Source organism: Chionomys nivalis, chromosome 7 (assembly GCF_950005125.1).
Source record: "Chionomys nivalis chromosome 7, mChiNiv1.1, whole genome shotgun sequence".
Lineage (NCBI taxonomy): Eukaryota > Metazoa > Chordata > Mammalia > Rodentia > Cricetidae > Chionomys > Chionomys nivalis.
In genome coordinates, this window is record NC_080092.1 from 74927129 (window position 1) to 75208015 (window position 280887).

Genomic DNA, 280887 nt, shown 5'->3' on the forward strand with positions numbered 1-280887 from the left:
TCAGGCTTAAGAGGCAGAGGCAGGCAGATCTCTGTAAGTTGGAGGCTAACCTGATCTACAAAACAAGTTCTGGGACAGTCAGGACTACACAGAGAAACCATGTCTCAAAAAAAAAATAAGTATAGAAAAGGAAAAAAAAACAGAATAGCATAACAAAAATGTTTGGTGCATTTGATGAGCTCAAAGCCCTGTGGTTGTGGTGGTGGTGGTGGGGAATGGACAGCTGAGGAGACACTCTCTTGGTTTGAGGGGATGTGGATAGAAACATACAAACCAGAAAAGCTAAGAGAAGAAAGACTGGAAAACAACTAGCAAAAGTCAAATATCCCAGAACCAGGGCATGGCTGCGGAGGAGTGAGTTACACATAACGAGGGCTCCAGAAGGGAAAGAAAGGAACAGAGGAATATGAAGCAATCATGACGGAGAATTTCCCCAAATTAATGCCAGACGCTGAAAGACAGATCCAGGAAGCCCAGCGAAGACTGGCAGGATAAATGCGAAGAGCAGAATTGGAAGCCTACGAAGCATGTCCCACTGACTACCGCAAGAGTCAAATGGAAAAAGAAAATAGTGAGAGAAAACAGGGTGGGGGCACCCCATCTATATAAGAGTAAAGATAGGGGTCAAAGCAGACACCTTAAAAGCATACAACTAGCCGGGTGTGCTGGCACACACCTTTAATCCCAGCACTCGGGAGGCAGGGCCATGGAGAGCTATGTGAGTTTGAGGCTGTCTGTTCTTCAAAGTGAGTTCTAGGACAGCAAAGCTATGTAATGAGACCCTGTCTCAGAGTCACCAAGAAGAGAACAAAATGCAGTAAAGACATAAATTGTTGAGAGAGAAAATTCAACCTAGAAATCTGCATCCTGTGTCATTATCTTTTAAAGAAAAGGAAAAATAGAAGGCCTAGCAGGCAGCTCAAAACAACTAACATCCGTTTATTGTTTTGTTTTTGTTGTTTTGTTTTTAAACGGTAAAGACAAAAAGTCCTTTGGAGAGAAGGAAACTGATCTAGGTCAGAAACTCCAACTCACACATAGAAAGAGCATCAGAGGAAAGAGTAGGAGCTGGCTCGCTGGGCAAAGGATTGCAGCGCAAACTCGAGGATGATAGTTACAACATGTGCCTGGACGTGTGTTCGAAGACGCGTACATGAATGTGTGCCTGGACGTGTGTTTGAAGACGCGTACATGAATGTGTGCCTGGACGTGTGTTCGAAGACGCGTGCATGAGATGAATGACAGCAATGATGGGAGAGGAGGGTTAAGCTAGGAAGACTCTGTTGTCATCCATGTTACTCCCAGAGGGAGACAGTGTTTTAAAGTGGAAGGGAATGAGTCACTGTATAGAGCAAGCACACCCTAAGACAGTCAGTAACAACCAGCTGTACCAGAGCACACCCTAACAGTCAGTAACAACCAGCTGTACCAGAGCACACCCCAACAGTCAGTAACAACCAGCTGTACCAGAGCACACCCTAAGACAGTCACTAACAACCAACTGTACCAGAGCACACCCTAAGACAGTCAGTAACAACCAGCTATACAAGAGCACACCCCAACAGTCAGTAACAACCAGCTGTACCAGAGCACACCCTAACAGTCACTAACAACCAACTGTACCAGAGCACACCCTAACAGTCACTAACAACCAACTGTACCAGAGCACACTCTAACAAGTCAGCAACAACCAACTGTACCAGAGCACACCCCAACAGTCAGTAACAACCAGCTGTACCAGAGCACACCCTAACAGTCACTAACCAGCTGTACCAGAAGCTGGGGATGAAGTGAAAACAGAAAAGTGCAAAAGGCACAGTGAAATCACCAATATTAGGGGGACAATGGGAAAGGGCAATGAAATTCGACAAAAAAATGGGGTAGTATTAAACCAAGCAAATCAATGGCCACTTTAACAGCAGGGGCCTACTACACCAAGGAAAAGAGATTTCCCGGGTGGGCAAGGCGTCCCAGAGAGCAAAGGTGATTGTTCTCAAGCCTGAGGACCTCGGTTCAGTCCCCAGAGGTCACGCAGTGGAAGGAGGGAACCTTTCCCTGAAAGTCTCCAATAACCTCCATATATACAGTGTGGAACACCATACTCGAGGGTGTACACACACAGCAAATAAATGTAAAAAGAAAAAGTTAGAATCAACTAAAAACATGGCCTAGGGCTAGAGAGATGGCTCAGTGGTTGAGTGAGTAATACTCTTGCAGTGGACTTGAGTTCGCGTTCCAGGACCCATGTCAGGTGGCTCAAAATTACCTATAACTCCAGTTCCACGGGATCTGACAGTTCCTGAGCATGGCGACTTGCATACTTGCTCTAATATGCACAGACATAATGACAGATGTATAACTTAAAAATAAAATAAATCTTAAAAAAAAAACCTCACATGGGCTAACGCTATGCTGTTTAGAAAAAAAAAAAACACTTTAAACACAAGGCTACATAAACATGAATGATAAATAGAGAAAGTACCATTGGGCCAGGCAGTGGTGGTGCACGCCTTTAATCCCAGCACTAGGGAGGCAGAGGCAGGCGGATCTTTGTGAGTTCGAGGCCAGCTCTGGTCTACAAGAGCTAGTTCCAGGACAGGCTCCAAAGCTACAGAGAAACCCTGTCTAAAAAAATTTAAAAAAAAGAAAGAGAGAGAGAAAGTACTATTGTTGACTTTAGAGAGATCAGATTTCAGAGCAAGAAAAGTCGAGGCAAATGAAACCTTCACACAGTGACAAAAGCATCCATTCTCCAAGAAGACATTAAAATCCTATGCCTATGCCCCTAATCCACATCTAAACGCAGGAGGCCGGGCTGGGGATGTAGCTCAGTTGAGAGAGTGTGTACCTAGCATGCACGGAGCCCCAGCCAGAGTCAGTCCCCAGTCCTGAGTAAGCCAAGTCTGATGATGTATGCCCAGCATGCCAGCTCTCAGGAGGTGAATGCAGGAGGATCCAAAGTTCAAGGTCTTCCTTGATTGTTGCTTGTTCAAGACCAAACACAAAATAAAGAACTGTTAAAGTATTATTTAAAGGGGAAGGCAAGCTGAGTACCAGATTTTGTTGCTGTCCTGTTCCTGACTGCCGTGCATTATGACCAGGCAACTCCTGCCCTCTCGCCATGATAGACTACTCGTTCGAAAGCAGCATCAACCCTTTCTTCTCAAATTGCTTTTGTTAAGTGTTTTTGTTCTGGCATAGGTAAAGCAGATAATATTTAGGGGAATAATGAATCTTTAGGGAGTCTGGGCTACACGGTAAGTTTAAGATCATCCTAAGGTTGTGTAGTGAGACCTTGTCTCTAAAAGACAAACCAGCTACCGGGTGGTGGTGGCTGATGCCTTTAATCCTAGCACTTGGGAGGCAGAGGCAGGCGGATCTCTGTGAGTTTGAGGCCAGCCTGGTCTACAGAGCTAGTGCGAGGGCAGGCTCCAAAGCAACACAGAGAAACTCTATCTCGAAAAAACAAAAACCAAACCAAAAACCCAACAGCAAACCAAACCAAACAAAATCGACCAAAGATATAAGGGAAAAAACTATAAACTAACATCTCTCATGAACACACATTTTAAATGAGCTCAACACCATGTGAAAGATATCGGGGCTGCAGGTACAACAGACACCCGAAAGAAGATTTGGCAGAACGCGAGGACCCCACCGCAGAGGCTCACTAAGCTCTGATCTGAGTCTGTGCTATTGATGCCCTACTGAATTATCAAACAAAGGACGGTAGGTGTTTGTGTAAGAACAATAACCAAAATGAAAGAATATATCTGTGACTGTGTAACCAATTTCAAAGTCTCCTGAGGACATACTAAAAACAGAGTTCGATAATTCTAAGAACTTGAGGCAAGCAATGTGTTGCCAACATCCTCAACCAAACTCCTTTTGTGCAAAGGCTGTTGAAGTAGCTCCTGGTCCATCCGAGGACTCTTCAGATGACTCTTTCACTGGACATCGATTCAAGGAAACATTTACTGGAATATGGAGGCAAACGCTCTGCAAAAGCCCCCTTGTCTTCAAGGGATGTCTGTTGAGTCCATTGTCCTGGCCTGATGTCAGTTCAGCCAATCTTTTCACAAGGGCAGATCCAGTCCAACAGCGTGTAGAATAACTGTGACCACTGCCAAGCATGAGTCATCCCAAGCCCTTAAGTTGGCCTCAATGCTTGAAAATCTTGAATTCTCACAACCATATCGCCGAGTGCAGAGGCCGGATGTGGTGGCAGACACGTTTAATCCCAGCATTTGAGAGAGTCAGGAGGCTCTCTCTGAATGTGAGGCCATCCGGGAAGACAGAGCCATAGTTCTCAACCTGTGGGTCAGAACTCTTTGAGAGTCAAACAGCTCTTTCACAGGAATCACATAAGACCATCAGAAAACACAGATATTTACATTACAGTTCATAACAGTAGCAAAATTATAGTTATGAAGTAGCAATGAAAATAATTTTACTGTTGAGGATCACCACAACACGAGGGACTGTATGAAAGGGCCACCATGTTAGGAAGGTTGAGAATCACTGACATAGAGACATCCTGTCTCAAAAAAACAAAACAAACAAACAACAACAACAAAACAGATGCAGAAAAGGCACTTGGCTAAATAAAATACCTGTTCATGAATATAAAATGAAAACAACAACCAGGAGGTGGTGGCGCACGCCTTTAATCCCAGCACTAGGGAGGCAGAGGCAGGCGGATCTCTGTGAGCTCAAGGCTAGCCTGGTCTACATAGCAAGTTCCAGGACAGGCTCCAAAACTACACAGAGAAACCCTGTCTCAAAAAAAGAAAAAACAAAACAAAAAAATGAAAAACAAAAACTTTCAAGAATTGAGGCACATTTTCAACTTGTTCACAGAGCATCATAAAATATCACAGTTAATACCATTATTTATTTAGTTAGTTAGTTTTTTGTTGCTAAAACAGGGAGTCTCCATGTAGTCCTTGCTGTCTTGGAACTCGCTCTGTAGACCAGCTGGCTTCAGACTTACAGGAATCCACCTGCCTCTGCCTCCTGAATGCTGGGATCAAAGGCGTGTGCCACCACACCTGGCTGACCTTAAACTCCTGATCCTCTGCCCACCAAGTTCTATAACTACAAATGCTCAACATCATTCTGTGTTTATTCAGTGCTGGGAATCAAACCCAGGGCTCCAGGCGGGCTAGACAAGCACTCCACCATCCACGTTCCATCCCCAGCCCCATGACAACTCCAGCAGAACTTCCAGCAGGTTGGATCAGAGACCGGTAGGCTGATTCTAAAGCATATGTGAAGAGCCAAAGGGTCCAGAATGGCCAACACCAGCATGGTCTTATCCATGTAAAACAAACAGGCTGGATGGGCATGACAGCCTGCCTGTCATCCTAGCACATCAGAGATGAAACTGGGATCCCCAGAGGCAATATGGCTGCCAGACTAAAATCATCGAGCTTTGGGTTCTTGGAGCAATTTTGCATCAATAAATAAAGTGGAGAACGTTCAAGGAAGACACCCAGTGCCAACCTCTGGCCTCTATACAAGCGCACATGTGTGCACCTTCATACATGTATCTACATAACATTTGAACACACACATGCATACACACAATGTTAGTATTCAGGCATATCTGTACTGGCTTGCCTTTGGGGTCCTGACAGGATGTGTCTTCAGCTGTAGCCACTAAGCATCTCCTGTTCACATTCAATAAGTTCCCTTTTAAAAGGGCCCTGCCCATCCCACCTTCTTTCTTTCTCTGTCTGTCTGTCTGTCTGTCTCTCTCTCTCTGCCTGTTTGTCTGTCTGTCGCTCTTCTCTTTTGCCTCTCCTGTCCCCAGAGACCAGTCTCCCCTCTTCCCTTCCTCCTTTAATGTTCCCTTTCCACTAATAAAAATCCCTCCATGCCAACTCTACTTCATGGCATCTTTCTCTCTCACACTGCTGCTTTTGTTTTAATTACAACACACCACACTTGCATACATAGCCCTCGCTCCACCCCATTCACCAGAAAAGAAAGAATAGGAAGACAAGCTATTGGGGAAAAAAAAACTGATGAAATGATTTTATCCAAAACACATAAAGAACTCTTAGAACTCAACAATAAGAAAACAAATAATCCAATTTAAAAATGGGCAGGTCTGGACACCTCACCAATTAAGACCCACATCTGTCAAATAAGCATACAAAATGATGCTTGGTGTCATGTGTCTGTTAACTACACATTCAAATAGCAGTGAGCTACCACTACACACTAAATAGAATGGCTAAAATCCAAAACACGTCGAGCAGCAAATGTTGGCAAGGGTATGGGACAAGACTTCTCATTCATTGTTGGAGGAATGCAAGATGCTGCAACCACTTTGGAAGACAGCTGGTGGCCGTTGCTTACAAAACTAAACATAGCCTTACCATACGATCAGCAACTCGTGCTCAGTGGTGTTTACCCAAATGAGTCAAAAAGTCAATTCTACATGAGAATCTACACATGAATGTTTACAACAGTTCTGTTTGTGCCAAAAGCTGGATGCAACCAAGATGTCCTTCTGTGAATGGGTAAACACGCTTTGGTAGACACAGGCAGCGGAAATGACACTCGGCGCTAAGGAGAAATGAGTTAGCAGGCTAGGAAAAGCCACGAAAGCAAACTCAATGCATGATCCGAAGTAAAAGAAGCTAATCTAAGAAGCTGTGGACTGTGCGTTTCCAATTATATGACATTCTGGAGAAGGCAACACTCTAAAAACTAAAAAGCATTGGCTGTCGCCAGGGGCAGGGGCTGGGGATGGAACGTGGATGGTAGAGTGCTTGTCTAGCCCGCCTGGAGCCCTGGGTTTGATTCCCAGCACTGAATAAATACAGAATGATGTTGAGCATTTGTAGTTATAGAACTTGGTGGGCAGAGGATCAGGAGTTTAAGGTCAGCCAGGTGTGGTGGCACACGCCTTTAATCCCAGCACTTGGGAGGCAGAGGCAGGCGGATCTCTGTGAGTTCGAGACCAGCCTGGTTTACAAGAGCTAGTTCCAGGACAGGCTCCAAAACCACAGAGAAACCCTGTCTCAAAAAACAAAAACAAAAACAAAAAAAACCAAAAAACAAACAAACAAAAAAAGAAATGGAGTTAGTAATAAACCGTGATCTTCCTGATTTTAGAAGAGACAAATATAACAATCCATAAAATACAATCCCATTTAGTTTCTATATCTCTTAGAGTATGATGATGTCTTAAAATATATAAGACAGAAACTTGAAGAATTAATGATAGAAATCCCTGTAGGCTTGCACAGATCCCCACTGTGGATTAGAAATTTTAATATACCCCTCTTGGTAAGTGTGTTGGTTCAATGCAATAATGACAACCTCCGAGGCACCAAAATGTGTTGGTGCCACATTAAGGAAGAAAAATTCAGTACTTCCCCTGGATGCATTTGACCAAGAGAGAGCCCACACCTGAATTTACCTCTTTTTTCCCTGTCTTCAGTCTGGGTGTGGTTTTTGGTTTCTGGCTGGTCTATAGTCAGTTGTGTTCATTCTGTCCCTATTACTTGTTCGTGTGAGCCCCATGCTTGCTCGCTGTCTAGCTGTCCCTAACAAAGGGCTTTGTTCTGTTTCTTGAACAGCACAGAAAACATGCTGTGGGGAAGGATGAGAAATACCTTACGGAAATCTTTAATAGGGTTTTACAAGGGATTAACTTATTTGTTCAATCTGATCCCAGCTGACCCCATGGCCCTCAGTACTGAAAACACAGTGTCATCTAGCAGGATCTGCATGTTGTTTCCAACATTAAAGAGGATATTTAATATATAAGATTGCTTTCAATCTGTTTGCTGTTTTTCAGCAAGTGATTACCATAGCACACGTGTGCTGCTCTCTGGGTTAGGGGCATGGAAGAGTATATATATATAATTTAAGACCAAAGTTATGCATTAATTTAGACTGTAAAAGCTGATTACCAGAGAAATACAAAGCAAGTAAGGTTGATTGTTGCATTGTTCTCTTAAAGGCTATCAGGTAAGGACATAAGTAACCTTAAGCCGGGCAGTGGTGGTGCACACCTTTAATCCTAGCACTCAGAAGGCAGAGGCAGGTGAATCTCTGTGAGTTCGAGGCCAACATGGTCTACAAAGTGAATTTCAGGACAAGCCAGGACGGTTTCACAGAGAGATCCTGTCTCGAAAAATGGAAAGAAAAAAAGAAAATTGTATTCTTAGGCTGTGAGGTCCAAGAAAGTTCCAGTCTCTTAGAATATAGGGATATTAAATGTGTTACCACAGGTAGCCGGTAGAAGCAGCAGGCAAAAACAGTGATCATATAGGGACTTTAAGCCAAACAGACAGTATACACCTGTGTGCATGTCTACGCAAATGTAGATGTTGTTCATGTCTGCATCAGAAAGCAAAGCTAAGGAAGTATTAAAGGATAGACACCCTAGAGTGTGGTTCCTCCAACGGCCAAAGAGGAGCTTAGGAGTTGTAATATAAAGATGACTTGAGCAAAACATTTCTCTTCCATTTGAGACAGCGTCTCATTATGTAGCCTTGGCTGGCAGAACTTACTATGTGGACCACATTGTCCTCCAACTCACTGAGATCCGCCTCCTCTACCCCAAGTGCTGGGATTTAAAGTGTGTACTGCCGTGCCTGGCCAAGCAAAACATTTTAAAATCACCTCTCCGCCATTCAGAAAAAAATCCTGCTAGGAATCAGAAACATTTTAATCAAATCATAATGAAATATGTCAAAAAAAATTGTATAGGTGCCAGGTGTGATGGTGCACGTCTTTAATCCCAGCACTCAGGAGGCAGAGGCAGGAGGATTTCAGTGAGGTCAAGGCCAGCCTGGTCTACAGAGCAAATTCTGAGACAGCCAGGGCTACAGAGTGAGCTCCTGTCTCAAAAATAAATAACAATTGAGAACTGTAACTAAAATAGTACTTAGTGAGAAAGTTTGACTGAATGTGCATTTATTAGAAATGGATAAATACCAAAAAACTCAACAAGCCGGGCGGTGGTGACACACGCCTTTAGTCCCAGCATTAGGGAAGCAGAGGCAAGCAGATCTCTATAAATTCAATGCCAGCCTGATCTACAAAGTGAGTTCCAGGACAGCCAGGGCTACACAGAGAAACCCTGTTTCAAAACACAAAAACAAACAAAAATTCAATAAATAACGACAGAAATAAACTTAATAAATCAGGAAGAATTAGCAATAAAAAATAATCCGGCAAGAAAAAGGACATCAGATACAACACCAGAAATGAAAAGGAAGTCATTGCTACAGACAATTAAAACATAATCACGACTTTATGCCAATAAATTAGAAGGTTTTTGTTTGCTTTTTGGCAGTCTCTTTGTGTAGTGCTGGATGTCCTGGAACCACGGTGTAGAGTAGTCTGAACGAGAACTGGAATACCCATTCCCACCTCCCAAGTGCTGGGGTTAAAGGTGAAAGTCATTTCAGCCATTCAATAAGTTAGAAATGGATAAACATAAAAAAGAAAAAAAAAACATAGCCTGCTGAATCTTACAGAAAACAATATATTGTACTTTATTAGAGAAAGTATATCATTAATTTAAAAATCTTAATCTAAAAATCTTCCCACAAAAAAATTTTAAGTCCAGATGGCTTGACTGCTGAGTTCTTCCAAACATTAAATAACACGAGTTTCACACAAATAGAATAGACTAGAGAGAGAGAACATTTCCTAACTTTTTGGATGAGGGCAGCATAGCCCTGATATTAGAACTGAAAGAGGACATAAGACGAGACAGTGGCAAGCTATTTCTGTCACGGCATAGACACAAAATCCTAAATGAATTAGCAGCAAATAAAGTGCAAGGTTGTATAAAAATGATTGTGCATCAGGACAAATTTGAACATTCGCCAGGAACGTGATGTTGGCTTCAGGTTTGAAAGCCAGTTGTGTCAACGACCACATGACAGGCATAAAAGCATAAAGTCATACTTAAATAGATTGAAAAGCACTTGATAAAAGTTCAAAATCTCTCTGTGGTAGAAATCGGTAGCAGGCATCAGAGGAATCCCCCCAGCCTAGTCATGAAGAAAAGCCATAGCAAACCCTACACTTGGTAGTATAGAGTATGAAAAGGCAGCCCCTGAGGTCGGAGCAGAACCAACACCACCACCTCTGTTCACTGATATTCAGAAGGCCTCACTAGAACGAAAAACCAAGGAAGAGAAAAGGAAGGGGTGGAGGGAGACAAAATGCAGCTGATATCATGATTATTAGGCAGGACTATTTTTTTCTTAAGTACAGATGCACCCCTTGGATTGATAAATTTAGCAGTGTTACTAGAAACAAGGTCAATGCACAAAACTTATAAACTGGCAGCTGCCATCAGAAAATAAAATTTAGGGGCTGAAGAGGGAGCTTAATGGTTTAGAATACCTGTTCCTCTAGCAGAGGATCCAGGTTCAATTCCCAACACCCCCATGGTAGCTTACAACCATCTGTACTCCAGTTGCAAGGTATCTGATGCCCTTTTCCACACTCTGTGGGCACTAGGTACACATATAATATTCATGCACACTTTCAGAAAAAATAATCATACATATGAAATAAATATAACTAAAATATAATTATGTTTAAAAGAAAGCAGACATTTTTGTTAACAATAGAGTTTTTCTTTAAGATAAAATCTAAATCTAGACCTAGAATATGATCAAGATTATACACATGAATTTATAAAATACTACTCATAAGAAAATACCTTTTAGACTTTAAATAGTATTTTAATGTGTATATGTATGAGTCTAAGTGAATTTATGAGCATCGTGTGTGTTCAGGAGCCTGCACAACCTGGTGGATCCCCTGGAACTGGGATTACAGGCAGTAGTGAGCCAGCACTGGGTACTAGAAACCCATCCCAGATCGGTTTCAATTAAGAGTAAGAACTCTTAATTGTAGAGTCATTTCTCCAGCCTATAATTTATTTTTTAATTGTGCTTCTGTGTTTATGTCTCTGTGTGATTATGTGCATGTGAGTTCAGTTGCCCTCAGAAGCCAAAGGCATTGGATCCTCTGGAGCTGAAGCCCCATTTGGGCATAGGCTGAACTCCAGTCCCCTGTAAGAGCAAGCACCTCTGAAGACCCCTCCTTTTGTTGCTGTTGTTTACATTTATTTTTAAGGAAGTCAATTTTTGCTTTTGTTTTTCAAGACAGGGTTTCTTTGTGCAGCCCTGGCTCTCCTGAAACTACCTCTATAGACCAGACTGGCCTTGAACTCATAGAGATCTGCCTGTCTCTGTCTCCGAGCACTGTGAGTAAAGGTGTGCACCACCAGCATCTGGTACCAGGAATGGGGTATTGCTGCGATAGGCCTGACCATGCTTTTGTTTGGAAGAATGTGGACTTTAGGGGTTTGGATTAGAAAAGCAGTTGAGCACTTTAAGTGGGGCTTAATGGGCCATCCCAGTAGGAACATGGAAGACAGCGGTGCTGGAGGGCGGGGTTCTGGCTCAAGAGGTTTCAGATGAAAATAATGTGGCCTAGAGACCGTTCTTGTGAGATTTTGGTACTGCCTGCCCTTGTCCAAAAAGTCTGCCTGAGGCTAAAATAGAAGAGTTTTTGAAATAATGGCTTTAGCAGAGGACGTCTCAAAACAGCCCAGTACTGACTCCGTCCTGTGGTTACTGGTGTCCAATCTTACACAGATCTACAATGAAAAGGAGCAAGCCGAGCAATAAAAAGTATGAAATGTGCAGCTTGAGGACAAAGGGGGCACCAGGAAGGGCACCAGGAACTAAATCCTGTGTTCAAGGAGATAAACCGATTAAAGAAAATCCTGATGTTAAACGGAACAAAGGGAGTGGTGACCTCAGAGCAAGATCCCACCTGTTGTAATATGAGCGGTGGGGCTGCGTCCCCGGCACCCGACCGCCCGCATGGCTAGCTTATGCACCAAAATAATTACACGGAACCTGTATTCTTTTAAACACTGCCTGGCCCATTAGTTCCGGCCTCTTATTGGCTAGCTCTTACATATTGATCTAACCCATTTCTAATATTCTGTGTAGTACCACGAGCTGGCTTACCAGGAAAGATCTTAACCTGCGTCTGTCTGGAATGGGAGAATCATGGCGACCCCTCACTCGGCTTCTTTCTCCCAGCCTTCTGTCTGTTTACTCCACCCACCTAAGGGCTGGCCTATAAATGGGCCTAGGCAGTTTCTTTATTATTTAACCAATGACCTTCCTCCATCACCCACCCAGCTAAGCTTCCAACTTGGGAAAAGCAATTAAAAAAAAGTGTAGGGCCAGGTGTGGTGACACCTCTCATCCCAGAACTAGGGAGGCAGAGGCAGGTGGATGTCTAAGACTGAGGCCAGCCTGATCTGCAAAGTTGGTTCCAGGACAGCCAGGCTTAGGTACTGAAGGAAACCATAGGAAACAGAAGTTAGTGAAGCCGGGCGGTGGTGACAGACGCCTTTAATCCCAGCACTCGGGAGGCAGAGACAGGCAGATCTCTGTGAGTTCAAGGTCAGCCTGGTCTACAGAGCAAGTTCCAGGACAGGATCCAAAGCTACAGAGAAACCCTGTCTCGAAAAACCCAAAAATAAAAATAATAATAATAATAATAATAAAAGAAAGAAAGAAAGAAATCTACTGAAGATGACTGAACAAGGAGGCCATGTTACAGCCCTAGCAAGCAGCAGAACTTGGCAGCTTTGTTCACACGGTTCTGCTTTTAGAGTCAAGGATAAAATAAAGGGATTATAGAATCTCCCTCCACGGCTAAGGAAAGCGGCTGAGGCCAGGCAAATGCAGGGGTGTCCCTGTATAAAGGTGCTGAGAGGTCATTGTGTGAAGCTGTAGCCCAACAATTCTAATCTTATGTCTGCCCTAAAATATATACAAGGTGGCACGTGCCTCAGGAGGGGGGGACAGGAAAATCAGTAGTTCAAGACCAGTCTGACCTTCCTAGCAAGTTCAAGGTCAACCTGGACCACAAGGAACCCTGCCAGAAAAACAGAAAGCAAAACAACCCCAAAAACAAACCAAAAAAGTATACATGGGTGTTCACTGTGTCATTATTCCTAAAAACCAAAATGTGGAAACAGCTAATGAATAAAGAAAATGTGGCACATCCAGACAAAAATAATCATCCACCACAGAAATGAACTGTAGATTCACACAGATGAGCGCCACAAACATGCTAACATGGTGTCTCCAATCTGCCAGCCATGGGTACACGCAGCCAATAGTAGTTGTGAATAAGCCAACCATAAAATACTACATTCTGCAATTCCATTAATTTTTTTTTCATTTCCGGGTGGTGGTGTCACTTTCAATCCCAGCGCTCAGAAGGCAGAGGCAGGCAGATCTCTGAGTTTGAAGACAGCCTGGTCTACAGATTGAGTGCCAGGACAGCCAGGGCTACATAGAGAAAACCTGTCTGGAAAAACAAATTTTAAATTACAATTTCTTATTTACTGGGGAAGGGCTGCGTGTGTGTCTATGTGGATGTCAGAAGTTAATGTGAAATTGTTTCTTCTCTTCCTGCCAAGGGTTCGAACTTGGATCATCAAGAATAGTATCAACCTCTTTACCTGCTGACCCGACAATCCCACTTAGATGAAATATTCAAAATAAGCTTATCCGTGACGATTAAATAGAATTAGTAATTGCCTTGGGTTTCAGGCAGAATGGCAAAGGAATGGGACTGAACTGCTAATGGGCATGGCGTTTTCTCTGGAGCGTGTTAAATGTTCTAAAATCTCTTTTGGTGATGGTTGCTCAACTGTGAAGTTAACAAAATCCATTGAATTACACACTTATTTAAGTGGGTGAATTCAATAATCTTTAAGAAAATAAAAAACTCCAAGGTGATTTTTTTCTTTTGATGTGAATTGACAAGCTGATTTATAAAATTTTTAGGAAAATGTTAAAGGACAAAAACAAGCCAGCTGTGGTGGCACACACTTGTAACTCCAGAACGCAGAAGGCTGAAGGGAGGATTCCAAGGTCCAAGTGAGCCTGAGCTACGAGGTGAGACCCTGTCTCAAAAACAAACAGAAACAGGCCTGGCTTGGAAGTCAATGGTTGAACTTTTGCCCAGTACGCCCAACACTTTGAGTGGCTTGGAGATCCACCTGCCTCTGCCTCTCCAGTGCTGGGATTAAAGGCATGTGCCACTCCATCCAAATCTTACTCAGGTAGATTTATTTCTCCCTTCCTTTCTTGATTCAATCATTCTTTTTTCCCCTAACATATTTTTATTAATTATTTTGAAATTTCATACAATACACCCATTCTTTTCTGGTACACCCTACCACCCTTGAGCCCTTCTCCCAAAAAAAGAATAGAGAGAAAAAGAAAGAAAAAGAAAACAGCACCCAGTCCAACTTGTGCTTCCCATGTATTTACTAGAGCATGGTCCAACTTCCAGTGGCCAGTCCCTCAAGGAAAACTGAGTCCTTCCCCACCTTCACCTCAGTCATAAGCCATCAACCGCTAAGAGCTACAATTCAGCATCTTTATCACAATTTTTAAAGATACTCTGCAATAGCTTCCTGTCGGGACTGTTTCTTTTTATTGGGGGGGGGGGGTCACAGAGCCTTCAGTGTCTCTCATTCTCAGTTACGAGTCTGCAGTCATCAATACCACTGCAAAAGAAGCTTCCTTGCCCATAGCAGCTGACAGCAGCATGGACTGTGGACATCAACACAGCCTCTGGTGGCATGGACCTAAACAAGACTTCTGGCGGCCGCAAGGGTCACAGACATCAACATGGCCTCCAGTGACTGCCTGGATCATGGATATCAACATGGTCTCTGGACAGCAACATGGCCTTCAGCAGTAATAACAACATGGACCACAGACCTGGCATGGCCTGCCACAGCACAGATCACGGGTATCAGCATGGCCTCCAGCAGTAGCACCAACCACAGAAGTCTTCGGAGGAGACTCAAATGAGCTATTCTCAGATACTTGCTATTGCTCGAAGTCAAGGCGATTGTATGGATGGGCACTGTGTCCAGGCTGCTGTGTACCATGCTGCTTTGACACCCATCATCCTGCTGGTTCCCCAGGCATGACCATTGTGTTTGCTGCCCTGCAGACCCCTGCTCTCCTCCTCCCAGCTAAGGCAACAGTAGCAACAGCAATGGCAGCTCCATGCCGAAGGCTGACTGGGTCAGGCAGGTCTGATGGTGGCCTGAGCTTCCCAGCAGCCCAAGGACCGGCCATACTCAGCAGGGACATGTTCTTTTGTCCTCACCAGTCTCATCCCCTACCTGTCACCATTCCACTTCTCTCTGCCGTAAATGCCACTCAGTTCTGCAATCTTTTTTTTTCCCAATTCCATGAAACCACAGTTTTGTTGTTGTTTGGTTATTCAAGACAGGGTTTCTCTGTAGCTTTGAAGCCTGTCCTGGAACTCGCTCTGGCCTCCAACTCACAGAGATCTGCCTGTCTCTGTAGGAAGGAGGTTGCTTGTTTGTTCCAGCCACTCCAAACCAAAATAATCACACAGAAACTGTATTAATTAAATCACTGCTTGACCCATTAGCTCTAGCTTCTTATTGGCTAACTCTCTCTTTTTTTTTTTTTTTTTTGGTTTTTCGAGACAGGGTTTCTCTGTGGTTTTGGAGTCTACCCTGGAACTAGCTCTTGTAGACCAGGCTGGTCTCGAACTTACAGATATCTGCCTGCCTCTGCCTCCCGAGTGCTGGGATTAAAGGCGTGCACCACCACCGCCCAGCTTTATTGACTAACTCTTACATATTAATTTAACCCATCTCCATTAATCCGGGCATCACCACAAGATCATGGCCTATCAGCAAAATTTCAGCATGTCTGTCTCTGGCAGTGGCTCCATGGCTTCTCTCTGGCTCTGCCCTTCTTTCTCCCAGCATTCAGCTTAGTTCCACCCCCACTTCCCCCACCTAGCTCTGTTTCCCTATAGCTCTGCTATAGGCCCAAAGCAATTTCTTTATTAATTAACGAATTGTATTCACATAATACAGAGTGGACTTCCACATCATGCCTCTGCCTCACGAGTGATGGGATTAGAGGCATGCAGTGTACCACCACCACCCAGCTATGAAAGCAGTTTCTAAAAGCATCTTTGCATAAAACTGTTAATCCCACCAATGAGAATAAGACCACTATCACAGTTTTAAAGCCAAATTTGAAGTCAGTTTTAATTAATTACAGAATCCAAGTGGATGGGCTCTTGCCAGGTCCATACTGAGGTTCCTGGGAAATGGCCCAAACCATAGTTTGTAGGGGCTTAAGAAGGAAAACCCATAATTCATTGCATTTCCCATCAGGTCCAATCAGAGGCAAGCATACATCCTCCAGCCTGTGAACCTCCCGCCCATATGTTACCAAGCACACCTTGTGCCCGTGGGTCAAACAAGCTTGTTTAGGGGAGTGAAAACTTGTGGTTTGTTGTCTCCCATAAGCAACAGCCTTTCAGGAACCGTCTGTCCTTGGGCAAGGGCCTTGCAGATCAGAGGCATTTTTGTTTCATGGATCTCTTAGGCATAGTAATTAAAACTTCAAATGTAAAGTTGGCTCTCACAAGACCTGTGTTTTTTTGGTTCCAGAGATACTTCACACTCTGCAAGCTCATCTTCCTCCCCTGAGTCTCCTCAAGAAGACTCCATGAGTCTCTCCGGCTTCTCAGAGCTGCTCCTCTGCCTCATGGGCTGTTGACAGTAGCCACCATCTTGAATCCACCTCAGCTAGATTTCTTATATAACCCTGGACATCTGCCCATGGATTGTCCTAGATGGAAAGGTGGTCATGGGTTGCATAAGACAGCTAGCTGAGTCAGGTGGTGGTAGCACACGCCTTTAATCCCAACACTCAGGAGGCAGAGACAGGCTGACCTCTGTGAGTTCGAGGCCAGCTTGGTCTACAGAGTGAGTTCCAGGACAGGTTCCAAAGCTACTGAGAAACCCTGTCTCAAAACCAAAACCAAAAAAAAAAAAAAAAATCTAGCTCAGCAAATCATGAGGAGCAAGCCAATAAGAGCATAGTTCTCTGATCTCTGCTTAAGTTCCTGCTTCCAGGTTCCTGACATGAGTTCCTGCTCTGAGCTCACACAGTGCTGGAGTGTGACTTGGGAGTTGTAAGCTGAACTAAACCCTTCCCTCCTTGAGTTGCCTTTGGTCACAGGATTTATCACAGCAAAAGAGAAGCATACTAGGACCTGAAATGTGACTTCAACCTTATAGAGGATGCTGGGCAGAGTGGTCCACACCTTTAATCCCAGCACTTTGGAGACAGAAGAAGGTAGACTTCTGTGAGTTTAAGCCAGCCTGGTCTACAGAGTCAGTTCCAGGACACTCAGTGCTATGTCTGAGTCATGAGCTCCCCAGAGATCACCAGGAGTCCAAGTTCGTATGCAAAAGCAAAGAACCCTTATTGCAAACTTGAGCTTGGGCTCTCTGTCTGTTCCAACACAGTGGCTGAATCAAGGAGAGCTTCGAGCTCAGCTATGGCAGGGTTTCTAAGAAGTACAGGAAGGGGGTGGGGGAATTTTAGATTCAGATGGGGGTTGAACTCCTGATTGGGCCGAAGTCTTGTCAAACAGGGATTGGTACTGGCATTGCTGCAAGGAAATTGGCAACCTATTTACAAGCTGGGTAAGCTATTCTTAATGTTCGGGAGCATCTAGTACTTGTTTGTCTCAATTCTGATTGGTCCCCTGCAGGGTACAGTTTGTGGCTTTTCTGGTTATTATAAGAGTGAGGTCTAGTCGCAGTATTGTCTGTAGCCTGTCATGGCTGCACTGATGTTAAGTTAGACCTCTTTACCAGGACTACATAGATGGGAGATCACCTGGTATAATATATACATATATGTATATATTTATAATAAACATGTATATGCCACATATATAAATTATAAATGAAAATGACTTGTTACCTAGAATTCTATATAGACTCAAGAAAATGATGGGTCAAGTGTAAGGGAAAGTCAAGGACATTCACATATTTAATTTTTCTCAGAAATTATATCAATTTCACAGTTTCTTGGGTCTAGAAAGAGAATGAGGAAGACATAGACTTCAGGCAATGAGGGAACCAAGCCTAGATGGAATGAACATGGACTCCAGGAGCATGAGTAGGGAGGGAAGGGAATCGGGGAGGGGGGGGTCCAGGTTTAGAGCATGGGCATTAGCAGCTCAGGACCAGTAGGAGAAGCTGACAGAGGCCCTGGTGTGTCTGGCCATCTAGAAACAGTCTTCTACTAGCAGGGCTGACAGGTGATCACACAAGAAGCCAAGTGAGCAGCAGTAAAGCCAGGTACCTATTACTCCAGAAGAAAGAGCGAAGGTGATCATAAAACACTCCACAGCTCAGACAACGGACCAATTACATACTAAACACTGGCCTAGCCCAAATTATCATGTAGCCATCCTGGGCATTGTGTAGGACTGAAGGCAGCCTGAGTGTAGTGGAGGAAAGCTCATCACGTAGAGGGCCTGCGCACAGCCTTTAATTCCAGATGTCGTCTCCGGCATGGCTGTGCACGCCTTTAATCCCAGCACTCCCGAGGCAGGGGCAAGTGGATCTTTTTTAGTTCCAGGCCTATTGTTGGTTGTTTTTTACTTTTCTGACTCTTTTGAGAGACCCGCCACCCAGCTCCCAAATAAATCACACATGGAGGCTTATTGTTATTTATAAGCTTTAACTTGGCTTATTTCTAGCCAGCTTTCCTTAATTTAAATTATTCCATCTACCTTTTGCCTCTGGACTTTTTCCTTTGCTTACTTTAGTATATCTTACTTTCACTTTTATTCTGGCTGATTGTGTGACTGTGTGGCTGGTCCCTAGCATCCTTCTCTCCTTGTTCTTTCTCATCCTTCTCTCCTCCCAGAATTTTCCTCCTCTTTATCCTCTCTACCTGCCACCCAGCCTATCTTTTCTTCTGCCATTGGTCATTCAGTTCTTTCTTAGATCTTTTCTCCTGCCTTGTTATTGGGTTGTTCAGTTCTTTATTAGACCACCAGGAGTTTTAGCCAGGCAAAGTAACACAGCTTCACAGAGTTAAACAAATGCAACATAAAAGAATGCAGCACATCTTTGTGTCATTAAACAAATGTTCCATGATATAAAATGTAACACACCTTAAAATAATATTTCACAACACAGGCCAACTTGTTCTACATAGCAAGTTCCTTGAAAGAGAAGGGGGGCTGGAATCCAACAAGCTGTTCCATAGGGCAAAAGCACTTGCTGCTGAGCCTGACAACTTGGCTTCCTTATCTGGGATCCACAAGGTAGAAGGAGTTTATGGAGACCTTTTGGGGACTTTTGGTCCATCAAACCACATTAGTCTGGAAGGAATCCATAAGTTCTCATCCTCTGTGGAAACAAAAGCTGAACCGCTTTTCCAAAACAATGTATCTTTAGACCCAAATTGAAGTCAAGATACCTTTAAAGTATATATGTTGGTTTAGCTTAGCAGTCCATACAATGAAATGTCTCTCTGTACTTAGCTCATTCACAGTGAAAAAAATTCAAAGAAAACACAATAATATACATAATCCAGACTCTCTGAATATTTTCCATCTTTATGTGGTTTATTTTTCTTTATTCCTTTAATCTATGACTGTCTGTACTCTTTCTCTTTAAAGACGTTAGTTTTGAGCAGAGGTGGCACATGCCTTTAATCCCAGCTCTTGGGAGGCAGAGATAGGAAGATCTCTGAGTTCAAGGCCAGTCTGGTCTACAGATTGACTTCCAGCACTGGCTTCATAACTACTGAGAAACCCTATCTTGAAAAAAAAAAGAAAAAGAAAAAAGGATTAAACACACCTTTAATACCAGCACTCAGGAAGCAAAGGCAGGCAGATCTCTGTGAGTTTGAGGCCAGCCTGGTCTACAAGAGTTAGTTCCAGGATAGGCTCCAAAGCTACAGAGAAACCGTGTCTTGAAAAAAAAAAATCCCCAAAATTCTTTACTTTAAAAAAAAAAAAAATTTACTTCTTTTCTTCCTGCCAATGCTGTCAGGAAGACCTCTCTTAAAGGAACTGTGGTGCCCCTGCTCACTGACAGCAACCAAAGCCCTTCCAAAAAAAAATGTAGCTACCAGGAAGCTGTGTAAAACTCTGTTGTTGTTTGTGTGTGTGTGTATGTCTAAAATTCCTTTTCAAGCTCTCCCAGGTTTTACGCAGATGTAGTCAGCCCACGTTGGACACCAATTTGTAGGGGGAGGCTGCTCATTTATTCCTGACCTCCCAGACCCAAATAATTACACAGAAACTGTGTTAATTGAAACACTTCTTGACCTACTAGCTCAGGCTTCTTATTAACTAACTCTTACATCTTAAATTAATCCATTTCAATGATTTTATATTTTACCACAAGGCTCATGGTTTACCAATAAGGTTCTAACTGACGGCTTGCATATTTCTCCTTTGGTGGCTACATGGAGTCTCCTTGACTCCACCTTCTTTTCTCCTTTATCTCTGCTTGGAATTCTCGCCTCACTCTATTCTGAGCTGCAATAGGCCCAAAGCAGCTTTTTCATTAACCGATGGTAATAAAACATATTCACAGCATACAGAGGGGAACCCGCATGGGTAGGGTCTGTGTGAAGCTGTGGCTTTCAAAATAGACAAAGAAGAATCTATGAAGGTAAGTGTGTATAGGTTTGGGCATCCCCTAGTTCTGCCCAACAAGGATGTTCAGAGGAGTACCATTCTGTTTTTGTTTTGTCTTATCTTATGGACCTGGGAGTAGAACCTGAGCTAGAACCCAGGACCTGGTACATTCTAGGCAAGCACTCCACCACCGAGATACTCAACTAGCATGGGTGCTTCAACGGCCATGAGCCCTTGTTCTCATGTCTTAGCTTCCAGGCATTGTTTTCCACTAAAAAGAACTAGAACTCTGGAGAACTTTGGGACAGGAGGCAAAGAATGTACCAAATGAACTGCTAGGATTTTGTTCCAGAGAGCAGGGAACCTGTAGTAGGGTTTTTCTTTGGGCCACCAGCTCACAAATAATGACAAGGAGACTTATTAATTATGAAAGTCTATAGTTTAGGCTTATTTTTTTAACTAACTCTAATAACATAAATTAACCAATTTCTGTTCATCTACATTCTGTCATGTGGTGTTACCTCTCATCTTGTACCTTCTGCTTCTTATGCATTTGGCTGGCATCTTCACCCTTCTTCTTGCCAGAGTCCTCTGTGTCCCCGGGAATCCTGCCTAACCTCTTCCTGCCTAGCTATTGGCTATTCAGCTCTTTATTAAATCAATCACAATGACGCATCTTCACACAGTGTACTATAACCCACAACAGGAATAATGAATGCCACCTCAGTCAGCCTGGACCACTAAAAGGAAGCCCCAGAGTTCAGGTAGATGAAATGACAGGTATTTGCTTTTTCATACAGTTCTAGAGGCCAGAAATCCAGGGTCAAGGTGCTGACAGAGCTGATCTCTCCATGGGCAGGTGGCAGCCTTCTCTTGGGTCTGCCCATCACCCGCCCTCTGAGTGTACTGTCTCCTGGGATCATGTGTTCTTACAAAGTCATCAATTTTATTGGATTAGGACTCGAACTTATGACTTCATTTAACCACAGACCCTCCTTGTGTTTTTTGAATAACAGTTTATTTAATACAGTTAGGACTTCCACATGTCCATTTCAATGTGGAGAAAGACGTTAAGATGACACGAAGCCAACTTGAAAAGGTTCTCACCAGCTACATCTTGACACCTTGGGCACCTAAATAAATAATGGCCTTAGTGGGGCAGGAGGGATGGCTCAGCGGTTAAAAGCACTTGCTGCTTTTGCTGAGGACCTGGGTTCAATTCCCAGAACCCACATGGCTCACCACTGGATCTCCAGTTCCAAGGGGTCCAGCATCCTCTTCTAGCCTCCACAGGCAGCAGGCGGTGCACACGGCATGCACACACACTCAACCGTTCACGTGTGTGCCTGTGGTTACTGCCGGAGAAGCAAGGGCTCTGAACCGCTGAACCCTGTTGTGTGTTTGAAAGGCAGAATCTTCATCCTTGGCCTTTTTTTGCTTCACTGACCGCTTCCTGGCCTCCCTGCAGTAAGTAGCATTACCACGCCCTTCTGTCATAAGGCTTCTCTCTAGCTCTCTCCCTACCACATGAGAAGCTGGCCCTTAGAGAGGGAAGAAGGCCTGCCTGGGTCTGACTGATACCCTGAATTCGAACTTTCAGCCTCCTCTCTATAAGAAAGATATATGTGGCCGACCAGTCCTTTCCTCTCCCCAGTCTATAGTGCATAGTTACAGCATCCTGATCACTATAATAAAGAACGTGTCAGTCAAAAGGGTCAGTGGATGCCAAAGCCGATGGGCACAGGTGGACAAAGAATGAGACTTCATGGCTCACAATTCCTGCCCACAAAATGCATGGAATTACAAGATAAACCTGGTAGACACTCCCTCAGTCAAACACAGTCAACAGAGAGAGTGATATGTCAAAAGTCCGTGAGAACACAGTGTCACTTCTCTGAGTTTTCTGGCCCACATAACTGAAGTCTAACCATGGGCCATATCAGACAAACTCCTGTTGAAAGACACTGTGCAGAATTATGGTCTGCCATCTTGCAAGTTGACACACCTGGGAAGAAGGAAGCTCAAATGGGAAACTGCCCCATCAGACTGGCCTGTGGGCATGTCAGCGAGGGCATTTTCTTGATGACTGGTTGATGTGGGAGGGCCCGGGCCACGGTGGGTGGTACCATTCCTAGGCAGATTGGCCTAGGCTGTGGAGGAAGAGCCTGGAAGCATCTTTGCTTCAGAGTTCCTGCATCTCTGCCCGCTTGAGCTCCGGCCTTGACACCTCTCAACAGTAGACTGTCACCCTGATGCACAGGATGAAATAAACCATTCCTGCTAACGTTGTTTTGGTCATGGTGTTTTTCTCAGCAATGCAAACTTAATAAGAACGTTCATGTGTGCCAAGGAAAACTAAGGACAAGAGCAAAGCTACCAACCAGGTCTCTGCTAAAACGACAGCATTGTGGCAAACGCCAAAATGGTGCATAAATTATAACACTATAGCTAGATTTTTTTTTTCTGCTGTTTAGTGGTGACTTGGAGAATGTCATCTAAGTCCTGCACACTAAGGTGTACAAGGGTGCTGAGACACCATGGTGGCCGTTCACTCTCAAGTGCTGCTAAAAAGAAAAGTGCTTTGTACCGTTTGGGGAACTTTCCTATAAATGTGAAAGTATTTCCAAATAAAAAGTAAGATAAGATGGTGACAGATGAGCTTGTAAAAGGATGTGTGTAGAAAAAGTTCATGTGTATATATTCTGGCAGCCAAGGGGTGGGGTGTTTTTAGACACCCATTGTTTCTGCCTGCCTTAACTTTCATTCTTCTCTACTCCAGAAAAGTCATCCAGATTTTATTTTGGGGAACCCGCCCTCCCCCACTCTCAGTCCACATGCTACAAGTGTGGGCATCTGCCCAAGTCAGCCAGTATTCTTCATCTGCTTGGCTGTAGTCACTGGTGGAGAGAAGGACATATGACTTAAGCCAGCTCAATGTGGGTCAATCTTCGGGATTTTTTTTTTTTTTTTCATTTTTGAAATGATTGTGAAAGAGGTTTTGTTTTTCTCCTGGGATTGTTAAGCTCTTAGAAAATAGGCTAAGGAGGCTGTCCGAGGACCTCCCTTGTGAAGTCAAACTGTGCAGGAAAAAAAAACCATTGCTGAGGAGAAAAGCAAAGCCGAGAGAGGGAGAGACCACTCGTGATAACCTCCCAGCCCTCAGAGCCTGGCACATTGGCCAAATACCTTTAATTTTCTGCTTAAGCCACTTTGAGCTAGGCTGTTGGCACTTGTGGCTGAAGGAATCATGACTAATATTAGGAAATGCCTAATTCTACTGGGCTGGAGTTCAGAGGATGGAAGGGAGGGGAATTATAGCCACAGCCAGACTTGGCAGGGCCTCTGGGCATCAGGATCCAATGTGGGTTCCTGCACCTCCCCCGCCCTGGGTAGACATTTGAAGGTGCTGTCGGAGAAAGGGGGAGAGCAGGTGTCAGGTTCATGGCAAGCAGAAGCCCCAGTGCCTGCACAAAGCTTGATTCTAAGCTGTCACCCAGTCAACCCCTCCTCGCAACAGCTCGGTGTCCAGTCCACAGCCCGCGGACTACACCCTTGGCACAGCCTTAGTAGAGATGCCTGCGGCCTGGTCCACTATCCCCTCCCATTCTTATGATAACCAGGCCTGGAGTTTCTCCACCTTGTCTAGGTTTACCAAGCACTGGGCTTCTAGTTTGTGCAGCAGAATCCCCGGACGGCCCGAGGAGGGAGGCTGGATGGGATTGTCCCCACTGCACAGCACTGGAACGAAAGGCTCGGGGAGGTTTGCAGTCTCAAGCCTATTGGTGACAGAGCCAGGTGACTAGAGGACCCCTGCAAACCCCATGTCCATTATGGGACTTTTTGATCTGAGAAGGGTGTAGATAGTGTGTGTTGGCTAGTGTGGGAAGGTGTAATAGAAAAGACAATCCTTCCCTTGGATTGTGCGTTCATGTTCTGTGTGTGTGCACGTGTGAGTGCAGGTGCATGTGTACATGTGGGAACACAAGTAGGTGGACATTGTGTGTGTGTGTGTGTGTGTGTGTTGGGTTGTGTGCACATGGAGGCCGGTGGTTGCCAGTGGGTGTCCTCTATCCTCTATCTTATTTTGTGGGACAAAAACAAAATAACGCTCATGAACCTGGGCCTCATTGACTGACTAGACAAGCTGACCAGCAGACAGCCTACCTCTCTCTGCTCTCTCCTCTGCCCAGGCCCTTACGCCACCTCCCAATCCCCTTGTTTGTCTTTTGAGACTAGGTCTCATGTGACCCAGCCTGGCCTCCAACTAACTGTATAGCCAGAGATGACTTCAAACTCCTGATCCTACTGCCTCTACCTCCCAAGTCTCTCTTTAGATCCGAGAGTACCTTTGCCAGAATTGAGAGAAACAGGGGGGCACTTGGGTCTCTGGGAGAGGGGAGGGGAATGAGAGAAGGATCTGGGGTAGGATGCTGACTGAGACCAGGCACAGGAAAAGGGTTCTCCCAGAGTAGGACACAGGGACAGCTACACACCTGGCCCTGGACTGGAACTAAGGGCCTTACATTTACATAGAATGAAAGGCTCATTTTCCCCATCTTAGAGACAGGACAAATGAGGGTGGCTCAGAGAAGGAAAGCAACCTGCCTAAGATCACATGGAGGGAAAGGGGGAGCCTGGGATTGGAAATGGAGGTCTGAGCCCAGAGCCTAAGCAGTTCTCTGATGGCGAAACTCTGTTAACCAATCACAGCTAATTGGGGAGTGGCGACCTGGACCCCAGGAAGAAAAACTGGGAGATCCAGGTGCTAGCTCTCTCTGCGCAGTGCCCGCCAGACCGATTTTAAGTGGACTTTCCACTCCTATAGTGTGTTTCCCCTCTTTAACCATTAAAGTATAAGGGTTATTCTTGAGCTAGCCTGGTTATTTATCGTACCGACCTAATTCTCTTCCAGTTCTCCAGGATTCTCTGAGCATTCAATACCAACTAGGATGGTGCAAGGAGAGACTGGGGTAGGATGGAGCCTCTCTCGCTCTCCCAGTGCCCGCTGTCTACCCCTCCCCTTACGGTTATTATTTTCCTTTATTTAATTAAAATTTATTTGCACCATTCCCCCTCCTCCTTTATTCCTTCCCAAATCCCCCATTCCCGCCTCCCTGCCCCCTATTATCAGCCAAGCAGCAATGCAGTGAGACGGGCCTGTGAGAAACCAGGTGCCCGGTGTGCAGCGGTGGCATCTCAGGAGAGTCCCTCCTGAGAGTGGGGCCTTGGGGAGCTTTGGGTGGCGTAGCAGGCTGCAGCAGGAGACAGGGGAGGGGACTGTCTCCTAAATGCTGCTCCAGAGCAGCCCATGCTGGGCAGGACACACCCAGGCCTTGCGCCACCGGGAAGGGAGGGCCGGCGGCACTGGCAGGCCACCAGCGCCCTGCAGGACGTGGCACCCACACCTCCTCCAGCCATAGGACCTGAGGGATGGCTGGGGGTCGGGTCGCTTTCGGGGAGGGGACCATTATGCGAGGGGCCAAATGCTCAGAGTAGATAGAGATCAGGCACCCCAGGAAGACCACGCTGCTGCTGCCTTTTCCAAAAACAGCAGGGGTGGGAGGGGCGGGTGGGACCGGCAGGGAGGTGGGGGATGCCTAGAGAAGAGCAGAGCAGGAAATAGTGTCTGGCATTTGCAGGGACTGAAGGGCAGAGCAAGGAGGTCACAGCCTGGTGGACAGTCCTTGATGAAGAAGTTTTGATTTGGGAACTAGAAAACCCTTTTCATGACCAGCTGTGGCAGGAGTCAAAGCCCTCAGGATGAAGCCTGTGTTGCCCTTTAACAGCAGAAGGGCCAAGGGCAGGTTGCTTAACCTCCCTGGACCCCACCTCTAGAGTGGAGCTGAGGATCCCCTTAGCTGGAAGGGTTTGGTTGTGAAGATTGTGAGGGTGCCTCCACGGCTGCTAACTTGTTGAGGTTGTCATGTGAAAGACAGCCTGGGGTTGGGGCCATGAAACATCCGAGACAAAAGGTGGGTGGCTTTGGGGAGAAGCGCTGGGCTGGGGTCCACAGTCAAATAGGAATGCCTTGTACCTCCACTGTGTGAGGGCAGACATTGGGATGTGGAGCGAGTATCTCTCTCTAACTGAAGCCATGGAGAGTGTGGGCCCAGTCACCACAGTGTGACTGTACATCGTGAGCCAGGCTGGAGGATCTTAAAGGCCACCAGGATTCCTCGCTGGAATTTCCTTATCACTGGGAGCAAGCTGGGAAGCGATTTTCTCACACTTTTTTTCCTTTGTGTATCAGCCCTGGTTGTCCTGGAACTAGCGCTTCTAGACTAGGCTGGCCTCAAACTCACAGAGATCCGCCTGCCTCTGCCTCTCGAGTGCTGGGTGCACCACCACCATCCGGCTGTTTTCCACACTCTTAACATCAGCACTTCCTTAACCAGCATTGAACTCACACACCAACCACCAAGTTGAAGCCAATTTTAGAAGTGTTTATTTCCAAAATAATAATTAAAAAAAAAACTCCACAGCACTGTGAAAGCAATCTGAGGAATAATTACCTCATATTAATGAGGGAGAGGACACGGCAATTAGAGGAAGAAGTCGCAAGGGTTTTGAATCCTGTCACTTTCTTTTCTTATTCCTATTCATACTGAATGAGAAAACTCCAAGCCACAATTATAGGTCATTAGTGATGGTAACAAATATTTAGTGGCTCTGTCCGACGGTTTTGGATTCAAGAGTCCAGGGAGCTTTTAGGACGAACCACCCTCACCTTCCTAGTGCAAGGTCGGTAGATGCAGATTTCTGAGACTTAAGCCTCCCCCCCCACCACCTACCGTAGCTTAGAGAGAGCAATGCGTAAATGCAGCGATCTGTGCTTTGTTTGAATTTGACCCTGGAAAGAATTCTTTAAGTTCTGATGTAATGTTTGGATGTGGTTTTTAAATAGTCTTAATAATATGTCATTGATTCCAGTCTCCTGCTCAGAAACAAAACTCTGCACATGGCGGGGAAGATTCAAGTCCCGGTGATGGAACAGTCGCACTGCAGCTTGGTTTTAGGGCATTCTGCTGTGCTCAGGGTTGTAGCTCAATTAGAGCTGTGCTTAGCAGCGCATGAGTGAGGCTCCGGGTTCAGTCCCTGGTGCAAACCGTAAAGGAGAAGTGGGCTAACACAAACTCAACAGTACGTCTGTGGTAGATTGGTGATGTCTGGGCAGTGCTGTCTGCTTAGGCCACTCAGGACTGTGGACGTGATCTTGAGTAGCCTTACGAAAACATGAAATCATGGGTTCATTTACTCATTCTTTTCAAGGTTCTCTGTGCGAGAGATTTTCCTCCACAGTTGGATGAGTTCATGACGAAGCACAGACTCTGAACCTTGGTTCTCGTATCTTTGCACAACATAGCTGAAAAGAAGGGGTCAGGGATGGAGCTGACTCACAATGCCAATTTCCACTGTTTCCTTCAGCTCCTATTGGGGAATGTTTAGATTTCACCCCTCATCATTGAGGTCAAAAAATGTCAGGCCATCAAGATGGCTCAGCAGGTAAAAGTACTTGCTGCTAACCCTGACTGACCTCCCCAGTTCACTAACAGGAACCTACAGGGTGGAAGGAGAGAACCAACACCCACAAGTTGTCTGACCTCCACACTTGTGCCCACACAGAGACGGACGGACAGACAGACAGACAGACGAGAGACACACACACACACTAAAGATAAAATCAAAACAAAGATAAAAAAATAAAGACAACAGTAAAGATTGGGTATGATGGTACATACATGTAATCCCAGCATTTGGAAGACTAAAGCAGAAGGGTCAGGTTCCATGCTAGCCTGAGCTACACAGTGAGTTTCAAGCCAGCCTGAGCTACATTCCACGACAGCAATTAAATAAACAGCAATTAAAAGACAGTGCTTAGCTTCTCTCTTATCTGGTAATCTGGAAGACAGTATCCCAAGACTGAGAATTTTTTTCCCTTTTCCAATTTGTTCAGAGTCCTAGACTCCTTTCATCTTGCGTTCCGGCTACCCACAGACTCTGCTGTCTGCAGGCTCCACCATGGTTGACCACTAAATGGTGCTAAGTGATAGTGGGAGGAATGCCAGGCGCCCCTTCCTGTAAAGACCCTGAAAGCCACACTTTATAGATTACATCCCATTGGCCACATAGTCTGATAGCCACATCCAGTTGAAAGTGAGGATGGGAAATGTAGTTTTTATAATTCTAGGTCATCATCTGTTCTGCTAAAATTGGGACTACCAATTATGACAAGAAGAGGAGAGGAGGTCTTGGGAGACTCTGACTTGTACTAACAGACCCCAAAAAGCAATCAGGAAACAGATAGAAACTGGCTGTTATGTGTGGTCTCTTTCATCCTGGAAGGAGTGACCTTCCTGATGACAAATGTCACTCACTTGGTCCTCCCTAGGCTATGATCTGCAAAACATTTTATCAACTCATATCATGATTCAAAAAATAATTAGCAAGCAAAGATTCCTTTTGGTCTAGAAGCACGGTGATTGAACTGAAAGCTGCCAAAAAAACCTCTCCTTTTGTGTCTGAACCACACGCATACTGAGTGCGTCTGGACTCCGCACTTCACTGATCTTTAGCTGACTTCAACACGGTCCCACATGGGTTGCCTAAAAGAAAGGTGAGCTACAACTACTTGTACATTCAGACATGATGACACATGCTTGTAATCCCAGCACTTAGGTGAAGGAAGGACTGTGAGAGCCAGGCCAGTCTGGGCTACATAATGAGACTCTGTCTTTTGTTTTTATTAATCGTGCTTCATTGGGCATCCAACTTTTGGGGCACAAATTTATGAAAAAGCCATTTGCTTGAGACTTTTTAGCCACTGCTCAGGCCAGAGTTGGACCCAAACCTAGCCACCTGTGATTTGGGATTCCCCTCTGTTTGCTGTGAATGCCATTGGTTAATAAAGAAACCACTTGGGCCTATGACAGGGCAGAATAGAGCTAGGCGGAAAAACTAAACTAAATGCTGGGAGAAAGAAGGCAGAGTCAGTGAGAAGCCATGAAGCAGTGCATAGGAGACAGGTGCCTCTGCTGGAGCCCACCTAAACTTTGCCAGTAGGCCACGAGCCTCGTGTTAAATATAAACTAATAAAAATAGGTTAATTTAAAATGTAAGAGCTTGCTAGGAATATGCTAGAATCATTGGCCAAACAATGTTGTAATTAATACAGATTTCTGTGTGGTTATCTTGAGTCAGGGCTGTCAGGAAACAAACTAGCAGCCTCTGCCAGCACACCTGGGTTCAGGAGAAAAACTAGCGCTCCCATCTCCCAACTGCCCCTGTTTAGCTTCCATGTAAAGATAGAAAATGCATAGAGAATCCGACTGTATGTTATTGTGGTGTCTTTGAATTGTTTGACTGCTGAGGAAGAGCAACGGCTGATAAAAGGCATTTGGTTATAAATGTGACGAGATTAATCCAGCCTATATAGTTTGAAAATGCATTGACTTCAAAAGTTAAGTCAAAAGATATGTTACTTTGGAGAGGAGGTTTTGTTTTTGTTTCCACAGGAAGTGAGAATCTGTGGATTCATTCTTGGTTAAGAAATTTAAGGTTTGATCAGCGGTGGCGCACGCCTTTAATCCCAGCACTCGGGAGGCAGAGGCAGGCGGATCTCTGGGAGTTTGAGACCAGCCTGGTCTACAAGAGCTAGTTCCAGGACAGGCTCCAAAACCACAGAGAAACCCTGTCTCGAAAAACCAAAAAAAAAAAAAAAAAAAAAAAAAAAAAAAAAAAAAAAAGAAAAATAAGGTTTGATCAAGGAAGATTCCCTGAAAAATCTTCAATGGGAATGGATGGCCCAGATTATCCAATGTCTCAGAGCATCTCTGTTGCAGTTTCCTCTGAGTTCTACATCCAGAACAGCTTCAAGACTGCTAACTGAGATGATCCAGCCTAGAGAATACTCCAGTCAGGACTTGGCCATAATCCTAAATTTTCTGTGTCCCCATAAGATTATCAGTGCCCCCAACCAGCAGAAATTAGCCTAGAAAACTACACCCACATTTCCCTTCCCCCAAATGGATTATGAATATTTGTCATTGTTTAGGGGGTTAGTTGCAAGTCATTATTAGTTATGGTCAGGAAAAAAACTAAACAAAAGAAATTATATTCAAGGTTCTTGTTTTGAAAAAAGGAGGAATATAGATAAGATAAAAGGGTATATTATTGAATCTACTCTGAAAAGAAAAAAGGGAGGATATATATATATGATAAAAAGGTAGATTATTGAATGTACTTTAAAAAAAGAAACTACTAGTTTTAAATATTTTAGATTGGATTGAACTTTTGTATATTGTATACAAATTTTTTTTTTTGTTTTTTTCCGAGACAGGGTTTCTCTGTGGTTTTGGAGCCTGTTCTGGAACTAGCTCTTGTAGACCAGACTGGTCTCGAACTCACAGAGATTCACCTGCCTCTGCCTCCCAAGTGCTGGGATTAAAGGTGTGTGCCACCACCGCCCGGCTACAAATTTTGTATATAGATACAAATTTGAGATTAATTTTGCTAAAATATGCTATACACACATTTCTACTCTTGCTCAAAGTATTGTGCTTATATAATTCATTTAACAGTGTAATACAAATTTCTAGTCCTTGAAAATTATTTTTACCAACTGTTTAGGATAATAAGGAAATATAGGTTAGTAGTTAATCACCTAGTATAATTAAACTTGTAATCACATTAGGTATGTTTTCAAGGTCAAACAAAGATATATTTTAGATAGACAGGTCATCTTCAAACACTTCAGAGATCTACAGAATATGGCATTTAAGGTGTTTTAATAACCTAGGTTCTTCTTTTTATGACCAGACATATTTGCTCCTGGCAGCACCAATCTGCTTCAGAGAAGATAATGGGCATTGAAGAAACTCCACTTGTAGTTTACTTTCTTTGTGGCAAAAGTAAGCCACTGGGAAAGAAAATCCCCTGCCTCGACTGCTGACTGTATGCTGTCCTAATTAGACAAGCAGTAATGTAGGAGGTCCTTCCATTTATGTGTTGCTTTTATTGGTTAATGAATAAAGAAACTGGTTTGGCCTGATAGGTCAGAGTAGAGCTAGGTGGGGAAAACTAGACTGAATGCTGGGAGACAGAAGGTGGAGTCAGAGAGAAGCCATGTAGCCCAGCCAGAGACAGACGCCGGAGACAAACACTGGAACTTTACCTAGTAAGCCACAGCCTCGTGGCAATATACAGATTAATGGAGATGAATTAATTTAAGATATGAGTTAGCCAGAAATATGCTTAAGCTATTGGCCAAATAGTATTGCAAATAATATGATTTCTGTGTGATTATTTTGGGGCTGAAATGAACAAGCTGGGAAATGAACAAGCGACCTCTTATTACAAAAATATTCTGCTTCACAGAAAAGTCTGTCGGATATGCTAGGCCTGTAGACCGAAGATGGATGCCCCATCACTGCAGAGGAACTTTGGGTGAATATCCAGGAAGCCAACTGTTTCTGTCATTACTCACAGTTTTCTTGGAAGTCACTTGCTCGCACTTCCTGCTTACTCGGTTAATATTATTTCTTTCTTGGATCTCTGAGGGAGCTGAAGATCAGATAGTTATAGTTTACCAGATAGAGAGAGCAAGTTATGATAGAAAATAAATTAAGTACAAGACTTTAGACTCACCAAGATAGGATAGATATAGAGTATTTTCTCTGAATTTGTTAAATGCAAATGGACTAGATAGTGTTGATGTATTTATTGCCTGTATATATTGTATATAGTCATTGTATTTATTGTATATAGTTTTATTCTATTAGCTATAGCCTTCTTTTTTATTTTAGACAAAAAGGGGAAATGTAGTGGCATTTCAGTTGTATTTTAATAAATAAAGCTTGCCTGAAGATTTGAGCATAAAACAGCCCCACTGGTTAGCCTTATAGACCAGGTAATAGCAACACACACCTTTAATCCCAAGTAGCCACACTAGTTTTCCATAGAAACTGGGTGGTGCATGCCTTTAATCCTAATCCTCCAGGGGATTGTAAAACCACTTTCAGACAGTCTCATTCTGAGATACCTGGAGGCAGGATCGCCATTTCAGACTGAGGTCAAGAAAGAGCCAGTGGCTGGCTGTTTTGCCCTTCCAGTCTTGAGGTCGAACCCCAATTTCTCTCTCAAGTTTTTATTAATCGTGCATTACTTTTGTGTGTGTGTGGGGGGGTGTTTTTTGTTTTATTTTTTTGAGACTGGGTCTTTCTTTGCAGCTGGCCAAGTTTTAAAATTAATTTTAAGACCTTAAACACTAGCCAGGTTCACTATGCAGACCTAGGTTGCCTTAAACTCACAGAGATCTAGCTGTCTCTGCCTCTCAAGTGCTAGATTTGTTAGAAATAAGTTCAGGCTCACAGAGGAAGAGACGGCCATTCCAACTGAAGAATCTGGACAAGGCCAACTTTACTGCTGATCAAGAATGTGTGTTGGAGCCGGGCGGTGGTGGCGCACACCTTTAATCCCAGCACTTGGGAGCAGAGGCAGGCAGATCTCTGTGAGTTTGAGACCAGCCTGGTCTACAAGAGCTAGTTCCAGGACAGGCTCCAAAACCACAGAGAAACTGTGTCTTGAAAAACCAAAAAAAAGGCCGGGCGGTGGTGGCGCACGCCTTTAATCCCAGCACTTGGGAGGCAGAGGCAGGTGGATCTCTGTGAGTTCGAGACCAGCCTGGTCTACAAGAGCTAGTTCCAGGACGGGCTCCAAAACCACAGAGAAACCCTGTCTCAAAAAACCAAAAAAAGAAAGAAAAACCAAAAAAATAAAAAAATAAAAAACAAAAAACAAAACAAAAACAAGAATGTGTGTTGGGCAGCTGGGCGGCAATGGTGCACGCCTTTAATCCCAGCACTTGGGAGGCTGAGGCAGGCATCTCAGTGAGTTCGATGCTAGGCTGGTCTACCTAGCGAGTTCCAGGACAAAAGAGTACGTGCTGGGAAATAGACAGGAAGTGCACTTGATTTTTATCCTGACTCAGTTGGTGGCTGTGTCTTTTCCCCACTGGTTGAGGTCCAACCTCTAGGTTTTATTCAGCTGGCTACTCCGTAGAGAACTGAGTCACAAGGTCACTAACTCCAAGGAGGGGGATTACTGCTCCAGGCCATCAAATCCCTAGAAAAGAGCAGTGGGACTTTGTGTAAACAAAGGTTTTACTGGGTGGGTGAATTAAAACATTTGCATAAAAGTCCTACAAAATGGGGAAGATAAAATTTTTCTAAACTCAAGTTTTATAGCATTTAATAGAAAACCTTCATATTTGATATTTCTTATAGGATTAAAGGCATTGCCACTGCCTCCATGTCTGGCAAGGGACCCTGTCTCAACAACAAAAAGCTTCAAGTCTTAATTGGGTTGCTAGAGACCAAGTTGTTTAAGACCTTATAAAGCTTAGGCAGATTGTTAGTATTCGGGCATCTGTACCGGCCTGCCCTTGGGGTCCTGACAGGATAGTTCCTCAGCTGCAGCCACTAAGAGCATCTCCCTGTGCACAGGGGACGAAACATTGGATATCTGTGACAGTCCGAACTTGACAGGAAAAAAGATTTACAAATTTGTGTGCACATGGAAGCCCATCACGTTTATTTTTCAAAACTTTTTTGTTTGTTTGTTTGTTTGGTTGGTTGGTTTTTGTTTTGTTTTTAAAGACAGGAGTTCTCTGTGTAGCCTTGGCTATTCTGGAACTTGCTTTGTAGACCAGGCTAGCCTTGAACTCACAGAGATCAGCCTGTCTCTGCCTCCCAAGTGCTAGGATTAAAGGTGTGTTCCACCTTCGCCCTGCTCAAATTTACAAGTTTTAATGAGCGTGTGAGATGGCAAGAGTTGCCTGGTAGTGGCGGCACAGGCCTAGAGGCAGGAGGATCTCTGAGTTCGATGCCAGCCAGGTCTACTGAGCGAGTTTCCAGACAGTCAGAGCTATACAGAGAAACCCTGTATTAAAAAAAAAAATATATGATAGCAAGCAAGATTATTCTAATTAAACTGACATCTCATCCTTTTCATGGCGCCCGAAAGCTGACTTCCTGCTCTCTCGAGTGTGTAGTGGTGAGCGCAGCCGGGCTCAAGTTTTGTGGGGCACATTGCTTTAGTATCTGTTCAACTGAGAGGATGTAATTTTCGATCCAGCCTCTGGAGTTTGTTTTTCTTCCTGCCTCTGGGGGCGGGAACGGTGAAAAAAAAAATCCATTAATTTTGTCCTGGAGACTTTATTTTGCTTTTGTTCTGGAAGAGAAAGAGAAAGAGAGAGAGAGGGAGAGCAATCTGTCCAATGGCTCATCAGAAAGGTCACTGTGTGTGTTTGAAAATGATGTGCGAATGTTGGTGGCTCCCTGCCACAACTGGATGAAGTTTCCTAACATACAGCACACTGGGGATTCAGATGGCACGGGGATCACCCATCCAGGGAGCCCAGCTCTCAGATGTTCAGCATCCCACTCCCTGTTTCTCTTCTGCCGCTGCCTGTGTGAAACCATCCAGCATGTCCCAGTTCTTAGTTACCAGCTTTGTGGGGAACTGGGTGGTTTTGTTTGCTTGTTTGTTTTTCTTTTTATTTTATGTACATTGGCGTTTTGCCTACATGTATGTCTGTATGAGGGTATCGGATGCCCTAGAACAGGAGTTACAGACAGTTGTGAGCCACCATGTGGTTGCTGGGAATTGAACTCAGGACCTCTGGAAGAGCAGCCAGTGCTCTTGTAGGGGTCCAGCTCGAGGGGTTCGTACGTTCTAGGGGACATGCTCTTTTCCGCCGAGCCATTTCTCCAGCTTGTCTTTTCGTTGTTGTTGTTTTTTTTTTTTTTTGAGATAGGGTTTTATTGTGGAATATTAGTTTAGCTATGTAAAGATATGTTGCATTTATTTATGTTGTAAAATATTACCTTAACTATGTAAAGATGTGTCGCATTTGTTTGCGTTCAGAATAATTGTTTAACTATGTAAAGATACGTTGACTTGTGTGTGCTGCATTTGCTTAACTATGTAAAGATGTGTGGTTGCTTCACCTTGTGTGCTTAAGGCACCTGACGGGTCTAAGAAAAAGCTGAACAGTCAATAGCTAGGGAGAGGAGGGATAGATGGGGCTGGTGGGCAAAGGGAAAAGGGGAGCCCCTCAGTGTAGCACATAGATGAAAAGAAATGGGTTAATTTGTTTAAAAAAAAAAAAGCAAGCTAGAAACAAGCCTAAACTAAGACTGAGCATTCATAATTAGTAGTAAGTCTCTGTGTCATGATTTGTGGGCTGGCATTCCAAGAAAGCCTGCTACAGGATTTCTCTGTAGCCCTGACTGTCCTGGAATTTACTCCGTAGACCAGTCTGGCCTTGAACTCACAGAGATCCCGGTACCTCTGCCTCCAGAGTGCGGGAATTAAAGGTGTGTGTCACCACAGTGGGGCTGGGAACTGGATTCTTCTTCAGGGTTTACTAGTCCTCCTCTCGATCCTAAATCTTTTTTTTTTTTTTTTTAATTTTCGGGACAGGGTTTTCCCGTAGCTTTTGGTTCCTGTCCTGGAACTAGCTCTTGTAGACCAGGCTGGCCTTGAACTCACAGAGATCCGCCTGCCTCTGCGGATCCCGAGTGCTGGGATTAAAGGCGTGCGCCACCACCGCCCGGCATTGGTCCTAGATCTTGAGTGAGGCTTCCGCCCCACGCCTTAATGAACTACTGCTGGATGGCTGACTCATTATTTAGATCAAGGGGATTCTGCATCACGAAAGGGATCACTCAAACCCTGGGAGTTACATGAAAATATACTGCCTGAGACAAGCTGCCAAGACAGAACAATTGACTCCAAATTTGTACCTGTGCACTGTTAAAGGACATGGCAGTTACTTGGGATTGCTACAAAATCTTCCTGAATATGGCCTTTCAGGTTTACGAGCGCTATGCTCTTCATCTCTTCCTTTGAGACATCCAGTACCTGTGGGCCCTTGTAGACTTTGAGGGATGCGCCACCCCAATGGTGGAGACATTATAAAACGTCTATATGCATTAAGTTTGCTGTCTATATCATGAAGCGGGGTTATCAAGGGGGAGTTTTCCTCTTACCCTGCTCTCTGGTCACTTGTAGCTAGGTACATGTGTTCTTGGCTAAGTGACACACTAGCAGGAGGAACATTAATAGTCACATAGCAGGGCATCCAGGAGAGATCTAGGAAAACAACAGTGATCAGCTGTGGGCAGAGCGTGTCAGAACCAAGTTCATGGTAGACAGCTCTGGTAACAGGGCCCCCTGATGTCCCCTGATGTTCTAACTCTGCCAGGACCTTGTAGCAAGCAAGAAACTGTTTTGTATAATCTAATGAAGATGACCTTCCCCTTGGGGACAACATTGTGACTCTCCCATTGATATATTAAAGTCATTTTATCTTTTCTCTTCACTATGTGGTTCAATTGCCTTGAACTCAATATCCTTCTGTATCTACCTTCTGAGTGCTGGGATTACACATGTGTTTAACTTATGTGGGCTTCAAATGCTTTTTTTGATCCACAAATACATACTTTTTACACTGCAGGGTTTGCAGGTCGTGCAGCCCAAGCGGCAGGGCCATTCTACCATGCCTGAAAGGCTTGCCGAGCTCCTTGCTGATCTGGCTGTCACTCAAATCACTTGCACCACCTGTAAACATATTCTCCAGTGTAGAACATACTTGCCCCGGAGCTAGAAAAAGCTAGCCAGAGGCACTTTCTTATTTGTGAAGGGAAACATAGTGAAACAATTTTTTCTTTTCTTTGGATGGAATATCCAGGCATGTCGAAGACTACTGAAGATTTCACAAACCTTATGTGCTTCTAAATATTTGTAGTTTTTTTTTTTCTCCATACCTTTTGGAAGGCACATGTCAAAGTTCCTGCCACCTCTCCCCCCTCTGATCCAATTGACATCCAGATTATCCTAGGGATGGTGATAGAAACACACTTGAGGACGAGGTAGTAGACTCCCAGGAGTTTGAGTCCAGCCTGGTCTACACAGTGAGTTCTAGCCCAGCAAGGGATTTATAGCGAGAGAGATGCTGCCTCGTAAAAAGCCACAAACAGACGGTTGGGGAGGTGGCTCTGAGGGTGAAGCAAAGTGTGAGGACCTGAGTTTGGATCCCCAGCACCCATGTAAAAAGCTGGTCCTAGTGGCTATGTCTCAGTGCTGGGAGACAGAGACGAGAGGATTCTGAGTGCTTGCTGGTCAGCCACTTTACCCAGTCAGTTCCAGGTTCAGTGAGAGTCCCTGTCCCCAAAGACAAGATAGTAAGCAATTGAGAAAGACACCCAACCTTGTCCTCTGGTCTTCTATACACATGCATGTCCACACACACCCTGGATGTTGTATATACAGCATACACAGACACACACAATCTTGAGACAATGGGTCAGGTCTATCATGCCTTTGTAACTGTCAGTCCAGGGATATGCCTCTGAAGATGGAGTGTGACCTTCCGGGTAAAGTGACCACTTTTTCTGAGAGTGATGTTTGTGGAGGGGTGGAGACCTAGCAGATAGGGTGTCTGGGTACTACAGGGTGACCTGGCTAGCACACAGCTCCCCACAACAGCGTCTGGGGAGAAGACTCCACACACCTTTCCAGCACCAGGGCTTCTTCTAAAGTATGAAGGCCCTGTCCCCGAATGGAGCCTTTGTTGTGATAGCCTTTACAAAAAAAAAAAAAAAAATCAGCCTCTGAGAGGAGTTTGTCCAAATTAGTGGCTTTTAACCTGGGTTCTGTGGCCCACTCGGGGTTTCTAGAGTGTCAGGAATTTCATGGAGGTCATATTCAGACGACAGATGCCTTCACACCCTCTACATTCACTTCCATGCCCAGGGTAAGGCTGCTTTGGAAGGTCTTATTTAAGGAAAGTTTGCCTGTGGCAAAGTTACCATGGGGCATTCTATAGAACATAGGACTCATTCTTCTCAAAAGTGTCAAAGTCACAAAGAAAAATTCAAGACTAAGACACGGCTACAAGCCAAAAGGACATGAGAGTGTGACATAGGTTCCTGGTGCAGAAAATGGATACTAGGAGAAAACGGGTGCAGCTGGAGTAGGGCCCAGAGTCTAGCTCAGTCATGCCCCAGTGCTGGCATCCTTGGTTTATACAGATCACACACTGAAGGAGGATGCTAACCTCAGCTCTAAGGGACATGCAGGAATGCTCTGTCCCCTCCTTGCATCTTATGTGTAAATCTAAAATATTCCAAAATGAAAAGGTTATTTTGAAAACTAACATTAGGGAAATATTAGAGAGATGAGCTCTGAAGATCCAGAGCCGAGGAGACAGGAGGCCTTCAGGCATCCTGGGAAACCTCCGGAATGAGAACCAGGATGTTAAAACGCTGTCTTGGGCTTCCAGTATCCTGTGCTGACTGCCCTTATCCCTGTCTGTCCCACTGAAGTAAGACCATATCTGGAAGAATGCGGAGCGGGGGTAGGACCAAAGAGGGTCTTTGGGAGGTGGAAAAGACGAACTCATGGGAGTGAGGAGAGGGCTCAGTCTGGGAGAAGGAAGAGGTCAGCCAGAGGACGGAGGGGTCATGGGAGAGGGGGATCAAATAAGAACAGAGTATGACGTATATGTATTAACCTTCAAACATTAGGACTCAGGGACAGGGGCCCTGCTCCTCCCTGGGACCGACCTATACCCCCCCACCACAAAGGAGTGGGTCTCACTCAGACATGGGTGTCCAGGCTTTCCAATCTGCTGTTCCATGGGGACAAAAAGAAACTGGTAAGTGATGAGGGTACCCAGGAAGGCCAGAGGGAGACAAGACAGATGGACACAAGCAGAATAACAGGTTTGAAGAGACAGTCTAAGACGGGAATGTGTCCACCAGACTTCAGTTACCTGAGACAGTCATGGCTCGTGATTCCATTCCATGAGCAACTGCTCCATCTCCCCAGATTCCTCCTACTTTTCTCCTTTTATCCATGTTCCCAGTCTGTGGGATGATGTTGCCTACTTTCAGGAGAAGTATCCCCCATCCCCCAAATGATCCTCTCTGGAAATACCCTCCCGGGCATGCCCAGAAATGAGCAGCGCTACTAACCCCTGGGGAATCTCCGGGTCCATCAAGATGAACTACACAGACACTGGAGAGACGGCTCAGCAATTAAGCAGTTAACTCATTACCATTCTTGCAGAAGGCATGAGTCTTGTTTCCAGCCCCCACATCAGGCAGCTCTGAGAACCTGGTGCCCTCTTGGCTTCCACAGACATCACCACAGATAGATAGGACTAGATGGCAGTATAAAATCAAAATGGAGCCAGGAGCCGGGTGGTGGCCGCACACACCTTTAATCCCAGCATTCAGGAGGCAGAGGCAGGCGGATGTCTGTATGAGGCCAGCCTGGTCTACAGAGTGAGTTCCAGGATAGCCAGGGCTACACAGTAAAACCCTCTCTTGAACCCTGACCCCCCAAGATGGAGCAGAAGCAGAGAGATGTTCCCCTGCTCTACCACCTCAGTCCTGGTCCCCAGAAACTCACCCCAGTATATCTCCTGGTCTCCATCCTCCCCATCAGGCACCAATTCAGCATGTCTCCTCACTAGGGGTCAAACACATGGGAGCCAAGACCCACATGTCCTAACGTGCTTAGAGGAAGACTCCCTGGGAAAGGAGTCCACTGAGAAGCCTGTCAGGCAGGGGCAGGCAGAGAAAGAGAGGAACACCGTAGGCCTCCCTGACCTCTGCGTGCCTAACCCAGAACACAGCAAGACAGTCAGTAATTGCAGACTCTGTAAACACCCCATCAATGTCAGAGAACAAGATATAATAGCATGCCGCTTAGTGCTATGCTCTGCCCTCAGCTCCGCAGCTTCTTGGCCGTGTGACCTTGAATACATTATTCCTCTGAGACTCTCGTCACCTGTAAAGCAACTGTAAAAAGTACAACTGGAACCTACACCATAGGGTTGCTGTGACCCTTCAATGACCTGACGATGACGCTTGGCACACAGAAAACACTCAAGAACCCTGAGCTTGGGTGCCATGTGGGATATGCAGCTAGGATTCTAGGCTGGCTGATAGTGGAAAGGAGCAAGGGCCCACCACTTCCTGCCTGGGGAGACCCCTGCAAGAAGCTTTTGGTCACACCTAAAGCAGGCCTAAGAGCGTCCTGAGAAGGAAGGATGTGTTGCTGGCATCCAGACTACAAGCTGTCAATCTCCGCTAGTGCGCCTGATCTGCCGCAGGAACCGTGTGGATGCGCAGGGGAAGAACACACGGCGCGGAGGCCAAAAATGGCCATGACTGTGTCCCGCTTCAGTCAGCCCTCGGTTCTAGAAAGGGGGCCTTAGGTCATGCCTAGATCCTGTCCGGCTTCTGTCTCTATGTGTGAAACAGAGGTATTAAGGCTACATTAGGGTATATCAGGGTTGTGGGGGTTCACTGGGAGGCCATGAGAGTGTGCAGTTTTTACACCGGTTCTCAGTGACAGGAGGGAGGCAGATGCTGGACTCTTCCAGTCTGCTGCAGCTGTGCCAAAGCTGTGTCGAACCGTGCTACCTTGCAATCCCCCTGGGTGAGCACACACACGGAGGGAGCCTGAGTACATGGCAGCCTCTTCCAGCTCAGTACCACAGTGCCCTTTGCAGTCTATCCCCCCCCGGGGGGGGGGACCTGCCTGAGTAGCCCTCAGCCTCTGGAGCCAGGCTGTCTGAGTTTGAGTTCTGACTCTTGGCTTTGTGACTTGTGGCAGCTGTCTTAGCCTCTCTGTGTCTTTCTTTCCTCTGAACTTGCAGACAGCATGCGCAGCCGCCCTAGGGACTCTGTTAGAGTAAGAACAGGAGTATCAATGTGTGAAGTGCTCACAGCTCAGCCTGGTACAGATGTTTGTTGTTAGTTATGCTGGCCTCCCAGTTCCCACGCCTTTCTGAGCCAGCGGATATCTCATCCCCTGGAACGTCCCTTCTGAGAGCTGACTGGCTCCCCGAGGCAGAAGTTCCTAGAAGGGTGCAGCCTCAGGCAGCAGCCAAGGCAAGCTGCTCTTTTGGTCACACTTAAGATGAAGTCCCAAGATGTAAGGGGGACAGGTTTTCTTGTTTGTTTGTTTTGCTAATGATATGCAGGGAAGAAAAGTGAGGGGTATTGCTTTGAAGGTCCTTAATGGGCAAGAAAGAGTGGTCTTTCTCTCCTTTGTCTCTGCAAACCTCAGAGGAGCCTGAAGGCTCTTGAAGTCGGGAGTGGTCCTGGCCAGAGCTGATCCTGAAGCTCAAACCTCACAGCCTCTGCCTTTCCTTGCCCTTGTCAGGGTTCTGCCTGTAAGGGGTGGGCTAAGGTGACTGGCATGGGAGAAGAGGGGCTGTCAGACGGAGAGACAGAAATTACGGGTACTGTGAACATCGAGGGGCAGGGGTACCACCCAAGATGTGTCTGGTTCTCTTTTGTTTTTTATTCGTTTGTTTGTGACAGGGCCTCACCATGGAGGTCTGGTTGTCCTGGAACTCACTCTGTAGACCAGGCTGGCCTCGACCTCACGGAGACCTGCCTGCCTCTGCCTCCAAGTGCTGGGATTGAAGGAGTGCATCACTATGCCTGACTGGTGTCTGATTCTTAAATCACAGTCCTACTTGAGGGGAGGAACTTTTCTGTTCAATCTTTGTATTCACAGATTGTATTCCGAGGCATGGAGAGGTGACACCACTCCCCCCCCCCCCCCCGAGTTACCAGGTCAGTCTAGGGTGGCAGCTAGAGAGACAACTAAACTAGGGTTGTGACAGACTGGAGATCCTGAGCCCCTTAAAGCTGCACCAACTAGCTGTCTTCCCGGCTGCAGGAAGAGGGTGGACTCACTGCTGAGGAGACCCAAAGTTCCTGCCCTTCCATACCCACCCCTCTTCAGCTTCCCCACCTGGGATGTAGAAGTTGTGAAGCCTATCATTAGGAAGGGACTGTCTCCTTGAGAGGCCAGTCCCTCCTGCTCACTTGGGACTAGGCGTAAGTAAGGCTTCCCTTCTGTCCAAAGAAGAGGGAAAAGAGGGTCTCTGGCTAGGCCCTGGGAGCGGCAGGCACAGCAGACCTTCCGGGATGACTCACAAGCCTGGAACTCGTTGTTGTGGACTAGTGGGGACAGCCTCCTGACCAGTCAGGGTCAACTGGAGACCCACTCTGGGACAGGGAGGCAAGGGGGAAACAGTGGCCAGAGGTAGGGACTTCTGCCCAGACACTCCGGATAAGGTCTCTGAGGTGCTGAGGGAGAGGGCACCTCATGACTCCCTCTGCGTCTCTGCTGCAAATTGGCAAATTACAGCCTAAAGCAGCAGGAGGGAAGGAGTCTAGATTTCACAAAGGATTTCAAAGCTTCTGGGAACTTCCTTTCTTTTGACTAGTTTGACAAAAGGAGGAAAACCCCGCCCCTGCTTCAACCTCTTCTGGAGAGCAATGCTCTCTCCAGGCCTGAGAGGCTGAGGGATGGCTGGGATGACCTCCAGGGACACCCGACCCCAGGACCCTCCCCCACAACCGCCACCTCTTGATTCTTGTTTGCCAGCTCTAACCAGCTTCACTCCCCGCTCCCTGTAACCCCAGTCTCCTCCATTCCTCATGTTTGGGAAGGGGAAACTGAGGCTCAGAGTGTGATCCTAGCTGCCCTCCTCAACTCTGCCTGGCCTAGCAGGTTTCTGGATTAAGGTTGTCTGGGTCCTCTTCCAGCCACCCCAACGGAGACGGCTGCTGAGGCTCCAGCCTACGTGGCAGGCAATTGAGGGGGGCTGCACGGGAAGGAGCTGGGAATGAGGTCAGCGGGTTGGATGAGCCTGGCCGGCTGCGGAGGCATCTGGACTGCAGCAGTCTGGAAGGTTGGGGCCTCCAGCAGCCACTCCCAGCCCAGGGCTGTCAGTAGCCCGCCCACCGTGGCCTCCAGCCCGTCTTGCCCCGCCCTCCCTCCAACCCACACTCCCGGGGCCCCACCCCAGCCAGCTGGTTCCCATCAAGCCTTTCCAGGTGGCAGTTCCTCCCTGCCCACCAAGCTCCCTTCCCCCTCTGGCCACAGGGCCCAGCTGAGAGCCTGGAGCTGTTGTCTGGGGACTGCCAGGGGCTCCCAAGCTTGGGCTGGAATGATATGGTGGTCTTGTATCATGCCTGCCTCTCCCGTCTCTGCCGCTTCCCTAGATTGGCAGTTCCCAAGTGAACTTAGAGGGTCTGAAAACTACTAGAGATCTTATCTCACAGAGAGCACTTGGTCCCAGCTAACATGGCCTGTCAGGCATTTGCCTTCTCTGGACCTCAAAGTTCTCTGTGCTGAGAGAGGAGAGCAAAATGAGCACAAAACTTTCTTCCAACAGAATGTCTCTCTTTGATACTTCAGCCTCCAGACCCTAAAAATTCTGGAGCCTTGCAGAGGTTGGACAGTAACTTTGCTCTTTTACCCCAGTCTACTCTCCTGCCATCTTCCTGTTAATCCAGACCCACGTCCCCGCTCACTTTTCTCAGAACCTCAAGGGTGCCAGCTTTTTGAGTCTTTTTTGATGTTATTGAGTCAAAGTGCTTAGGACAAGTCTTTGTCAAAAGTCACAGCCGTGCCCTGCTCAGAAGTGGTCACCAACTCTTTAAAATGCTCCGACTGAGCCCCCAGAGTTTCAAGCCTCTGGGAATCGGCTTTAGTGGACTCCTCCGGCCCTGTCTTGTTTGGCTCCTCTACCCAAGCCCTTGTCTGCTTGCTGTCATTCACACCCCATCCCCCTCCCTTTCTGAATTTGCAGCACCTTCTTCTCCAAATTGAGCCCTGCATTCAGCCCCATTGCCTGTACTTCCCGGCTGGCTCCAAAGCCCCTCCTCTGTGATGCCTGCCTCCTCTCCCCTAGGCATTGTCCTTAACCCCACCCCACCCCACCACCCCACCCCACCCCGTCATCTCTCTGGAGGTGTCCATTTGCTGTGCAAGACATAAGCCAGTCAGAAAAGCAGAGTTATTGCCCCATTTCACAGATTAGGGAGATAAAGTTCTGAGGCACGAAGCAATTTACAGTTCACAGTCAGTGTGTCTTGGCCAGACTCACTTTTGTTTGCATTTCGCAGACTTTCCTGTCCCCCTTTTTCTGAGGGTACAAGCTGTTGGCCCTAATACTCTCCCAGCAGAAGACTGATCCCAGAGGCCTACAGGAGTTGCCTTGAATAGCATCAACTAGAGTGTCTGCCATAGACACCCAACTCAGGATCTTCTTTTCCAGTCTGCTTCCCCACCCCCAGACAAACTCAGGAGCAGCCAGTCATTCACACCCCTCCTCACCCAACCCCACATCCACTCCGAGCCCAGCTCCCCGCTAAGTTCTCCTCCACAAGGCTCACGAATCCTCCATTCTTGATTTTGTTTCCATTCTCAGCAACCTGGTACATGCCTCCTCACTGGGCCACACTACACTGGCACCTCTCTGCCATTGTCCCTCCTTGGACCCCTTCAGCACACAGCAGCCACTCCATCCAGGGACCACGGTTACTCTTCACAGATGCAGACGTGACTGTACTCCCTCCTGCTTCACCCTCTACAGGGGATGTACTTCCATGTGCTGACCGCACAGGCTTGCCTGCTCTACTGGCCATGCTCAGTCATAACACGAGCCTTCTTGAGCCTTCCTGGGGGTCCCATACCTGCTTGCACCAGAATCTTTGCATGCATTGCTGCATCTGTCAACTCAACTCCCCACCTGATGTGCCCCTTACTTAAGCCATCTTCACTCAGCCATCTGCCTGTCCAGGGTCCAAGACGAGGGCAGACCCCCCCCCCCCATTCACAACCTGGTCTGCTGCAGGGTCGTGATTATGAGATTTCATTCACGTCTGCAGCCACAGGGTCTCTGCAGCTCACTGAATTACAAGAAGATAAACCCTTGATGTTGAAGCACCATCGAGTGACTACATGAGAAAAATGAGTGGTCACCTCAGCAAAGGAAGGGGGTGGCTGTGGGAAAGAAGGTGGGGCTATCTGATCCTCTGTGCTGGATTCTTTCTGCTGCAAGCAAGGTTCTGTCCTGTTGGGTCCTCTGCCCAGATCTGACACAGGGAGTAGACTTATTCTCTTACCCCTACCAGAGTTCCACACGTGAAAACCTCCAGACCCCTAAGAAGGGAGCGCTGGAGGCTGGTACAGAAGTGGAAGACTGAGATCTATAGCTGAGGCTTCCCTGGGGAGCAGGATGAGGGAAGGGAGACGATATCTGGATAGGTGTCCCCGACTCAAACTTTACCCCCCCCCCCTTCCGGTACCGAGCTCGGCAAACACATGCTCTAAAACTCTCAAATCCAGCTGCATTAGAACCTTCACATTTATATCCCTGTGCTTCAAAGTGGAATCCAGGGTTGGTACAAGACCCCTAGACCTCCTCCCCTCCCTGAAGACAACTGGGCATCCTCATGCGGCCAATGAAGAGCACTTCCTGCAAAGACAGGATGCAGAGACCGGGGAACAGAAGATGAAGGAGAGAAAGCCACGTGGGTGGAGGGGTGGGGACAATGGGCAGAGGCAGAGGAAAGAAAGGAGACCAGGAAAAATGCATGAAAAGGGAAGAGGTTGAGGGAGAGGAGTGGGGGGCAGGAAAGAAGAGAAGGAAGAAAGACAGAGCAAAGGCAGGATGAGTAACACCGGGGAGAAGTGAAAACCCAGTCACGTGGTGCCTCCAGGTCTTAAGGAGTTCCTCCTCAGCCTTCAGACTCGCACAGAGGCCCAAGATGCCTGAGGCCCTGGGACTCACCTTTGGCAGGAAGAAGGGGTCTGACAGGGGAGCAGAGGGAGATCCACTTCTGAACCGCGCCTCAGTCCACCTGAGGTATCTGCCTCCCCACTCACTCTGTGGCTGAAGTCTCCTTTCTTTGCCCACCACCCCTCCAAAGCAGCTTTCTCCCAGAAGTGACCATCGCCAAACACCATGTAGCTGAATCAGGGGATGGTTAACTCTGGGCCACCTAGTTCTCGCTAGAGCATCTACTTATTCCTCCTTCCAGAACATTCCATCCATCTTCATCCCTCTCTTCCTTCCCTTCTCTCTCTTTGTGAAACAAGGTTTCTCTGTTTAGCTGTCCTAGAACCCATTCTGTAGCCCAGGCTGGCCTTGAACTCACAGAGCTCTGCCCGCCTCTGCCTCCCGAGTGCTGGGATTGAAGGTGTGTGCCACCATGCCCAGTTCTTCCTTTCTTTCTCATTGGATCACTCTTGTCGCATCGCCTTCACCCAGAAGGTACTAGAGGCTCAGCTCTAGCCCTCAGCTCTCCACCATCCATGCTGTTGCCGGGGACAACTCCGTCCACACACAGCTTCGGTCACTGTGTTCCTGGGGTCCCCTCTTTCTCCTCTGAAATCTAGAATCTAGACGACAAAGATCTCTCTCTCGCTCGCTCGCTCGCTCTCTCTCTCTCGCGCTCGCTCACTCGCTCTCGCTCTCTCTTTCATTTGAGATAGGGCTTCTCTGTGTAGCCCTGGGTATCCTGGAACTCACTTTGTAGCCCAGGCTGGCCTCGAACTCACAGAGATCCACCTGCCTCTGCCTCCTGCGTGCTGGGATTAAAGGTGTACGCCACCACAAAGGATTTTTTTTTATGCACTTCCCACTGGAGGGCTCACAAGCATCAACCACTCTACATAAGGAGACTTGAATTCATTGGCATTAACCCTAAACTGGCCAAGAAAGGAGGGATGGAAAAAGGAAGGGGATGCTCAGAAGGGAAGGAGTAGAATTGGAGGTGAACCTAACAAAGGGCTCAGATGGTGCCGGGTGCCTTGCAGAAGAAAGGGAAGAAGAAAGGGAAGAAGAAAGGGAGAAAGAAGCCGGGCGGTGGTGGCGCACGCCTTTAATCCCAGCACTTGGGAGGCAGAGGCAGGCGGATCTCTGTGAGTTCGAGACCAGCCTGGTCTATAAGAGCTAGTTCCAGGACAGGCTCCAAAACCACAGAGAAACCCTGTCTCGAAAAACCAAAAAAAAAAAAAAAAAAAAAAAAGGAGAAAGAAAGGCACCCACACCTAGGCTCCACCCCCAGATTTTGCTCTGGGAACTTCCCTCTGAAGACTGTGGGGCTCTGTGGTGGGAGCTGAGGCATGCTCAGGCCCATGGCCTTTACTGCAGACCCAGATGCCTGCCCCCACACTCAGCTGCACACTCTCCTTGCCCTTCTCCCAGGAGACCAGCTCTCTGGCCCTGGTCTGCAGCCAAGGCTGGAGGCAGAACAACTTTCTGGAGGATTTGAATGGGAAAGGCAAGAGAACTTCATGTAGGGACTAGAACCACAGGAAAGCATGTGAGAGGAGACAGGGGCATGTGCCCTATCAGGTGCGTTTATTCCAGGGCTGCTGCCACTCCTGTGCCACACCACGGAGTCCAGAGGAGTCCTCACCCTCCCTCTGGGGTGGGGGACATTTGGGAAAATTTGGAGAGAGACAGAACTCAGGGCTCAGCACTTTCCTCCTTCTGTTTTTCTTCTTGAGGAATTTTTTTCCCCAATTGCTGATGACTTTACCATTCTTGGGGGTGGGGGGTGGAGATTCTGGCTTTTGCTCCCCCTACACTCCATGTGCCGGACAAAGCTCTACATTCCTCAAGAAGCCAGAGCTTCAGAGTTTCCTAAAGATGAGGTGGCGTGGCGTCTCCTCCCTTCCCAGCTCCAATTCTCCCTCCCCCCAGTCTCCAGTCCACAGCCTGGCCAGGGAGGCCCCGCCAGGCTGGGAGGAGACCCCAGCACATTCTTCCCCTCACTGTCATACTGCAGAAATTAAAGACACATCTTTGAGCTGGGTACCCGCCAGCCTTTTCAAGTTGAAAAGTGGTAGAGGAGGCCCGGAGCCTCAGCTCGATGCCACGTGGAAAGGAAGCTCCGAGCCCATCTGGCTACAACCCCTGGGCAAAGACCGGGAATTGGGGTAGTGGTTGTCACGTAACATATGCACACCGAGCCCCCACCCCACCCCCACCTCCAGTGGTCTCCAGGTTGCCATCAGAATCCCAGATCCTTGATGTAGCAGTCACCAATCTACACCTGTGAGGCTCCTCTCTTCTTCCAAGTGAGCCTGGGGGAGGCTAGGTCAGGAGCAGGGAAAGGAGATTCCTTTGGGTCAGTGCTTTCCTGATATAAAACTCAATAAAAGGTGAGCACACCAACTCCTTGTCAAGTCGTGCGGCATCCTACCCTAGACAACGACTTCAAATGATTGCTCCTCTTGGGCACAGGGTCCTTCCTGGCCAATGTTGGGGAGCAGGGGCACCCTTTGGAATTGATCACAGTGGAAGGCGGAACTTCAGTGGGTTTCCGGAACTACCATCTCAGCATCTCAACCCCCAGTCTTGCCCTGCAGGCACTGGCACTAGGCGGGGGCAGATCCTGGGCCACAAGTTACTGCCACATGGTTGGGATAATTGATGAAGTCCCGTCCTTCCATCGCTGTCTCCAGTCCTGCCTCTCTGGAAACTCTATATTTTCCCTTTAATTATAGCCCCATGCAGTCTCACACCCGCACTGTTCAGCCTAGCTGCCCACGGCCAGCGACGTGGCTCCCTCCCCTTCTGTTCCCTTGGTCTTTTTTTTTCCCTTTGCCTTCGTTGCACAAAACTAGCTCGGGAAGGGCGTGAAGGGGGGGGGCAATGGAATCTTGGATGGTTTGGAGAAGGCGGGACTCCCTGATTCCACGTCTGCAGTTCCAAAGAAGCCGGTGGGGGAAGTGGCCCAGGACATCCAAGGCCCCCACAAGGAGACCCCAATGCCTTCCCTCACCACCCATGTTTTGGCAGGGTGTAGGTCCTAAATAGATTGGGGGTCGGGCAGAGCATTTTGAGGGGATCGGATATAGGGGAAGAAAGGATACTAGAGACATCTCTAAATATAACCCGCTGTTCTGAGGAAGGGGTACTACAAATGTCCCTTTCCTGATTGCAGAGGTGGAGAGTAATGGCCAGGGCTTCTAGCAAAGAAGTGAGAATGTGGCGGGGGGGCGCCTTAAAAATAAAGCCATTCTGCTTCTGAACACAAGTTTCCTCTACACACCGAATTCACCTAGGTGTCCCCAGATCAAGTCCAGGTACAATAAGAAAAGGGGACTCTCTGTCACTTTGAGAACAGCCCTCTGTGCCCATGTGCCTTCTACCTGTTCTCTCTGGATTGATTCTGCTACACAAGAATGCCTCTAACTGATTCCTGGTGGTAGCCACTGCTGGTACAAGACCCTTTTCTAAGGTATCCATGGTCACAGGTCTCCCCCAACAAGCTCACTTCCCAGTTCTGGATTGAAGGAGTTCAGAGGATTAATTTATACAACAAACCCCAGTCCATAGCTTTAGGGCCCCAGAAATCCTCCAGCCTACCCTGTTGCTCTACCACTTAATGCCTAAGCCTCCTCTGGAAGGTCCAGAGTGTCAAACTTCTCCCCAACCTCAGCCTCAGTCACACCTGGAGCTGAAGAAGGGCTTATGGGTTTTTCTTAGAGCCATAGGTACAGCAAAACAGACCTCCATTCCCCCTCCCTCCTTTCAAGCAATCACATATCTGATTCATAGTATCTTTGAAGAGATGTCTAACTCTTCCTACCCTTCACACCTGGGCCACACCAAGAGATTACCTCTGCCCCCCACCATCCCAAACAGGCACATCTGCTTAGCTACTTGGTTCTTCTGATTTGGAGAGATGTCTGTCCAGCTTATTCCTTAGTTCTTCCCAAGGATGTCAGAAGCATTAAGAAGCAGGGCCAGTTTTCCCAGTTATGCCTGACCCTGACCCCTTTGTAATGTCCCCCCCCCACACTCAGACCTCCAGTTTCACACCCTTCTGATTTGAGGTCCCAGAAAGAAAGTGCAAGGGGCATCCCCTACCCACAAATCAGTATACTGAGGCCCACACTCCGATGACAGTACCTCTGGCCAGGGTAGATCAGGGGGCAGGGGCGGCAGAATTGCAAAGGGGGGGGGCTGGGTGGACTCCTTTCCCTTCCTTTCCCTCCTCCCCCCTCTTCTATCCAAACTGGGGGCCGGGCCAGGCAGTTCTGATTGGCTGGGGGCCGGGCTGCCGGCTCCCCCTCTCCAAGAGGCAGGGTTCCTCCCAACTCTCCATCAGGATGGTATAAAAGGGGCCCAGGCCAGTCGTCGGAGCAGACCGGAGTTTCTCCTCGGGACAGAGCAGGAGGCACGCGGAGTGAGGACACGCATGAGCCGAAGCTAACCCCCAACCCCAGCCGCAAAGAGTCTACATGTCTAGGGTCTAGACATGTTCAGCTTTGTGGACCTCCGGCTCCTGCTCCTCTTAGGGGCCACTGCCTTCCTGACGCACGGCCAAGAAGACAGTAAGTTTCAAACTTTGGGGAGTTCACGGCTTCTTGGTATTGCTTTCTGCTCTGGATTCTGGCAAGTGAAGCTTAAACAGAAACGCGGGATGCTCCAGTCAGAGGTGGGAAGGTGATGGAGGGGAACTGGGAGGAGAGAGGACACCCAGGCGTGCAGATGAGGGTGGACAGTTCTCAGAAGTGGAACGCGGGGTGAAATGACACCAGAATAAATTCCAAGCACCCACCAGTAGCATAACAGGAAAAGTGGGAATCTGGCCACGAGTTGGGACAGAGTACGTCGAAGATGGAATAAGGCCGCTGGAATAGAGATTCGGAGCCCAAGATGTAAAAGCTATCAAAAAGGCTGCGGGATGATTCATAAGGAAAGATTGTTTGCCTTCTCTGCAAGCTAGACAGAGTTGCTGGGGCCGCCGGGGTGCTGGGCTGGTGGGGGGGGAGGGGACGCACAGAGTGGGAGGGTTGCTGGATGAGAAAGTTTGGCTCGGATTTGACAGGGCGCGGTCCATGCGCCTCCTGCTGGTCAACCTTGAGCACTACGCGTTCCGGGTCAGCATTTTACAGCGCGCGGGCTAAGGAGGGAAGATCTGGGTTATTGCCGGGCTGGGACCCCCATCTCCAGACTGAGAAAATAAAGCCAGGGCTGGGGTAGCCCGTCTTTGAAAGAAGTGGCTCCGGTCGGATAAAATTGTTTCCGCCCTACGCATTGCTTAGTGTTGCCTGCCACCTAGTGGTTCACTTGATCCGGTACTAGCGCCGTGGGCATGGTTTACTAATTACTGTTTGCAGGCTTGAGTTCTTTGGCTAAGAGAGAGACTCTCTTAGCTTTGAGGGATTGGGCTTGTCTCGAAAGCAAGCTTTTTAAGATTCCTGGGAGCGGGGGGGGCGGGTTTAGGGTGTATCCAACTTTAGGACTGGACTCCACTGAAATCAGCTCCTTCACATTTTAGCCCCTCCCACTCCATCCCACCTGCCCAGGGAATGGGGGTGGGACCAGGGCTGGAACACCCCTTCTCTCCTCCCACCCCCGCCTCTTGTCTGAGCGCAAACCACACCCCCATGAACTTCCTTCTACTGTATGGGACCCCTCCTACTCTCCTGCAGAAGGCTTTCTATTTCACTTGGTTTCCGCGCGCGTGGGCTGAAGTTGAGTTTGGAAGCAACCCCGGTCTAAAGCTTTGTTTAAATTCCTGAGAACTGGGAAGTTATAGCTGTCCTGGCCAGGATTCCCGGTGCTATCACTGAACGCCGCTTTGGAGCAGACCAGCATTTAAGGATTTGAGGGAAGGATTTGAGGTGGGGGTGGGGGGGGAAGAGAGGTGGGAAGTGGAAAATCTACGTGCGGCGATTAGACAGAGGAAAGGGTGAGTAGGGCTGGGATCCCTGGCGCCCCGAGGTGGGGTCTCAGAGCCGCTCACGTCCTGTTTCCCATTTGTGCAGTCCCTGAAGTCACCTGCATACACAATGGCGTAAAGATCCCTAATGGTGAGACGTGGAAAGCCGATATCTGCTTGATCTGTATCTGCCACAATGGCACGGCCGTATGCGATGACGTGGTTTGCCAGGAAAACTTGGACTGTCCCAACCCCCAAAGACGTGAGGGCGAGTGCTGTGCTTTCTGCCCAGAAGAATTTGGTACGTTCTGGACGTAGGCTTAGGGGAGGTCAGAGACCCATCTTTGCGTGTGCCTTGAAAGCCTCTAACACCTCAGGTACCTTAGTAAATTTACTTCTAACTGTACATCTTTGCCCCCACAGAATCACCAAACCAAGAACTCATAGGAGTTCAGGTAATACTCTGCTTCATACTTCCGCTCAGCTCACCCGTGTGACTCCCACTGTCCTCCTATAGGCTGCAACTTCCCTTGTTTCTCTAATCTGTCTCTTATTTCTTCACCCTCAAACCCACAGGGACCCAAGGGAGACCGCGGCCCTCAAGGCCCAAGGGTAAGCATTGCATTCTAAGTGAGCTGGGAAACTGGAGGGGATGTGGTTCTGGTTTGTGCTTATAGCAACCCCACCCTTTCTTGGTCCAGGGACCCGCTGGCCCCCCTGGACAAGATGGCATCCCTGGACAGCCTGGGCTTCCTGGTCCTCCTGGTCCTGCTGGTCCACCCGGCCCCCCTGGCCTCGGAGGAGTAAGTAGATCATTAAGACCTCAGACCTGGGTGACTCCCCGGTTTTTGTTTTGCTTTGCTTTGGCTTTGACAGACATAACTTTATGTTTTTAAATAATCATAAACATACAGAAATGTTGCAATCGTGTGCAGAACTTTCACTCACCCTCCTTCACAACTCTTTCCCCACTCTGGACACCGAACATGCTCATGCCCTGTGCTTTGAAGCACTTAAGTGCCTTTCCCTAAACAAGGACGTTCTCCTATGGGACCACAGTACCAAATTTAATGTTGATATAGCGCTATTGCCTAATATACAATCCACTGTCAGATTTAACCAATGCCCAAAGTGTCCTTTATAGCATTTCCCTCCCCCCCTTGTCCAAGACCACCAATTTCATTTCATCATCATCTCTTCAGTCCCCACGAATGTTGACTGTTTCTGAGACTCTTTGTCATCTTGGCTCAGCAAGTTTTTGAAGAGTCCAGTTGTCAGGCAGAGGCGGCTCTTTTATCGATTGTTCTGCAGTTTGGGATAGTCTGGTTCGATGGCTCAGCTGAGGTGTCTGCTACAGAAAACATCTTACAGGCAGTGTTGATGGCTTTCTTAGCTAATCACATCCGGAAGCGCATGTCAGTTTGTCCCACGCCTAGCAATGCCCTCCTGCCCTTCGGTTCACCACCCCGAGCCCGATTTCTCATGCTCTCTCTCTTGTTTTTCTAGAACTTTGCTCCTCAGATGTCCTATGGCTATGACGAGAAATCAGCTGGAGTTTCCGTGCCTGGCCCCATGGTGAGCCACCAGGGGGAGCAGTGATGGCAAAGGGAATGGGGCGGGGGCAAGAGGATCCAGAAGAGAGAGGCCCACCATGGTCCTGCAAGGGGGAGGTGCAGAAAGCTTTGGGAGGTAAAGGCCACCTTTGGAACTTCAGACCTAGAGAAGATGCGGGACAACTGTGATTCTCACAGTAAAAACAGACCTCTCCCACACGGCTTTCACCCACAGATATCACATGCCTCTCTTTTTTTCCTTCTGTAGGGTCCTTCTGGTCCTCGTGGTCTCCCTGGCCCCCCTGGTGCACCCGTACGTATCCAGGGATCTTTGTGTATCATCTTGGGCATGTGGGGGACATTGGAGGAGAACGATTGGGGTGAAGGCAGGAGGCTGGTTGACATCTCTTGTAAGAGGGAGACAGCCTGGCAAGAACCTGCCTTTCTGAGCCTCCCCTTCTCTCCTTCTCCAGGGTCCTCAGGGTTTCCAAGGCCCCCCTGGTGAACCTGGCGAGCCTGGCGCTTCAGTAAGTCAGTCCTTCATTTGACACACCTCCCTCTCCACAAATTCTCCTGTGAGAGTCACTCGTACTGAGTGAAGGATGACCTGTGTCCCCTCCCGACTCCAGTCTTCCTCTTTGTTGTCTCTCATTTGGGGGTTCTAACAACCTCTCCCGTCTCCTCTAGGGTCCAATGGGTCCCCGTGGCCCCCCAGGCCCCCCTGGCAAGAACGGAGATGATGTAAGTAACCCCAGGGGAAGACACTAGCTCATCCTGTGGCCTTCACTATGTGGGTCCTTAAATCCTCCTGGCAGGGTCTCATCACCCTTGGGGGCAATAACCAGGAGAAGAAGATGAAAGTTCTCCCTGGTGCCCAGAGCATTCTTGTCAGTGATATTTCCACTGAGTAGCATGTTTTAGTAAGGCAGCACCAACCTCCATCCATACTCCCATCCTCATTCCTTGGAGGAATCCAAGTTTAAGAGCTCTGGTTGATCCGATGTGGAAATGAATGCACGGTGACAGAAACTACTTTGAAGGTACTCAAATGTCACCAGAGGTTTCATTGTAGATCTAAACTGAGTTTTAGGTTCAAAGTTAGATTCTGGGTCCCTAAACCAGATCGAACCTTCAATAGTCCCAGTACACCTGAGCACTTCTACTCCTTCCCAGTATGGGGTGGGGCACAGCCATAATGACCTTTTCTCTATCTGCAGGGAGAAGCTGGTAAACCTGGCCGTCCTGGTGAGCGTGGACCTCCTGGGCCTCAGGTGAGGATAGGCCCCGGGTCTTACTGCGCTGGGGATGCGGTTAGGAGCAGTGTTCCAGAGCCCTCCTGACTCCTTTCCGTGTCCTTATTTGCCTTTCTCTCCAGGGTGCTCGGGGATTGCCTGGAACAGCTGGCCTCCCTGGAATGAAGGGACACAGAGTAAGTCTCCTTTGAGTTCCCAAAGTCCCAAGCCACCATTCTAGACCCTTCCCCCCAGAGATCCTGTTGTGTATCATGTTAGTTGGTAGCTGCAGATGTCTCAAAAGTCATACTTTAGACATCCAAAAGAACTTCCTTTCTTGGGAAGGATGTCCCTATAAAGAGACTGGATGGGACAATAGGTGAATTGGGGTCTGGTCTGACTCAGAGACAGGGAGATGACTGGGGTGATCTAAAACTCCTCAAAACTGTGTGGGTATCCAAGTGGCATACTCCTCCCCAGAGTCTCACCTCATCCCTCTTTCCTCCCTTAGGGTTTCAGTGGTTTGGATGGTGCCAAAGGAGATGCTGGTCCTGCTGGCCCTAAGGTAAGAGGCCGTCAAAAGGTTCTGCACACACACACACCAACAGTCCCGCTATACACAAAGCCCTCACTCTGTTCTCTGTCCCTAGGGAGAGCCTGGCAGTCCTGGTGAAAATGGAGCTCCTGGCCAGATGGTGAATATGCTACCTTGAGGGTGGGGGTGCCCCAAGAGGAAGGGGTAGAGTGAAGGGTGGATGGAGGCTGGCAGAGAGAGTATCTCGTTTGACATCTCTTGGTTTGGTTATTAGGGTCCCCGAGGCCTGCCTGGTGAGAGAGGTCGCCCTGGAGCCCCTGGCCCTGCTGTAAGTACTCCTAGTCCCCCCTGGGATGTTCCTGGGCTCTGCTTGGGGTTCACCAGGGACTATGGAAGCTGTCTAGTGCTCAGGGGTATAACTGGGTCTCCCCTCTCTCTTACAGGGTGCTCGTGGTAACGATGGTGCTACTGGTGCAGCTGGGCCCCCGGTAAGGATGGCTTTGACTTTGAGTTTGGGAGTGGGGTGAGGTCTCAGTGTCAGCTCTTGGGGCTGACATCAGCTGTTGAAACTTAGGAGCTCTTGGCTTCTATCTGTGCCTTGTAGTTAAACATCCATTTTGTTCCCAGGGTCCCACTGGCCCCACTGGGCCTCCTGGATTCCCTGGTGCAGTTGGTGCTAAGGTAAGACACATTCTTTGAACATGACCTGTCACAGAACAAAAACTGGGTGTCACCCCAGACCAGAGAAACCCAGAGTGGCAAGAGTGAAGCGCATTCCTCAATACCCTTATCCTGAGGTCCCCTCCCTAGCTCATCCTTCCTCTTCTGCCCCCTCCCCCCACACACACCTGACATCCAGAAGTAATGCTAGATGCCCCAGCTTGGGTTCTGATTTGTCCTTTCCTTCAACACAGGGTGAAGCTGGTCCCCAGGGAGCCCGAGGCTCTGAAGGTCCCCAGGGTATTCGTGGTGAGCCCGGACCCCCTGGCCCTGCTGGTGCTGCCGGCCCTGCTGTAAGTGTCACCTGCTACTGTCCTCCTGGGCTATTTGCCGGCTTGGAGTCCTTGCCTGCCACTCACCCTCCTTTCTCTATGTCATAGGGAAATCCTGGTGCTGATGGACAACCTGGTGCTAAAGGTGCTAACGTAAGTCACCACCAGCCCTCCTCTGATGCCCGCCTGCCACCTGCCTCATGCCCTCCACCCTGGGCTAAAATGTCTATCCTGCCTCCTGCAGGGTGCTCCTGGTATTGCTGGTGCTCCTGGCTTCCCTGGTGCCCGAGGCCCCTCTGGACCCCAGGGCCCCAGTGGCGCTCCAGGTCCCAAGGGTAACAGTGTAAGTACAAAAAAAAACAAAAAAAAAACAAAAAAAAAACGCTCCCCTCCACCCAACTCATGCTCTAGCTCCAGTGCGCCCCCTTCTGGGGAAGCATACGTTTGCGAACCAACAGAGTAACGCCAATTCATCTCATTCTCTACTGCTCCCCCGACACAGGGTGAACCTGGTGCTCCTGGCAACAAAGGAGACACTGGTGCCAAAGGAGAGCCCGTAAGTCCCACATCACCCCTCCTTCTCCTCAGCCCCTGGGGCCTGGAAGACTCTCAAGAGAGACCAAGGGAGGACGGGAGCCCCCGCCCCATACCCAGGAGCCCTGTGGTTAGAGGCCAGCATCATGGGCTTCAGGACTTGTGCCCCCCTGACCACTCCCTTTCTGCCCACTCCAGGGCCCTGCTGGTGTTCAAGGTCCCCCTGGCCCTGCTGGGGAAGAAGGAAAACGAGGAGCCCGTGGCGAACCTGGACCTACTGGCCTGCCTGGACCTCCTGGCGAGCGTGTAAGTCCCCTGTGCCTCTCCTTCTCTGCCCTCAGTGCTTGCCCTGTCCCTGGGGTGATGATTAAGCTCACTGGTCTCTTCTTTTCTGTATGCAGGGTGGACCTGGAAGCCGTGGTTTCCCTGGTGCTGATGGTGTTGCTGGCCCCAAGGTAATTTCTCTTCCTTGCAGAAGAACTCACCTCCCCCGACAGGACTGGTCACGCCTCCCAACACTCATGACGCCAACAATGCTCCCTGTTACCTGGGCCCATCTTTGTGCCTCCATCCTCCTCCTATTTGGCATCCCCAACGATGCCCCTCAAAGTCCTGAATGTTCCCCCAGCATGAAGAGGATGTGGATACCAGCCCATGGTAATGAGGCCAAGGCTGTGACCCTGATGTGTCTTTGACTTCTATTCACTTAGGGTCCTGCTGGTGAACGTGGTGCTCCCGGGCCTGCTGGTCCCAAAGGTTCTCCTGGTGAAGCTGGTCGCCCTGGTGAAGCTGGTCTCCCTGGTGCCAAGGTGAGAGCCAAGACCCTCTTGTTCTTCATGAGACTGGGACAGCCTGCAACTGGTGCTCCATACCCCTCCTCCACCGCTCCCTCCCCCTGCCTCCATTCATGCTCCTGCCTCTCCCTAGGGTCTCACTGGCAGCCCTGGAAGCCCTGGTCCTGATGGCAAAACTGGCCCCCCTGTAAGTATGCTTCCTCTCTCACGTGTCACCCCCACCCTCTTGTGTATGCACCTTGGTTCTTACAGCAACTCTTGTGCCTCTCATCCTCAGGGTCCCGCTGGTCAAGATGGTCGCCCTGGACCCCCAGGTCCTCCTGGAGCCCGTGGCCAGGCTGGTGTGATGGGATTCCCTGGGCCTAAGGGCACTGCTGTAAGTACTCACTGAAGAACAATGCAGAACAGGCACACTAACTCCGCTGACTTGCTGCGTGACCTCGGGCCCTTTAATGACCTTTTCAGGACCCATTGGTAAAATAGGAGACTTCTGGCTCCTTGATATTGCTTTGTCCCTGAATTAAGTATTGTTGCTGGTTGAGCATCCCCCAGCACACAGATAAGATTGGTCTTCTATGCCATAGTCATCCCCAAGTGTGGTAGGAAGAGGAGAAGCCCGAGGAGATGATAGCCATTAGCAGTTCAGGTCACCGCAGTTGTGTGTCAGGGAAAGGAAGGGAGAAGGTGACCAGGAAGGAGCCTTGGGCAGCATCCACTTTGTGTGCAGGCAGAGAGAGACCAAGCATGAGATGCAAGCAAGGCTTTCCCTAGAGGATTCGGTCTTCTTGAACAGAATGCCCTCTAGGAATACTCACTGTAATGAGGGGTCTTGACTGTAGTGAATCCCATGACCCTCAATTCTGCCTCCCTTTCTACACAGGGAGAACCTGGAAAGGCTGGAGAGCGGGGCGTTCCTGGACCCCCTGGCCCTGTGGTAAGTGTCTCTTTTGAGTCTCTGTCACCTTTCTGCCCCTGCCTGTGACGCATACCGTCTTCAGTCTGTAGCCACTGTGAGAACACCAGAAGCCACAAGCAGGCTCTGCCTTGTCCCAGAGGTCCAGGCCTTACCTGCTGCTGCCATCTGCCTTACCACACTGAGTTTGCCACCTTCTCCCCACAGGGTCCTGCTGGCAAAGATGGAGAAGCCGGAGCTCAGGGAGCCCCTGGCCCTGCTGTAAGTGTTCCTGTCAGGGAGGCCTGGGGAGCAGGGAAAGGGGGGACTCTGCCTCCCTTCCCCCTTGGACTACTCATGATGACAACCTCTTTTCTGTGACAGGGTCCTGCTGGTGAGAGAGGCGAACAAGGCCCTGCTGGCTCCCCCGGATTCCAGGTAAGGCCTGGTGACAGTTTGTAGGGGAGTGCAGAATGTTTGTTAACTCTCACAGATTCTAAACCCTTCTCCCCCTCCCATCTTTACCCTGTAGGGTCTCCCCGGCCCTGCTGGTCCTCCTGGTGAAGCAGGCAAGCCCGGTGAACAGGTAAGGGGTAGCAGCTGACCAGAAGGCAGGAGCAGGCAGGAAATAAAAAAGAGACAGACCACCCACTGCCCCTAGATGAGCAGGGAACCAGCAGCTAGAAGGATAGAGGTTAGACACAGGGGAGGACGAAGGTTACACAGACTGAGGGAGCTGCATATGATGTGAAAGTGATTGCACGGCTTATGGGCAAGGTGACTTCTCTAGACGCATCCTGGAATAACTCTGGCTTTACCACAAGCCTTCCTATTGTAAGGAGAAATTCCAAATCTCAGCCAAGAATGTTTTCATCTCTAAACATGGCTCCCAAGGACCAGCTCCCAGGGAGAGGGGTGGAAGCTCTTTCTCAAGGGGAATTTGGGCTCACTGTTGTTCCTCATTCCCACCCTTAGGGTGTCCCTGGAGACCTTGGTGCCCCTGGACCCTCTGGAGCAAGAGTAAGTGGGTCCTCTCATGCCACTTCCGTTACAATGTCCTGAGCTCGGCCCTGTTGGAGCAGCCATCATGTGCCCTCTCCTTCCTTTGCAGGGCGAGCGAGGTTTCCCTGGCGAGCGTGGTGTACAAGGTCCCCCAGGTCCTGCTGGTCCCCGTGGAAACAATGGTGCTCCCGGCAATGATGGTGCCAAGGTGAGGGCATCGTGGAAAGCATATGATAGTTATGACTCAAGCCATAGGGATGTAAAGGGTTGGGGGAACAAGACCAGAGTAGGTACCCATGAGACCTGAGGTTGGGTCCGTGAGTTTGTCCTTCCAGCTGGAACCTTGACCTTGGATCCACACATAGGAGATTCTAAGTGAGCTTGGGGGTTGGAGATGCTTCCTGGGACTCCATGTCTCACTCATCTTCTTGTTCACCAAACAGGGTGATACTGGTGCCCCCGGAGCTCCCGGTAGCCAAGGCGCTCCTGGTCTTCAGGGAATGCCTGGTGAACGTGGTGCAGCTGGTCTTCCAGGTCCTAAGGGTGACAGAGTAAGTCAACCTTCCCTTGAGCCCTTGGTGGGTCTCACCTATCTCCTCGCTTTGCTGGGTAATCTTATACATGTGATTCAGGCCCTTCTCTTGATGTGTTACCATGGTGATGAGAGTTGGGCCATCTCCCTGATAGAGGCTCCTTTATTTATCACACTGTAGAGCTCAGCAGCCTCTTAACCAAGGTCCCACCTGATTCCCCACATGGTCACCTTTTCCCCGGAAAGGATCTCGTGTCCTTGGCACCGGGTCTGAGAAATGTCTGCAGGATGCTGTAGCTCAACTCCTGGCCCCACGCTGGAAGTCTGACTTTTTCCTATCTTTAGGGCGATGCTGGTCCCAAAGGTGCTGATGGTTCTCCTGGCAAAGATGGCGTCCGTGGTCTGACTGGTCCCATTGGTCCTCCTGGCCCTGCTGGTGCCCCTGGTGACAAGGTGAGTGACTGCCTTGTCACCTTGTTTCCTAACATACAGCTTCCTCAGCAAGCCCAGGTGGGGCTTTGCAGGGAAGGCAGGTCATGCCATATGAAGCTGGTGACCCAGGGAGTTCAAAGAACCAGAAGGGAGGGGGAGATGCTATTGGTTCATCTTCTAGGAGAGTTTAGAGCGCTTGTCTCTCCCTCATAGGGAGAAACTGGTCCCAGCGGTCCTGCTGGTCCCACCGGAGCCCGTGGTGCCCCCGTAAGTACAGACAACCCCCTGATAAGATCTACGTTCAGCCCTTCTCTCCTACCTGCTTTCTGCTCCCACCCCCACCCCTGACCGTCACCTCTGTGCCTTTGCTACTTCTGTTCCTCTCTTTTCCCAATGTTGAGACATCTCTCCAAAGTCATCTTCTTCTTCTTCTAGGGAGACCGTGGTGAGCCTGGCCCCCCTGGCCCTGCTGGTTTCGCTGGCCCCCCTGTGAGTACCAATACCCTCTTTACTTTCTGTCACCAGCTGAGATATGAGGCATGGGACCTTGGGTGACTGAATGAGGACAGAAGTGTAACCTTGAGTCAGGGGAGAAGGGTGGGGAGGGACTGGTTGTCTCCAGGCTTCTAGCCCCCCCCCCACTCCAGCCCGGAGGCCCGCTCCTGCCACGCTGCCTTAGTCACTGCTCTATTCTCCCTCTTGTCCAGGGTGCTGATGGCCAACCTGGTGCTAAAGGTGAACCTGGTGAAACTGGTACTAAAGGCGACAGTGGTCCTCCTGGCCCCGCTGGACCTGCTGGACCTCCTGGCCCCATTGTGAGTCTTTCATCCTCTACAGCCCAAGTTTCTGGTAGTCTTAGACTTGGGCCTAGCCTGGGTCTTATACTTTTACACTCTCTTACAGGGTAACGTTGGTGCTCCTGGACCCAAAGGTGCTCGTGGCTCTGCTGGTCCCCCTGTGAGTACCATCCCCGTCTCTGTGGAGTCTCCCCAAAGCCAGAGATTGGAGGAGATCGGGCCTGGTAAGCTTACTGTTCGCTTCTGACCACACTGTGTTCTCTCCGGCCAGGGTGCTACTGGTTTCCCTGGTGCTGCTGGCCGTGTTGGTCCCCCTGGCCCCTCTGTGAGTATCTGTGGTTTTGGATTGGGGTGAGGGGCAAGCACCTGTCAGGACAGTGGGCTTGGCTGGGACATGTAACTATGATGCTTTGGAAGCCTGGACTCTGACAGTCCCTCTTGTGCCCATTTAGGGAAATGCTGGACCCCCTGGCCCTCCTGGTCCTGTTGGCAAAGAAGGAGGCAAAGGTCCCCGTGGTGAGACTGGTCCCGCGGGACGTCCTGGTGAAGTTGGTCCCCCAGGTCCCCCTGGCCCTGCTGGTGAGAAAGGAGCCCCTGGTGCTGATGGACCTGCTGTAAGTGCTAGCTCTGATCTCTGTTGTTCTGGAGTGTTTCAGAGTTGTGAATACTCTCTGTGTCATTGTGAGCCCTTCTCACCCCTGTCTGCCTCCCACAGGGCTCTCCTGGTACACCTGGACCTCAGGGTATTGCTGGACAGCGTGGTGTGGTTGGTCTGCCCGGTCAGAGAGGAGAAAGAGGCTTCCCTGGTCTTCCTGGCCCCTCTGTGAGTGTTCCTTCATGTTGGAGGACTTGGAAGGGGCAGGGCAGCAGCGGTAGAAGAAGGAGAACAAATATGATAGAAGCGGACTCATGGCTCCAGACCCCACATCTGGCCTCGTCTTACTCTCTCTCTTCTTCTTTAGGGCGAACCCGGCAAACAAGGTCCTTCTGGATCAAGTGGTGAACGTGGTCCCCCTGGCCCCATGGGTCCCCCTGGATTGGCTGGCCCCCCTGGTGAATCTGGACGTGAGGTAAGAAGCCTCCATCCCCTAGCCAGTGACAGTGCAGGGCCACTAGGACTGTGCCTGACCTCTTTCCTGGGGTGGTCACTCACTTCTCCCAACTCCCTCTACAGGGATCCCCTGGTGCTGAAGGCTCCCCTGGAAGAGATGGCTCTCCTGGCCCCAAGGTAAGAGATCAGGCCCCACACAGGGCTGGGTTCTGGTTTGCCCTGGCCCCTGCCCAGCCTGGGTAGTCCATCTGAGACTGACCCTATGACCTCTGCCCTCTGCTCCCAGGGTGACCGTGGTGAGACTGGCCCTGCTGGCCCCCCTGGTGCCCCTGGTGCTCCCGGTGCTCCTGGCCCTGTTGGCCCTGCTGGCAAGAGTGGCGACCGTGGTGAGACTGTAAGTAGCCTGAGCCTCTGCTTCTGGCATGCCCAAAGGCTAGGGAATGGATGAATGACCTCATCCAGCTGCGGGAAAAGCGGGAGTCTTGGGATTTGTCTGGGTCCTTGGCCTCCCTGGAAAAACTGACCCATAACTTGGCCTTGAGGCCCATCTTGCCCCATCTCCATCCGCCCCGGGCATGGGGCTTGCCCCAGCACATCGAGTGAGGCCTGGCTCTGGGGAAACTTGACTGGGAGTCAGGAGAGGTGGCCACCGCACGAGAGATGTGGGCTAGGAATCTGACCAAGAGGAGTTCATCCTGCAGCCGCCAGGCTTGGCCTCCCCCAGTCAGGATCTAACAGTATTTTCTCCCCAGGGTCCTGCTGGTCCTGCTGGTCCCATTGGCCCTGCTGGTGCCCGTGGCCCTGCTGTAAGTGTCCCATGTCAACCTCACGTCCTGTGAACACTGGCCTAGATGTGAACAGTGTCCCCTCGACACCAGTAGAACTTCACCTGACAGCCTGTCTCCTGCTCTCTTTTAGGGACCCCAAGGTCCCCGTGGTGACAAGGGTGAGACAGGCGAACAAGGTGACAGAGGCATAAAGGGTCACCGTGGCTTCTCCGGTCTCCAGGGTCCTCCTGGCTCTCCTGTGAGTATACCCAGTTTCCCGGACTCTGACCTCTCCCACCATCTCACTGTGCTTGTTGCACCGTGGGAGGAGGAGCTCTTGCTTGCTTCTGTTCTAGATAGACATTCTGATTCCTTCCTAGTGGGGGAGAGGGGCAGAAGATTTCTGGGCATTTCTAACAGGCAGAGAGATACCCAGACAGGGAGTGTGGAAGTGGTCTTAGCACATGGACAACTTGGAGCTAGAGTTCTATAATGAAGGGGTCATGTTACCCCCCACTGCCCCTGAACTGCCTTTCTCTGTCCTTTAGGGTTCTCCTGGTGAACAAGGTCCCTCTGGAGCTTCTGGTCCTGCAGGTCCCCGGGTAAGTTGCACCTTCCATTACTTCTTCGTGGGTCCTCCATCTCAGCTACCGTGAGGACCCCTGGTTACCTTCAGGCATCCCTCTGTTCTCCAGAGAAGAGTTCAGAGGCCAGACAGGGTGGGGAGAAACAGACCCTTGGTCTTATACAGTCTCTGGCCTTCTGATCCTGGCTCCTTCCAGGACACCCATAGTAACTAGTTGAGAACATCCCTTAAGGCAGAAATGGGGACCAGACTGAGTCAGCGGTGGGGAGGGTGCTCCTCAGCCAGAGTTGGGGCTGTTTTGGGGTTCTGATCAACTTTCTCTGATCATCTCCACCACTAGGGTCCCCCTGGCTCTGCTGGTGCTCCTGGCAAAGATGGACTCAACGGTCTCCCCGGCCCCATTGGCCCTCCTGGTCCTCGAGGTCGCACCGGTGACAGCGGTCCTGTTGTACGTAGCCTCACATCCTCTATCTTATGACTCTCCATCCCCTAGGAGACTTGAACACCAAGAAACCTTGACTTCCTCTCTTTAAACAGGGTCCTCCCGGCCCTCCTGGACCCCCTGGTCCTCCTGGTCCTCCCAGTGGCGGTTACGACTTCAGCTTCCTGCCTCAGCCACCCCAAGAGAAGGCTCATGATGGTGGCCGCTACTACCGGGCTGATGATGCCAACGTGGTTCGTGACCGTGACCTTGAGGTGGACACCACTCTCAAGAGCCTGAGCCAGCAAATCGAGAACATCCGAAGCCCCGAAGGCAGCCGCAAGAACCCCGCCCGCACGTGCCGTGACCTCAAAATGTGCCACTCTGACTGGAAGAGCGGTAAGGACCAGCCCCAGCTGCCTCCCCTCCCCAAGACTCTTTCTCCCACCATGCCGCTTCCCCCATGCCTTTACGCATCCCACTTTCCACAACGGTGCTGGCTGGCTACTTCTCCTGACTCTGTGTTGCCCTGCCCACTTCAGGAGAATACTGGATTGACCCTAACCAAGGCTGCAACCTGGATGCCATCAAGGTCTTCTGCAACATGGAGACAGGCCAGACCTGTGTGTTCCCCACTCAGCCCTCTGTGCCCCAGAAGAACTGGTACATCAGCACAAACCCCAAGGAGAAGAAGCATGTCTGGTTCGGCGAGAGCATGACTGATGGGTTCCAGGTACAGGCGCTGAACCCTAGAGCCACTCTGCAGGAGATGGGCTAGACTCCCGCTCAGAAGGCAGAGGAAATCCTGGAGTAGATTTAATACTGGCTTAGTGGAAGGGCAGAGTTGGTCTAGGAGACAGGAGTCCTGGGTCCCTTAGGTGCCCATGGACAAGGGGTGCCCTACTTTTTAACTTGAGATGAAATTTCTTAGCAGATTTTGGGCGGGAAGGCCAGGGACTAGAAATTCCATGTGGTCACCCATTGCCTGCTCTCTCTGGCCCACGCAGTTCGAGTACGGAAGCGAGGGCTCCGATCCTGCTGACGTGGCCATCCAGCTCACCTTCCTGCGCCTGATGTCCACCGAGGCCTCCCAGAACATCACCTACCACTGCAAGAACAGCGTGGCCTACATGGATCAACAGACCGGCAACCTCAAGAAGTCCCTGCTCCTCCAGGGTTCCAACGAGATCGAGCTCCGGGGCGAGGGCAACAGCCGCTTCACCTACAGCACCCTTGTCGACGGCTGCACGGTGAGTCCCCCAGACGGGGCCAGCTCACCTCTCTGGGCTTCTGCTTTAGCCTTTTGGCAGATCAGAGTGACCCTCACTCCGTCACTGCCCTTGGTAAAATGACCCCCTCCCACCGTTTTCATCCACTCCAGAGTCATACTGGAAGTTGGGGCAAGACAGTCATCGAATACAAAACCACCAAGACCTCCCGCCTGCCCATCATCGATGTGGCTCCCTTGGACATTGGTGCCCCAGACCAGGAATTCGGATTAGACATTGGTCCTGCCTGCTTCGTGTAAACTCCCTCCACCCCAATCTGGTTCCCTCCCACCCAGCCCACTTTTCCCCAATCCTGGAAACAGATGAACAACCCAAACTGAATTTCCCCAAAAGCCAAAAAAAATGGGGGACAATTTCACATGGACTTTGGAAAACATTTTTTTTTCTTTGCATTCATCTCTCAAACTTAGTTTTTATCTTTGACCAACTGAACTTGACCAAAAACCAAAAGTGCATTCAACCTTACCAAAAAGGAAAAAAAAAAAGAATAAATAAATAACTTTTTAAAAAAGGAAGCTTGGTCCACTTGCTTGAAGACCTATGTGGGTATAAGTCCCTTTCTGCCCGCTGGGCTTATGATACCCCAAATGCTGCCTTTTCTGCTCCTTTCTCCACCCCCTCTTGGGGCCTCTCCTCCATTGCTCCCAAATTTAAGTCTCCCCCAAAGACACAGGAAATAACGCATTGTCTGCCCAGCAACCAAAGGCAATGCTGAAACATCCCATCAGCCCCTTTACCCTCAGCCTACTTCCCCACCCAGCACTTCCAAATCCTGCCAGGACATGGGGTTCTTGGACTTTTGAAGGAGCCTAACCATCTGGCATCTCCATGGCCTCTGCAACATACCCTGGCCGTGGTGAGAGAGCCACCTACCCCTCCAGGGGATTTGGAGCCAGGCAGGGTCACAGCAGACTGGAAACATCGGACATGTGTGTGCAGGCTGGGTGGGAGAGACCGTTCTGTTCCTTGTGTAATTGTGTTGCTAAAAGACTACCTCGTTCTTGTCTTTGTGTGTCACCGGGGCAACTGTGTGGGGGCGGGGATGGGGGTAGGGTGGCAGCGCGCCCAGTTTGGTATCAAAGGTGCTACATCTCTGTGAAGGGGTGGGGTGGGAAGGAATCTCTGGTGCTATAGAAGTTGAGATGCTCCCTAGGCCAGCAAATGTTCCTTTTGTTCAAAGTCTTTATTTTTATTCTTTTTTTTTTTTTTTAATGGATAGGGACTCGTGTGAATTTTCTTTTTTCTGACAGGTGCTATGTAACATGGGAGGAGAGAGTGTCAGCCCCAGCTGCTCTCTCTCCACCCTCTCTCCACTCTTCCAGTTCCTGGGCCTATCGCAGTCTGACCTCTCTCTCTCTTCTGAAATCCTGAAATTCTCCCCTCTTGTGGCTGCACCTTACCCTCAGCCTCTCTCTCTCCTAGTCTGTTCTGCATCTGGGTTTCAAAGAACCGCTTTTCAAAGCACAAAGCAGTTTTTACCCCTGGGGTGGGAGGAAACAAGAGACTCTGTACCTATTTTGTATGTGTATAATAATTTGAGATGTTTTTAATTATTTTGATTGCTGGAATAAAGCATGTGGAAATGACCCAACACATGTGCAGTGGCCTCTGAATTTCCTTCCTGGGACTTGGGGCGGGGAGGACCCAGGGAGAGCGCTCCGGTGGGCTTGCTTTTATTTCCCTCCCTCTCTCTGCCCCCATTTCTTATCCAAATGCTGCCACCTTCTTCTTGCCTTTCCTATGCCTTAGAGCTCACCCTCCCCCCTTTCCTTTTTCTCTTTTAGTTCTCCTTGCACTACAATTCCATCCGGGGTGCACAGGTCACAGGCATACCCACACGCACCTTGACTCCTAGTTCACCCATACTTCAGGCCCACTATCCCATCAACGCAATACTTCTCCATGCTTCAGGCTTGAGACCTGGGGAAGGGTTGTCCATGGGAGGCTCATGGGTTCTCAAAGGAATCCAAGGGGAGGGGACAGGGACTAAGGAGTGAGGCCTAGGAGCCTCTTTACTAGGCTTCTCTGTGCTCAAACATGGGGGATATCTGGTCTCAACCTACTTCTCGCCCAAAGAAACAAGCAACCCTGTATCGAAGGGGCCTGCTGAGCCTGGAGTGTCAGAGGGAAAGAATGTTCCAGGCTCACTCCTGCTCTCACCAGAGGGAGGTGGCCCTGCCCTCAAGGGGCTCAGGGGCTCTCCTGGAGCTCTTAGAGAGTTGTGGTTAAGGAAAGGACAGGACCCCACACCATGGAGGTGCAAGGGTCCCTGGGGCCTTCGGTGTGCCCACAATGCATGCTGGCTCACTGTGGGTGGCCTGTGGAAATATCCTGCCCTACTTCTGTGTCCTTCTCCCTTTTTTTCTTCATCTCCACCAACTTGCTTCTTCTTCCTCCTTCTCCCTCCCTTCCTTTGCCTTTCCCATCTACTGGCCTGAGAACCTGAGGCCCCAGAGCGATGGTGATTGGTGTTCCCCTCACCTCAGGAAGTAGAAGCAGGGGTCTAGTGCGAGGCCTGAGAATCCAGAAGGCAGACGTCTGGGGTGAACCAGAAACCCAAGATAAGGACACAGAAGACAGCTTTCCCCCCTCCACTTCACCCAGGGAATCAGGTCCCAAATTTGAAAAGGAGAAGCTCCTTTTCAGTCTCCCTTTCTTGTGCTCCCAGAGAGATGGACGAGTCCACAGAGGCCATCCACTGGGCACATTAATACTGTCACTGAGTATTCATGACTATTAATTATGACTTTTAATAATTCATTATTTGCACTTTACATGAGGACAATTCAAAAAGGGAATTTATCTAGATAAAAAAAAAAGAAGTCAGGGAATATAAATGAAGTTTTACTCATATACTAATTTCCAAAATTAGATTTACTAATAGATAGATCCGTTGATTGGTGATGCCTGTCTTCCCCGAAAACCCCTGTATCTCAGGCCTTGGAACTCTTTCTGGCTAGTCCCTATCTCCTTCTAACCCTACGAGGCTCCATCATTCTAAACTCAGCACCCAAGCCCTACCTGGCTACTACTATTCCATTGTCTAAACTTGTTGTGTCCCCCATGGCCCACGTCTGTCATATCAGTCAAAAGAGATGACTGCAATTTCTACATATATACCCACTTCTCATTTTATTTCCCTTCCTATTCTTAGCATAATATCCATAATGTTCCTTCTCCTCCACTCATCCCCCAAGGTCACATTCAAATATTTCCTCTCCCCCTCTTCTCTACCAAGCGCAGGCTGACCTCAGCCCTCTGAGGTCCCACGTTGCCAGACCTTTACCCAGACATTATCATCATGCCCCTGTGGTCTCAGTGTACCATATTCTTCCCAATGCAGAGGCCAGGTGAGGCTGTGCAGGGCTGAGCACAGTCTCCAGAAGTACCAGGGAGAGACAAGGCCATGAGATAGAGATTCTCCCATAGGTGTGAGTACAGAGATGGGTACTTTTCAGTGTGGGTGAGTGTGAAAGCAAGAACAAGCTAGCCAGGTAGGGGAGCAAATGGCAGCTTCCTGACCTGACAGGCAGCTGAACAGTTAAAGTGTGGCTCGTGTGATGAAGGAATTCAATTCTTACTTTTACTACTTTTAATAACTACACATGGGCTGATGGCAGCGGAACTCTAGACAAAGGAGTAACTCATGCCTCTCACCATGCATGTGCAAATCTACATGTGAGTCTACATGCACATGTGTGTATGTACATACGTACATATGCGTGTACGTACATGAGCAAATCACTTTGTGTCAGACCTTGTATGCGGCCCCCCACTGTGGCTGTCACGTGGTGTGGGCTGATTTGCCGTTTCAATGTGTGCACAGAACAGGAGGGCAGGGGGACAAAGAGATCTTTGTATCACGCGCCCAACCCAAGCCCTCCTTTCCGTGACATCATAGCTGCCTTAAATACAGATGCCAGACCCTGTTCCCGAGCCCCTCACTGTCCCCTGTGTGGTGACACAGGACCTGCTCCCAGCTCGGCTCCACCACATCCACCTTTGTTTTTATGGGGATGATGAGCCTCTGGGGGCTGATATTTTCGACAAATCCAAGTGGAAAAATCTAGGCGGAAAAAAGGCTTCGTTTTGAGTTTTCACTTTTGCTGCTGTCTTGGAATCCTGGTCTCTTTGGGGAGGGACCTGAGCCTGGCTGTCTCCTGGGAGGATTTGCTGTAACCTAAAAATGGTGGGTTTGTCTTCCTTGCTTCAGCCTCTTAATCCTGTTTCTAGCTGTTTCCAAGACTTGTACAGACAGAGCTGCAAACAGGAACGGAAGGGAATGACTAAGGGCTGCTAGCTGGAGCTTGGGGGTCTCAGCGTGAGGGAGGATGAGAGGAGTGTGTGGAATAGGTGTGAGCATCCAAGTGCAAGCGGGAGAATGAGGCACCCCTACAACCCCAGGGAGGCCGGGGCGATGACATAAAGGAGTAAAGGCAAGCCTCTGAGTGCTCCCGTGCAGTGGGGGGCTGAGTGGGGGAGAATGCATCTCTTTCTGTGCCCACTTACCTGGAACCAAAGGCATCTATGCCCTCAGGAGCCCCCTACTTGTTGTAGGAGGTAGGACATACGTGTCTTGAAAGTTTAATGGTGAAGGGTGATGAATTAGGGGTGAGCAGGGAGACATTTGGGAAAACTCAGGAAGGTCTGGGTATGGAAGGAGACCTGTATCCCAAAGTCCCAGTGCCAGTTAGACTTCTCAGAGCTGGCAAGATGCTGCGTGCCCTCCTTGAGTGTCTGCTCCAAACTGAGCTGGCAAATTTGCATGGAGGAGGTGGGGACCTGGGAAGAGGATAGTCTTTTGGGGAGGGTGATTGATCCTTGTGCACATGGAGATTACAACTCTTAGCAGAGACTGTGCAAAGTCAGGCAGGGAGGAAAGTGAGTTGGTACCCAAGGGAGCTGGACCGCGTGTGATTCTCCCTGCCTAAGATGATAGGAGGACTCAGAAAGGAGGGCAACTGAAGATGGAAGTCAGAGAAGAGGAAGATGCGAGGTGGGGGAGGGACCGAAGCTACCTCAGAGGCTACATTCTCAAGTGGCTGCTATGCAGCAAACTTCCATCTTGAGGGCTGTGGGCTTCCAGCAGACAGTGAGCAGCAAGAGCAAAGAAAAACCAGGAAACAATCTTTGCCCCCATAAAAACAGAATGTGGGGCAAGTTAGGCGGCTCAGCAAGTGAAGGGACTTGCTGCAAAGCCTAACAAGCCGAGTTGGATCCTCAGGACCATTATGATGGAAAGAGAGAACTGATTCTCACAAGTTTTCTCCCAACTTCCACACACATGCTGTGGATTCCGTACCCCACACACACCAAGTATGTGTGTGTGTGTGTGTGCGCGCGCGCGTGTGAGTGTGTATAATGTTAAAAGTTAGACCCGGGTTCAAGTCCCAGCACCCACATGTCAGCTCACAACTGTCTGAAGATCCAGTTGCAGGGGATCTGACACCTTCATACCAATGCACATAAAAAAAAATAAAAGTTAAATAAATCATAAGAAAAATTAGATTGTGGGCCTCTCATATATTTTTCCATCTTCCAGCATCCATGTTTAAGAAGGAAGAGAGATGAACTGGAGCTGTACCTCACCTGGCAGGGAGATTCCTAGCGTTCGCAACGCCCTCTGAGTTCAAACCCTAGTATCACACGAGAGGTGGAGACAGGATCAGAAGCTCAAAGTCATCTACCTCTGGGCAGTATATCTAGTTCAAAGCCTGGGTGACATGAGACACCATGTCAAAAACAAAAAACAAAAACAGGTGAAACTAGTTTCATATCTTATTTAACCTGATACAACCCCAAAACCCATTAAAGCCATACGCATCTCAGTTTGAACTAGCCGTGTTCCCGGTGTCCGCATGCTGACCAGCAGCAACATGGCACCAAGGGGTGTAAACTTCATCATTCACCTCTATTTCTGAATAGAAAACAACAACAACAAAATTTCCTGAGGCATTGGTGAAAGCAGTTCAGATCTGACAGGCCGGAGAGACCCACACACTCTGACTGGAGAGGCTGCGTGTGATAGCGACCTGCTCCTAGGAAGTACCACCATGCCTGTCCTCGTGGGTTCTCACATCAGCCCTGAAGTAGGGATGACTTCCCTTCTGAGCAACCTCACACTGATGCAGCTATGGTGTGCCAGAGCCACGCTTAAACCCTGTCTGGGGAGGCGTTGCCTTAGGGGCTGAGGCCTGGTGTAGGCGGTGCCGTGTATTCCAGGGTCTGGACAACGTGGTGAGGAAACGCCCGCCCTGTGTGCAGTCTGGATTTAGAGTGAAGGTGGAGGCTACTCATCGGGTCACAGAATCAGGGCCATCAACAGGGACTAGCAGAGGGGGTGGAGCTGAGTGTAGGGTGAAGTCACAGAAGGGGGAGGGGCTAGAGACAGCTGCAGCCCTTTGTCAGAGACTGCAGGAAGTGGTCCAGAGTACAGTATAGACTCTTACTCTTCCAGGAGAGGAGGCTAGTGCCCAGGGAGCAGAGTGGGTACTGAGTGTGTCTATGTCCTCCTGCTATGCTGTTGGGCAGCCGGGCGTTCACTTGTGTGTGTCCAGGCAGGGCTCGGTGTCTTCTGTAGTCACGCCATCCTCCCGGCTACTTGTCTGGGCCACTTCCTTTCAGGAAGGCAGCCAGGCAGGCTCCTGTGTGCTCTTTGGAACTGAGCTGGGAACTGAGGCTGCCAAGACCCCAAGGCAAGGCCAGGAAGCCGAGGGAGGGAGGAAGGAGCTGACGGTCTCACTCTCCCACCCTTGGCCAGCCCAGGAAGGCCAGACAGAGGTAGAGGGGAGTGCCAGAAGATCCCCACCTTAAAGGCACAGGGACCCAGGGGAAGCCAATCTAAGCCATAGGGCCACTACACTGAGATGCCATCTGAGCTGGAGCCCTGCCTCTCCATCAGCTGAAGGGCCCCCAGGAAAGAAGGAAACAGCCAGTGAGAAACCAGAGGCATCTGTTTGTTCCGCAAGGAAACATTCGATTAGAGATTATCCTTCCAGCCTTTATTCACGGATACATATACTGCGCTAGGATGGGCGCGGGCACACACACACACACACACACATCACCAACCTCTGTCAATGTTTAAAAACTCGGTTCCTTAACTAGGCAGTCGATGGGTTTGGGGTGCCCAGAATGCAGTGGAGGTGCAGAAGATAGTGGTAGAGACTTAGCCTTTTGCCCAAAGAAGAAATGCAACCTCCTTAAGAGCTCTGAGCAAGCTGATCTGAAGTTAATGAGTTATCGCAGCTGACTGTTCACGTCAGTTATGGTTTGAATACTGTTCTCCACTCCCCCCTCCCCTTCTCATTACTGCTGTTAAAAAAAGAAAGGAACTTGGAACAGGGACTGGAGAGATGACTCAGCAGTTAAGAGCAGTGACTGCTCTTCTAGAGGACCAGGGTTTGGTTCCAGGCACCCCTCATGGCATCTTCCAACAATATGTAACTCCAATCCCAGGAAATCTGATACCTCTTTTGGATTCTGAAGGACATACATGCAGATAAAACACCCATACACGTATAAATAAATAAGTAAATAAATAAACTCTGATCAAACACACAGACAACAGTGTCCCTCGGGTATTCCTTCCAAACAGCCTTGCCTGGCATCTTTGTGCGGGGCCTATGCTAGGCCTAACGGGGTAGGGGTGGGGTGGGGTGTAGGGAGCTATTAGAGGGTGGACAGAATCCTGGACCTAGTACTGGAAGAAACACGATGTTTTGGTTGTGAGCCTAGCCTTTAACAGCTGAGCCATCTCCCCTGCCCAGAAGAACACCTATCATCCATGAGCCCAGACAGCATCTCCTGTCAGAGAGCTAAGGGGGTTATGAAGGGACTCTAGAGGCCATGGGAGCAGAGGGGACAGGGAGGGTCTCTCTGAGGATATGTGTTAGAGCAGAGACCAAATGACTACCAGTGAAGGAAGTTCTGAAAATACTGGCGAGTTTGAGGCCAGCCTGGTCTACAAGGTCCCAGGACAGTTAAGGCTATGCAGAGCGATCCTGTCAAAAGAAAGAATGAAGTGGAGGGAGCTGAGAGGCTGGAAGTTGGGTGTCAGACACCTGCAGGTGTTCTCTTAGAGCTGAGATAGGCTGGGCCACCTGTCCTTGTTCCTTTGCTGTCATTCTCTACCAGGCCCCCTTCCAGGCTTAGTCTCAGCCTCTCCTCCCACTACAGTGGTCACATAAGAGCCCCTGTCACAATGCAGATGGCAGAGAGCGCAGCAGGGCTGACCCACTCCAGTTGTAGCGACCTGAGAAAACCATCCCAGGCCTCTGCAGCCAGCTAAACACCCCAGAACTCGTGAGGGAGAAGCCCCGCTGGCAACACTCAGCTCAGGGAACATTCTAGAATGGCAGAACTCTGGGCCCTACGATGGTCAGTCAGTAACACCTCCCAATAGCTCCATATACTGAGATCAGCTTCTTCCCAAACACAGCGTAATCACTGAAGGTCCTGCAGGGAACTGTGGCAGGTGTCCCCAAACACAACATTCACACCGAAGTCCTGCAGGGAACTGTGGCAGGTGTCCCCAAACACAGTGTGGACACCAAAGATCCTGCAGGGAACCGTGGCAGGTGTCCCAAAACACAGTGTGGACACCAAAGTCCTGAGGGAACTGTGGCAGGTGTTCCCAAACACAGTGTGGATACCAAAGGTCCTGCCAGGAACTGTGGCAGGTGTCCCCAAAGACAGTGTTCACACCAAAGGTCCTGCCAGGAACAGTGGCAGGTGTCAACTAGATCTCTAGGTAAAGACCTAGATCTCTTATTTCTCAAACTCCTCAACTCCAGAGAAGGCAGTATATGGGCAGACAGGGCTTGCTCTGTAACACTGGGCAAGTCACTTACTCTCCACAGACTTTAGCATCCTGATCTAGAAAGTGGGGCTTTCCAGTCCAATCACATGATGAGATCCACTGAATTTAAGAATAGCAAAACTGAAAGGGTCCAAAGGGCAGGTTGGAAGCCTCTGGGGATTCTCAGAAGAAGGGGACACAGCGCAGTGACAACTACTGAGAGCGTGGCACCAGAAGCAATAGATGAACAGAGCCGCGGGTATTTATTCTTGGGGGCTGACCCCAAGCACCCTCACCCTTCTCTACCCTATCCCTCTGCTTGTCTGGAGCGGGAGGTCCAAGAAGGCGAGGAGCTGGAATCGGGTGGATACGGTCACAGGTCAGCAGCTCTGAGTGGTGCAGCTGGAACTGGAACTAAAAGGGCACAAGGAGGACAGAGGAGAAGGTTGAGGGCACCAAACTCCTGCCTTCCTTATCCTGACCCTCTGGTCCTGCGTGCTTGGCAGTTGTGGGGCACAATGCCAGTTCTGCTGAGTACCCTGCTCATGGGGATGGGCAAGTCAGTGTGATCCCCCCACCCCCCATATCTCACTACGTGCCCGTGCCTTGAGACAGAGGCTCCCTTATTTCTTGGTTAGAGGATGGCACTGCCCAGCCAGACCCACCTAAGAGGGCTCTCAGTGCTGGTCCAGGATGAGGGGCACTTGTGCGCTGTCCACTCGAGGAGGGAACCGCTCTCCCGTGCGTACATTGAACATAGGCAAGGTGGAAAGAGGCCGGGGCACCTCACGGCTGGCTGCCATCTGCCGAAGCTCCTCTGTATTCCCGTGGATGGTGCAATGGTGAACCATCTGGATGCTGGAGGCACAAGCAGAAGATCATCAGCTCTTGAAACTGGCCTCTAGGGTCTAGCCTGGGACTACCTCAGAGCCACCCTGCACCCTGCAGTTGCTGGGAGACTCAAACACATGATGTAAGTGCAGGGGGGAATGGGGAATTCATGGTGCGTGCTTGTGCCCAGTGATTGAGACAAGGGTCTGGGTGCAGACAGCCTGGATATAAAGCTCTGTGTTCTTGGCTTTAACCCCTTCGTGCCTCCACTTCCTCCAGCTGTACAATGGAGATAATAATAAGTATCCTCCTAGACTGTTGTGGTCCAGGAGCAAGCCACAGTGAGTCTAAGCAGCAGGCTGGCACGCAAGCGAAGCGTCAGGACTTGCTTTGGTTTCTTTCACTGGGGCTTCTACTGTTTACTGCTTTGTAGCAAATTGCTAAACCCCTCTGTGGTATTAATATAGGAAGCTTTATTTTACTGTAGCCAGCCCAGCGGGAGGCTGCCTGGCCTCTAGGGGGAGTCATTCTCAAGCCTCCTTTACACGAATCCACCTCATTTGTTGGCTTAGTCTGGCAACATTTTCCTAAATTCCTGATCGCCAAGTCAGAGCAGAGACTTTGCTTGGTAGACAATGAAGTTTTCCACTAGGGCTGCGGCTGAGACAGGAGGATTGTGAGTTTGAGGCCAGCTTGGGCTGCACAATGAAGCCATCACAAAAACAGTTTTAAAAAAATAGAATTGGCCGGGCGGTGGTGGTGCACGCCTTTAATCCCAGCATTTGGGAGGCAGAGGCAGGCGGATCTCTGTGAGTTCAAGACCAGCCTGGTCTACAAGAGCTAGTTCCAGGACAGGCTCCAAAACCACAGAGAAACCCTGTCTCGAAAAAACCAAAGAAAAAAAAATAATAATAATAAAATAAAATAAAAATAAAAAAATAGAATTGGATTTTCTTAGGGAAACCGAGGCTCCAGGCAGGCGGAATAATGCCTCTTCCCTTGTCATTCAGTTACTAATAAGGTAGGGGAAGGGTCCCTGCCAGGAGTCCAAGTCCCAGTCAGTGGACAGCAGCTGCAGTTAGGAACCCTGAGAATCAGGCACTCCCCTTGGAGTGGAGCCGAGGGCCCACTGGCCAGCAAAAGAAGTGAGGTCGCAGTCTAAGGCCAGGCAGAGTTATTTAAGCTCCTAAATGTGGAATCTGACAAACAGAGTTGTCAGAAACACAACTTTCCATCCCTTGGGGAGGAGAGCCCGTGGTGGGATGAGAGCAAGAAGTGTGTGAAAGAGGGGCCAGGGAGGTAGATGTGTCACCCAGGCCAGGAAAGGCCCCTCCCACCGCCAGCCCCACATCTGGGTCTCATGGCTCCGGTAACGCATGGGTGGGAAAATCTCCCCAAGAAGAACAAAAGAGCAGACAGCAAACCCAGTGGACCCATCCCAAGGGGCTTCGTGTAATTACTCAGGCAGACGGGAGAGCAGGCAACACCGCTACATACAAACACACGCCCACAGACACATGTGGTTATACAACACCAACAGACATTCTGCCCCCAGCACACAGTCACACAGGGCGATGCCACTGGGGTGTGGAGAACGCCGTGACCAGTTAGATCTGATACAGGGGACAGCTAGGCAGCAGGGTCACTACTGGTGGCCCACTTAAAAAGCAGCAGACATTGTCATAATTATCTAGTAGAACTAAGTCAACCCAAAACTCAGGCCAGCAAAGGCTGCCGGAACACAGGGCGAAAGTATTGGTTACAGTAAAGAGGGAAGCTGGCCTCTCTGACATCAGTGCTACCACCTGAACCAGGAAGGCCAGTGATGACAACGCTGGTCACAAGAGGAAAGCCACAATGCCAACGACGCAACTGACCAAATCTGGCACAGGCTACGAAAAAGTTATCCAAATCCTCCTTGCAAAATGTATGTCAGAATTTTTTTTTTTTTTTTTTTTTTTAGTTTTTCGAGACAGGGTTTCTCTGTAGCTTTGGTACCTGTCCTGCAACTAGCTCTTGTAGACCAGGCTGGCCTCGAACTCCCAGAGATCCACCTGCCTCTGCCTCCCGAGTGCTGGGATTAAAGGCGTGCGCCACCACTGCCCGGCTGTATGTCAGAATTATTGATCTCAGCAGAAGAGATCTATAAAGTGAAGACAGATAAGGCAGAAAACCCAGCCAGGCCATGGTGGCACACATCTTTCATCCCAACACCAGGAGGCAGAGGCAGGGGGAACCCTGTGTGAGTTCAAAGCTAGCCTGGTCAACATAGCGAGTTCCAGGACAGCCAGAGAGATCCAGTCTCAAGAAACAAAAACAAAACCCAAATCTTTTGTTTTTTCTTTTTGGTTTTGAGACAGTCTTCCATAGAACCCAGGATGGCCTCCAATGGAAGGAGATGGGAGATCCTCCTGCCTCCACCTCTACAGTGCTGGGATTACAGGCATGGGCCACCGGGCCCAGTCTAAGAAAGCATTTTAACAGTTTCGTATGGAAGATTAATTTACATAAGCCAAGGAACTGCATTTTACTCTGAGAACTATATTCACCCTTAAAAAGTATAATTAGAGGGGATCAGTGGTTAAGAGCACTGGCTACTCTTCCAGAGGTCAATTCCCAATTGGTGGCTCACAACCATCTGTAATAAGATCTGGCGGCCTCCCCTGGCATGCGGGCATACATGGAGGCAGAATGTTGTATACATAATAAATAAATAAATATTTTAAAAAGTATAATTATAATTCTTTTTTTGTTTTGTTTTTTCGAGACAGGGTTTCTCTGTGGTTTTGGAGCTTGTCCTGGAACTAGCTCTTGTAGACCAGGCTGGTCTTGAACTCACAGAGATCCGCCTGCCTCTGCCTCCCAAGTGCTGGGATTAAAGGTGTGTGCCACCACCGCCCGGCTATAATTCTTATGTTTAAAATGTACTGGAAGAGTTCAGTTGGTAAATGGTTGCCTAGCACACACGAAGCCCTGGGTTTAATCCCAGCACCATGTAAACTGTGCATGGTGGCACCGGCATTCTACATCAATAAAAAAAAAAAAATGTATCCAGGCGTGGTGGCACACACAGCACTCCAGAAGCAGAGGCAGGTGGATCACCGTAACTTTGAGGCCAGCCAGGCACACAGAGTGAATTCCTACCCATCAAGGACTATATAATTTGACCCTGTTTCTGCTATCAGTGGTGGCACACACCTTTAGTCACAGCACTCGGGAGGCAGAGGCAGGTGGACCACTGTGAGTTCAAAACCAGGCTGGTCTATAGAGTGAATTCCAGGACAACCAGGGCAACACAGAGAAACCCTATCTCAACCTGCCTCCCCAAAGTTGGCCCTGTCTCAATAAATATAAAATGTTAGCATTTTTCCCACCTAGAGACACAAAGTAGAGACTGTTGGCAGTTAAAGGGTGGATTTAAAACTGAGTTGGGTTGGGGATATAATTCAGTGGTTAGACACTTGCCTAGTGTGTGTGAAACCGTGAATTCCATGCGCAGCACCGCTAAATTAATGAACAAACATGAGGATTCCAAGTGTCCTGGAACAAGTTCAGAAATGCGCATATACGCCATATATACATGGGCATTCCCTGTGTGAACTCATCCAGCCAGAGCCCTCCTCTGGAGGGTATCTGGCACATCAGATGTCCCCACTATCTGATGCCTTTGATCCTCCTAAGAAGAGACAATGGGGCTACTATGACCCCCACAGGATTCTGCCCACCTCACAATGGCCCCCTGAGGTCACCGCAGAAATAATTTCACCAGTCCCTGAGCCCACAGCACAAGTCTGCTGAGGCCAACCGTGGGTGATCATCCTCGGTCCTCCCTCTGGCCATCCAGAAGGTGTGGCCCAGACCCCTACAGAGGAGCCTCTGAGGGAAGCAGAAGTCAGAACACAGCTCACCCACGACTGAGAGTAATCCAGTGGATACTTCCAGCCGCCACCCTGGAGGTCCTAGCATCCAGTGCCCTTCAGCCACCTCCGGAAGAGATGCAGAGAGACACGTCGCTGGCGTCACCATCTGCAGACCCAAATGCTGCGGTGGCTGTAGACCAGGATGCCAGCACATCAGGGGACCCAAGCAAGAGTGAGGCTGAGCCCCACACCAGCCCTCAAACCCTGCGGAAACCCAGCATGTCGAAGGTGATTCTGAGGGCTGTGTCTGACAAAGGGGTGCGCAGCCGTGTGTCCCTTGCTGCCTTGAAGAAAGCTGTGACCACCACAGGCTACAATATGAACCGCAACAGCTGGCGCTTCAAGCGTGCACTCCAGAATCTAGTGCAGAAAGGCATGCTCAAGAAGGTGACTGGCAAGGGTACCTCAGGTTCTTTCCGCCTGGGTAAGAAGCAAGCCTTCAAGTCCAAGAGCAAGGCCAAGAGACGCCAGCGGAGGGGGCGGAAGCAGAAGCCTGGGCAGCGCAAGTCTGGACCACGTCAGTCACTACTAGGCTCCAGAAAGAGCCATAATCGGCTTTTCAAGGGAGTTCGTAGGGTGGCCAAAGGCCGCCGCCACTAATAAGGCAGGTTGGGCGGGTCGCCAGGCTTGCCACAAGCTCAGTAAAGTGGAAATAAAAGCCCAACTTATTTCACAACTGTCTTCTGGAATCTTTGGGGTTCAGAGGGTAGGAAAATTAGGCAGGGGCTGAGGGGCACAGAGTGGGGGAGGAGGCGATGGACAGGAAGAATCTGAGGCAGAGCAAGATGGGCTTGGAAAGATATGGTAAAGTATCTGTTAACGGCAAGCCACCTCCTCTTAACCTGCAGGAGAATCAGAGGCCAGCCAGGTGTCTGGTTCACAGTGGGGAAGGAGGGAAGAAGGGAGAGAGAGGAAGAGGGAGGAAGATGGTGAGGAAGAGGGAGATTGGGGAGGAAGAGGGAGACAGAGAATAGGGAAGAGAGAAAGAGAAGAATGAAAGGGACAGGAAGGAGAAAGGGAGCCAAGGAGGAGGAGAGAGGAAGAGGAATACACACTGGGAGCCTTTGGTCACTTCCCAAGTCCTTTCCTGTGTACAGTGGCAGGTCCCCTTCCCCTATGGCACAATAGCCTCTTCTATGATCAGAACACATGAGGACGAGGTCAGGAGGGCATGGACTTAGCCTCCAGCCAGTTAGGGCCAAGGCTCAGGGGTCACTGCTGCTCATAGAGTGAAGAGTTCAGTACAACAATAAAGGGGGGCCTCCCCTATCCAGCCCCCCAGCTTTGCTTCTACTCACTCAGAGGTGGCCATGTCCCTCTTCAGCCTGTGAAAAAAATGGAGGTTGAGGGGGGTTCAGTAACAGTCTGGCTTTGCTCCATGGTGTCCCAAGAGCTCCCATGTAGGAATCCCATGTGCGTATATTCAGAATCCCTCCTAGTTCCAAGCCAGACAGCAATGGATCCCCCTCTACCTAGAAAAGGGGCCCCACCTTCCTCTTATAGTTGAGCATCCCATTCCCTGAGAAGTATGGCTCCCCCAGTCCCAGAGTGGTCCCTTAGATGTACCAGCCCGTTGCCGTCCCTGGCCGGCACACTCACCGTCCTTCACGCCGACAGCACATGACGTAAGCCAGCAGCAGGGTGAGCAGTAGAGCCACCAGCAAGGGCACCAAGAGGGTGACCAAGGCATCTGCCAGGAAGTCTCGGCCTGTGGCCTCAGTGGGTGGACAGAAGAGCGGGTCGTGTTCCAGGATCCCCTCACCTGGAGTAGGCACTTCATCCAGGGGCTCCGGCACTGACTTGTCCACCTGTGTAGCAGAGGCCAGAGCTGACCCAGGGGTAGCTCAGTAGACGCAGAGACACTGCCCCACAGGAGGTGTGGCAACTACCAACCTATCAACCCCATGTAACCACAGACCTTCTTCCTGCCTGCCTCCCCTAGCCCATGTGACTACAGGAAGAACACTGGATGAGGGGTCAGGGAAGCTACTTCTAGGAGAAGCAGGGAGGTGCAATGGTTAGTGCAGGTGCTATGTTTGGACTGCCTGAGTCTGAACTCTGAGTCAGGCTAGTGCGTCACTGGGGTAAATTGCCTCAACATGGTTTCCTCGTTGAATTTAGAGTGATGATTGTGTGCTTACTCCTGCCCTGAATCACGGTGGTGAAACACGCTGGGGATCTAGTGCCCAGCACACAACCTTCAGTAGGCTGCCAATGACCAGAGCTACTACTCAGCTCTGCTGGAGTCCCCTTGGGGCTGGTTTCCAGGAGCAGAGTATACCAACAATTTCCAGCCAGGGTCCCTTGAAACATCACCAAGAGCCGCAATGAACCCCTTATTGCAGGCAGCCTTGTTTGGTGGTACTTCCTCTGGAAGCAGACAGAGCTGTCACATGGATGCCCTCGCTGGAGTTTGGACTTAGGAACTCTTGGGAGTTTTAGTTGTCTGTCCAGCTGAGTAGATCTGGGATTCAGAGCTGGAGAGTCTAGATGTGGACTGTAAGCTTTGTCGCCCTCTTGTGGCAAGAAACAGAACTGTGCATGCATGCGTGCGTGAGTGCATGCGTGTGTTTGTGTGTGTGTGTGTGTGTGTCTATGACAGAGACCACAGACTGAGGTTGAGATCCAAACCGACCCTATCAGAGAAAAAAAGCTGGTCTAGAGAAATCATAAATACACAGGACTTGATGAGGCTTATACCTTAAACCCAAACGCTAGAACAAGGATCCCTCCTCACCAGAGATACATTGCACCAGTCAACACGGAAGTGGGGTGCCAAGGTGTCATAGCAGGACAATAATGGAGGCTGTCCCTGGGCACAACGAGCATAGCTGTCAGGTGATGCCACCATCTTCAGGCAGGTGGAGAAGGGCGTGGTAGAGCCCACTTTGATGTATACCCTGAGAAAAGAAGCCATTGACAGCATAGAGCACCACTCCGCCAGGGAGAGGCCAAGGTGTTCTGGCAGTAGGCAAGGACAGGCGTGGAATAGGGTGTCCCATGGGAGACACCTCAGGGCCTGGTGGGAGAGGTCACAGCCTCCAAGACCTGAGACCAAGTCAGAGCACCCCACTCTTTATGTACCTCAGAAATGACTTTTAACAGATGGATCTCATGGGGTGCCAGTAAGTTCAGAGTTCAGGGTAATGGGGGTGTGAGCCCAAGGAGGAGATGGTGTGAAGGGAATGGGCACTAGTGTGAAGCAAAGAGAAGAGATGGCCACTACCGAGGTATGCCACAGTGATCATTCGGAAATCAGGGAGATGGGTATTTTTTGCCCACTCCCTCCCTAGTCAACCAGGAAGCCTTGCTGGATTGTTCCCTTACCCTTCCTTCCGGCCCTCAATGGGAAGAGGGACACGACCTCCACGGTCCAAGGCCGAAGTGATGTTGAGCAACTGGAGCTCCCCTGGCTCCCAGAGTCCCCCCAAGGCGGTGAGGAAGCGGCTGGCAGGTGTGGAGGGCAGAACCTCTTCCACATCATGGCTGCGCACCAGGAACTCGGCTTGGTACGGCAACCGGGGACCTGAAGAGGCCAAGTCGGCAACTCAATTGCACCCCACCTTGTGCTCAGTTCCACGGGTGTTTTCTAAACCTTCTTCAAGCTTTCCCACATTCCCCATGCCACCTCTGCCCCAACAGCCTATATACAACACAGGCCTTCCATTCCCTTCCCCCAACACTGCAGCCCGTGACAGGCAGCTCAGTTAGTTAACACAGCTGAGGACAGACCTCAATCCTGAACTCCTTCCCTCGAGCTATCAACGCCACGTCGACCCTGATGTACCCTCTCTGGGATGCCTTGCTCCCCACTGCTTCCCAACACTCTTTCTCTTCAAGACTGGCACCAGTAGAGAAACGGGATAGGAACGGAGGTACCTTCGGGGTCCTCGATCAGCAGCAGCAGTCGCTGTCTAGTGGTGTCAAAGCTGTCCCGGTTGTAGGCTGTGACCTGGGGGAATGAAAGGAGGGCTGAGGAGCGGGACTAAGGGGAAGCTGGCACAAATGGAGCCTATGCAAATTATATGCAAATAAGCATGCATAAGCACCCAGCCCGACTGGCAGGGCCAGCCCTAGGAGGCCCCAGTGGCCACCCCCAGGATGTCTCTGTGCTGGCACCTCGATGACCTGGCGTCCACGATCTTCTGGAGTGGGAGTACCATAGAGGAAGCCAGGGTTATAGGGACTGCGCTGTGTGTAGCGCAGCCACCGGGGCAGGTCTGGATGTCCCTGGAGGTGGGCCTGGTAGGTGAGTCGGACAGTAGGTGGCATCTCTGATGGGAGAAACAGGAGGGGATTGGAAACTGGAGACAGGACAGGAGATCTGGATTGGCACACTCCAGCCCATCTGATCCCTCTCTCACCAATGTGTTCTGGAAGGCGCAGGAAGGTGGCATGTTCCAAGGGATGCACAAAAACACGACCCACGAGTGGGTGTAAGGTTGTCTGCTGGGCATTGGTGTCCCTCAACCCTGCCAGAAGACCTGTGGGGACCCCATAAGCCCCAAACACACAGCTTCAGTCACGGGTAGGGGGTGAGCACCCTTCCCCACAGTGCTCCCAATGTGCCGAGAGCTGAGGGTTCCTGGCTGCCTCCAAGTGGTGGGCTGCAGGCCCTGCTTTGCTTCATAGGTTAGAGGATGACAAGCCCCAGACTTTTGTTGGCTTTGGATTTATGGAAGGGACCCCAGGCATCTTTCTACTTCATGGTTAAATCCACAGTGGGAGGGGACTAAGTTTGGCTGAGAAAGGGGTAATCTGTGTGTGCTCAGGTTACTTGGGAAAGAAGCCCATGCTGAATGTCTGAGAGGCTGGGTATAAAGAACACCCTCCGAAGAAGGGTAGCCATTCTAAGACCCCCCAACTCCCAGAGAACACAGAGCAGGGCCTGCAATGTGGGCCAATAGGAGCCCAGCAAAATGGACTTGCCTAGGCTGCCTCCGCCTTCCCTCTTAATGCCAAATTTAGCCTGGTCTGCCTGAAGTAACGGCCCAGTCAGCTCATTAAAGGGCCCACGACCCTCTTCCCTTGCCCTCTCATGCTCATTCGGGGCTCTAGCACACCTCTGCCCTCACAATTTCCTGTTATCCAGAGACCAGCTCCCAGCCCTGGACCCTTGAGCGGCTTATCATTACCCACCCCCCCCAAAACCCTCTAGGTCCTACTTCACCCACCCCAAACCCCTCTTCTGAGGATCCCCTACTCTTCTACCTTATAACCTCTAATTTCTACCCCTCATTCTCTCCCTCCCCCGAAGAAGATCCCCAACTTGCCTACAAGGAGAGGAATCCAAGTTAGTGCTGCTGCCATAGCTGCCCAGCCTAGCCAGCCCTTTGAGTGACAGAGACAGGGGCTGGAGTAGAAGAGGGAGGGGCAGGGAGGGGGAGGAGGTGTGTCAGAGCAGCTGGGAACAGAGTGCCAACTTCTTCCATTCTCAGAGTGAGCAATGAATCTGGGGTAGACACTGTCCTCACACAGTGTCCCCTAGTTGTTTCCCGGTGACCACAATGGGCTTTATTTTGTGTGCGTCTCTTTTTTTAATATTATATATTTGGCCCGGTGGTGGTGGTGCACGCCTGTAATCCCAGCACTCAGGAGGCAGAGGCAGGTGGATCTCAGTGAGTTCGAGGCCAGCCTGGTCTACAAAGTGAGTTTCAGAACAGCCAGGGCTACCCAGAGAAACCCTGTCTCAAAAAACCAAAAAGAAAAAAAAAGAAAAACAATATTATTTATTTGATTATTATTCTGCAATTGTTTCTTTTTTATTTTATTATTTTCTGTGATCGTATGGTTTTCCTGCACATTTGTCTGTGCACCACCTGAATGCAGTGCCTCCCAGAGGCCAGAAGAGGGAATTGGACATCCGATACTCTGGAACTGGAGTTACAGATGATGGTGAGCTGCCTGCCTTGTGAGTGCTGGGAATTGAACTCAGGATTCAGGAAAAGCAGCCAGTTCTTTTAATTACTGAGCCATCTCCTCAGCCCCTCGGCATGTTTTCTAAACCACCAATTTAGCTCCATGGGCCCTCCCTTGAATTTTGATTTTAAATTTGTGTGTATGAGTGATTGTCTGCATGTGTATTTATGAATGACATGCATGCCTGGTGCCATGGAGATCAGAAGAGGGGGTCAGATGCCCTGGACCTGGAGTAATGCCAGCACGTGGGTGCTGGGAACTGAACCCAGGTCCTTTGCAAGAACAGCCAATGCTCTTAACCACTGAGCCATCTCTCCAGAATGGCCCCCTTTTAAAAATCTCAGTGACTCCCATTGCCCTTGAGTTCCCAGCTCACACCCAGTTGGTGACTTTCTTTCTGGCCCTTCCTCTGGCCATTTTGTCTAGAACCCCACCCCCACTCCCATATGCCCCCAGGCTCTGGCCCTCCCTCTGTTCTTGCCTAGTTTAGTATGGCTTCTTAATCTCCTGGCATCCATCCAAGCCCTTCCCACTGCTTGGTATTCCCTTCCTGTCCCTTGGGCAGACTTTAACCAGACTGCATGGACGTGTCCCCTCCTCCCTGAACGTGTCCCCTCCTCCCTGAAGCCTTTTCCTGTCCCTCCTCTTCCTAAGCTGGCTGCTTATGGCTGAGTCTACGCATGCGCGCGCGTGCACGCGCGCGCGCGCGCGCGCGCGCGCACACACACACACACACACACACACATCTCTGTGTCAACTCAGCCTCACAGAATCGTGGTGTGGAACAGGTGTTCTGGTCTCCTCATCTCACCACCATTTTATCCCTGCACCAGACATGGGGTCTAGCAGCTAGTAAATGCAGGGGGTTGGTTGACAACTTCCTTAACAGTTTCCCCAGGCCGAGCCCCAGACCGAGCATCTCCCATGTGAAGGTCTGGATGGAAAGAACCCAGATGGTACCAGCCAGGTGGAGACAGGTAAGCAGAGGAGAGGCTCTCTGGCTCAGCCTGACAGTTCCTGCACACACGGTCTCAAGTCATTCTCCCTTTCTAGGCCTGGATCCTTGACTGTACACTGCATGACCAGTGCTGGCCTCTGGGCACCACTGTGGAGAATCCACAAAAACACCAATGGCAGCATGTGTTCAGCCATCTATATCATATGGCGATGAGACAATCCTGCCTGACTGGGGCTGGGGTGGTGGTAGGAAGGGCAGCTGGCTCCCAGGCATCTGTGCGTACTACCCCATCCCCTACACACTGCAATGCCACGAGGCAGACGTTACTGTAGCCCCGTTACTGTAGCAGACGTTACCGTGGCCTGTAGGTTTCGAACTTCCTCCAAAACCATGCTGCGGCTGAAAGTGCGCAGCCCTGAGTCCAGCTCCCTTCTTGATGCACTTGATGGTGGGTACCACTGAGGAAGAAACAGCCCCCCACCACGACCAGCATCCCACGGTCTTTGCAGGCATGGCTCCAAGCCTCCCGTGTTGCTTGCCTCGCCTCACCCTGAACGCCCAAGCAAGGATGAGACCGTGTGTGCAGGAACTGTCAGGCTGAGCCAGAGAGCCTCTTCTCTGCTTACCTGTCTCCACCTGGCTGGTACCATCTGGGTTCTTTCCATCCAGACCTTCACATGGGAGATGCTCGGTCTGGGGCTTGGCCTGGGGAAACTGTCTTGGGTCAGGCTTGCATTCAGGTGACTAGTGGGCAAGTTTTGTCCTTGTCCCATCTTTCTTCCCACCTGACCACCCTGCTTATCCCTGGAGAGTCACAAAATTTCCAGAGTCAGCATGCACTCGGGCTCACAGGCAAGAGTGTGTCCCTGGGTCACCTTGCCATCTCCAGCCTTCTACGAGATAGAGGAGAGAGGAAAGGGGTTTGGAGGGAGGTACTGAGTGTGGGCGGGGCACAGAGCTGGCAGATGGCCCTGCCCTGCCCCTGCCTCCCGTGTGACACCCTCCCCAGATGCCTTATTGCTATTTTTGATGCCACTTGCTCACACCCTTAACTGTGTTAAGGCAGAGTGTGCCCCAGTGCTACCAACTCACAATAACACAAGGCCCTCAGAGGCCCAGCCTCCCGCAACAGAAAGCTACAGTCATTTCTCTTCTGGTCTTCCCCAAGAACACCCCCATTCAGGAGAGCCAAGGACTGTCCCAGGAATTCACCGGAGGCCCCCAAAGCTCCCAGGTCATGGCTGCTGAGGTAAAACACCTTCAGCCTATTGGAATCTAGGGACAGGAAAGAGGCTGCAGAGGCCTTAAGCTTTGCTCGAGAAATCTTTGTTTTTAGGAAACCGGCGCTGAGTGTGGAGGCACACTCCTTTAGTCCCAGCACAAAGGAGGCAAAGGCAGACCTCTGTAAGTTCAAGGCCAGACAGGGCTACATAGTGAGACCCTGTCCCAAAGAAAAAAGGGAGGGCTGAAGAGAGAGCTCAGGTTGGGAGCACTTGCTGTCCTTCCAGAGGATCTGAATTCGGTTCCCAGCACCCACACAGAAAGCTCACAATTGCCTGTAACTCCAGTTCCAAGGGATCCTGCTAAGTGTGGCATACACTCACACCTGTATATACACTAAATGAAAAAATTTTATTTTTATTTTTTAACATTTATTTATTATGTATACAACATTCTGCCTCCATGTATGCCCGCACGCCAGAAGAGGGCGCTAGATCTCATTACAGATGGTTGTGAGCCATCATGTGGTTGCTGGGAATTGAACTCAGAACCTCTGGAAGAACAGACAGTGCTCTTAACCACTGAGCCATCTCTCCAGCTCCATGAAAAAATTTTAATGAATTATTTTTATTTTATGTTTATTGGTGCTTTGCCTGCATGTACATCTGTGTGAGGGTGTCAGATCTTGGAGTTATAGACAATCGTGAGATGCCATATGGGTGTTGGGAACCAAACTAGTCTGCTTGAGGAATGAGTAGTCAGTACTCCAAACCACCGAGCCATCTCTCCAGCCAGGAAAAAAATATTTTTGAACATGCACAAAATAATAAAATGGGCCCTTATTTATCTATTATCTGCCTCTAACAGTTATCAGCTCCTGGCCAGTCTCCTCCTGTCTGTGTCTCCCAGGTCCCCTCCCCCATTTAGTTTCTTTTGTCAATATCTCAGTGCATATCTTTTACAGATAATGATGCTTTCTCTCTAAACACAATCACAAAGGATCACCAGTTATCAAATGTCCAGTGTTTGGATTTCCATTCTCTCATAAATTTCATCTTTATTTATTCTATACGACACTGACCTTAAACTCATGGGCTTAAGGGATGCCCCATCTCAGTTTCCCAAATACCTGGGACTATGGCTTCACGCCTTGGTACTTGCCTCATCAGGTTTTGTTTTGCTTGTCTTTTAGACACAGTCTCACTTTGAAGCTCTGACTGGTCTAGAAGTCATGACTCTCCTGCCTCAGTCTCCAAATAGGATTACAGGCAGTGTATCACAACACCCATACATATTTTAGTTCTTTTTTTTTAAACCAAAGTATTTGTTTGTGTTAGGATCTAAATAGGTGGGTACACTTTAACTGGTTGGTAGATGTAAATATTTCTGTGTTTTTATAGGCTTTCCATCATCTCTTTCTCTTTTCCTTCTTTGCATCCCCTGGTGCTCCCCTCCCTCCAACCCTCTCTTCCTTCTTTCTCTTGCCCTCTCTCCTGTGAAGAAGTCAGATCAGTTCTGCGATGCTCACACCCTTGATTTACTGAGAGCATCTCCCTGATATTCTACCATGTCCCTCCCACCTTTGCACCATTCATAAATGGAATTCTCTGGACACTGTTATCTTCTGGAGACCGGGTCATACTGAGGTTCCTTCTTCTACAAGTCCACTTTATAGATGGGGACAGGCTCTTCATCTAGAAGCTGGGTATGTGCCATCAGCATTATAGCTTTTGCTGTTCTGTCTTGCAAAATGGTAATACTCAAATTCCGCCACTCTCTTTCATCAGTTGTAATATAGCAAGATAGAGAAATTGCCCAGGTGGTACAGTCCATAATAGCAAAGGGTGGTTTCAAAATAATGGGTTGATTCCCCAGCATCCTCCAAACTGTGGCCAATTAGCATTTTTGTTTTCGCTAGTAGCCTAATCATTACGTTTAAACATATTAGATTGCTTCAATCCATCACAAACAGCATCCCTCCTGGTGTTCAGGGTGTTCCGCCTTTAATTTGTTTATTTAATCTTCATCAGATAGAGCATGTAATCTGACATGGGTCAGGTCTCTGCCTCTCTTAGCTTCATCCCTGTAAGCTCAGTTGGAACTTCCCCCTGCTCCCCTCCCCCCCTGCCACCGAGTCCTGCTCTTTGCTAACAGGGTCTCTTTCCTCCCCCCACCCCCACATCAGCGACCATTTCCCCAGCTTCCTATGCCATCTGTCCAACCCAAAGAATGTTGAATGAATGAATGAATGAATGAATGCATGAGTGCATGGAAGCATCATCTCCCCAACAGCCTCATTCTATTCTAGTCTCCCTTTTGATCTCTAAGGAGCATATTTCTTTATCTGCATCCGAAACGCATATTATACGTCTTTGTGAGGGACAAAGGAAAGGCATCCTCATCATTGAGACCTTATTCTCGTTTCTGCCTCCCAGACTCCACCCACATCTTTCTCCCTCCTCTTCCCCGCCCCCAGAGCAACAACAAAGAATGCAACTGGGTCAGTCCACCACGAGAGGGCGCGTTTACCGGCACCAACCCTCCCTGCGCTTGCGCAATGTAAGGACTGAGCTGTGAGTGCTGTGCTGGGAGGAGCGAGGCCTGCGCAGCGTCCACTTCCAGGCTGGGAAAGTACCACCAAGGGGCATGCGTGCTGGACCCGGCCGTTAGCCGAGCGGTACATGAGGACACCGAAGACCACGAGCCTATCGTGTGTGTGGTCCATTTCCCTGTCCAGAAAAAATACTTTCTTACAGTGTGAAGGACTCACGTAGGGGTAGGTGGTTGGAAATAATGCACACCCCCCCACCCTCCCTCACCCACCCATCATCTGTTAATACTGGTTTCCAAGGACATTTTTTTGTTCCCGCACCAACCTCAGAGACATTTTGGGAACACCACTTTGAAGACCTCGTACATCTTCCCGACCCCCTTGTTTAATTTTTGTGCTGTCTTACTCTTGAAAAGGGTTTCGGAGAGCCCAGGCTGGCTGTGTAGCTAAGAATGACCTTGAATTCCCCATCCTCTCTCCTGTGGTGGTGCTGCAGAGTGCTCAGGGTTTTGTGCACACTAGCAAACATTCTACCAGCTGAGTCGCATCCCTTTCTGTAAGTGGACTCCAGGTGCCTCAAGGGTGACCATCCAAGAGCATTTAAACCGGATTGCCACGCTCTTCTTGGACAAATTTCTTCTATTACAAGAGAAGGAGAGGGATTGTTCCCGGTGCCTCGGCCATTGCCACTGAGATACCCCCTCTCTAAAGTGGAGGTAAAAAAGAAAAGAGAGGGCAAAGTGCTTTGTAAACAACTGTAAAGCTCGGGAGACAGCTTTTTCTAACCGAATAGCAATAGCTGGCAAGGGCAGCCCAGAGCAGAGTTTGAGGGTTTGAGAACTAGAAGAGGTCTATCTTTTTTTTTTTTTTTTTTTTTTTGGTTTTTTGAAACAGGATTTCAGTTTTCTCTGTGTGGCCCTAGCTGTCCTGGAACTCACTCTGTAGAACAGGCTGGCCTCAAACTCACAGAGCTCTGCCTGCCTCTACCTCTTACGTGCTGGGACTAAAGGTGTGGGCCACTACACCCAGCTTACAAGATATTTATGAATGAAGCACTGTACTATAGTCTAAAATGAACTAAACAGAGCCATGCCATGAAGGGGTGGGTTTGAGATTCTCACTGCCATGCATTCTCTGCAGCTGATTCTATGCATGCCCAGTAAAGATCTCAACAGAAGCTTCTAACTGATTCTAAACCTCATACAGAGCAGCAAAGGGCCAAGGAAGTGCTGGGCCATTCTGAAGAAGAAAGTGGACCTGCCCCAAAGAGACACCAAGACTTTCTTTGAAAGTGAGAGTAATTAAAACCATGTGGTATTGGTGCTGGGATGGACAAAGAGATCAATAGAACAAAGTGCCCAGAAATGGAGCCAAGTGTATGTGGGGATTTGATTTATGATGGGGGTGGCACAGCGACTCAGTGAGAGAGAGCAGTCTATTCAACAAAAAGTGTTGGGACAATTGACTTTTCATACGAAACCTCTTTACGCCATCCATAAATATTAATTCCAGATGGATTAAAGATCTAAACGTGAAAAACAAAACTTTAAAATAACTAGGAGGAAATGCAGGCAATCCGAGGGGAGGGAAACAGGTCTTACATAAGAGACACAATTCAGAAAAGATTGAGTTTTATTATATTACTGTCCCCCTAAAGCCTCTAATATAAAAATGACATTATGAACAAAGTGAAAAGACAAGGAACAGCCTGGGTGGCAATGTTGGGGACACATAAAAGAGATAAAGGGTTAGAATTCAGAATACAGAAAGACCTCCCAGAAATCAGCCCTCTAGATGCTGAAGAAGAACAAGAATTCTAAGCCAGCCTTGGCTACACAGGGATGCCTGATCTCAAAACAGGGGCTAGGGATGTAGCTCAGTGCTGTCAAGTCGATCCCCAGCACTAAAAATATTCTTTATCTTTTGGTTTTTCGAGACAGGGTTTCTCTATGTAGCCCTGGCTGTCCTGGAACTCACTCTGTAGCCTGGGCTAGCCTTCAACTCACAGAGATCTGCCTGCCTCTGCCTCCCGAGTGCTGGAATTAAAGGTGTGCATCATCACCACCATTACCACCACCACCCTGTTTAATTTTTTTAAAACACAGACTAGGACTAGTATGGTGGTGCACACCTTTAATCTCAGTATGCGGAAGGCAAAGATAGCTGTTCTCTTGAGTTTTGAGGCCAGGCTGGTCTACATAGTGAGTTTGAGGCCAGCCAGAGATACAAACACAACAAGACCCTGTCTTTATTTAAAAAAAAAAAAAAAAGAGAGAGAGAGAGAGAGAGAGACATATCATCTGCTTTCCAAACAGCATCATTTCTCTCTTTCCATTATAGGCCACTGAACTGAGCCAGGCGGTCAGGCTTTGGGGATGGATGACCCATCCCTAACCCCATCCATGCACTGTGATTGGTCAAAACAGAGCAATAATTTTGTTGCTGTGACCAATAATTGGTTTGGGCATGGACATGTATAGACTTCTGGTTACCAAGCAAGAAAGGAAGGTTATCTGATGGGAGGGAAGTGGTGGCCCTGGGAGAGACTTTCTGCCTCTGGATATCTCCATGGCGTTGCCTGTGTGAAATACCTGGAGTTGAGGCTGCGATCTTGGAACCATGTGGGGGGGGGGGGGTCAGTTTAAGAGCAAAGCTAACATATTTTTTTAATTAATTAATTTATTTTTCAAGGCAGGGTTTCTCTGTGTAACAGCCCTGACTGTCCTGGAACTCCCACTGTAGAGCAGGTTGGCCTCGAACTCACAGAGATCCATCTGCCTGTGCCTCCCCAGTGTTGGGATTAAAGCTGTGCGCCACCAACCTGGCTTCACCTCTAGGATTCCTTTCTTTCTTTCTTTCTTTCTTTCTTTCTTTCTTTCTTTCTTTCTTTCTTTCTTTTTTTGTTTACATTTTAAAAAATATTTATTTATTTATTATGTATACAATATTCTGTCTGTGTTTATGTCTGCAGGCCAGAAGAGGGCACCAGATCTCATTTCAGATGGTTGTGAGCCACCATGTGGTTGCTGGGAATTGAACTCAGGACCTTTGGAAGAGCAGGCAATGCTCTTAACTGCTGAGCCATCTCTCCAGCCCTCTAGGATTTCTTGATATGGAAGATAACCACTTTTGCTCAAGTCACCCCCCCCCTTCTCTCTCTCTCTTTTCTCTCTGCACACGTATGAGTTTGTGTGTGGACCAGAGGTTCATCTTGGGGTTTGTTTCTCAGGAGTCACCCCCCCACACCCGAATTATTTACTTTATTTCATATGGATAAATGTTTTGTGTGCATGTATGTCTGTGCACCAGATGTGTGCCTCGAGCCCACAGAGGCTAGACGAAAGGCCTTTGAAACTGGAGTTATGGAGGGCTGTGAGCCACTACCTAGGTGCTAGGAATTGAACTTAAGTTCTCTGTAAGAGCAAGAAGTGCTGCTAACCACTGAGCCACCTCTCCAGCCATCATTCGTCTCATTTTTGGAGACAGTCTCTCTCACTGGCACCCGAGATTTACTGATTAGGCTAGGCTGGCTGAGGGGCCCTGGGGGTATGCCCATCTCCACCACTCCAGCTTTTGACAGGGCTGCCTCTACATGAGGCTTTTTATAACGTTCATCAAACGCAGCTGTAGGATCGCTAAGGATACGAACTGAAGGGACTTATCCAGAGGAGACCCAGACAATGAGCCCAGTAAACATGCTTTACCTAAGTTAGGGCATGCGCACTAAGGTGAGCTATGTCACATCCAGCAGACTAGCAAAGATAAGAAATCTCAGGTGGGACTATCACCCTGTGGTAAAGCACTGACCCAGCATGCAGAAGACCCTGGTTTTGATGCCCTACACTGAGAAAAAAACAAAACAAAACAAGTAAAAAGCCCAACAAGAATAGGCTGGCTCCATCAATAAAGTGCTTCCCTTGCAAGCATGAAGACCTGAGTTCAATCCCCAGAACTCACATTTTTCAAAAAGTGGGGGAGGGGTATGTGGCATGTGCTAGTAAGCCAAACTGGGGAGGTGGAGACAGGAGGATCCTGGGGTTCACTGATCAGTTAGTCTAGCCTAACCAATGAGCTGCAGGCCAGTAAGAGACCCTATCTCAAAAGAAGTGGACAGCCTTGGTGGGAATGACACCGAGCTTGTCCTCTAGCCACATGCTCTTCTACAGTGGCTGTGGTGGAAGGAAGGATGGGGACTCATCAGCCATAGTGAACATCTTGGCAGTGACAGCCAAGCTCGAAGTTCAACCACCAAGCAAAAGACTTCCTGGTTGTAGGTGACTCCTGATTGGGTTCAGATAAAATCCCAGATGTGTCATTGCAAAAAAACAGATGCCACCCAAACACTGTTGGTAGGTGAATTGGCAACAACTAACACTGTGGCTTATAAACCACAATAAAATGATGAACAGAAATTAAAACGTACAAACCACAGAGGTAAGTACACATAAGAACCTCCCACTGTCAAAACTCATGGGTGGAGCTGGGCGGTGGTGGTGCACACCTTTAAGGCAGAGGCAGGCGGATCTCTGTGAGTTCAAGGCCAGCCTGGTCTACAGAATGAGTTCTAGGATAGCTAAGGCTATCACATGGAGAAACTACTCGAAAAACAAAACAAACAAACAAACAATAAAACTTGGGTGGCAAAGGTACAAATGGCGTATATAGATTGTTGCATAGGTTGTAAAGACTAAGAAAGTACTATGGTTTCATGAATATGGAAATGCCTGTGAAAGAGGTGAGATTGTGGGCTAGCACTTGCTACATTTATGTAAACCAGACAAAAATAAGCCAGGCACAAAAGGACAGCTTCTGTATGATGCTTACATAAGGTACCTAGAGGAATCAAGTTCACAGAGATACAAGTGGTTGCCAGGGACAGCAGGGGGAGGGAGTGGGGAGTTACTGTGCTTGGAGACAGAGTTTCCATTGGAGAAGATGGAAAACACCTTTGTGGTTTGGTTTGGGGTTTTTGTTTTTTTCTGATAGGGTCCCTCACTGCTGTGGAGTAGGCTAGGCCAGCTGGCCTCTAAGTCCCAAGGGTTCTGTGATCACAAGCATGGGCCACCACACCTGGCTGGATTTTCACTTGAGTTCTGGGGATGAACTTCAAGCCCTCGTGCTTAAACAGCAAGGACTTCACCGAGTCCTCTCCCTAGCCTCTCAAGTTAATCTCATTTATACGTGACCCAATATGGGTATTTGCAAAGTCTGCTGTGATGCTGTTTTCTGAACTTTCCTTATTTTCTAAAAAGAATTCCGTGAAGGAGAATTACCCCCAAAGGAACAAGATAGCTTATATGTTTCCAATCTCCGCCTCCTAACCCCCCTCCCCCAACCAGGCTACTTGAAGAGCAAGGGGCTAAGGTGGAGGAGCAAAAGCTGGCATTCTGGACACTGCACCTGTGCCAGGCTCCATGGGAGCCCAGCAGGGCCTGGTGGAGCCAGGCGGGCAGGAAACGGTGGGCAAGGTCTATGGGAAAAGATGACTCTGAAAGTTGTCTCTTCCTTGCACGTGAAAAAATAGTAGACATCAAAAACACAGAAATGTGAGTTCTTAGCATTGGAGCAGGCACTAGAAACTCCTTGGATTTGCTGATGAAAAAATATATTGCCTATTTTTTCCTGTTTTTTCCCCCTGACCTCTCTGCATGTCTCTAGAACTCCATGGCTACAACTACGATATTGCAAAATACATATTTACAGGCTCCTCTAAGCCCAGCTAAATATAGGCTTTCCTTTAAAGCAACGGAGGATTTGGAGAAATCTTTGCTGTGTCCCACCCCTTCCCCTACCCCCCCAACACACACACGCACACACACACACACACGCACACACACACATACACGCACACACTCATGCACACTGATGCCTCCCTAGTCTCCAGGAAGCATGTGAACTTTCCAAGGGGTGCTAGAGTACAGTGTGAGACTGATGGGAAGAAAGCCAGCAGTCAGGGAAAAAAAACAAAAAACAAACAAAAAAAAAACCCAGGCAGTAGCAATTTCCCAGCTGTGGGAAGAAGGACCCCAGAGCTCCTCTCCCTACAAGTGCAACAAAAGACTTGAGGCACACCAAGAGGCAGGAATAAGAGGCACCTTGAGAAGTTTAGAAGGGAGGTCACCTTTAAAAAATGATCTCGGGGCAGGGGATGTAGCTAAGCGATGGAACACTTACCATTCCTGCGTGAGGCCCTGGGTTCATTCTCCACTATAGAAAAAAGAAATCATTCAGAAAGACTTGGAGAAGTCATGGTTAGAAATGCTTACATACCAGAATTTCACCTAACGGACCTTGAGAAGAAAGCAGAGGCCCAATGTCTCGTGAATAGACTTGAGCCGCAGGCGCTGGTGCTCATTCTCAGCCACACACCTGCCCACACTCTTGCATGTGCACCCCCATACATGCTCCAATACACGTGCAGTCGGGGACAGCCCACACTCTGAGCGCTTCTGCTCTCCGCATTCGGGATCTATTTAGTGCCCTCAGCGGCTCCCTGAGGTTGGTGTATTGTCTCCGGCTTACAGATGGAGAAATCTGACCAAGTGGGTTCTAACAAAAATGGCCCGACTTCAAAGCCCTGGTTTATTCTGTGCTCCACAGGAAGTGGGAGACACCCAGGGTCATCCACGGTCAAAAGATTTCAGACCTTTCAAGTTGAGCATGTTAGCAACTGAGGAATCCAAAATGACTAGCCCAAGGCCGGCTAGAAAATGGGAGGAGCCAGGAATCAATTCAGACCTGCAGAACCCTGGTGGCGTCTCTAGAACTGTGGTCCACTGCTCACTCCTTCCTGTCCCCTGTGACTAGGCTAACCCTCTCAGGCAATGCCAAGCTAGAGTTGAGCTCTCCTATTTGGAAGTGTGGGAACACAAGCATATCCTCCTTGGATTCCAGAACTAGCTCAAGGCCCTGGCCAACAACACAGAGGAATTGGGGTGAGTGCTATGGATTTACCATAGTACCAGGCAAAGGGGCAGCTTCTTCTCTGATGTCAGTGTGTGTGTGTGGGGGACCTACTTTCAAAAGTTGTCTCCAAGGCCCAGGGCTGGGAAGAGCAGCCAGCCTTGGCACCTGGCCCAAGCCTGAACCCAGGGTACTGAAGGCTGGGAACTTATTGTACATCAGGTTCTCCCCACCCATCTTCACCACCATCTTTGCTGTGACACCTAGTATTTAAAGCCAGCAGGCCTCCAGGCATAATCCTCCAGAGGGCCCTCATCAGATGGGGTCTAAGAAAACAAGAAGGGCTTGGCCAGGAGAGAGGGAGGATTATGGCTGCCTGCTGCAGTTCCCACGTTTAGCCATTGCTGGGAAGGCTCCTCTTCCCCTGTCCCTGGTCATAGGCATCCCAGGTGCTGGCCACTCTCCCAGGCCTCAGTTTTACCCCCTCAGAGCACAAAAGAGATAGGTGACTTCTGCAGAGTCACACAGACCTAAGTGATACAGTCGAGACCTGAATCCTGGCTCCACTTGGGAAACCACTCCACCTCCACCCCTACACAGAGCCAAGGAATGGAAGGAATTTCCATCCCAAGACCACCAGGTACAGTGGCCATGACAATCAAAGTTTCCTCCACATGGGCCCTGGGGAGACCCAACGTTTTAAATTATCCTGGGATGCTAAACAGGTGGGAATGGGTGAACCTGATGGCTGGGACAGGATGGAGGAGGTAACACCGGTGACACGGGTGCCCCACCCTTCTCATGGGCAGATTGTTTGGTGCCTGACTCCAAGGAAAGAAAGAGTGGCTGCCGGTGGTGGCGCACGCCTTTAATCCCAGCACTCGGGAGACAGAGGCAGGCAGATCTCCGTGAGTTCGAGGCCAGCCTGGTCTACAAGAGCTAGTTCCAGAATAGGCTCCAAAGCTACAGAGAAATCTGGTCTCGAAAATCCAAAAGAAAGAGAGAGAGAGAGAGAGAGAGAGAGAGAGAGAGAGAGAGAGAGAGAGAGAGAGAGAGAGAGAGAGAGAGGAAGGAAAGAAAGGCTCCCCTTAAAGCTTCTTCCTAAGTCCCAGCTTGGGTGTTGCATCTAGGAGCCTCCATCACCCAAGCTCCATGCTCACTTTGCTTTCTCACATCCCTTAAAGGGGTCTTACTCTGAGAAATCTCCAGACAAGGGAGACCTGAAGGTACCTATTTTAAGTCGAGTTTGCCTTCAATTTCTCTGCTGCCAAGGATATTGGGGGAAGGGGCCAACAGCTGGTTCTCAACTCGTCCTTCCACCTGGCCCCCCGAGTGTGGGCACAGACCCCTTGGGCTGGAACCAGCTAAGATGACTCACCACAAAGGGTGTGGGAGATTCTGGGCAGAACACTCAGGGGCCTGCACCCTCCTCCAATCCACACAGGAGCTGTAAGGACACTCTGCTCAGATACCCAGCTAGCAATGGGGTGAGCAGTAGGGCTCGCCCAACTACCACAGTGGGAGCTGGAGACGTAGCTCAGTTGCTAGAGTGCTTGCCTAGCACGCTGGAAGCCCTGGGTTAGATAATCAGGTACTCTGGGAAGTAATCATTCAAGCCTGTAATTCCAGCACCGAGGAGGTGGAGGCGGTTAGATCAGAAGTTCAAGGTCATCCTTGGCTACAAAGGCTAAGCCAGTATGGGATACTCCAGACTCTCAAAGAAAACACACACACACACACAACCACCAACCAACTGCCATAGTCGGGGGGGGGGAGGTGGAGGGTTCAAATCCTTAAATCCTTAAACTTGGGAGCAAGTCCTAAAGCTTGTTCAGGAAAAAAGGGCTTCTAAGGGTCAGAAGGTGAGGAGGGCTCTGGATGTTTTCTTTACCCTGCACAAATGCCCCAAGTGCAGAACTGGGGAGCGGTAAGTCTCCTGCCTGCTGTGCAAAAAATACAGGGGGGCATCTGAAAGCCTGAGGTCCGGCTCCAGATGAGAGCCAAAATCTTCCCTCTCCTGGCACACTACTCTAGGGAGCTAGTCCAGTGGTTTTTGGCTCCTCCCCATCCCAATCTTCAGGGTTCCCAGGCGGTTTCCCCACGTCCCATCCCCCCACGCGCTGAGCTCTTTTGCACGTGCTATGGGTTAGTGTCCCACAAAACCCACACACCGAGAATGGAAGGGTAGAAGGGCTCCCTCCACCAGCTCGGCCAGGCCCACCGGAGAGAGTGGGAAAACGGGAAGAGGAGGAAGAGGATGGAGGGGAAGAGGGGCGGGGGAGGAGGCCGAGGCCGCAGGAAGGCCTGAGAAGCAGGAAGCAGCTGGGGGGGGGGGGGGAGGCTTTGTGCCTGAGTTGTTCTCTGGGTCCTAGCGTCCACTCTGGTTCATCAGTTCCTGGGATCTGCAGATTGGAACAACATAATTATTGGATGGATCCTCACCACCAGATTCCAGGCAACTAGGGAGGGATAAAGGGCAACACCAGGCCCATGTTGTGTATGTGAGGAATGAAGGAACTCTAAAGCTGTGTTTTCAAGAAGGGATCACAGAGACAGAGATCCCCCTGCCTCGGCTTCCAGAGCACTGGAATTAATGCACCACCACTGCCTGGCTCATGTGTGCTCTCGCTCTCTCTCTCAAACACACACACACACACACTTGCACACAGTGACAGGAATCCTTTAATCCGAGACCCCAAACTAGAACTCTCAATAGGGAAACTCTGGCCCTAGGTCTCTCATTCCTTCCAACTTCCCCCAACACCCTCCCAACCCTTCCTGTTTTGAGAGATAGGAGGTCTCTGGCAGGTTATGAAGGCCAGGATTGGACACCCCTCCCGAAGCCTGGAAAAAGAGTGGGCAGCGAAGAACACCATCATAAGACTTCCAAAGGCAAAGGCAGCTTTGATAACCCGCCATTTGAGTGATGTGCCCTGCCCCCCATATCCTTTTCATCTTTTCTCCTCAGCACCGCAAGTATTGCAAGTATTGCGGGGCCAAAGTTTTACATCCTGGAAGGCTAAAAAAAAATCCCTATGGAGAGTAGTTAAAATGTAGACTCCCAGGTCCTGCCACTGAGATTCGCTGCACCAAGTCTGGAAGGAGCTAGAAATATATGTTTTGACCTAGCACCCAACAGTTTTGATGCTGATAGCCCTGAACACTCTAAGGACAGTTAAGGGAATGATTCAGGGCCCCTCTTCACAGAACCCCTTCACATTGTGGGGAGGATCAAGCCAGCTGGGAGACTGCTGTGTCTGGATGGTTCCCCGCCCCCAGGGTTAAATGAGGGTACGCCTATGTGGGTTGTGAAAAGCCGCCGAGTTTGGGATGGGAGGGTTGAAGAAGAATAGCCAAGGTCCGAAGAGAGGCGGAAGACTGTCCGCCAACTATGAGTAGGAGAGAAGAGGCGACGGGGTGGAAGGGAAGGGGAGGGCTCACAGGCTCCGGCCCCGGAAATCCGATCCCTCTAGGACCCAGTGGTGCCAGTCCCCCAGCGGCGGCGGCGAGAAGGGCAGCCGCTCGGTCTTCGGCAGCCGCGGTTCAGGCTGAGCTAGAGAAAGACCGAGGCTCGGGGCGCGGGGGGGAGGGAGGGAGGGAGGGAGGTGCGGCGGAGCGACCCGGGTCAGCGGAGCAGCCACGGGCGCGGGGATGCCGGGCACCCCGAGAGCCAAGGCCCCCGGCCAGAGTAGGGGGCGCCCGCGCCGCCAGCCCCGCTGACACCGCCTCGGAGGATGTGAGCCGGCGCCACGGCCGCTGCTTCGCGGGCTGGGCGCGCGGTCCCAGCGGCTCCGGCCAGCCTCCGCTTCGCCAATTTGGGTGGGGGCGACCGCACCAGGCCGCTCGAGCTTTCGAAGGGGGCTGGCTGTCTTTGGCAGCTTGGTTGGGGAAGGCGACCCACACAAGGCGCTCGGAGATTTTTTTTTTCTTTTCATTTTTTTCTTTTTTCTTTTTCTTTTTTTTCTTTTTTTTTTTTTTTTTAGAGCAGGGTTAACTGTTTTTTGGCAGCTTGGTTTCTGGGGGACTCTATAGAAGGCCTTTCGGGATTTCTTTCTTTGGGGGGAGGGGGCGGTGGTCCCGACTTGGCCAGCCGCCTGCTGGAGGGGGGCAGCGGGGAGCGGGGGGATGCGAACCCGGCTCCCCCCACCATGATGAAGACGGAGCCTCGGGGGCCCGGGGGTCCCCTCCGGAGCGCCTCCCCGCACCGCAGCGCCTACGAAGCGGGCATCCAGGCACTGAAGCCTCCCGATGCGCCCGGGCCCGACGAGGCACCCAAGGCGGCCCACCATAAGAAATATGGCTCCAACGTCCACCGCATCAAAAGTATGTTCCTGCAGATGGGCACCACCGCGGGGCCGCCGGGTGAGGCGGGAGGCGGCACGGGCATGGCGGAGGCCCCGCGGGCGTCCGATCGCGGCGTGCGCCTGTCGCTGCCGCGGGCCAGCAGCCTCAACGAGAACGTGGACCACAGCGCCCTGCTCAAACTGGGCACCAGCGTGTCTGAACGCGTGAGCCGCTTCGACTCCAAGCCCGCGCCCTCGGCGCAGCCGGCTCCGCCGCCGCACCCGCCGTCCCGGCTGCAGGAGACGCGGAAGCTGTTCGAACGGAGTGTCCCCGCGGCCTCGGGTGGCGACAAGGAGGCCGCGGCGCGGCGGCTGCTGAGGCAGGAGCGCGCCGGCCTGCAGGACCGGAAGCTGGACGTCGTGGTGCGCTTCAACGGCAGCACCGAGGCGCTGGACAAGCTGGATGCTGACGCCGTGTCGCCGACAGTCAGCCAGCTCAGTGCGGTCTTCGAGAAAGCCGACTCGAGGACCGGCCTCCACCGTGCGCCCGGCCCCCCCCGGGCGGCGGGGGCGCCCCAGGTCAACTCGAAGCTGGTCAGTAAGCGGTCCCGGGTGTTCCAGCCACCGCCTCCTCCGCCTCCTGCCCCGTCGGGGGATGCCGCGACTGAGAAGGAGCGTGGCCCTGGAGGGCAGCAGCCCCCACAGCACCGAGTGGCCCCTGCCCGACCACCGCCTAAGCCGCGGGAGGTGCGCAAGATCAAGCCGGTGGAGGTTGAGGAAAGTGGGGAGTCTGAGGCCGAGTCGGCTCCCGGGGAAGTGATCCAGGCCGAGGTGACCGTCCATGCAGCCTTGGAGAATGGCAGCACCTCGGCCACCACAGCCAGCCCCGCACCCGAGGAGCCCAAGGCCGAAGCGGTCCCCGAGGAGGAGGCAGCGTCGGTGGCGACGCCAGAGAGGGGGTTGGACAATGGCCGGACCCCGGACGTGGCACCTGAGGAGGTGGATGAGTCCAAGAAGGAGGACTTCTCGGAAGCAGACTTGGTGGACGTGAGCGCCTACAGTGGACTCGGGGAGGACTCTGGGGGCAGTGCCCTAGAGGAGGACGATGAGGAAGATGAGGAGGATGGGGAGCCCCCCTATGAGCCGGAGTCAGGGTGTGTGGAGATTCCTGGTCTCTCAGAGGAAGAAGACCCGGCCCCGAGCCGGAAGATCCATTTCAGCACCGCACCGATCCAAGTGAGTGATCCCCCCTGCCCCCCCCCGCGTTGCCCCTGCCACGTGCAAGTGGTCGCCCCCGCCCAGACATCCGTGTTTGGCAGGCTGAGTCAGCCCCTGCCACCCAGTCGGGTTCCCAGAAGTTCCCGCAATGAGGGGGGCGTGGGGAACTTCCAGCTGTTTGTCTGAGTGGGAAGGTTTTCAGGTCTGTGATAGTGAAGGTGGCCTGCTGCGACCTGCCCTCAGGTTCCTCGCTTGCTGCCCCGCCCAGCATCCCGCCCTGTCCCACGCCTACTCCGGGACACCTGCTCTCTCTTCCTCCCCCAGACATTCTTTCTTCCTGAGGCTTCCAGAGGCTGGGACTTGGCTGGCCTGAAGAGGTGTGGGACGTGTCCTCGGGGATAAGTGTGGCCTACTGTCAGGAGAGAAAGATGGGGAGCCTAGGGACTCTTCCTGCTTCTGGATCTACAAGGCTGGTTCTGCCTGGGATGAGAGAGAGGGGATCTAGGAACTTCCCAAAATAGAGATATAGGGGACTAAAATCCTTCCCTGTCAGTGCCCCCACCCCAACTTTGGAGAAGTGAAAGAAGGAAGCAGGCTGTGAGGGTGAGCTGGGCCTTGGCCTTGTGACTGGGGCTGGGGGAAAGACCCTACACCTCAGGGTCTCAGCTAGGCCAACTTCCCATGTCTGGGTTGCACCTGAAGGAGGTGTCTTATGTGGCCCTTGAAGGAGCAGGCCTTCTCCATGCGCCACAGGAAGAGGGGGTGGTTCTGGGAGTTCCCCTAAGGGGCCAGGCAGACTTACGTTGCCTAGAACCTTATAAATCCTTCCCCTTTTTGTGTTCTCTGGGTACTTTAAAAGAGGATGGAGCCTTGCTTGGAAGGGGGTTCAGCCCCCCCTTGTCTCTAACACCACTGTTGGTGATTGGTTTGTGAGCTGTGCCAGTCAGTTCTTCTGAGTAGTGGTGGCTGAGAAAAGACGTTCCCTGGGGAGAATTTAGAATAGAACAGGAGACCACTCCCATTTCCCACTGCCCCGTGAGCTCAGCTGGCAGATCGGTGATCTTCTCTCCCGACCCTGTGCTCCACTGTGCCTAGCGCCTGGCCGGCCCAGGTGGGTGGCTGTACACAGCACCAGGGACTTTCCTTGGCCTGGACCCTGCCCCTCCTCGCCCTCTTCAGTCAAACCCCTTGTGTTTGCTTGCAGTTTCCATAGCTACTCGTAGACACCAAAGCTGCCCAAGGTTCTCTCACCCTCTGCCTACTGGTTCCAGGCAGCAGAGGTCTAAAAGGCTAAGGGTGGCCAGCCCTCTCTTCTCCCTGGCCCGTTCCCTCTGACAGCAGGGGGATCCAGGAAGGAGCAGAGGCCATTGCCCCATCCTGATAGGTTCTTTGAGCAGCCCCATGCCCTCACCGAGAGGGAGTGTGGCCTGGGCCTCTGTCTATAGCTGACGCCTTACCCTGATTTTTTGGTAAAAAATAGCACATGATTTGGAACATTGCTCCGGACTCCCTGGTGACTCTGAAGCAAGCTGGCCACTAGCGTGAGAGCCAAGGCGGTGCAGAGGCTGAGTGTCTGACTTTTGGCCTTTCTGGGGCGTTCCGCCTCCTCCCCACCCTGGCCTGGGGCCCCAGGCTTTTCTCCACTGCCACTGCTACACTGATTTTGAAGCCAGGGTTCTCTGCCCCTCCCTGACCCAGTTGTCACCATTATGGAGGTGGGGTTATCTACTCAGGGCAGGGAATACAGTTCCGAGCTGTCAGCTGAGGAGAGACCAGAGCCTAGGGTGTTCTGAGAGCAGGAGTGACCAGTGGTCTGAGGCCCCTTCAAGGGGCAGGCTGCAAAAGGCGAACAGGTTGACAGAAGATGAGGCCCAGATCCACGTTTTAGAAGTCAAAGTGGGGCTGGAGAGATGGCTCAGTGGTTAAGAGCATTGCCTGCTCTTCCAAAGGTCCTGAGTTCAATTCCCAGCAACCACATGGTGGCTCACAACCATCTGTAAAGAGGTCTGGTGCCCTCTTCTGGCCTTCAGGCATACAGACAGAATATTGTATACATAATAAATAAGTATTTAAAAAAAATGTAAAGTAGAAGTCAAAGTGGAGGGGGTAGAGGGAAGTGGGGAGGGATTGGTTGTCTTGGAGAGGGCTAGGGGGATGCTGTCTCCTGGGTGTAAAGGCCAGAGGCCTCAGATGTAAAAGTGGGCCAAGACAAATTTGTTGATCCAGGTTTGTGCCATTCTGTGTCCTAAAACTTGGAACAGCTTTGCAATGGGGACAAAGTCACTAGTGACCCACCTATTACAGCCTACCTTGACTTTGGTGCCATCCTGTCCTGCTACTGGCTAACCAACCCCTTGTGACCTTGGGTAACGGAATAGGGAGCCTGTTGATCCAAGGGCCCAGGACTGCTGGCCAGGGGGCCAGATGTTGGAGCACAGTCCATTGGTCACTGCACAGTGTCCAGATGATCATGAAGGGCCTGATCCTGAATGCCTGATACTGTATAGTTAAGGGCATTGAGCTAGGTAAACAAGCAAGCCCCAGTTATGCTCTGGCCAGTCCTATAAGCATCCTCTACCTCCCCCCATGGCCGTGCACCTCTGTGGTGGGGCTGGAGGTTTGAGATGACATTTAGCAAGCCCCAACAAAAGCTGGAACACAGGAGTAACCCTGCCTACCAGGGTGCCCATGGGCATGCTCCTGAAGCAGAGGAGGCCCTGGCATGGGTCTTACTGGAGACAGTATCTTTCCCTAGTTCCTTCTGGCCCATCTGGCTGATAGAGCTGCCTCTACCACTCCTGCCCCCACTTGACATCAAGTGATGCCAGCCTATCATGTCTAGCAGTAAAGCCAAACAAGCCATGGTCCCCGAAAGGATGCCCATTAAATGCCCAGCATCAGGTGCCCACAAAGTCCTGCCTCCTCTTCACTGGTCTTGTGAAGAGGTCCAAGTTAGACCCCTAGAAGGAGAAACACAGCAAAGAGGCACAGGGGATAGGGCGGAGAGACTGCCACTGCCCCATGATCCTTGGTCCCTTTGGGCACCAGTCTTGGAGCTTGTGCCTGGTTCTTTGGTGCCTGTGGTCAGCAGTATCATTCTTCAGGGACACAGTTCTGGCGTGTGGGAGGCCATAGGGGCTCAACTTTCTTCCCCCACTCGTACTATCTGAGGCCCATTTGAGAGTCAATGGCATTCCCTTCTCCAAGGGGTAGAGGGACCCTCTTTGCTTCCTCTCCACCCACCCCCCAAGGCCATCCACTTCAGCAGCTGGGCAGGGAAGGGTCCTGCTGCCTCTGCCTCTTTCCCCCTCTCCTCCTCCCCTCCCCCTCCCCATCTGGCATCCTCCAGTGTCTTCTCCATCTTTCCTCCCCTCCTCCTCTTCCCATCTTCTGCTCAGCCTGTTCCTCCTCTATGTACGGTTGTGTCTTTGTGTCCACCTTCAGCTGTCTGGCTCTTAGATCTTGCCTTTCTTCTTCTTCTCTACCTTGGTATCAGAGATTTCCAGACTTTGCAGCCTCCCCAGGAGGGTCCCATCTAGCACTACACAGACTGTGGAATGGATCTCTTGCTCTCTTGCCCCTGGGCTCTAGAACTGGATTCCTTGTGAGATTGGTGTAAAGAAAGTGCCTCAGGCATCTGACAGGCCCAAGGGCTCTTCCTGCCAACCGTGCGCTTGTCCTCCCAGGCACCTCTCTGAGGACTGCTTCTCCCCAGGTCTTCAGCACCTACTCCAATGAGGACTATGACCGACGCAATGAAGATGTGGATCCCATGGCAGCCTCTGCAGAGTATGAGCTAGAGAAGCGTGTGGAGAGGTTGGAGTTGTTTCCCGTGGAGCTGGAGAAGGGTGAGAGGCCAGGCCACTCTATGGAGCACACTAGGGACTTCTGTGGTGCTAGCCTCTGTCCTGCCTCCCTTGTGGGTGCCTATGTACTGCACTTCTGACTCCAGCACCTACTGGCCGTTCTTGGCATTCCTTGTCAGCATCCATGGCCACTGATGTCCCCAGTGTATGACCAAGGAGTGATCCTTGGTGAACATATCTCCTATGTACCATGTATGTGGTCCTGGACTCTGTTGGAGGTACGGGGACAGGTAAAATCAGGCTCCAAGGTGGGCAGTAGTGGCGCACTCCTTTAATCCCAGCACTCGGGAGGCAGAGGCAGGCAGATCTCTGTGGGTTTGAAGCCAGACTGGTCTACAAAGTGAGTTCCAGGTCAGACTCCAAAGCTACAAAATAAGAGGCAGACTCCCAGGGAAATGGCACCTCTAACTTCAGCCTTATGTGCCATCATATGTACTGGGAGGAACGAAAGGCCACTGTTAGGACATTTGACAGAACCTCACCACGCTAACAGATTCTCTGGCCAGGGATGCCTGAGCTGAGCTCTAAAGAGAAACCGTTTGGAAAGTGTGTGGTAGAACAGAGAGGTACCTCTAGCACAGGATGCACAGGATGGATGTGTGACCAGGGTGGCATGAACCATGGCGAGAGCATGGTCTTTTCTGAGAGAGACTGGGTGCTGTTGTCGGGATTGGGAAAGCTATTCTAGAAAGATCACAGTGGCTGGGTGGTAGTGGCACACGCCTTTGAGACGCCTGTGCAGACACAGGTGGATCTCTGAGTTCAAGTCCAGGTTAGTCTACAGAGAGTACCAGGACAGCCAGGGCTACACAGAGAAACCCTGTCTTGGGAAAAAAAAAAAAAAAAAAATTTTAAAAAAGAAAGATCCCAGTGACCTGGGTACAGGGAGGGGTCATAACGTATGATGAACCCGTTAGTGGGGTCAGCAGCAGCATAGTGAAATGATGGAGCACAGAACTGAGAGAGAGGAATCCGGATGCTTCCCAGGCCTGGAATCTAGTGGATAGTGGTGCCATCCAGACCTCAGGGAGTGTTGATGGGAAAGGTCATAGGTTTGGATGCTAGAGATCCATGGGACAGACAGGGCAGGTGTAACTAGGCAATGGATCTCCATGTTTGGTCATTGAAGCTCTGAGCATAGAAGAGACTAATTGAAGAGAGACCAAAGGCTTAAGAGCTAGCTCCTGGCTCAACCCCCATCCCAGCCACATACCCTTATCTGTACACACAATAGTCTCCCACGCCCCAGCCACCCTCACACACCTTGCTGCCTATCACTGGATAGGGCAAAGGGCAGGCAGTAGTCCCACTGGCAAAAAGGGGGTGGGTAGAACCATGGGTCTTTCCCTATCACGGGACAACTCCTAAGTTTGGGGACTTCTGAAAGGAAGCTGTACCTTGGAGTGGGTATAGAATAGAGGATCCCTGCCAGCCATGGCTTCTCCCCTTCTGCCTCACAGACTCTGAGGGCCTGGGCATCAGCATCATTGGCATGGGGGCCGGAGCCGACATGGGCCTGGAGAAGCTGGGCATCTTCGTCAAGACCGTGACCGAGGGTGGTGCAGCCCATCGGGATGGCAGGTACCGCCCTTGTCCCACACCCTTCCTCAAGTCCCTGTTAGCGGTCACCCCTGGGGGACAGCCTCTAGGAGGTCTGCGTGTGTTCGATGTGTCTTTGGATGTTCAAGGAGCACCGCTGTGCAGGTGCTGTGCCAGGCTCTGGGGTGACAGCCATGAACAGATGGAAGCCCTCCCCAGGGCCTGCACATTCTGTGGGGGAGGGGTGTGAAGCTAGGCTGTACCTAGTACGGTGTGTACTGGCTTAGAGTGTGTGTTGGCTCTCGTAAGAAGAACACGGGCTGTGTGTCTGGAATAAGGCTTCACATTTCTTTCCCTTAACAAATACTAAGGGCATGACTCTTGCTGGATTGGTGCCAGGCCCTGGCAATCGGTGTAGGGGGCCTTGCCCTCAGAAAACAAGTAGTGTAATAAAGTGGACAGATACTAGACAGAACAAACAAACTGGCTGAATGGAGAAGAATATGAAGGCACAAAGTAGGAGGGCTGGCCATTGACTGGGCCAGCTTCTTAGAGGAAGCGATATTGAAAATGAGAGCCAAAGGCCAAGCAGGAACTAGCAAGGCAAGGGAGTATATCAAAGGTTCCTGTAGCCAAGCAGAGTGGCGCACGCCTTTAATTCCAGCACTTGGGAGGCAGAGGCAGGTGGATCTCTGTAAGTTCAAGGCCAACCTGTTCCAGGACAGCCAAGGTCATACATGGTGAGAGCCTGTCTTGAGAAAACCAAAAACAAATATAAAAGGTTCCTTGTGAACCCAGGGTCTCATGCATGTAAGACCAGCTCTGCCAACTGAGCCTGAGTAAAATGGGTTCTAAGTCTGGGAACCAATGGCAGGAATGGACGTAGCCAGGGATCCAGATGTGGATAGGATTAGGCTCGTTCTGGCTGTGTGTTGCTCATTGTCTGTGCATAGGTGTGTGCCTGCGTGGGACATCTCTGGTCAGAGGACTGGGGTTCTGTGACTCAGAAGGATCGTGAAGGGCACTAGAGCGCTGGCATCCGTGCCCCTCTTTACCAGACTCTCTGTTGTGTGTAGCAGCAGGGAGGAAGTGGGAAATGCTACAAGGCTTTCCCTCAGGAAAGTGGGTGAAGGGTTGACACCCACACCCTCTCCCTGTGACAGAGATGAGGGTTGAGGGCTGGCTGACTGTAGGGTCATGTTGTTAGAGGCACGGGTGCCCAGTTCAAAGGGTTTTTGCCTGCAGTGGCCTAGGTGGCATGGGGCAACAGGAACAGAAAGGATGACATCCTTCCTGGCATTTTCTTCTCCCTCCCTTTGCAGAGCTTGGCTATGGTCACCTGTTTGCTAGTAAAGCAGAAGTGTGAGCTCATAGGCTAGTGCCCACGTAAGAATGTGGGCTATAAGGGTTATAACCCGGCATTCTCAAGACCTCCCAGGAGGCGGAAGCAGAGGAAGGAGGTGCCCAAGTCTTCCCCCATCTTCTGCATCCCCTCCCAGGCAAGGCTACTACCCCGCCTTCCTCTTCCATATGGGGAGCTAAGACACCCCCACACCTGAATTATGTTGGAAGTGTGCAACTTTGTGGATGTGGATTGGTATGTGAGCACGAGGGGGGCATGCTTGAAGCTCACGCATTTGGGAGGACATTGGGGTGATGGCACACGTGCTTGTGTAGAAATGAGGTCTGAGCATGTCACATCACCCTGTTGAGTGTGACTGAAGAGACAAGAGTGTGGTTGTTACAGGAAGTGTGCCTGCCACCTTTCCTGGTCCTGGATAGCTGTATCCGTGTTGCCTGATCTGCTGCTGTGAGCATTGGCCTTCAGCAGCTCAGAAATTGAGGCGAGCCATGGAGCTGGTGGATGAAATTTAATTCTCTGGGGCTGGCGAAAGGGAAAACACACACACACACACACACACACACACACACCCCGTTAGGGACTATCACATCTCTCTCTCATTTCTTTGTTTCCTTTTTTCTTAACCTCTATCCAGATGTATTCTTTTTGTCTCTCTTGATGTCTTCCTTTTAACTAACTGTATTTTTCCCTTATAGCTTATATACCCCATCAGAATCTTTCAAATATAAACATTACAGTGTGGTTACATTTTATTTTTTAAGTGAATGGTTAATGAATATAAGTAAATGCTGTGGAACAATCCTCCTTAAAGCCATGAGCCACGTGGCAAATGAAGATTAATAGAAATGGGTTAAATTAAGTTGTAAGAGCTAGTTAATAATAAGCCTGAGCTATTGGCCAAGCATTTATAAATAATCTAAGCTTCAGTATGGTAATTTGGAAGCAGCTGCTGGGATAGGAAAACTCTGTCTACAAGTAAACACCAACATGTTTCCCATTTCCCTTACATGATTAAACATTTTATATATTACAGTTGAGAAACAAATTATTTTCAATAACCCATATATTCATGTCCAAGTAACTTGTTATAATTAACAGGGTGTAAGCAAGCAAGGTATTTTCTCAACCAGTTCTTTTACTGGCAGGCTGCATTTTGCAGTTACAAGGAAAGGATCAATCACTTTATTATTTATTTATCTTAAAAGGTAATCTTATAAAAAAATCTTTTAAAAAATCACAAATCTAAACTTTTATATATGAAAACAGTCAGCTCTACTTTCAATCCTCAGGGTGCATACCCATTTATCAACAGCTTTTTATATCAGGAAGTTAAGGGCAGAAATGGGTAGAAGAAGTTAATCATCACCTTTGATCACCAACCCGTCCTAGCAAGAAAGGCACGCCAGCTAATAATAGCCAGACTATTTTTGTTGTTTCTTGACCTCAATGAGTCCCTCACTCAAATAAGTGCCATTTTAAACTTTAAATTGTTCCCCAAGACTTTCTACCTCAAAGCCATTAACAAAAACACCTTACCTAACCTTACTAACAATTCTACATGTATAAATTCTTTCCAAGAGTGGTGATTGAATCATTAATCTGCTGCAGCAGCAATGCTTGGAAAAAGTCAATCACTATTATTGTATGTACCAGTACCACTGCCCAGTGAGGGGCCGGAAACACCGAGAGTTTTCACACAGCTCATAAATAATGAGAGATGACCATGAAGGCAACCATCAGAGCTATGCTCGATAACAGCATGAGGTCCTCAGGACACATAGACCTTGGAGCTTTGCCTCTCCAGGTCTCTACTCAGGAGTGGCTTTGCCAACCGCCAAGCTGTGTTCCATGAGTTCCAGTGCTGCCTATTGGTCCCCTTGCATGGCCCCGGACACCTGGCTGTCTCTGTTCTCACATATTTTATGCTGGAACCTTGTGGGGACTAAGCCTTGAATTTCTGGTGTGAAGAGTCCACCCTTGCCCCACCTCCTGCTCCTCTCAGGACACCCTAACAAATGTCACTTCCTCTAGGATTCAAGTCAACGACCTGCTGGTGGAGGTAGATGGAACAAGCCTGGTGGGAGTGACCCAGAGCTTCGCAGCCTCTGTCCTCAGGAACACCAAGGGCCGAGTGCGGTGAGAGCCCAGAAGGGACCAGGCAGGAAGCTGGCCCCTCGGGGCACCAGTTTCCTACCAGAGGGACTTGGACTTGCAGCCCCTGCCCCAGCCCTGCCTCCCCATCCCCGAATCCCTGGCTTCTGCTCACCACTGCTGCCAGGCTCTCCTCTTGGCTTCTTCTCCGTCCCTGCTGCTGTCTCCAGCTCACCTATTAAAAATCCAAGATACGCAAAATGCTGCCAACCAAACTAGGTTTTTCTGCCTAGAGATCCATCTTCCCTCCCGGTCCACCCCATGTCCTGTTAGGAAGGCTGCTCCATTGGGTTGAGTAGAAGTTTGTGCCTTTGGCAGGACACCTGGGGATCACTCCTTGCCCCCCTTCTAGAGGGTGTTGGAGAGTAACAGGATGTGGGTGACTGGGGGAGGAGGAGTTCGTGCCTGGAAGTCCCACTGTTTCCTCTCCATGCTAATCTGTAGTTGCCATCATCCTGCCCCTTCCTGAACAGGGGCTTGGAACATACCCAAGACACACCTCTAGGGTTTATTCCCTATCCCCTAGCATGGATCATTTTGGCCACTCCCCTGCTTTGCTTTGTTTTGTTTTCCTATGCTGAGAGCTCCTGAGCTCATGTAGCCCAGCCCAAAGTTCGGCTGACATCCCCTTCCCAAAGCAGGCTGGGAAGGCTAGCAGGTCTTCCTGCCTCTCCTGGGAGGCAGCCCTGTGAGTGCCCCAGCTCCCCCATTCATTATTAATTCCACAGCTTCTGGACTCAGGCTTTCCCTTTCCCTCCCCTGGGAGGGCCTTGGTTTGGAGGGAAGGAACACCACAAGGAGGGCAGTGGCATTCCCAGCTGTAGGCAGACTGGGATGACAGATGACTCTGGTGTCCCTGCAGGTTCATGATTGGCCGGGAGCGGCCTGGAGAACAGAGTGAAGTGGCCCAGCTAATTCAGCAGACTTTGGAGCAAGAGAGATGGCAGCGGGAGATGATGGAGCAGAGATACGCCCAGTATGGAGAGGATGATGAGGAGGTAGAGGCTCTGCATGACTGCCCTCTGGTGGCTAGATGAAGCGGTGCAGTCATTTGCCTCTACTTTTTTCAGGCCCCTTAAAGAAACTCAAACCCCAGGGGAGCTTATGATCTGAGAGAGGAAGACCCTCCCCTCAGAGGACCCCTGGTTAAACGGAGGAGTCCCAGTCTCTGTCTTCAGAGGGTCTCCCTGTAACTAGAAAGAAAGCATAGTCCCCTCTGAGTCCTTATTCTAGAGCAGGGTAAAGCCCTTAATCAAGGGAACCTGATCTCGGGTGAGGGATGGGTCTTCAAGGAAGCTGTGTTTAGGAATTTTCTCCAGAATCTTGCAGTTTGCCTGTCCTAGCCATGGAGACTCCCCTGGCCAGCCCTCCGTCTGACACGAGCATGCTGCTGCTGATCTCAGGCCTGGCGGCAGGGTTGCTGAGGGAGGTGGAGTCAGTGGGTCCACGTTGTCTTCATCCCTCCACAGACAGGAGAGTATGCCACCGATGAGGATGAAGAGCTGAGCCCCACGTTCCCAGGGGGCGAGATGGCCATCGAGGTGTTCGAACTAGCAGAGAACGAGGATGCACTGTCCCCTGTGGAGATGGAGCCCGAAAAGCTGGTGCACAAGTTCAAGGAGGTTGGAGGAGAGGCTCTGGGTGGTGGGGGAAGGCAGGTGGGTAGCTGGCCCTAGGCGCTGAGTGCCACCTTCTGTCTGCAGCTCCAGATCAAGCACGCCGTCACTGAAGCGGAAATCCAGCAGCTGAAGCGGAAGGTGAGGGTACACGCGCACATGTACATGTGGGTGCGTGTTGAAAAACTGGGCTGAGGGTTGGAGGAAGGAGCCCAGCCTTCCCACGGGCACGGCCCCCCACCCCCAACAGACAACATTCCACCATGGGCTCCTGGGAGGCCAGGGATAGCAAGATTAAGACCCCAAGCTCTGGCCCATCTGTTTCATTCATTGGGTCTCCATCCCCTCATATGTAAGGGGAGGAATAAAAGCACTGCCAACATCATAGAGCTACGTAGGTGAGAAACCAATGAGCAGCAAATGCAGGAAGTCTGCAGCTTGGTACAGAGTCAGCACTTAGTCAGAAGTCAGAGTGTCAATGATGCCAGAGAGATAAACCAGCTCTCACTCTTGGTGTCCATGTTTACTGCTCAACGCACATCCACTCTGCACAGGCCTAGGGATAAGAGAGGTTCTTTGACTACGTAAGGTACAGAGGTGCACATAGTGACATATTGCAGCCTAAATCCGTGGACCCATTTACCCAGACGTCTACACACTCCTGTCTGCACAGACATTATTTTCTGTGATTGATTCTGCCAGGGGCATTGGCCTGAATAGGTAGATCTACTCTGCCTTTGAGGTCACAGAAACACATGAACATGACCACCCTTCAGGATGCCTGACCTAGGAAGAATGTTCGAATTGTCACCTGGGCCAGCAGCACACATGCTGGTGCTAACAGCACCAGCTGGTGACACACATGGCTACTGTACATGCATACCAGATGCTTACAAGCACATTGGGTACCCACACACTCCCAGGCATTGTAGACACCAGACTTTATATTGAAGGAGTCCCAACTCCCACGGGGTTTCCAGGGTAGTGGAAGAAACCGATCCCAGGGCCCATGAAAATGTAGCACAACAGGGATGTGTGTGTTCTCTCCCACATGGATGGAGGGGAGCAGGGAATGGGTGTCTGGGGCAGAACAAGGGTGTCTATAGAGGAGGGAGATTCCAACTGACTTTGGGAGGAGGCCTCTAGGGGATGGTAGCTGTTCCTGTGGGGAGATGTAAGAGGCAGCTGGGTGGTGGGAAAGCTAGAAATGGCACTGTACAGACCTCTCCCCTCCAAGAACTATAGCCATGGTTCTACAGGCATGGAGCTGCCCCTAGAGGTGTTTTATTTTGGAAGTTCACCAGCTAGGAAATGGGGTGGGGATAGAGCTCATGAGTTGAGAAGGACTTGGATGTGATTAGAGGCCTAGGCAGGGCCTAGGGTGAGTCAGAGTACAGGTCAAGCGTGGGAAGGAAGGGCAAGTGAGACTAGATTTTTGAGGGTGTTTTCAAAGCATGAAGCTGAGGGTGGGTCCCAGGTGGTTTCAGGTTCAGAAAGCAAAGAGACATTAAATTGAAAAACATCAGGCTAACTTCTAGACAGCCAATGCCGCTTCAGGCACAGTCGATCCTTGTCCTTGTGTGTCTTAGTGAATACCATTGACTGTTGTTACTCCCTGATAAGCTCTGTAGGAGAAGGGTTACTGAGGCCCTAAACCAGGAAGAACCCTATCCAGTTGGGGGGGGCGGTGCTGCCCTACTGAAGTCTCAGCAGGCTTTTCTGGGGAAATGATGCGCAGCAGGTGTACGAGGAAGGGTAGATGAGGCATTCCTAGCAGAAGGAACAGTACCTGCGAAGGCCCTGTGGCAAGTCTGTGGCTCCGTAGGAAGGCTTGAATTATCTAAGCTTAGAAAACATGAGGGTTCGTAACAGGCAAGGCAGAAGGACAACCAGGAACTGGAAAGTGAGTACTGGGTCTGCTGTGAGGCAGTGGAACCTTCTCCCAGGCAAGCAAGCCAGGAAAGCTGGCTTCGGATGGGGGAGGGTCCTATTTGGGGCATGGTACCTGTGAAAAGCTGGGAGGTGGCTGGAAGTTAGGTGCGAGATCTGGCAGGACCTAAAGGTTTGGGGCTCTGCATAACAGTGATGTGGGAGGTGGGGCCTTGTCTTGAGGAATGGTAGGGAGAGAAGAATGCAGACTGAGCTGTTGGGAATGCAGGTCACCTAAGAGCTGGGAGAGGGCCTGGATTGTTGAAGGATCTCCAGGGTAGGGGCTGGTTAGCACACCAGGGCTGCAAAGGGTGCGAGCTGGTGGTGACGGTTTCATATCTACCATCTCACTAGCCCTGAGGCATGTCACTCCCATCTTCTGGCTAAGGCAGAAGTTGCTGATCAGTGACTCATGGGTGCCTGCTACCCCCAGGTCAGCCTCAGAGAGTTAGTAGTTGGGGGCCAGTAGCCTCCACAGGTGCAGGAATTTCTAAAGACTGTTGACTTCCTGGCTCACTCTGGTACCCTCTAACCCAGGGCTGCTCTTTCTTCATAGTTGCAGAGTCTGGAGCAGGAGAAAGGGCGCTGGCGGGTGGAGAAGGCCCAGCTGGAGCAGAGTGTGGAGGAGAATAAGGAACGAATGGAGAAGCTAGAGGGCTACTGGGGTGAGGCCCAGAGCCTGTGCCAGGCTGTGGATGAGCACCTGCGGGAGACTCAGGCCCAGTATCAGGCCCTGGAACGCAAGTACAGCAAGGCCAAACGTCTCATCAAGGACTACCAGCAGAAGTACGTGTGAGGAGCTTTGCATCTGGGTTCAAGCAGGACAGAGAGGCCTTCAGTGGTAGTCTCCACCCCAGACTTTCTCCAGCTGAGTAGGGAGACAGACACAGAGTACAGAAGTTAAAGGGCACCATGGTGGGGCACCTGAGCTGGAATGACTGAATACCAGACCCAGGCCCTAGAGGCCCTGGGAAAACCTGCTTTTCTCTGAACTGAAGCCACAGCACAAACCCTAACCCATTATCTCTTCCCTCCCTGCCTGTCTCCAGGGAGATCGAGTTCCTGAAAAAAGAGACTGCCCAGCGTCGGGTACTGGAAGAGTCGGAGCTAGCTAGGAAGGAGGAAATGGACAAACTTCTAGACAAGGTAGAGCCTGGGTGCCCTGGGCAGCCTCCAGGGGAGCAGCATAGACGCCAGAACCAAAGGAGACCACTCTGTTGATGTTTGGGAAGGATTGTGTTGCTGGGGTCAGAACTGGGGGTTCGGGGCAGGATGCATGCTCAGTGGCCAAGCCTGGTATCCCCTCTCTGTTTTTTAGATCTCAGAACTGGAAGGAAACCTGCAAACCCTGAGGAATTCTAATTCTACTTAACAGGAACCGCTCCTCGACTGGACAATAACAATCCACTCCCTATCCACCCCGTCCTCAATCCCCACCCCGCCCCTACCAGCCTGGGGACAGGTGCCCCGACTTCCCCCACTCCTCCACCTCACCTCCCCCAGCTTCAGGGACCAGAGGGCCCATATCACAGGCCCCTTGAGGGTGGCCCGGGCAGACAATGGTGGCTGGAAGAGTGGCCTCCTTGTTCTACGGGGCTGAGGTACAGAGGCCGAGAGAAGCTGAGAGCTGACCTGGGTGGTGGATGGACACAAGGGCCTGCAGACCAAACTGCCAGACTTTACAACCTCCAGCCTGTGTCTCTGAACCGGAGTGGAGCTGGGGCTCTCCCAGCATCTCACCACTTGGAGGCTGCTCCCTGCCCACAGGGTCCGTGTGGCCCCTGGGCCTCTTGACTTGAGATTCGACTTTCTTGGCCCTTTCCTCTTCTATCATTGTGCTGTCTGTTGCATTCTGGCCTCAACATCTCCCACCCCTGCTCCCCATCCCAGGAGGGATAGAGCCCACCCTTGAGCCAGAGGCTGGGCCTGGTCCTGCACTGATTTCTCATATCCTTGGTGGGAGGGGAGAGCTGGAGTAGGGAAAAGGATGAGTCCAAAATCCAGTCCCTTTCCTAGGAAGGGCAACAGCCCTCAACTTCTCCTTGTGCCTCCCCTTCCCAGGTGCCAGATAGCCATAGCCTCCTCCTGGAACCTTCTGAGGCCACTCTGGGGTTCAGGTTTCCTTGGTCTAGCCTAGGAATGCCAGGAGGGAGGGAGGTCAGCTTAGGTGGTGTGCCTGCGGAGCTCTCGCTGGGGAGCTAGGCCCTGCCCAGGGCCACACCTGGAAGCCTTGTATTACCATCAAAGGGACTCAGCCTCCCCTCCCCTTCCCCACCATTTTCCAATGTTATCACTGAAGGGTAAAATTTTACTAATCTTTTTGGAGACCAGGGCTGCTTGCTGTCAGCCTGCTAAGTGAAATTGACTCAGTTTCCCCACTTTAACCCCAAATTGGGGCTTGGACCAAGGGAGGTGAGACCCCCTCAGGTACCCTCCCCTTTCAAAATCCATCTCATTTTGCCACTTCCACAACCCCTGCCCCAAGCCTAGGTTTCTGGTTTTGTTTGTTTGTTTGTTTTTTAACAATCCGGTTCTATCCTTTTTGGCTTCTTCTAGACCCCTGTAAATAGACCATACCATCAATCAGTATTTCTTGCCTCTCTTCCGCCCCCAGACGTTCCCCCACTCCCCAGAAAGAGCTGGCTGTCACAGTGCCCGGCCCCTGCACTTCACCCAGGCAGATGGAGGGGGCGGAGCGGGTGGGCGAGTTCTCGATGTACTTCCGGTTTTGACCGGCAGCGCTCTTGCCCCGCCCTTGGAGGACCCCGTCTCTGTATATAATATATATATATGTATGTATTGTTCCTGGTTTTGTACGGACCATGCCCTCTGTCAGGTCGTCCCCATAAATGCAGCCCCAGAGCCTTGCTGCCTGGTTTTTTGATGCGCTGGAGGGGGAAGAGGGAGGGATATCAGAAGGTCCCCTCCTTTTTCTAGTTTTGCCCAGGACCTAGAGAGGATCTCAATGCCAGTTCAGATCTCCAACCCCAGTCTTAGCAAACTCACTTGCCACCATTGCCCAGGTTTCGTGGGGTCTCTAGAGGTTTTTCGGGTCTTCCTTTCACAAGGTTTTTAGAGCAAGCCAGAGAGAGGATAGACTGAAAAGGAACTCCCTACTGAGAACTAAGCAGTCTGTAAGACCCCAGAGGTCTCCTATGAAGTACCAGGAGGACCAAAGAGTTGTTGGGTGACCTAGAAGATAACTTTCAGAGCACTGTTGTTCCCAAGGTCACAGAGAAGGTTCTCTGGCCTGGGCTGGCTTGAGAGGTCTATAGTCTCCTGCCCTATTAGCTAGCTCCCAGTTCCAGGAAGAAGTTTGGGTGCGTCCCAGAAGCGAATGCACCTAGCCCCACAGTAGACAGCACAAAATTTTCTTGCACAGGAGCTGGGAGGCAAATCTTGTGCTTTAGTAACTTGAACCCTGGGGGACTCTCATCTTCGCTTCCAATAAGAAACAAAAGTCCTAATCTCCAGGCTCTAGGGTCACTTTGCTTCGCCCCTGACAACACCAGAGATGAGTGGTCTCTATAAGAACACGAACAGCCCCGGGCAGCCATTTCCTAGCGGGTAATTCTGTCACAGAACTTGTTCATGTAGAGCCACATAGTGGCTTCCTGTTGACTACCCTCAAAACTGGTTCTGCAACCTCAGGGCCATACAAGTCCTGTCCATCTCTGACACCTACCTTACAGTCAGGAAACTGGCAGTGGTGGTGGCCTCGCAGGGCATTTCCTCTCCTCACATCATCCTTGGCACATTGGGGACCCTGGGAATGCTGCAGATAGATCCTGGAGGGCCTGAATTCCATGACAGATTCCCTAAACGAGGTCTCAGGTCGTCATGCCTAGGTTAGAAGTCCCTGTCCGGGAAACCTTGCCAGGAAATGAAGCGGTTGGAGCTTCCTGGGTGGGGAAGACAAATGGACGGGGCAGGAGCTTCTAGTCCGACAGTCCGAGTGTCCAATGTGGACGGCCTGTATCCCGTACCCGCCCTGTATGCTATGTGAGGAGGGGCCCCTCCTAGATGTCCCAAGGAGTGTTTGAGTAACACTTGATGTTTATGTAGGAGTGTGTTGTAAGCCTGGGGACCTTGTGTATGGCTTTTCTGGGAGTTTCTCAGGCAGGCCTGAGCTGTGACTTACCCATGAACAAATCCATTTGGGGGGCTGTCAGGTGGTGCAGGCAGACTGTGATGTTTGTCATCTCAACTCCCCCATCTCATCCGTTACCATCATCTACTGAGTTATGAGAACTAGAGCAGCTATGTCACAACCCTGACTCTTGCTGCAGAGGAGGGACATTAAACAGCCCCCCCCCAGATCCCAGCACCTTAGGCCGGAATAGGAAAACACACACCTCCTATAAAGACCCTAGAGCAGCAGTTCTCAACCTGTGGGACACGACCCCATTGGGGGCTTCAAACAACCCCCAATTTTTTTCCCACAGGGGTCACCTAAGACTATCAATCCACAGCTATTTACATTTAGTTACAATTCATAACAGTAACAAAATTAGTTCTGAAGTAGCAATGAAAACAATATGGTTGGGGATCCCTACAACATCAGGGACTGTATTAAAGGCTGAGAACCACTGCCCTAGAGCCTGCCTACATAGGTGGTCACCAGAGACCATCATGTCCTCTACATGAACCTACAGTCTAACCAGACTTCAGCAGATTTTGAAGATACCCAGAGGTCCTCGAGCTCTAGGACGCTCTGAACCCCATTAATACTGTCCCCACTCCATTCTACGGACTTCTTGATTCAACATGCTGCTGCCCTCAGGCCCTTGGCAGTCTCCCATTCCCATGAGCCACCGGGAGTTCTCTCCAGACCCTATAAATTTCACTAAGTGCCTAGATTTTCTCCAAGGTTGTTATTTGCCCCTGAACAAACCATTTTCTTTTTAAATCTGTGTGTCTTAGAGGAACCTGGTACTTGTTGCCTGGTACCAAATACGCCCTAAGTCTTGCTGTGGGGTAGCTAACTGGTGAGCGCATCCAGCGCCGCCGCCACCACATTTGAGCTGCCACCATCTCCGACTCACCAGGTCCAAGTCTGAGCTCATCCACCCAACCCTACCCCATAGCTCCAGAGCTGCCAGGGCCCCAGACAAGATCCACAGCCATCCTAAACCCCTCCTTCTCTCAATTTTTTGTCCAGCCGGCTCCAGATCCTGTCTATCCCTTCATTTCTATAGTCAGAACTGCTCTCAGCTTGATCTTTAATCTTCATGCCCACTGGCGTCATCTTTCAACAATCCCTTGAGGCCGGTGCCAGACTTCCGGTGTCCCCCTGCAGTCTGTTCTCCACTGGGGTGCCCAACGAATTTTCCTAAAATGCATGTTGAAGCTCCTCCCTCCTCGGTTAACCTTTTTTTTTGGGGGGGGGAGTGCGAGGTAGCAGAATGAATCAACCCTCCAGCCTCAGCTCATTTCCCCATTGGTCCATCCATCCGGCAATGCTCATGAGTAAGTCTCCTGTAGCCTGGCCTGCAGTAGCCACACACCTCTAGGAATCCTCCCTGAGCCCTACTCCAGTGCCTCGGGTGCACGCCCCCTCCAGAACTTGGAAGTGTCTTTTTCGTTCTGGGACCCACAGCTCTCAGTCTTGGGAAGTCCCACTTGACCGAACCCTGACAGCACAGGTACGCTCCAGCTTCAGCGCCCGGGCTGGTTGCTGAGCAGATGTTTGTTGAATAGAAGAACCAGAGAATTAGGAGCCCTCACAGACCCTGCCGAAGGGGCGGAAAGCCCCGTGTGTCCCCAAACGGGACCGCCCCCCTGGTCGCTTCCCTGCCGCTCGCCCGCTCCTAGCGCGCAGACTCCCTAGCACCACGACGCCGGCGGTCCGAGAAGTAGCCGCGCAATTGGGATCCCGGGCCCCCGCCGCGGGCACCCGGTGCCTCCTCCCCTCGGTCCTTGCGGTCTCCGCCCCGCCCACCCGCCTCCTCCCTCCCTCCCGCTCTTTGTCTCCGGGGTGACCGGCATCCCCACAAGCGCCCCCCGCGTTGCATTATTCCAGGCGACCCCCACGGACCTAGCCATCGCGACGCTGCACAAATCGGCCTGTGGCGCGAGGGTCCAAGATCCGCGGGGCTTGGCGGGGGCGGGGCGGGAGGTGGCTGTGGCTCTCAGGCGCTCTCTCTCTCTCTCTCTCTCTCTCTCTCTCTCTCTCTCTCTCTCTCTCTCTCTCTCTCTCACACACACACACACACACACACGTACACGCACGCACACACGGAACATCCTCCCGTCAGGTTTCCCGGTCCAGCCCCGCCCGCGTCTCCTGCTTCCCGCAGACCTTCTCCCTGCATCCTTACACACCTCGCCCCTCCATTCTTTCCTGCTGAACCCTCCCCTCCGATTCCCCCACAACACTCTGGGATGGAGCAACTCGAGCCAGCCCGAAGCCCCCCGCGGCCGGGGTGAAAGTCCTCCACCCCTCTCACACCCGGCACTCGCCTCGAGCACCATGGGCCTGAGGGGTTCCCGAGGCGCTGGACGCTGAAAATGACGGATGCTGGAGGTGAGGGGCCGAGACTCCTAGGGTGGAAGGGGAAGCGGGGCCAGAGACTACCGGACTCAAGGTGAGACCCCCCAGTAGGGCTAGATGAATCTAAGCCACAAGGGCCTTTCTTCCTCTATCTCTAGGGAGACCTCACTGGACCGGGGAGCTGGGCTTGTCGGGAGGGAACAGAAATAGGATTTGTGTCCCTAATCCTCTTCCTCCTGCCTGGGGAAATTAATTTTAAAAAAAGAAAAGAAAGAAAGAAGAGAAAAAGAAAGAAAAACTGGTGTGGGGGCTGGGGGAGAGGCCTTAACTCCTTCCTACCCGGGCAGTTGGAGAAACAGCTCTGCCCTCTGCCCTCTGATTAGGGAGAGGGGACTCTGATAGGAGTAGGTGCCGGTCCCCAACCCCATCTTCTGTGGCGCTCTGAGGGGCTGTCAAACTCCTGCGGACTGCTCCAAGCCTGGAGCTGGCTTAAGACTGGTGGCATGGGAGGGGCACGGCCTTCTTGGCTCTACAACTGACTCCCCATGCCAGCCTGCTGTCAAGCACTCCTGCGACCTGTCAGCTGCCTCTCTCCCACTGTCTCCCTTTCCCTCTCACCCCCCTGTTCTACTTGGGCCCCCTTCTCCCCTCTGCCTTGTGGGCAGGTGTTCTGTTCTTCTCCCACCCCATGGTGGGCCCTCAGGGCTGCCCAGCAGCTTTTCCTGAGCCTCTTGGGTCTATTCTGTCTTGATCTTTCTTCTCAGCTCCCTGTGGACACTGTCAGTCTCTACCTCTGGGTCTGATGGTTGCTCCTTCTGTTCCATTCCCAGGTTGTATACCTTTTGTTTTGCTTTCTCCTTCCCTTGGGCTCAGGGTATCTTGGAAATCACCTGCCTTTCCTTTTCCCAGAGAAAGGTCAGAGGTCACCAGTGGCCCATTAGGAATTGGCCGCTGTTGGGGAAGGGAGTTGTCTGATGACAAGGGAGCCCAAAGGCTGTTGAAGGGGACAGGTTCATTTCCACCCTGGTATAGTTGAACAACACCTGTGAGAGAGTGCGTGTGTGAGGGGGAGGGTGGGTGAGGCTGGGTTTCTGGGAGAAGAGAGCTGGGTAGCGGGGGCAGGTGACCCCCCGGATATTATGCTTCTGTGGAGTTTCGCATGGGATGGTGTGGAAAGCTCTCCCCCATACAGAAGCTGGCTGTTCGAGAGAGAGAGAGAGAGAGAGAGAGAGAGAGAGAGAGAGAGAAAGGAAGAGGAGCAGTTTGTGCTGAATCAGGATGGGCTGAGAGTCTGAGCTGAAGGCCCCAGTCCACCCAAAGGGACTAAAACAGACCTCGGTGAACATGAGGACCTCGCCTGGTGGCTAGACTGAGGCCTTCAATAAAGGACATGGGCTGGCCTTCTCTGTGTTTAAGAGGGGAGCCATCATTGGTCTCTACAAAGAGCAACCATTCCAGTGGGAGAAGCAGCTCCTACCCTGAGACTCCAGTCTGAAGGGAGAGCACAGGGCTCATCTGACAAGAAGAGATAAGACCCAAGTAGGAAACCAGTAAAGTATGAAAAGGTCTCCATTCCTCAGGAACCGGAGAAGTGGCTGGCAAAACAGTGTAGACAAATGGAGGGGGGAGTGGGGAGTAACCCCCGACAGCAATCTGGAGAAGGGACAGCTGAATCCTAGTCAGAGAAGGTTTTGTGATCCAACGAAGAGATACAGTTTATGATGAGGGCCAACCTATTTTTCTATTTGGCCTTTCTAGCCAGGAAGGAATATTCTAGATCTCGGCTCCTAGTTCCCAGAGTTCAAGAACAGCAAAGGGATCCTAGCTGAGCCATTGCTGACCTCGCTTCCATATGGCATGCTTGGCTCAGCTCCCAGCATCCCTGAGCCTAGTGGATGGAAATGGTTTTAATACTTGCCTTAATCCTAGCCAGTATAGACCAGCTCCCCTTCCTCTGCCCTAGCCCTCCCCTAAGAGTGTCCTTTCCTCAGGAGCAGAACTGCAGATCACGCCACTAGGACAGGGCTGTGAAGCCGAGGACCAGGTCAATGTCTGCTTCTAGCTATTAAGGTTCATACCTGTAACGTGGGGATACCAAGATGACAAGCCAGGCCCAGTAGCTCATAGAGACGGGATGTCTGTGAAATGACAGGGGAACTAGAGGACACGTGGTCCAGTCGGTGACCTGCCTTTCTCCCAGAGACCAGAGTATTCGAAGTCTCCCCCCATCTCTCTCTCTCTCTCTCTCTCTCTCTCTCTCTCTCTCTCTCTTTTTCTCTGTATGTATGCATGTATGTATGCATGTACGTATGCAAGTGCTCTACCTGCATGTACACCTTTCTACCAGAAGAGGGCATCAGGCCCCACTCTAGATAGTTGTGAGCCACCATGTGGTTGCTGGGAATTGAACTCAGGGCCTCTGGAAGAGCATCCAGTACTTTTAACTGCTAAGCCATCTCTCCAGCCCCTTCCCTCTCTTCTTATCCATGTCCCCTAGACCTGCTAGGAAGCCTGCCCAAGGTGTTTCTGATATATTTCTCCTGCTTCCCTTCCTTACCTGCCTGCTCTTCTTGCTTCTCACAACAAAACAAGACAAACACCGAAACCCAAACAACAGTACAACCCTGTCCTGCCTATGCACACTCCCTCCCAGAACTTTCTGGATACTTCACAGATGTACTGCTGTGAACACTTAATGCCCTGCTGCATCTGTGAGTCTGTCAGGACCTGTGAGAACTAGGATTCTGTCTGAAACAGTGAATGGCCCAGCTGGTGATGCCAGCTTCCCGCACAGTTCAGAAAAGCAGGTGGTGAGGGGCCCCAGTGATGGAGGAGGAAGACAGGGTAATGGATGCAAGATGGGTAGATGCATGAATATAATGGATATTGGATGGATGGGGTACGGGAGGAGGGAGGGAGGGAGGGAAAGCAGATAAAGCTAGGTAGGCAAATGGATGGAAGAACCTGGGTTTTAAATCTGTACTTGCCGTTAATTGCTGGGCCAGCCACTTCCTCTTCTGTGTCTGTGTAAAATGACAGGTCTGGATTAATAAGCCCCATGACCTCTAGATTTGATGTTCAACAGTTGATGATGGAGGCTTCCGGATGCTAGTGATTGGAGGGCCCAAGGCAATGCAGGGCCTTATGCATTGGAGTTCCTAAGGCAATGTGAAGTCACAACCAGTAGTTAGGCCCAGCTCACAGGAGCTGCTTGAGTCTGTGCTATGGTTTTCCTGTTTGCGTCTCCTGCCTCAGCACCCACAGGCTTCTCTTCCAAGGACCAAAGGAGGAATTCTAGGGCATGCAGTGGGTGGGCCGGAAGCGGGAAGCTGCTGGCTTCTTTACTGCCACAACCAACTTGAACCTCTTATCCATGGTTTCTTTCTCTCCTTTTTGTTCTTCTCAGCTCTCTTGAGTCATGGCTTCCTCAAAGCTCCGAGAACCTGTGGATGAAGTTTTTGGTAAGTTCTCTGTGACTTCATGTCTAGCACTAGACCTAGCCATGGAGCCCTTCCGTCAAGTCTACTGGGCATGGCATGGGATAAGGACAGATAGGGCACTTCAGGGCATGGTGTGCAACTGGTCTCACATGCAGTGTATCATTTGATTCTCAAAGACAAGGGGTGTTGGATGCGGAGTGCCTATAAGACTCACTTTAAAGATCACATGGAGGCTGGTAGGATGGCTCAGCAGATAAAGGCACTAGCTGTGCAACCCGGGTTTGGTTCCCCTAACCCACATAAAGGATGAAGGAGAGAATCAGGTCCACAAAAGTTATCCTCTGCCCTCTGCGTGTGCACTGTGACACACACACTCACATTCACACATCATGCGCACACACACATACACACATACTATAATAATAATTTTTTTAAAAAAAATAGCATGATAGCCGGGCGGTGGTGGTGCACGCCTTTAATCCCAGCACTTGGGAGGCAGAGGCAGGTGGATCTCTGTGAGTTCGAGGCTAGCCTGGTCTACAAGAGCTAGTTCCAGGACAGGAACCAAAAAGCTACGGAGAAACCCTGTCTTGAAAAATCAAAAAAAAAAAAAAAAAAAAAAAAAAAAAAAAAAAAAAAAAAAGCATGATAGCATGAAGACTTGAGTTCAATCCTAAACACTCACATAAAAACCGGGCACAAGCTGGGCATAGTGGCACACACCTTTAATCCCTGTACTTGGGAATCAGAGACACGTAAATCTCTGAGTTTGAGGCCATCCTGGTATACATAGAGAGTTCCAGGACAGCCAGGGCTGCATACAGAGAGCCTGTCTCAAAAACAACGAAACTGACACAGCCGTGCACACCTGTAATCTTAGCTGTGGATGGGAAGACAGGATTCTTGGGGCTGGCTGGCCAGCCATTCTAACCAAATGAGCTAGTTCTAGGTTCAGCGAAAGACCCTGTCTCAAAAACTCAGGTGGAGAAGGATTGAGGCCATCAACCTCTGACTTCTATGCATACGGCAGACTCTGTGACTCTGTTGTGGAAAAGCTGTCCCTCTGCAGAATTTGAGTGGGTGACTCCTGTGTGCAACCCCAAGGGGCTCCTAAACATGGGATGCCACAGGGCTCCAGCTTCTGCTTCCTCCCATCTCTTCTGCCTTTCCCTTCTCTCTTTCTTCTTGCTGTGGCCACTGGTGCTGGTCATGCCAGTATTGTTATCTAGATGCTTCTGGGAACACTGCTCCCCACCCCAGCTCCCTCCCACTCCCCCTCTCCCCCAGCATTTCCCTATCTCTGAGGCTGGCTCTATACAAGTCCAGCCTAACCTTGGCAGGTCCATAGAGGTGAGCTCCCTTTAGTGGGGGAAGGCTTTTCTGTCTCCTGTCTTCCGCCATGCTCCTCACCAATCCTTTCTTGTTTTCCTCCTGTCTGCTGAGGTAGCTGGGCACTGCCTGGAGTGCTTCCTCATATGAAAACAATTAAATATTCATCTCTCTCACTACCCAGAGCCCAGAGGGGGAGGCAGGGAAGGGAAGAGATGGAAGGAGAATTTGAGGGACCCTGGTGAGACTGGCCCCACCTTGCTTTGTACCCGCAAGCCCTCAGGAGACCCTTTGGTCTCCAGCCCTGGTGATGCCCATTCTGCCATGTGGAGCGGGGATCTATCGCCCTGATGCAGATGGCTGGGTACCAGCTGGGTATCAGCAGAGAGAAGGTTAGAGCACTGGCCCAGGGGCCAGGAGACCTGGCTATCACTTTTACTCCTTCCATCCAACTGACCAAACCTTTCTTGTTGGAGTTCAGTTTCTCCACCCATAAAATGAGGGTTTAGACATAAGGTTGCCTCCTTCTCTGTTCGGAAAGGGCACAACTGATATGTCTGGTACTTCCTAACAAGCCAGCCTGCCTGTCTTTGACCCTAGCTAGCTCTTGCCTGCTCTATGCTCTTGGGCAAATTAAAGCTGCCCTAGGGATCCTGAGTCCCTTCCTCCGAGGTTGTAGGACGTTTCAGTGACACACACTTCAAGCAGTGAGAAGTGTTACTGGCTCCTGGCTAATTCCAGGGACACCAAGGTGTTCTTAGACATCAGGAATGAAGTGAATCACATCTGGATCCAATAGAGCAGCCTTGACAGTAGCTGTCACCTCCCAGCCCCTCACCACATCCCTGGACAAATGTCTACTTCCATCTTCATTCAGGCTGTTTCTGCATGTTCCTCGACACCTCAAACCCAGGACGACACCATTCCCTTTCCTTAGAAAACCTCATTCTGGCCGGCAGTGGTGGTGGTGGTACACACCTTTAATACCAGCACTCACAAGGCAGAGGCAGAGGGATCTCTGAGTCAGCCTGGTCGACAGAGCAAGTTCCAGAACAGTCAGGTCTACTCAGAGAAACCCTGGTTTTTTTTTTTTTTATTTTTTAAAATATTTCTGAAAGGTCATACATTTCATTGCAGGTTTTTGAGTTGAGGCAGATTCACTTCTTTTTTTTATATATTTATTTATTTATTATGTATACAATATTCTGTCTGTGTATATGTCTGCAGGCCAGAAGAGGGCACCAGACCTCACTACAGATGGTTGTGAGCCACCATGTGGTTGCTGGGAATTGAACTCAGGACCTTTGGAAGAGCAGGCAATGCTCTTAACCACTGAGCCATCTCTCCAGCCCAGAAACCCTGTTTTGAAAAACCCCAACTCTCCTTATGGTCATCCGGGCCTCAGCCTGGCAACCAAATAAGTCTGAGGCAGTAGCCCTGGTCACTCTTACTTCCTTGTCCATTCAGGATAGTTCCTTACCCGTCCTTTTCCCTTCAGAGTATTCACCAGGCACCTGCTGTGCACCAGGAGCTGCCAGGTGTCCATGGTACCATCCCAGAAAACCTTGTCCTTTCAGAGTTGATAGTCTAATAGGTAGAAAGAGGCATAGGCTTCAATAAGCAAGGTGTTCAGGATGCCAGAGAGTGGTGTGTGATCCAGGAAAAGGCAGGAATGACAACTTGGAGTATATACGGGAGGACGCTGTACATGCAAAGGCTTTGAGGTGCAGGCTGGGTCTGTAAGAGGAAGGGTAGGAGGAGGGGACAAGGGAGAGGCGGAAGCTCAGGGAGGTGACTGAAGCTCAGGAGCACAGACTGAATCTAGAAGGCGCTGTGGGAGCTTTGTCTCTGACTCCGCATGAGGCGGTTCTGAGCAGGGAGTGACAGAGCTGGCACCTCGCGTTGGGACCACTCTGGCTGCTGCGCTGGAGGACACCAAGTGGGAAAGGGGCACGGGAGGCCATTTATAATAACAGGCATGAGAAGATGGGGACCTAGACCTGGTGCTCCTCTCTCCGTCCCTCCCCCATCCTCTTTCCCACTCCTCTCCGTATGTGCACAGGTATACATGTGTAAACTCACCCATAAACAATATTTTGTTGATGAAATCTAAGAGCTTGGCCTGTAGAGTGGGCAGTTTAGAGTAGGCACTGCTCTTGTAGAGGACCCGAGTTCAGTTCTGGGCATCCAGGGTCAAGCACCTCACAATAGCCTGTAACTCCAGTTCCAGGGCATACAGCACCCTCTTCTGAACTCTGAGGGTATCTGCATTCAAATACATATGCACCCCCCCCACACACAGAGACAGAGAGAGAGGGTGTGTTAAATAATAGTAAAAAACAAATGAAAACCTCAGACAACCTGAGAGGTAGAGAAAAGAGCACAATGCACCCTGTCATGTGCTCAAGTTCTGATCACTCCATCTCCACCACGGTCACCCCCTGGTCAGACTTGCTTCACCCCTCCCATTCTTCATCTCCACTGCCCCGGACCATTTTGAATCTCATTAAAAAACAGTCTCGTGCTTCACCTCTGTATTTCAATAGGACTAGCTATTTTGAGGGTGGGGCTAACAGGAATGCAGCTAAATTAATTTATAGGAAAGGGGTCAAGAGAGAGGCAAGGGGAGTCAAAAAAGACACAGGGTTTAGCTTGAGTAGCAATAAAGATGGAACCACCGTTTACCAAGATAGGGAGGCCAGCCATGGTGGAGGTGGGGGGGAGAGGAAAGGCTATGAATGGAAGCCACTGCTGACTGTCCATGTGGGAACAGGGTCTAGGAGGGCTGGGGGGAAAGGGTAACTCACAGCTGTCCAACTTGGAGGCAAAAAATCTAAGGCAAGCCAATGAGTGTGGGGTGTGTGTGTGTGTTAGACAGAGTTTCTCTGTATCCCTGGCTGTCCTGGAATTCGCTCTGTAGACCAGACTGGACTTGAGCTCAGAGATCCTTTGCCTCTGCCTCATGAGTGCTGGAATTAAAGGCAAAAGGACTCCGATGGACTGGGCGTGCTTTTATCAGTTGTGTTTGGCTAAGGTACTAGGGGGCCCTGGTTTGTAGGTTCCCTGGTAGGTGCTTCTGTGTTTAGGCTTGGTATTTACTAGAGGAGTCAGAGCTGGGAATAGACAAAGTGGCCATTGAGTAGGGGTACCTTTGGGGTGTCTACAGATGAGAGAGAAGCAGGCAAGAAGAGTGGGTATGAAGGATGGAACGGGGGGGGGGCAGAGATACTAAGAGAGGGGCGAACAGGAGCGTATTGACTCATCCTGAAGCCCAGGAAGACCCCAGTACCAAGGTCAAGGCCAGACCAAGAGTGATGCTTCCTTTCCAGGCAGGCGAACAAAAAGCAAAACTGTGACCTGGTGCTTTCTGCACACACCCAGTAGATGTGTCTACGCCTTCTCCAGGTTCTAACAGGACCTAGCACTGGGCTGTAGAGCCCAGGACCCGAGACAAACTTGAAGGACCCGTGGGAACTTTGCTCCGGGTTCTGACACTGGTGTCTAGGTGTCCCGCTTCCTCACTTCAACCAAGGACTTTTCACACGCATTAACACTGCTATCCTTAAACACAGCCTGAATGTGGCACAGCAAGATGGTGTCCCCAGGAGGGCCCGTTTCTGGAGCCACACCCAAACCCCAGACTGTAACTAGCCAGTGGCTCCAGTTGTGACTTGCTTTCTTTGAGTCTAGTTGGTAAATGTGTGGATGCTGTAGCCTCCCCTCTCCAGGTAGCTCTGAGGACAATGATGCGATGCATGTATCACATTGGGTGCATGGCAGATGCATTCCTCTGGTCCCTACAGAACTAAAGGTGCCATCTCTACTCCCTACTTCCCACCCGCTTGCCAACTCTCAATCAGACTTTAGGATCCAGGTGAACATGCCTCCTCACACCCTTGTTCGTGTGAGTGTCTGCACATAGGCCCCCCAGGAGGGCCAAGCAGTTGTGCTATGTGCAGGCACTGGCAGGTGGGGCTGGGAAGCCAGCCTGTGGGAGGCTTGAACTTCACCTACTGTCGAAGTGAGTGGCACCACCAAGCACCAGTTTAATGGATGGGTTGTGCGTCAGGGTGGTCATCTGAGGTGGCTCTGGTCTCTGTTTGCAGATCTGGACTTGGCTGTACCAGAGACCACCAGACTGGACAGCAGCTTACACAAAGCCCGGGCCCAGCTGCTGGCCAAGGGCCGGAGACACCGGCCTTCCCGCTCCAGACTACGAGACAGTGCCAGCTCTGCTGAGGATGGGGAAGGCTCCGATGGGCCCGGAGGCAAGGTTGGGGTAACACACACACACCCGCCCCCTAATTCCAGGGGAGTGTGCCCCCAGAGACCCAACAGTCACCCACCCAAAGGTCAGCTAGCTGTTCACTTCTGGCTCCTGTCCCTCTGCAGAAAAGATGTTAGCCCATTTTAAAGATGAAGAAGCAGAGAGCAGGTTTGGGAAGTCCCACAATTAGCAAATGAAGCAGGATATCTTCACTTCATGTGATCACCCATTTCTCCCCTGTCACTGCTCAGGCACTCCCCATCCCCGGTCCGAAGGAACCCACCCTCCAGGCCCCAGAAAACTGAGCTCCCCTGGGGCTCCACGTATAGCCTACAGAGGAAATTGGCCTCTAGCCTCCAGGGAGTGAGGGCGCGGAGCGCTGGTTGAGCGTCTGCCCTTCTTCCAGGTGACCGACGGCTGCGGTAGCCCGCTGCACCGGCTGCGCTCGCCTCTGCACTCGGGCCCAGGCTCCCCCGCCAGCGGCTCTTTCTGCCTGGAGCCCCCTGGCTTGCGGCGCAGCCTGGATGAGGACGAGCCACCGCCCTCGCCCCTCGCCCGTTACCGGCCCCTGCACAACGCTGCCTCGCATGAAGGCCTGGCCGCCACCTCTGGCTCGCCTCCGCGCTCCGCACCCTCCTCGGACAGCTCCCCCAGCTTCGTGCGCCGCTATGCCCGAGCAGAACCGCACAGTGAAGGTGAGCCCAGCAGGCGCGATGCCCCCTGCCGGCGAGCATGGGAACCGCAGCTTGGCCCGGTGGTATGGTGGCTACAGGGCAGGTGGAAGGATGGCCAACAGGTTCCATTCTTCATTTACAGAGGGTTACTATATGACAGACATCGCTGGGACCAAACAGAGCAACAGTCCTTGGCCTCTGGGGATGTGTAGTTTAGGAAAGAAACAACCAAATCAAACTGTAATAAAAGCTATGCAGGGAACACGCACAGTTGCTGGAGTGGAGGTGACATTTGAGCCAAGATTGAAAGGATGGTTAGAAGATGGCCAAGATAAAGTCAGTAGTATGTGCCTAGCATACAGGAAGCCTTAGTCATGGCATGCAAGATACTGTGATGTGCTCTGGTAATTCCAGTACCCAGGAGTTGAAGACAGGAGAATCAGGAGACCAAGGCTACATAGGGAGTTCCAGGCTAGCCTGGGTTTCATTGAGACTGTCTCAAAAATAAACGAACCAATGAACTAACAAACATTAATAGGCCTACCTCCTTAGTTGTAATGTGCTTTTACAGTTTGTGAAAGGTAAAAGCCTAGGCTCCCATTAGATACTGTAAAATGGCATGTCTCTATGTTTGCAATGAAGGGGAACTCAAAAACAGAGAGAGAATTGTCTCCTGGGTCACACAGCTAATGAAGAACCCCAGAGCCAGATGGCCTAATTCTAAGTCAAGACATGTCTGCCATCCCACATGGGCAGCAGCAGGAGGCAAGCAAACCGTTGCTTTAGCTGTTTTCTTCCCCCTCTCCTTCTAAAGATGACAGCCGGGATACCAGCCCCCCTGAGCCTGCCAGCCCCACCATCGGCTTGGATAAGAGGACTCGCAGAAAATTCCTGGACCTGGGGTGAGTGGGGGCAGGTCTTGCATGGGTCCTTGAACAACTGGGGTCTGAGCATCACAGTTGGCAGGTATGCTTCATTCCCCCTGCCTCCTTACAGGGTCACTCTCCGCCGAGCGTCCACTGGCAAGAGCCGGAAGGAGAAGGGTAGCAACCGCCTGTCCATGGGCAGCAGGTGAGAGGTACCCATGGCACCCACCCACAGCTCCAGTCCTCTCCTGGACACCATACCATGCCGGATGTTTTCTCCACAGGGAGTCCGTAGAAGGTTCTGGAAGGACAGGGAGCTCCCCGTTCCTGCCCTTTTCCTGGTTCACAGACAGCGGCAAAGGCTCTGCTTCTTCAGGGAGCACCACCTCCCCGACCTGCTCCCCCAAACATGAGGGCTTCAGCCCCAAGAAGTCAGCTTCCCAGGTAAGCCCAGGTCTTTATTCCTCTTCTCCTTCCCTCTTAGTGTCCAGCCTTCCTTTTTTTTTTTTTTTTTTTTTTTTTTTGCCCCGAGTCAGTTTTATTCTGTAGCCCAGACTGGCCTGGGGCTACATGAATGTGCCATCCTGCCAGTGTGTAACCCCAGGACTCCACACTGGCTTCCAGGATCATAACAAGGGCATATTTCATCAGGGCTGGACTGGGATGGAGGTTTTTTTGGGACCTTCACGTTGCTCCACAGAGCCTCCTACTCATTCACGACTTCCATCTTCTCAGTTGGTTTCGTTCATCATTGGCTCATGCATTCATACCCGTTCACACTGCTTTCCTGCTCTTAGTGCTCCTGTGGGAACACTGAGCCCCTACTGCTCACTCCATCCCAGGGCCCCGTGTTTCTTACTGTTCTTCCTGAGTCAGGTCTGGACTGCACCATCAAGAGCTGGCCTCCTGCATGGTGGGAAGTTCTGGAGCTAGAGAGATGGGCAGGACCCATGCCTAGAGCTCCGAAAGCTTCAGACCCCAGGAAATGAGAGCCATCGACACCAGCAATACTAAAAGTCCCCTTACATTCCCAGACTGCTAAATACTTCACAGAGCCCAGGATACATGTGTGCCTTTCACTGTGATGCAGGCAAGGCAGGCGTTAGTATCTGCACTGTACAGACGGGCAAATGAGGTCCGGAGAAAAGGAACTTGCCCACAGATATGTATGGTGCCAGGGCTTAGGAGAATCATCAGTCTTGGGGTTCAGGGGAGAGACCCTTTTGATGTGCAGGTTTGTTCTTTAACCACCCCTACATCCTGCCTCAGCCCCTCCCTTTGTGCTTGTCCCAGAGGACACACACTGAGTGAAACACAGCCCAAGTCCTCCCGGAGACCCAAGGCCAATAAGGGTACCCGCCAGTCAGGATGCAAGAGGCCTAGGAGAGGCACACACTACACAGCCTTGGGAGAATCCTGGAGGGCCTTCCGAAGGCAGCAGCACCTCGCCTCCTCCACTCCTGTTAATTATTCTGCCCAACTTAACGCTAGTGCCATGTCCCTAGTGCCATGTCTTCTAGGTAGCCAGCTCCCCCCTAGAGGGCTCAGGTCTCAGTCAGGTCACAGCCTCTGTCTGGCTGTTTAGTTCTGGGCTCACGATCAGGAGCATGGACCAACTGCTGGTGGCTAGTCCGGTATTTCAGCTCCGTCTGGTCAGAGTGATGGGCTCGGGAGTGGTGGGGATGGACTTGCGCCTCAGCACACATCCCTCTCTGTTCAGGAATCCACCCTGAGTTATGACTCCACACCTCCCAGCAGCAGCCCCAAGATCCCCAGTGGTCCTCGGCAGGAGACCAAGTGCTCCTATCCTTACCACACGTTGTCCCAGTCTTCAGATGAGGTGAGCCAGGCTAGCCCTTGTTCCTGCTGGGGACCTGGCCAAGAGACCGGGCTTCCATTAACCCTCCCCATCTCTACCACAGTTCCTGGACGAGTCCCTCCCTACTATACAACACTGGACTAGCCAGCAGGTGGGCCAGTGGCTGTGCAGCCTCAACCTGGAACAGTACGCCGCTGAATTTGCTGCCCGACAGGTGGATGGGCCGCAGCTCCTGCAGCTGGATGGGAGCAAACTGAAGGTAGGTCGGAGTGCAAGGTTAGCCACATTGAGGTAGCCTTAAAGCATAAGGACCCTCCCTGACTTTTGGCCTACTTGTCTCCTGAGCTGACCTGGGGTTGCCTCTCTCTGTCTAGCCGCTGACCTTGCTTCTGACCTCTATGCAAGGGTCTGGTCCAGTCTTTGCAGTGTAGTATGATGCCCCAGTCTGACTTAAACTCAAATCCATCACTTCCATTTGACCCTCTAGTTCCAGCCCGAGTATTCAGGCTGGCCTCACCCTTTGGACTACCATCCAGTGTTAGAAAGCCAGGCCTCTTTCCTGGCTGGCTCCATGCCATGTTCAGTCTCAGAGTCTGGTGACAGGAGTGTGCTAAGGCGACAGTGAAGAGAGGTGGTTTCCAATGCTTGGAGATTCCTGGGTTTCAAGACCAATCCCATAGCGAGTGAGGAGAGACCTTGCTGCCTAGCAGTGGGACCTTGAGCAAATCACTCTCCATTTTGAGGACCTCAGGAGGCTGGGTAGGGTCGTGGCATCTAGGTTGAGGATCCGAAGTCAAGGATGGGGCACAAATGGCTTAGTGCCAATTGTCATCTCTATGGCCACTTGCAACACATTCCTCTTGCCTAATCCCTAGGCAAAGGCCATACTTCGGAGCAGACTCCAGAGGCTGCAGGGAGTGCATGGGAGGAGTGTTCTGGGCCTCTTTCCTTCACTTTGGGTTTCTTCCCAGAGCCTGGGGCTTAGCAACTCGCATGACCGGGCACTGGTGAAGCGGAAGTTGAAGGAGCTGGCAGCAGCTGCTGAGAAGGAACGGAAGGCACAGGAGAAGACTGCACGGCAGCGGGAGAAGCTGCGGCGCCGAGAACATGAGGCCAAGAAGAGCTAGGAATGGCTGGCGGGGCTGGAACCCCGGCGCACTTGCAGCCACCTGCACGGGCCTCACCAGGGAAGTCGGGTCTAAGCACCAGGTTCTTGGGGCACATGATCCCTCTCACCCTGTTTGGACCCAGTCCTCTGGAGGGAGATCCCAGGGAGAAGGCCCAGTAATAAACCCAATTTCGAGGACTTGTTTGGCACAGAGTTCCAGGGGGAAGCAGGCGGCAGATGAAGAGGGCAAAGGCCAAGAATGCAGCAAATCTGGAGCCCAGAGGAACCTGGTTCAGGCAGAACCTCTTCCCTCTGGTTACAGTGATAGTGAACAGGAAGTAAGCTGGCAGGAGAGGCCCTACCATGACCAGGATTCCTAGGCTTGGAGAGAAGCCTGGGCATCCCGACAGGAGACAGGGCTGTGTGGTAGGAAAGCAGCTCTCCTCAGAGAGGCCAGTGGGCACTGCAGTAGTGGCACTCAGGGTAGATTCTCAGACACCTCCTCAACGGAGAGAAGAGCGGGCAGTGGAGGGTAAGCTGGCCTCTGTAAGGACTGCAGAGGGGGACAAGGGGGCTCTTTCTCTTTCCCCTTCACTACCCTGTAGGTTCTAGTGGGCGGGACGCCGCCGCTCCTCTCCCACTGGTTCACAGAACTAGAATCCACTTCTTCACAGAGTGATCATCAGCCTCCTCTGGGGACAGGATAAATGGAGGCTGTTCGGGACGCAGGACATTCTCCCCACTAGTGCCTAGATGGCACTGAACTGGTGACTTTCATCACCCTAGCTGGGCAGGGGCACAATCAGAGGGTGGCCTGGAAGCTGCTAGATCAGAAGGGTCCATCAGCTCCCAGGTTTCCTGGGTGTGTCAAGGCCTCAGTGGGCCTAGAACTGACAAACATTGCTAGCTCAGGTTTGCTAGGCCACAGGGAGGACTGGGCCAGCCCTGGGTGGGTCTGGCACGTGTCCTTTGTAGGACACGTTCAGAGATGGAGGGTCCCAGGTGCCATGCTGACCCAGCCTCTCAGGTGCTGGTCAGTTACTACTGGGCCCAGGAGGTTTCTGAGGAGAAACCAGGACCTGCATGCTAACTCCCTCTCTCCTGCCTGGGGAAGCAGTTGAAGGCCAGGGCCCTGTGCTTGGGCTTAGTCATCTGCACTGGGAGAGGGGCCTCAGAGGGAAACTAAGGTATAAGGGCGTTGGCATCTCTCTAGACTGGGTGGGGAGGGTGGAAGCCCTACTGTCCCTAAAGCTGTCAGGAGCCAAGTGTGCCCCACCTGCATGTGAAGGGGAAGATGGTTCTCAACTTCTTTCAATAAATACCTACCATACACCAGTGAGCTCTCTGTCTGGAACGAGGGACTAAGCTCTGCCTTGAGCACCACTGGGCAGCCGGCTGCCAGCTGATGACTCTGCCCTGTGCTGTACTTAGGCTGGGTCCTGGGTACAGCTGGCCCTGGAGGACCAGCCTTAACAAGCGTGCGTGTGTGGACTCACCCTCCCACAGCAAGACAGCCAGGCACCAGAGTCATTTCATCTGTTTACTGTGGATGTCACTGTCACCATCCCAGCCACTGGGAGGGGCACACAGCTTTAACCCCTGTGTGCTGTGGGGAAGGGTGAGGCGTCTGAGATTTTACAAAACTGGCTATGTACATAGGATATCTTAGGGATGGGTCGCCTGTGCACACATGGTGGGCACGGGGGGGGGGGACGGGTTTGGGAGGTCTAAAGCGCAGGCAAGATAGGGTGGGTGTACACTGGGCAGGGGAGTGCATGTGACGACATGCTGGGCAAGGGTTTAGGAAGTGGCACAAATATTGCCAAGATCGCCCTGGAATCCTGGTGGGGCAGGTTACTTCTGGGCTTTCCCAGGTGCCGCTAATTTAGACGTGGGCCTTGGGTGAAAACCACCACCCACTCTCAAGTTCCCAGCTGCAGCCTTGGTGTCCACAGTGGAGGCAGAGAGAGGCTGTAAGACCAGGTCAAGGGTGCACCCTTCCCTCCATCCTCTCTCCAGACCTGAGGGCACTCCATCCTTCTTAACACGGACACAGGACACATCCCAGTATACTTGTCCAGAGTGTGGGCATAAGGCAAGTGGGGAAGCCACTCGGAAGGCCAGGACTGTGCAGGCAGTGAGGGGACCTGGGGTCTCTGGTAGAAAACTGACAGCTCCGGTCTTGGGAGAACTGCCATGGAGAAGTGTCTCTGGGGCACCCAACAGGTAGAGCCATCCCCAACCCTCAAGCATCACCATGGAGACCAGACTCCAGGGAAAAACCCTAGGTTTCTCCATAGAGAGATTGGCACTTAGGGACCACCACAGATGGGTCACTGAGATTCCTACAAAGACAGACCTGGCCATTAGGGAGACCCGGCTTCACCCTCTGTACCCCAGGGGATAGGGAAGGTCCCTGTGGTGGCTGGATTCAGAGGTGGCAGCATCCTCCCGGGTGCCAGGGAGAGAAGGCCCCTAGCTGACCCGATACGTCGATGTGTTCTTGGGCTCTGTGCTCGGCACACACCAGTCACCGGCCTCCTGAATGGTCTGGTAGTGACGCCAGGCAGACTTGTTGTAGACAGGCAGACGCTCCACTGAGTCCGTGGACAGGGCCTAGGGAGCACTTCCATCAGCCTCCTGCTTCCCCACTCCTCCCTTTCCCACCTGGGCCCTGACGATCTCTGCCCCGGCATCCTAACCCACATCTCAGTCAGCCCCATACCAGACGCTAGCTGAGACAGGTACCCCAGACCTAGAAACGTCCCTAAAGGGTCTGAACTTTCTGTATTTTGCTCTGGTCCATTCCAGACAGCTGTTTCCTCAAAGGACAGGGAGGTAAAAAGGAGAGGGAGGAGGTTGGGCTGTGTAGTTTCTATCTTTCACCAAGGCACATTCCCACTCCATGGAAGGCCAAGATCTGTAAGCCCCTCTTTCTTCCAGCCTGAGTCCCCAGAAGAGGGGTCCTACTCACAGATCCTGGACCCCTGACATTCCCTACCATGTTAGTTTAAAGTTACAACACTTGAGGAGCCAAGGCTCAGCTCGGAGTCTGGAGCCAGGATGAGGGATGGGTAAAAACCTGCTAGCAGCAAACTTGCCCCCAGTGGGCCTCACCTTGAGATAGATGACGGCGTCTGTGCCAAAGCCCTCCATAGAGAAGAGCTGCAGGTCCCCTTGGAAGTACTTGGCGTAGAGACGGGAAATGGGGAGTCCATACCCAAAACCAGCCTGCAGGTTAAGTCACAGGTCATAAAGTGAGCCAGGGATGCCCAGCTAGGGACAGGCAGGGGTGCTGGAACACGGGTGAGGAAGGGACATTTCTGGAGCAGATGGTGGTAGATGGTAGACAGGGGAACTTCAGAGGAAGTAGAGAGGGAAGCTGGACAGGAGAGCTCGACCCAGAGGCCCGAGCCCCTTCCCTAAGCCCACGCTGCCTATTCCACGGGAGCTGGGACAAAAGTGCTAGCAATTAGCAATGCAGAAAGAAAGAGGGAAGAGAGAGCATTGAGGAGAAGTGACAGCTCAGCGGATAGACAGATGGACGGATGGGCAGATAGATGATCAGCAGGCAGGGGGCAAGCAGTGGAGAGATGGAAGGCCTGGCTTCAGGACTGTCACCACACAGTCATGGGTGGGGGTGGAGTATGCCTGGGAGTTAGGAGAGCAGGAGCCAGGGGGCAGGAGGAAGCCATCTCACCAGTGGGGTACCCCCAGTGCCGGGCTGGGGTGTGGGGGCTGTGGAGTACATATAGCTGAAAAGCCTCTCGATCTTCCTCAGGGGGACACCCCCACCTCGGTCACTCATCTGGGAGACAAGGAACATGTGAGATGCCCTCCAGGGTTACAGTCTCCACTCCTCACCCTAATTCCCATGGCCTCCCAAGTCGAGGGTCCCATACTTTAATGGACAGATCTTCTTCACCCAAGGCCACCATAATCTTGATAGGGGGGAGAGTGAGGCTGGACTCGTGGCTTTCCACAGTGGCCCGCATGGCATTCTGGGGAGGGAATGAAGGACACGGTAAGGGAAGCGCTGCTGAAGCTGAGGGCCTAGGGCTGGCCCTCCCAGTGCCCCCTCAGTAGGACAGCCTTCTTACCTTGAAGAGCTCAAAGAGCATGTGGTAGAGGTGGGAGGGGACGTAGACCATGTGAATGGGCTGGGTGGCATTAGTGGCTGCGGGAATCAAGACCAAGAACAGAAGCACAGCAGGGTCCACAATCTTATCGACAGGGCGATCCCCGTAGCCCTTGTTCCTTCAGAGCAGACCTCCCACCCCCCACCCCACAGCTGCAGCTAATAGGTGGCTGTGTACCTTCCAGACCCCCCCCCACAGCTGCAGCTAACAGGTGGCTGTGCACCTTCCAGACCCCCCCCCACAGCTGCAGCTAACAGGTGGTGGCTGTGCACCTTCCAGACCCCCCCCCACAGCTATGGCTAACAGGTGGCTATGCACCTTCCAGACCGATCCCTCCACAGCTGTGCCTAACAGGTGGCTGTGTACCTTCCAAGTTGCCGTAGCTAGTAACGTAGGTACTGGCCGCCCAGAAAGATCTCTTAATTAAGCCACTGCGGTCTGCGGAGGTGTCCCATCACACGTCACTCTCCCTGGCCTTTGTCCTCTGACCCCACATCATGTCCTTCACTTACAAAGAACGTCCTTGTTCACGCACAAGGACGAAGACATCAGCCTATCACTTACAAGGCTTTGAAACTAGCTGATGCATTTGCATGCTCAGTAGTAAACTGCCACAGGTCCCGACCTTGATGCATGTGTCAAATGATAAGCAGTTATCCAGCAAATTAATAATACACAACAGCTCCCTTCTAGGGGAGTCTGACCCTCCAGCTTCCCTGCTCTTGCCTGTCCCTAGTGCTCTGAAACACATGCACGCGCTTGTGCGCGCGCGCACACACACACAAACACACACACACAAGCATGCATGCACACACACCAGCTCATTTGCTTACCATTAATTTCCTGGATCTCTAGGTCAGGTGAAGCCATGTAATACTTATCACATAGGAGCTTGGCCATGTCGTAGGCATCTGGGAGGAGAGGGAACCACTCAGGTTATGGGTGGCTGGCCCATAATGTACTGACATTGGGCATCACCAACATGAAACCCATGGGGACATGCCCCTACCCACTGGGAGTGGGTCACCCTCTGTCCAGGTTATATGGGAAGGGTCCCTGGAGCTCCTTAATGGGCCAGACCTATGGTGCGGGAGGTGGGAGGGCTCACCTTTCACCACATCAGACACGTTGCAATTGGGGTCAATGCTGCCAATGTGTTTGGGGTGAGCCGGGTTGGTACTTCCATCAAAGATGAGGGCTGTGGAGACAGGAAAGGACACTGCTGGTTAGTTCACAGGGCCTTGCCCTCCGATTTCCCAAATGTTGTACCCATCACCTCATCTGTAAGCTCTGTACACTCCATGCTAACCATGACCCCCAAATCCAGTCTTCCCCCAGGTCAAGGCCTCCCACGGCCTCTATACCCCTAAGCAGTCCTTCTATAGGCTTTTCCCACATCACACCTTATTAAATGTATAGTTTGTTTTTTTAAAAGATTTATTTATTTATTTATTTATTTATTTATTTATTTATTATGTATACAGTGGTCTGCCTGCATGTACATCTGCAGGCCAGAAGAGGGCACCAGATCTCATTACAGATGGCTGTGAGCCATCATGTGGTTGCTGGGAATTGAACTCTGGAAGAACAGCTAGGCTCTTAACCATTGAGCCATCTCTCCAGCCCCACCCCCCTTTTTTTTGAGATTGGGTTTCTTTGTGTAGCCCTGGCTGTCTTGCAACTTACTATATAGACCCGGCTGCCCTCAAACTCAAGACATTCACCAGCCTCTGCCTCCCAAGAGCTAGGGATTAAAGACGTGCACCACCACTGCCTGGCTTATTTTTATTTATTTATTTACATTTTTTTTGAGGCAAAGTCTCACTATGTAGCTAAGCTTGGCCTCAAGCATACAATCCTCCTGCCCCAGCCTCCCAGGTGCTAAGATTAAAGGCATATGCTACCACACCTGACGTAAGCCAGTAACTCGTGGGGAGCCCTGCTTTCCTGTCAGGGGTAGTGGCCCTTCCCGACATGCCCTGCCAGGACCCCTTGCCCTTCCGAGGCAGCCAGAGCTCACTGTGCTGGTTGATGAGCATGCGGATGGAGATGCGGCTGAGGTAGAAGCGGTCCAGGAAGTACTGGATGTTCTGGTTGGAGACGGGGTCATCGCCGTAGGTGTCCTTGTACTCCAGCACTCCCTGTGCCATGGTAGGTACTACATCATTGTGCCGGTTCCGGATGGTGACCAGGGCTTCGGTGAACCTTCAGAGAAGGCAGTCTCAGACTTGGGCACCACGGGGGCACAGTGCTCAGCTGCCTTCAGTCCACCCTTATTCTCCCAGCTGCCCATCCATCTTCTTGCCTGCAGCTGAAGGTCTGTTCCTGAGGTCAGGGTTCACCACGTTCTCTTGGCATATTGATAACTGGAGTCTGCATCGCTCTCAGATAACCAGGATTTCCCACAAGTAGCCTGTCTCCCACTTTCTTAGGGTACCCCTGAAGGCAGGGGCCTCCTCCTGCACCCAGCTGGCATTCCATCCCTGGGGCCCTGACCAAGATGTCCTTGCCTGAACCCGCCTTCTTGTCCCTGAAGAGGGTGCTCACTCACTGGCTTAGGGTCCGTTGATCCTCTGGGTCCTTGTCCAGGAATTCCATGATGTCTAGCAGACTCTGGACATACCTGTGGGAAGGGAGAAGGGGCCTGAGCTCAGCTGAGACTACAGAATGCTCCCTCCCACCCCCTCAGACACCATGGTAGCCATGGGTTCTGGGTTTCCCTGGCAACCTAGTAAGTTGTACAAGGAGACCTCGAATCTGCTGGTTCCCTTACAGCACATTTCTCTGCTTCAGAATCCTGTAACAGCGACCGTAGGAGGGACCAGAAATCACTCCCTGCTAGAGGCTGCATAGGACAGGGGACTGAGGCCCAACTGTACCAAAGGCCACAGTAACAGAGGGCTCAGACATCCACCTGCCTTGCTGAGGGCCTTTACAGACAAAGATCCTGGCACCTCCCACAAGGAGATAAGGTATCTAGTGGACTATGGGTGCAACTGACAGGCTGGCTGGCACAGGGCCGCTCCCACAGTGATCTGGAAACTCTCTAGGGAGCCTCAGTTGAGAAGGGTGAGTAGGTGTGGCTAGTTCTGTCCTGAGGTAGGACCAGGGAGGCTTACTCTGCCCTGCAAGAGCAGAGTGTGGGTGTGGGTGGGCCCTACTGTCTGCTCCACCTACCGGCTTGGCAGAGGGGCAGGGTCTCCTCTCCACTTAGGAAAAATTAGTAGACAAGGCAGAGTCAGGGCACTGAGCTTCTACATATGAGGTGGGCCTGGGTAGTAGATGGTGCCAATTTGGTACCACTGACCCCTTGTCCCACTGCGCTCTGACTTTAGCTTCCCCTACAGATATGCCCAGTCTGTGTCTTGTTCTGGAAAGCGGGAGTACCAGTCTCCCTCTGTTCCTTATGGCAAAACCACTCTGGCCCTAGGATGGGAGGGGCTCCCTGGAACCCTGTCAGGGATTGCTCCTGAGGCCCAGCAGTGTGTCCAGAAGAGAGGCCAGGTTAGGACCTAGTCCAAAGCACTCAGAACTCTGAGAAGAGAGGCAGGAAGGAGCCCTGGAGCAGCATCACAGCTGGATAGGAGTACAGCAAAGCCTCATGGGTATCCACAACTCCAGCCACCTACAGAGCTGCCATTGCTCAGACTCTCACCTCAACCACTACTCAGGTTCTCTTCTGTGTAGATCCCGCAGCTAACATCAAAGAAGTGCTGGTTCTGCTGGGCTCTAGTGTGGCCCCAGGAAAGCTGCGGAACTTCTCTGGCTTTGTCTCTGCACCAGAACGGTGGAAGTTCTTATCCCCACCACACAGTGAGCACTCAGAATGCTGGTTGCTCCAAACCTGTCACCAGCTGAGTACAGCCACTCAGCTTCACTACTGCCTGTGCTTTAGGTTATGAGCCATGCCACACTTTAGGCTAGCCTGCACTGGGAGCAGGGACAGGCTTGGTCTGGGGCCCCAGACCTCCTCCCTGTCCTTCCCAGCCAGAACCTAGCACAAGGCCTGTGGAAGTTGCTCTTCTTGCTTACTGGCAAGAATAGGAAGGACGAAGAGACCATCTTCCTGTCAGATTGCTCTCACCCTGCCCAGGGCAGATATCATCATCAGGAGGACCTCAGTCTCCTCAGAGAGGCATGACAGCTGACTCACTGAGCTACTGCTGTGGTCTACACTGCTGCCCTCCTGGGCTCGTAGGCCCACTAGGGCCTCTGGTCACTAATGAGGTGGCTCTGAGAAAGGGGGTACTTGGGAGAGAAGCTACAAGCATGAACATGTGGAAGAGGGAAGGGAAAAGAAGAGGAGGGAACAGTTAGAGGGTGAGGTCACATGACCCCTGCTCAAGGTCCAGGGTGCATGGGGACAGAAGAGTCAGAGACAGGAGGCTCTGGGCACACCACAAGGTAGCAATGGGCAGGGTCCCAGTTTCCAAGCCCAGGCAGGGCTGTGCGGTGAGCTTCAGGGAAGAGGTGGAACTGGTTGCATGGCCACCGACATGGAACATAGGGTACCTGGACACACTGACAAAGGCAGTGCTGTTGGGTTTGCTTGGGTTCACTGTGGAGACTCACATGACTGCCTGCCCCTCAAAGGGCCATTTTCATAGGGAGTTATGGCTAGATGCAGTCCTGCGACCCAGGGGAGAAGACGGGGATTTTGTTCCGGGCTCTTGGTCTAGCACTGAGGTACCACAGGCTTGGCCTTCCACATTACCTGGAGTAGAGCTTGTATCCTTCAGAAAGACACTGGGATGGGCTACTTGAGCAAGCTAAAGGCTAAGTGTGTGTCCAGGTCTGGAGGGGAAGGCCTAGGGACTAACCCATGCCCTCCTTGGTAGAATCTAGTGTTCCCAAGCCCTCAAGATAACACAGAGGCACCCCCATCCATCCCCTAGACAATAACCTCCCGGGAGTGGAATGCAGGCCTGAGGGGAGAGGCATGCAGTGGAGGGAGGAGGGCGTGCAGCCACCTGCAAATAGTGTGTGGGAGTGGAGGGATGGCTGAGCCAAGGGAGTAAGCGTGTAAATGTGAAGACTGTGTATCTGTGGGTGTGGACCGGCATCAAAAGCTGCTGGGAACAAGAGCGTGAAGGAGGCCACGGCCACATAAGTAGGATGGCTATTTGCATGAAGGGAGAGAGTAGAGATGGCCCACCTCTGAAGTCACTCTGTGAATGGGCAGCCAGCTTAGGTTTGGACATGGCTGTTCCCAAAGAACACTGGGACGCACCAGCCCAAGGGAAAGATGGGGTTCACAGCAGGAGGCTCAGGGTGAGGCAGGACTTAGCTTTAAGAAATGCCTTGGGGATCACTACCTGTAGGACTACTCATCAGCTACCTAGTGTGGGCCAGGAGAGACAGGCTGGCTTCCCGCAGGCTCCAGCTCCTGTGGGTGGGTCTTCGGCCTCCTATTCTGCTCAGGACAATGGCTGTAGAGTGGGAGTGGGGCTCTTCATAGGCAAGGCCTGGGGTCTACACACCTTGTGGATAAACCAGGAAGGTGGATGAGAGGGTGATGGCCATCCACACATACATACATACCCTGCCACTGAATCACCCCCCTCCATACACTCCTTCCAACCCCACAAAACCCAGTGACGGGGGTAACTCACTGGCTGTGCTTCCTAGAGAACCTTCCTACCCATCCAAGCCTCTTCAGGCAATCTTCCTCCTGAGAGGAACCAATGGATACCCCTCTGGACCCTGGGAGCACCAGAAGACGAATCATTGCTGAAGGTGAGCTCCCTTTCCCACAGATGTGCGTGGGAATGTGGAAATCACTGCCCTGCGGCATAACCCCACAGAAAGCCTTTTTCCTGTCCCTTCCCAAACGCAGCCTACGGGACCTGTGGTCTGGGTTTGAAGCCCAGATCCACCACTACTCCCTAACTGACCTTAACCACGGCTCCCCACTTCCTGCGCCTCCATCTCTTATCTGGAGATAGTGAAGAGACTTACATGCTAGGGCAGGTCATGAAGACTACAGGACCACCTGAGCCGGCACACGGGATGGCCCCTGATGCTCCAACGACCTGAGCCGGCACACGGGATGGCCCCTGATGCTCCAACGACCTTGGATGTGTTGTCATTTGGCTCACTGTGTATTGCCTTTTCCTCACTGTGTATTGCCTCTGAGACATCTGACATATTATATCACCTTTCACTGACCAGTGTGACCTCCCGGAAGCATGGGACCATGGCTGGCACTGTCTAAATCCTAGATGTGTGTGCTGGCTAGTTTTATGTCAACTTGACACCAACTAGGGTCACTGGAGAGGAGGAAGCACCGGCTGAGAAAATGCCTTCATAACACCGGACCGTAGGGAAGTCTGTAGGGCAATTTTTAAATCAGTGGTTGATAGAGGAGGGTGAGGCCACCCTGGGCTGGTGGTCCTAGGTGCTAGAAGAAAGCAGGCTGAGTAAACAATGGGGTGCAAGCTGGTACTGCCTTTCTTTAATGATGGACCATGATATGGAAGTGTCCATCAAATAAACCCTTTCCTCCCCAAGTTGCTTTTGGTCATGGTGTTTCATCGCAGCAACGGTAAGCCTAACGAAGACAATGCATTTCACACTCTCAGTAAATATGGGACCCTGAGAAACAGCCTGGGACACCACTATAAAGGCCAGGAAGCTGAGCCCAAGCAAGACCACATTGCTGTGCATCCATCACGACTCTCAGTCCCAAGCGTCACACATGCCGTTGCCAAGCCTAGGGAGTAGCGCACCTTCCAGTAACTGCCAAGACATGGCCCCACTACTCCAAGTCTGAGCAGCTGAAGAACTGATCAAGTTTATGTTGAACTGGGAATCATCATTTCAAGCACCAGCCGAGGCCTCGAGTGATCTATTAACTATGACTATGTATTAACTATGACTGTGTATTTAACTATGCTGCCTGCCGCTCCCCCCCCCCCCCCGCCCCGTGTCCCCTGTGGGAGCTTCTGCTCTATACTCAGCAGCCTCAGGCTAGTGGCCCTCTTTCCAGGCTCCCTGTGAAGAAGGCCCTGGCCACCCCCACCAGCCCACTATCCCAGTCACCTACAGTTTACCCAATACTGTCTCACAGAAAAACACCCCAGCTCCGGGAACAAATCAGATCTCCCATTTACGCGTCTCCTGCTGTAGCTGAGGCCCACCGGCTCTGCAAACCCCCTCTGCAGCTCTTTAGTGTATCAAGATGACCAACCACCACCTTGGCAAGCTCCTGGAGGCTGAATTATCCACTGGGGGAATGTTTTCTCTGACTCTTCCCCTCCCTGCTATGTCCTGGCAGTCCTTCCAAGCTTTGAGAGAAGAATAAGTCAGGCTAAGCCCTAAGATGTCTCAGGGCTCTCGGGAAGAGGAGTCACAGGCGGTCCAGCAACCCCCTGCCCTCCATATGGCACCCTGCCTGACTGCCTTAGGACAGCGCCTTGGGAGGGCTCTGAGAAGTCCTGTCATGAAGTCAGGGACCAGCTGGTGAGCCAGCCAAGCCAGTCAGCCGGACAGACTGGAGGAGGGCAGGGAGAACAGATGGTACCTTCTGTTCCCTCCCCACAGCTCTGCTACCCTGTGGTAAGACATGCAGACTGGCTCAGAGGTCCTGGACCTCCTGGTGCAGTGCTCAGTGATGGGTGACCTGGTTGGGTCACCTGAAAATCAAACCGCCCTCCACCCACCCCTTACCTTCTCAGTTACATTCACAGCCTTGCCTTTCTTTCCAGCTGTGGAGTATCCAAGTCCTTCTGTGCATCTGTTTCAATTTTCACATTTGTTTTGTTTTGAAACATGTTGCCCAGGCTGGTCTTGAACTCCTGAACGCATTATCCCCCTGCTTCAATCTCCTAACCACTAGGAAAACAGGTACCGCCTCCACCCTGCTCAGTTTTCTCCATGTCGAGAGTCAGCAGGCACTGAGCACCTAAAGCACACCTGACCTTGTGTGTACAACCCTGTCCCTTACTGGAGCCCACCTCTCTAGAATAAGCCATGGAGCTGCACATCCCTGCATAGACGCAGTGCTGGAAGGGCACCAAAGAACCGCAGGACATCCTAGCAGGGACTGTAGGAAAGAGGGTAAGGGCGGATGTGTTCTGTTTACGCTTCTGTGTTTCACGAGTGTCAAAATGGACACAAAATCTCTGTAGTGGGAGATGTCACAATCAATGTCATTTCATAAACAAACAAACAAAAACCAAAAAACCCCTAACCTTCCCTGCTCGTGACGACTCCACTTGTTTGCACTGTACTTTGTTTGCCCTGTCTTGGCAGAATTTCATCTCCCAGGGACACTGAGGGCTCCTTGTGGGAAACTTGCTGTGTCTTTGTATTTGTGTATGTGTGACACTGAGACCTGAACTCAGGGCCCCATCTACAGCAGGCAGCTGCTTTACCACTGACCTACAGTCCCAGCACTTTGTTCTTGTTGTTTGGTTTTTCAAGACCGGGTTTCTCTATGTAGCCCTGGCCATCCTGGAACCAGCTGTGTAGACTAGGCTGGTTTTGAACTCAGAGAGATCTGCCTGCTTCTGCTTCCTGAGTGCTGGGATTAAAGGTGTGAGCCACCACTGTCCCACCTGGCCCAACCAGCCCTTAGTTGATTTTGAGACAGGGTCTTACTAAGTTCCTCAGGTTGGCCTTAAAATCCTGACTGTCCTACCTCAGCCCCCCGAGCTAGGATTATACATAGGTCAGTGACAGTAGTGCCGCCTAAGCTATTTCTCCACTGCTAGGGAACAACCCAGGGCTTTGGCGTGCTAGGCAAAGGCACATTTTATTACTGAGCGTCACAGTCAGCTGCTACTTGCTTAGACACGGGACAGTGTTGGGTCCACAGACAGGACTGACACAAGCTCCCAAGCTCCAGGGAAACCTCGGTCATTCCACCTCGCAAATCCTGAAGACGAGATTTCTGTCGGATTGCCACAAAAGCCCATTGATGACCAGCCAGGGACACGCCCAGGGACAGACACACCTTTGTTTATAATTCATGTGAAGTTATTGGCTAGTGGCCTCCAGTTACCAGCTCTAGACAGAGTTCTGTGCCTACGACTGCCTGTAATAAACTTTTGATCCCTGCCCTTGGAATGCTTGGGGAAGGGACAACTGTGCTGCCTGTGTTTAACTGGGTGCTTCCCCAGTATTCAAGACAGTCAGATAACTGTCTTGCCACTTGGATAACTGCACCGTCATCTTATTTCTTGTTTTCCCAAGTTACCTGGGCAAACAGGGGCTTGGGCTCCAGGAGCAGGTCAAGGGTTACTGCTGACATTCGCATGACTTTCGCTCCAGCTGGGAAAGCTGCACTTTCTTGGAGGGACCCTAGTTTCCCAGGGAAAGCAGGACTATGAGACAGGGCCTGAACTTGATCTTTGTCCCTGTTCAGGCTGAGCATTTCCACGTGTTCTTGGCAACTCCCCAGTCTCGTGGAGCCCGTGTGCCTTGCCTTTGTCCTAGCCTCTGACCCAAGAATCGAGGAACATGACGATAAAGGAAGGGGGATGGAACGTGCGGGGCCTCACCAGCTCTGCACCAGCTGCACTGAGGGGGTGCCCAGCACCCGGTCGGGAAGCAGGTTAATCTCTTTCATGATGTTGGCCAGGCGCACAGGCAGTTCCTGCCGGAGGAAGGTGAACGAAGTTTTCTCGCAGGCATTGCTGGATCCTGAGGGTAAGAGAGGCGTGGATCAACAGCTGCAAACCATGGGAACTGGCAGGGCATGGAGCCTTCCCAGAGACCCCACTACCCAGGTTGACACATCAGTGCAGGCAGAGACTGCCGGGAACGAACCAGCCCTCTGCGCCTACACTCCAGGAGCAGTAGCATCAACTGACCCTTAGCGAAAACCCCACCGCCTTTAACCAGGGAGACAAGATACGCCTGGGGCACATTCTGAACTGTTCTGGCCTAAATCACATCACGGTTCTTTCCATCCCTCTAGGGGGGCACTCATTTCAGGGGACTGACCCAGGGGTCAGAGGGACCTAAGAGATCCTTCCCTCCCTGGGGTGCTGTGACGAGATTCCCAGGACTGTAAGAACACTCAGCGTTATCCCTGAGGCAGCCCATCTCATCCAGGCCGAAGAAACAGATGGATGCCAATGCAGGATGGGCCATGTTTAATGGCCATCTGTGAAGCAAATGGGGACCTTGGTCCAGGGTCAAGAGGGACAGGCAGTGGAGGAATGAGAACTGTTAGCTAGAGGCAGGAGACCTAGGGTCAAAACCGGGCCTTGCTTCTGCTACCCAGGGTATGCCGGCATCCTTTTGAGGGGCTCGGTGTTCCTCACACAGGAGGATGGATTCCTGCAGGTCCCTTCCAGCTGTCATTCTTTGCTGGGGCTGAAGGATTTCCCTTCAAGCAAAGCTCAAGATTCCAAGAGAACAGGGAGAAACAGAGGCACCTCCTGGGAAACAGGTGCCCAAATCTTGTCTGCCACCTCCCTGTCTTCCTGTCTGTGACGCAGCTGTAACCTAAGCCAACTCTTGAAAGACCTGGGCCCACTCCCGATCGCCAGCTGGCACCATGGGAATGCCATGTAGACAGAGAAGGGCACACCTTGTCTCCATCCACCACTTGGCACAGCTTTCTCCTGCCCCAAAGCCACCTCCAGCCCCCAGAACACTGGTAGCGGGTGATCTCCAGAAACCCAGGCACGGTCATAGGAGGGTGTAAGCCACCTGACTACCTCATGGTAACTCGGGCTCTGCTCAGCTAGAAAAGGCTGCCAGGCCAGAACAGATTTGATCTTCAAGTGTCCTTGCCCAGTGGGCAGCTGCAGTTGGTGGAGGCTCACCACTCAGGGGAGCTCCTCCAGCCAACACCTCCTACTCAGAGGGCCCCCTTCCCAGCTGCCTGGGATTTCTCGCTCGCTCAGTTCAGAAGTACCCCACCCTTCGGGGACAGCACAGGTCTTCCAGACGACTGGATCTACCTGGTACTCCCAGCAGCACGTCCCCTATTTACTTCTGGTCCCCACTCTCAGTAGCCAAGATCTCCCGTTAGCTCTATCACGTCTGGATGGGGCCCTATATCCTCAGTGCCTCTTACTCTCCATGGCCCCTCCCAACGCTTTCCTCGAGCCCCCATTCTTAGCAACAGTGTGAAGGGGGCACCCTTTAACTCTTTCTGGGCAGCCAGGCTTGCCTCGCCGTTTACCCATTCCTGTCCATACTCTTCCAAACCAACCCTCCTGCCAGCCAGAATCTCTACCTCGGGCGTTAACCTGTCATTGCCAGGATCTCCTCTTCCGCGCCCACCGCCCCCGGTGCCCACCTACGCTGACTCCATACCGAAGTCTAGAAACTGCTTCATGGACAGCGGGGACGGGGAGAACTTGCTGAAGTGCTCGATGTACTTGGGCGCCCCGGCTAGGGACGCATTCTTCCACAGCGCCCGGACCCAGCGCATGGCGACGGCACCCGAGGCTCTGGCTCGGCTTCTGCTGCTGTCCCGGACCTGGAGTAGCTGACACCAGCCCTCCGTTTGGCCCAGCTCGGCCCGGAGAAGCGCTTCGGCCACCTCCTCCCTATCCCTGCCCTGGTTGTACCTCCAACGCCTAACCAATCGATTTGTCCCTGCGCCCTGACGTTGCCAATGGCCGCGCACAAACAACTCCGGGAGGACCAATAGTCTTGCGGTTCGACACGTGGCTCTTCTCGGGACCCACCCCCTTAACCGTGTTGGTGCTGGAGGTGGCCTGTTGTTTTCCACGGCCGAGCTCAAGTCCCGCCTCTGGCCGCTAACTCCCCTAGACTTCTTGGGGGCGAGCTCCGGATTAACCCCTTCCTTCCCAGAGCCCCGCTAACCCTTCGGTTGGCCTTCTACTCTTGCCTTTCTCTAACTCCTTCCCCGGCTCCTTCTTTCTCCCTCTTCTTTAACCCTTTCTTCCCTGCCTTGTCTTTTTCCTAAAGGCACCTGTTTCTCCTGTCTTGATTCTCACCTGTTCTGCCATAGGAGCGCTCTGTGGTTTCCCACTCCTATGATGGACCCAGAATAAACACTTGCGAAATCTGGAACCAGGATGCAAGTCTGTACTAGTCTATCCTATATGTGTGGAACCTACTGGCTTTCAATAAATATCCAAGTTAGCCCAGGAGAAAGCGTCCTTTTCTTTTCTCATGTGAAAAAACATCCAAAATTGGGGTGGGAGTGTGGTTCAGAGGGTATGGCATTTGCTTAGCACAATATTGCTAAAATAACAACAAAAACACCTGGAACCAAGCCTCTCAGGACTAGCAGAGGAGGAGGCAGGAGCTACTGTCAGTGTTCATTTTAGGAAGTTCCATTTTATTGCTACCTAGTTCATTTGACTGAACATAAAACCTTGAACGTCTTGGACAACCACCTAAGAAGGCAACCTTCTTTGTACCTAGCCTGAGAAGGTAACCATTTGTGCCCCTGACTTCCTTATTACAAGTCTCCCCGGCCGGTGAGGCATTAAGGAGCTAGGGAGCTCAACCGCAATATTCCTAGCAGCTCGGGCCTCTTTTCCCACAAAACGTCATGCGCCCTCTTTTGGTAAAACGTGGTATGTTTCCCACTCTCTGGGCCTACAGAAGTTCCTTAGTTTTCTGCGTATTGACCCACCCTTAGCACAGCCCCTGCTAAGAGTTGACTTTTGTTTCAAAACATGGGCTTGGCTTAGTAGGGCCTGGTGTTACTCTTGGAGGCTTGAGGCAGGGGCATTTCACTTCAAGACCCACCCAAGGGAGAGTGAGTTCTAGTACAGCCTGGGTAATTTAATGAGCTCTCAAAAAGTGAGAGGAGGAATTGGTGCTAAACTGGTGATCACTCAGTGGTAGTGTTTTCTAGGATGTGCAAGGCTGGCCTGATGTCTGCCCCCCCCCCACACACACACACACACACTACAGTCTATAACTGTAGCCAAGACAAAACAAGGTTTCATTGTGGAGAATGTAATGCTGTGTGCCAGGCACCGTTTGCCTGGATTATGTCTTTTAATTTTTTGTTTTGTTTTCGAGACAGGGTTTCTCTGTGTAGTCCTGGCTGTCCTGGAACTCACTCTGTAGACCAGACACTTAAAAAAAGCAATATGAGTTGTGGGGGTGTACGCCTTTAATCCCAGCACTTGGAAAGCAGAGGCAGGTGGATCCCTGAGTGTGAGGCCAGCCTGATCTACAGAGAGAGTTTCAGGACAGCCACAGAGAAACCCTATCTTGAAAAACCAAATTAAAATATGTGTGTGTATGTATGTGTAATATAATATAATCTGTATGTATGTGTGCCCGAGTGAGCTTATTTATACCACGAGCAGGCAGGTACCTGTGGAGGCCAGAGGGAACCGCATTACCTGGGACTGGAGTTACAGGTGGTTATGAACTGCCTAATGCAGATGCTGGGAACCCAGCCCAGGTTCTCAGCAAGAGCAGTAAGCACTCTTAACCACTGAGCCACCTCTCCAGTTCTGTGTTTCCCCTGCTTTCTGGAGCCTTCCCAGTTGTCCTAATATCTGCTTTGGCTCCATTCGTCAGCTCATATCTCACATTCCCCTGTTCCACTCCCATCGCAACCTACCTGCTGCTTTGACCAGCATCTAATCTAACCTCCAATCCATGGACAATCCGAGCTTTTTTTTTTTCTTTGGCAGCGGGGTTGGGAGTGGGGGTGTTTCTGACTCATTTTTCTCAGCTTCCTGTACCTATTCTTCAGGTCTTTGGCTGCTTGGCCTTCTCCTCCTCTAGGAAACCTTTGCTGAGCTCCTGGACTGGGTGCTGGCCTCCTTAAATGCCCCCTTAGGTCTCCCGATCTTAAGAGATGAGAGCGGCCCTCACTGAGGGTTAACTGCTGATTCATGGGTCTTTCCTACTGGACTTTGTCTTCGGGAGGGCACAGGTTGTATCTGACCTAGTCATTGCTCTATCTCTAGCCCTGGGCACAGTGCCTGGCATGTAGTAGAGAAGACAGAGCGAAAAGGGAAGTGAGGGAGGCAGAACGGCCCCAGACCTGTGTGCAGGGATCCTTAGACATCTGCCAGCCCAACAATGAGGAAGCAGTGGATGACAGGGGTAAGTGCATTATCAAGGGCCAGGCACAGTGTATGAGATAACTCTCTTTCTTCTCTCTCTCTCTCTCTCTCTCTCTCTCTCTCTCTCTCTCTCTCTCTCTCTCTCCAAAGCCAGTTTGTGTGCAAACCTGATATTCCCAATCCCCAACTACATCATCTGAGCTCAGCCCGGGTTGCATGAGCGTGAAGACCATTCTCAACTCCCTTCTCTCCCTATGACCAAATCCAAGTCAGATCCTAGCAATCAAGAAGCAATTGATAACCAAATGAACACCACAGGAACAGGCCACAACTCTTGACATAAAAAGAGCGCTCCCCCAAGAACTGGACTTTCTCATGAAGTGAACTCTGGGCTTGAATTAAAATTCTTCATGCACGGTTTGCAGTAGTGTGCTAGGTCTATCGTCCATGGATCGACTAGGGGAGGTTATCACCCCTCTAGCCTGAACCGAAACAAGTCAGGATGGCTTGGGGGAGGTGCAGAAGCAGCTGTACAAACTTGGAATTGTTTATTTATTTTAGTGAGAAGCCCATATACAAAGAAGGTACAGGGTTGGGGAAGCTGCTATAGTACCTTGGAGGGGCAGAGCTGGGGAGTGGGCCTGCCTGTGGGCGGGGCTCAGGGAGTGGACCTGGGAATCAGCCTCCACTGCTAGAATGGGGATGCAGCTCCTAGGGAGGGGGAGGGCGAGGTTTCTCAGAAAGCCATGGACAGCTAGCTCAGAATGCCATCTCTGTGGTCAAGGGGGCGGAGTGAAGTCCGGCCAGCTGAGGCAGGGGTTGGCCTCTCCCCTGCCCTACATTCAAGTATCACACCCCACATGGTCTTGTGGGGTCTCCAGGCCTTGCTCAGGCTGAGGTGGCCAGGACGGGTCAGAAGTATCTCCCCTGTACCCTGCCAGTATCTGCCGGGCCAGGATTGATCCCCTGCTCTCTGAAGGATGCTACCCTGCTCCAGGTCAGCCCCAGCGCAGTGTGTCCAGGTTGTCCATAGTTTTGCATTGTTCCTCTGGGCTGTGTTTCTTGCCAACTCCATCTGTAGCCAAGGTTTTGGAGATCCATTCATGAAGCCCATTCTGGGGACCTGCTTTTTTAGTTCATTGCTCTTGGTCTAAGCACACAAGTCACAGAAACGTCCCCTACTCTCCAGTGGGTGCCAGGAACTGCAGCTGGGCCCGACTGTGTCCTTGTTGTCAGTAGTTTTATTCTGGACAGAAAAGTCAGTTCAGGGACAATGGCTCAAGGGGTATATGGTGTGGAAGAGAGATGTCACCACATCAGGGACCTTTTCCTCCTGGCTCCCGGTAGAGGTGCTTTGGCTTGGTTTTGGCACAGATAGAGGCTTGGACGTGGCATCTTCCATGGTATATCTGAACAGGCCCTTAGCAGTAGGCCCTGTGTGTGTGTCCAGTGTCCAGGGCTGTGCTGTGCTCAGCATCGCAAGGTCTTGAAGGAGAGTCTAGGGCCCCAGAAAACATTCCTGCACTGAAGAGGGATATATGCCTGAGCCTACTGGTGCCAGCCAACTGCGTGGCCCTTTTGGACTGTCAGAGTCATAATTTATGATAAATAGGAAGAAAGGAAGAATTGGGAGTGGTGGCAGGGAGGATATCAGTAGTATCGGTCCCGAATCTGCCAGCTGGTGACCCAGTGCTTCTTGGTGGGTAGGGTGCTCCCTGGAGGTGGGTAGCGTTCCTCCTCCCGAATACGCACTGCATGGTACTTGGGCATGATCCGGTAGTATCGGGTCGGCTTAAAGAAGTCACACTGGAGTTCAGGCAGAAGAGAAATTGTGTCAGTATCCAGCATTCAAGTGGGAGACGATGCCCCTCCAACACACACACACACACACACACACACACACACACACTCAAACATCCCAACCTCAGTATGAGATGGGAAGATGAACATCCCCACCTCAGGCCCAGAGGAAGGAGGAGCTGAGGAAGGCACAGAGGAGAACAGAGGCAGGTGGAGACCAAGCAGATGCAGAGATTGTGGGCCAGGAAGACAGGTTGATCCCAATGGCCAGTGCTAGGGGTAGGTGAGACAGTTATCCTAGGGAGATGTGTGGGACTCGAGACAAAAAGGGTTGGTCTTTCTCGGTTCTCTCCTTCCTAGTGAGAGGGGGATAGGCCTTAGAGTCATTATGGACATGCCTGGGGATCAGACAGAGGCGGAGTCTAGCCCTGACTGTTTCTTTTTTTCAGTTCCTCAGAAAGCAGCATGCTCACTGGAAGGATTTCCCAGCATGCTCTTGGGATTTTAAACTCCTGCAAGCCAGGTGTAGGTGGGGGTCAGGGGGTAATCAGGGTGGCCTGTGCTTTGAGGAGGTAGACAAGTGAGATCCAAGCAGGCCCTAAGGCAAGAGGAGCAGACAAGACAGAATCAGAGGCCCCAGCCAGCTGGGGTTGTGAAGAAGAGGCCCATAGGCCATGTTACCCAGGTGGGCTGGGGCAAGGGGGGCGCCCCCCTCAGTAGTCGTCGGTCAGCCTTTCTGTCTCTGACGGCTGGCTCTTCATCTCAGCCTTCTGCCTCTTAGCTTCATACAGGGCACGAGTGCGGGCTCGCTTGAAGAAGCCGCACTGGAGGGAGGAGGTGGGGATGGCCATCAGGGGTGCTGGCAGACCTGGCCATCAGCACTCAAAAGGGGAGCTGGGGCTTAGAGATGGGGAACCTGGAAGGCTAAGTCCTGGGCCCAGCCTGGTGGGTGGCCAGACACCAGAGCAGCCTGCAGTTCCCCAGGAGGCGTGGGTGGCACTAGGAGCTGCGGGGAGGGGCGGGGAGGGTCTGGGAAAGGGCAGCTGAAATGGGGGTGAGAAATGGGATGCAGAGCCGTGGGATGGAGGGAGGGGGTGAGCGTGCTGGCTGGCGCTGGCAGGGGGTGTGAAGTGCAAAGCCCCAGGAGGCTGGGAGTCTCTACCTTCCACAGAAGGATGATGATGAGCCCTAGAAGCAGCAGCCCGGCACTGACAGCCACAAGGACCAACCACAGCTCAATCTCAGCAGGCAGCTCCTCCACCAGCTCTGAGTCAATGTCCACAGAGAACTGCAGAGGAGAGAGATGAGACTCAATGGGGCCAGCCTGCGGAGACCCGGGGTTCAAGACCCATGGCTCTGTTATTTGATCTACAGCCAGTAGGGGGCGATCAAGGACTAGAAAAAGCCCTGGCAGGACTGGACATAAGCAGGTCCTTGTGTTCAGTTTCTTAGGCACAAATTTAGCCAGGGAGACTGCCTCAGATCTGGTAGGTAGCCTGGCATCTGGGTTTGTGACACACACATCTGGACTTGCATATCAGCTCTGTTCCTGGTAAACTGTATGACCTGAAGTAGCAATTCCATTTCTCTGGATCTTTTCGTGTGCTCTGGTAAAGAGGTCATTAACGGCTGGCTACTTTACAGTGTAGCAGCATGGCCCAAAGCATGCATTCGGGAGCCAGGCTACTTGGGTTCAAGTCCAACTTTGCAAACTACCGGCTGTGTAGCTTTGAACAAGTTATGCAACCTCTCTGTTATTCATCTGCAAACTGGATATTATAATTCCCTACCTAATAGGCTGTTGGACAGGATTAAACATGGGTGGTATGAATAGATTGCTCAGAATAATAAAAAAAAACCCACAGACAAGGCATAGCAAACAGCATGGGTGTGTTCACGCATGCATGTGTATATTTGGGTTAAAAAGCCCACACCAGAGATGCTTTGCGACCATAAGCATTTCAGATTTGGGATTTTGTTTTATTTGTAGCTCAGAAAGTTTCAGATTTTGTAGTAGAACTTCTCTAGATGACTATGCTTGGTTTTTCACTTCTTTTAAAATTAGTTTGATTTTTAAAAAAGGATAACAGAAAATTAAAGATTTCCAGTAATTTTATGCTCTGGATAACCCCCCCACACACCACCACAGTGAATAGTGGTTCATGCCTGCTGGTGACCCCAGAAGGAGGTAAGAGGATCAGGAGTTCAAGACCAGCTTGGGCTACAGGTGGCCCTACCTCCAAAGAACAAACAAACAAGCTGGGCAGGGTGGCACATGCCTTTGATTCTAGCACTCTGAAGTAGAAGCAGGGGGATCTCTGTGAGTTTGAGACCAGCCTGGTTTACATAGTGAGTTCCAGAACAGTCAGAGCTACATAGAGTGATCCTGTCTTGTGAATGAATGAACGAACGAACAAACATAACAAAAATGCATAGTAAATCTCTGTGCTGAATTTTTTTTTTTTTTTTAGAGGTTCTTGTTATATTAGCCCAGCCTGGCCTCAAACTCTTAATCCTGACTCAACCTCCCAAGTGCTGAGATTATACCCATGGGCCCTCCCCAGCTATCTCTATATACTTGATACATCTGCCCCACCTTGATGGGGCCACACTATATGCATACCTCTGCAAGCTTCATCTTCCCCATTTTTTTTATTACTATCATCATCTCTCCCTTGCAACTGATAAAGGCCAGCTTGGTCTCTTCTGAGGACCGCACAGTCATTGTAGAACTGGACCACATTTTATCGAGCCAATCTCCTACTGACAGACATTTAGATCGTTTCCCACCCCCAGCTCCTATTAACAATGCTCTAAAATACCCCCATATATTCATCTTTGCATGCTCGTCCGGTGAGCTCCTTGATATATATGAGCATGTGTTAGATTCAAGGGAATGGGTGCTTTAAATTTTAATGAATATTGACAAATGCATCTCCACAAAGGAGCCTCCAATTTATCCTCAAGTCAGCAGCGTTTCCCACCACCAACCATCGCCAGACGACATTTCTCTTTTTAGTATTTTCCAATCAGATAGACAAACAACCCATTTGCTATTTTTGTTTTTCTTTAAAAGGGTTTTTTGATTGCTTGTTTTCTGAAACACTTTTGTAGCCTTGGCTGCCCTGGAACTTGCCACGTAGACCAGGCTGGCCTTGAACTCACAGAGATCCTTCAGCCTCCGCCTCCAGAGTGCTGGGATTATTGTGTGTGGGTCGGTGCGTGTGAATGTAGGCTCCCATGGAGATCAGAGTAGAGTTAAAGCTGGTTGTTAGCAGCCTGGCGTGTGTGCTGGGAACTGAACACAAGTTTCCGGCAAGCACAGTGGGCACTCTTAACTGCAGAGCCATCTCTCCAGCTCCTTCTGATTTCTCTATGTGTAAGTTAAGTATTTGTATTTCATCTCACATATACTGACGTGTTAAACTAGGCCCACACTTCGTCACGTTCCTTGGGAACTTGTCCTTTCAGCTTGTCTTTCGTTGTCCTAGATTTACTGTTTCACATAGACTAATTTTTCAGATTCATCCTTTGTGACTTTGGGCTTTAATAAAGTAAAAACTACTCCTGGTGGCTCACGCCTTTAGTGCCAGCACTTGGAAGGCTGAGAAGGAGGACTGCTCCAAAAGTTTATGACTAGCCTGGACTACATCGTGACATTTTATGTTCCCAAAACAAATAATGGTGCAGTGAGATGGCTCAGCAGGTAAGGACGCTTTTTGCCAATCCTGACAGCCCGAATCTGCATGCTCAGCCACATGAGGTGGGAGAAGAGAATCGACCCCTACAAAAGTCCTATAGCTTCGGCGTGCACACTGTGGTACACACATGCTCCCCCTTCATAAAAAATAAAATTTAAAATAAAAAAAATGGAGCCAAGGACCAGTGGCACACGCCTTTAATCCCAGCACTTGAGAGGCATAGGCGGGCGGATCTCTAAGTAGGAGGCCAGCCTCGTCTACAGAGTGAGTTTCAGGAAAGTCAGGGCTACACAGAGAAACCCTATCTCAGAGAAAAAAAGGGGGGCTGGAGAGACGGCTCAGCAGTTAAGAACACTTCCTGCTCTTACAGAGGACCTAGATGTGAGTCTCCGCACCCACAGGGTGACCCACAACTGTCTGCTAACTCTTGTTCCAGGAACCACACCCTCTTCTGGTCTTCGAATGCACTGCATACCCGTGATACACATGCATGCAAGCAAAATACTCAGACACAAGAAAATACATTTTTAATTAAAAACCAAATACATAGTTCACTCTCCCCATGGTTAAGGGTTACTATTAAATTATTCTGTTTTCTCTTCTGGAATACATTTAATTCCAAATTTTAAATACTTCATTTAACCTCAAGCCATTTTGTTGGTGGTGTGAGGTAACCTGTCTTTCTTTCTTAAATATGTTCTAACTCTTCTAATATCTTGAACTCTTGATCCTCCTGCATCATCCTGAATCCTGGGATTACAGACCTGTACCACCATAACCTTTCTTCTGCACTCACTGAGAATGTAGCTCGCAGTGGCGAGAGGGTCAAAGTGTTTTCCTTGCAGACGGATGACCCCCGCATGGCCACCATAACATGCCTGCCTCTCTCACCCACACATCGGTATAATAAATCATTTCCTTTTTTAAAAAAGGCCAGGCATCGTGACACACGCCTTTAATCCCAGCACTCGTGAGCCAGAGGCAGGGGCAGGAGGATCTCTGTGAGTTCAAGGCCAGCCTGGTCTACAAAGTAAGTTCTAGGCCAGCCTGGTCTACATCGTCAGGCCCTGTCTCAGGAAGGAGGAGGCAGTCTTTAACACGGACTGCATTTCCCGTCCCTGTTCCCTTTCTCCACTCTTCTTCATTCCATAGAGCCGGAGTGTTTCGGCAAGCTCCCCTTCACCCCGCGCTGTGTATCTCCTGTGTGTTTCCACTAACATCCTTTCCACATCAAATTCTTAGCAATCTGTCATACTTCTTCCAGCTGTCACTTAGAACATTTCCCCCCTTTGGAATTTCCCGAATCTGACTTGGGCTGGAATAACTCGAAAAGATCTGACAAAGAGAGACTATTGGCTTTTTCTTCCTGACCATAATTTACTTTTGTTGTTGTTGTATGTTTATTGGTTTTTTTTTTTTTTTTTTTTTTTTTTTTGGTTTTTCAAGACAGGGTTTCTCTGTAGCTTTGGAGCCTGTCCTGGAACTAGCTCTTGTAGACCAGGCTGGTCTCGAACTCCCAGAGATCCGCCTGCCTCTGCCTCCCGAGTGCTGGGATTAAAGGCGTGCGCCACCACCGCCCGGCTTGTATGTTTATTGTTATATGTTATCCCAATGGGCTCTCTAGTCATATATACAAATGCTGTTCTTGTTCAGGATTTGTTTGATTGGTTTGGTTTTTTTGTGAGACAGAGTCTTGCTTTGTAGCCCAAGCTGTTCTTGAACTCCTGAAGTTGCCCAGGCTAGCCTTAAACTTGGGTCAGTCCTCTGTATCAGCCTCTAGACTACTCCCTCATGATCAGCCCTTTTAAATTTATTTATTTTATTTTTTGTTTGTTTGTTTTTCTTTTTTTCTTTTTTCTTTTTTCTTTTTTTGGTTTTTCGAGACAGGGTTTCTCTGTGGTTTTGGAGCCTGTCCTGGAACTAGCTCTTGTAGACCAGGCTGGTCTCGAACTCACAGAGATCCGCCTGCCTCTGCCTCCCGAGTGCTGGGATTAAAGGCGTGCGCCACCACCGCCCGGCAGCACTCCCAGCTTTTAACTAGGTGCTTCGGAGCTGAGGATTCAAATCCAGATTTTCATGCTTGTAGAGCAAGGCCTCTGCCCACTGAGCCACCTCTCCAACCCCTCACTTTTAGTCTTGAGACAGAGTATCAGTAAGTTAAAATTCACTCTATAGCCTGGGCAGACCCTTCACGACCCTTCTGTTTTGTCTCCCAGAAACCAGGATGGCAGGCTCATACCATCAGGCCCAGCATCGGCGTCCTCTTAGAGATGCCCTGTGCTGTGTGGCCTGGCCTGAGCCTGCTGCTCTTGTTAACACACCCACTCACCCATGTGGTCTTGTTCTCCATGTTGATGGTAGGGATGCTGGTTCGTAGGAACAAAGTGGCCCAGCCATCTACCCTGACTCTGTCAAAGTCTCTGTAGTCCTAAAGGAAGATAGAGGGGTCAGGGCTAGCAGCTGAAGCCTCTCAGCCTCCCCCCTGATGCTACACACCACCTGCTTCAGTACCCTGCAAGGCCCTGCATCCAGCCTCTTCACACACACAAATGCATGCCATTCACTCCTCTGTGCACTGGGTCCTGTGCTGATGCTGGGACAGCAGAGATGGGGAAGGTCACAGTCTAGGTCAGGCTCAGGGACTAAATCTACCCAGCACCTGTTTCTGGCACATAGCCACACCCCCGTCATTTGCCTAGGTGACGTTTGTGATCCCATGTTGGAAACTGAGTAGTTATCACAGAAACCAATCACACAGACCAGAACGATTGAGTCTAGTCCTAAAAAAAGGTGACACTAGGTAGCAAGGGAAGGCCGGCATGAGAGTCACCATAACCTATCCAGGCATTACAGATGACCCTTGCGACTTCTGAGGAAGTTTTGTGCAGTGTGGTAGGAGAGTGGACTCCAGCTGCTGAAGCTATATAAGATCTCAGGGATGAGAAGTGAAGGTCGATGGAGACCTAGATGGCTGAACAGGGAATTCACACACAGAGACAGAAAAAAAGCCGGCATTCCAGTAGGGGGGTCCAGAGGCAAAGGCTCTGCGGTAGAATGTAATGGACACACGAGAGGTCATTTTGGAAGCTTTGTACATGCACACACAGACACGCAACCATTACACGGATATGGCCTACACCGACAGACACACAACTGTGCAGAACACGACACTGTTTTACACCACACACATACACACAGCATACACACACACAGTACACACACCACACACACACACAGTACACACACCACACACACATACACCATACACACACACCACACACACAGACACAGTACACACACACAGACACAGCACACACACACCACTGGCTGTCACCGACCCTCCCAGCCACTCTCCTCACCCAGGAGGACAGTGGAGCACTAACCTCAATGAAGGTGCTGTTCCACACCCGTGCCTTCACAGTCACGTTGGTGATGTTGGAGGCATCAGGAAGGGGGCACTCCAGCCACACACAGCGGGCACGGCCACTGGCACAGGTCTGACATGGACAGGAGAGAGACAGACATAAGACTGCCTGGCTCTCCAGACCTGATGCTGCCTCTGCTAACCTCTACCCTTCGAGACCTCATCCTACCCCGAGTGACAAAGGGCTTTGTACACTGTTTTGCTCATGTGTGTTCCTCTACCTCTCAAACATATGTTCAAGGTGCATGCTTGGGCTAAACTCATCTCAGGGAACGTGAACAGGAAGCATAGACCCTGCTCAGGCTGCCGAGTCCCAGCCTCAGAAATCTCTCCCAAGCCAGGTACTTTGCGTATTGTCGGTTGGCTTGGGATATCCCTTCAACCTCTCCAGCCAGTTATGCCTCCTTTGGGTCCCCATGTTTGCTTCTCAACCTCTTCCTGCGTAGGGCACTGTGCTCTACACTCTGCCCCAAATGCCCAAGCAAAACAGCCCCCAACAGGGTGTGAGGCCTTGGAATCCAGTCCGCAGCTCCTCTTTGAGTCCACTGTGATGGATCCTCCCTGAGGGCGGGAGGTAAATCTGTCTGCCTGGCAGGAGACTCCTGAGGCTCAGGTCCACAGCGCCCCTTTAGACCTGTGTCTCTATGTGCGTGGTCTCTGGCTGCCTTGCTTCATGGGCCCCTGATGCCCACGTGCCTTGTGACAGGCTGTGTCGTCCTGCCCACCTCTGCCCTGGTCACTCACCAACAGAGTCTCAGATTTGGCTTTTTTGGCAGCAGCCAGTGTGACAGGTGGGGGGCCCTGTTCTCCCCCGGGATCCAGCTGTCTCCGCCTGCGCTGTGGAGAATGTGGCCTGTCTCCAGGGTCCTGAAGAGGGCAGAGATTTGTTGGGGAGGCAGAGAGAGAGAGAGAGAGAGAGAGAGAGAGAGAGAGAGAATAGCTGATGGGAGCCAGGGGAGGGACAGAGGGGACTGAAGTGGCCGGAGAAGACACTGGCTTTCCTGCCCTCTGGCATGCAGATAAGGTGTACATGGAGCATCCCCACCGATGAACTCACAGAGAGAGTAAGGTTCAGAGGGTTGACGAGGCTTCCAGGTGGCTGGCAGGGCCAGGACCCATTGCTATGGATGGTGATCTCCGTGGGGTACAGCAGCCACTTGCCATTGGCGACTTCATAGGGCCATTCCAGACCTAGGACCAGTGTGCCCAAAGCCGCCAGTCCGTCTCCCACTGGGCTCACCTGTGGGCACACATGACCTGTGTGTCATGGTTACCAACTTTTGGGAAACTCTCTACAACTCAACAGCCCACATCCCGCCCAGTTTTGAACCCTGGACCCAGAACAACGTCCCCACTGCCTTTCATAAGCATCTCCAGCTAGGACCCCAGAGGTGCCCTTACCTGGAATTCGTATTTCAGGGGACTGCCTACATCCTCCACGGTTTTCATGCCAGCCTCACCCATCACCGTGCCACCGAAGAAGCTCTGTAGCCGATGTGTCATCCTAGGGTAAGAAAATCACCTGCGTCAGGGGCTGGAGAGATGGCTCAGTGGTCCTGAGTTCAATTCCCAGCAACCACATGGTGGCTCACAGCCATCTATAATGAGACCTGGCGCCCCCTTCTGGCATGCGGGCATACATGGAAAGAATGCTGTACACATAATAAATAAATAAATAAATAAATAAATAAATAAGGAAAAAAGAGGAAAAAAAAAAGAAAAAGACCTGTGTCAAAGCATACAGGAGGCCACAGCCCTGCCAGAGGGGACTGCAGTGCTGAGGCTGGTTGACTATGGGTCCCCTTAGGTATAAGCCCAAGTTCTACCACACACCAGTTGTGTGGCCTTACACAAATTACTGATCCTTTCTGAGCTTCAGTTTCCTCGCCTGTGGAGCTAGCAATAGCTGGCACAAGGCAAGGCAAGGATGCAGTCAATAAGAAAGGTGGGGGAAGGGTTGAAGAGATGGCTGAGGGGTTACGAGCACTTATTGCTCTTCCAAAAAACTGGGGTTCAGTTCCCAGCACCCACAGCACGGCTAGCAATCATCTGTAACCATCCAGGGTTAGGAGCTCTGACACCCTTTCCTGCCCTTCAAGGGCACCAGACACACACATGATGCACACACACATGCAGACAAAACACTCATACACATAAGATAAAGCGAATCGAAGACAAAAAGAGCTCGCTGAGGAGGTGGCACAGTGGGTAAAGTGCTTGCTATGCTAGTGTGAGGTCCTGAGTTCAAATCCCAGCAACCACATGGTGGCTCACAACCATCTATAATGAGACCTGGCGCCCTCTTCTGGTCTGTAGGCACACATACAGACAGAACACTGTATACATAATAAACAAATAAATCTTTTTTAAAAAAAGATAAAGTGAATTGAAGACAAAAAGAGCTGACTGAGGAGGTGGCACAGTGGGTAAAGCACTTGCTATGCTAGTGTGAGGTCCTGAGTTCAAATCCTCCTAGAGCCCACTTAAAAGCCGAGTATGGTTGCAGACATCTGTAGTTCAAGTGCTCTTAACGTGTGGTGGGTAATGGAGACCGGAGGGTCCCTGAGGAAATGCTAGTCAGCTAGCCTGGCACACGCTTTCTGACATATGCAATGGCCAACAGCAAAGAGACCCAGCGCCTCACAGGGTCCTCTGACTGCTACATGTGTTCCACAGCATGCACATACCTGCATTCTCACACGTGTACATGCAAACGTGTATCATACATATACGCACACACACACAGATAAATATCCAGAAAAAAAGCAGAAACATTCAAATGAAGGGCAAAGACCACCACCTTAGCCCCAGGTGTTAGTTCTGCCCTTCCCACCTGCCTTGCAGGAAAAAATAATACAACTCTCAGAGTGGCCATGGTTATAGGAAAAGATGACACAAGAGGACACCAGACCAAGAGAAGTGTCAGAGGGGCTTAGGACTAGGGGACAGCATGGTACCCACAAGTTGAGTGAGGCCTGGAGAGTGTAGTCCACCTGCAAAGTCAGGGTCATGGGCTGCAAGTTGTCCTGGTGACTTGACCTGAGGAGAAGACGCAGGGGGTAAGGAGACCAGGACATGGGCTCAGCCCTGACCAGACTAGCTTTTCAGGGTCACTCACGTGGAGAGCTGCAGCTGCGCCTGAAGGTCCCTTGTGTGCAGGGTCACCCCAATGACCTCAAAGGCAATGAGCAGCTCCATCTAGCACAAGGGTCAGGGTAACAGAAAGGAGCATTGAAACGCAGCAGGGGGCTATGGCATGGCAGAGATCTAGACAAGGGACCTCCATCCCTCCTCCTTATCCATCCTTGGTTCCATGTCTCTTCTTTGGGTGACATCATTGCTACTGGGTGAGGGGGGGGGGTCTCTGCTACTTTTGTATAACCTTAAGCGGGTTACTGAAACTTTCTAAGCCTGTGCTTCCCACTCTGTGAAATAGCTTTTATATCAGGGGAAATTGAGATGTGGCATCAGATAAGAGGTGGCATTAGGTGTAGCAGCGAGCCCAGCATCAGGGCCCAGCCAAAGAGGTCTCCTCGCTTGCACCTACCCTAGAATCATGCATAGTTCCCTAGTGACTCCATTTCTTAGTCCCTTGGCCTCTTCTCACCCCCTGCTCGGCCTTCCCCTCCTCCACTTTGGTTCTTTGCTTCAAGAAATCCCATGAATCGGGCAGGTAAGACGGCTAGGAGCTCGCCCGAGGACCCTCCAGGAGTGGAGGATGAGGCCGGGTCTCACCCTCTGGTTCCGTTTGAAGGGGTTTCCTAGCTCACACAGGATGGTCTCGTTAGCTTGGCAGGTCCCGGACTGAGGAAAGAAAGAAAATAAAGTCAGGGTTTTGCTAGTCTTCCGTCTACTACGGAGCATGGGTTGAACTCCTAGAGGTTGTGTAGAAGTAGTCCAGTCCCGGAGGAGGTCAGCACACCACAACAAAGGATAATTCATATTATACCATATGCCATACGCATTGGGGGTGCAAATAGGAAGCCAGGTTTGGGCTGAGCCTGGGTGGCGGGTACTCACTGGGCGCACTGAGGACAGTAGCAGGGCGGGTGGCACCTCCAAGGTGAGCAGTGCCTCGTGGGCATCTTCCCCAGCACGCTCGTGGCTCGGCATATTGGTCACATTGATGCTCAAGAACAGTTTCTTAGTGTCTCTGCTGTACTGGAGCCTGAAGAGAGGAGCACAGAACTAAGCCAAAAACCCCACCTCCATTAGGCTCCGCCCCTCATCCGGTGGGAAAGCCACCGCTGGGCCAGTCAGGCTGACCATTCAGTCTTAACAGGGCACATTAAAGCCCCTCTCACCTCCACCCTATTCCTGGCCAGTGAGGCCTCGCCCCAATTCTGCCAGCCAATGAGGCCCCGCCTAGCCTTTGACCAATCAGCATCACCCAGATACCACCTGCTTAGAGGCTGCAGCTGCTCAGACACGAAGGCCGCTCGCATCTGCAGGTTGCTGTCGCACTTGTTGTCCGGCCCGCACTCCTTCTGGAAGTGGACCTGGGGACAGTGGCAGCTTTGAGGGGACTGCACCCCCTATTACCGTCTGATCCCACAGCCCTCCTGGCCCGGGGTAGGCTCTGCTCACCTCAGTGTGGTTCTCCAGAGCCTGTGCCTGGTTAAGAACTGGGTAGGCATCCAGAGACCGCATCCCCAGCTTCAGGCGGTCGGGCATGCGCAAAGGTAAGGAGTAGTTCATGGCAATAACGATGGGACGGAGTTTATCACGGACATTGTCCTGGGAAAGAGGGTGAGGTGAACCCAGCCCACAAGCTGGATCCTCCTAGCTCGCTAAACCCTAGCCAGACTAAACCCCGGGGGGGCTAGGGTTCTCTCTACCCTGAACCCCCAAGTTAAGCTGAATCCGCACTAATCCAGTCACCAAATTTGAGTCCTACGATCTTGTACAGCCCCAACTCCCCCGAGATAGCACTTTTTCTTCCCAGAGATGGGCGCTTTTCTTTACTTCACGGATCTCCAGGTTCACTTCCCCCGACACCATGATGTCTCAGAGAGGAACTGAGTTCGTCCTGAATCGGGGACACATTCTTTAAGACTGGACCAGAATCAAGGCCTCTTTTCTTAGGTAATAAGCCCTGACCCCATCTCCACCCGGGGGCTGATCCCTCTCTTACATGTGTGGCGCCACCATCCCACCAATCCCCATACCCCATTACTCCCCAACCTCTGGCTTTGGGGATACCCCTGTCTCTCAGCTTTGACTTAGAGGGACACTGGCCACCTCTTCCAGAGATCTCAGAGGCCCCATCCTGCCCTACAGTTCCTCACCATCAGTAGTAATTCCAGTGTCTGGCAATGCGTCTCCGGCATGGAGAAGAAACCATGAAACACAGCCGACTGGCTGCTGGCAAATCGGAGCCTGGGGGGCCTGCGGTCCCGGTCAGCCTCCAGTGTGTACGCCAGGGCTGCAGACAGACACGGCAGTCAGTAGGTGGCCAGGCAAGCATCCCCTCACCCCCACCCCCACCCCTCCCACCTGAGCACCCTGTGCCCAGAACTCACTAATGTTCCGCCTGTAGTTGGGGTTCCCAGCACTCTGGTTGTAGGCAAAGCACAGCTCCACCTGAACACTGTTGGGAGGACGCAGAGCAGGGCCTGGTCACAGTGGGAGGGACAGCCATGTCCTACTTCTTACTCTTGTGCTAGGCAAAGGGAACTCAGGACCCTTGTGGGGGGAAAGTCAGGAGCAAAACTGGGGCGTCTACAAAGCTGTGGTGACTTCACCGTTTCTAGAGGTCACCAGTGGGGAAAGTGAGGCCCAGGGAACAGGATTTTTCTGAGTAATTAGGCAACTGGTGGCCCAGCCCAGGTCTCTGGACCTCTGGATCTTTTGTCCCCCATCCCCTGCTGTTCAGCTCACTGTCTCCTTTGTTATCAAGCTGGTCCCTATGGTCTTTACCACTTTCTTCGCAACTTTTTGTTTTGTTTTGTTTTTGAACACTTGAGGTGCAGTGTCCTGTGCTTAGAGCTTTTTTTGTATATTATTTCATTTAATTATCTCAAGAACTCTGTGAAGCCGGGCGGTGGTGGCGCACGCCTTTAATCCCAGCACTCGGGAGGCAGAGGCAGGCGGATCTCTGTGAGTTCGAGACCAGCCTGGTCTACAGAGCTAGTTCCAGGACAGACTCCAAAACCACAGAGAAACCCTGTCTCGAAAAACCAAAAAAAAAAAAAAAAAAAAAAAGAACTCTGTGAATTGGTCATTACTGTTTATGTTATCTGAGACTCAGACTAATTATTTGCCAAGGGTGAGTCCCATTCCCCACACCCATGCACCTAAGAGCATTCCTTTCTTCTTCTTCCCAGCCCTTACTCCTCGGAGTCCTCCCTGCTCTCCCCCAGCAATGAGTGGCTGGGCTTTAAGCCAGATTGTCCGGAGCTCCAGTTCCTAACCCTGTGCTCACACATCAGCCCCTGCAAGGTACTCTGACTTGAAATGATATCGGAGAGGGGAGGTATTGCTGGCCCTAGACTCCAGCTGCTGTTGCTGGGGTGTCAGGAGTGTCCAGAAAGGGCTTGGGGCCTGAGGCCCTGCTGGCCTGCCTAGACATAGAAGTGGGGAGGAAGAACTGGGGTGACAGTCTCACCAGGAGGTCGGTGTACAAAGTGAGGGGTCCAACACAGCTGGCCTGGCCACCAAGGTCCTTTGAAGAATATTGATGACAGGTCGGGCCCTATAAACAAGAAAGCAGGTTTGATATTAGTATTTCCTGCTTACCCCAGGCCAGGGCTGGGGCTCCGTTTTCTGTGGATCACTGCAGGTGGGCAGGGCTGAGGCTCATACAGACGAGGATGGAGGAGGGGCATGCCCTACCCACAGACTCCTAGCTTACCGTAGCAGCACAATGTGGTCCGACAGGCTCCCCACTAGCAGGTCTGGATAGAAGTTTTCATCCACATCCATCTTCCCACTCAGAGAGTAGCCGAAGGTGGACAAGCCAGGCAGTCCGAGTTTCTCTCCGTGGATTATCTGAAGCCAGGAGGAAGTGGAAGGCTCTGAACCACGCTTGGAGGAGGAGGAGGCCCTGGGTGATAAGGGTATCTGACTTGCCATTGTGCATTCCTACCTGCTGGGGCTGCCTGAGGAGCCCTCCGGAGCTGCTGTGGTAGATGTACACCGTGCCCAAGCCCTCAAATGGGGCTCCCACAGCAATGTCTGGGGAGAAAAGACAGGGCAGAGTCACCAGGCGTTCCAGGCTCCAAAGCCCCTTCACTCTCTGCCGTAGACCACTGAGCCCAGCGTGGCAGTGACCTCACACTGGCAGAAGTGTTCAGAGCAACAGGGAACTTCATAGCTTCAGAGCTCTGGTGGGAAGGGAGGGTAGGGAAAGGGGAAAAAATCTTCCTCAAAGTCAGACAACAGATCAGTGCCTCAGACAGAGCTGTGCCCCACGTTCCCCAGCTTAATCCAGTTTCCCACTTCCCTTATTCCCCCATCAATCACTTCTCCAGACACCCTGGTTCTCCTAATGACATTTACTCCCAAGACCAGAAAAGAAACCACTCCCCATTGGTAACTGCCAGCACTCACAGCATCCATTCCGTTTGAGCCTTACAAGAATGCTGAGGGGGTATCTGCTATTATTTATCTCTTTATGGATGAGCAGACAGAAACCCCGAGGCCACACCGTCAGGAACCTGGATTATAGCTACAATACTACAATGTGCTTTGCCCAGTACAGTGGACCTTCAAGTGTCAAGACTGTTAAAAAGCTAAGCAGTGTTTCCTCAAACTCAACGCGTTTTATGATCCTTATCTTTGCCAGACTCATCTGCTACATTTGCTCTGAGAAGGCCTAGGGAAACCGTAAAGGAAGTCAGGGAGCATAAGGGGACCCTAAGCTGAAAACACAGATCCTTGCTTCGGTGGGAAGTGCTTGCGCCTGTTGGCTGACCTTTCTGGCATCTGCTTCTGCCTCTTAAGAAGCTTTGCCTTCCTTTTAGTTCTCAGCTGTGTTCTGGAAAGCTGAAGTCGTCAGAGAACTGACGTGTGGTGAGCTAAGTGCTCCCTCAGTAAACCGGCTCACTAAAGTGTCCTCCCTGTGACTTCTCCCCGGGTCTGATTGTATTGTTCTCCAGGTCCCACAAAACACCTGCAAGGCAATGCTACTAAGGTGCCCTCCTTGTCCCCGTCCTTTCTCATTACTTGACTTGATATGGCAAATCTCTGATCCTACCACACACCTCCATAATCACCCTCCAAAGTGCCAAGCCTTCATATAGCATCCCTGTTCCAACCATTTCTCTGGATACCTCCCCACCCTACTCTCTCTGTGGCCCAGATAGAAAAGCCCCATTTACTCTGCCTGACTTTCAGAGCATCCGCCGGCCTGTCCCCAGCGTACACTTCAGTAGTGTATATTACATTGAAGTTCCTATGCTCAGCTGATGCTATTTGTTCCTCTCTTCCGTGCAGTCTCAGCCCAACCACTTATGGCCCACTCAGGCAAGCCTCTGCAGCATCATCTGCACAGCCTCTCTAGCATCCCTTGAGCTGTGAGTCCTGTCAAGCCTGGGATGCAATTGGTGCTCAGTCAGTGGGGGTGCTGAAGGAGGGGTACAGGCTCATACCCTGGAATCCATCCTGGTTGATGTCACCAATGCTGGCTATAGAGATGCCAAAGCCAGAGCGACTGGGACCGTGAAGCAGGAGGGAAGGTTGATCTGGGAAGGACGTGCCCGCCTGGTTCATGAAGACGTAGACAGCACCCCCTACCTCCTCTTTCCTTTCGAAGTAGTAAGGAGCGCCCACCAGGAGGTCCTGCCACCTGCGCAGAAGAGTGGGAATGGGAGCGTGAGGTTGGCCCCTGCCGCCATTTAATGAGCATGATTTTGCTGGGGCCCTGCAACCGAGCAAATGACACACCCGACCACAGGCCACGAAGAAAGCCCACAAGACCCATCAAACAGTAAACTCATGTTATGGAGAAATCATGCAGGCAGAGACCGCAGCCGAAGAAGCTCCTACCCCATTGGCACCTTACGGATGATAGGCATGAAGGACAAGTACAGACAAGCAAGCATGGGTGTCAACGCAAATGACATGCAGATGTCCAGACTCCCACAAAGTGTGATTGCAAGACCCTGCACACAGTGAATGTGTGATGCAAAGCTACTTCTCGGACCTAGCCTGCCACCCCCCACCTTTCTCCCTGGTCCCAGAGGATGTCCCACGACCCTAGATTCTCACCCATCATTGTTCAGGTCTGCCAGAGCAATGGCGCTGCCAAAATAAGCGCCCACCTGCGTGCCCTCCAGCACCTGCCTCCTCCGCAGGTCTCCACCTGACTCTTGGCTCAGCAAGAAGACAGCGCCCATATGTTGGTGCCGTGGGGCACCTGTCACAACAGTGATGTCCTTGGGGTGGAGGATGGCGCTGCCTACCTGCACCGTGTACCCTGGGATGAGGAGGAGGTAGGTGTTCAATCAAGGACCCAGTAAATGCGTCCCCTTCTATGCTGGACTTATCCCCCCATAGTTGCCCATCCTCTATTAGCTCTATTCCTCTGTGCCAGCTGAGCAAACAAAGTGGGCCCTGGGGGCAGGGTAGCCTCCCTCGCATACTGGACTTTGAGCTTCACGACACCACCAGCTTTGCATCTGGAAGCCTTGGCAGAGTCTCCCATGCAGGTGGTACTCAGTAAGTGTGTGCTAATTGAGCTAAATGCACATCTTCACTGCAGTCTCACCCCACAGCACACCAGAAGTAAAAGGGCTAGTATGTTAGGGATCAAGTTGCCTTCCCCCATCCTCCCAGTGGGCCACCAGCACTGGGCTTACCAATATAGAGGTTTCCTTGGTCCTCGGAGCCCTTGTAGCTATATTCAGATAAATCCCAGTCCTTCCGCTGAATCATGTAGCTGTTTCCTGCAGAAAGATCAGGGAAGAGGAGCAAACATTATGGGTTACTACCTTTCCCCTCTACCGTGCCCACCTCTGTGAACAACACAATAATCCCTTTCACATGTGAGTGCCGCCACTTCTAAGTCACTGCCTTTTGTTTGCTTGTTTGTTTCTTGAGACAGGGTTCCTCTGTGTAGCCCTGGCTGTCCTGGAATTCACTCTGTAAAGCAGGCTGACCTCAAACTCAGAGATCCTCCTGCCTCTGCCTCCCGAGTGCTGGGATTAAATCATGCACCACCACCACCTGGCCGATAAATCACTTCCTCTTTAAGAATTTTGTGATGGGGGAGAGGGCATGGTTGGAGAGATGGCTCAGTGGACAAGAACACTAGCTACTGCTCTTCTAGGAGACCAAGGTTCGATTCCCAATACCCATGTGGTGGCACACAATGGTCTGGAACTCCAGTTCCAGGGAATCAGACAGGTCTTGAGCTCAATGTCCTCAGGCCTCAGCCTCCCAAGTGTTGGCATGTACGTTACACCTGGCTTACGAGATCGTAGACATGGGTGTTTTGCCTGCATGTATGTCTGTACACCACCTGCATGTAATGACTGCAGAGGCCAGAAGAGGGCATCAGGTCTCCTGGAACTGGAATTACAGACAGTTTTTAGCCACCTAGTGGGTGCTGAGCCGCCTCTCCAGCCTTTTAAGCAAATCTTGGGACAGTGAAAGCTTCTGTGACCTCAGAAGGGCAGTCCTGTGTGTATTGACCTGAAGCATGGCTTCTCGCTTATGGTGAATGAAAAGTGGGAGAGCAGAACATTTCATTCTGTTTGTTTTTAAGACGGTAAATAGTAAAATAAGGGGCTGGAGAGATGGCTCAGAGGTTAAGAGCCCTGGCTGCTTTTCCGGAGGACCTGGGTTCAATTCCCAGCACCCTCAGTGACTCACAACTGTCTCTAATGAGATCAGATTCCTTCTGCTGCTGCTCATGAAGATGGATCACTCATATACATAAAATACGTGAATAAATAAATCTCTTAAAAATCATTAAAAATACCAAAGTAAATGTGGAAGGCGTCCTAAGACACTCCCTTCCTTTCTTCTTTGTTTTTATTTGTTTGTTTGATTGTTTGTTTCTAAGACAGGGTCTCACTATGTAGCTCTGGCCATCTTGGAACTCTCTGTAGACAATGCTAGCTTCAAACTCTGTGTTTTCACCCTGGAAGTGCGGCCTCTGCTTCCCGAGATTAAAGACTTGTCCCAGTGACTCAGTGGGGCTAGGTGTTTTCTGTTGCCCCTCCTTCTCCAACCTCCCACCTTTCCAGTTGTAGGCACCAGGGGCACCGAAATACACGGTGTTCTGGGTGAAGCCACCGCTGGTGCCCAGCTGGCACATGCCGGTCTGCAAGTAGTCAGTGTTGCTGTTACACATCTCGTTGTGGTAGGTCTGCCAGTCATCGCCGGGGTCGAGCTGTAAGTCGTTGCCACGCACATAACACTTGCCCACCATACGCCGCTGGTCTTCTACGCCAGACCATAGCACCTGGGTGTAGCGATGGGCACAGACCTAGGGACCCACAAACACACACACACAGCTCTATCCAGGATCAGGGAACCCATGGCAAGCTACATCTCTCAACCGGGGCACTACCGGCTTGGTGAGTCGAGGGCCAAACAGGAACTCTGGCTTCTTTTTCTTCCTCTGGGGCTACCGAAACTTGTACCCCCTTTGCATTATTGAGTAATCAAGGGTCAGGAGTATATCTGGAGTAGCTAGGAGCCATAAATTTGGGAGTAGCTTAGAGATCTTTGGTGAAAGGAATTGGAGAAGGGTGAGGGAATGTGGGCTTTGGCTCCTGGGTCTAAAAGGAGCTATTTTCAGAGAGATTAGGGGACTCGCTGCTCTTGTCCCCAGATGACCCTGTTGTTTAGTGAGAGGATCATTTAAAATAATAATAGCATTAGTAATAGCAGTGAGGGGGCTGGAGAGATGGCTCAGAGGTTAGGAGCACTGGCTGCGCTTCCAGAGGTCCTGAGTTCAATTCCCAGCAACCACATGGTGGCTCACAACCATCTGTAATGAGATCTGGCGCCCTCTTCTGGCGTGCGGGCATACATCGAGGCAGAATGTTGTATACATAATAAATAAATAAATCTTTAAAAAAAAAAAAGTAATAGCAGTGAACAGTTATCGAGTACTTACCATATGCCAAGCACAAGTGCAAGCTCTTCTCATATAGTAACTTTTAAATTCATTTTTATCTGATTTTTTGTGTATAGGTGTTTTGTCTGCATGTATGTCTGCACCATGTGCATGTTTGGTGCCTGCAGAAGCCTGAACAGGGCTTCAGATCCCCTGGAACTGGAGTTACACACTGTAGTGAGCTGCCATGTGGGTGCTGGGAATTGAACCCCACTCCTCTGGAAGAGCAGCCAGCACTCGTAACTGCCGAGCCATCTCTCCAGCTCTTATATCATATACAGTTACTGGGAAAATCAGTGGAACAGTACAGTTAATTTAGGGCTCATCATGGCTTAGCGTTTTCAAGGTCCTGGGTTTGATCCCTAACAAAGCCAAAACAAACAAATTAAAAAAAAAAAAACCCAAACTATAAGTTAAAAAAGGACTCTAAGCCGGGCGGTGGTGGCGCACGCCTTTAATCCCAGCACTTGGGAGGCAGAGGCAGGCAGATCTCTGGGAGTTCGAGACCAGCCTGGTCTACAAGAGCTAGTTCCAGGACAGGCTCCAAAACCACAGAGAAACCCTGTCTCGAAAAACCAAAAAAAAAAAAAAAAAAAAAAAGGACTCTGAGCCAGTCATGGTGGCTCCCACCTTTAATCCCAGCACCAAGAGACAGAGACAGAAGCAGGTGATCTCTGAGTTTGAAACCAACCTGGTCCTCAGAGTGAATTCCAGGCAGCCAGGGCTAATAGTGAAAGCCAGCTTCCAGGGGGTAAAAGTGTTCTGGATTAGCCTTTGGGCTACACACTATCTAGGAGGAGGTGGCATCTTGTTTATTTGCCTTCTCTGCCCCGTCACAGGCGCTAGCGGTTCACAGGAGCTCATCCTTAGGCACTGCTGAATTTCTGGTGCTCGGAACACAGTCGGCGCTAACTAAACATTTGCTGACTTAGTGAAGGTGGGTAAGGAGCTAATCCTAGAATCTACAATCGCTAAACAAACTTCTAGACTCACGCCTACAAACAACAGGGGGTACAGAAGGGTGGTCTGGGGAAATGAACTGCCAACCTATATCTTACGAGGGTGTTCAAAGGGCAGAAATCACAGCAGCGATAGCTATAGGAGTGGTGACTGCCCACAGGTGGCTCAGAGAACTTTCTGGAGTGATGTAAACACGTTCTGTTTCATGGGTGTTACTGTGGTCAAAGCTCGTAAAAAATTACTCTCTGCCCTTTTCACTATATGTAAAGTTTATATAAACCTAAATAATGTCAGCCTGGGACACAGAAATTGAGATCCCCATGGGCTGGCATTAAAGAATTGTCACCAACAGAAGGTGACAATTGATAGTAGAAAGGGGCACTCAGATCAGTGCCAGGGTGAGCCAGGGTCACCAGGGCTGTGCTCCTTCCGGCAGCCAGCCTCCCAGGAAGGAGTGCCTGCCAGTACCCAGTTGCCTAGGGCGCCTTCTGCCCTTTCCTTCTCTGCATTCTCTCTGCTCTTTCCCACAAGTGGTCAGCATCCGTGCAGGTCACACAGTACCCACCCCATGCCCAGCCTTGGGAGAGCACCAAACAACCCTCTCCCCATAGTTCAGGAATCAGGGAACACACAGGCCCGTGAAGACATGAGGCTATAGAAATAGACATTTGCAAAGGCCCCAGCCATGCACAGAGGGTCCCCTACCACCCTCTGCTGTCCTCCTGGCTCTGGAAAGATGATCCTAAGTGTTCACTTACCAGAACTCTACCTGCGGGGCCCTGGCTGGCCACAGTCACCCCAAGCCACATGTCCTCAATAATGTGATGGTCAGGGTCACCTGCAGGAAAGGGAGGGCTCATGAACTAGTGTCCCTCATTCCATTATCCAGTGCCCAAAGCCTCCCAGGGGCAGCCCTCCCTCCTCCCTGTGTCCTGCCTGTCATTGCTCTGAGCTCACACTATATGACCTCCTGTTTCTTCTGCTCCTCTTCCCAGATGAACAAGAAGCAGGCCTGCTTTGCTTTGTCTATTTGTTTTTGAGTCAGGGTCTCCATACACATCTCGGGCTAGTCTGAAATGCACTAATGTAGCCCAGACTGACCTTGTTCTTGCTGACCTTCTGCCTCAGCCTCAAGTGTCAGAACAACAGGCATGAGCCACCCTGCCTTGCTAACAGGCTAGCCTTGTGGTCTCCTCTTTGGGCTCCCTTTGCCAGGCTCCTGACTTAGCTCCTCTCACTTTTCTCTGAGATGTCCATCCGTTCACAATCATTCTTGAGGGCGGTGAGGGGGCACAGGTACACGGCGCCAGTCCGGTTGGTGTAGCCATCAGCCACGGCGAGGTCCCGGGGAGCACCAGCCAGAAGCCTGGGAAAGGGAGGCAGATGGGCCAGACTTTTTAAGCCTCCCTCCAGCCAACTTGCAAATCCACACTCATTAAGCATGGGCTCCATACCATGTTCTGGGGATGGGACATTAATAAACCTCAGCCCTGTCTTCCAGGAGAGCCTGTCACGGGGAAGGCGGGCCAGGAAACACACACTCGGTAAGCATGGAGGTCTGTACACGAGGGGCCCTGGCCTGAGTGTGAGGACAATGGCTCAGAGTCACCCAGTGAAGAAGGGAGGAAGGGCACCCGAGACAAAGATACAATATGTGCTACGGCCAGGAAGCATGAGCAAGCCAGTGATTCAGACACCAGCCCTCTGTACAACCAGAACCCAGGAAGCCGTGACAAAGGCCTTAAAGGAACCACAGAGGGACCCCAGGCAAGGCAGTGACAAAGTCAGATATGGTTTGGGTCTTTTTTTTTTTTTTTTTTTGAGACAGGGTTTCTCTGTAGCTTTGGAGCCTGCCTGGAACTAGCTCTTGTAGATGAGACTGGCCTCGAACTCATAGAGATCCATCTGCCCCTGCCTCCCGAGTGCTGGAATTAAAGGCGTGTGCTACCACCATCCGGTGTGGTTTGGTTCTTTCCTTCTCCTATTGGGACAGGGTTTCATAGAGCTGAGGCTAGGATACTCCCTGTTCAGAGCTGACCTTGAGCTTCTGACCCCCCCCCACCTCCACCTTTCAAATGCTATGGTTTTCAGGTATGTATCACCATGGTCAGTTTTATGTAGTGCTAGGAATTTAACCCAAGGCTTCCAGAATGCTAGGTAAGCAGTCTACCAGCCAAAGGACATTCCCAGCCCCAGATCTGAGTCTGTGAAGGAATCCTTTGGCCTCAGAGGTAAAGGAAGATGTGAAAAAATGGTAGTTCTGGGTTCAAGTCCTGGGGGCAGCAGAAAAGGCAGAAGAGAGACTCTGTGTAAGGATGGGTGAGTTGTTGGAGGCCTGGATCTCTCCTCTTGAAACTGTTGAGCACCTAGCTCTAAGAGGCACAGGTTTCTAAGTGAGCTGAGTGACACTTCCATTTGCCCCACCCCCACCTTGAGACAAGCACACAGGTGTGGGGCCTGGGACTGGATACTAACTAATGTGGCCCAAGAGCAGAGGTCCAGTGGCTGAGAGTGGACAAGAGCTACCACCTTGTCCCCAGAGTCCATCTTTAGGGACACCAAGATTTTCCCACAAGGGGGCTAGAACCCCAGAAGCCCAGCCCACACCAAAGGGGTAACTTAATAGAGCAGACAGGAGATCGGCCCTGAAATCCTAGACTCTCAGGTATTTGTGAAAGAAGATCCTTCTTACACTGTCTCCCTGTAGTCTTTTAATATTCTGATTAGAACCTGCCTTCTGTCACCTTCCTGCCAACTCAGCCTCCTGGGTGGCAGAGCTTCCCAGGTGCCCCTCTGTTTAGCCCAGCAACACCGTGGCCCTGAGGCTCCCAGGCTCCAGGCCTCTTGCCAGCCTGGAAGTGCTGAGCAAAGGCTGCGCCTGCAGCCCTGCTTAGGACCTGGGAGCGAGGGCAGCAGGGAGCAGGCAGGGCAGGGCCCGGGCATGCTGGGGCCTGGGGTGCGGTGCCTCCGCCTACTGAGAGTCAGGAATGCATTGCCGGGAGGTTCTAGGAAAGGGGTGGACCTTTGCCTGCACCTCACAGCTGCAGCTCAGACATCACCCTCCCTGGCTGTGGGGCAGAGGCAAAGCTTCTCCAGCATCCTGAGCACCCTAGGGAGGGGTCAGGGAGCAGATATAACAGCCAGGCCATTAGCCAACTTACGTTCAGGCCAGGGAGGGTACCTGCCTGACCACCTTGGCTCAACACAGGCACACACCCAACCCCCAGGCATGCTTGACAAATGAGAGAAAGAAGCTGGGGCCTGTGAGAACAGCTCAACCTGGGAGCTAGGCACCCGTTGTTCCTAAGCGCTGTGGCAAGAGTCTCTCGAGTGTCTGATCTGTAAAATGGGAAGCCCAGCTGACACCCCTACTCCAGGGTTTGGGGGAAACAAATGGACTCTCTGAGAAGGCATGGCTGGTGTGAGCACTGTCGCTCTGGGTTTTTTTTATGGTACCAGGACTGGCCCTAACTTGACTCCAGACTCTCTCTGGGGACTCAGGAATTCCAATACCGCAGGTTAGGGAACCTGAAGCAGAGAGAAAAGGACAGACTACTTCATTGTTTAGAAGGAGTAAGGGGTGAATAGAAGTAGGACTTTCACATCCTGAGGATTGCAGGCAGCCACTGGGGGAGGGGAGGGAGAGGCTGGCATCCGCTCATCTGAAAAAGAGGCTCAGACTTGGCTGGCAGTGGGGTCTGCTCCAAGGAGCTCGAAGAGCTGGAAGCTTCAGTGGGTGGACGGGGGGACCTGGGGAGCATGCAATGTAGTGGACGCACCGCCCTCCTGGCTGCCACTGTCCTGCCCAACTCATCTCGCAGGAGGGCACTGAAGAGCAGGGTCTGCATGCCTCCCGAATCTGTCTCAAGGAGGGACCGAGGGACCCCTCGTCTTAGCTGCCTGAGGTATGGAACGGGCAGAGGCAAACACAAACTATGGCTGGGTTAGAATCAGACTCCATACAGTCTTCACATTCCTGTCCTTGTCTGGTGCCAGCCTTGTGCCCACTGATGGGGACTGGGAAGGGGCCAATTCCCTAATCCCCATGCTCCGCCCTCCTGAGAGATTCCACTGGGAGCTCCCCCACATCCCCTGGAGTATTTTTAGCTCCTACTTGGCCCGCTCAGAGGCCCTTTAAGGCCCTCTGGCTCCCAGCCCAGAATGCAGTGGTCTACAATCAGAGGCCTGCATATGGATGGAGGGAGGGGTTCAGAAAATAGGGTCCACCTTCCTCCTACCACAGCCGGTATACGGAAGGTCAGAGTTGGGAATCCCAAGACTGGGACAGACCTTACCAGTATGTAAAATGGACTGTAAAGTACTATGTATAAATGAATAGCAGTTCATTTATACTCTATATCAATAGAGTGCTGTCGGGTCCAGGTAAAAAATAAGAATCTAAAAGCTGACCTCTCCCAGACCACCACTGAACCCAGGCCCCATCTACAGACAGAAGGGGCAAAGGCAAGTGGGGATGTCTAGCTCTCAGGAGATAGGAGCTCCCTCTTCTGGAGTCAAGCTGGGCAGGGGGTGGGAGGGGGTGGAGAGCACCCCTGGAAGCAGATGGGTGAGTGAAATGGAAGATCAAGGGCTCTCAACAGCAGCCTCCTCATCCTTTCATTTGGCTCCAACTAGAAAGCCGCACCTGGCCTCTGGGAAGCCCCTGAGCTCCCAGTGCAGGGAGTGGGACTCTTCACCCTGACCAGCCCTCGATACCTCCATTCCTCCCAAGCAGTTCAAAGCTAATAGAATAACTGAACAGAAAATGGCAGGATCTGAAAAGCTGGGGAATGGCACTCAAGAGAGTTCAGGGCACCAGGCTGGCTCACCCCAAAGAGGAAGAGGCCCTCGGGACTCCGGGGGTGGAGTGATGCTCACAGAAAATCTATTGGATTCAACTTCAGTTCAGGAAGGTATGTGGCGGCTCCTATGGGAAGATTTCAGGGAACCCCCTGGCCTTCCTTGGGGTCGTGGTTGCTGTTCCCCTAGGCCAGGCGTAGGGGCAGGAGAAAAGACGATAGCTGCTGCAGCCTGAGTTGGGGGAGGTCAGTTCCTGGATGCCAGCTCTATGCCCCGCTGCCTGATTTAACCACCTCCCCAGAGGCTCGCTATGGCGGCTGAAAACTGCAGCCCTCGCCATCTTCCCCAACCCTCCTCATGCTGCCTACCCAGCCCCCCTCCCCTGGTGACTCAGCCCTAGAACCAGAGCAACAAGCTGGAGGGAAGAGAGAATGAGAGAGATGGAAGCATGAGACCTTAGCAGGGCTGTAAATGAAAAAGAACAAGACTGATTTTCTTGTTTCTCCTCTTTCCCTGACTTTTCAGTAGGTGTTCCATATTTGACCCTTATGGCATTCTTTGATTTACTGCAATGGACATTTTTTTTTTTAAGGCAGAGTCTTACTATGTAGCCTGGACATCCAGCAAACTGCCAATCCTCCTGCCTTCCTCTGAGTCCAGGCATGACAGGTGTATGCCACCCCACGGGATATCAATCCTTCCTTGCTACTTTCTTTTCTGCAAGATCAACCCTCCTCCACCTCCTGCCCATTTCAAAGCCTTTTGGCCTAGAATGGACTCTGGAGAAAGCCAGCAGAGAGGGATGAACCACATGTAGGCCTTGTTCCCACAGCCACAGCTGCTGTGCCATTTCTGCTGGCACAAGCCATGAGGGCTGCCAGGAACCCGCCCTGCCCAGGGAGCATGTTTCCAGAGAGCCCAGCAGGTAAGCCAGGCCCCTGCCTACCTCAGGCATGACCTCATTTCCAGGAGTTGCTCCCTCCCAGGTTTCCCAGACACCCTCATTTTCAACAGCAAAAGGGAGAGGGGGCTCAGAGGAAACAGTCAATTAGGTGAGGTCAGAAAAAGAGGGAAGAACAGAGTAGGTGCAGGGAGGCCTAGGGACCACCTCTCAGATGAGCTGCTCTTCTCCCTCTAAGGGGACTTTATGAAACATCAAAAAGCTCAAGGTGAAGCCATGGTGGTGGCAGCACACGCCTTTAATCCCAGCACTCGGGAGGCAGAGGCAGGTGGATCTCTGTGAGTTCGAGACCAGCCTGGTCTACAAAGCGAGTTCTAAGACAGCCTGAGCCACATAAAAGAGACCATGTCTCCAATAAGCCCAAAGCCAGTGCTCTGCCCGGATTCCCACTATCATATACTAAGTGCTGCAAGCATGGGCTATGGGGGTTATAGAGGTAAAGGTTGTAGCAGCAAAGAAAGTGTATCTTGAATTTTTACACAGAAGCTATGCTCTCCCTTCCCAGATCCCCCAAGGACAAAGTACAAATCCATGATTGTGCATATACTCTCAGGAGCCCCTGAACAGCTGGCAGACCCCAAAGGAAGAACCATGAGCCACCCTTGCTCTTCCAAGGGCACTCGATGCTGACAGAACCTGAGGCTGCAGTTTGACAGATTAGTTCCCTAGAACACTTGGGCAGCTGCTCACATCTGGCTACACAGCTGGCTGTAGTGAATCCCAGCTGCTGCTAGACCCAAAGGGCTGGAGAGCTGAACTCAGTCAGAAGGACAGAGCGAAGGTACAGAAGTACCTCTAGGCAAGGCAGAGAAGACCCATCTGGCCAGAACCACCTGCCCTGGGAGCCCCATCAGTTCCAGCACTCTCCCCAGCTGCCTGGAGAGGAAAGCAGAAGTCTTTCACTTGGACAGCTTGGGTAGGACCCACAGGAGGGAGAGGTTCAACTCCATCCCAGTCTCAGCCCCTGAGTGTGTGCTAGAGAGCTGGACCCGCCGGGACCGTTCTAGACATGCTATCTCATTAAAGCATCACTAGCATTGAAAATGAAGGCTCAGGTGTTAGAGACAGAGCCAAGGCAAGACAACCGGAGCAGGAACAGGCAGCTTCTCCCTTTACAATGTCAAGGTAGCAGGCCAGCAGAGATGGAAGGAGGAAGGAACAAACAGATCCAGGTACAACCTCATCCTGCTGGAAACTGACCCCTGGGAAGGAAATATCTTCCTCAAAGCCACACAATGGGGGCGGGGCGGGGAGGGGGACGGGGACAGCAGAATTGTGTTTTGCTCTTTCCAGGGCTCTTCTCCTGTGTCAGGTCAGACCGTGCCCCTTCAGCTTCAGAACATAGGGACTATGTTCTTGTCTAGGACAGGGGAGGACAAGGCACTGTCAGAGAGCCTCAGCAAGGCAGAGGGTTAAATCTGCCTGGCCAGGTCAGGAAGGGTGTGGTGGCCCTACCTTCTGCAGGGGCCAGGTAGGGTAGAGGCTAAGTCCAGGTGGGCAGTACCGACCAGGGGCTGGGCCGGCAGGGCAGAGGCAAAGACTGAAGTGAGCTGGACTTTGAACATTCCAAACTTCCTCAAGTTTTTACACGCCCCAGCCAGAGCCGAGAGTGGTTTCAACACTCTTACCTTGACCGTGTCTTTTAATTTAGTAAGTGTCAGAGGCCAGATAGGAGTAAATGCCTGTCAGGTCACCCGACTCAAAGAGGTAGAAGGGGTCTGTGTAGTCACTGTCTTCCCCTGGGCAGCCTCACCTCCTCTGTGCCCCCCCCCCCCAGCTAGTCAACCTCAGCACACAGAATCCAAGTAGGGAAACGTCAGACGCCTGGACATGACCCGTTGGACTTGAGTGTACCAGTGGAGGGGCAGGTGACTGGACACAATCTCCTCCCCTCCTCCACCCGGCTCCGCTCGGCTCTTCCCGCTTCTTGCAGCTGTTGCAAAGGAGAGGCGAAGAAAGAGAAAACACCATTTCCCTCTTCAAACCAAAACAAACACACTCAGGGCTGCTGATTCAACATGAATCTGTGGAATGCAGGGAGATGTCTGGTGGGAGTACCCCACCGCTTCCGGGTGGGCTCTGGCCTCTGAGGCTCAAGACAGCGCCTCCTCTGTCTCCTACTGTCCGTTCCTCTAGGGGTCAGAGGGAGTCTCTGGACAGCTCCAAATGCTCGGCTACTTCATCACCTCACCCTGCAATGCCAAGCCCTTGAGAAGCGGTCCAGCCTGATTCTGCAGAGGGTGTGGCTGCTGTGGCCACAGACTAAATGAGAGGTGTAATGGGGGCTTAAACGCATTGATCTCGGGTTCTCCCCAGGCGGAGGGGACGAGGGGTGTGATATGTGTTTATTTTACAGGGTCCTTCCAGCCAGGGAAAGAAACTAATGTTAGGTACTGGATTCTCGAGGTACTGGACAACAGAGACCCTACTTCTGCTCTCCGAAGACGTGGAGCGGCCGCGTCTAGACAGGCTCTGGCCAGGTCAGCACTTGCTGTGATTACTGCCCCCCATCCTCCACTTCCCGCCAAGTCCCAAACCCGCCCCCTTAATACTGGCTCACAAGGAAAGGCCAGCAGCAGCAGCACCTGGAAGTCAGTGGGCCCATGGCTCCAACTCAGCTTAGGTCAGGCATCAGCGCACATACCCTCCGCACACCCCGTCTCGCCGCCGCCAGGCTGACTTACAGGTAGCGCTGCTGTCGCTCGGTTTGCCGATGGAGGGCGACCGAGTAGCCGAATAGGCTACCCGGGTTCACCGCCTCCTTCACCACCAGGAATCGGGTGTCCAGGTTGAAAGCGAAGGCGACCCGGCCGCTAGCCGCCACCATCAAGGCCAGGGCGCCAAGCATCCAGCCAGAGTCGCGGGGCGAGCGGCGAGAGCCGGGGCCCATGGCTGCGAGGGTGAGCCGGGCCGGGCGAAAACACAAGAGCGCTCAACACTGGGGGTGGTGAACGGTTCACCTGCTCCAGGCGCCGCCAGAGGACACCCGAGCCCGCAGCGCCACTGCGCTCGGAGTCCTAGGCAATTTCTTGCCCTAGTCCAGCCAGCTTCACGTCTGCTCCGGGGTAGCGCTTCTCCAATCCTCTCCAGGTCCGTGGATCTACTCTCCTGCTGGCTGGGTGGACTGGTTACCGTGCCCGACTTTGGGCACCCGGCACCCTAGATGGTCCCGGCCGCGCCCCCTTGGCGATGTTAGCTCTTTGGATCCCAGCTAGGTGGAGGATCTGAAAAGGCAAACCCTCGACCGCCAAGAGGACAGGAGGGAGGGATTCTCGCCAGCGCGTGCCCCGCCTCTCCACTGCCCAGCCCTGCACCTCCCCACCTTGCGAGCCCAGCCAGAGCTCCGCTTTCCTTCCGGGGAAAGAGAAAAGGTCCCCGCTCGGTCGCCGCCTCTTAAAGGGGCAGCGCCGCCCCTCCCTCTCCATCATTCCTACCCTGACTCCGCCCTCTCTCTCAGACACCTGTCGGGAACCCTTAAAGCCTGGATTTCCCCTCCCTGCCGCTTGCTTCTCCCTGGAAGCGTCGCCTTCAGTGCAAGACGGATTGGACGGGCGGGGCCGGAGGTGGGATTTGCCTGGCGTTTCGCTGCGGCTGCAACTGAATAGGCGGTTCTAGGCAAGGCCACTACCACGGTCCGGACTGGACAGACCAGGCACTGGCTCTTCGTTGAACTGTCCTCGGTGCCCGGCTGCTTGGAATGCGGACCTCCGCCGCGCTGCGAGTCCCTAAGAGGTGACTGTGGGTCTCCGAACTTTCTTCATACTCAGAGCCCTCGATTCTAGATATGGAGTAGTATTTATCCTGCCCACCCTCCTGCTCTTATCCTGATCCCAGCCGGAACCGGCTCCTCCGTAAAGCCAGACAGATATATTTAGCGGTGGTGATGATAACCCATCAGTAATTGTAATTAGCAAAGGGAAGCTTTTGTCTCTAAGGGCTGTGAATGGGACCTCAACTCCCATAACTGTGTGCTCGGTGGTGCCGGCTGCAGACAGGTGGGGTAGGCTCAAAGATCTCATTATCCGGGAAAGTATCAAACCGAAAGAGAACTCCAAGAGATCATTACGGACTTTTTAAAGTCTAACTTAGATTTCCCCTGTTGCAAAACCAAGACTCATTTTTTTCTGAGCATAGTTTTCTATATGTTCTTATAATAATAAGAAAACACCCTTTGCAGCTGGAACTATGCTAACTGCTTTACAAATACTGCTTTTTCAAGTCAGTTTTTATTACCTGCCACACACACACAGCAAGGAAAACAGGAAATGGAGCCATCCAATAGGATTCTGCTCGGGTGTGTGAGAAGCCAGTGCATTCTGGGTCCAATTCACTGTCTCCACAGTGTGACCTTAGAAGAGGCTCATTTCCACATAGATGATCTTACGCCTTCACCCCAAAGGTGCAGCCCTTAGAGACAGCACTGCCTTTTACTAATGACAGTTACTGAGAGTTTGTCATGGTCACCGCTATGTAATGGATGCAAACCCGGGTCTGTACCTGTCACCCTATTTACATGTGGGAGCAAGGCTACATCAGGCACAGCAGTTGTGTTTGAGGGGGTGCGCCTTTGTAGACACAGCCCTGGAAGAGGTGTGGCAGGGAGGGGGACAGCTCTGCTTACAGAAAGGAAGTGTGACTTCTTTGCAGCCCCAAGTGCCTGCACTGGTGCAGGAGCAGCCGGGCAGAGTGAGCTGCTGGAAGATGTGGTCTGCGATCATTAAATCCTCACACCAGGCGTCAAAGTGTTCTCTGCTCTAAGATGGGAGCACAAGGGCTCAAGTTGGGCGATCTGGCTGAGGCCACACATAGGGATTCTAATTGCACAGTATCTAACCCCAGAAGCTGCCTTAACCATTATGCTAATGATTAACACTTAAGCACAAATCAGATTTTGGTGAGATTTGGAGTGGCAGGGCCTCTCCTTTGGGAGTGTCCTCGGCCATTACTTAGTACTTCCCTTCCTTTTGCCTGGCACAATGAATTCTAACTAGAAGCCCCACCTAAATGGTTAAAATGGTGACTGCTAAACAATCTGTCTTCCTTTAGCTTTGCAGATACCAGAAGATCCGATGACCTTTGTAACATTGTTCCCCTTGTCTTTTCCTACAAACTAACGCATATTTACTACCGCACTGTTTAGCTCCTGATAAGTAGCCTGCCTGTTTTAGGAACTAGTCCCAGGAGATAAAGTAGATTGTAGTGTTCTGGCCAGAGGGGGAAGAAACAAAACAAACACACCAAAAACCCAGAGATGTTGCCAGGTGGTGGTGGTAGAGGCACACACCTTTAATCCCAGCACTCGGGAGGCAGAAGCAGGCAGATCTCAGTGGGTTTGAGGCCAGCCTGGTCTACAAAGTGACCAGCGGCAAAGACCCACTCAACAGTGTCTAGAATGTGCAGTGGTGTGCATAGGGAGGCCAGGACAATCTTGTGGGATCGCTGCTTCTTTCCCTCTACTTTGACGTGAGTTCTGTGGTTGAGCTGAGGTCATCAGGCTTGCATAGCACGTGTTTTACACGCTAAGGCATCTTGCCAGCCTGCTATGACGTCTACCATGTAGCTCAGGCTAGCCTCTAAAGATTGGCTTTTGAACAGCCAGCATCCTTAACCGGGTACAGTTAGGAGCACAACTTTAGAATCAGAGCCAGGAAGTGGCCAGTCTGACTTCATAGCTTACCAATCCTGTGAAAGTCAAGATTGTTGTCCTTGTTTGCCTCCTGAGGGAACAAACTTCAGGTGTGTATTTGGATGTCCAAAGCCACACAAACCATGGCAAGGGAGTAAGGCAGAACTGGGGACTGGACACTACTGGCCACAGCTGTGCTTTAAGGGAAACTCCAGGCAGATGTTGTTTGGCCAGACATACCTAAACAAGAGCAGCTGTGATAACAGTTTGCTGGGTGGCATTTGGAAGAGGACGTTTGTCCCTGGTTGCTCTTAGAATGGTATTAATCCGCACTGTGACTTCTAGAGCTACCCGGCCTCTCTCAGGCTTTGACTCGTGGTTAAGGAACAGGAAGCTAAATGGGAAGTCGAGCCATTGCATTTGCCCTTCTGGATAACTCCCTTGGTTCTTGGCCTTATTCCTAGAAGAGTGTGTCAATAGCCAGGGCCAGGAGGGCCAGGGTGGACACTTGGTATAGACAGGGGTCCTGCCCAAAATAGCTTTGCGTCATGTGGTGATGGCAGATGGGCCCCACGCCAGGCCTTATCTCGTAAACTGTCCCAAACAGGAAGGACCAGCATGTCCGATCTGGGGACCAGGAGCAGGAAAGGGATGAGGGATGGCATTTCCAGTCCAAAGGAGTGTCCAGAGAGAACGTGGGAGCAGGAGCTGGGAGACTGGGAGAAGACAGACCCAACTGAGGAATGTGGGAAGTGTCAGACAGACCTACGGGGAGGGGTGGACTGGAATGGAGGAGCCGTGGACTATCTGAGCCTGGCCTGGAGATCTGGAGAGAGGACTCCCAGTTCCATGCCACGGGGCTGAAACTCTTTGTTCCGAAGGACTTTATCTTGTCGGCTTCACCCAGACCCTCCAGTTGACTTTACACTGTCAGCTCTTCCTCCAGCAGAATGGGCCTGCCTAGAAACACAGGATTCTTTGATATGTCTGTGAACAGCCTTTAGGCCTCTCCCGGTTCGCTTCCCTAATGGCTCATACCTGCACAAGCCTGCAAGAACTGATGGAGCTTCCCTTCATTGTCTGAGAGATCCTCCCAGGTGAACATTCACCCCCAACCACAGTGAAAAATCCAGGTTATCCTCCTTCCTGGCTCTGAAGACATTTGGGACCTGCTGCCCCAAGAGACAGCCTTTGTGTAAACAACAAAACCTTTCGTGCTTTTGCTATCCATCTTGACATTTGAATGGAACCTTCGATGAGGCCCCTAGGCCTTTGCAAGTGACTACCATAATGTGCAAACTGTGCAGTTTTTGCAGGAGTCAGGGAGGCTTCTGGGAGAAAGAAAAGGGGGAGGGGGGCCAAAGGAGAGACAGGCCTAGAGTGGGAGACCTCAAGAGAAGAAATGCAGAAGTTGGCCTAACTTAGGGTAAAGTTTTCCCAGCTGGAACAGTGACAATGTCAATATTCTCAGCCGGCGGCTTCCGTTCCTCTTGGAGCACTTACTGTGTTCGCAGCAGTGTGACTACATAGCTCCGGCCAGCTGCTGCAGGAATAATAAGGACACATAGTGGCCTGCTGCTAGGAGTGAGTGCTGGCTAGCCTGTCTTCTCACCCTAGCAAAGATACCTTCCTACCCCAAGCCTTGGGGCCCCATCTTGAAAGCAAGAAGGCTGGAGAAAACATTCTGTTATTAATCTCCATCAACATCCTGTGTGTCTCAAGACTCCTCAGATCTGCAGAGCTAAATGGACCAACTCTGCTACTGAACCTAAACTCAGGTCACCCTCTGACTCCGATAGAAGATACAAAATTCTTGCAGGGGGGTGGTGATGGCTGAGTATGATTAGGTTTATCAGATTTCCTTTTCCACTGACCCAGACTCAGCCTTCTCTGCCTCAAGCCTCGAGGCAAAAATCCCTCTCTGCCTCAACTCAGACCTGAGTCCCCTACTAGGACTAACAAGGGCTTCATCCGGGCCCCCTCCTCTGTCTTTTTGGGTTTGAGCCTAGCATTTAACAGCTGAGCCATCTGTCCGAACTCCAGGAAGCATTCTGAAAACTCAGCGTCAAGCAGGCTAAACTGCTAGTGTCTTGTACCATAGAGCTGATATGTATGAGGCGAGAGGACTATTAGAAACAGCATGCTTATTGTATGAAAGAAGAAGAAAGAAAACAGAAATGAAAAGAAAACCAGAGAAAGAAATAGACCGTGTGCTGCTTACAGCACACACTGAGGTTGACATGGTCGGGACAGACACAGAGGGGCCAACATGTAGGAGTGGAGCCAAGGAGAGACAATGAAAGGTAGGAAGTTGAGAGCTTGAGGCTGGTCTGGTCTAACTGGTAAGTTTCAGATCAGTCTGGTCCACACAGGAGAGACCCTGTCTCAAGAAGAAGAAAATAAGCCATTTAGTGGTGGCTCACGCCTTTAATCCCAGCACTTGGGAGGCAAAGGCAGGAGGATCTCTGTGAGTTCAAGGCCAGCCTGGTCTACAAGAGATAGTCCCAGGACAGGCAAAGAAGAAGAAGAAGAAGAAGAAGAAGAAGAAGAAGAAGAAGAAGAAGAAGAAGAAGAGGAGGAGGAGGAGGAGGAGGAGGAGGAGGAGGAGGAGGAGGAGGAGGAGGAGGAGGAGGAGGAGGAGGAGGGTGTGAAACTCGCTAAACAGGAGCAGGGGAGGGGTAGGAAGGAAGAAGGGTATGTGAGGGAGAGAATGGACTTCAGGCAGAGGTGGCGAGGGTCCTGATGTAGGATAACTAAAGAGGAAGGGGCTCTGTACATCAGTGGGCAATGTCCCTTATGGGGCCCTAGTACATTACCCCAAACAAGGAAACTTCACTGACAGCTGACTGCCTCTCATTCTTCCAGCCTCTTCCAGCAGGGTTTCTTCCTACTGCCTAAGGGACAGCCTTGTGTCGACACTGTTTTGACCCGAGGTCCCCTCCTTTCTTGTCTGGCTCCGGACTCTAATGGGCTCTGCCACACTCTTTATGTCAAGTCAGGATGGCACTTTGAAAAGGAGAGGCTGTGGCCCCACCGACTGAGTCCCTTCCCTGTGTGTGTGTGGTGGGGGGATGGCAGGGCCTGTAGTGAGTCTGTCTTTCTTTGTACCGCCAACTTCCAAATAATGACATGGGGGCTTACTAATCAGAAAGCTTGGCCATTAGCTTAGGCTTGTTCCACTAGCTCTTATAACTTAAATCAACCTGCTTTTATTAGTCTACGTTCTGCCATGTGGCTTTGGCTACTTCTTCTCTGTACCCTATGTCCGACTTCTTCAGTGTCTCCCTGGCATCTCCTTCTTCCCAGAATCCTCTCTGTCCAGAAGTCCTGCCTATTCTCTCCTGCCTAGCTATTGGCTGCTCAACTCTTTATTACACCAATCAGAAGGCACCTTAGGCAGAGACACATCTTTCCTGTATACACATACTCGACAAGTGGGGGGGAGTGGGGAGCAGGGCTAACTTTCCTTGGCTCTTACTGCCCAAATTATATGCTTGGGTGGAAAATCTGGGCAGGTGGGGAATCTATCCACCACTCCCACTCTTTTTCACTAAAGATGGAGAAATGTTCACTAGGACGCATCTGTGAATGGTATCTTGTATGTTATTATACACTCACACCTGTTTGCCTGTGTGTGAATTTTTTATGTTCACATAGAAAGGGAACTACTATTTACTGAACACGTATTATGGCCTGGCTCTTTATATGTGGTCCCTTCTAAAATCCCTGGGACGGGGGAGCAGGGGAAAAATAAAATAAAAAATAAAATAAAATCCCTGGGACACAAGATGCAGCAGTTGAGAGCGATCTCTGACTTGTCTGGAGCCACCCTGAGGGCTCTCTGACTCCAGATCCTTTTCTCCACAATAAATTCCTCAGGAACAGCCTATGTGAGGTTTACATGCCTTTGCCTATCCTTCTGTCCATGGCTGATTGGTACAATGGGTAGAGAATGCCTAGAGAATGGCCTGGTGGACAGAAGGGTGGCATCCGGCTTGCACAAATACACGCTCCTGGTGTGGCAGTCCGTCTAACTAACATGCTTCATTTTACCCTACTTGAGGCAGAGGTCCTTGTGGCTTACCAGTGACTTGACTTGTTATCTTTGTGGGAATCTCAGCCCTTTATTGTTACACTATGAAGTGTCACCACAGGCTCTGCTTGAAGAGCTGGTCTCCAGCTTGTGCTGCCTTTCTGGAAGTGATGCAAACTTTAGGAGGTGGTCCTAGCTCAAGGAAGTAGGTCACTGAGTGCATCATCTTGTCATCTTGGGGCTATATCCGGCTCTAGCCCCTTCCTGCCCTTCTGCTTCCGGTCTGTGATGAGGTAAGCTGCCTGGCTCTGCCACGTGTGCCCACTGTGATGATTCCACCCCCCCCCCACAGCCCAGCAGCAAAGGAGTCATGTGACCATAGCCGGCACCCTTCAGAGTGTGAACAAATAAACACTTCTTTAAACTGTTTCTCTTTCGGGTGTTTGTCACAGTAACCAAAAACTGAGCACACACATGCAATAAAGAAATGCAATTATGTCCTCGGGCAGAAATAAAGATTACAGAACATTAAGGCTCATTAAGGCTCACCTGTACTCTGCGCTTGGGAGGTGGAGGCAGGAAGGCTGTGAGCTTTAAGTCAGCCCTGTGCTACATAGCAAGACCTTGTCTCAACAACAACAAAGGCAGAATGTGTGTGTGTGTGCACATGTATGTGTGTGTGTGCGCACATACACGTGCTTCCCCTCACCCCCACCCCTGCCCCGTGTGCTCTAGGTAGATTGTAGATTGATGCCTAGTGAGCTTGTGGCCTCGAGTTCTGTCTCTAGCATGACGAAAACAAATGCCACCCAAGTGGGAAGACCTATATCCATTTTGTTTCCTTTTGTATTTTGTTTTGAGTCAGGGTCTCTCTACATAGCCCTAGCTGTCCTAGAACTCACTATGTAGACCAGGCTGGCATCGAACTCACAGAAATCTACCTGCCTCTGCCTCCTGGGATTAAAGGCGTGCAGCACCACACCCAACCATTGTGTCCCTTTGACAATTAGGTAAAAGTTGTCCCACTGGCTCTTCATTTTCCATGTTATGTATGTGTGTATGATGAGTGCATACATATTCCATGTGCGTCCCGGTGATCAAATTCATGTCATCAGGCTTAGAAGCAAGTGCCTTAGCCTGCTGGGCCATCTTGTTGACCCCTCCGCTGACTCACTTTTGAGGCAGAGTCTCCCCATATTGCCCATGCTGCCCTTGAACCCACAATCCTCTTTACCTCAGGCCCCAAGTAATACAATTAGAGTATGCCCCCACACCTGTATCTCACTGGCTCTTATTATCTGAGGCCCTATGGTGGTAAGTCCTGAACTAGCTAGTACCCCACCCCAAGCTCCAGTCCTGTAGCTGTAATAGTTGAATCTAAGTCAATGAAAATCAGGAGATCTCAACGCCCAGGGCATCTCTTGGCTCCCTTGCTTTGTAGGTTTCCCAGCGGGGAGCCTGTGCCCTGCTCCTCCTGCTCACTGGTCCAGGGATGAAGACTGCACCCCACTGATCTCCATCTGCCCACCCTCACCTTGTGTGTTTTTTACACATTCACTTCCACCCTCAGGATTCCCTCACTCCCAGGTCACTAGGGAACCACATTGCCTCATTCCTCCGACTTCCGATTGTCGCTCCCTCCTTTGCTCTCAGTTCCCAGTCCTCTTCGCTACCTTGTGTTTTTTCCAAGCTTAGAAGTCACAGCCTCTGAGCCACCTGTCTGCCTTGTTCTGGAGCTGGGACTCCCCTGGGGTTATCAGGGCCATCTCCAACCAGACCACCCCAACCCTAGCTTCAGTCTCTCCATCTCTTGGAAGGCCCGTCTTGCCCCCCAGCTGCACCTTTCTCAGAAGGACAGAGTCTGTGTAGGCTTTGGTGCTGGGGCCTGGCCTCTTTAGGGTGGTAGCCATTACCGACATGCTAATGTCCCTCTCCCTCTGCAGCCTGCTCCTTCTGTCCCCATACTGTCCCAGCCTGTCCACAAAGGGCCAGTCTGTACCACCACCTCACACGTGACTACGCTGCCTGGAAGTCCCTTTGTCTACTGAACCACATGGAAAAAGTCCTCTTGTTTGGTCTTCAAAATCTTTTGTGAGTTTCCACTCTCTCAGTGACTCCATCCCTCACCTCCACAGTCACTGGAAACTTCCAGGCCTTGCACTGACTTTGAGCTTGAGACGGCAGTGTAGTTACTGAGTAGTGGGACTGTGACCTTAAACAAGTACCTTTGCTTCTCTTAGCTTCAATTTCCTTTATCTGTACCTTGTGCACAAAGATACCAAACTCACAGGTTTGTTGAAGCTGCAAAAACAGGGCCCAGTCATTAACACCCTAATGGCAGCTGTCATAGTCCTACAGCGACATCTGTATTTCCCAGCCCTGTGACAACCCTTCACACTTAGCAGGTCTTCAACTTCCTACAGGTCTAGCTGGCCTTAGTCAGTCACAAGCTCCTACGGCTCTCCACCCACAAAGAAGGAATCCAGTGGAATGGTGGAAGAGGCTCTGTCTCTTTAACATCCATGGCTGCCAGCCCCTCCTCCACCCCCAAGATCCTGTTGGGACAAAGGTTTTTGGCCCAGTGGGTTGAAAAGGAAAGTCAGAATTTTGAGACATGAGTTACTCTGCCCACTGACTCACTTCCTCCTCCGGGCCTTCTCTGCATAACCTAGGGCTTGAGTAATACAGGTGGACACCTCCCCCCATGCCTTCCTGGGGTCACCTGCAGGAAGGCCGTGGACATAGATCCTGCACTGACCTGAAGACTAGCTGCGAGCTGGTGCAGAGCCGAGGAGGCAGCCATCCCAGGGCAGACTGAATGAGAAACAAACAGAAATACAGGTTCCCAGGAGCCTGAAACCGGCGGCGAGTGAGGCAGAGTGGTCCCATGCCGGTTTCCAGCCAGCAGTCACAGCTCACACCCCCCTCATCTGGGCTCTCTCCCATTAGAATCACAGCAAAGCTCATCATTAGGACCCTCTGGGTTAGGTGAAGGCTGGGCCTTCAGAGGGCTTCAAGATGCTAGGAGCCCCACCTGGCAAGGGTAGTCCTCCTCCTCCCAGGCAGGGAGGGGACAGGATGTGACAGCATTGCCAGAGATGAGAACCCAGGGCACACATGAGTCAGACCACTGAGAAGGGGGTGAGAAGAAGGGCTAGAGCCTGGGAAAGGGCGGGGACAAGCAAAGATTTAGTGGGACCAGTGGGGGCGGGGCAGGGGCTCTGTCGGAGATGGAGAAGAAGGTTTTACTTTCTCGCCCTTTTCTTCTTGCCCATCCCCCACCCAGACCCACCCCCCACACACCTTGGCCCACTCTCCTGAATGGAGGAGACAGATGAGGCTCGGAGGACATCAAGGCTACTCCCTCAATGGCAGAACTGCTCCAGGTGACATCCTTGGGGTGCAGTGTTGAGGCAGAGCACAGCTCGGCACCACTACAGTGAAAGGGACAAGGGGCTGGAGAGGCAGACATGGCAGAAACAATGAGGGGCAGTAAGAGCAGGGTCTACAGTGGCAATCACGAGCACAGATATGCCTGGGAGCCAGGGTCAGGAAGCCCTGGGTGCTTTACTCAAAGGGTAAGGCTTCAGTAGCCTGAACTCAAAGGGAACTTTATCAGGTTATTCCAGGCGACAAGCTGACAACCTGGAGATTATTCAGGGCACCAAGGAAACCATGCATCGATGGATGAAGGTAAGAAAGCGTGGAGGGGCTGTAGTGATGCAGATGGACTTGAGGGCTGTTTAGATGAGGATGTGTGAGCTGGAGCTGGTACCTAGTGGAAGAGGATAGAGACAAAGCACGAGGGTTGAGACACAGAAAGAAGACTGGGCAGTGAGTCTGTGGGATCACAAGGGCCTCCAAGACAGAAATACAAGCTAGCAACCTGTCAACGCCCCGGATGCGGATGGAGACCGGGAGTCCAAAGTCCTGAGAGACCCTATGGTAATCTAGACCAACACACCAGTGAAAACCCTCTCTCCATGATGTTGATCAGGCTACACTGGTCTGGCTTCCAGAGGAAGCAGCCAACATAGGACCCCCGGGTGTCAATCCCTGCAGGCCTTCCAAAGCTGCCCTGAATCCCTCTCAGTCCTGGGTAGCTCCTTAGGTGGCCTGGCTGCAACCCCAGTGCCTTCACTTTATCCATTTATAATAATATTGTTTTCCTGTCTGCAAACGGTATGCACCTGACCTACCAGAGTGTAAAGAGGACCAAGGCCCTGGCCTATCCAAGGGGTGCAAAGAGAGGTGCACAACACACACATACACACACTACACATTAGACTTCAGGACTCCAGAGGACAAATTGGGGTTGGACTAGGGGAGCCCCTGGCATCTGGCCCAAGGCCTACACTTCTCACCTGGGCTCTGGGAAAACGGTCCCTTTGTTTTCCTCCAACCCCGGCCTGGATGGAACACAGAGCAAGCCCTTCCCAGAGAGCATGAGTTCCTCCATACACCCATCTTCCCCTCTGTCCGCCACTCCACAGCCCAGCCAGCCAGGTGGCTCTTAATGCTCATACCTGCTCCTTGCTCTCTCAAGACCCCTGGCTTGGATACTCTCTGCTAAAGAGGCCCAGCCCTCCCCTGCCTGTTGACTGTGGCTCTTCTTTCACGGCCAATAGAAATACACTGTCCCCCAGGTTTCTTGGACAACTCCGTGGATTCTCCCTGAAGAAACATTTGCCATACTGGGTCACCTATCAATTTGTGGGCATATTTTATGATCTCTGTGCCTCACTTTTCCTATCTGTGAAATGGATTGAATTTAAATAAGGAATTGTACCCTAGCTGTAGATCCATTCATTGTGGAGAGTTAGAAATGGCCCGGTGCCTTGCACTGTCATCACTGAACAAATGGCATTTTTATTTGAGATGACAGCAGCAACACTGAGAGTCAGCGGCTGTGGTGGACTTGCTCCTGAGAGGCAGGATCTCCAGGAAAGCAAACTCAGATCATCTCCCCATGCACCCTGCCTGGAGCTCTGACCACAGCGCTCTACCTGGACTGAAAAGAGACGACATGAGTGAATTTTCTCTGCTCTATTGAAAACTATCCTCACTGCAGGCCGCCACAGGTCCCATCTCAGTGGGACACTGAGTCAGGAAATAGATACTCAAGAGTTAGTGGGCACATAGGCAGCTGTCAGCCCTGCCCGCCCCGCCCCTCACCACGGAGGCACCCAGAAAGATTAAGCCCAGGACTCAAATTAAGACCTGAAGTCAGGAAAGGGGGCATCCTACGAGACTTTGTGAAGGGAGAAAATGGAGAGACGCTGACTGAGAAAGAAGAATGACAGTTTTTAGTGTCTGCAACTATGTATCCTTTATTTGCCACAGAAAACCTGGGCGGTAAACCATGTTAACCCCCTTTCCCAGAAAGGCAGCAAAGGCCCTGACTGGGTCAGTGACATGTCCAAGTCCAGAAGGGGCATTCTCAATGGGTCTAGGGGCTGCTGGGCCTTGAGGAAAGGATCTGAGGATGGAAGGATTCCAGTTCTAGGCCAGCTGCCCACTCAGACAGGGAGGCTGTGGGCGGGGAGGAAACAGCCACCAGAAGTCAGGGGCACGCGGCAAACAAGGGTGCCAGGAAATGACCCGGACCCGGGCTTTTCCTCTGGGCCCGCCCTGTGCCCCTGGCTGCCTGCCGCCTGCCTCACATTCCCAGTGCTCCGGCTTCGGGAGTAGAGAAGGCTGGGCTGGGGCCAACGGATGACCCTACATGGAAGGGGCGCTCGGGAAAGGGAGGATCTAGAAGCCCAAGATAGCTCTGCCAGGCTTAGCTCCTGCCCTAGGTCCCTAGAGGAGAGACACAGGGCAAGGTTCCAAGGATCTTGTCCCTTCGGCTTCAGAAGGGCCTGTTATGGACTGGACACAGGGGCCCTACTCAATGAACAGGTATTGCCCAAGGGTGCAGCCAGCATGGGGTCAAAAGTGAGTGTTGGTAACAGGTAATCGGACCACAAGGTCCTGTGCTACCTGTGACCCTGGGCGAGTCTTGGAGGCTTCCATCCTTCAAAGCAAGTTGCTGTCTTGGGGCACACCCCACCACTTGGGCCCCTTCCAGCTCTGGCCAAATTGTCCCATTCTTTTACGCACTCCCCAGCTTGTTATTTCAGCGAAACACGCCGCGTTGCTCAGTAAATAGATTTTGGTACAAATGAGGTGAGCAGTCATGGCGATAAGCGAAGTAGATGGGAGAACAGCATTGTGTTCGGAACAGGAGCCCTCTCAGGTCACATGGCCTGAGATCTTGTACGTTGGCATTTCCAGCTGGTATTTCCTGGGGCGTTAGAGTCCCTAAGTTTTGTAAACATACAAGGGGAGAACTGAATGACCACATGTAAAAGAACGCATTTGAACCCCTACCTCAAACCTTGCATAAAAGTCAGCACCAAAAAAAAAACAAAAAACAAAAACAAAAAACAAAAACAGATCAAAGACATAAATAAGAGGTCTAAACCTATAAAACTCTTAAAACAGGGAGTGAATCTTTGTGATTTTGGCTTTGGTAATAGTTCTTAGCTATAACACAAAACCATAAGCAACAACAACAACAAAAACCTCAACCAAGTGTCGTTAAATTTTAAGATGGAAGTGTACTGTTGCGGTAAAGTATGAAACTAGGTTCTGGCGCCGGGCTGCGGTGGCGCCTGCCTTTACTGCCAGCACTTGCGAGGCAGAGGCAGGACAGCAAGACCATAATATGTAGAAACCCTGTCTCAAAAAAATAAAAACAAACGGGGGGGGGGGGAGATGCTCAGAAGAAAGTGCTTGTAGAGCAAGTCTAGTGATCTGAATTTGGTCCCAGAATCCCACGTAAATGTGGAAGTAGAAAACCAAGTCCACTTAAGAGTTCTCTTACTCTGCTCATGTGTTGAGGTATTCATGTGCTCGTATGCATTCACACACACGCACTCACACATACACACACTAGTGCACACACACTTGTACACGCACGCACACACAGGCACACACTCACACATACACACACATACTCACATGCACACACTCATACACACATGCACTCACACACACACTTGTGTACACACGCTCTCTCTCTCACACACACACAGGCACACACTCACACACTCACATGCACACGCACCAGCAACAACAGTAGACATATATTTTAAGAGTGGGCAACAAGTCTGAACAGACCTTTCTCCAAAGAAAACAGAGAAAGAGCCAATAATAAGCACACAAAATGACGTCAGGGGAAAATGCAGCTCAAAACTACCATTAGATACTACGCCCTATTCTTGAAGATTGGTAAAACTGAAGAGGTAGCTAGAGTTGATCTACATGGACAGAGGTAGAGTGTATGTAGCTCAGTTGGTAGAGTCCTTGCCTAGCATGCATGTGTGTATGGAATGCATGCCTGCATATGGGAAATACGACAGGAGGACCAGAAATGTATGGTCATCTTCAGCCACATAGTGAGCTTGAGGCTAGCCTGATGGGATACATGGACCCTGTCTAAAAAAAAAAAGAAAGAAAGAAAAGAAAAGAAAGAAAGAAAGAGAGGAAAAAAGGAAAGAAATTAAGACCTTAAATTCTAATAGTAAGAATATTAAAAAAAAAAAAAAAAAAAGCCTGGCATTTCTTCAAAGGGTTGGGTAGAGAGACAACATTTGACTCAGCTTTCTACCTGTAAGTCTATACCCAAGGAAAACAAAACAAGTCCATACAAAATCCTGGACATTAATATTCATAATAACCAAAATATGGAAACAACTCCAGAATCCATTGATGAATGGATAAAAAAATATGGTAGACCCACACATGAAATTTTCTTTGACAGTAGGGATAAAATTCGATGCAGGGAGCTATAAGGGCAAACCTTGAAAACACACTGTCCTTTTGTTTGTTTTGTTGTTTTGGTTTTTCGAGACAGGGTTTCTCTGTAGCTTTGGAGCCTGTCCTGGAACTTGCTCTGTAGACCACGCTGGCCTTGAACTCACAGAGATCCACCCGCCTCTGCCTCCCAAGTGCTGGGTTTAAGGCATAAAGCCACTGTCTTAGTCACTGTTCCTGTTATGCCCAAGTTTCTGGTCCCCAAATGAATTCACCATGCATATTACATGAGGGTTTTTCAATATTCAAACTCAAGTTTGGACCAACACCTTTCTAGCATCCCAGCATAGGAGGTGCAGAAAGTGTGGCAAGGAGCCCTAGGAGGGCAGAACTTTTAAAGGGGAAACAACCACCGTAATCAGGGGAGTTCATGTCCTGTCGTCTTGGGATTGGGTAAGGAGGGCATAGGGTAAGGTAGTTTCTGAAACCATTGGCCAGTTTGGGGACTCAAAAACCTACCAGAGAGCCATTAATAACTGACAAGGTATCTTCAAGACAGGATGCCTCCTGGGAACATCTGGACCTCCTGAAATTTTATGGCCCTGCTCCTTAGTTCCTAAATTGGCTATTCTTAGGGTTCAAATTTCTGCTATCACTGCACATTTCTGGATCTGAGATCTGCCGCACCCCCTTCCCCCCAATAATATGTCTTAAGATGAAGCCCCTTCATTAAAATGGAATTTGCAAAGTCAGGTCCTCACATTCCAATGCTGTGAAGAGACACCATGACCAAGGCAATGCTCATAAAAGAAAGAATTTATTTGGGGGACTTGGTTACAGGTTCACTATCATCATGGAGGGGAGCAGGCAGCAGGCATGGTTCTGGAGAGAGAGAGAGAGAGAGAGAGACAGAGAGAGAGAGAGAGAGAGAGAGACAGAGAGAGACAGAGAGAGACAGAGAGAGAGAGAGAGGCCTGGCACTGGTTTTAGAAACCTCAAAGTCAGCCGGGCGGTGGTGGCGCACGCCTTTAATCCCAGCACTTGGGAGGCAGAGGCAGGCGGATCTCTGTGAGTTCGAGACCAGCCTGGCTAGTTCCAGGACAGGATCCAAAACCACAGAGAAACCCTGTCTCGAAAAACCAAAAAAAAAAAAAAGAAAGAAACCTCAAAGTCCATCCCCAGTGACACACTTCCTCCAACAAGGCCACATCTAATCCTTCTAATCCTTTCAAACAGCTCCAGTCCCTGGTGACTAAGCATTCAAACACATGAGCCTATAGGAGCCATTCTCATTCCAACCACTATACACACTGAACGAAAGAAGCCCGATACCAAAGGCTGCTCATGCTATGTCCTATTTATAGGGACCATATGAACAAGGTGACTAGCAAGCAGAAGGCTAGGGGCCCTCTAGGGTTGAGAGTGGAGAGTGACAGGGTAATGGGGTGGTGGCTTTGAAAGGTCCAGGGTTTTATTTTATTATTTTAGATGGGCTCTCACTATGTCACCTAAGTTGATCTCAAGCACTTGGGCTCCAGTGATTCTCCTGCCTCTGCTTCCCAAACATTAGGGTTTTAGGCACACCTGGGGCTATGATCTCCATTTTATAGATCAGGAAACTGAGCCTTAGTTTACCAGATCTACATAATGAAATTGGGTTTCACTATGTAGCCCCAGGCTAGCTAGCCTCTTGCTTCCATTTCTGGGTTATGGAATTTAGGCATTTTGCCACTGTGCCTGACTCAGATTTGCCCAATATTACATAACAAGAATGTCTCCTGTCATTTGGGTTAAGGATGGCTTTGTACATAAGGAAATAAACCTGAAGAAACACACTGATGTCATCTTTAGCACCCAAGCTCCACACTCGACCCAGCTCATGTCCTCACACATAGCTCCTTTAAATCCCCTAATAGAGCCAGGCGGTCATGGCGCACGCCTTTAATCCCAGAGAAACCCTATCTCAAAAGACCAAAAACATACAAACAAATAAATAATCCCCTAGTGATCCTGCCAGGGAACACATTGACCGGTCAGTGCGGCAGGTGGCTGGAGCGTCCTTTATACACTCAGCTACTTGCTGTGCAAAGTGCCAGCGACTTCCTTAGAAGGCATCCTCGTCTTGTTGCCTTGATCTCAGGCCAGAGATGGATGAGAGCCATGTTCCCCTCCCAGCTCCCAATAGGCCAGTGAGGGGATGGGAGATGACCCACAGAACTTAGGGGCAAGCTCCCAGACCCAAGGCCTTCTAGTAGGGTGGCAGTGGACACACAATACTCCCGGGGATGGGGGACAAAGAGTAGTTGGAGTTCATTTCTCTCCAAGAGTCGAGTACGAGATGGGAGGACAGAAGACTGAGTTCAGAAAGAACACCCGTTCCAAGGAAGTCTGTGCTTCTTTGACATGGTCTGGGCTCTCCAGCCTGGAGAGAACATAGATCAGCTATCTTACTCACTTTTGCACACACACAAATATGCATGCATGCACACATACATACATACATACATATACACACATAGATACATAGATACACACACATTTGAGACAGGGTTTCACTGTGTAGTCTTGGCTGTCCTGGAACTCACTCTGTAGACCAGGTTGTCCTCAAACTTAGAGATCCACCTGCCTCTGTCTCCCATACAATGGGATTAAAGACATGTGCCACCACCGCCTTACTTAATATATTTTTATAATTTAATTTTTAAAAAAATGTGCCTTGGTGTTTTGCCTGCATTCATGTCTGTGTGAGGGTTTCAGATCCCCTACAACTGTAGTTGCAGATGGTTGTGAGCTGCCATGCGGGTGCTGGGAATTGAACCTGGGTCCTCTGGAAGTGCAGCAGTGCTCTTAACTGCTGAGCCATCTCTCCAAACCCTCAGCCACTTTCCTACACCAGCTAAGAGGCAGGGGGATGACTGAGATGGAACTTCCCCCCCTAGGGCTCGTTTCTGTGGCCAAACCGCTAATACTCAAGGTCCCATCACCCAGATCTTTGGTGCTCTCTCGGCGAAAAGGCAAAGGGGTGGCCACCAAGACCTTCTCTCAAAGAAAGGGCTTCTGGTTGCAGGAAAGAGTTGGCTGTTGGGGGGGGAGGGGGCATTATTCACTCCCCAAATATTTACTGACAGTGTTCCTAGAGCTGGGCCTATGGCCAAGGACCTGGGGTCAGGTCCTGCATTTTGTCCATTACTCTTGTCTCACTCAAGCACAGGGAGGGGACAGAGGGAGGCCGGAGCTCTGGGGTGGAGGTGGGGGAGATTTAAGGAATAGCAGCTTCTGTGGCCCACCCGCCTTGAAGGAATCTGGCTGTATCCCAAGGCTCAAGCCTGCTCTCTGGAGAGGTGGGGGAGTTGGGGCAGGGAGGAGCCTCCTGGACCAGGGTGGGAGCAGCAAGCAGTCTTGCTAACTCCCTACCTTGCCTTACCCAGCTCCCAAGAAAGGACTCCCCCAGGGCCAGGTGGGGTCAGACAAGCCTCTGCCTGCCTCACATCCTGGGCAGAAGGCAGGCCTTGGAGGCAGAGCAAGGGAACAAATAAGAATCTTAACAGGAGCAGGAGTGTTGTTCTAGGCCAGCTGCCTAACAACCTTAACAATGGGGGTTTCTCCTCAGGGCATTTGGTTACACCTATGTGACAGCCCTATGACACCCCAGAAATACCTGCTAGTGAGAGGTTGGAGTAACCCCCCTAGAAAGTTAAGAAGTCACTGCTGGGTATTTCAGAGGTGCCTCTCTCTCTGCTTGAGGCTAATCTGGGAGTATGGCCCAATATCCCAGGGCCCTGCCCAGGCTCCCTTCTGGATTCTTCTCTCCCACCCTTTTTCTGCCCCTACGGCCTCCTTCCACCTGCCCCCGCCCCCTTTTCTGCTCTTCCTCTCCCTTAGTCCCTATCTTTCCCAAACTCTCATGTCTGCAGACAGGCTGAGACAGGAATCCAGGTGCCACCCACCCAAAAGAGGCTTGGTAGGAAGAGGGGAAGTGGGCCGGAAGTGGCCATGGATTCTGTTGTAGTGTGGAAGGCCCATCTCCTTAGCCACCACTGTCCCTTTCTGTCCCCTGCAGTGCTGTCTGGGGTGGGGGGGCCTTTATTAGAGACAAGAACACTTTTACTCTTTGGCGTGGTTCATGCAACTAGACTTGAATTTCAGGTAAGCCTCTCCTGACAAGACAAGGGATCGTTTCTCCCACAGAGCCCTGAGAACCATGGGAAACCAGTCCCATCAGTCTCCTAGTGAGTCCCCTTCATGCTTCAAGTGAGTATTTCTTCACATACACACACACATGCACACAGCACCCCACAGGATGCACGTGGCCGTCAGAGGACATCTCGCCAGAGTTGGCTCTTTCCTTCCATCAGCAGGGGGCTTACCCACTGAGCCATCCCACCGGCCTGAAGGAGCCTTTAAAATACTGCTGTATTCTTCGAGGGAGCCTGCGCTGGCTCCTTTCACAGAGTACTTTGTGCCTTCCTAAGAGTGCCCTCCTTGGATCTTCTCAGTCCTTCGGAGCCAGAGTCCTGAGCGCACAGGATCAATACCTCACTGTCCTTTCTGTCTCCCTCAGCACCCAGTGCCCAGTTCGGAGCAGAAACTCAGAGAAGAAGGCTGAGCTCCCTTCCAGCACAGTCCAGGGACTCTGTCAGAAGAAGCCCCCCTCGATTCCCCTTGATTCAGGGCTCCCATACAGAATAGGACCTGGGTTCTTTTTCTGCCTCTGTCCCAACAGACTAGCTGGGACTGGGTACAGGCAAGGGCGGACCTGGAGAAGTGCTGAACTCAGCGGACCTAGCTGGTTACATTGTCTACAGCTTTTGGGGTCCTGAGACAGCACAGCAAGGGCAGGTACACCCTGAGATCAAAGTAGCAAAGTGGGCAGCCACAGGAGCCTGGGCCCCCTTCCCAAGCCACACATCTTCCTTCTGCTTCCCAGACTTCTGGAACATTCTTGCTTTATGACTACCACTCTCTGCCAGCCCCACTCCTTCAGAGCCAGCTCCCCTCTGGAAAACTTAGAAAGTCCTAGAAGGGTTGGAGGCATAGCTAGGAAGTAGCTTGCTTGACCATCAAGCAGGAAGCTCCAGATTCCATCCACAATACTGCATAAGCTGGGCATGATGGCAAGCTTCCTCAAGAGGTGGGGGCGGGGGCAGGAACACCAGAAGCTCAAGGCCATGTTCAGCTATATGTCCAATTTGAGGCCAGCCTAGGGTACATAGACCCTGCCAGAGAAAGAAAGGGGAGCAGAGGAAAGAACGAAGAGGGTGGGAGGGAAGGGGTAGTCTGGAGAGGCTGGAGGTTCCCCTTTAGGGGGTGATTGTCTAGAATTCAGGGGACCCAGAGTTCACCCCAGCACTTATGGCACAAAGTCCTCACAAAAGCTTTGAAGAGGGTTATAAACCCCTCTCCCCGGTTCATGAGAGGCAACAGTGAAGAGACACCCTGAAATGAAGCCTATCGGTGTGTTAGTATTCCGAGGGATTGAGCTTTAATATGAGGGTGGGGTGACCTCTCTGAGAAAGGCATTTGCAGATGAGTCTTTTTTTGTTTTTGTTTTTTGAGACAAGGTTTCTCAGTCCTGGAACTCGCTCTGTAGACCAGGTTGGACTTGAACTCACAGAGATCTGTCTGCTTCTGCCTCCTGAGTGCGGGTATTAAAGGTGTGTGACACCACTGCCCCGCATAGAGCTGAGTCTTGAACCCCAGACCGCCATCGCTCTAGAGACCACGGCTGCCACATCGGGTGGAACCTGACTCAGGTAGTGAGGGAACAAAGACACTTAGAGACACAGACAAACGTATGGAACAGCTGGGATCAGGTAGGCTAGCCTCACAGGCATCCTTTACGGTAGCCAGTGCCTGCATGGGTTCTTTCCTTCTTGCTTTATAAAGATGGGGAAAGTGAGCTGCAGAAGGGGAAGGGACGTCCAGAGTCTTCCAGACTGAGGACAAAACAGAAGGAGAATCTGGCACTCTGAACTTCCCATCCCAGAGCCCTGTGACTTTGGGCAGCTGAAGAGATAGCTCTCTTTGGACCACTTTTGCATTAGTGGAGATGTTTTCTAATCAGTGCGGGGGATGGGGAGGTAGGTAGGGTGTTTCCATTCATGTGTGAATGTGAGGACATGCACGCCCCGGAGTGTCATGGAGGTCAGAGGGCAACTTCAGGTGTCGACTTCACATTCCACTTTGAGACATAGTTTCTTTTATGTTGTTAGCTTTCCATGAGCCTGACTGGTTGGCCCAAAGGCTTCCGGGACTCATCCTCCTGTCTCCACCTCCTACCTCACTTTAAGAGAGGCAGGGTTATAGCTCTATGCTACTCTGTGTGGCTTTACAATGGGTCCGCGGATCCGAACTCAAGGTCTCATGCTTACAGGGCAAACATCGTACCCACTCAGACTCCTCCTCATCCCTCAACAGAAAGGCTTCATTGAGATGTAAACCAAGACAGACCATTGCATGGGTTTTCAAAAAGAGCCACAGGTGAGTACCAGAACTCAGGTCTTGAAATAGGATAGTCCCAGCGTTTCCCAAGCTTCCTGTCCGACCTGCCAACCTCTGCCTTCTTGAATGCCACTGTCACCTTCATTCTGTACCATAGATTAGTTAAGCCTGTCTAGAACTTGCTATCAACACAGCCATAGAATAAGTGCCCTTGGTGTCTAGATTTTTATTTTGTCTTATGTGTATGGGTATTTTGCCTCGATGTTTGTCTACATACCCTATACGTGCCCAGAGCCCACGGAGGCCGAAAGAGGGTCTTAAGTCTGGAAGTGGAAATTCAAATGTTTTTTGAGCCACTATGTTAGTAAAGAGAATTAAACGGGGGTGCCCTGCAAGCGCAGCCAGTGTTCCTCATCACTGAACCATCTCTCCAGCCCCTTTGTTATCAGTGACAGGGGTAACAGGTTGTTTTTATTTTTTTGCAACATTATACCTGTGAACGTGTGAGATGGGTCCAGGTTGTTCTTGTGGGTGTTGGTTCTTGTTTTGCACTGCTGTGTAGTTTGCTATTCTAGAAACATGACATCGCTTCTGTGTTCACTGCTGATGGACATCTGAGTTTTGTTTGTTTCTTGTTTTTTTTTTAAAATATTTATTTATTTATTTTGTATACAATATTCTGTCTACATATATGTCTGCAGGCCAGAAGAGGGCACCAGACACCATTACAGATGGTTGTGAGCCACCATGTGGTTGCTGGGAATTGAACTCAGGACCTTTGGAAGAGCAGGCAATGCTCTTAACCGCTGAGCCATCTCTCCAGCCCTTCTTGTTGTTTTTTTAACTGGACTGTCAACCAACCACAGCGCTGGGATGGACATTCTCGCGTGTGTCTTTCAGGATATTGGGTACGCTTCTCTGTCAGCTGGGCCCAGAAACGGACTGCAAATGCTCAGCTCTAGCTGATGTCAAAGCGGTGTGCGGACTCCCCCAGTTGCCACAAGAATTTGGTTCACTTCCCTGTGGGGCCTTCTCATTTCTGCTCATTGTAGGACTGCACTTCCCTGGCCTCCAGCCCCATCTGTTAGTTTCTGCCTCAGCAGCAGCAGAAGCAGCAGCAGCAGCAGCAGCCCACCTCTGCCACCAAAGCAGTTCTGTTGTCAGCTGTGCCACGTGTGCCCGCCAGGCCCAGCTCGCGCTCTTGTCTCTCGCCCCTCTCTCGCCTCTTCTTTCCCCTCTTATCTCTCGCTCCTCGCTTGCCCCTCTTCTTCCTCTTGTCTCTCTGCACCCCTGTCTCTCTCATGTCCCCAGTCCAACATGGCCTTTTCCCCACCCCCCATAAACTCCTTGCAGTAACTCTGTTGTCCATGGTGTGTTTGTTTAGTGGCATACCTTGGCAGGGCCTGCCAAAAGGTACTACTCACTTTGCCTTTTTTTATTTATCATTACAGCGCCTCTCTCTCTCTCTCTCTCTCTCTCTCTCTCTCTCTCTCTCTCTCTCTCTCATTTTGTTTTCGAGACAGGGTTTCTCTGTGTTGCTTTGGAGCCTGTCCTGGAACTAGCTCTTGTAGACCAGGTTGGCCTCGCACTCACAGAGATCCGCCTGCCTCTGCCTCCCGAGTGCTGGGATTAAAGGTGTGCGCCACCACTGTCGGCCTCTTTCTCTTTTTAAGACGGACACAGGGCCCCGTTCTAGATTAGCTCCTGCCTAACTCCCGCTGTATCTCCATCTCCAGTCCCCTTTGACATTTGCTAAATGGTGACTTTTTTTCTTCTCTTGAGACACAGACTATGTAGTCTCAAACTTGTGATTCTCCTGCCTGTCTCTCAAATGATTACTTAATTCCAATTTTAATGTGTAATAATTTCTCAGATTTCACCTTTATACTTAGATACTTCTGGTATCTTAGCTAAGAAATGTGTAAGCCATGTATAGCAGTGTACACCTGAAGTCTCAGTGCTTAGGAGGCTGAGGCAGGAGAATTGCAATTTCAAAGACAGCTTGAGCCACATGGTGAGATTTTTACTTAAATTAAAAAGCTAATGGGCTAGGGGGCTAGTAAGGACAGACTGTCATTGTTCCAGGTTACTCGGTGTTGTGCCAATGTCAGCCTTCAGGTTGTGCCTAACCCAAACTGACTCCATTTTAGAAAGCAAAAACATTGACCCAACTACTTAATTTTGAGTATAAAAGCAAAGAAACAATGACTTTGTGTCCTTTTTTTTTCTTTTTGACATGGTCTCACTATGTCACCTTGGTTGGACTGAAACTCTTCATGTTTGCCAGGTGTCCTCAAACTCATAGAAATCCACTGACCTCTGCCTCCCAAGTGCCGAGACTAAATGTGTATACTACCACACCTTGCTATATCTTTTTTATTACATTTTTATTTTATTTATTTTAATTGTTTTTTGTTTGTTTTTTTCGGGATAGGGCTTCTCTGGGTACTCACAGAGATCCTCCTGCCTCTGCCTCCCAAGTGTGCCACCACTGCCAGGCACATTTTTACTTCTCCATCTGGTATGTTCATGCACACACACTCAAGTGTGTGCACGTGTGTGTGTGTGTGTGTGTGTGCCTACCATGCCACACTCAGCTTTGGGGAGCTGGTTCTCTCCTTGTACTGTGTGAGGCTCAGAGATGGCAGTCCCAATGTCAGGTTCACCAGCAAGTTCCTTACAGCCAAAACCATCTCTGCCCCCATGACTCTGTATCTCATTTATACAAATAACCAGCCACCAACACACCAGGAGGCAGAGATTTATGCTAAGAAATAGCGACACCTGAGCACACACCTAGCCATCACAAACATCAGAGCTCATCATCCCCTCCCCCAACAGGACCCTCTACCTGGGAAGAAGAGGCAGCCGAGTTCAAACAGGACAGGCCCACTGACTAGCCTGGTTCCTTGTCACAAACTCTGTCCAGGACAGTTATCACATCCTGGGACTCGTCCTCGGTGGTGGCGCACACCTTTAATCCCAGCACTCGGGAGGCAGAGGCAGGCCGATCTCTGTGAGTTCGAGACCAGTCTGGTCTACAAGAGCTAATTCCAGCACATCCTGGGACTCCTGCCTCTGTCTCCACACTCCAATGTCAACTCAGTTTCTCCTGCTCATGAATGACAGCCAGCACGTTTCAAACTGACCCTCAAACGGCTTGTCACCTGGACTTGCATTTGACAGCTGTGTGCCTGAGTCGTTCTGGGCCTGCAGTTCATAAAATTTCTTATCTGGTTTCCTTCCTGTAATGAGACTCCTTATCTGGTCATCCACAGACTTCCTCAGACCTCAGGTCAGCTCTGCTTCCCACCGCAGGACGACCTCCGTGAGCTCCACCGCCTCGATCTTAGCGATCCTGTAACCTGTGCATCTACGTGTTATTGGATGAAGTGTTGTGGGTGTTTATTTGCTTGTTTGCTCATCTGTTTTGAGCCAGGATTTCTTTTATGTAGCCCTGGCTGTCCTGGAACTCACTCTGTAGAGCAGTCTGGCCTCAAACTCAGAGATTAGCCTGCCTCTGATTCCCAAATGCTGGGATTAAAGACATGAGCTACCCCCTTACACCCCTGCCCTGCTATTATATGAAGTGTTAATGTGTGATCTGAGAACTAATATCAATAGTTAAGGTTAGCATAAAAAAAGCTGTTGCTGGGCAGTGGTAGTGCACATCTTTAATTCCAGGACTCAGGAGACATAGTCAGGTGGATCTCTGTGAGTTCGAGGCCAGTCTGGTTTACAAGAGCTGGTTCCAGGACAGGCAACAAAGCTACACAGAGAAAACTTGTCTTGAAAAAAAAAAAAAAGAAAGACAAAAAGACAAAGAAAGAAAGAAGAAAGAAAGAAAGAAAGAAAGAAAGAAAGAAAGAAAGAAAGAAAGAAGAGAAAAGATAAAGCTGTTTTGTGTTTTGACAACCACAGGAAAAATCAGGACCCCTTGGCAAATTGCTGCCAGCCAACCCAATGCAGCCTGTGGGTGCGTTGGTTATTCAATCAATTCTGACAGTGAGAAAAGACAGAAACATCTGTTTCTGACTACACATGATTCAGATAACTGGTGATGCAGCTCGTTGGTAGAGCACTTGGCTAGCATACCCAATTTTAGGATTAGGACAACTCTATTGAAGTACTGACCCAATCAATACCTACCCTCACTCCTGCAGCTAGAGAGGAAGGGGCCTGGGTCCACATGGGAGGCAGGGAGGCTGGCCTCTACTTGAGCCTTGTAAAGATTGGGAAGAAGCCTTGGAAATAAATCTCTCCAGGATATAGAGAGAGCCAGATCTCTCTCTCTCTCTCTCTCTCTCTCTCTCTCTCTCTCTCTCTCTCTCTCTTTCTGTGTGTGTGGTGTGTGTGGTGTGTGTGGTGTATGTGGTGTGTGTGTGTGGTGTGTGTGGTGTATGTGGTGTGTGTGTGTGGTGTGTGTGTGGTGTGTGTGTGTGTGCACATGTGTGTGGTATGTTTCAGGAGAGAGGAAGTAAGGGCTAGAGCCAGGGACTGGAAGCCCAGAACACAGTGTTCTCAAAAGTGGAAGGAACCCATGGCCGAAGAGCGCAAGTCCTAGATCCAAGACACACAAGACAGCACAGAGCAGAAAGGGCCAGAACAGAGCCCTATGCATCTGCCTATCAACTCACCGGCATTCAGAGATGGTAGAGGGGAGAAGGCTGAGAAAGGAGGTGGAGAAAAATGGAGGGGAAGGAAGAAGAGAGTGGGTGGGTGGGGGGAGCAGCAGCAGGGAGGGACAGCATCTGAGAGGAGACTGGGGAGCCCTGTACAAGGTGGAGGGGGGCTTGTGAGGGGTGCAGGGAGAAGAGCAAGCGGGCCAGCACCGCTGGAGCCCAACTGAGGCTGACTGGCAGACCCAGACCCTGGACTTTAAGGCCCTCAGCATTCTTCCGCCAGGCTGACCTCCCCCACTCAGCCCGGTGGGAATGCTCGGAATGTGATGAGCTGATAAGAGGGGAACTCCCACTGCACCTGGCACAGAAGCGGCTGGGGCACCAGGCCTCCCCCCCCCCTTAGACGGGATGTACTTGGGGGGATTCGGTGAACGCAGCACTGAAGAGGAGGGGAATGGCTGAGAAGTCTCAGTAGATGCCTCGTGTGTGGAGCCAGGGGCCAGATGCCAGAGCTGTGGGCACAGCCAGATGCCTCCCGGCTGAGCTGTGCTGTTGAGTCACCAGGGAGGAGGAAGCTGGAGCAGGAGTAGCAGATCTCTTCTGGGGCCAGGGACCTGTTCAAGATGCTCCCGGCCCACCAGGGCTCAGGGTCCTTAGAGAGTAAACTGAGGACCTTTGGTCCTTACTAGGGTGGGAAGCAGACCCCTCCACTGTAAATCAGGGTCGCTCCGTGGACAAAGGGTGCCACGTACTGGGCGATTTCTTAAGTGTCATCTCAGGGCACACCACCCTACCTAGGCACAGGTAGGTCCCCATGCCGTCCCTCTTCGCTCTTCATCTGGGCCGTGCAGGCAGACTGTGTGCAAGGAACTCAGGCCTGGACAGTGTACAGCCCGAAGTCTCTGGTCTCTAGAGGAAATGCTTCGGAGAGATCTGTCAACAGCCGGAGTGGATGCTTCCAACACACAGGAAACTAGTGACTTGGAAATAAATACAGGGGGCGGGGGCGGGGGCTGAAGAAAACAGATGGGTTCCCAGGCACCCCGGGCCCAGGGTTCTCTCATTTTCCACCCTCAGCTCCCTAGACATACACTTCTAGAAAAAGTGGCTGAAGAGAGCAGAAGGAAGCGGCAGGAGAGGGGGGCTGGGATCGGCGGTTTGAGGTTGAGCTTGTTAGAGGAAGAAGAGAGATGGAGAAAAAACCTCAGCCCCAGGGACCACTGTGTGGCTACACCTGAGACCCACTGCGGGTGACCTGATTGATGGGGAAGCCATCCAAACTTCGTTCAGGGCCCTCTGCCCGCTGGCTCTGCTACAGAACGAAGGAATAGGGGCATTATCCCAAGTGTCCGCAGCGGGAAGCAACTCAGGCAGTAGGCCCTGCGGCTTCAGACCTGGCCCACAGACACCTGCCGCCATTGGAGTCCTGGCGAGGGACAGCCTGCACCGGCTGCGGAGCAGAGAGGGAGGGTGAAGCGCCTAGAACATCCTCCCCGTCCTGGTCACACCGTAAACAGTGTCTACTGGCACGTGTGAGCAATCAAAGTGTTTGGGAAATAAATAAAAAAAGCAGGAATCAATGATAATCGAATGAATGAACGAAGGATGAATAAGCAAATCTATCATCCAACCGAGTTATCATAATTCCCAGCCGCTAGTTCTTTGGAAGCGGGCGGGCCTGCCGCCTGGTGGTGACAAGGGTAGTTGCAGTCACGATAAGCCCTTTCCCCACAGGGAAGGACTCTCGAATTTGGCTCTTCCTCGGGCTAGCCTTGAACCCACAATCCTCCCATCTTGTTCTCCTAAGCACTGAAGCTGTAGACTGACAGGCGTGTGCCACGAGCCTCTTATTTTTCTTCCGGGGAAAGAGATTCCTGATGCTTGGGAAAATCCACCTGCAGTTTGATCTTTTTTTCCCTCTCTCTCTTGCTCCCCCAGGCAGAGAGAGGGTAGCCAGGCTCCCTGCCCTCCCCACACCACAACAGGAGGATTGTAAGGAATTCTGGCTGTTGCCATTGGTCTCTTTTCCAACTTCAAGATCTAGGAAGTTAGTTGATGCCTCTCAACTCAAGCGAAGGAACTGCCTGGCTTCTCTCTCCAGAGAGAGGGCAGGTTCAGCCGAGAGCCACCTTCCACTGTTTCCTAGGGCAGTGACAAGAACCACCAGGGTCAGATGCAAGCTCAGAGGCTCCAGTTGGAGGGAATGTCTCTACCCCAGAGATAGAAAGCATCGCTGTGTGACTTTGGGCAGGTCTCTCTCCCTCTCTGAGCTCAGAGTTGGTGAAACTATGGCTCTAAGATGCTGTGGCTTTGTCTGCCTGTACTGAATAACATCTTCAGCATTTCTTTCCCCACCCTCAGCCTCTCTCCCCCTGTATCCTGCTTCTCAGCCTCCAGAGCCACAGGCAGGGCACACATACACTCGGCTGCTTATTTGCTCTCTGTCCCTGAGAGGACGCTCCCAGATGTGATGAAGTCACTGATATTTACTTTGATACCCTCATTAGGTAGAGGACCCCAACTTAACTGGGACAAATAAAGTCTTCTAGGCCTTCAGAAAGGGGGGGGGGCTTGGAAGGGCACAGCCTGTTTGAAAACAGTAGGTGGGAGTATCCGACTGACTCCTCCCTACCCCAGTCCTGACTGAGGTACTCTGCCCAGGAAACCTCCATGGTGTCCCAGTGAGGCCAGTTCCCATGCTGGGGGGGGGGGGTTCTCACAATGTTTCAAGCCGGATTCTTTGTGCTGTAGGGCAGTGTTCAACTCAAGCAGGGCCTGGGCCACCAGACTGTCTCACACACCTGTCTAACCTTTGGGAGTTCCTCCTAAGTTCACGGTGCTAGGCAGGTATCTTGGCTGTCATATTCTTTGTATCCCTTTCCGTTTTAAGATAAATCCTGGGTTTTTTCTCTACCTGCTCCCCCCAGGTATTCTGGGGAGCACCTGTATCCATATTTAGGGAACAAGATGTGTGTGAACCCCTAGGAGATTTTTTTACAAGGAATTGGCTTCCACAATTGCTGAGACTGACACCTCCCAGGGTTTGTCTGGGGACTTCACAGCACAGACAAGCCGCACATAACACCAGCAGTTCATGGAGCCTAGCCCCTTCCATATACCCATCGCCTTGGGGACGGAGGCTACTGATGCCTGAGCATCAGCCAGGGTGAGGACCATCAGGGTTGAACCTCCAGGGGAAAAGCTCAGGGGTCCAGCGAACAGCTAGTGAGATGGGCTGAAAGGAGAGGAGAAACACATGAGTCAGTGTGGCTTCCAAACCGGGAAGTGACCGGTTGTGACAGGGTCCATCGTCATGTCCAGGTGACTGGGCTAAAGGAATCCAGGAAGAGAAGGAAGAAAAAACACGTGACAGGGATTCCTGTAGCCCAGCGTGATCTGATCTCGATACTACAGCTTGCCAGCCCAGAGCAAACCAGGCACAGGATCCCAGAGGCTGAGGGCAAGATTAAGAGGGCAGGGTAGGAAGCAAATGTGATCCCTGCCCTAGAGAGCTTGTTGCTCAGGGAGAGAAACATCAATAGGTCACTTCAACATAATACGGGAAGTGATAAAATAGATACGTGTTTGTTTGGCTCCAGGGATTAAGCCCAAAACGATTTAACGGAAAGCACTTTGGCTCCCTGCCAAGGGGGTAATGGCCAGCCTTGAAGCTTCTGCCTGTGCGGCATCCAGACCCTCTTCTGGGAAGGGCCCTCACCGTCCTGAAGAGGGAGGGCCATTTTTTTACACCAAGAGAGTGAGCCAAGGACCCAGATTGGCCCTTCCCTTAGCAGATATTAACTGGTTTGGGGATAGGTATGTGACCCAGTGATTTTGGTTTATTTTGTTTGTTTGTTGATGGTTTTTTTTTTATTTTATTTTTGGTTTTAGGGTTTGATTGAGACAGAGTTTCTTTACGCAGCTCTGGCCATCCTGGAACTTGCTCTGTAGACCAGGCTGGCCTTGAACTCAGAGATTTGCCTGCCTCTGCCTCCTGAGTGCTGGGATTAAAGGCATGTGCTACCATCTCCCAGTAACCCAGTGGTATTTAATTAGACTCAATCCCAGGTCCACATCAGGAGAACTGCTCTTCCTACCGGGATTGCTAGAAGATGGAAATACAGTCCAATTAAGAGAAGGGACAGGGACCCATGGACCGCAAACAGCACCTTAAACCTGAAGACACCAGACACTTCAAGGTATCCAGCTGAAAGTAACAGTCCCCTCAACCTCAGGTGACCAACCTTTTCTTTTTAAGATTATTTATTTTATATGTATTTTTTAAGATTATTTATTTATTTATTTTGTAAATATTTATTTATTATGTATATAATGTTCTGTCTGTGTGTATGCCTGCAGGCCAGAAGACAGCACCAGACCTCATTACACATGGTTGTGAGCCACCATGTGGTTGCTGGGAATTGAACTCAGGACCTTTGGAAGAGCAGACAATGCTCTTAACCACTGAGCCATCTCTCCAGCCCAAGATTATTTATTTTATATGTATTAGTGTTTTGCCTTCTATGTCTGCATCCTGTGGTCCTAAGGAGACCAGAAGGTACCAGAACCCCTGCAAATGAAATCACCAATGGTGTTAGCAGCTCTCTTAATACTGTTGGACCCTAGCATTCAAACACCGAGGAGGAGTCGCCCCCAGAGACCACTTTATACACCACAGCCGATGTAAAAGCATGAGGATTTTATTAATTCTGTCATGACAGGGTCCCCCAGCATTCGGGAGGCCGAGGGACCCCGAATAGCTGGTACAGTCTACTTTTAAAGGGGCCACAGAAGCAAGGGGGTTGTTTTTTAACTACTCTGATTGACTTATTCGAAAGGGCTATTACCAATAATTGACTGGAGAGCTGTTGCCAGATCAGGTGAGGTAAGAGGTCATTTTGACCCCGTTTCCCAGGGGACTGAACCAAAACATACGTATATGGGTAATTGTTCAGGAACTGAGTACGTGCGAGAGTAGCTGTTAGGTCCTTGGTTCCCAGGGGAGGAGGGGAAGCACTATGGCACGGAGGCTAAGAGGATTCAGAATTGTCAAAAAATGGCTTCAGGATTGTCTTAAAGTCTTACAGTACTGAGACAAGAACCTGGTTTATAATAAAAACCTCAGAGACAGAAACTGGGGTGCAACCTGGAAACCAGAAAAGCAAAGCAGCCAACTAGAGAACGCTTACTTCTAATAAAACTGGGTGACCGCAGACTGAAAATAGACTAAGCCTCTCTCTCCTCTCATTTTATATTCCCTCTAGTGCTGGGATTAAAGGTGAGGCACCACCACCTGGATTTGCTTCTGCACTGATCTTGTGTAGCCCAGGGTGGCTTTGAACTCACAGAGATCCATCTGACTCTATCACCCAAATCCTGGGATTAAAGGTGTGTGTCACCGTTACTTGACCTCTAGTGGTTTTGCTTTGCCTCTGGTTTTCAGGCAAGATTTATTTATTAAAATACAAATAACAGGTGGCTGGAGAGATGGCTCAGAGGAATAGAGCACTGGCTGCTCTTCCAGAGGTCCTGAGTTCAATTCCCAGCAACCACATGGTGGCTCACAACCATCTGTAATTAGATCTGGTGTCCTCTTCTGTACTGCAGGATACATGAAGGAAGAAACCTATATACATAATAAATAAAAATCTTAATAAAATAAAATACAAATAACATACCACTATACTGGTCCTCTGCAAGAGCAGACAGTGCTCTTAACTGCTGTGTCATCTCTTCTAGCCCCTGTGACCAAAGTTTTAGAGAGCCAGTTGTGACACAGTCATGCCAGACAAAGTGTATAAAGCAGAAGCTGAGCATGGCAGCACACACGCTTTTAATCCCAGCACTCGGGGGATAGATGCAGGTGGATCTCCGAGTTCGAAACCAACCTTAGCTATACAGCTAGTTCCAAACTACCATGGTTTCACAGAAAAACCTTGAACACCCCCTACAAAAAAAAACCAAGCAACCAGCAATGACTCAGAGTGTAAAGGTGACTGTCACCAAACCTGATGACTTCAGTCTTATCCGAGAGACCCACAGGGAAGGAGGGAGCCAAGTCCTGAAAGTTGACCTCTGACCTTCACACGTGCACCATGACATCTGTATGTCCACACCTCCCAATAAATGCATAAATATTTAAAAATTAGAAGTTAACAATCAGTCTGGAGAGACGGCTCAGAGGTTAAGAGCACTGGCCGCTCTTCCAGAGGATCCTGCATTCAATTCCCAGCAACCACAGGATGGCTCACAACCCTCTGTTATGAGATCTGGTGCCCTCTTCTGGCCTACAGGCATACATACATACAGAACACTGTACACATAATAAATAAATAAATAAATAAATAAATAAATAAATAAATAAATCTTTTTTAGAAAGTTAACAAGAAAGAAGTAAATAAAAAAGCATGAGGGGACTAACTCAGTAAAGAGTGCTAGCCTAAACAAAAAAGAATGAGTTTTTTTAATATTTATTTATTTATTTATTTATTTATTTATTTATTTATTTATTATGTATACAATATTCTGTCTGTGTGTATGTCTGCAGGCGAGAAGAGGGCACCAGACCTCATTACAGATGGCTGTGAGCCACCATGTGGTTGTTGGGAATTGAACTTAGAACCTTTGGAAGAGCAGGCAATGCTCTTAACCATTGAGCCATCTCTCCAGCCCAAGAACGAGTTTTTTAAGTCAGGCATCATGAGGCACATCAGTAATGCCAGAATTCAGAAGGATGAGACAGGAGGATTGCGAAGTCTCCATGTATAAGCATTTAGCTTTATGAAAGTGTCTTTGAATATAAAGGCTATGCGAGCCTTTGATCCCAGCATTTGTGAGGCAGAGACAGGCAGATCTCTGTGAGTTCAAGGCCAGCCTGGTCTACAGAGCAAGTTTCAGGACAGGCTCCAAAACTACAGGAAAACCCTGTCTTGAAAAACCAAAAAAAAAAAAAAAAATCCTGTCTCATTTTCCTAAAGTTAGATTATTTTTGCAGATAAATTGAGCAGGTGGTACCAGGAATTTTTCATCTCTCCCCTTTTAAATGTACTATTGTCATTGTGTGTCTGTGCACAGTGTGAGGACGTGTGGCCATAGCACTAGGAAGCATGGTAGAGACCAGAGGACAGCTCTGTGAAGTCAGTTCTCTCCTTCCACCATCATGGTGTTTGATCTGGGGCTCGAACTCACATCAGCAGGCTTGCACAGTGAGCACCTTTACCCACTGAGTCATCTCCCCACCTCTTTTGCTTTCCCTGTTGCTATCATTTGTATTAATGTGACACATCTATTGCAATGTATTTTCCAGGACTGGCATTTCAGGCTGATCTAAAAGCCCACGGTTAACACAGTGTTCACGCATTGTGATGGTTCATTCTTTGAGTTTTGACAGACGACTAATCCCAGGAACCTAACATTATAGGATGTACAGATTAGCTTCACTGTCCCCAAAACCCAACTTCCACCTACTCATGCCCTCCTGCCCCAGAATCTCTGGGACTACTGACACCACCCCCACCCTAGCCATTTACAGGAAGAGAGAAAAGTAGCAAGAACACAAGAGTATTTGTATCCATTCTCCTAGCAACATTCTTACTAACTGTAAACAAAAGCTGGGCATGGTGACACACCACTATAGTCCTAGTAGTCTGGAGGCTGAGGCAGGAGGATTGTGAGTTCCAGAAAGGTTAAGCGCCTCATCCTTGTGTACCTTGGTGGCTCAGTTTCTTTTTTTTAATTTATTTATTTTTATTTTGTGTGCATTAGTGTTTTGCAGTGGGTGTCGGATCCCCTGGAACTGGAACTAAAGACAGCTGTGAGCGGCCATGTGGTTGCTGGGAACTGAACTGGTGTTCTCTGGAAGAGCAGTCAGTGCTCCCAACCACTGAGCCATCTCTCCAGTCCTCTCAGTTTCTTTTTTGATCTGAATGCACCATAGTTTCTTTCTCCACCTGCTCACGGGGACATTTTGGTTGCTCTGAGTTCGTGGACATTATGGAGAAGGCTGCTGTGACATTCGTGTGCAAGTTGCTGTGTGAATATAAGTTTTGGTGGCACAGGCTGTCCTGGCACTCTCTCTGTAGACTAGGTTGGCCTCAAACTCAGAGATCTGCCTGTGTCTGCCTCCTCCTGAGATTAAAGTCAAGATCCATCATGCCCAGCTTTTTGTTTTGTTTTGTTTTAGCATGAGTTCTGGAGATCAAAGTCAAGCACTTTACTGACTGGAGCAGTGCCCATAGCCCTGGCCTTGAACTCTTGATTCTTCTGCCCCCATCTCTCAAGGGCTGGGATTACAGGGATGAACCACGATGCCTGAATTTAGGCCATGCTGGAGTTAGAATCCAGGGTTTCATGCGTGCTGGGCAAGCACTCCATCAACTGACTGCATCCTCGTTCTTGCCCTTGTAAGCATCTGCCCATCACATCTCGAATTCTCCTACCTACCCTCCATCACTGGATCAGAGCTCCTATCAACCCACGCTCTCCTCCAGTATGGCTGGTACTTGGGTTTGATAGTTCTGCTGGGTGTGTGGACTCCTCCTTCCAGCACCTCTCTGGCCTCTCCTGACCTCAGGTTCTCCAACCTAGAACTTCTCCTTCCTTTCTTCAGCTGCTCAGTCCACTCTTCCTTTTCCTCCCATTCAACATGGACTTGCACAATCCCTGCTACCGACTATTTCTCTCTGCCTTTCTTTCTTTTTCTTTCTATGTTTTGCTTGTTTGTTTTTTGCTTTTGGTTTGAGACAGAGTTTCTATGTGTAGCCCTGGAACTTGTTCTGTAGACCAGGCTGGCCTTGAACTCAGAGAGCTCTGCCCTACCTCTGCCCCTGAGTGCTGCGATTAGAAGCATGCATTACCACACCACCTGCCTTCCAAGCAAGCCTCTACCCGGTTGACCCCACTGCCTTCTGCAGCCCAGAGCCTTGCCTCCCCACCACGATCCCTGGAGTCCTTACAACTTTACGGTGTCCCCAGCCCAGAGAATGCACTGGCATACCCAGAAATTTCCTGTGCGTCCTGTCACCCTGTCAGTCCCTTTCTAGTCGCCTTGGCAACAGATTCCCTTTAGACTTTCTGTCTGCTCTCGCTGTGCCTTTGGCTCCTCCAATTCTCCCCATAGCTTAACATCACACGTACACCATATCCATACTAGTGGAGAAGCCCCAACCATCTTGAACCATCTTGTTACCTTAAGATGTTCTAAACATACAGAAAAGTTCAAGGGTTGGCTTAGCAAATGCCCACACGGTCAGCTCCTATGTTTGTCAAATAACCTTTGGCCAATAAACCAGAAGACCAAGCTGCCTAGCCAGCTCCAGTAAGTTAATACTGCCTGCCCTAGTTAGTAATCCTTGTGTCCAGGGAGACGGTCAGTTCTATACCATCCTGAACTGATGAGTAAGACCCTGTCTCAAGGAGGAGGGAGGGGAGGAAGAGGACAAAGACTATCTGGGCTCGCATCTTGAATCTACCATTTACTTATCCTCTCTGTGCCTCAGTTTTCCCCTCTGTCAGAAGGCAGGAACAAGGATGCCTGCCTCGGGGCTCCTGGGCAATGGCGAGGGAACTCGAGTTTGTTGAGCAGAGCCTGGCCCAGAGAAAGAGCTGCTTTCTTATCATTTCATCTTCCTTCCTGACTCAACACAAGAGATCGCCCCTTTGATGAGGCTCCAGATCCTTCCCTCCCGCCTACCTCCTTGGGAATGGCACCCAGCACCCGGCACCCACTGGCTCCAACGGACATCAAAACAGGCTTGCTCCCATTTCAAACACTCACACCCCTGCTCCCAACAAGCCGGCACCCTGCAGCTCCCACCCTCTCTGCCCCTCTCCAGCCTCCACAGGCGACAGGACAGAGCTGCCTGTACTTGCCCTCAGCTTCCCTCCCTCCCACTCTTAGCTCAGCCCTGGCAGTAAACAGCCCCCTGCTCCTCCCCATCACCAACGGACTCCATGAGAGGTGGCATCTTTATGCTGCCCCAGCCAGGCCACATGGCCCCTTTTGGGCTTCATGGCCACATCCTCCTCTTGGAAGCTCTCCTTCAGAGCCACCCCCCACACACACTCAGGGCCCTTTGCACGACTTCCCACCTCTGACCACCAGATGCCACTTTCCTCGGCCCTGTGGAGTCTCCTTACCTCCCAGACCATCTCTTCTAGGTCAGAGGCTCAGCTGCCATAAAATGTCAGGCTCCTCAGTTTCCATTCCTCGTCTTTCCTTTTCTTCCTCCCTCCCTTCCTTCCTCCTCCTCTTTCACCTTCTCCCCCGTCTTCTTGAGACAGGGTCTCTCTCTATAAACCTGGTTATACTAGACTCAACTATGAACTAGGCTGGTCTCAAACTCACAGAGATCCTCCTGCCTCTGCCTTCCAAGTGCTGGGACTAAAGGTGTGCACCCACGTGCCTGGCTACTGATCAGTTTTTCAGAACCATGTGGCCTGTTGCCAATCACTGACGGACAAACTTTCCAGGGTGTCTCAGGGATGTTCAGACTCCACCAGAGACCTGCTTGGGAGGATCTTCTAAAGTAACCTGTACACATGTCACACGGCACCCAATTCCAGCCTCAGGCACAAAACACACGTGCACCAAAAGACAGGTGCAAGAATAGTCCTCCCGGTGATACTTAGGATCACCCCAGACTGGAAGCTACCCAAAGACCTGTCAACTGCAGAGCAGATAAACGCACAATGATGTAGTCCATGACAGGCGGCTCACACAGAATGTGCCAACATAACCTACAACTTGCATATATTTTACAGTACAATGTTGAGCAAAAGAAAAGAGAAAAGCAAAACAAAAAACCAGGCTGGGCTAAGGGAGCCAGAAGCTCAGTGATACAGCTTGTGTTCAGCATCCATGAGGCCATCCCCAGTATTGCAATGGAAGGAAAGAAGGAGAAAAAGGGAGACGAAGAGGAGGAAGAGACAGAGACGAAAGAGTATATACTGTACATTCCATTTACATAAAAGTTAAAAGGGAGCTGGGGTGACCGCTCAGCAGTTAAAATGCAACACTTGTTGCTCCTGCAGAGAATCCAGGCTCAATTCCCAGCACCCGCATGATGGCTCACAACCATCTATAACTCCAGTCCCAGGGGATCCAATGACCTGTTTCCACCTCCTTGGGTACTAGGCATACACATGGTGCACAAACATACATTCAGGTAGGATGCTCAGATACATAAAACAAAATGAATAAATCTTAAAATTAAAAATATGAAAATAATCTGATTTGTGTATTCTGTTGAAATTGATCAAGATAGTGTTTGTTCTCAGGATTTCTGGGGGCTGGTGTTGCTTTCTGGCCTGCGTTCAGCCTAGGTGCTGAGCGCACAATTCTGATTTACACTAATTCATGGATTGGGATATGCGCTTATCTGTAGGTCTGCTTCCATCCAGTAACTGAGTCCTCTTCCCTGCCATATAGCCCTGTTTCTGGCATTCTCTTGCCCATAGAATGCCTCCACCTTCAACACTCAACTGTCCAAATCTGAAGGTTGGAGGCTACCTCTCCATCCCTCTCTCCCTGCTGCTCACACCCGTCCATCCCCAAGCCCCGCAACCCTGCCTCTGATGGTCCTCCAAATCATTCTTTCTACCCCACTTAGCCCAGACCACACTGTCTTCTTCCTTGAACCACTGCAGTGGCCTCTAGCCTTCAGGCTTGATAACTATTCACAGAACAGTCAGAATGCTTCCAGAGTGAAACACCCACCTTGTCCCCCACCTGGTTAAAACTTGTTGTTTTGTTGTTGTTTTCTGAAACAGGGATTCTCCATGTAACCCTGACTAACCTGGAACTCATTTTGTAGACCAGGCTAGCCTCAACTCACAGAGATTTACCTGCCTCTGCCTCCCTAAGTGTTGGAGCTGAAGACATGCACCACTACACCCTGCCCTGGTTAAAACTTGAATGGTCCCCTGCAGCCTATGGATTAAATGTATTCCATTTCCAGAACTGAGTTCTAAGTCTCTGCCTCCACCCCGGCCCCATTTTAGAGCCTCCCCACCACTGACCCCCATCCTATGCTCCGGGCTGCTCCACGAGCGTTTGCACAGCCTTTTCCATCCGTGGTTCCAGTGGCAAACACTCTTTCCCCTTATCCCTGTTTTTATAGATCAAACCGGACACTTCCTCCTGGGCTTGGTTCAGATGCCTTTCTACCTATAAGGGTGTGGTCGCTCTGTAGGCATGCACACACACCCCCATCACCCTCCACACCATAGTGAATCTGGTCCCCAAAGTGCAAAATCCCCGGGATGAAAGTTGAGCCCCGTGAAGGGGGCATCACAACTGAGGTGAAGATCAATCAGCTCATCAGCACCCAAGACAGAGATACAGTGTAGAGGCTCTGCAGAGCCTGCTTGGATGAGACTCTGGAAAGATGTGTAAATTGCTTTTTGACTTGAAAGTAAAAAGCCCGAAAAGAGGAGCCATTGGCCAAACAAGATAGGTGGACAGAGGGGAAACTGGAAACCGAAGAGCAATACAAGACAGGGTTATGGGAACCACCTGTCACTGTAGGAGGCCATCTTCCAACTTCCCAAGGATTCGGACATGACCTTTTTAATTATGATCACTAGATGGCGCCAGATCCCCAGGCAAGGAAGAAAGCAAGCCGCCTACACACCGGGCTTCATCCTTTTCACGAATCCAGGTGGAGCGGTGGCTCTTCCTGGTTTCCTGTGAACAGTGCCTGCTCTGCCCAGGAAACAGACCCATCCACGGGCATCTCTTCCCCATGCCAGAGACAGTGTGTGCACCAGACCTTGACTCGGACACCAATCAGTGCCCCTCCTCACTCCTGCCAGCCTGCCAGAGTTCTGTCACCTGTCTGCTCGCTTCGCCCCTCCTTCAGGAGCAGGACTGTAGCTAGCTGACACTTGCTCTTCTCGCTGGACCAGATGAGGTCCAGTGGGTGACACCGGTCCTACAGCATCCTGTGGCTACTTCTCCACCCAGCTATGACCCAGCTGTCAGTGGCTCCCTTCCTGCCCGCCTGAGGGACCCCTCAGGGACAATTCAATACTCATTTATTTCGAGAATGAGAGCATGCCTCAGTCTCAGCACAAGAGGGATTTAGCTCTTCTTATTTAGCCACTCAGCAAACATTCCCCCAAAGACTGTCTTAGGTATCTGAAGGATAATGGAGAACGGGGTAGGCAGTCCCCAGCATGCCGTGCAACAGGGAACAAGGTGTTACCCATACACCATCAAACAAGTATTTAAATAATGTTTCTGCTGGAGAGATGGTTCAGTGGTTAAAAGCACTGGTTGCCCATTCCTGATGGATCTGGGTTCAATTCCCAGCACTCACGTGGTGGTTTACAATTGTCTATAACTCCAGTTCCGGAGGATCCAACATCCTCACGCTCACATACATGCAAACAAAAAAACTAATGTACATAAAATTTCAAATAAATTATAAAAAATACTTTAAAAAATAATGCTGAGCCAGGTGGTGGTGATGCACGCCTTTAATCCCAGCTCTGGGGAGGTAGAGGCAGGCAGATTTCTGTGAGTTCAAAGGCCAGCCTGGTCTACAGAGCGAGTTCCAGGACAGTCAAGGCTACACTGAGAAACCCTGTTCCTCCTCTTCTTCCTCCTCCTCCTTCCCCGCAAGACAGGATCTCTCTGTACAACCCGGAAGTCCTGGAACTCTCTACGACGTACACCAGGCTGGCCTTGAACTCACAGAGATTCAGCAGTCTCTGCTAGTGTTAAAGGCGTGCACCGCCACGCCCGGCCTTAAATGCCTCTTGACGCTGCTGATGTTGTGATTTCAGTCCATTTCTAGAATACAACAGACCTTAGAAATTACCCTAAAATAACTCTTGTGCTCAGGAGCCAGGCCCAGGTGGGGTGAGGAGAGATTAGGGCGTCGTTGAATCACCTGTCACCCCCAAATGAATGAACAAACCCACGAGACAGGGTTTGCCCGACGCTGTCCCTTCCCTGTGGGCAGCTGGGGGCTCCAAAGCAGGCCCTGCCCGCCGCCCCCGCTCTCATCCTGGGAGGGGAACCGGCAGCCCAGTGCCCTTCCTGCCCCCAACGCCCCGGGCTCCTTGGGCGCCCTCTTGGCAGAAGAACAGAGGGCATCCAGAGCGGGTGGCAACTCGCCCCGCCACGAGCTCGCAGCGGCGGGCGATAGGAGCTGGGGGGACGCTCAGATAGGCAGACAGATAGCGCTCCCCTCGCCCGCCCCCGCCCCCACCTTTCCCACGCGGCGGCCTCCCGGGGCGGCCCAGGCCAGGCGGTCACCTCCTCCTGTCCCTGCGACCGGACCTAGGCCCTCTGCTCCTCCAAGCCCAAGTTTTTCCAGGTTCGGCATCCTGTGATAGGGTCTGGCGTTGGAAAGCCCCACCGAGCCCCCTACACACTCTATACAGAATGAGACCCCTTTGCTCTCTGCGGGCTCGGTCCACTGCGCCTTTAAGACAGACTGCAGAATCCAGAAGCAACCACGAGGTGGCGTGCTGGCACTGTGTGTCCTTGACATGATGCGTCCTGGTTAGCAAAGCAAGGGGAGAGACAATGCCAGGTTAAGGAAGGCGGGGTTGGGTTCCGATGGAGGAGGGCGGGGGGGGGGTGTTAAGAATTGAAATTGGGGAAAACCCTCTTTCTCTCAAGGATTAGATTGGGGAGCAGAAGTGGGATGCAGTAGAGAAATGGGTTTGGCACCGGAAACAGTAACTCTTACCTGGGAATCGGCTTTAAGAGCCAGACAGGGCTAGGAGATGGGGGTTGGAGATTGCTCCAGCGCGAGAAGCCTCTTCATCAGGGTCTTCGTGGAGGGAAGAACCCGAGTGGCGTGCCTTGCCTCTTAACTGTTAGAGCTAGATGGATGTGAGCGATCTATGCACACTCGAGCATGCACAACTGACCGTGGTAGTTCACAATCCTACACTCCCATTGCTTTACACTACACACACAGACACACTCACAGGCACTCTTGCACGCGTGGGAGACCTTTGGAATTCTGTGGAACATATAAAATCCTCTATCCTTAACCCCTAAAGAAGTCCGCCCTCCCAAGGGCTTTCCCATATTGTGTGGAACTTGCCCCCAGACCAACTTAAGTCCGCAGAAAGCCAACCTCATAGGGACTACTGCCTCACAGCTCTCTCGGCTCCACCTGGTCCATCTCTGAAACTGCACACTTCTAGTCTGGGGTACCTCCATTCTCTAGAGCAGCCCCAAAATCCATACAATACAGTCTCGCTTCAGTAGAAACTCTCAAGTTCAACGTAGGACTTTTGCAGGCCAGGATGCTTTTGCTTGACGAGACTCTTCTTTTATAATTTTAAAAATTACATTTCATGACTGCAGTGTCATAAAGATAATATATTAATGTGCTCAAACTTTTTTTCCGACATGGATGTTCTTTTCCATTTTTTTTTCGGATTTTAAAAGCGATCAAAATATTTTCATAGACCCTGGGTCTTTGCCACTTTATCTGTCTGTTATTTGCATAGTACACACATACATCACCAAGGACCACCTCCTTTAACAAATACCCAATGGACAACTTCCCCTCCTTCCTCATCTCACCTAAGCCCACCCCTAGCCACGAAAACAGAGGGGTTGATCCTGGGGGTTCTGCACCACCAACCCCTCCACACATCCCCCGCTTCGGAGGATTTTTCTGAGTTTGAGCTCAGGAGAAACGTGGTGGTGGTGGCGGTGGTGTGTGTGTGTGTGTGTGTGTGTGTGTGTGTGTGTGTGTGTGTGTGCATTTGGGGTAACAACAAAGAGGGTTGGGGGAGCCAGTGAGAAAGCGCGAGCATGTTTTGCCTCGAAGGCAAGACTTGTAGCCAATCAGCGCGCAGGAGCCTCCCTCTGCTTCTCCAACATTGAGTCTATAACCGGCTGACCGGGCGGAGCTGGCAGCATTTGACTGTGGCTTGGGACGCGGAGAGAGGCACGCAGCGACTGACCGACAGCCGGCAATGGTCTAAGCGCCCTTCGGCCACCCCCTCCCCCAGACGCGACCAGGCCCTGCCCTCGCCCTCTGGACACACATCCCACCTGGGCTCCTACGCCTACCCAGCGTTCCTGTCCGCCGGCTTCCGCGCTCCTCGGAGGAGGCCTGGGGAGCTGCGGCGCCCGCCAGCATGAGCGGCTCCTTCGATCGCAAGCTCAGCAGCATCCTCACCGACATCTCCAGCTCGCTTAGCTGCCATGCGGCCTCCAAGGACTCGCCTACCCTGCCCGAATCTTCAGTCACTGACCTGGGCTATTACAGCGCTCCCCAACATGACTACTACTCGGGCCAGCCCTACGGTCAGACGGTGAACCCCTACACCTACCACCACCAGTTCAATCTCAATGGGCTCGCTGGCACCGGCGCTTACTCGCCCAAGTCGGAATATACCTACGGGGGCTCCTACAGGCAGTATGGAGCGTACCGGGAGCAGCCGCTGCCTGCCCAGGACCCAGGTGAGAACGCTGGGGTTGTGGAGAGGGTGTGAGACGCTGGAAGGTCCCCAAGCAAGAAGTCTGGGGATGGGAGCTGAAATCTAGGGAAGCCTCGAGGGTAAGAACTAGAAGAGTTTGAAGGAGATGTGTTAGATGACCCCCAGAGAGGATAGGCGACATTATGTGCGGCATTGTGCGCCGGGGTCTCCTGGAGATTCCGGGGAAGTTGGGGACACAGAGAGCGCGTTCTGGGTGATGGGGGAAAGCTTCGATGCTGCTGTCCTGCGGGCACTTGAGCCGGCAGCCCGCGATGGCTTGAGAGCTCGAGGGCAGTCGGCTCCGGGGGCCCTTCCTCTGGACGCCGTCTCCGGAGACCCCGAGTAGCGAGTAGCGAAGGGCACGTGGAGAAAGACCCAAAGAAGTCACAGAAATGGGGGGGAGGAGAGACTGAGAAGTAGAGATGCGGAAAGAGAGAGGTGGGGATAGAGAGAAACAAATGTGGGGAGGACAGTAAGGAAGAGCATGGAAGAAAGCAGAAGAAAGGAAGAAAGGGAAGGAAAAAAGAATGAAAAAGAAGAGAAAGGAAGTCCGAATGGGGAGGAAGAAAAAGAAAACAGAGAAAGGAAAAATTGAGAGAATGCCTGCACGATCCTTGCATTTTTTTCTGAGGCAAGTTATCCTCAAGTAGGAAGCTTATTAAAAGGGAATGGGCTGACTGGAAGGAGTGGGAGACGCCACGGCCGGTTAAGTGGGTCACTAGAGGACGGTGCGCAGACGAGCAGCTGAGCCGGGAATGCGTTCTGAGCGAAACCGCGCGGTTCTCAACCCAGTCGCTTGCTGGCTTGCTGGCGCCGGGGCCGGCGCTCCGGGGCCGGGGCGCGGAGCTGGGAGCGCCGAGTCGTGGGCGGCCGCCGGTCCGGCTGGGTCGCGGCGGTTCCCTCCCTGGGCGAGGGCGGCACAACGCTCCTCCAAAGAAGTCCCGGGGAGATCAGTGGGCCGGAGGGTGCGGCGTTCGACAGAGGGGGGATCTTGGAGAGTGCAGAGTCGCAGACCGAGGCTAAGCTCTTGCGTTCCTCCTTGCAGTGTCGGTGAAAGAGGAGCCGGAAGCCGAGGTACGCATGGTGAACGGCAAACCCAAGAAGGTCCGAAAGCCGCGCACCATCTACTCCAGCTATCAGCTGGCTGCCCTGCAGCGCCGTTTCCAGAAAGCCCAGTATCTGGCCTTGCCCGAGCGCGCCGAGCTAGCTGCACAGCTGGGCCTCACACAAACACAGGTTAGTACCGAAAGCTCAAGAGTCCCTGGGGGCAGATGGGAGCGTGTGCGACCGGGGTACCTGTGAGCCTGACTGGGCCTTTAAGTACCCCCGACCCCTGCCCCTCAGCAGCTTGCAGCGACTCTTGCCTGTGGGTTCAGCGTTTGTTGAAAGGTTTACAGTGTAGACGGGTGCAGTGTACATCCTTGTGAACTTATGCAACTGTATGTCTGTCACAGAGAGATGTCCTCCCCTGCACCCCAGAACTCCCAGCTCCCAAGGCCCTCAGCAATATTACAGGACACAGGAGTTTTCTCTCTCCCAGACGAAGTGTGTGTGTGTGTGGGGGGGGGGCAGACAGGCGACATGCCAGGAAAATGTAAGGAGTGAGGGAGGTCCTTTAAGGGTCATTTTGCAAACAGAAGGCAAGTATCTGTGCTGGAGCACCAGTTAGCGCATACACAAAAAATGTACGCTTGTGTAAAAACATGGCCCTGCTTGGCACCCAAATGCCTCTGCCCAAAGTCAGGCCCGAGAGGTTCCCGAACAAAAGGACGTAGAGTCAGAAAGTGGGAGACTTTCGCCAGCCCTTTACCCGTCCCCTAAACACCAAGAAGTCTCACTGCTCTGGGGAGGAATGTTGTGTTGGGTGCCTGGCTCTCTACAGGTGTTGACAGGCTGGCCGTGGTTGCGGCTGAGCTGTGTGGGGCCTGGTCCATTGGGGATCTGGGTCACCTGGGGAAGAGCTGATTCATTGTTTGTGCCAGTCATGGGGTGGAGAGAGGCAGGCGGAGGGGGAGATATCCCAGGGGAAATTTAGGGACTCAGGTTCACCTGCTCCCGAGTCCCTGGGTCACCTCCAATACCCAACCAGAGCCTCCCCCCCCCCAGAACCCTGTGTGTGAATGGGGGGTGTTCTTGTTGTGGGTGCTTATCTGGGTGTATCTGCCTGCATTTATAGCTTTACCGTCTGGTGGCTGTGCGAGGCTGTGAGTGGGTATGTCGCTGAGTATGGAGATACCTGTGTGGGTGTGTGTTTGTCTCTGTGTATCTGTGAACCTTGGCTTAGGGCCTCTGATGTGGGCAAAATACCACAAACTGCCCAGGTTTCCCTAGGGTGCCTTTTTTATTGAGGGTTTGCTGTATTTAAGTGTCTTAACTTTCTTGAGCCTTACAGTGACCCTTTGAGATAGGTGATAGTGTTGTCAAGGTCCCCATTTTGCAATGAGAGGAAGGTGAGGCCAGAAAGGTTAAGTAACCTGCTTAATTAAGGTCGCACTTTGGAAGCGGCAGACGGGACCAGTAGAGTGTTTAAAGCCGCAGTTCTTTTCCAACTGGAAAGAAAGACGCTGGCTTGGGAGTGGAGGCCCTGGAGTTTTTGCCTAGTTTCCCCTAGAGGCTGGGTACTGGGCTCCTTGTGGGGTTTCCTTTTGGTATCCCAGAAAGGCTAACTACTTGCTCTTTTCTTATTCTGTCCAGGTGAAAATCTGGTTCCAGAACCGCCGCTCCAAGTTCAAAAAGCTCTATAAGAATGGGGAGGTGCCGCTGGAGCACAGCCCCAACAATAGCGACTCCATGGCCTGCAACTCTCCGCCGTCACCCGCCCTCTGGGACACGTCTTCCCATTCCACTCCAGCCCCTACCCGCAACCAGCTGCCCCCACCGCTCCCGTACAGTGCCTCCCCCAACTATCTGGACGACCCCACCAACTCCTGGTACCATGCACAGAACCTCAGCGGACCCCACTTACAGCAACAGCCACCTCAGCCGGCTACCCTGCACCATGCCTCCCCGGGGCCCCCACCTAACCCTGGGGCTGTGTACTGAGCACCCACCTGGCCTGCGCCCCGCCCCCCACGAAGGACCCCCCAGGACCAGGCAGAAGGTGCCCTATCCTAGCGACACTCAGGAATCATCCAGGGGCACAGGGGAAAGACTCCCTCCCCCTCCCTTGTCCCTTCCAGGGACCCAAGAACCTCCAGATGAGATATGCATGGACCAAGGATGCCCCCCTAAACCAACCTCCCTCCTGCTTAGACTGGGGTGCCCTCCAGATATCGAGGCATTTAGCTCCGGTGGAGACAGCACACGCTCTCTGCTCCAGGAACTGGCGTGGTCTTCCAGCCACTCCGACAAGTAGAGACCTCGAAAAGGGGGAGAGTCGGGAGTATCTGCAGGTCCCGCCTGCCCTGGGGCACCAGGGACCGTGGATTCCAGCACTGCCAGACCTAAGTCACCGGGGCAACCAAGCCACTCTTGAGCCACTCTTTGAAAGACATTGGACACCGCATCATGGCTGATCCTCAAGGTGGGGGCCTGACCTAGCCCTCATTTAAGATTTGAGGGTTAAACCAAAGAAAACTCCCCCAAATGAGGAAACCTTTTAATGTCCAGGGAAGAGTTAAAGGAGTCTTCTCTCCGCCCCTTCCCTGGGGAGAAGGGCCACCCCTGTGTGTTTTTCCTAAGGACCCCATTTCTTCTTCCATGTACAGGACTTTGCACAACTCTGGTTTTAAAAGCTGTTGAAGCATAGGACAACAAAGGGCATTGTTAACAGTTAGGACCAAATCCCACTCATCTCACTGGGCGGGCAGTTCTGCTCTGCCCCCACCCCCACCCCTGTCACCCCTTCCTTTTCTCCCAGTAAGCTGGCAGTCTGGGGGGTCAAACCCCAACTCTCTGCAGAGATATACCAGGCAAGACAAATCCCCAAACACCCCCTTCACCGCAGCTTTGGAAAGGGATCGCTTCCCCCTCCGCTGCAGGATGCAAGGGAGGAGTCAGGAGACAGAGGAAGCCTAGGACTCAGTGCCTTAGGGGTGAGGCTGGCTGCTCAGAGGGCTGGTACCAGTAGTGCCTCTCCCTGGCCCAGGCGTCCCCCCAAAGCTAACTTTCTTCTGCCCCTGATGTGGTAAGACATCGAAGAAAAGGAGAGGTAAAAGACTGTAGTTATATATATATAGTGTGTGTTTTTGTTGTTGTTGTTTTTTTTTTAAAAGAGCAACCAAGAGAAGCAGCCTCCTCCCTTGTGGTTTCCTATTTATGTGACCCTGTTCCTCCTGGACCAATCTCCCTGTGTGTTGCAAGCCGAAAGAAAGAGGGATGTGGGCTCCTACTGGATTTGGGTTTCGTGGGAGGTACAGGAGTAAGGAGAGATGTGGTGGGTATCCAAGTCCCACCCCAAGGGGACAGGAATGAAGCCAGCTCCCACCCCTCCCCAGTCTTCTCATTTCTGCTTTCTTACTGGACCAGTCTTTATATATAATGTTAATAAAATTAAAAAAAAAGAAGAAGAAAATAACCACAGTGCTCTTTGAACTGGAGTTGGAGACTAGTGGCAGGCAGTTCTGAGGGGAGGACTGGAGTTGGGAGATGTGTTAAGTGAGGAGGGCCCTCTGAGCTTCTAGGGGATGCTGAGTTGGGGGGGCAGGTGCTCCTGACCCTGTGGCCACCCACATTGTGAGCATGCCTGGGTGGAGGCTCCCAACCAAGGCCTCCCTGACTCTGCTCTGTTTGGTGGCTTGGCATTTTCCGTCAGCCAGCTCTCCTCTGCCACCACCACCGCTGTTGCCAGGTCACCTCGGGGTTGCACTTTGATCTTGAGTTCACACCTAGACATGCTTGCACATGCGTGTAAAACCCCCTGCCTCCACGCCCAGGCACTCCCAGCCCCTCACCCACCTGTCTATTCCTTTTAGCTCGGGTGACAGTGGGGCCAGCTGACAGTGGGGTCCTATAGCTGGTGGGACCTAAAACTGGGATTGGGAAGCAATGAGATGGGAGAGGGGGTCTGTGTTTGCCTTCTTGGGGAGGGTGTGGTCCTGGCCCAGAATCTTCTAGATGCTGTCACTGACTACATATGCTGGAAATGCTGACCCCTGCTTCCAGATCCCAGCTCCAAGACTTCTAAGAGGAGAATGAGTATTTGAGCATGCATGGGCGGGTGTGTGCACCAGGAGATGGCATAGATGCATGACCACACTATGAAGCTTTCTATCTGATAGACACATGATATCTCTTGTTACATGTACATGAAGTCCCACTAGAAAAATCATTACCCTTTGAGGAAAATGACATCCCTTACACACACACACACACACACACACACACCTGAGGCAGGTGAACATTACACTAACATAACAAACTAAAGAGAGCTAGGCCCCCAATACACAAGTGCAGAACAGACTCAGGTTCCCCTATCACACACACATACATGCACACCCATGTGCACAGAAGCATTCTTGCTCAGAAAGCCAGGATACACTCAGCAGCCACTGTGACCCAACTCAGCCTGGAGCCACCACCCGGTCTTAGTGCCCAGTCAGACAGAGACTCTGGGGGGACCTATGGAGCCAGACACGGTAAAGATGAGAAGACGGAGCGTGGGCGCCACACAGAAGCCCTGTCCTCAGGACAGGACCTCAGCCCCTTCCCTGGCCTGTACCTCTCCAAGTAGGCCTCACCCATTCTGCAAGCCAGCCAGGGAGGAGGCCACGCCCATGTGACTGACTTGGACTGGCAAGGGTTAAGCTGGCAGCTGCCAGGCGGGGCTGCGCTGAGCTTTTGGTTTGAGGGCTGCGTGCAGGCAGGAGCAGCAAGGCGGCAGCCGGGCAGACTCACTGGAGACACTGCATTTTATTAGGGCTGGGCTGCCAGCGAAGGGAGGGAGAGAGGAGAAAAGGGCAGAGAGAGGAAGGAAGGAGGGAGGCTGGGCGGCGGGCAGGCAGTGACGGATGAAAGGGTGTTGTAAGGGCCTAATTCCTCCCAGCTCATCCCAGCTCTGTCAGGCTGGATTAACTGCCCAGGTGACCTCCCGTGGGGTCAGCCCCACCCCTGACCTCCCCTTCCTCCTTTCCTCACCTCTAGGCCCACCTCTAGGCCAGGGGTCAGCTTGCCCTTCACCCACCCTGATGAGGAGCCCCATAGGGACAAAAGCTTGGGGGAGGGACCTGGCAGCATGCCAAGGTGGGACTACAGAGCCCACCCTTCTTCCAGGTGCTGCCTGACTACACACATTGTCTCTGGGCAATCTACAGGGACGAAGGGTCAGGCTGGGGAACCCCAGTCTGTCTGAGGGCCGCTGCTCTCCAAGATCTTGATGTCATATAACAGGTGGCATTTGGTAAACTACCTGGTGAACAACAGTTGGGCGGATGAGTGGGATGGTGCCCATTTTTCAACTGGGAAAACTGAGGCTCCAGCTATTGTAGAGTTGATGCTTAGCATACATGAAGGCTTGGATTCAACACCTAGCACCACAAAAGAAAATGGGCATAGTGGTTCAGGTCTGTAATCCCAGATCTCTGGAGGTTGCAGCAGGAGATTTGAGAATTTAGGTCAGCCTGGACTAAATATTGAGTTTAAGGCCAGCCTGAGCTACACAGTGAATTCAAGGCTATCCTAGGCTACATAGTAAGAACCTGCAGCCGGGCGGTGGTGGCGCATGCCTTTAATCCCAGCACTTGGGAGGCAGAGGCAGGCGGATCTCTGTGAGTTCGAGACCAGCCTGGTCTACAAGAGCTAGTTCCAGGACAGGCTGCAAAACCACAGAGAAACCCTGTCTCGAAAAACCAAAAAAAAAAAAAAAAAAGAACCTGCTTCAAACAAACAAACAAACCAAAAGGGGTGGGGAGGGAGACAATGTGCCAGGCAGCATGGTGGCACAAGCCTTTAATCCCAGCAGAGGCAGGCAGATCTCTGAGTTTGCAGCCAGCCTGGTCTACAGAGCGAGTTCTAGGACAGCCAGGGCTGCACAGAGAAACCCTGTCTGGAAAACCCAGACCACAAGAGGGCAAAAATAAAAGTCGAGACTGAAGAGTCTGTGGAGGTCACACAGAAAATCCAAGACAGAGCTGGGATTTGAACCCAGGTCTCCACAGAGAACGAGTTCTCTGGATGGACTTTTTCTGTCAGTCAACCGTACAGCGCTGGCAGAGTCTAAAAGGTGACCCTAACTCCACCAGCCTGTCCCACGTGGTCAGCCCTTAGCAGACTTCTCCCCCAGAGAGGTCTAAGAGGAGGGAGGGCCAGCCTTTTTCCTCTGGGCAAGCACTAAGAAAAGCTTAACGTTGTGGTCAGGAAGGTGCACTCAGGAGTCCTTTGGATCCGGTCTTCGTGACTTTACTGGCTGTGTGGCCCTGGCCAAGTCACTTAACCTTTCTGAACTCAGGTCTCCTCACCTGTAATATAGGGATGACCCTACCAACCAGCTGAGCTGTGGGGAAGATTAGGGGATGATCTAAGTAAAATGCTTAACAAGGCACCCAGCCCTGGCGAAACCTGCTTAGTGAATGAATGGAAGCGGCTACTGGCAATCTGACTTGTCCTGTTCTCCATTCAGCCTTGGACCGAATCTCATTCAGAACATTGGCTGACTGGCCATCTCTGCATTGCCACACTGGCTGATCCACCAACTCTGGGTGCTTGCAAAAAGAGGCCAGTCGCTGTTTCCTGAACTGTGTGACCAGAAGCAGATGAAACACTCTGAGACCCATAGTCAGCTGGGGAAGCTGGGGCAGATGGGAAGGAAGCTTTGAAAGGCTGCACCAGAGAGTGAAGGGGTAGTCTGAGCAGTGTCTGCAATGGTGGGCACATGCCCTGTGAAGACACGGGCTTGCATAAGGCTCCCCCAACCCCACGGGATGGAAAGGAACAAGACCTAAGAGAGAAGCAGAAGACTGAATCCCAAGTGATGTCAGGCAAGAGCCCAGGAGGCCAGGGCCAGGCTCAGAAGATCCCGGATCCTTTTCGAATGCTGAGCTCATTAAAAGTGATGTTCTGACTGTTTCCAGCCTCTCTTGTGGGCCGGTAGCTGCCCTGCCCTGACACCTTGAACCTGGAGAAAGAAAGGCCCCGGCCCTCTGGGTGGAGGAAGCAACTCTTAGGGAAGTGAGTGAGAAGGATTGTCATAATCCTGACCCTGAGGAGGGTCCTAGGTGCTGAGATACCGTAGAGAGATTCAATCCAGCCTCCATACACCATTCCCATGGCAACCTACAATTTACCCTCTCCTCCTGCAAAGCCCCATATGGACTGACACCCTGTGAATGTAAGGGGGCAATTCTGTGTTCCAGAGCAAGGAGCCTGCTACCCAGCTCCTGCGTGGGGGCCCCGGTTGGATTACTAAGCCTAGAGTGGATCAGATGGGAAGGGGAGCACACTTGAGGGGGGAGACCCAACAGCCAGCACATGGCCTCTGTTTTTCCAGCTTTAATTGCAGTTTAATCGCTGTAATAAGCTGTTTACAGCACCCCACCGCCCCAGACTGGTAGGCTCTGAGGCCAAAAAGTGCTTGGAGCTGAGTTTCCTCTGTCAGCCCAGAGGAGGAGGGCAGGAGGAGAGTGGGCTCTGGTGGGATAGGAGCAGGAAGTGGGAGGCTGAGGGAGCAGCATGGGTCAAGAAGTTAAGGATGAAGATAAGGCAAGCTTTCCTCCACAGAGCCCAGCACCTCTTCTTCCAGAAGGTCCTCCCTGAACTTGAACCCTCAGTCCCTAGCCAGTTTTTCTCCTTTGTCTCTCAGACATGCTTCTCACACCAAGTCAGTGACTCTGTCTAGGCCTCCCTTTGCTGGGCTCTGAGAGAGCCAGCATGGCCCCTCCAATTCGGAGCACAGGCATGGGCTTTGCTGTGGTTCTGTCTGTCCTGGGAAGAACTGCAGGCCAAGAAGGAGAGATCCTTTCTATTTTTTGGTTTTTCAAGACAGGGTTTCTCTGTAGCTTTGGAGCCTGTCCTGGAACTAGCTCTTGTAGACCAGGCTGGCCTCGAACTCACAAAGATCCACCTGCCTCTGCCTCCTGAGTGCTGGGATTAAAGGCGTGCGCAGGCTTGAGAGATCCTTTCTATTCACATCCTGGGGCCAGAGCTGGAGGCAGAAAACAAGGGGGAAGACTCCAGGGCAGGGTCTTGGGTACCACCCCCAGAGGTGTCTTGCATAGCTAGAGTATCAGGATGCCCACAGAGCCTGGGGGACGAGCACAATTAGGTGGAGAGCTCCCAGGACCCTCCCACGGGCCCACTCTCAGCATTAGCTGGGGGGCTACCAGAGTGGGTGGAGCCAGTAATGACTGCCTCCAGTTAGGCAGGCTGTTGGGGGTTATCGAGATGACAGGAGGGAAACGGGGTTCATGGTCACCGTCCTGTGTAACTGAGGAGCAGAGACTGCTATCCTCATCCTCGCTGGGCCTCTAATCAAGAAGCTGGGACAGACAGACCGTGCCACTTACCTGAGGCCACACAGAAAAGGAGAGACAGAGAGAGCTCTGAGGGCTGGGACCTCTGTACCCCGCTACATTTGCGCAGGCTGCTCTGAGTGGGTGCTCAACCCCTGACAGCTCCCTGGAGAGCTTTCTTCAGTCAGCCAGAGGCTGGAGAGTGGTAGAAGCTGCCTGGTGGTGCAAGATCAGGACATTGACCTGGTGAACCCTGGGAGAGCCCTAGTATGCTGAGCCCCTCCCCCCCCCAGGAGCACTAGGGAAGGGGCTGCTCTCTACTCAAGGTGAGGAAGAGCTGAGGGCACCCAGGAAGGGGACAGCCTGAGAAGGGGAACCAACAGGAGGCGGGGCTTGTGGACCCAAATTCCTGGGTTGTCTCCCAGGACAAATCAGCGCGGGACTGTTACTGTTTGCTGAGTAAGCAGGAGGAGGCTCCACACCCGGAGGATCAGCTGCCGCCGTGAGGGAGGGGCGCCCCCCCCCCCAGGCGGTTCACCTCGCACCTGGCAAACAGCAACAGCGCACCCTTCCCTGTGCGCCACACTGAGGGCACCCGGCCACGTCATGCGACGCGTGTGGCACAGTCCCACCCCCACCCCCGGGGCCAGTCGGTTGTGCCCTGAGCTCAGAAATCACCAATGGCAGAAGAGGGAAGAATGAGACAACCTCGGTCCAGGGAGCAGGGGCAGTCAGAGGAGTGTGTAGGCCTGAGGGGCAGGGCGCAGGCTGGTAGCAAGGAAGCAGATGAAACTGCTCCAAAGTGCTGGATAGGACTCGATAAGGACCTACTGTGTGCCAGGCACACAGCTTCTGTGCCAAGAGCTTTCTGAGCCCCGTCTTATTGGATCCTGATAAGAAAGGCCAGTGCCATTATGATCCCATCTTACAGGTGAGATACCTGAGGTTGTGTGACCTCAGGCCAGTCACTTGCCCTCTCTGAACCAGGCTTTCACTCGCCTATAAAATGAAGCTAATCATCTCTCTTTTAGGACTGCTAAAGAAATGAAATGGGATAGCAGAGGTATGCGAAGGAAGGGCTTGGCACACAGCTTGGCACCATGCTGAGAGCTCAGACCGCTGTCATCTATGGGCGATCCAGACACCCCCGCTGACCCGAGGGAAGTCTTGGCACCCTCAATGGACATCAGAAGTGGGTCCTCCTCCTCTGTGGAAGGTGGTCTCCCGCAGAATTCTTCTTTATGTGGCTGGTCACACGACTCGGTGGATAGAAGAGCTTGCCACACAAGCTGGAGGACCTGCGTTTGATTCCTGAAGCCACAATGGGTGTCCATGTGGCGCCCCAGCTAGCCTGGAGAAACAAGAGGGACAGAGAGAACCGACTGCCAAAAGTTCTAGCATACTTGTGCCTGCAAATATGCACACACAGCACTCATGCATGCTTGCACACGCATGGACATGCATGCATGTGCATGCACACACACACAGTTGAGCATGCGTGTGAGCACACATTCTAAAAAGAATTCTTCCTTCTACGGTGAAAGGGCTTTGTTTATTCCAGTTTAAACCTGCTGTAGTGAAGTACAGTCACTTAGGAAGGGCTATATCCTGGGACCAGCAGAAAGGGCAACGGTAGGAGCCGGGGTGTACCCTGACAGTAGCTTGTTGGATTACATTTATTTCCCGTATTAAGAGGGATATTTTCCTTCTTTTATTGCCGTACTAGAGAACTGTTACTGAGGTCTTATATGTATCCTGTATTTAGCCACTATATTAAGTCTCCTTATCTTAGGTGTGTGTGTGCGCGCACGTGTGTGTTCATGTATGTGTGTGTTCAATTCTGTAGAATTCTCAGAATTTCTAGGTGTCAATCAAATACCAAAGGAAACACTTGTTCTCCCCTTCTCCCACACCTCGTGTGAGTGTCCTGGGGTTAGGATCAGGGAAATGTTTCAGGAATGAAGAAGTCGGGCTGACAGGGTGGCACAGATCGGTAATCTCAGCACTCAGAAGGAGGATGTAGGAAGGCTGTGGGTTGAGAGTAGCCTGGACTACACTTGAAGGCTCTGTCCCCAAAAAAAAATAATTTAAAAAATATGCTGGGTTGTGATGGTGAACACCTTTAATCCCAGCACTTGGAAGGCAGAGGCGGCAGAACTCTGAGTTTGAGGCCAGCCTGGTCTACAGAATGAGTTCCAGGACAGCCAAGATTGTTACACAAAGAAATCCTGTCTTGAAAAACCCAATAATAAATAAAAGAAGTCAGTGGGCTCACCTGCCTCCGTGTTAGCTATGCCCTTCAGGCTGGGCCTCACCTCCTTGGGAGCCACCCTCCTTAGACCCAGTGAACTGTCCTGGAAGCACAGAAGGACCTTCCCCTTAGCCACCTCCTGTGTACCCGAATTCCCTCATCACAAAGCGGTTCACACACACACACACACACACACACATGCAAATGCACGCACGCACGCATGCAAACACACACATACACGCACGCACACACACACACACGCAAACACACACACACACACACACACACTGATGGAAGTCTGAGGGAGCCTGCCCACATGACAGCTCTGCTCACAGTGGGTCACCATACAGAGACGTGTGCTTGGAGCAGGCTCTGGAGCAGAGAATGGCGAGGTTCAGGGGCCTGGGTGAGACTCGCGGAGCTAAGTTCTCCTGCTCAGCAGTCACTATAGTGCAGCGCTCTGTGGAGTTTTTAAAAAATATTTTTATTGGGAGAACATGAGCAAGGAAATCAGGACCACGAGGGATGCACCCACCCACTGTGACAGTGGAACTGATTTATTGGGAGCCCACCAAGGCCAGCTGGTCTGGGACTGAATAAGCATGGGTTGAAACTGGACTCTCTGAGCATGGCGGACAATGAAGGCTGATGAGAAGCCAAGGACAATGGCACTAGGTTTCGATCCTAATACATGAACTGGCTTTGTGGGTGCTTAGCCTGTTTAGACGCTCACCTTCCTGGACATAGATAGAAGACCTTCGTCTTCCCGCGGGGCAGAGAATTTGGACTGCTCTCCAGTATCGAGAGGGAGGGGGAATGGTGTGGGGGGAGGAGAAGAGGAGTGGGGATAGGGGGAGGGGACTGGGGGGAGGGGGCAATATTTGGGAGGAGGGGAGGGAAATGGGAAACGGGGAGCAGGTGGAAATTTTAATTAAAAAAGAATAAAAAAAAATAAAACAAAAAAATATTTTTATTAAATGTATTCATTTATTCGTGTGTGAGCTCCCACGTGATGACACCAAGGTCAGAAGTCAACGTTCAGAATCTGCTTTTCTTCTGCCATGTGTGGGTCCTGGGGTTGAACTCAGGTTGTCAGGCCTGGGAGTGGCAGGCACCCTTACACGCTGAGCCATCCTTTTTTTGAGGGCTGGGAATGGAATCCTCACAGGGTAAGCAGGTGCCCCTTACTGAGCTATACCCAGTCCGAGTCCCACAGTGACCTCAGGAAGTAGGCATTATCATCTTCATTGTCTGGTGAGCTTCAAGGTTATGGAGGTGGACTTGAACTCAGGGACTTAGCTGTTAATGCATTGGCTTCCCAGGGTGGAAATGTAATCTCTCATAAACTAGAGTCGCCTGGGAAGAGAGAACCTCAACTGAGGAGTCGCCTCCATCAGATTGGCCTCTGCGCATGTCTGTGGGGCATTTCCTTGACTTATGATTGATATGGGAAAGCCCCGTCCCCTGGACAGGTGGCTCAGGGTTGTATATGAAAGCAAGCTGAGCAAGGCAGTGGTGTGGAACACCTTTGATCCCAGCATTTGTGAGGCAGAGGCGGGCAGGTATCTGTGAGTTCGAGGCCAGCCTGGTTTACAAAGTGAGTTCCAGGACAACCAGAGAAACCCTCTCTCAGAAGAAAGAAGGAAAGAAAGAAAGAAAGAAAGAAAGAAAGAAAGAAAGAAAGAAAGAAAGAAAGAAAGAAGACAGAAAAAAAGTGTTCTACCAACTGAGCCAAACCCCCCACCCCAGGATACACCATTTTGCTCATTAGCCCTGACACAGAGGTGAGGAAATCAAGACCCAGGAGGATAAAGTACCCTGCCCTAAGTCTCTCAGCTGAACATCTGCATTCCAGGGGACCACATGATAAAATGATGAAGTCTAGAAGAGAAGGTAAATTTTCTTAGCAGCAGGGGGGTTATTTCTTCTTTTCCAGATGGAGTTGCCAAAGGCTGGGAGGGCCCAGAGCTGAGTCTTAAGGCAGAATTCCAGGTTTGGGAAGGGAGGCCTAAGCCTTGAGGAAGTGAGACAAAGGCCTAGGGTCACAGGGGTAGAAGGCCCTGCCTCGGTGGACCCAGCTGATCCCCCTGGGCTCAAGGAATGTGACAGAAGTTAGGCGTTAGGCAGAGGCACGTCAGGAGCCTCGTGCAGTCTGGCTTCCCCGAGGAGCTGTTGGAGCAAAGAATTCCCCAGGGCCCCAGGGCTGGGAGGAGTAGTCGGTGGCAGGCCCCAGCTTGCAGAGGCCTAGAGCGGCTGGCTCCTCTGTCCGGAGAGAGGAATGGCCCAGGGGCTGTGGAGGCCTTGCTGGTGCTCAGCCCCTCCTCATAAAGGGAGCATCATGGTTGGAGGAAGGGTGATCTCTGGCAAACTGGGTCTTGGGGGAGCCTGTAAGTAAACTTGTCTCCCTTCGTGTGGGGCAGGACAGAGAAAGAGGGCAGGGTAGCACACTTGAGCCAGTCACGTGCCTTGTGTTTTAGTCATGGACTTGCCAATGGAGGCCGCAGACAGAAGTTTTCTTCTGGGCAGTGAGCAGCAAGCAACTTCCTAAAGTCTCCGCTGAGCTCTGAAAGGTGACCTGTCCAGGAGGAAATCTGAGGAAGGCACCATCTTCTGGAAGGGAGTTCACCTCTCCATTTGGGAGCCACAGAAGCTGAGGACTGGCACCAGGAGGAGACAAATCAGAAAACCTGCCATTCTCCATGGGGTCCACTCTTTTCCCCTTTCTGGACTGGCCTGACTAGGCTCAGTGGCTTAGTAGCTCAAGGTCAGACAAAGCCGCAGAACACATCCTATCTGATCCAGGGAAGCAGAGTTTCCTGGAGAGCTGGCAGTCTAATGGGAGATTCTGAGTCTGCCTTAGAAAACTCTAGCCTTGAGGGGAAGTAAGTGGTGGTAACACCACCATCCCCAGCAAAAGGGAGTCCTGTGAGTCCCAGAGAGTCTGTAACTTGTCCAGGTCACCCAGTAAGCAGTAGCAAACACAGGCTCCAAGCCTACAGCCTTCTCTGCCAGCCAGGGACCCTGGATCCCTTTGTCCTTCCTTCAGGCTGGAGTTGGAGTCAGAACAGGGGAACAGAAGGATCCATGGAGAAGTCCAGAAGAAAGCCCCCACCCTTAACTAGTTTTGAGTGGCAGCACTGAGTGCTATGGGCATGTCTGGGAGCCAGCATGAAGTGTGCAGGGAGGAGCTGGGCACGGGAGTTCTAGCCCAAGCTCGGAGAAAGAGGCAGACAAGGCTTCTATGAGCAAAGAAAATGAAATCATCAATTTCTGGCCATTCAACCTCCCTCCCCAACAGTGCCTAGGGAAGCATGTCCAGAAAATATTAGCCAGGAGAAAGGATGGGGTAAGAGAAAGCCAGAAGATTGAAATAAAAAAATCTGTGTTCCTGTACACATTGCACAGAGAGAGAGAGGAAAAAAAAAGAGAGAGACAGAGACAGAGAAATGAGAACGGGGAGAAACTGCAGGATTTTCCCCCTTCTTTTTAGATGTGTATTTAATTCATTTTTTAATTGTTATTTTTAATAGTTTATTTAACTTTATTTTATGTGCATTGGCGGGAAGGTATCAGATCCCCTGGAACTGGAGTTATAGACAGTTGTGAGCTGCCATGAGGGTGCTGGGAATTGAACCTAGGTCCTCTGGAAGAGCAGCCAGTGCTCTTATCTGCTGAGCCATCTCTCCAGCCCTATTTAATTTATTTTTGAGACGGGACACCCTATGTAGCTCTGGCTGGCCTGGGACTGACTCCAGAATGCTGGAATTAAAGCACATACTATCACACACCAGCCTCTTTCTGGTTTTCTTTCTCTCGCTTTTCACCTCCTTCCTTGACAGAGCCTCATGTGGGCCTGGGTGGTTTTGGACACTTATGTAGCTGAGGATGACATAGTCTCTTCCTCCCAAACCCAGGCTACTTCCTTGTTGCCCAGGGTCCTCAGGCTGGCCTGTTGACATGAACTCTGTGTTTCTCCACTTGTGCTGGGTCTGAGCTGCCTGCGGCATGGGCGGTAGAGGCATGAGGTGGTAGAGACACAGGTTCCCCTCTCCGAGCTTGCCCATTGTGAAGCAGCAGCCATCAAGGACTCACTGAGGGAATTAATTCCTCCTTGGCCCCACTCCCAACAGCCCTGCAGCGGAGAGAAGGGGTGCCCTGGAAGCAATGGGAGAAAATGGAGCTGAGGGACCCCTCCTGGGATGGGAGGAGCAAAGGTGGAAGATGGGACATGACAGACTTTTCTGCATAAGTGACTTTTTCTTTTGCATCTTAATCTTCAAAGCATTGTGTCCTGGAACATGGGATCCCAAGGAATGGGGCACTCCATCCTCCTCCTCATCAGCCCAACACTACCGGAGGCCCGGCGAGGGAAGAACTATCCAGGTAAAAGGGAGTGGGGGCAGGAACACCAAATCGCAAACCGCTTTGGGGGAGAAAGAAACTAGTGACTCTGGGGCCAGAAGGCTGACAGCAGATTTACCACCAAGACGATGGAAGGGATTTTTAATTAGACACCAGGCAGAACCAGAAAGTGCTGGAGTAGAGGAGGGGAGAGATTGTGGGAGGGGACAGAAAGGGCATCTCAGAAGACTTGGGAACCGGCAGTCACTGTCCATCCATCTCCAGTGGTTCCTACCCCACTGACCCATATCCCCGACATATCCTAGGAAGGGCCTTGATCTCTGCAGCTCCCTCTACACAGGCCTCAGCTACCTGGATAACATTCCAACGCCCCTGGATCCAATCCCACAGGCAAGCCCAGGCATCCGAAATCCAGGGAGGCTGGGGCTGAGTAATCAGCTGCTCTAGCCACGGAGCCCAGTAGTGTCGTGGGGGAGGGGAGGGAGGAGCTTCCCACCCCCACCTCTCACAGGCACGACGGATTCAGGGGTGGAGGAGGGGCAGCCTGTCACTCCAGTGTCTTCTCACCCTCCTCCCACTGCCACATTCTCCCTCTTCCCACCTGCAAGCAATTTGGCCAATGGGAGGGCAGCTAAGATTGCCGGGTGGAATCCTTCTAGATCTGGGTGCATTTGGTGAGGAGGGGGCTACCTCCTTCCCCACTCTAGACCCCGCATAACCTTTTCCTCTTCACAGAAGCAAATTACTCCTAATTATCTCACATCCAAAGCCTTCAGGAGCTGCTTCCAAAATTGCTTTAATTGAATTAATTGAATCTCATTTGGTCAGGGGAGAGGATGGGGGGCCATACCTTAAAATAGTACAGGGGAGTGGGGGGGGTGAGTTACCCAGAAGGAGGCCACTTTCCTGGGGCTGAGACCCTGGAAGTGGTAGCACAGACCCCATACACACTGCCGGTTCTGCGACCTTGGCTGATTTTGGTTGGGCAAGCCGCTGCCCACTTTGAGGAGGACCTAGCCTGAGTCTTTCTCTCTAATGGTGATGGCTGAGAGGTGCTGCGGTGTATTTCCGGCTCCATCCTTCCTCCCTACCTTGGGGAGGCAGGTAACCGAGATGGCTATAGGAACTCACGCTCCAAGTGAGCTGTCCTTTCCTGTCATTCCCGCGGCAGCTGTGAAGGTCATTTATAAAGTGCTCCTTGTGTGCCAGGCACCACGTCAAGGCTGTTACAAGCACTATCTCATTGCACCATCACAACCCGATGGGAAGCAAATCCCATTATCCTTATCGCTCTTGTCTGAGGAGGTAAGAAATAAAGCACAGAGAGGTTAAGAAACTCACCAAAAGTCACAAAGCGAGCATCACTGCTGGGACTCTTTGGAGACCAAAGTCTACCTTCAGGTTTCCCTTTCCTTTGTCGATCCAGTGCCCCCAGCAGAACTTCATCCTGGGGAAAACCCACATGGTTCCCCCAGTATCTAGAGAGGTGGAGGTGAGGCGAGGTCCTCTTGGAACTCCTCCAGTTCATCACCACCTAGAAGTCCGAAGCAACTGGACCAGCTCCCAAATGGAAAAGAGGCTCATTTCCCCTGGAAAGGGGCACACGGGGGCAAGGGAATGGGGGTGCCGCAGGCTCAGCTGGTCGCTGGCTGAGAGAGCAATTACACTACTGCTACTTAACTTTACAACCCAGGCTGTTGTTTTAACGACGCGACTCGTGTTGGGCTGTCCAATTAATCTGCCTTTGGAGGCTTTCCGAGATGGGGCGGTAGATCTTATCTTGCTCTGTGGAAAGAGGAGTGTGTAGCCTGCACGGCAGGAAACAGCTACCCCCAGGGCCCTTGGCCTCAGAGAAGACCCAGAGGAGCCATCTGGGGCCAGCCACCCCGTAGAGAAATGGAGCCAGGGTCCAGGGCCAAGGGGAGGGTTTGAAAAGGAGAAAGGGAAAGGATCTTTCCAGTGGCCATCTTCACCCCTCATTGCTCACAGGGAAACCTTCCGTGTGTCTTTGGGGGAGTGGCCGTGACAAAGAAGGAATGCTTGCAAACGTCCCTAGGTGAGACACTTCCACTGACAGTGATAGCCCCTCTGTCCTTCCTGTGACCCCAAACCAAGCTTCTTTCTAGTTTGGGGTTGGCTGAAAGTGTCCCACTGGGCTTTTCAGAAGGGGACTGGTGCCCTCAGCTTGTTGTGGTGGGGAACAGGTCAGGCAGTGGGCGGGGAAACTAGCCTTTGAAGCCTTTGGCCTGGAATTGGAGGCCCCTCCCCAGTCCCTGGGGCTACTCAGGGCTGAATTCTCTGAATGACTGACCCTGTCCTCAGCCCACCTCCCATGCTGTCTGTGTGCTGGGTGCTGTGGCACCCAGTGACTCTTGATGCTGCCAAGGCCTGAGGGAGCCAACCGGCCTTCTCACCTGGCCCTTACCCCATTAGCCCACGCTGGCTTCTGGATGGTGCCCACATGGCCTCTGTCCTGCTTTTCCTCCACCTCTCGTCACACTGTCACCTGTTTAGCCACCTGTTAGCCTGAAGCATCTGTCCCTGTCACCAGGGTGGTACCCCTAGAACCTACCCAGCAGGAGATCCATAGATGTGCATTAGATGGAGAATTCCAGTTCCTTCTGGTGTTTTTCCTCCCCCTTCCCTTTCTGTAGTCCAAAGCCATTCGACCCCCAGCAGCTAGCTTCTTCCAGGACAGGTCTAGCTCAGTGCTCTCAGCAAGGTGAGCCTGGACTGAGGTAGAACATGGTGGCTGTGAGGTGCCTGACTTCTCCACAGCTGGCCCAGGAGGTAACTGCTGGCAAAGGCCACTCTGACTGTGGTCATTCCCTCTTTGAGCATCTTCTCATTTCCTACAGTGCTATGAGCACTGCTAGGACATTCCAGAGCTAGAACCACATAGCTAGCTGGTGGCAGAGGCATAGCAAGGTTCTACTGTAGGACTGGAGAGATGGCGCAGTGGGTTAAGAGTACTGACTGCTCTTTCAGAGAATCTGGGTCCAATTCCCAGCACCCACATACCCTCACACGGACAAACGTGCAGGCAAAACACCAATGCATATAAAATAAAAATAATAAATCACTATAAAAAAAAGAATCTAGTGTCTATGACTTCTTGTCAAGGGGAGGCTGTATCAGAGGGCAGAGAAAAATGAGCAACCGGCAGCAACCAGGATGAACGGAGAATACAAACATACAAACACACATAACACCCAAGACTCTGAGGGATTCTTTGTTCTGTTTTTTTGTATACATTTTAATCTCTAAAGCTTGTGATTTGAGAGATGGCAAGACTCTGGGGATGCTGGACAGAATAATGGTGAATTGGAACAGTTCCTTGGCTCGAGGCAACCGTGAGGAGCTGAAGTGCCAAGCCCACCCCATTATCTGGAGGCAGCTATGCCTGCATTGATCCAGAGAATCTGTCCCGTTTTTTCTCCTGGGCTCCCAAGAACATGAGCAGGTGAACTCGTTAGTATCAAGGATGGAGGGTAGTGGGCCTAGGCTCTTAAATCAATCCAACCCCGGTTGATTTAACCCAGGATTTATCAACTCAAAATGGATAGATATAGGAGTAGAAGACCATTGAAAAGAAGTACAAGGGGCTGGAGAGATGGCTCAGCAGTTAAGAGCACTGACTCTTCTTCCAGAGGTCCTGAGTTCAATTCCCAGCAACCACATGGTGGCTCACAACCATCTATAATGAGATCTGGTGCCTTCTTCTGGGGTGCAGGTACACATACAGGCAGAATACTGAAGACGTAATAAATAAATAAATAAAATCTTTTTAAAAAAAAAAGAAGTACAAATTGCCCACAGGCCAATACTCTTCCTCCCCTCCCCCCAGACAGGATTTCTCTGTGTAGCTTTGGAACCCACTCTATAGACCAGGCCTCGAACTCAACAGAAATTTGCCTGTCTCTTTAATCCCGAGTGCTGGGATTAAAGGCGTGCACCACCACCGCCAGGCCAACACTCCATATTTTTGTTTTGGTGCTGGGGCCTCTTACATGTTAAGCACTTACTCTACCACTGAACCGCACCTCCAGCTAGGGAGGTAATGGGCTGACCATCACTGATAACTGGTAGACGAAAAACAGAGGCTTTATGGCCGACAACAGAGACTGTGTCCACTTCTGGATTTGTTCATGGACGGGCTGGTAGGGCCCAAGGTGCAGGCCAGAAATAATATTTGTTTTCTTCCTGGCTTAGATCCTAGGCTGTGGTGGGGCTGCAGTCACTTGAAGAGAGGGGGAGAGGCAAGACCATCGCAGTCTAAACTCTAGCCAGTGCTGCTCTGCTCTCTCAAGTCTTTGTCCTGCCAGAGGGAGGAGATGTCCAGTCCATGGTAGCACTGGGGACAGATTAAAGAGTAAAGCCTTTGATTTAGCTATCTGGCTTAGAGATCCAGACCCGCACTCCGTTCTTTTTTCTCATTTTGCTTCTTGTCTTGAGAAAACCCATCTGGAGCTGGTTTCCTCTCCCCCCAGAAGGAGAGCAGGTGCGATGTCCTGGGCTTGACAGGAGGGTTGGAGCCTAACCAGCCCCCTTTCTAGACTCATAGCATCTGAGGCAGAAGCTGCACATCTGGGGAGCTGATACCAGGCTCTGAAGCCATTGCCATGGCCACTGGCAGGCAGGGTGCCTGCCTTGGGCAGACCCCAGAGGGATAAAAGATTTGGGGAGCAGGAGACAGGGAGGGGGTCTCCAGAGAAGTCTTCTTCCTGCTCCCCAGAGTTCTGTTGCGCGAGTTTCTTCTGTTTGGAGCCTTTGTTCTGAAACCAATCTTTACCTTTGGGAGAAAAAGAAGAGGATACATTAGAAGTGTCCCTGAAAGCGTTGAGAATGGCAAAGGAACCTGGCTACAGAGTGAGTCTTGTGAACCTTTGCTCCAGCCCTCCAGTTCTGGAAGGCCCTCAGTCTCAACTTCCGGTCTGCTGCCCTCCCCTTCTGGTGTCCAATTCTCCTCTAGTATATGCCCTTGCTGCCGATCAGCTGTGGACATCCCTGGAGAGCTGTCCGCAGAATCATTGGTTTCCTCTGTGGGGTCTCAGAAACCAGGGACTGGGAAGCTCTACACTTGGGGATGGGACTGGCCCTACTTGGGTTTGGGTGAGTTCAAGCTGCACCGAGGGCTTTCAGACAGGGTCAGTACTGTGTGTGCTGGAAACGCTGGCTCAGGTGTTCATGCAGCTGCAGGCTGGAATAGATGGTTCTAGGTTGTGCAGCTTCCTGGTCAGGGGCTGCTGGGAGGGCTTGGGGACAGCACTGGTTTCTCTGATTCTGGGAGGCAGCAGAAAGCTGTGTTGCAAGTGTGTGGAGTGACCAGGTGAGTCGAGTCAGGTATTTCCATAGGCTCAAGCCATCGGGAATCAGCAAAATCAGTGTGGCCAACACCATCAACCTGGGTCTCAGTGCATGTTGGTGGGGGGAGCCCTGTCTATTTCTCTGCCTTTTGAATTCCTATTTACACCAGCAACTTGTGGATTCAAGCTGAAGTTCTTGCCCTGTTGAAGTTACCACCATGGCTCCTACCCAGGGAGGTCGGAATTCAGTAGCTACAGTGGTACCTGCTTAGATAAGAGCCAGGGCAAAAGACTCGTGGAGGGCTGAGCTAAGGTCTAAAGATGAGGAAGGTACCCTCTGACTTCTGAAAGGGGTCTGTACAAGTCTTCCTCGAATGCCAGTATCAAGGCAGGGAGCCTTAGTCTACCTTGCTGTAAAAGGGACCATCCCTTTCTTTCCCTCCGACAGCTGACTCGGAGGAGGCTTTTTCTGGGCCAAGTCAGGGAAAGCCACTTGGGTCCAGAATAGCAGTAACCGCTATACAGGTCAGGTCGTTTCTGGCCCAGCTGCTGGGCAGTGGAATGGGATCTGGTCCTGTTCCCCACTCCCCACTCCGCCCCTGCCTGTCAGCCAGGTTCTCCAAGATCAGCTATGGGTTGTGGTGTCAGGATTGAGGCCTTGGGTTTCTGTTCCTGAAACCTGGGCTCCAACCTGAGCCATTCTATGGGATACTGAGACTGTCCAAGAGGATGAGAGAAGTGGGTGAATGAAGAGGCAAAATGCTTGCCTGTGATGACAAAATGATCGGGTGACAGTCGCCCCATTCCCTACCTGTCTGCTGTGAAGACCCCAGACAAGAACAAGCAGAACGTTCCCCGTACACCCCCCCCCCCCCCCACACACACACACACACGCCAGGGCAGGAGTAGCTTCTGTCCTTCTGCCCCTCATTCATCCCTAGACTAGCATCAGGGTCCCGCCCACAGGCCACAGTCACCACTGCCTTCACCTCCCCCGCATCTCTCATCCGTGGCCTTGGGGGCTGTGGGCTCTGAGGTCCCTTCAACCAATTCCCAGAAAAGGCATTACGTTTCCCCTCCAGCCCGAGGCTGTCCAGTCTCTCTCGCTTCGCTTAGATCCCACCGCTTGCCCGGGGCTGGCAGCCAAGCGACCACCCGCGCCTCCTTGGCTGCACGGAGGTTGCCAGGACCGTGCAGTTCGGGTGGTGATGCACGAAGAAAGACAGTTTGGATTGCTGAACTCTCAGAGCCGGTCACCTTCCAGGTGCCTTCCGGACAGCTGCCTTTCTCCATACTAGTTGTGGCAAGTCACAACTGGATCTACCCCGGTCGCGATAACGGGTCCCCAGAGCCTCCCTGGAGGCGCGGGAGCCGCACCCGCAGTCTTAACGGGGTGTTGGTGAGGCTCTCCTCTCTCTCTGAGCCAAGAGCCTCCCAGGGATGGAGTTTGCACACGTAGTGTGGGTTTAGTAGACCCCAAGCCCTCTGTCTTTCTCCAATCGTTCATTCAGGAACGGGCGGTCCACACAGTTCCAACAGTGAAATGCTAAGGTCTATTTTAAAGACGTACTTGCTCGTGAATGCGAGCGTCCGGAGTCCGTGGTTTTTCGTTGGATCCGGGTAAAGAATGTACTAGAAAGAATTTTCCACTCCATTGTTCTTGGACCAAGCAAGGGATGGCAGAATATGGAAGACAGACCCTGACTACTCTACCTTATTGCCAGAATAGTTCTCCCGAGGTAAGATCGGGTTCCCCATGTGCACAGACACCATATAAATCACGTTGCCCAGGCTGGCCTCAAACTCAGGATCCTCCTGTTTCTGCTTTCCCGGTGTATGTTAGCATATCTAAAAAGAAAGTCCAAGAGGTATGTGAAAACTCTGCCTCCCCCCCCTTTCCTTCAACCAGACCCAGCAACCCAGGAGACCCACCCCCAGTTCTACAACAGAAAGGGTTAACTTTCTGGGTTTCTAAAGAAGTTCCCTAAAGTTCCTCTTCCCTGGCTCCATTCCTCCAGGAAAATGAATTTGCATCCTTTCTTCCTGCCTCAGTTTCTCCAAACATAAAACAAGGAATTCGAGACCCCATTCTAAGTGACTTCGGTTCTCGGAGGTTCATAAATTTATGTCAGAGTAACGGGGGGTGGGGTGGGGGGAACATCTTGGTTTGGGGCTGACTACAACGAAGTCATCCGGCAGATGTGCATGGTTGGGAGCTTGCCAAGGGCAACAGGAGCAATGCAAAGGAACTGGGAAGTCTGTACACCGGGGTCTATGGATAGCCAGCATCCTCGCAGTGCCAGCCAAGGACGGTCAGTGCGGCTGTGCAAAAGTCAGGCCTAGGAAGGCCAGCTAGTCCCTTGCCTTCACTGAGGCCTTCTAGTGAGTGCTTTCTCTGGAGCTCAGATTTGCTGCAGGCAACAACAGGAACTGGGCCTAATCTATCCCTAAATTAAGGGTGAGGACGGTTTAGGTGTAAGGCTGAGGTGACCAGGGAAAGGCTTTGAGACTGACCAGCCTGTAACTTTATTCTTTGAACAATGGTTGGTAGGGTCCTGCACCCAGATTCTGCAGGAGCCAGCTACCAAACAGAGTTAGGCACCTCTAGAAAAAAAGGAGGTGGAGTCCAGGAAAGGAGAAGGATCCCCTCCTAGTTGTCTACCTATCTCTTGCTTGCTGGGAATTGATTTCTGTTCATTAGTGTTTGGCTCGCACACTGGTTTCTGGGACCAGACCTTGAGAAGGGTGATGTAAGGGAAAGGGGTGAAGGGTGAGGAGAATCTCGGGAAAGGAGCTAGGTCTCCATCCCCATATCCGGATTATGATAGTTTTCCGTTACAGTTACACAGAGGTACGCACACAACTCCACTACTCCAGGGGGTGAGATAGGAGGCCCTCCCGCCCGGCTTCACAAAACTGCAAATGGAAACCAGGTGGATCTAAGAAGAAAACCTAGATCAACTCGCCTCCGCTCCTCCCCCATCCTTTCTCCCTCCCCCTACCGCCGATTCCGTGGAACCCGAGTACCAATTGAATCCCGCTAGCCGCGTGTAAACAGAAGAGGGAGAGATTTATGAAAGCACAACTCAGACCCCAGAGGTGAGAAGAGCCTCCGCGGCCACACTTACCTGTTTCAAGTTCCTGAGGGTACACTACTGGCGGGTGGAAGGGCTGAGACCACGCCGCCGAGAGTTGCTGGCTGGGCAGGTAGGCGTCTCCTGGGGTTGCTGGCTCAGGGTAGGAATAGGGCAGGAGGTGACCATAAGGCTGGGAGTAGGACAAATCGGGGGAAGCTGCGGTTTCGGGGGACAGGCCAAGCGGGTAGGCAGCCACTACCGACGGGGCGGGGGCGAGGTCCGGGAAGACTACGTTGGAGGCATCGCGGCCAGGAAGGGGACAGGGTAAAGAGGTCATTGTGGCCGATACTCGGCCACAGGTCATAGACCTGCACGCCGTCTACGCTCTATGCCAACACCTTTCAAAGTCTCCAGAATTGAGGCAAATGAATCCCCCCATCCCCCAGCAAGCCACCCCCACAATTCAGATCCCAGAGAAAATGTATCTCTAAGCCTCTTCTGAGTGAGAGCTAGCACCCTAAAAAGAAGTTTTGGGGGTGCCCCGTGACTTTTCCCCTCCCCCCCTAAGTTCTGGGTCCCCATCTTCTCCTCCGGGTTCGGTTCCCGGGATCACACGGAGTCCCCCGCCCACTTAGACACCGGGATTGGCTATCGTATGGTGACCTCAGGGAGGCCCTGAGCTGGGCCCGCCCCCCAGTTAGCACACCCCGGGAAACGGGAGGGGTACCGTGCGCAAGCCCCGGGCCCGGCACCTCGGCGCCTACTCCAAGTTGCTGGAGACAAGAGGAGTCAAGAAATCTCGGTAACAATGTCCAAAGTGCTAGGAAATTGGGCCTGGGATGGCTAAGAGGCAAGGGGAGCTACATGGTGACTAGAGACGCTGCGCGGACTCAGAACCTGTGTTCGCGCTCTGCGGCTCGCGCCGGTGCGCAGGTCTCCACGCTGCCTGGGCTCTGAGAGGGAGTGGAAAGCAGATCGCCAGCGCCGGTCGCTTATTCAGCGCGTCGGAATGCGTAGCTGCTGAGCGATGGCAGTTTGTTGGTAAACAGACGCTGGGGCCTGCAGGGTGCCGCCTGGCGCCCAGCCTGCCCCGCACGCGCGTGGCGCGCACGCCCCCGCCGGGTGCCCAGAGCCTGGCACGCCGCGACCGCCGCGAGTGCGCCTCACCACCCCCAGTGCAGGCTTCCGCTTCCGCCAGGGGCCCCGGTTTGGTTGCGACACCACAGCTCCTGCTGGCCCTTGAGGCTGCTGGAGGGAATCTGCTGTCTGGGATTCGCCTGTACCGAGCCCCGCCTTTCCTGGCACTCTGCTCAAACTGTAGCCTTGTATGAACTGGGACAAAATCTGGGAATAGGGGGTGAATCTAGTTTTGGAGGCTCCTGAGAGGACACAGAAAATAGGCTAGCTCACTTGCACTTCCAGGCTGTGTGCAGGACCTGCCTCTGAAGGGTATACAAGGCCTTATGAACATATTTCCATGCATGCAAACCTCTGTTGCCCCATGTGCAAAAATACACAGGGAATTCATCTAAGCACCACATATATGTTATCATATACCAGTATCCCTTTACGAAAGGAGGCTCATTTATGAACCTGCAAACACAGACTTTCTTTTTTTCTTTTGAGACCGTGTTTCTCTGTGTAACCTTGGCTCCTGGAACTCATTCTGCAGACCAGGCTGGACAGGAACTCAGAGATCTGCCTGCCCTTCCTGAGTGCTGGGATAAAAGGCATGCACTGGGATAAAAGACACACGCCAGCCATCACTGCCAGGCTCCAACATAGACTTTAAGGTGTGGTGCATATGCATCTGCATATACAAATAAGAACAACTCTTTGAATAAAAGCACAGTATTAAAGCTGATGAGATAGTTTGGCAGATACGGCACTTGCCTTCAAACCTGACAATCTGAGTTGGGTCCCCAGAGTCCATATGATGGAAGGAAAGGACAGACTCCCAGGGGCTATTCTCTGACCTCCACATATGGGCTTTGTTATGCCTGGACCCACACACATACAGGTAACACAAAACCAAATAAACAACGTAGCAAATTTTAAATTTAAAAAGCACTATGCTTGCCTCCTACAAATGTATTACAAGCCAAATCACTGATACTCAGTCTCAAAAATACGATAACCCAAACATATGCTCATGTACCGACCGCAAGGAAGATCAGTCCCCCCCCATATCTAAGTTGTTTCACAGAATGAGAGACAGTTCTTTTGTTGTGGTTTGGTTTGGTTTGGTTTTTCGAGGCAGAGTTTCTCTGTAGTGCTGGCTGTCCTGAACTAATTCTGTAGACCAGGTTGGCCTTGAACTTAGAGATCTGATTGCCCCTGCCTCTGTAGTGATGGGATTAAAGGCAAAGGCACATACCACCTTGGCCCAGTTCTGTCCCTTAGCCCACAAATCCACACAGATTCCCTAGGAAACCCAACACACTTGATCCTTCTGTTATGCAGGCCATCTTCATGCTTGTGTGTGCGCGCGCGCACACACACACACTTAGGGCTTAAAGGAAAGGTAGCAAACTTAGGGTGTTGGGAAAGAAAACAGCTATTAGAGAAAAAGGCAAGACTGGAAGAGTAGATGAAGGCACTATGCTGTGGGCAGATGTAGGCCTTATAAAATAGACAAAGTCTGGGGCTGGAGAGAGGACTTGGTGGTTAAGAGCACTGGCTGCTCTTCCAGAGGACCCGGTTCAATTCCCAGCACCCATGTGGCAACACACAACCATATGCAACTCCAGTTCCAGGGGATGTGACACCCTCTTTTGGCCTCTAGTCCCCAGGTTGTACACAGGCAGGTACATCAGTACACATAAAATAAAAATAAATCAAAAGGGAAAGTCTTGGGGAATGTCTAGGGACGGTTGAAATTCACAGGCTGGAGAAAAGGAATCTGTCCCCCAAGGAGCATAAATTAGTTATTCCAGGAAAAGGCCTGCTTGCCAGTTCTCTACCTTGTAGTCCTGGAGCTCAATGAGCGGGCTCTGGAGGAGACCCTCTTTCTCAGGTTGACTGGGGAGTTTGCTCGGCAGGTAAATGCTACTTTCATGTAGGATCACCCTTCCCCAGGCTCCAGTCATGCCTACTCCTTGGAGCTGGGGCTATGAATTGAGGACATTGCTTTCCAAGCTTCTCTCTCTCTCTCTCTCTCTCTCTGGTTTTTTGAGACAGGGTTTCTCTGTGTAACAGCCCTGGTTACCCTGGAACTAGCTCAGGTAGGCCAGGCTGGCCTAGAACTCACAGAGATCTGCCTGTCTCTGCCTCCCGAGTGCTGGATTAAAGGCGTGCACCACCACTGCCCTGCTCCAAGCTTTCTTTTCTCTAGCACTATCTTCTCTGTTCTTTTGTTTTGGTTTGGTTTAGTTTTGAGACAGGGTATCTCTGTGTAGTTCTGGCTGTCCTGGGACTCGCTCTGTAGACTAGGCTGGCCTTGAACTTACAGAGATCTGCCTTCCTCTGCCTCCCGAGTGTGGGGACTGAAGGTGTGTGCCACCACTGCCAAGCTAGCTGTCCTGTTCTTCAGGAGGGATGTCTTCATAATGTTCCCAAGGATGGCCTCTCTGGCCATGTGAATAAAGGAAGAGAATGTCCTTTGAGGTGGGGCTGGCTGTCAGGGCAGGTTTCATCGGGGATCTTTTGAAGCTAGAATGGAAAGGATGACGGAGGACCACTTCAGAGTCAGGTAATCCTTTCTGTACTGGACCTAACAAGGGTGGAGGTAGGTGTTCTGGCAGGCTCTGCAGTGCATAGTTTTGGGATCACCTCCAGAGCAAGGTCCCTAGTGAATGTCTCTTCCGAACTTTCCCAGTTCCTGTTAGAAGGCACAGGGAGAGAAGGGGGCTGGACTGAGATTCCAGTCCTCTGTTGTTGGCTATATGGTCGTTCACAAAATCCAGAATCCAAGAACATAAAACTGAGGAGGAGAAAAGAAGCAGAAGAGGAAGGAAGGAAGGAAGGAAGGAAGGAAGGAAGGAAGGAAGGAAGGAAGGAAGGAAGGAAGGAAGGGCAAGGGGAGGAGGGAGGGAGGAAGAGAGGGAGGGAGGAGGAAGGAAGGAAGAAAAGGGAGAAAGGAAGAGGAAGGAAGGGCTGACAGGAGGGAGAATAAATTAACTCTTTTCTGTTACCACTGATAGCTCCTGCAGCTCACAAAAGTAGTGTTGTTTTGTTTTGTTTTTCTGGGAGATCTGCTTTGAAGAACCTAGTGCCAAGGAAACTAGTGGTGGTGTGGGGTGGGGGTGGGGGACTAGTTAGCAGGAAGGCTGGGGGAGTTGGAGCAACCTGAGTCCCTTGATGGTCAGTACCGTCATCAACCGCTTGGGTTTTTGTTGTTGTTGTTGTTGACCCCTTGATGCGGGGTCTCATTCATTATTATCCCTGGCTGTCCTAGAACGCTGTAGACCAAGCTGAACTCATGGATATCCACCGGCCCCTGTCTCCCAAGTGCTGGAATTAAAGGCTTGGACCACTATGCTGGGCTCACACTTGGGTTTTTATTAACTTGCGGGCAGGATATAATGCTTGAGGCTGGTTTGTGTCCAGGTTCCTCCTGTAGCAGAATCATCCTTCCCCAAATCAGCGAGCTTCCACGGCAGTTCACAGTCAAGGCTGGACGGAAACAAGGGCTCCCGCAGCACACTCACAGGGCTCGGTACCGTGTAAGGGTGGCTTGTGCCGCCTGGGCCAGGCGTGGAGTTCTGAAACTACAACTCCACTTCGCACCTAAACCCCTAAACCGATCTGCTCAGGAAAACAGAGTTTCTCACTACTCCCCACGAGATTTCTGCGGGCTTGGGGGTCCTTTTGGAATTACACACGCCCTTTCTCCGTGGTCACAGCTCCCAAATGAAATCGTTTTTTTTTTTTTTTTTTTTTGTCTGTTCTCAGCAAACTTTAAAGTTCTATTTGGAGGGACCTTTGTAATTCGGTTTGGAGAAACTAAACAATTCAATTTTGCAGCAGCCTCCCACTGGTTCGCGGCACTGTGGTCGAGCACTGTGGTAGAGCCCCGGGTTCCGGAGGCCTGGGGAAGGAGCCGCCTGTAGAAGACAGCGTTCCTCATCCCATTTTGCGGGAGATGCTGAACCACCGGGTCTCCTTTCCTCTTTCTGACGGAGCATTTGGCGAGCCCTGGTTCTGAAGGGCTCTGCAGTCCCGGCTGGGGGCTTTCTTTTTGCGCTCACTTCCACTTTCACTCCCCTTTCCCGAGAGCTTTTTCTGAGTGTTATTTTCCAAATAATCCTAAAGATGCTGTCCGTGAATCAGGAGCGGAGAAGTCTTGGGGTCAGTACTATCCGATCCAGGCAACGCTTGGCGTAGGGCTCCCACGAGAATCTTACCCCACCCCACACAGTCTCAGCAATAACCCCACCCCACCCCTGCATCCCCAGTTTTCTTTGTTTAACTTCAAACTTTGTTTAACTGAGACTGACCCGGGCATTTTAAATACACAAGAATATGAAAAGTCACCTATGCTAATAGCTTAACTATAAATAATTCTTTGACCAGGACACCGTCCCCTAAAGAAAGCTGTTACTTAAAGTCGGGAGTGTTGGACGAAAGTGCTCCTGTGGCTTGGAAGGAAGCCACTCGGTGCCGAGCTTCCTCAAGCGCAGGCACTGGGGGTCTGAATGGGTGAGTGGTGCAGGGTTTCTCGGCGGAGTGTCCCACAGGGGCCACCAGTGGACGGAGGGCCCCTCACGGGGAGCCGACCTTGTGGAGGACAGTTCCGAGAGCGCGCTCCCGACACCCTCAAGAACTTTGCAAGTTAACTGGAGGCCAACCCGCCTGCTACGAACTCGCGGGTCTGGAACGAAGGCGGCTTAACTAGGTCGGCAGCCTTCCTCAGACCCCAGAACTGCACAGAAATTCGGGCTCTCCGTTCTCCTTTCCTTGCCAGTCAGCTGTAGGTGAAGGCTGGAAGGGGACGCGGACCTAGAAAATGCCTGTAGCGGGCAACGGATGAGGAAGCCTGTGTGTGCAGGGGCATCCACCACAAAAAACAGAACCCCTAGACACGGACCCGCACACATGCTTGTAGGCGACCACGCCCATACCATTCACACACACACACTTCACATGCACTGAGCTTGCTACCATTTAAACACACAGCACAGGCTCACCCCGCCTTCCCAACCCCCTGGGGTAAAGAAGGGTCTCTATACAGGTCGGGGTTGTTGCTTTCACCCAGTGGAGATCAAGTTCCTAGTCGGTCTGCACTTATTTTCCTTTATTTAAAAGGAGGCAGGATGTTGGCCCTCCCAAGATGCTATTTTGAACTACAGTCCTAAGGACTATCTGCCTCCCCTCTGTAGCTCTGGGTTTGGAAGGGATGGGAGAGTATTGCTTTGGGGAACAGACTTCAGCTAGTCCAGGGAGCCCTGCAGAATCACTCCTCACTCCCAAAAAGAGACAATCATGTCTGCAAAACAACACCCCACCTGTCCAACAAGAAACAAAATCCCCAAAGACTTTCCCTCTGCTTACACCAGGAGGGTCCACAGAGGGAAGCAGTTCGTTGTCACCCCTCCTTCTCTTTCAAGCCCACCCCCACCGGGATAAAATGGGGAAGGCTGTCCAGGAGGAGGGACCCAGGCCCATGTGGTAGTTGAAGGAAAAAGCAGTATCTTCTATATCCACTCCGCACTGCATCATGGAACACCCTCTGCAATTCCTGCTGGAAGAGGATCACCCAGCCTGGAGTTCTTCAAGGGCTGCTGAAAAGGGCTGGGGGAGGTGGTGAGAGGGGAGAGAGTGGGCAGAGCCGGCTATGATGTAGGATGGGGGTCTGTGCCAAGGGTCAGCGGCCCCCTTAGGAAAGTAAGTACAACGTGGAAGAGCACATTTTCAACTCGCAGGCCAACTGGGCCGGCTTGCCCTCCCTCCCAGTTTCTGTGCTGTGTATATATGGGGGAGGGGCAGTGGCAACTGTCCATTAGCTCTCTGCAGCCCAAGTTCTGGTTGGCACGTACCTCAGTACCTCAAAATGGGTGTGGAGGGGGAGTTGAGCCTATAGTCACAACCCTCACTCAACCCAATGGCACCTTTGTTGCTTTTCACACAAGAGAGGAGGCCTGGGTCCTGGTCCTCTGGATGTCTGGGACACTGGAGACAGTAATGAGGGATGTGGGGAAGCCTGTCCCAGGACCTAAGGGCTCTGTGGGAATTCGAATCCTGTGTTTTGGATAACAGTAATGATTGCACCACTATCAAATGCTGTCTGTGTGCCAAGCACTATGCTAAGAATCGAAATGCCTCCTTTATCACAATATGTCTGTATAAGGCAGAGTTACTATCTGATATAGATACCTACGTTATCCCTCTTTTTACAAATGAGGACATCGAGGCACAAACGGGCCAAATACCCTTTCTAAAAGCTGCAATTAGAGTCCTCAGCCAGCTGGCCATCGTCACTGCCAGGGGCCTGTCTTCCCCCAGGAGTATCTATCATTCAGCAAGAGCAGAGGAAAGCCTGAGAGGAGGAGACCCCTGGAGGTCAGTGTCCTCTCTGAAGGCAGTGAGAAAAGAAATAATATTAACAATGACGAGTCACTCCTGGCGTTCATGTGCTACACAAAGCTGTAAGAGAGTCCTCTTCTAATTCCTGTGTCACAGGCTAGGAAACTGAGGCACAGACCCTGCCTGTGCAGAGCCTCTGTTCACCCAGCTGCAAGGTTAAGAAAGTGATGGGACCTGGGGAGGCTGCACACTGGGAAGGCTCTCAGAGTTCTCAGTGTCTACCTAGAGCATTGCGGGGTGGAAAGGTAGGACCCGGATGGAAGCAGAGGGGCTTCCCAGGGGCACCTTGGATACCATGATTGGGGAAGGGAATTAAATGACAGAGAATTGAAGAAGAGGCACTTGCAAAGGGTCAGGTGTTCAGTGAGGAGGGAAGTCCCCCAGGGGCATGGTGGCAGAGGCAACAGAGAGGAAGGGAACCAAGAGAAAAATGGATCAAAGACAACCCCCAAGTGGGCTTGGTGACTGTAGGGGAGGCCGGGGAAGGGTTGGGGGAGGGCCGAGGAAGCTGAAGCTCCTGGCCTGGGCAACCGGGCAACCAGGGAACCCAGGGGAGAAGCCCTGTGTTGGGTTCAGGGATTTCGAAGCATTTGATTGGTCTATGAAGCATGGACCAAGATTCTGGGTTGATGTTCCAGCAGGCAGTCAGCCACGCGAACTTGGATCCCGCCGTGCCTTCTGCACAGGTGTCTTTCTCAGCCCTGCCAATGTAAGCAGGTGAAACTTACATACATGCAGATATATGCAAATGAGAAAACCAGCCTGGGCCCAGAGCCAGAGGCAAGCCCTCCCCCCACCTCCAGGGACCCAGAAAGGGCCGCCCCAGCCCTGACTCACTTGCTGACATGCCGCCTGGAATGCCACCTCCCCGGCCTGGCTTCCTCCAACTTGGTAAACTTGCTTCTGGAACCACTCTGAAGCAGCTCGGGCCTGAAGCTCCAGGCTGGAACACTGGAAGCCAGGACTGGGGAGATTCTCAGAGTGAGGATTTGTCCTGAGTCCCTCCTGAAGAAGCAAGTGCTTGGGATGGGAGACAGATGCCCGAGGATTTAAAAGTATGCAATGTGGGCCAGCAACATGGCTCAGGCCACACTTGGTAGAGGGGAGAACTGGTTCCCTCCAGTTGTCCTCTGACCTCCATATATGTGACATGACTTGTGCCCCACACCTCAAAAAGAAAAAAAACAAACATTAAAACATATGCCATGCCCACAGTATTCCCTAAAGCGTTCGACACCGGGGCTCTGTAACCAGTTGTGAAGCACATGGTTTACCAGTTCCATTTTACGGATAAAGACACCGAGGCCCGTGTTGAAATGTCTCGTCAGGGAAAACCTGATTTGTGTTCACAGAGCTGGCTTTCCAGAGGAGGCCTTCTGACTCAGTGTTCTTGGCTCCACTCTGGTTTATGCTGTGCTGAGAGAAGGCGTGGGGGGTGGGGGTGGGGCAAATCCTGGAGTCTGGGGCTCAAATTTTCCCAGACAATCATGGAAAAGAAATGGCGTTTCTTTTGTTTTGTATATTTAAATCTTTTTCATTTATTTATTTATTTGTGTTGCGCTGGGCCCTTGTGCGTGTTAGGCAGATGCTCTGCCCGTGAACCTGGGGAGAAAAACTGACCCTCTCGGTCTCTGGGCTCTTCCTGCCTTAGAAAAGAGGTCCTACTCTCCGGCTTGGACTATGCCTTCCACTCTGGCTCCAGCTTGCCCTCTCTCTCCTCCTTCTTCCCTCCCTTCACCTGCTTTCTCTTTCTAGATACAAGGTCTCACTATGTAGCCTTAGCCAGTTCTGAACTCCCAATTCCTCCTGCTTCCATTTCCCCCACACTGGAATGACAGGCTATTGCTATCCCACCAGGGATTGCACTCTTCCTGTGAACCTGTGAAGTCCAGAGAGTCTCTAGCACACATGGGAGGTTGGTGAACATTCCACTCAGCGAATTCAGTGGCACAGTGTGTGTGTGTGTGTGTGTGTGTGTGTGAGAGAGAGAGAGAGAGAGAGAGAGAGAGAGAGAGAGAGAGAGAGACTGTGGGGAAATCAGTGAATTTAAAATACACAACAAGCTGGGCAGTGGTGGCACAGGCTTTTAATCCCAGCACTCTGAAGGCAAAGGCAAGTAGATCTCTGAGTATGAGGCCAGCCTGGTCCACAGAGTGAGTTCTAGGACAGCCAGGGCTCACAGAGAAACCATGTCTCAAAAACAAAAACAAACAAAAAACCCTCCAACAACAAAAACCACAGCACATGATGAAAAAAGACTTATAAACTAGGTACTTGGGCCAAGAAACAGAGCTCCCCCACGATCCCTTGAGGAGCCCTCTTGGATTGTGACCCTCGCTCCACAGACACCCTGGCTTGGCACTTGATTTCCATGCTTTTCCTTCTAGTTTTCCTACCTCTGACTGCTGCTTCTGTCTTCTGGGGACTTTGACATGAACGGAACCACACTGGCCTTAAGCTCTTGTTACTTTGAGGCAGGGTTTCACTCTATAACCCAGGCTGCCCTCAGACCCATGACCTTCCCACCTCAATCTCCCAAGTCCTGGGATTACAGACCTGGGCCACCGCATCAAGCTGTCCTCCTGCTTCCTGTTTCCCACATTGGATATTTGTGTTCCACATCCTGTTAGAATCCCCTCATGCAGGACTCTGCTGCCCTGGCCTCTTGACTTTCCCTGGATCTGCAGCTTCTCTCCCAGTCTCATGCTCTTGGAAGGGTTTGCTCCAAGACAAGGATAGAGTCCTGCTAAGTGTGAACATGGTATACAGCACAGGGCTGGTGCTTGCTAAATGATTTATGAACACAAACTAACTAAATAAAAGAAAATTGTGTGTGTGTGTATGGTGGGGAGTATGAGTTTGTCACTTCTATCAGAAATCCCAGTGGCAGGGGTTCCACTGAAGCCCTAGGGTGACATTCAAGAGACAGGTTTCTGCCAAAGGTCCCTGCTGCCTCCCTTCCCTCGTGCTGTTCCTCCCAGAGGCTGTCAGCTTGGATGCTGGCCTTTCCCCCAGTGCAGCCAGGTGGAGCACACCAGCTTGGAGACCCGGTCAGTCTGAATTCTGAGCCTGCCTCCACCCTGCAGTGACTTGGACAAGTAGAACTCCACCATGTCTCAGTTTCCTCATCTGTGAGGTAACCCAATAATAACAAGCCGGGCCTCCAAGGACTGTGAAGGTTCAGTCAGTTTCCCAGTAACCGCATGCAGTCTGGGGTTCCTAGAGCATCACTCCCGCTCTGCTCACCTACTGAACCTTCCTGGTGCCAGACCCAACCTGATTTAAAAGGTTTTTGTATTCTGGGTGTGGTAGCACATGCCTGTCACGCAGGAGACTGAGGCAGGAGGATCAAAGGTTCAGGGCTGGGGGTTGGGGGCTGGGTGTGACTCAGTGGCTAGAATGCTTGCTGCGAAAGCAATAGGACTTGAGTTTGAATCCCCAGCACCGATGTTGAAGCTGGGCATTCCACTAACCCCAGTGTTGGGACGGGGGTGGAGATGGGCAGCTCTGGGGAACTCTTACTGGCCATCCAGCCTAGTCAAAATGGCAAGATTCGGGTTCTGTAAGTGGTCTTGTCTCAAAGAGAGAAAAAAGAGATGGGGAATAATGATAGACTATGACACCTAATATACTATGGGTGTGCATGGATAGTCACACACCCCACATGAATGTGCCAGGCTAGCCTGGGCTCCATAGCGAGACCCTGTCTCAAGAAACAAAAGTTGAGGATGAAGCTCAGCTCACCGGATGGAATGCTGACCTAGCATACAAAAAGCCCTGAGTGTGATTCCCAGCACCACATAAGGCCGGGTGTTATGGCACAAGCTGATAACTCTAGCACTTGAGAAAAGCAGAGGCAGGGGGATCAGAAGTTCAAAAGCAGCTTCAGCTAGTTTTGAGGCCAGCCTGGCCTACATGGGACTCTGTTTCAAAAGCAAAGCAAATAAAGAATAAAAGTTCAGAAATCTGGCCTTGTTATGATGTCACTGAGCCCAGAGGACTGGATGGCTGGAGGTGTAGTATTCATGCAGGGACAAAGCCAGGCTTATCCCAGCTCCTCATTCCCATAGGCAGCATCTGACACCGTGTCCTGCATCCTGAGATGTTTACGACAACTTGAATTCTTCAGCCACTCCTAAAGTCACCTTCAGGTCCTCCTGTGTCCTCCGAGGGTCTTGTTGGGTGGCATGCGGAATGCCTTCACACTTAGGATCTCAGCGAAGCCCCACCCTGTCAGGTGGGGCAAGTATTTCTGTCCCCATTTCACAGATGAAGAAACCAGTACTCAGAGTGGCCTAGGGCCTTGCCTGACATTGCACAATGAAGTGGAAGAACTGGGATTAGAACCCCAGCCTCTTGACTCTGGGGACCAGTTCTCTGGGTGAACAAAGAAGGAGATACGGACAAGAGACCAATGGCCAGCTGCTGATGGGTCTCTCTGGGACATGCAAGAGAATTGGGGGTGGCTGGAGCAAAGCCAGACCCCTGCAAACAGACAGGGCAACGAACGGAGTCAAACCTTGGAGTAAAACAAGCAGCTGGTCCCACAAAGTAGATGGGAGGTCAGAATTTGTCTGCAAACCCATAAGGGGCTGCTCACTAAATCTGTGGGACTGGTTTGTTTGTTTGTTTTGTTTTTTAAAGACAGGGTTTCTCTGTGTAGTCCTGACCACTCTGAAACTAGCTTTGTGACCAGGCTGGCCTTGAACTCACAGAGACCCCCCCCCTGCCTCTGCTGTGACTAAAGGTGTGCACCACTGCCTTCTGGCCTGTGTGATTGTTTTATTTTGCTTTGTTTTCTGGGGGTTGGGAATAAAACCCAGGGTTACGTGTCTGCTAGGCAACCAATCTAGCATTTGACTATATTCCAACCCCTAGTACTCTGTGATTTTAAAATATCTATTTTTTTGTTTTTACATATATTTGTGAGTGTATGTGTGTGTCCTCATGCCTGCATGCTTGCCCTGCCTCCCCCCCCCCCCGCCCGGCTTCCATTCCATCACTGCTGAGGACGTCAGAGGCCAACTTTGGAAAACTGGCTCTCCTTCTACTATGTGAATCCCAGGGATCAAACTCAGGTTGTCAGGCTTGGTGACAAGCATCTTTACTGCTTACTTCTCTGACCAGCCCTCTCTGACTTTTAAGGCTAGAATGCAAGACGGCATAATAGAAGCCACAGGAATGTAGACCCAGGTACCATAGAAGGCTATTTTTAATAATGTGCTTTCTGAATAGCCCAAGTCCTTCCATGTCCTGGGTGCATCTTGTATCCTCTGCTGCAGTGGGAAGCTGAGCTTTAGGCTGGCTTCTTTCAGCATAGACACAGAGTCTGTCTCATTACTCTATGTCTGCAAGTCCCTGTCTCGAGGAGGCAGAAAGGACTGGGCTCTAAAGTGTGGGCAGGAGATTTGAACCCCAGCTCTCTGGCTTATTAGCTAAGTGCCCCTGGACAGATAGCTTAGGGTTTCCAATTTTCACTTTTCTTATCTGTAGGGTGGCATTAATATAATAGCTATGCTATGCACAAGGTTATTAGAAGATGGAATGAAACACTGAGGGCTCAGCAGAGTGCTGGCCCATGGAAAGTCAGTAACATGGTTTTTGTGGTGATGTGTATGTTTGGGGGCTGCATCATAGGCGAGAGGAATGTGCTGTGTGCCCACTAATGTTGTGTGAGTCTGTGCTCTAAGTATCAGGAAAACAGCTAACTTAGTGGGACCAGGAAGCAGATTGAGTCAACATAAGAAACTGAATGAAAAACAAACAACCCTCACTGAGGTCTCAGGGAGCTTCCTTGTCCCCTCCTGGGTGAGCATTGCATGCTCAGGTCTGGGACTGGGATGGAGTCTGTCCTGGGTCCTGGAGGACACTGGCATTTTCAGCCCTGTAAAGGTGGCAGGAATCCCCAGATGGTCCAGCCCGCCCTGGAAACCCAGCCTCTGCAGAGCGTGGGGCTGGAAAGTTCTGACTCGGTCACCACCTGCTTCAACCACAAAGCCTGAGCTTCCAAACCAGCAAGATGACGTGGCTTAGCCTGGAAGGTGGTGGTGGCCTCTGAGTGCCAGGCACCCATCAGGGCAGGGAGGGGCCCTTGGTAGCCTGTGGACAAGCCCTCAGCCTCCACCCTGTGGGGCTGCTCAACTACCATGGTCCCTGTGGCGTGTGTGTATGCCAGAGGTCAACATCAGGAGTCTTTCTTAATCGTTGCACTGAACCTGGAGCTAGTGCAGCTCGGCTGCTGGCCAGGGAGCCACGAACACTCCTGTCTCCTCCTGTCCACTGCTGGGGTCATAGGCATGTGTGCTGTGTCCAGGTTTTACATGGATTCAAAGTCAGGTCTTCATGCTTGCGTGGCTATGTCCCTAGTCCCTCAACGGCCATGAGCCTTAGAGCTAGAAGACGCCTGAAATCCCCAGAACTAGAGGGCTTTGAATTCTGAAATCAGAAAAGATGGGGTGGGATCGGAAGTTTGCATATTAATAAACAAACTCAATGGGAAAACTTTTCAGCACCATCCTGTAGCTCAGGAGACAAGTGAAGAAGCTGAGCCCAGGAGCAGACAAGACTGGCCTAAGATGACATACTAAATGGGACGAAACCCCAGCTATTTAGACTTTAGTACAGTGTGTCTTTAAGTTATATTTTTTTCTTCTTTTTGAGTGTTGGGATTAAAGGTGTGTGCCACCACCACTCATATTTTTTCTTTGTTTGTTTTGTTTTTTGACCCCTCCCCAACCAAGGTCTTACTTAGTAACCCTGGCTGATCTTGAACTCACTATGTACACCAGGCTAGCCTCGAACTCACAGAAATCTCTGACTGCCTCTGACTCCCAAGTGTTGGGATTAAAGGTGTGTGCTGCTATACCTGGTCTAAACCAGCTGTCTTTCAAAGCTCATTCCCTTGAAAGAGGCCAAGTTCACAGGGAGTCTTTCCTTGGTCTGTCAATCATGTGAGAATCAGTCAGTCTCCCCAACTTAGCAACCCCCTCAAAATGCTGATAAACCAAAAGAGGATTTTTTAAAATTTTTCAGAACTTTAAATTTTTTTGTAAGAGTCGGTGGTGTTTGTTCGTATATGTTTTTGTGCACTACTCTGGTACCTGCAGAGGTCAGAAAAGGTATAAAAATCCCCTAGAACTGGAGTTACAGCTAGTTGTGAGCCTTCGTGTGGGTTCTGGGAATCAAACATGAGTCCTCTGGAAGAGCAGCCAGTGTTCTTAACTGCTGAACCATCTCTCCAGCCTCCAAAAGAAATTCAAGTGTGGGATGTGGGCAGGTCTTTAAAGGTGAGCCTGGAACAGGTAGGTGTCTGGACCAAGCTCTCTCAAGGTCACTCAAGCGCTTGCGCAGAAATAGATGTCCACGCAATGGGAAGCGGGAATCTTATTTGGAACATTTTGTTCACTGACTCATGTGCCGAAGGCATTGATGGTGCTCAGACCTCTCCAAGGCAAGATGGAGGGTCTCACCAAAAGGCCTGGCCAACACCAGACAGTGAGTGCTTACAGAGGAGGATGCCAGGGAGGGGCCACCAAGAGGAGGGAGGGGTGGGGCGCAGTGTGAATCACACTCTCGGGCTCCCACCCCAGGGCCCAACTGCCATCAGAACTGGGCGCCAGAGGTTTCATGGACCCATGTGTCTGCGAGATGCTGTCTGTGACTGTGTAGCTGATCCCTGAGTAGCTGAGGCCATCTGACTAGTGTGTAACTGGATGTGGTGGGTGTGTAACAGAATGTGTGTGTGTGTATGACTTCCTGTGACTTGGGCGTGGCTCGGCACGTCGTTGTGTGGGAGCGCTGCAGTTGTGGCTGCATGTGACCTTGTGGCTGTGTTTGTGCAACCACGTGCATAGAAACGAGTGTTGTCTGTGCCGTGTGTGTGTGTGTGTGTGTGTGTGTGAATCCCAGAAACAGGTTCTGAGAGCCAATGGGTGCTGGGAAGATGGAGACAGGGCTGGTTGTCAGCATAGCTGTGGTTTGTTGCTCATGATCCGCGTGTGACTGCATGGAGACAGGACCCTGAGATGTCCGCACGTGTGTCTGAGAGTCTGAATGTGCTTGCTTCAGGGTGACCATCTAGAAGCCACGGCCTGGTGGGTCTCTGGGTGTCATGGCCTCAAGTCAACTGCGTGTGTCACTGTGCGCTCCTTTGAGGGACTCACTTGGTCACTGTGTGACTGTGACTGTATGTGACACCTTCCTCAAGAGGCTTTGATGTGGTTGAATTTCTAGGGGCCATAAGGACGCTGCCTCACTCTTGAGGACTTCAAAAGATGCTGCTGCCTTCTGCACAGCATGGGAAATCCCTGTCCCCGCTCCCTCCTCCTCTCCCAGTCCTTTAGGAGAGCCTGCTTGTTTTCTGTTTTTACTGCCTAGGGTGAGTTCATGGCCACAGCTGACTCATCTCTCTTCCTAGAGACTTGGGGAAAGATGTTGGGATAGCTTGGTTGGGGCTTTGCTTAAAAGCCTGGGCCTGGAAGTGCGGGTCAAGGACAACGTGGGTCTTGTAAGCACCAAGGTACTTCTTTGAGCCTAGAAGATCAAGATGACTTTTTGGGTGTCACTCTCTAGTTCTCATCCTCCAACCTCAAATCAGAAGCTTCTCTCCTTGCCCTGAAAGTTCTCCCTTCTGGTTTTCACAGGCCACTAAAGGGTGCTGGAGCAGTTGGGTGCCATATACTTGTTCCCAGACCCATTTCCATAAGGATGATTCATAGTGCCCTGAGACAGCAGGAGCCTCAACAGTACTGTGTTGGCGCCCCCTATGGGTAGAGTCTGTTCTAGTAGAAGCAGGGAGCCACATTTGATGGAGAAGACATAGTCCTTGCTCCCAAGCATCCTTAAGTCTTATCGGGAACTTGGAAATTCTCTTGGGACCTAGAACAAAGAAACTATACCGTTTTCTGGACAGGGAGGGATGTTCTAAAGGCTTCTGGGAAGGACTCAGGGCCCCTGGAACTCTCTAGGAGGGAGAAGAATCCTGAAGGTAACTGACTGGGACCTAGGAGGGAGAGAACAAATTCTTGGGAGGTCTGAAATTTTAGTTTTATGTGAGGTGACACAGGACGACTTGGACTAAGCCCATTGTCCATGGCAGAAGAACTCTACCTAAGCAGTCTGTGGATGGGAAATAACCTTGGTGTCCCTCCCGCTGCAGTCAACATACAACCTATGTCTCATCGCCAAGATTGAATTTGGAAGCTAGAGTCTGCTTTCCCCCTTTGCCTTCACCTATGTAACCAGTCCAACTATGCTTTGAACTAGCCTGTAGGCCCTACTCTCCCCATGTCTACCCTGAAGGTGTTTCTCCCAGGCCCTTGCCCTGCCAGTGGCTAAAGACATAAAAACTTCCGCCTCCGCCATCCTGGCTTGCTGCCCCTGTGGCTCCTTGCAGCTCCTGGCATGGGCTAACTCAGCAGATCAAACCCTCCACCTGCCTGGCTCCAGCCCGACTCCCCTATTCTAACTTAGGGGTGTTGGGAGAACAGAAAAGTCAAGAGGTTGGGCTTTGGACAGTCCCTGGCTAAGATCCAACCTCAGTTTCCCAGTGGATGAAACAGAGAGCTGGTGCATGGCCCTCTGGGTTCCCAGGGCGGATAGGGAGGCTCCAGTGAGCTCATGGGTGTGCAGGCCCCAGTGAACCATAAATAGTTCAGCACCCGTGGGAGGGAAGGGGCCATGTTATTCCAGCTGGGTTCAGCTGCCCACAGGGAGGCTAGCCAGTGGGGTTGGGGAATGGGAAGGGTCTCTGAGTCAGGTGCCAAGAATGGTTGAATCCAGGCTGGCACCTCACTGAATGCTGCTAGGTATAGGTCAGACCCTACATGTACCAGGACAGCTGCAGAATCTATGGGATGGAGACTATGGGCAAGTCACGTGGATATGTGACTGATGAAGCTGCTTTACAGAGAGGGGCTGTGCCCAGAACCCCGAGATCGCCCATGTCACCACTCAGCCTCCGAGCCCTCTGGCCATACTGGCCTGTCATCCCAGAACTCAGGAAGCTGAGGCAGGAGGACTTAAAGTTCCAGGCCAGCCTGAGCCACATAATGAGTTCAAGGCCAGCCTAATACATAATGAGACCCTGTCTTCAAAATAGTAATTAACTAATTAAAAAATTAAATAAAAGGCAAAGGAAATTCTGGAGCTACAACCAGTTCCTTCAGAAGCTCTTGTTACCTTTCTCTAGGTTGTTACAAAAAAAAATCCTAGCACCCTCTCCTTCTTCAAATGGGCAAATCAGGGCATTCCCCGCCAAGCTCCTCCCTGCCCATCAGTCAGAGCACTGTTACCCAACTTCACCATCCTGGCCTTCCTCTGTGAAGCCTTTGAGCAGGCTGCACCCCAGAATGCCTCCCCCCCTAACCTTGCCCTGCCAACTTCCAGCCACATGATGTTGGGCAAGCCACAACAGCTCTTTGAGCCCCCATCTTCCCATCTGTAAAATGGGATTGCTACTACCCCACAGGGTGGTGGGGCTAAGGAGTGGCTTATGGAGTACGGAGTCCAGTTTCTGGTGCCAGGAGGCCCAGTTCCTCATGCCTCCAGGAGCCTTTCCCAAACCTGCTCCCCTGCCGTATGTATGGCTCTAGAGTGTAGATGGTTTGTTATTTACTAAGCCGTGTAGGTTTAATGCTGGCACAAATTTTAGGAAAGTCCAGGAGGGGTTCTGTGTCCACTTGGAAAGAGATGCCAATCTGGGTCTAAGAGGTGACGTTTGTAGACGTGGAAATAGCCAGTCACTCCGACACACAGCTATCGTGCCTGGCTGGGGCAGAAAGAACAGAAGCAAACCCAGGAAGGCTTTCTGGAGAAGGGACCTTGCAAGTCCAGTAAAGTAACAAGGGGTACAAGAAGGGCAGCTTGGCCAAGAGCATGACAGAGGGATCAGCAGGATATGTCCGAAGGGGACACAGTAGAGAAAGAGGGAGTTGGAGACAGGGTTGGAAAGATCGGGATGTACTCTGGAAACCCCTGGGAGCCAGGCAGAGGCGCGTCCATGAGCGTAGGAAAGAGGAAGGAAAAGCAGGCTTTTGAACAGGGGAGTAAAGGTTGAACCAGCCTCTCGTTTATTAAATGACACGTGCTTTCCGGATTTTTCCTAGGTGCTTATTATATTTTCCCAGTTAGTCTTCAAGCAACCTGCCGAAATAAATGCCGTGATTTCCATTTTATAGAGGGAGAAAGAAAAAGCTGAGTTCTTTAAGGTCACAGAGTAAAGAGCAAGCAGACAGGAGCAACCAGAGTGGAGCGGCCTCCGGCCCATGCATTTGCCAGTACAACCCGGAGTCCCTGGCAAAGGATGTGGGTAAGAGCATGAGGCCCTTCTTCCCTGCCTGCCCTGCCTACTACCCCTTGCTGGGTTTGCTTCAGAGCCTGAGGTGGGGTCTTGGCCTGGAGAGATAATGAACCCCAAAGCTGATCTCCAACTGTTGATGAGATGGAGGGCCACGTGAGTGAGAGGGACAGTCCTGCCTCCCCCAGGGAAGAGCAGGGAAGCCACGCTGGGCCTTAGTGGGCCACAGCAGAGTGAGGGCCTGGGGTTGTAACCTGTGGTATGATACAGTGGCCAGGCAGAAAGAACCCTGTGCCTTGGAAGGTCAGCCTCAGAGCTCAGCGGAGGGGTCTGGCCCCAAGGCTTAAAGAGCACACTTTCCTGTCCCATCTGGATTGTGGGCATTCAGAGGATAGTAGGTGGGGTGTGTGTATGGGGGTATCCTGTCTTATCTACCTATCATACTCAGGCCTGTGTTCTGAGGTGGTGGCAAAGCATGCCAGTTCCCCACCCCATCCGTGTTCCCAGGAGACTGGCATTCCTCCCTGAATCCCAGTGAAGCCATTTCTGGGGATTATCTCTATACTGATTTTGCCAGTCTGAGGGTGATGTGTGTGTCTTCTTCCCCAGGATGCGCCTTCACTTAGCAGATGTCCTCGGAGCACTAGTGAGGCAAGTCCCACACTAGGCCCTAGGATCCAGGATCTCACCGAGAAGAGGTGCCAGATAATGACCAAGGAACCAGACCTCATTGCAAGTATGAAAAGAGCTGAAGGGAGGAAGACAGAGAGATGGGAGCCCTGGAGACCCAGGGGCACCACCTCAGGTGGGTCACGGGACAGTTTTGGGTAAGTCCCTCAGTTCTGAGTGGTAAAAATAAGGATAAGCATTGGGAAGAGCATTCCACTTGGAGGGAATGGCTGCTGCAAAGGTCTTTAGGCAAAGGCAGACCTGGGGTACATGAGGGTATCCAGGAAGGGGACTCAGGTCAGTGAGATGGCTCATGGATTAAGCGCTTGTCACCAAGCCCCATGTCCCTGAGCTGATCCTTAAGGTTCACATGGTAGAAGGAGAAGACCGGCTCCCACCCATTGTCCTTTCACCCCCACATGCACCCCACGGCACATGTGCGCCCTCCCCCTCCTCAAGTAATGTCAGTAAATTCAATAGCAAAATTAACAAGGAAGACGGCTTAGCTTGGAGTGGGATGAGTGAGGAGGTGTGGGCGCTCCAGAGGCAGGCAGGGCCCAGAAAGTGCAGGGTGCATGGCTTCTGGGTGATGCAGGAGGCTGGCTACAAAGATTAGGGGTTTGTGGAGGGGCAGCAAGGAATAACCCTCTGAGGCATGCTGAGTTAGAGCCCCTTGGCTCAGTAACCCATGAGTACTGATGGCAGGTGAGGTTGACTCTCTCTTTTTCCTACCAGGAGCTCAGTGTCCTCCATATTCAGAATCTTCCAGACATCTAGACCCAGACTCTAGAACATTCTAAAGGAGTTGGCTTCATTTTTTTTATTTATCTAAGGCGAAAGATCCTGGGGTGACTTCAGAACTAATCATCGTGGAGAAACTGCCTCCTTTACCTTGTGGGGATCCCTCTGCCTTAGCCTGCTGTGGGGTGCCTGTTGCTGTATCTGGGACTCTGTGGGAGGGTGCCTATTCAGAGCCACATCTACCCCAGGCTGAAGTTCTCTAGCTGGAGAAAGGTCCAAGGTGGTGGATCAAGTGACCAGCAGGTGACCTTTGCCCCCTGATTTCCCCACATCCTGTTGAAACCCCTACTGGACAAGCAGGGCTGGAGATGGCCTCTGTCAGGGTGGAGCTCTCGAAAGCTAGTGGCCTCCTGGGGCTGACTTTGGGCATGGTCGCCCAGCAGCAGACCCAGGGAATAGACTGAGTCAGATCCGGGCGGGCAGCAACACAGGCAGCCTGCTGAGGTCACGGTCTGGTGGCTGGAGGTGGCCTTCTGACTCCAGTCCTCCACCCCAGCTGCTGTTTGTCCAGTGTACTCTTCAGCGTGTGCCAGGCACCCTGTGGTGTCCCTGAGGCACTCCTGGGACATCAGCTGTCCAGAGCCAAGTCTGGGGGTGGAGCTGTTATCACCTCACTTCCTGGGCCCAAGTCTGAGGGAAGATGCCACTTTGCTCCCTGAGAAGAAACAGTACCCTGTCCCCTAGAGTCCTCCCCCAGCACAGAACCCCAGTCAGGAGGACAACTAAGACATAGTTAAAGAACACAAAGACACGTTTTAAAAGGGACTGTCTGCTCAGCATGCACAAGATCCCAGGTTCAGCCCCCAGTACTGTAAAAAAAGGGGGGGAGGGCGGGGAACCCTTCAAGTGAACCAAAACTGTAGGGAGTCAGACACGGTGGTGCATACCAGCAAGGGGAGCAAGAAGCTCTTCCAGTGAGAGATTAGCCTAGGCTACAAACTGAGAGCCCATCTCATGCTACCATCTGGAGGCTAGAGTGGAGAGTGAAGGGTGGAGGAGGGATGGGAGGAGTGGGGAACACAGAGAGGATCACTGGGTCCTCCTGCTTGTGTAGGGGAAGGGGTAACGCAAAGACAGAAGTAAGCTCCGAGAACTTAGCTTCCCCGTGGTCCTCTAGAGGAGCATCACACCTCAGAGACCCAGGATATGGAACCCATGTGGGTGGATGGGTCAGCTCAGCTCCTGTCCCTCCATTTGGAGCCAGCCTATGAGTCCTTGTGTCCACAATCCGACCCATCAGGGAGTAATTACCAGGATTAATATGCCAGAAGGAGATTGGGGGCTCCCACTGACCCCCCAGGTCCCCATCCCCCCATGTCCCCTGCCCAGGCCTTGTGTGTAGCCAGAGTCCTCCTCCGCAGTGTTTAGAAGCTGTGGTCTGTTGGAGCTTGTGTGGCCTGAGGCATCTCACCCTTCACCTCCTCCCTTGCCCTTCCTTCTGAAGAACAGTAGCAGAGGCCTAGGCCAGAACAAAGCCAGGGGCTAGAGATGGGCAGCTGGTGGTGCAAGCATTCATCCTTGAGTGGGGCAGGGTACCCAGTACCTGTGGACAGAGCCAGGGAGAGAGATTTCTCCTCTGCGGTAGATATTAGTGAACCTCAGCATGGAGGACAGGACCAGGGTAGACTCAGAAACCTAGCAAAATGTTTCTAGAAAAATCCATGAACAACAGAGGGTGCTGGCCAGAGAGGTGAGCACTGTACAAAGAGACAGTGATTTTTTTTTTATTTTTATTTTGATTTTTACAGCCCCATTCATCTCAGGATAATATGGGCTGCCTTAGTAGGGAATGAGTTGCCCATTCAAAGAGGCATTCAAGCAATGGTTAATTCTCCTATTCATTAAGTACATTCAGTCTGTGGTCCAATCCTGGTAGCCAGACGGTTTAAAGTCCCTGATAGCTAAAACGTGTTAATCAGGGTAGACTTCCCAGAGGAGGTGGAAGGGACAAAAAGAAAAGGTTTGTACCTGGGGCTGAGGCTGGGCCAAACCTTAGGCTCTGTTGCTTGCTGGAGACTTGGGCAAGCCACTGCTAGACTCAGCCCCCACCCCAGGGGTGCAGGGGCTTAGGTCCTGGAGGTGCAGGGCGGCAAAGGGGAGCCAGACAGCTTCTTAGAAAGTGGCAGGCAGGTGAGTGGGGCTCCCCAGTGATAATTAAGGAACAAAGGTGCCGAGGAGCTCAGTGCTACGAAGCCTCTGGGGCAGGCTGGCTAATGGGAGCCTGGAGGAGAGGTAATAACAAGGGGAGGAGCAGGAGCAGACAGCCCGGCGTCATGACGCCCACAGGCCACCCCCTCGCCCTCCTGCACCAGGACAGGAACTGCAGCACCTAGTTGGGGAAGCATGGAAGGTGCCCAAAGAGCTGTTCCTGGGCCTCAAGGAGGTGGCTGCAGGTACTAGGTGGTGCAGGGAGAGAGGCTCCGGGTGATGGTGGGAGGTGGAGCGGGATGAGGTCAGGGACGGAGGCTGAGAACTGGATCAGATGGACATTTACCTGGGGACCCAGGCGTGTGTGAATGCCCGAAAGGACGTGCCCCATCTTTAGTTTGCTCAGTTCTTTTTTCGTATAACCGTATAACGCTAGATGTCCTGAAACTAGCTCTGTAGGCCAGGCCACAAACTCACAGAGATCCACCCGCCTCTGCCTCTAGTGTGTTGGAATTAAAGGCGTGCGCCAGCACCAGCCAGCGATGGGCCCAGTCTATTTTATTTTATTTTTATTTTTTATTTCTATTTATTTATTGTTTTGTTTTGTTTTTTTCGAGACAGGGTTTCTCTGTAGCTTTGGGTCATGTCCTGGAACTAGCTCTTGTAGATCAGGCTGGTCTCGAACTCACAGAGATCCTCCTACCTTTGCCTCCCAAGTGCTGGAATTAAAGGCATATGCCAACACTGCCAGGCAATGTGCCCAGTCTTAAAGGCAGAGATGTTCTCTTGTTCCAGTAACTATTCTGCAGATACTGGCTCCTACATGTTAAGGGGGAACCCTGGGCGAGAGCACTGGGCACCAAGTCCTGGGGTCTGCTTCAGCTTACACAGTAGTATGACCCTGACAAGCGAGGTTCTTGGAGACTGGCTTCTTTATAATATGTGTCACTTGGGCTGGGATGTAACTCAGTTGGTAGAGCGCTTGCCGGGTAAGCACCGCAGAGGTTTTGATTTCCAGTATTACATAAATTAGGCTTAGTAGTGCAAGCCTATAAGCTCAGAACTTAGGAGGCATAAGCAGGAAGATCAGGAGTTCAAGGTCACCTCAACTACGTAGCAAGTTTAAGGCGCTATAGCCTAGGTGAGAGAGACCCTGTCTCAAAAATTCAATACAAACAGAGAACTCAATAGACTGGTGTATAAGAAGGGGCTCTAAGGGCTGGAGAGATGGCTCAGAGGTTAAGAGCACCGGCTGTTCTTCCAGAGGACCTGAGTTCAATTCCCAGCACCTACATGGCAGCTCACAACTGTCTGAACTCCAGGGGATCTGACACTCTCACCAAACATACATGCAGGCAAACCCCCCCCCCCCCCGCGCACAAAGAAGACAGAAAGGAAGGAATGAAGGAAGGAGGTGGGGAAGGAAGGAAGGAGGAAAGGAATGGGTCTGGTTCATGGCATTGCCCTACACAGGTGTCCCTACACTAAAAGCAGAGCCCTGCTCAGTCACATACTGGCCATCCTTTCATTTAACGAGCCTGCAAGAGCAAAATTCCTTCCCATAGCCTCCCTCACCATTGGACCCTCCCCAGTCTCGCTTTCTACCTGTAGGTGTCCACACACATACACACCCGTGGGCACACCTGGCATGGCCAACTCCCATAGGGTCGTGCAAGGTCTTGCACGATCTTCTCAGCTGCATACGCATATAAAGGCCAGAGTCACCTCAAACATCATGTCATAGCTGTGTTCATACCTGCTAACCAACAGGAGTTTCGTAGTGGAGATCAGTCTCACCCATGGGCACCTGAGTGTGCACACACACCCATATACACTCCCAAATGTGTCTGAAACTTTGGAAATGGGGTAGGTCCAGCCCCTACTTCATACCTAGGAAACATTCAAGCCAATCCAGACTTCTGGCCACCTCATCATTAAGGTCCCTGCTGATATCCACATTGTACATGTGTGCACATACACAGAGGGCCATCTTGCATTTGGGGGGAGTTCTGTAGTTAGTCCCCTCTGACCTCGCACGCTTACTCCAACCTGGGTCCAGCTCAGTGCTGTCAAGATCACCTTCCAGAACCCAGCTCCACTGCTCTGGCCCCTACATGGCTCCCACGTTCCCTAATCTAGAATACGAGCATTTCTCCTCACTTTTTTGTTTCTCTAGATCTTTTTTTTTGGGGGGGGGGGAGTACTTTTGTTGTTTTTGTTTTGTTTTGTTTCCATGCAAAGTCTCACTATGAAGCCCTGGTTAGCCTTGAATTCTTTGTAGCCCAGGTTGGCTTTGCACTCACAACATCAACCTCCCAAACACTGGGATTACAGGTATGTGCCACCATGTTTAGCTTTTTCTCTAGTTCCTTACTGGCTTACCTAACTTCACACAATCCCTGTAACCTTATTATAAGACATCAAGGCTGACCAGGCGGTGGTGGCACATGCTTTTAATCCTAGCATGTGGAAGGCAGAGTCCAGGACAGGCAAGGCTACACGAAGAAACCCTGTCTGAAAAACAAACAATAAACAAACAAAAGAAGACATCAGTGCTGTCCCCCAATCTAGACTCTAGTTCTTGAGTCCCCCTTTTCAGTTGTGGAGTTTTTTTGTTTATTTAATTGATTTTTTTGTTTTTGTTTTTGTCCTTTTGAGTCAGAGTTTCTCTGTATAACTTTGGAGCCTGTCCGGAACTCATGCTGTAGACCAGGCTGGCCTCAAACTCACAGAGATTCTCCTGCCTCTGCTTCCTGAGTGCTGGGATTAAAGACGTGCACTACCACTGCCCAGCTCAGTTGTATTTTTAAAAATATACTTGCTTTTGGTTTTAATTCTCCTCATAGGCTGACAGGTATTCAGCCTGTTATTGCCTTCCATTATTGCCTGGCCATCTTCGGAGATTCCAGTCACGAAAGCTCCAGCGTGTTTGGCTAACCTGCTTCAGTGTATTGTGAGTAGCTGCTTAGACTAAAGCTAACAGGTCAACAGCCTCCTGGAAGACACACAGCCCTCTTCCCGTGGTCCAGCCCTCAGCATCCGTTGCTGTTCTTGCTAGTGTCTCGTAACAGAGGTAAAGAACAGGGTGTTATATAGCTTTAAGGAGACCCTATTGGGCAAGACCTTTGCTACCATGGTTGGGAACCACTAGCCTTAGGCTTGGGTACTCCAAGTTCCTTGTCTCATTCCCGTTTCCCTCTAGGGAGTCAGCATAGCCCAACAAACAACTAGAAGCCCTCTCTCTGCCCTCTGCAGTGCCCCCAAATGGTCACAAGACCTCTAGTGATGTTGCTGCACACCACATTTCCCTTCTCTTGCCTCTCCTTGCTGGTTTCTCCATATGTGGGGCCACTCTGCAGTCTGGGGCACCTCCTGTTTCTTTTGGTGACATTCTTTCTCCCACATATAGAAGAGCAACTCTTTTTTTTCCTTCCAGACAGGGTTTCTCTGTATATAACATCTCTGGAACTCACTCCGTAGACCAGGCTGTCCCCCTACTCACAAGAGATCTGCCTTCCTGAAGAGCAACTCTTATTAGCCGGGACCAGATTGCTATGCCCATTTCTGTTCCCCAGTGCCTGGCACAGAAACTGGTTCACAGAGCTTCACATCTCTGGGTGGATAGAACTCAGAGAGATTCTCCTACCTCAGTCTCCCAAGTTCTGAAACATACAACTAATGATGTGTCACAAAAACCTGGGTAACAGTAAAGAAGTTTCTGAACATGGAATGACCAAAATCTCACTCAAAATCATGAGTCTAGGTATTTCTATGGACTAGCCTGTGCTGCGTCACATGGCTTCACTGCGGCCTTGCTTCTGAACACACATTTGGTTTTCGCACTGTGAGCTGACCCCTCACCACAGAATATTAATGAATACTGTCTGAAACACTTTGGTTCAGATAGCACACTGCTGCATATTTGGAGTGTTTTGGCGGGGAGGTAATGGCACACACCTTTAATCTAGCACTTGGGAGGTAGAGACAGGTGGATCTCTGTGAGTTCGAAGCCAACCTGGTCTACAAAGTGAGTCTCAGGACAGCCAGAGCTTTGACAAAGAAAAGCCCTGACTAGAAAAAACAACAACAACAAGAACTGTTACTATACTTGCTGTTTTCTGCTCTTAAAGAAACAAGATGACTTGATTAGCAAAAAATATACAAAAAAATGCCCACAAAACCTTTGAATATTTTCTTAGCATCAGTCTTCAGCATGTGGTTAGTCAAGTTGCTATCTCTTTGAACTGTGTTGTTAGGATGTTTGATTATAAAGATTGCTGTTGAGTTGCTCTCCTGAGCATCATCAAAAAAAAAAAATTATTCAAGGCCGGGTGTGATGGTTAGTGCCTTTAATCCCAGTACTCAGGAGGCAGAGGCAGGGGAATCTCTGTGAGTTCAAGACCAGCCTGATCTACAGAGCTACCAGGCCAGTCGGGATACATAGTGAGACTTTATCTAAAAGAAAAATCTAGGGGAGATAACTCAATAGTTAAGAGCACTGGTTGCTCTTCAATAGGACCTAGGTTCGATTCCCAGCACCTACATGGTAGCTCACAACAATCTGTAACTCCAGTTCCAAGGGATCTGATTTCCTCTTCTGGTCTTTACAGACACCAGGTACGCACATGGTACACAGACATACATGTAGGGAAAACATCCACATGCATAAAAATTTTAAAAATTGTTCAGAGAACTTTATCTTGTGATTAGGATAGAATTTTTAGCAATTTCTAAAATTTCTAAATTTGCTTGCCACCAAACCTGATAACCTGAGTTCAAATCCTCAGAATCCACATAGTAGAAGAAGAAAATTGACTCTCAGAAATTGTCCTCTAGTCGGGCAGAGGTGGTGGATTTAACCCCACAGTGGGGAGTCAGAGCTAAGTGGATCTCTGAATTTGAGGCCAGCCTGGTCTACAGAGGGAGTTCCAGGACAGCCAGAGCTACAAAGAGAAACCTTGTCTCAAAAGCAAATCCTTCTTCCATTTTGTGCTATGTATTTATGAAAAGGAGCATTCTCATCACTGATGATTCTAAAATAAAAGTATCAGTCAACCCTGAAAAATGTTAAGGATGTTCTACATTCTGCAGTATCAAATAAGAAGCCAAGGTTTAATTACTCAGTTTGTTGTGAATTAGTGTGTGTGATGTGTGAGTGCCCATGCACAAAAGCCATGGTACACAGGTGGCGGCGGTCAAAGGACAACTTTAAAAAAATTTTTTTTTTAGATTTATTTTATTATTTTATGTGTATGAGTGTTTTTTGTTTGTTCGTTTGTTTTGTTTTGTTTTTCGAGACAAGGTTTCTCTGTAACTTTGGAGCCTGTCCTGGAACTTGGTGTACGAGTGTTTTGCCTGCGTGTATGTCTGTGCGCATGTTTGCCTGGAGCACTCAGAGATCAGAAGGCATTGGGTTCCCTGGGACTGGAGTTACAGACAGGTGTTAGCCGTCCTCTTGGTGCTGGGAATCCAGCCCAGGTCCTCTGGAAGGGCAGCAGCGTTCTTAATGCTGAGCCGGCTCTCCAGCCTTGGTTTACTCCACCTGCCACTGTGTGTCTAGTTTTGTGTGACCACGTGATGGGAGCATGTGACTGTGGCTACTCGCAGAGGCCAGAAGGGGGCTTCAAACCCGCCGGCGCCGAAGTTGGGAGGTTACCGGCGGTTGTCAATGCTGGGAACCAAATTCCAATCCTTTACAAAATCAAGCGCTCTTTACCCAGGGAGCCATTTCTGGCAGCCGGCTGTCTCCTTCCATATCTGGGTGTGCTCAGATTGGCAGGTACACACAGTGAGGGCTTTTACCTGCAGAGCCATCTCAGCACCCCATGATTTAATTATGGACAAATAAATAAGCATGTCCTCGTTAGTGTGCAAATACACTGCGCTTTTTAAGAAATGAATAAATTAGATGTCACAAAGGGATTATTTAGAATAAAATTCTTTTTTAAAAAAATATTGATTGATTGATTGATTGATTATGTATACAACATTCTGTCTGCATGCACACCTGAAGAGGGCACCAGATCTCATTTCAGATGGTTGTGAGCCACCATGTGGTTGCTGGGAATTGAACTCAGGACCTTTGTAAGAGCAGGCAATGCTCTTAACCGCTGAGCCATCTCTCCAGCCCTAAAATAAAATTCTTTTTCTTTTTTTTTTTATTAGAAAAAAAGTTGGGTTTTTTTTTCTTTTCCTTTGGGTTTTTCTCTGTGTAGCCCTGGCTATCCTGGAACTCACTCTGTAGACCAGGCTGGCCTCCAACTCAGAGAGCCACCTGCTTCTGCCTCTCAAGTGCTAGGATTAAAGGCATATGCCACCACTGCCTGGCTAAAATTAAGTTCTCTCTCTCCTTTTTTAAAGCTGACTTAGTTATTTTTATTTTTCTATGTGCATTGGTGTTTTGCCTGTATGTATGTTATTGTGAGGGTGTCAGATCGCCTAGAACTAGAGTTACAGACAGTTGTGAGGTGCCATATGGGTGCTGGGAATTTAACCCAGGTCCTCTGGAAAAGCGGACTGGGCTTTTCACCACTGAGCCATCTCTCCAGCCCTAAAATAAAACTCTTAAAATATATTTATTTATTTTTATGTATATGTGTCGTTTGTCTGTATGCAATGTCTGTCTATGCACTGTGTCTGATGCCTGCAGAGACCAGAAGAGGGGAACAGAACCCCTGGAACTGAGTTATAGATGCTTGTGAATTGTCATGTAGGTGCCAAGAGCGGAACCTGGGTCTTTTGAAGTAACATCAAATACACTTTGCTGTTGAGCCAGTTTCCCAGTTCCTAAAAACAAAAAATGTCTTTATGGGTTGTGATACACTTTTCATTTCTCTTCCTATTTTCTGTACCCAGGGCTGTGTTAAAAATTTTCCAGGTGAGCCAGGCGGTGGTGGTGCACGACTTTAACCCCAGCACTCGGGAAGCAGAGGCAGGTGGATCTCTGTGAATTCGAGGATAGCCTGGTCTACAGAGGGAGATCCAGGACAGACCCAAAACTACAGAGAAACCCTGTCTCAAAAAAAAAAAAAAATTCTAGGTGAAAAGGAGACATGAGTAGAAGTTTCCAGAGTTAATGATATGAGGTACAAGCATCGCCACAATGTCTGACACATAGCAAGTTTGAGAAAGCAAGTCACCTCCCTCATTCCTCCTGCCCCCAGGGACTGTGGGTGGCCTGTGGGCTTCCTCAGCACCTCACCCAACCTCAGCTGACCATGTTGCCCACCCTGCCCATCTGACCACCCACCAGCCTCCGCCTATGGCTACCTCGTCTCTCTCCCGCCCCTATAGCTTCAGGACCAAGCCCTATTTTCTGCAAGAATCCCCTCTGCCTTCTGTCCTCACGGAGTCCCTGGCTACTACCCATCAGTTACCATTGTTGGAGATGACAATTGGGCCAAGAAAGAAGCTTGGCTCTCTGGAACCTCCTCCGTGGTTTGTACCCCGAGCAAAGCCCATGTCCTCAGCCAGTTTGAGGCTCTTCAGTGCCCAAGTCCACAGGTTCAGAGATGTTGAAGACTATTGAAGACTATTGGCTCAGCAATGGACTCTGCTCTCCACAGAGGCTCCAATTCCTGCCCAGAAGAAGGTCAGTTTACACCTGCAAACCTTGCTGTGTAACAAAAGAGCTGCTCTCACAGAGTGGGCTTGTGGGAGGGACCCTGCTGCTTGCCAGAGCTGGGAGAGGCACAGTGGTTGAGGATGAGCAGAAGTTGGTGTTTGGTACTCGGTGTCTAGGGAAAAGAAGGGCATTTCAGTGGGCAGGCAACACAAAATGTCTGTGTGTCCCAGGAAGTCTCCTGATGTAGGGTGGTATGAAGATGATCTAAAAGCTGGGTGGGGAAGACCTTTCGGGATCATGCCAAGGAGTCCAGCAGGCAATGGAGAGCAACACGACAGCTCACCTCTAAAGCACATGTGCTTCAAACTGAAGCACAGTTGGAAGGTCACACACTGTGGTAATGAACTCCTGAATAATGTGTGGCCCATGCCTGTAACGCCAACCCTTGGGAGGCAGAGGCAGGAGGACCGTGACCCTATCATAAAAATCAAGGAATGAATAATTAAATAAAGCATGTTCTGACTCTGGCTGTAGTAAAATGCGCCTGCATTCCCAGCGTTTTAAAGGTAGAGGCAAGAAAATCAGAAGTTTGGTGTCATCCTTTGCCACATAGTAAGTTTGAGGATAAGATCTTGTCTAAAACAAACAAACAAAAAAAAAAACCAGAAAAGAGTTGGGCATGGTGACTCACGCCTTTATCCCCAGCACTATCAAGGCAGAGGCAGGAGAATCTCTATGAGTTTGAGGCCAGCCTGTTACACAGCAAGTTCCAAACCAGTAATGACTACAATGTAAGACTTTATCCCAAAAAACAAACAAACAAATGAAAAATGTATAAAGACCAAATAGGGTCTACAAGTTGGCTCAGTAGGTAAAGGCACTCACCACCAAGCCAGACCACCGCCTGATCCCTGGAATTCATATAGAGGAAGAACCAGCTCCCATAAGTCGCCCTCTGACCTCCACGAGTGTACCGTGGCATGTGCATACACATACACATATAAACACACATACACACAGTAAATAAATGCAAAGAGGAAGATTTCTAGGTGTGGAACTCAGAAATCAATAAAAAAAGACAAAATTTTCCTACCTGCC

At 51.0% G+C, this 280887-nt stretch overlaps 9 protein-coding genes across 15 annotated transcripts; 5 read left to right on the top strand and 4 right to left on the bottom strand.

Moving 5' to 3' along the window:
* Positions 1-50717: 50717 nt before the first annotated feature.
* On the top strand, positions 50718-67124 carry Col1a1 (collagen type I alpha 1 chain). The gene is made up of 51 exons (XM_057774264.1): positions 50718-50796; positions 52237-52431; positions 52554-52585; positions 52707-52742; positions 52832-52933; positions 53637-53705; positions 53952-53996; positions 54157-54210; positions 54371-54424; positions 54901-54954; positions 55059-55112; positions 55427-55480; positions 55566-55610; positions 55725-55778; positions 55894-55938; positions 56078-56131; positions 56365-56463; positions 56551-56595; positions 56687-56785; positions 56945-56998; positions 57175-57282; positions 57378-57431; positions 57687-57785; positions 57904-57957; positions 58048-58146; positions 58651-58704; positions 58891-58944; positions 59047-59100; positions 59195-59248; positions 59638-59682; positions 59774-59872; positions 60108-60215; positions 60542-60649; positions 60842-60895; positions 61064-61117; positions 61336-61443; positions 61532-61585; positions 61697-61750; positions 61878-62039; positions 62141-62248; positions 62388-62495; positions 62600-62653; positions 62763-62870; positions 63229-63282; positions 63395-63502; positions 63792-63845; positions 64170-64277; positions 64367-64649; positions 64793-64983; positions 65258-65500; positions 65632-67124. Exons 1-51 carry the CDS (start codon positions 50721-50723, stop codon positions 65776-65778), a joined length of 4362 nt encoding a protein of 1453 aa, XP_057630247.1. The 5' UTR covers positions 50718-50720; the 3' UTR covers positions 65779-67124.
* Positions 67125-74167: 7043 nt separating this feature from the next.
* Positions 74168-84420, bottom strand: Sgca (sarcoglycan alpha). The gene is made up of 10 exons (XM_057775316.1): positions 84364-84420; positions 83455-83574; positions 83210-83364; positions 82970-83042; positions 82418-82616; positions 81828-81990; positions 80690-80898; positions 80389-80415; positions 75005-75197; positions 74168-74753 (listed from the first exon to the last, which is right to left on the bottom strand). The coding sequence occupies exons 1-9, from the start codon at positions 84398-84400 to the stop codon at positions 75017-75019; spliced, it is 1164 nt and encodes a 387-aa protein (XP_057631299.1). The 5' UTR covers positions 84401-84420; the 3' UTR covers positions 74168-74753; positions 75005-75016.
* LOC130878599 (spermatid-specific linker histone H1-like protein) lies at positions 79166-79690 on the top strand. Its single transcript, XM_057776635.1, has one exon. The coding sequence runs from the start codon at positions 79166-79168 to the stop codon at positions 79688-79690; it is 525 nt and encodes a 174-aa protein (XP_057632618.1).
* A 15830-nt stretch (positions 84421-100250) lies between the features above and the next one.
* Ppp1r9b (protein phosphatase 1 regulatory subunit 9B) lies at positions 100251-117469 on the top strand. Its single transcript, XM_057773606.1, has 10 exons — positions 100251-102161; positions 105859-105991; positions 107470-107590; positions 110943-111047; positions 111925-112060; positions 112532-112684; positions 112766-112819; positions 115164-115393; positions 115657-115753; positions 115926-117469. The coding sequence occupies exons 1-10, from the start codon at positions 100791-100793 to the stop codon at positions 115977-115979; spliced, it is 2454 nt and encodes an 817-aa protein (XP_057629589.1). The 5' UTR covers positions 100251-100790; the 3' UTR covers positions 115980-117469.
* Positions 117470-120527: 3058 nt separating this feature from the next.
* On the top strand, positions 120528-135923 carry Samd14 (sterile alpha motif domain containing 14). 4 transcript variants are annotated; one of them, XM_057773607.1, is made up of 10 exons: positions 120528-121194; positions 124507-124561; positions 129976-130137; positions 130543-130831; positions 131625-131712; positions 131807-131881; positions 131961-132120; positions 133397-133516; positions 133599-133754; positions 134467-135923. In XM_057773607.1, the coding sequence occupies exons 1-10, from the start codon at positions 121118-121120 to the stop codon at positions 134620-134622; spliced, it is 1338 nt and encodes a 445-aa protein (XP_057629590.1). In that variant the 5' UTR covers positions 120528-121117; the 3' UTR covers positions 134623-135923. The 4 variants fall into 4 exon arrangements, with proteins under 4 accessions (XP_057629590.1, XP_057629593.1, XP_057629591.1 ...); XM_057773610.1 differs by having other exon boundaries at positions 120531-121133; XM_057773608.1 differs by having other exon boundaries at positions 120535-121133; positions 129976-130142.
* A 950-nt stretch (positions 135924-136873) lies between these two features.
* On the bottom strand, positions 136874-150289 carry Pdk2 (pyruvate dehydrogenase kinase 2). Of its 3 annotated transcripts, none has more exons than XM_057776205.1 (11): positions 150017-150289; positions 148246-148387; positions 141294-141365; positions 140763-140947; positions 139851-139940; positions 139576-139653; positions 138704-138780; positions 138506-138604; positions 138304-138411; positions 137721-137834; positions 136874-137219 (listed from the first exon to the last, which is right to left on the bottom strand). In XM_057776205.1, exons 1-11 carry the CDS (start codon positions 150132-150134, stop codon positions 137079-137081), a joined length of 1224 nt encoding a protein of 407 aa, XP_057632188.1. In that variant the 5' UTR covers positions 150135-150289; the 3' UTR covers positions 136874-137078. The 3 variants fall into 3 exon arrangements, with proteins under 3 accessions (XP_057632188.1, XP_057632187.1, XP_057632186.1); XM_057776204.1 differs by having other exon boundaries at positions 149937-150027; XM_057776203.1 differs by lacking the exon at positions 150017-150289 and adding an exon at positions 149659-149780.
* Positions 150290-153254: 2965 nt separating this feature from the next.
* Positions 153255-183779, bottom strand: Itga3 (integrin subunit alpha 3). Of its 2 annotated transcripts, XM_057775645.1 has the most exons (26): positions 183113-183779; positions 175906-176033; positions 175426-175505; positions 172822-173071; positions 171438-171524; positions 170848-171055; positions 170229-170425; positions 168725-168813; positions 168491-168627; positions 168245-168331; positions 167160-167227; positions 166926-167062; positions 166225-166374; positions 166039-166136; positions 165658-165805; positions 165373-165441; positions 164756-164835; positions 164599-164676; positions 163039-163141; positions 162695-162877; positions 162382-162504; positions 161597-161710; positions 160543-160641; positions 155675-155800; positions 155194-155336; positions 154392-154518 (listed from the first exon to the last, which is right to left on the bottom strand). In XM_057775645.1, the coding sequence occupies exons 1-25, from the start codon at positions 183316-183318 to the stop codon at positions 155226-155228; spliced, it is 3156 nt and encodes a 1051-aa protein (XP_057631628.1). In that variant the 5' UTR covers positions 183319-183779; the 3' UTR covers positions 154392-154518; positions 155194-155225. The 2 variants fall into 2 exon arrangements, with proteins under 2 accessions (XP_057631626.1, XP_057631628.1); XM_057775643.1 differs by lacking the exon at positions 155194-155336 and having other exon boundaries at positions 153255-154518.
* A 41287-nt stretch (positions 183780-225066) lies between these two features.
* Positions 225067-228450, top strand: Dlx3 (distal-less homeobox 3). The gene is made up of 3 exons (XM_057776693.1): positions 225067-225391; positions 226454-226644; positions 228103-228450. The coding sequence occupies exons 1-3, from the start codon at positions 225067-225069 to the stop codon at positions 228448-228450; spliced, it is 864 nt and encodes a 287-aa protein (XP_057632676.1).
* Positions 228451-249569: 21119 nt separating this feature from the next.
* Dlx4 (distal-less homeobox 4) lies at positions 249570-250126 on the bottom strand. The gene is made up of 2 exons (XM_057776475.1): positions 249839-250126; positions 249570-249626 (listed from the first exon to the last, which is right to left on the bottom strand). The coding sequence occupies exons 1-2, from the start codon at positions 250122-250124 to the stop codon at positions 249619-249621; spliced, it is 294 nt and encodes a 97-aa protein (XP_057632458.1). The 5' UTR covers positions 250125-250126; the 3' UTR covers positions 249570-249618.
* Positions 250127-280887: the final 30761 nt, after the last annotated feature.

Coding starts and splice junctions, on each gene's coding strand:
- Dlx3 (XM_057776693.1), top strand. CDS start 225,067: ATGAGCGGCTCCTTCGATCGCAAGCTCAGCAGCATCCTCACCGACATC. Junction 225,392..226,453: donor GCTGCCTGCCCAGGACCCAG/GTGAGAACGCTG, acceptor TCCTCCTTGCAG/TGTCGGTGAAAGAGGAGCCG. Junction 226,645..228,102: donor TGGGCCTCACACAAACACAG/GTTAGTACCGAA, acceptor TATTCTGTCCAG/GTGAAAATCTGGTTCCAGAA.
- Ppp1r9b (XM_057773606.1), top strand. CDS start 100,791: ATGATGAAGACGGAGCCTCGGGGGCCCGGGGGTCCCCTCCGGAGCGCC. Junction 105,992..107,469: donor TCCCGTGGAGCTGGAGAAGG/GTGAGAGGCCAG, acceptor TCTGCCTCACAG/ACTCTGAGGGCCTGGGCATC. Junction 115,754..115,925: donor TGGACAAACTTCTAGACAAG/GTAGAGCCTGGG, acceptor TCTGTTTTTTAG/ATCTCAGAACTGGAAGGAAA.
- Sgca (XM_057775316.1), bottom strand. CDS start 84,400: ATGGCAGCAGCACTAACTTGGATTCCTCTCCTTGTAG. Junction 81,991..82,417: donor ATTGAGGGCCGGAAGGAAGG/GTAAGGGAACAA, acceptor TTCTTTTCTCAG/GGTATACATCAAAGTGGGCT. Junction 80,416..80,689: donor TGCTGTCGGCGTGAAGGACG/GTGAGTGTGCCG, acceptor TTTTTTTCACAG/GCTGAAGAGGGACATGGCCA.
- Samd14 (XM_057773607.1), top strand. CDS start 121,118: ATGACGGATGCTGGAGGTGAGGGGCCGAGACTCCTAGGGTGGAAGGGG. Junction 121,195..124,506: donor CAGAGACTACCGGACTCAAG/GTGAGACCCCCC, acceptor TGTTCTTCTCAG/CTCTCTTGAGTCATGGCTTC. Junction 133,517..133,598: donor TGTCCCAGTCTTCAGATGAG/GTGAGCCAGGCT, acceptor TCTCTACCACAG/TTCCTGGACGAGTCCCTCCC.
- Col1a1 (XM_057774264.1), top strand. CDS start 50,721: ATGTTCAGCTTTGTGGACCTCCGGCTCCTGCTCCTCTTAGGGGCCACT. Junction 52,586..52,706: donor AAGAACTCATAGGAGTTCAG/GTAATACTCTGC, acceptor TCAAACCCACAG/GGACCCAAGGGAGACCGCGG. Junction 63,503..63,791: donor AGGGTCCTCCTGGCTCTCCT/GTGAGTATACCC, acceptor TCTGTCCTTTAG/GGTTCTCCTGGTGAACAAGG.
- LOC130878599 (XM_057776635.1), top strand. CDS start 79,166: ATGCAGAGAGACACGTCGCTGGCGTCACCATCTGCAGACCCAAATGCT.
- Itga3 (XM_057775643.1), bottom strand. CDS start 183,318: ATGGGCCCCGGCTCTCGCCGCTCGCCCCGCGACTCTGGCTGGATGCTT. Junction 166,375..166,925: donor CACTGGAATTACTACTGATG/GTGAGGAACTGT, acceptor CCTCTTTCCCAG/GACAATGTCCGTGATAAACT. Junction 162,878..163,038: donor CCCTGAAATACGAATTCCAG/GTAAGGGCACCT, acceptor GTGTGCCCACAG/GTGAGCCCAGTGGGAGACGG.
- Dlx4 (XM_057776475.1), bottom strand. CDS start 250,124: ATGACCTCTTTACCCTGTCCCCTTCCTGGCCGCGATGCCTCCAACGTA.
- Pdk2 (XM_057776205.1), bottom strand. CDS start 150,134: ATGCGCTGGGTCCGGGCGCTGTGGAAGAATGCGTCCCTAGCCGGGGCG. Junction 139,654..139,850: donor CGTGTCTGATGTGGTGAAAG/GTGAGCCCTCCC, acceptor CTCTCCTCCCAG/ATGCCTACGACATGGCCAAG. Junction 137,220..137,720: donor ACGCCGTCATCTATCTCAAG/GTGAGGCCCACT, acceptor AGTGCTCCCTAG/GCCCTGTCCACGGACTCAGT.